Source organism: Lonchura striata, chromosome 19 (assembly GCF_050655825.1).
Source record: "Lonchura striata isolate lonStrDom1 chromosome 19, ASM5065582v1, whole genome shotgun sequence".
NCBI classification, from domain to species: Eukaryota; Metazoa; Chordata; class Aves; order Passeriformes; family Estrildidae; genus Lonchura; species Lonchura striata.
The window spans coordinates 1,648,585-1,931,055 of record NC_140721.1 but is presented as its reverse complement, the minus strand read 5'-3'; the positions used below and the strand labels follow the sequence as shown (position 1 = coordinate 1,931,055).

The 282,471-nt window shown below is 51.3% G+C and overlaps 4 protein-coding genes and 2 long non-coding RNA genes across 17 annotated transcripts in view; 3 read left to right on the top strand and 3 right to left on the bottom strand.

The window, feature by feature from the left end:
• Positions 1-8,054, bottom strand: part of LOC146765761 (uncharacterized) — a 21,125-nt gene extending 13,071 nt beyond the window's left edge. For 2 of the 4 annotated variants that reach the window (XR_014949533.1, XR_014949535.1), the window contains exon 1: positions 1-8,054. This exon is cut by the window's left edge and continues 7,896 nt beyond it. This is a non-coding gene — a long non-coding RNA (uncharacterized LOC146765761). The other 2 variants (XR_014949534.1, XR_014949536.1) reach the window with 1 other exon arrangement.
• Positions 8,055-85,731: 77,677 nt separating this feature from the next.
• Positions 85,732-92,090, top strand: LHX1 (LIM homeobox 1). The gene is made up of 5 exons (XM_021524974.3): positions 85,732-86,875; positions 88,017-88,243; positions 88,560-88,837; positions 89,676-89,841; positions 90,200-92,090. Exons 1-5 carry the CDS (start codon positions 86,706-86,708, stop codon positions 90,577-90,579), a joined length of 1,221 nt encoding a protein of 406 aa, XP_021380649.1. The 5' UTR covers positions 85,732-86,705; the 3' UTR covers positions 90,580-92,090.
• An 8,594-nt stretch (positions 92,091-100,684) lies between these two features.
• On the top strand, positions 100,685-145,819 carry AATF (apoptosis antagonizing transcription factor). The gene is made up of 12 exons (XM_021524847.4): positions 100,685-100,788; positions 102,041-102,229; positions 102,408-102,836; positions 103,419-103,556; positions 113,820-113,934; positions 114,216-114,420; positions 115,095-115,253; positions 115,991-116,074; positions 123,142-123,209; positions 124,350-124,430; positions 127,140-127,211; positions 144,971-145,819. Exons 1-12 carry the CDS (start codon positions 100,704-100,706, stop codon positions 145,032-145,034), a joined length of 1,689 nt encoding a protein of 562 aa, XP_021380522.2. The 5' UTR covers positions 100,685-100,703; the 3' UTR covers positions 145,035-145,819.
• Positions 145,820-147,640: 1,821 nt separating this feature from the next.
• ACACA (acetyl-CoA carboxylase alpha) lies at positions 147,641-250,426 on the bottom strand. 8 transcript variants are annotated; one of them, XM_077787580.2, is made up of 56 exons: positions 250,325-250,426; positions 245,471-245,517; positions 244,546-244,792; positions 234,427-234,559; positions 233,735-233,873; positions 233,439-233,548; positions 232,989-233,070; positions 232,537-232,635; positions 231,761-231,867; positions 230,672-230,782; positions 230,360-230,569; positions 229,675-229,845; positions 228,887-229,048; positions 228,467-228,630; positions 227,534-227,684; positions 226,959-227,062; positions 226,374-226,455; positions 224,985-225,130; positions 224,201-224,351; positions 222,845-222,979; positions 222,326-222,472; positions 221,953-222,141; positions 221,335-221,435; positions 221,138-221,226; positions 220,013-220,137; positions 216,832-216,945; positions 215,302-215,415; positions 214,608-214,697; positions 214,101-214,219; positions 207,432-207,455; positions 205,345-205,488; positions 204,772-204,868; positions 203,461-203,568; positions 201,064-201,120; positions 200,721-200,765; positions 198,005-198,046; positions 197,457-197,672; positions 196,842-196,997; positions 194,987-195,190; positions 191,652-191,807; positions 191,002-191,148; positions 183,564-183,833; positions 183,041-183,138; positions 182,453-182,573; positions 181,878-181,988; positions 171,012-171,155; positions 170,786-170,906; positions 169,081-169,177; positions 167,613-167,709; positions 166,852-166,987; positions 161,331-161,508; positions 160,317-160,429; positions 154,642-154,796; positions 153,159-153,329; positions 149,918-150,054; positions 147,641-149,726 (listed from the first exon to the last, which is right to left on the bottom strand). In XM_077787580.2, exons 3-56 carry the CDS (start codon positions 244,764-244,766, stop codon positions 149,600-149,602), a joined length of 7,038 nt encoding a protein of 2,345 aa, XP_077643706.1. In that variant the 5' UTR covers positions 244,767-244,792; positions 245,471-245,517; positions 250,325-250,426; the 3' UTR covers positions 147,641-149,599. The 8 variants fall into 8 exon arrangements, with proteins under 8 accessions (XP_077643706.1, XP_085413332.1, XP_077643705.2 ...); XM_085557206.1 differs by lacking the exon at positions 250,325-250,426 and adding an exon at positions 249,170-249,272; XM_077787579.2 differs by lacking the exon at positions 250,325-250,426 and adding an exon at positions 248,736-249,008.
• Positions 250,427-251,983: 1,557 nt separating this feature from the next.
• Positions 251,984-254,962, bottom strand: LOC146765760 (uncharacterized). The gene is made up of 2 exons (XR_014949530.1): positions 254,069-254,962; positions 251,984-253,135 (listed from the first exon to the last, which is right to left on the bottom strand). It is a non-coding gene; the product is annotated as an uncharacterized LOC146765760 (long non-coding RNA).
• Positions 254,963-255,113: 151 nt separating this feature from the next.
• On the top strand, positions 255,114-277,172 carry TADA2A (transcriptional adaptor 2A). 2 transcript variants are annotated; one of them, XM_085557205.1, is made up of 16 exons: positions 255,114-255,174; positions 256,260-256,432; positions 257,104-257,210; positions 257,968-258,027; positions 258,581-258,672; positions 259,299-259,456; positions 260,723-260,811; positions 261,710-261,782; positions 266,836-266,899; positions 268,257-268,300; positions 269,082-269,192; positions 270,429-270,500; positions 271,083-271,215; positions 272,011-272,054; positions 274,306-274,379; positions 275,695-277,172. In XM_085557205.1, exons 2-16 carry the CDS (start codon positions 256,408-256,410, stop codon positions 275,878-275,880), a joined length of 1,332 nt encoding a protein of 443 aa, XP_085413331.1. In that variant the 5' UTR covers positions 255,114-255,174; positions 256,260-256,407; the 3' UTR covers positions 275,881-277,172. The 2 variants fall into 2 exon arrangements, with proteins under 2 accessions (XP_085413331.1, XP_021388682.1); XM_021533007.4 differs by having other exon boundaries at positions 256,189-256,432.
• Positions 277,173-282,471: the final 5,299 nt, after the last annotated feature.

Here is a 282,471-nt window from a genome sequence, read left to right as displayed (position 1 = left end):
GATGCTCAGGCACAGATGTTTTGTCCGAGGTGCTGCTGTGGGCCCGGCTCACCCCTGTCCTCTCTGCCCCCCAGCTGGGAGAGCAGCTCAGCTTGAGCAGCCAACAACTGCAAAGCTCTGGCAGCCTTGGCTGTGATCTGTGTTTGGAAAATAAAAGGAAAACGAACTCTATAATATTTTATAGCTTCTGCCATGGCAGTGTCACACCCCACTGTAGCAACCGCAGCGCTCGGCTTGACGTGAAGGGCAAGCCAAGGGCAGGCAAAAAAAAAAAAAATCCTTGTTTTCTAATATTATTAAACTTCAAGTATTCCAAGTTGCTACAAATAATAAAGAGTAAATTTAAAAGGGACTGTGAAAAATGGGGCAATGAACATCTGTGCTATGTTGATTTATCTGGCAAAAATAAGCAGAGGAGTGAAAGCAGGAGCAGGAGCAATTTCTCAGGCTGGTGCAGGGACGTGTTTGCTGCATGGCAAAGAGCAGAACGGGGCTGGGGTGAGAGGCCAGACCCCAGCCTCTGCTGCTGGAGCCTCGGATGTTCATCTTGGTGATGGGGAGGGAAATATTGACAGCAGGATGGTGCTCTCTGCCTTGAATGACAGGCCATATGTTTGTAAAATAGTCTGAAGTACCGAATAGAAAAGGCCTGGGCGAGTGGAGAGAGACGTATTTTCTCTTTACATGTAAAACTTCCAACTCTTGGCAGGAGCCCAGCAACAATTAATCAGCAGGAGCCTTTTAGAAAGGCTCTTCCTAGGAAATAAGGGTACAGAAAAATCCTTTAAATTAAACATAATTTAAAACAAAGTAGCGTGTCAATAGGAGGGGGGAAAAAAAGAATGGACTTGCAATAAATACAGATTACTTGGTATAAATCCGTCAGGCCTGATCCCGTCTGTGCTGCCGTGGCTTTCTTGGCATTGTATTTTTGGCAGGGATGAGCAGGATGGGGGATCCAGGGGTGCCCCAAAGGGTTACAGGCAGTGAGGGATGGGAGAAGAGTGGGGTGGGAGCCCCAGGAGCTCCCCAAACCCAGGAGCCCCCGGAAAGGAGCGGGGCTCTCACCATGCAGCAGTGAGCAGGAGAAATGCTGCTGGGGGGAGAGGAGGAGGAGGAGATCGGATTTCTAAGCACCCTTGAAACCAAAGCTGCACTGTTTATAAACTTCCATAAATATTAATTGATATTTAATAAGGTAGGCAAACACAAGGGAAAGTATTGTTTTGGCCAACTCCTACACAGCGATCCCAGCCAAGCGTGAAAGAGTTTGTGTAACTTTCCTCAGGGGTTAAGAGCAGGTCACGGAAGGTCCTTTTTCCTGGCCGCTATCCCAGCTTTTTAAGCTCTGAGGGAAGCCAGGAGGCTCCTGGGAACTGAACCCAAATCCCCAAATCCCCAAATACCTGCTGGCTGCAGGGTGAAGCTCCTGCGCTGCAGCGGGCATCGCCGCCCCGCAGCCGGCCCTGGCGCGGCGTTCCGGGGGGATTAGGCTGGACAGGGGGTGACTGTTTTGTCAGATGGGCAGGCTGATGAGCTAATCACGGCTGTTAATTGATACGCTTTCCCACATAACTTGACAGATCAAACAGGTGGTGAATGGCCTCGCACTAATTCACGTCGGGCTGGCGTCCCGGAGCTGCGACTCGCGCAGATAAAATGACAGGGAAATAGGTCAATGTGCAGAAAGGACAGGCTTGGTGCTCAGCAGAGCTCCTCGATTCCCACCAGCCCTCCTCTGGAATACAAGTCCCTTGCACGCCTTCTTTATGTAAAGCTCACTGCCAAAGGGTGGAGCAAAATACAAGGGAATGCGTTTCCTCCGCTGATTTTTGGTGACATACTGAGGTTTTGCTGCCAGCTCCAGAGAAAAGAATCATGAAAGTATTTAAGTTTTATTTCTCATTCTCCTATCGTGCATGGGCTGATTCATGGATTTGCGCCGAGACTTAGTGGAAAAATCAATGTCAAATAGAATGGAGGCTGATATTATAAAATTAAGATCTAAGATTTTCTGGCTGTAGAGCTACACTTGGAGTCAATCTGTTACAGGGACTTGCAGCAAGTTCATGGGGAAGTGGGGGCAGAAATGTGTCTCTTCTTGCCAGCTCCTTTTCCAGAAATGTGGCAATTCTTCCGACCTCACCCACATGTGGGCCGGCACCCGACTCCTCCTTGCTGCTGGTGAGGTTGAGCTTGCAAAACCACCACCCGTGGGATAGTTCATTACTCCTGTACATAGGGAATAGCCAGTTTTGTAGAGAAATATCTCCTCTGACCCTACAGCTGGAATGCCAGGGCTCTATTCCATGACAAATCTCATTTTGGAGTCAATGGATGCAACATCTATTCTGGTTGTTCATGATTTCTGCTCATTCCTGTGATTTTTCTTCCTGGAGAGGGAGGGAAGAAGCAGGTATATTTGCTGGCCAGATGGCAAAATGGCCTTTCAGAGTCATTCCTCAAGCACTGAAAGCAGCCAGGACTGTTCTCCCTGCAAACTGCAGGATTGGTGGAGTGAAGGGAAAAGCAGATCTGTTGGAAGAACATCACAGCTCATGGGCACCAACAGAAAGTTGGAGGATTTCCAGAGTTTGAGGTGGAGTGGTTTTTGCTGGTCCTTTTTCTTTTCCATTCCCATTTTTTTGCTGGGGGGGAGAAGGAGTGATCTTGTCATTTAACCAGATGCATTTCCCGACTGGGAGCACTTCTCCAAGCTGTACCTTGTTTGGAAAGCACATCCAAAACCCAGCTCTGACTGCAGAGCAAAGCACCACTGCCAGCACTCACATTACAGACCAAGGCAGTTCTACAGCAGCCTGCATGGAGTTCACCACTTTTAATTACAACACCCCACGGTGGAACTTCCACAAAACATTTTATCCATGTGTAAAATGGAATGAAACGAGCAGACCCCCAAAGAAAGCCCTGCGCTCGTCCCAGCGGCGCCCGCAGCAGAGCGGGGTGCTCCTGCTCTTCCACGTGGGCCGTGTCCCCAGATTGACAGGGGTTACCTTTGATGGGAGGCAGATGGAAAAGGGAAATGTAGGGATTAATCCCTGTGTCCCAGATGATGCAGCAGCCTGAGCAGGTGGCGGGGAGGCCGAGCCCTTTCCATCTCTCATTGTGTGGCGGCGCCGGCCCAGCCTGCGGCAGGGCTATTATGTGATAGAATGGTGAGATGGGAACAGCCAGGGAACTTCTTCCTTTGTGCTCCAAAGGCCACGATGGCATCTTTATTTGATAAAGGAATTGGATTATGTCTAATCCCCGCTCTTGGAGGCGTTTTATTACTTAGAAAACACTTCCTTCAAAGCGCCTCGGCTGTCGCGAGCGGGGTGTAAAATACCGCTAGCGGGAGGGGCAATGCCAAGTTTTACAGGGATGAGCAGAAATCCTCAAATCCTTTCTTGGGGGGGGCTGCATTCAGATTAAAGGCATTTTTTTTATTAAATTCTAAAATCGAAGCCAGGCTCTGCCTTTTAATGAGCATCTGATGAAGAGCCCAGAGCTGGAGCCACCCAGCCTGTTCACCATGTGCTTAAATCAGTTTATGCTCCCATCCAGGATATTGTGCGGGAATTTGGATTCTTTCGTCATGAATAATACATCCATGAAATGTGAGCCCTGTAAATTTAGGGAAACGAGCTGTCAAGTGACCCAAGGAGTAAAATTGAGGAGGTGAGTGCCATGAGCACAACACAGAGCACATTGTCTCGGGAACTTCCTTTGGCACCGGTGATGGGACACACTTGGCAGATCAAAATAAAAGCTCAAAGTGGGGAAGAGGAATTATGTGGCCGGAGAGCATTCAGTGGTTTGAATCATTTCTAATGCCATGACAGGCCTGTAAACCAGGAGATGAACTCTCCTGGACCCTGGGGTTCTCCTGTGGGCATTTTGGAGGAACATGGGTCATGCAGCTGCCAGTTCCACCAGAACAGGCTCAGCAAACTTCCTCAGAGCTGCAGGTCAGGTCCCTTTTTAGTCCCTGAACTTTTCTCCGTGTCCTCACAGCAGAAGTGCTTCCAAGGGTTGTCTGATTTTGGTAGTCAAAGTTCCTAGGCCAAAATATCTGCTGAGTTCTTTTACTGGTGCAGATCAGCTGTGCTGGGAGGAGAATTCTCCCTCCCCTCAGGGAGCTCCAGCCTTTCAAACCAAGATAATCCCTCCCTGGAGCCCCCAGCACCAAACCCTGTGACCTCAGCAGATATTTGTCACCACCTCAGGGCTGGGCAAGGTTCATTGAGCTTCAGGCAGGGCTGGCACTGGGTGGGAGCTGGGAGAAACTCTCTAGTTTTGTCTAGGGCTGGCACTGAGTTTGGAAGCTGCAAGTTGCAAGTTCTTCCAGACTCCAGGAGAAACTAAATGCTGCTTTTTCCAGAGGAGGCACAAAACTAGGACCATGGTAGAGGTTTGAGGGGCTCATTTCATCAATTCTTTCTTAGATCAGTGTTTTCTTAGGGACTGTTCTATGCCAGCTTCTCTTTACTCCTGGTGGGTTTAGGGAGGAAGGGGTGGGAGGTGTCCTTGCCCATGGCAGGAACTGGGAATGAGATTATCTTTGTGGTCTTTCCAACACAAACCATTCCATGATCCTGTGAGGAAGGAAGGAGCTTCCCTCATGCCAAGGTGACACAGTGATGTGCTGGGGCCCAAGCCCACCTTCCCAACCCTTGGACCCAAAAGCTTTTCCTTGCTCTCCCAAGCTCTCCCTGCCCACATGGGAGATGTGGAGCCTTCTCCTCACTGACCAGTGACTGAAAGCAGAGCTGCCTTTTATTCTGGAGTATTTCACTGCAGAAGTGCTTTTGAAATAAGGAAAAACAGGGGGAAATTGCAGTGGGCTTAGCAGACAAAATTGAGCAGTTGACTGTGGCAAGGCATACAGTACTTAAATGCAAGAGCTGATCTAATCGTTGTTCTCGAGGAAGCTTTTTGCTGCATTTTAGCACACAAAGCTTTTCGTTTTCTCTTTTGTGGCTTGAGCTGCTATTTAAGAAAGCAAAAATCAATAAACCTTTCCAGCTTTCAATCTTTTGCCCCAAAAGGTGTTTTTTTGGGTAGTGTTTTGTCATTCATAAGCTGTGGCGACAAATCCTTGACATCATTCGTGGATAATATCGATCAGCTCTTCCGTTGCACCAAAGGACAAATAGAAATCATTTATCTGTCTGGACTCCAAAACAGCAAAAGACAAAGGGCTCTGCCAGCCACCCATGACAATCAGCAGCTGAAGGTATTAGCAGGGGGTCAAGTTCAGAGGTCAGCGGTCAAACAGGTTGTCATCAGTTTCTCACAGGCAGCAGAGTGGAAAAAGCCAGCTGGGCTTTATTTGCCAAACCCTGGAGCCAGGTGCTGGTGGGTGCTGGTGGCCCAGGGGTGCTGCCCAGGGGATGTTGTAAGTTTGGGTTGATTTCCTGTAAATGTGGGGTCTTAACTCCACCTCCCCTCCGGGACTGAGGGCCAGGCCCAGGAAACCACAAGAAGCTGCTGTTGCTGACAGTGCTCTGAGCATTCCCAGGATCCCTTTGTTTTGATGTCGTTGCTCAGTTTTGTCCAATTTTGTGCACATCTTCTGGGATCAGCCTCTTCTTGGGCACAGGCTCATAAACGTGCTGTTTCAAACGTGTCTTCCATGAAGGTCTTGGCAAAAACCAGGAGATTACTGAGCAAGCTGCTGCATCCCAACAGTATTTCCTTGGATGTAGGGATAGAATTGAGGGGATGCATCAGTTCTACCCATGTGCCACCAAATTAGAATTAACAAACATTTCAGTCAAGATTAAATAGGATGCTGTGTGGACTCAATCCCAGAGGGGAAGCCTCCCTGGTTGTATGTCCCTAAATCTGCCAGTGCTGTGCCTCACACGTCCAGAATCTCCTCCTGTTGTACTGAGAAGTCTGCAGGGTCTGTGTCAGCAGGAAAAGCACCTAAACTTGCTGCCTCTTTGGGTTTATCTGCAATGCAAATAGACACCTAAAATCCTCCTTTCTCCAGCCTCATGAAAAACATGGGCTGCTCTGAGCTTTATGGGAAGCCTCTGATCCATCATTCAGGCAGGGCAGCACGACTGCTGCAGAAATCCCTGGGGAAGCCAGAGGGGAAGGGTCCAAGCAGAGCTGCTCGTCTGATCCTTGGCTTTCCAGAAACCCGGCCACTCGGGGCATCCATCAACAGTGGGGCACTTCCAGCATTACTGCAGAGAGGGGAAGAGGCGTGGCAGTAAATTAGGGTGGATAAAATATCAGCATCATCCCCATTTTCCCACTTTCTGGACGCTTTCATGGGCTCTCTCCCCTTCTGCCATGTCCTTCAGCACAGTTACTCCCAGTGTTTTGATTTTCAGGGGGCTGGCAAGCAGAGATCTGTGTCGTGTTTCACCAGGAGTGCCTCGGTGGAGTTTCTCTCTGAGGTTGTGCTCACACAGTATTGACACCTGGAGAGGAACTCGCTGCACACACGCTCCCAGGAACATTTTATTCAAACTGGGACGGGTTTCCTCCTGCTCACCAGCAGCTGGCTGAGGCAACAGAGACTTTCTTGCAAGAAGCAGCGCTGGAGGCAGCTCTGAGCAGGCTCTGTCTGCATTTCACACAGAGAGCAGGGGAAGTGCTTGTGCAAACACAAATTCCCACTGGATAAATAAGCCAGGCACTCAGTGCCAGCAGCCACAGAGTCCATGTGGTAAATGTGGTGCTTTGCTTAAATTTCTCCTGGCAGACGGAAATTCTGCCTTTTATTTTATTCGATTCTCCCAAGGACACTGTCAAGGTCACCAGGAATCCTGATGCTCCAAAGAGTGTATCAGGGATACAAACCCATTTCACCAGGCTATTGTTGTATGTATCCTCCTGTGCATCCAACTTCATTTCCACTTCAATTTTATCAACCTTCCGCTGGAGACTCAAGGAGATAGGAAACAAGTACTGACACGAATTAGCCCGGAGATTGACTGATATAGCTCAGCCCAGGGAACCCTGGGTAAAACCTTCTCTGGGCTCTTTCTCTCTGCCTTTTTTCCCTTTTTTCTTTTCCTTTCCTGCCCCCCCACCACTCTTTTTTTTCCCCCACTACAACTGTCTCTGTCAGTCTCCTGTCAGAGATGTCACCTGCCTGCCTGGGATGACAGACAGGGCAGGAAAGATTTTGACGGGGTAATTTGCCAAAAATATCCAACGTGGCATATTAAAGATGGCAGCTGGTGGCAAAGGCTCTGGGGAGGAGATTCCCTGTGGGCAAACCCAGCTTTCTCTTCTCAGAACTTCTGTGAACCCCAAAGGTGCTCTCCCCTTGCTTTGGGGAATGCATGGAAGAACTGGAGTGGAATTCCTGGAGCACTGGTCCATGCATTGACCTCTTGGGGTGGGAGGACACCCAAGCTCCCCTTCTTCAGCTCTGCAGCCCAGCCCAGGGTGGGGGGATCTGAAAGCTCCAGGACGAGGGGAGCTGGCAGAGGCAAGGGTTGTTCCACAGGGTCCAATCCAAGCTCCGAGCAGGGAGCACCCAGCTCAGGCGTGGTGTGGAGAGAGGACCTGGCTCCTGCCAGGGGGACAGGGCTCCACTGCCTGACCTCTCTGCAAACTTCAGCCCCTCTTCTTCCTCTCAGTAGGAAATTTATGCCCTTTGGGTTCAAAAAAGGCTCCTAGAGGGAAAGAGAAAAGGGAGAGAGAGAAAGAGAATGAAAATGATTTTAATTTTTTTTTTTTGGCGTAGAAATGAAGCTGATATTGAAAGTGAGTAAATTTTAATGAAACGGTGCAAAAATGACATCATTTACTCAGAAATCATTAATTTGTCAGCATTAATATTTCAGCTACAACATTGCCTGTCATTCTGTGCCAGCAATGACTGATAAATCTATAAAAGTGTGCTGCTAATTTACTGAATATTTATGTGCAGTGTCATTTGCAGAGTAGGATTTGAATTTATTTCACTCAGTATTCAGCTGCAGAACATTTCTAACAAACCGAAAATGAACAGCAGCAGGCTGGGCGAAGTAAAGCTGGCAAAACTTGCCAAATAAGCTTTGAAAGGGAGAGGAGGGCTGGCGGGAGCCGCGGGCTGCCCTGGCACGAGGCTCTCCCGTGAGGCCAGGACAGCGCGGGTGGCTGGGGACAGGGCACGCAGTGCCAGCCCCGGGGCTCTGCCGACACCTATTCGTCACAGCTCTGCCATTTTTCATCTCAGACCTCCTCAGAGGTGTCAGCTTGTCCCTTCCACCTCCCACGTGCCGGGAGGAGCGAGCATTCCCTGAGCCATGGGAGTTCCTGTGCCAGGCTGGAGCACCAAGCTTGCAGAGCTGGGCTGGGAGGTTTGAGGAAGGGGGGAAGGAGAGGGGGGATTTTGGCAGCGTTGTGCAGCTGAGGTGGAATGGGGCTGGTGTGGTCTGGTGCTGCCCCGTGTGACATGGGGTCACCTGGGTTGGGTCCCCAGCAAGGAGCAGGGAGCATCCATGGCACTGGTGGAGTGTCCATGGGAATGGTTGGAGTGTCCGTGGCACTGGTGGAGTGTCCATGGCACCGGTGGAGTGTCCATGGGAATGGTTGGAGTGTCCATGGCACTGGTGGAGTGTCCATGGCACTGGTGGAGTGTCCATGGGAATGGTTGGAGTGTCCATGGCACTGGTGGAGTGTCCATGGGAATGGTTGGAGTGTCCATGGCACTGGTGGAGTGTCCATGGCAGTGGTGGAGTGTCCATGGCAGTGGTGGAGTGTCCATGGCACTGGTGGAGTGTCCATGGGAATGGTTGGAGTGTCCATGGCACTGGTGGAGTGTCCATGGCACCGGTGGAGTGTCCATGGGAGTGGTTGGAGTGTCCATGGCAGTGGTGGAGTGTCCATGGGAGTGGTGGAGTGTCCATGGCAGTGGTGGAGTGTCCATGGCACCGGTGGAGTGTCCATGGCACCGGTGGAGTGTCCATGGCACCGGTGGAGTGTCCATGGCAGTGGTGGAGTGTCCATGGCACTGGTGGAGTGTCCATGGCACCGGTGGAGTGTCCATGGCACCGGTGGAGTGTCCATGGCACTGGTGGAGTGTCCATGGCACTGGTGGAGTGTCCATGGCACCGGTGGAGTGTCCATGGCAGTGGTGGAGTGTCTATGGGAGTGGTGGAGTGTCCATGGCACCAGTGGAGTGTCCATGGCACCAGTGGAGTGTCCATGGGAGTGGTGGGAGTGTCCACGGCACTGGTGGAGTGTCCATGGGAGTGGTGGAGTGTCCATGGCACCAGTGGAGTGTCCATGGGAGTGGTGGGAGTGTCCACGGCACTGGTGGAGTGTCCATGGCACTGGTGGAGTGTCCATGGCACTGGTGGAGTGTCCATGGCGTGGTTAGAGTGTCCATGGCACTGGTGGAGTGTCCATGGCACCGGTGGAGTGTCTATGGCACTGGTGGAGTGTCCATGGCACCAGTGGAGTGTCCATGGTTGCAGTGTCCACAGTTGGTTCTTGTGATGAGGATTATTTTATCCCACCAGAACCTTCCCAGTGTCCATGCTCTGATCCCTGCAAGCCTCCCTGGAATGCTCTGCTCCAGTGGCTCCAGAGAATTCTGGTGCTTTCCATGGTCAGGACGCAGCACAGCCATCAGCTCTGTTTTGGGAGAGGGAGTTCTTTGGATGCACAGCTCAGTCACCAAAATGCGATTTTGAGATGATAGAACCCCTTTGGAAGTTCAGGCTGAGTTTGGATAGTGCTTTCAGGCAGAAAATTAAGGAAAAATATGAAAAATACTGCTGGCCTAAGCCCTGCCATTAGTGTTGCACAGTGCTGGGGAGGAGCTCCCCAGGCCAGTGACCAGAGCCCTGGGTGCATTCCCTGGTGCCATTCCCAGCGCGGATTCCCGGGATTCAGGGTGCTGGGGCTGCTCCTGGTCCTTGCAGCAGCTCCCAGCGGGTTCATCCCCCCGGGGGCACCCTGGGCTCAGGCTGGAGCTGAGGCTGATGGAGCCCCCAGCGCTGTGCAGCCACAGGAGCTGCTGGAATTAACGGGGTCTTAATCCCAGTGCAGCCCGAGAGCCTGATTAGAGTCACATCTTTCACTTTCATCCCAATAATATCGTATTATATTCATATTTATTTCTGGCTAATGGGCTGTGAAATGAGCTGGGGGAAGCTCCTGGTGGGGCTGGGGGTCCCTGCCAAGAGCCAGCAGGGCCTGTGCCCCTTCCATCCTCCCCCTTGCCCGGGTGCTGGGAGCGCTGTGGTGGGTGGGGACGGAGGTGCCAGCGGTGCCAGGGTCCTGTTTGCCCTGTGGCACTGCCCCTGCCTTCAGGGCACAGGGGGAGACAGTGCAGAGCCTCCAGGTCTGACAGGTTTGGGCACGGCTCTCACCAAGATGGAGACTTACTTTAAAGGAGGAGAAAAAACCTTGCTTACACTTCACCACTCGCATCTATTAGTTGGGAAAATAAGGATGGCATGAGAGCAAGGAATAAATCCCTTCTAAAAATATATCGGGTGAATGCATTCATTTTCCTGTGCACGTGGAAGAGGGTAGGAGAATGAATTTTAAGCTCGATTCATTCTCCAAAACGAATCTTAAGCCTTTTAATTGTTGAGTGTTGGCATAAAAACATATTATTTATGAAGCTGTGCCTTGGTTCTACATGGCCTCTGTGCCTTTTTCCTTCTTTTAGAGCAAACCTCATTTATTTCTTCCTAAAAGGTGCTCTAGAATCTAATATGAGCCTTATGAATATTTAATTTTCCAAGCAGGGTTTACACAATCCCCGAGTGCCTGGCAGCCCGTCCCTGGTTTGGGGCTGGAGCAGATCCTTCCCTTTCTGCTCTGCTCGGCCCATGCCTGTCAAGTCCCCAGCAGGAAAGAGGGAATGGCTTCCAATTGGAAGAGAGCAGCTTTAGATGGAATGTTAGGAACAAATTCTTCTGCCCCATCGCTGGGAGTGTCCCAGGTCGGACGGGGCTTGGAGCAGCCTGGGACAGTGGGAGGTGCTGGGGTTGGAGCTGGATGGGCTTTGAGGTCCCTTCCCACCTGGAATTCCGAGGTTTCCTGCCCATGCCAGGCTCCCCATTCCCTGTTCCTGGACAATCCGTGTGTGTCACAGCCGGGCAGGAGGTGCTGGGGACGCTCTGTGCTCCGAGAACTCGAGTGGCTTTTTAGAGGGAGGATGGCAGTGCCATGAAACCATTGCTCAGGAGAGGGGAGCTCCTGGTCTGCAGCCTAATCATTAGGAAAAAATTATTTCCTACAGTGTTCAAGATCTAATTGGTCCAATCAAAAGGCAAATTAATGACGGCTCGTTTGGAGAAATCTGCATGTGTTCCAGCAGAGGCTGCAGGGAGGAGCCACTCCAGAGCTGGAGTGGGATCTCTGTCCTCTGCAGCACAGGGGGTATTCCCTCAGCAGGGATGTGGGAGAAGGAAAAGAATTTTATTAGATCATTTTGTTTTTGTTTTTTTTTTATGCTTACAACATGTAGCTTTTCCCTGTCACTGCTTGGAATTTCCCTCTGCAACCAGAGGAACGGGCTTGTGCTCTTAGACCAGACAGCCCAACTCCCATATCCACACCAGACCAAACCCCTGGGAAAATGTTTTATTTTCCAGTTTGTAAGTGCTATGTTTTCTTAACGGGGTGAGAAGCATTTTCCTATCTTGCAGCCTGACTTTTTGCACACCACTGAGAATCTGTCCCTTTTCTGTTCCGTAAAAATCAGAGTTCAAGTGGCAGGATGCTCTGGGATCTGAGGATGGACTCCTCTGGACCTGTGCCGTGGTTTCTATAGGGTTTATCTCCTGCCCATACCCTGCAGGGTAAAGCAGCCTCAGACAGGGCTCTCTGTCAGCTCACGACCCTCAAAGCTTCATTTTATTAAAAATACATTGAATGCTTCATACCAACAGGTTCCCACAAAACACCTACCTGTATCCGTGCCCCAATAATCCGAATTTTCTGTAACAGTGCTGCCAGCAAATGGTGTGACCCCCGAACACAGAGCAAAAGCACCTTCCAGGCTGCATTTTGGGCATGTCCCTGTCCCTGCCTCCATCACCCCTGGCTCACAGAGAGGTGCTGGGCAGTGCTGGGCTGGTTCTGTGCTCCTGAACATTTCCCACTCTGCTGTCCCCACGCTGTGGCCAGCTGGGCACCAAAGCCTGGCTGCTGGTGGGGCAGGGAGGATCAAAACTCCCCAATTCAGGCACTTCCACCCCCAGCAGCCAGCTGAGCATCTCCCCCAGCCAGGGCTCTCCTTCCCGGGGCCTCCTTGTGCCCCCTCCCTCCCGTCCAGCCCAGCCCCAGCTCAGATGTTTTTCCTTGCCAGCCATTCCCTGCGAGAAGCTGGGGCAGCCCAGACTGTCTCACCTTTCCCCCCGCTCTGCTAAATGCTCCGTGCACTCCCTGCAGCCTCCCGAGCGTCCTTCATTTGTCAGAGATCGCAGCCTTTTACGGCGGGTCATTATTCCCCAGCAATTCCTACAGAAATATTTCCAGTCCACGCCAAGCGATCTATTTCGCTTCCCCACCCACCACATTAGCCTCTGAATACTCTCATTATACCATTACTAATTAGAAATTCTCTCAAATTGGCGGCTGCATTAAAAAAAAAAGACAGTGTGCTGAGCATATGGCATAATATCCTATTAATGAACACTCTAAATTCAAACTCAGGTCAGCTGTTCATTTCTTGCTCATGACACCCAGGCAAGGGGGAGAAAAGCAAAGCTCCTTTTTTTTTTTTCCCCTCCCCTTCTCAAGTGCATAATAATACTACAGAATGCTGGGAGGGAGGGATGCTGTGGTGCCTTAGGTGCTTTATTTGATTTGCCTAATTTTTTTTTTTTTTTGGTACAGTTGTAAAAAAATTTAAAATTTTACTTTTTTATGTATATATATATATATTTGTGCATTCATAAGGCAGAGTGGAAGGCACTTGCTGGCCTGTGCTCCCCTGTGTGGTGCCTCTTTCAAACCAGCAGAACAGGGCACGTGCCCTGAGATCCCCTGAGCATCACAGGCACTCTGAGTGTCCTGTCAGGCCGTGTTCAGTCCTGCCAGCACCCCTGGCCCCGGAGCAGGGATGCTGAGGCCAGGAGCTGCAGCACACACACTTTTTTTCCCCATTTTTAGTTAGATGGGCTAATGGCAACAGCCACCTGCGCCGTGTGAGCCGTGCTGGGCTGAACTCACCTTGTCCCAAATTGGAGTTGCTGCAGAGTTTGGGCTCAGCACGCTCCAGCATCGCTGCTGGGCTGGGCTGCCCGGGCAGAGCTCCTCTCTGGGAGATCCAGGGGGGTCAGCAGCATGGCCAGGACCCCCCTGCTGATGCTCCAGCATCACTGCTGGGCTGGGATCCCTGGGCAGAGCTCCTCTCTGGGGGCTCTGGGGGCTCTGGGGGATCAGCAGCATGGCCAGGACCCCCCTGCTGATGCTCCAGCATTGCTGCTGGGCTGGGATCCCCGGGCAGAGCTCCTCTCGGGGGCTCTGGGGGCTCTGGAGGCTCTGGGGGTCAGCAGCATGGACAGGACCCCCCTGCTGCAGCCCCAAGGTCAGGGCAGCCCGTGATGCTCGCTGTGACTTCTTCCACTTGCAGTTTTTAGGCTGGGTAGAAAGGTGTCAGTGAGTGGGAGGGCTGGGTGTGAGCATCCATGTGTTTCTGGGGACAGGCAAAGGTTACCCAGCTTCCCAAGGATTATTTTATTGTGGGTTTTTAGTGCCATGAAATTCACGGCACAGTAAAACAGCAGATTCCTGCACCTTCCTCTTCTCCGGGCAGTTGAGCTGTCAGGGCTTTAGGCCCCATCAGTCTTGTTGTCACAGAGGTTTATAAAACCACTAAATGATATTATGTCAGCTGATTCTTTAATGGGATAATCATTAGCCAAGACCTGAGTAAGGTGTTTTTTTGCCATCACTAATTTCACCCCAAGGTGAAGGAGCAGCAGCGCCCTGGGGTGAGCTGTGGATCGCTCCCTGCTCCAGCCCCGCTGCTGGCACAGCCCTTGTGGGAACCCAGAGCATCCCTCTGGCTGCCCTGGCAGGGGTCAGGAACCCATGGACAGAGCCCCCAGAGACACTGCCTGTGATCTCTGGCCATGGAAAAGAGTTTTCAATCTTACAGGATGAATTACCAGCTCTGAGTGTTTGATATCAGTAATAATTAAGTGTGGCACGGGTACAAAAGTAAAATTTTAGGATTCTAGATGAGGGGTCCAAAGGGGACAAGCTGGAGGAAATTGGGTGTGCCTTGTCCTTTTTCTCCTCTTCATGCCCTCCATGTCTCACTGTGGTGTTGGCATTTTTCTGCTGGTTCAGGCTGGGGACACACTGTCCAACGTAGGTGACAGATATTGGCACGTTATTGTAAATGCAGCCCAGGGAGTTTCTGGTATTTAATGTTTGTCACATCCCACTGAGGGCAGAGCCCCACACGCTGCCCTGCAGGACAGAGCTGGGCAGGGCAGCAGAACATGTGAGAGATAAACAGAATAAACAACCTGGAAACCAGCACAGACCAATTATGGCTTCTGCTTTGGTTGTGGGGCTCAAAGACAGAGACTTTTAAAATCTCAGAATCATCAATACCCCAGATTCTGACACCCCTCAGCCCCCTGTGGGCTCTGCAGGGTGGCACCCCACAGGTGTCACAGGCTCCTGGGAGCCCCCAAAGCCAGGATGGGATCTCATCCCCTTGGCTGCCTTCCCTTGCTCCACGACCGAGGATTCACGAGGGTGACAGCCAAGCTCTGACCTTCCAGGAAAAACTGGAAAAGTTCAGGCTTCTCGACAAAATGAAACTTTTCCGTTGAACACAAATATTTTGCCTCATCAAGAATCCAATTTTCTGTCAAAATAGTTTTCATTAAATATTTCCAAGCAGCCTCGGGTTAGTATTGATTCAAACTGTTGCGAGGGAGAGAAGAATGAGGCTTTGTCTCTACAAAGATCATGTTTGCCCACCAATTAAAATTACAGTAGAAGTGAGGAGCTGCTGCTGCCTCCAAAGGGGGGTTGGTTAATGAAACACTCAGTAATTATCCTCGTTAGACATCCCAGGGAGTGGTGAGGAGCCCAGGAGCAGCAGGCAGAGGGGCTGAGGGCTTTGGGAAGGGCTGCCAAGGAAGGGAGGTCTTCTCCTGGGGGGGCATCTGGCCTTCACCCTCAGTTGTCCAGGTGGTCAGGACTTGCTGCAGCTCGTGCTGGGCACAGAGACAAATTGTGGCTGATGGCAGTGCAGGGAATCAGGTGGTCCTTGGAATCATGGAGCTGGGACATCACTACACGGGTGGTTGTGCTGCTCCTTGAGGCTTTCTCCAGAAAACTCAATGTGAACGTCGAAGTGAGGTGCAGGACTGGCCACGAAGGGGCTTTTCTGGGGCTGTGATGGGAGCTGGGAGCAGGGTGGGTGTTGGGGTCACTCAGCCTGGGGGAGGCACAGGGACTGGCAAGGCCCTGGAAGAGCCCCTGGAGCAGATCTGTCCCTTCCAGCCAAGTTTTGTGCTCTGAGGGTTAAAGCCGAGTGCATTGAAGCAGCCCAGGAAGAACTGAGGTTTTATTTCATTGGCACCGGGGTCATTCCTGATTTAATTATGTAAAAATTAATGTGAACGTCTTCCCTGGTAGGGCTAGGCCAGCCATGGAAATTGAATTGGGTGAGATGCTGGTTAAGCTAATCACTCACAAGTCATTATGATGGCTGAGCAGAGGGAGGCTGTAATCTGCTGGGGCTTCCCAGAGCCCTGATTGAAGACCAAGTTTAAGACCCACAGGTTTAATCAGAGGGGACCAGAGATGCTGCTCTGAGGTGATTTTCTGGTAGCTCGGAACCATTTCTTTGTGCTGGGAGAATCCATGCTCTCAGTCTTCCTGTGCTCTTCCCAAGCCATTCCCAGCCTGGCAGCGTGGGCAGAGAGCTGTGCCCCCCATCAGGTTAGCCCAGAGCCCATGGAAAAGCTGTGATATTAATTCAGGGATTCAGGAGGAGCCCAGCCCTGGTGCTGCAGCCTTTCCTGGCTGGCTGCAGGGGAAGGGCTCCTGCTGGAGGAGCTCCTGCTCTGTGTCCTCTGGCCCAAAGGAGCCACCCTAAGGCAATAGCAGCAGCTGGATTTCGAATTTGGACCTTGCTCGTGTGCTCTGTGTGCCATCCACAGCTGCAGGTCTGTGCTCATGCACCTGGAGGGGGTTTTTGGGGCAGCAGGGCTCAGGTGAGCTCCAGCTCTGCCATTTGCTGCTCTGCCAGGGCTTTGGGGGCTCTGCCAGGGCCTCCTGAGAGCTCCTCCTGCTCCCAGAGCCATTAACCATCTTTAATCTGAGTGTGGTTTTTATAACAGCTTATATACATTTTAAAGGGACAAAAAGCTCCCAATCAATATTTAGAAGAGCAGGAACAGCTTGCAGAGCACTTTACCCATCTGTTCCCAAAAATGACCACCTTTGTAGGTGCCTGGAGGGTGCTGGGCCCGAGCTGCTTCCCAGGCTCAGTCAGGAGCCAGCTGATGTCCATAGCAAATCAAGATGCTCGTTGTAATGTTCACAAAAATGTAATTTGATTTGCCTTTGTCAACAAAATCTGCGGAAACATCCCCTGCCTGAATAAATATCCCTGCAGGGTAGCACATGCTTTGTAAATAATTTTCATTGTAATCCCCTCTTCCTAGCAGGGTGGAGAGTTGAGAACATTCATCAAGTCTCACATTAAGAAAATAATTTTCTTGTACCTAATTTGTGCAATAAATAAAGTCCACAATTCCTTGTTTCTGCAGCAAGGAAGTGGAAAGAGCTGAGGCTGGGGTTTTTTGACACTGGCTGGTTTTTTTGATGGCTGTTCCTACCTCAGGCTTGTTGCCAACAGCTCCCCAAGAGTTTGGGATCTGGGGCTCAGCATCCTCTGGGCACTCCAGCACGGAACGACCCAGAGGAGTTTATCTGCCAGGAGTGGGGTAAGGGGCTCAAGATCAGCAGTCTCCCATCCTTGACCTGACCCAGAACATCACCTTGGCTTAAGCTTCCCCCAGCTCCAGGGGTCTTTGGCCAGGCCTAGCCAGCTCTCAGCTGGCACAAAATTCAGGTTATTTTTCAAGGAACTGGGAGACATTTGCCTGTTTGCAGCCGGTGCTCAGGACTGACTGCAGAACGAGGGGCAGGGTGTTGCTGGCATTTTATTTTCAATCCTGAACTCTCTCTGGAGATGGAGCTTTAGCTGTCTGCTCTTTCCTCGTGCAGAAGGAGCCGTGGCAGAAGCACAGCCTTGTCCCCAGGCGTTGAGCCGGAGCCAAGCCAAGGCAGCAGTGCCCTCTCTGATGGCCTCAGCTGCCTCTGGCCAGGTCTGGGAGCCTGCTCCAGGTGCTCTGCAGCTCCAGGGTCACCTTCAGGGCTGCTGCCCCTGGGGCACTGCTGCCAGGCAGCTCCGAGGGGCGCAGGACAGAGCTGCAGAGCAGCACGTCAGAGCTCTGGCCTTTCAGGAGCTGCACCTTGCATGATCAGACTCCTAAACTCCTCCCTGCTGACCCCATGTCCCCTTGGAGGACCATGTCCCCAGAGCTCAGGTCTGCCAGGACGGGAGAACACCAAGATGGGAACACAGCTTTGTTTTTCTCCTCGTAGAAATGTAAATCTGTTATTTATATATATTTTATGGATGGCATGTTCCTATCCCCGGGCATTTTGCATTGGAATTCAACTCATTGCAAGCCTATTACATGTTCACTAACTATAAACCATCTGATTTATATTCATTAACCAGTCATAGACAGCAGTAGTGGCACAACTTTAGCACTGGACATGCCTCAGTCGACGGGTGAAGTAAATTTCAGTTAATTAAGGTGCCGTAATTGTTGTCCAGTACAAGTGTCTTCAGGGCATTCACTTTGTAAATAATTTTTCACCCCAACCTTTCTGCATACTTGGTTGCTGCTCTGCAACTTTGTTGGAGCCATAAATTATTAGGAAATCAGCTCTGCAGCCTTTCTGGCAGCAGAAAGTCACTTTTCTGTGCCTTGCCAAGGACAGCCCTGGCATTAATGATTAGCAAAGTGCAACAGGGCTGTGGAGAAAGCAGAAAGATTGTAAACCCCAAAAACATAGGGGGGTCTCATCTCCAGGAGGGGTGTTAGCTCAGGGGGGCTCTGGTGCACGATCCCTCCCTGACCACAGTCAGCCTCTCTCTCCTTCCCTTGGAAGCTCCCCTGGAGGAGCCCACAAGACTGAGCTAAACCCAGCCTGCCTCAGAGGAGGCCTGGGGTAAGCCCTGGGACAACTTAAATCTGCTTAAAAGAGAGATTAGAAGTTGAAACCCACTTGCTTATTTGCTTTATTTTCTCAAAAGTTCAGGTCTGGGGAGAACCAAGCTCATGGAAAGGGACATTTCCTTCCATCCTGTTACAGGCAGCAGGTGGAAAGCCAGATGGGAAGGAGCTTCTCGTGCCTGGTGTGGAAATAATTGTGGGGCAGCTTTGAAAGTGTCCACTGGGGAGGGGGAGGACAGTGATCAGCACTGCCCAGCACATTTTCCTTTTCTTTTTGGAAACAAGGCAAAAATTATCATTTCTATAACACTTGCTGTAGGTTTGGGCTTCTGGGTTTGGTTTCTGTTAAAGGTGTTTCCCTGAGTTCTCAGGGACTGGTGATCCTGGCTGGACTGGGATTTCTGGATGTGCATTATCAGCCATCCCCGTGGTTTTATTTCAAACAAGGGCTGTGATTTTCCCCAGGAGTGGAGCAGTGGCCAAGGTTCCCTGTGTGCTTTCAGCCAGGGATTCAGTCCCAGGCAGCTGGAGCCTTTGTGCACCAGCAAAACCTCCCTGAGACACCTCTGAGCACATGAGGGGGGCACTGGAGCTTCTCCATTTGTGTGCTCGACCTTCCCCTTGATCTGACAGCTCCTTCCCAGCCCTGCCTGGCAGCAGACATATGCCAGCCTCTCTGATAGTTCATGTTCACTTATTAATACAAAGATTCAACTTCCCACTCGCCGGAGCAAACCTTGCATGATGCCTCTGACAGTAATTCACTTGTAGCCCCAATCAGCTGCTGCATCTCCAGGCCATGGCTATCCCGCTAGCCTTTTCCAATTTTTCACTACACCAGTCATGAATAAATCTCCAAAACACATCAGATTGCTGAAAATGGAAATCCCAGAGACAGGCACCAGCTCAGTAGTCAAAGAGCATCACCTTTCTGCAGCAAACATGCACGCTCCGTGCTCCCCTGTGTGCTCATCCCAGCCTGGTGCAGAACCCCAAATCCCTGTGTGCTCATCCCAGCCTGGTGCAGAACCCCAAATCCCTGTGTGCTCATCCCAGCCTGGTGCAGAACCCAAATCCCTGTGTGCTCATCCCAGCCCAGCCTGGCACAGAGCCCCAAATCCCTGTGTGCTCATCCCAGCCTGGCACAGAACCCCAAATCCCTGTGTGCTCATCCCAGCCTGGCACAGAACCCCAAATCCCTGTGTGCTCATCCCAGCCTGGCACAGAACCCCAAATCCCTGTGTGCTCATCCCAGCCTGGCACAGAGCCCCAAATCCCTGTGTGCTCATCCCAGCCCAGCCTGGTGCAGAACCCCAATCCCTGTGTGCTCATCCCAGCCTGGTGCAGAACCCCAAATCCCTGTGTGCTCATCCCAGCCTGGCACAGAGCCCCAAATCCCTGTGTGCTCATCCCAGCCCAGCCTGGCGCAGAACCCCAAATCCCTGTGTGCTCATCCCAGCCCAGCCTGGCACAGAACCCAAATCCCTGTGTGCTCATCCCAGCCCAGCCTGGTGCAGAACCCCAAATCCCTGTGTGCTCATCCCAGCCTGGTGCAGAACCCCAAATCCCTGTGTGCTCATCCCAGCCCAGCCTGGTGCAGAACCCCAAATCCCTGTGTGCTCATCCCAGCCCAGCCCAGTGCAGAACCCAAATCCCTGTGTGCTCATCCCAGCCTGGCACAGAACCCCAAATCCCTGTGTGCTCATCCCAGCCCAGCCTGGTGCAGAACCCCAAATCCCTGTGTGCTCAGCCCAGCCTGGCACAGAGCCCCAAATCCCTGTGTGCTCATCCCAGCCTGGCACAGAGCCCCAAATCCCTGTGTGCTCATCCCAGCCTGGTGCAGAACCCCAAATCCCTGTGTGCTCATCCCAGCCTGGCACAGAACCCCAAATCCCTGTGTGCTCATCCCAGCCCAGCCTGGCACAGAGCCCCAAACCCCTGGGAGCCATCAGAGAGCACCCTGAGCATCCCTGCTGCTGCCAGGACAGGATTTCCATGCCCTGGCTGCCCTGCCAGCCGAGGCAGCAGCACCCAGGGGCTGCAGGAGCAGGGCTGGGTGTTTGCAGCAGGAATTCAGCAGAACTGCTTGGGATTCCCAGGCTTCTCCTTGTCCTGACCCAGCTCCTCCGTGGCTGGGTGGGTGCTGGCAGCACGTGGTGCCCTGAGTTGGCACAAGCAGGGTGGCCCCAGGGGCTGTCCTTGGGTGCCACTGTGCCCTGGCAGCACACACTCCCACGGGGTGCCAGGGTGCCAGGAGGATGCTCCCCCTGGGCTGGAATCCTCAGCTCCATCCATCTCCGTTTCTGCTGGGCCTCTCTGTAGCGTTGGCACTTTTCTCTGCCCGTTTTGGGATGGGGTGCCAGGTAGCACAGGCAGGGCCCTGGTGCAGGGGGCACCTCCCAGAGGGATTCCCAGTGAATCCCAAACACCCCAAATGTTCACTTACCTGCCCCATGCCCCCTCGCTGCCCTGCTTAACCTCTGACCCCTCCCCTGGCTCCACTCTGGGGGTCTCAATGGTGCCTTTTGAAACTTGACCCAAAGGGTGAAGTCTGGGTTGTGTCCAGATTGAGGGGGCCTTGCTCACCCTTAATCTACCCATTACAAACACAGGCATGGTGTTGCCTCTCCCAGCATTGTTCTGGGAGAACTCCACAGAGAAGCAACTGCAAACCAGGATTATTTAAATCACTTTAGGTCAGAAAATCAGCTAGAACTTCAAAGAAAAAAAAAAAAAAACAACAAAAAACCAAATCACCACTCATAAAATAAATCAATTTCTTTAAAATTAGCCTCCTTAAGTTTGACATCAATTCTATTTCTGTAAGGTTTGTCTGTTTTGTAATTTTGTTTTTTATCTGTGTTGTTATATTAAGGCCCCTGCTAATAAAATGTCAAATTAAAAAAAAAAGTAGTATCCCAAGCATTGCAGAAAACCAATAAAATAAAACCTTACAAGAGAAGCAAAAGAAAATTTCCATCATTCTCTCCTTAACCGAAATCAAAATTAAAGTGTTATTAGAAATTTCATTAGGATGGAGCAGATTGGTAATGAAATTACATTCCAGCTTTCCACCAACCCAATGTATTAAGTAGGTTTGATCAATGATGTTCACACCATTAATTTTGTCTGATTGCTGAGGATTACTTTATCGACAGTCACATTTCACACTTGTGGGGTTTTTTTGTTTCCCCAGTAAATTCTCCACGATGTCACATCTCACGATGGCCAAGGAGCTTTGGAGCTCTCCCAGCGGCTTCCAGGGGACCGTGACGGGGACAGAGGTAGGGATGTCACCACTCCTGATGGTGCCGGGCTCAGGGACAGCCAGCCTGGCCTGGGGATGTCACCACTCCTGATGGTGCCAGGCTCAGGGACAGCCAGCCTGGCCTGGGGATGTCACCACTCCTGATGGTGCCAGGCTCAGGGACAGCCAGCCTGGCCTGGGGATGTCACCACTCCTGATGGTGCCAGGCTCAGGGACAGCCAGCCTGGCCCGGGGATGTCACCACTCCTGATGGTGCCAGGCTCAGGGACAGCCAGCCTGGCCCGGGGGTGCCCGGAGCCCTGGCGAGGCTCCGGCGGGCAGCAGAGCAGCGAGACCTCGCTGCTGCTCCTTCCTCCTCCCCGCTGCCCCCGGGGCTCTGCCGGGTGCTGGGGGGTCTCGGTGCCCGTCTCGGGGTGGGTTCCGTGCCCCCCTGAGCTGTGCTGGTGGACTGGCACCGCTGGTTTTGCTGGGTGCAGAGCGGGGCTGGGGTCTGGCAGCGCCGGAGGTGGTGCCAGGCTGGCACAGCCCGGCCGCGTGGGCAGATGTGTTGGTCTGCGCTGGGGTTGGCACAGCTGGCAGCACATCTGGAGGCAGACTGAGGCAGGAAGGAGAAGGGGCTGCAGCAGCTCCACGGACCAGGGGCTGGTTTCAGGGACTCTGCTGCTGGTTCCCACTGGGGCTGCTCTGGCCTGGCAGCACCGAGGATTCCTGCAGGTTTCGCCTCCTTGTCTGTGGCTGCTCCCTTTGTGTGGGCAGGGAATGTTCCTGGAGCTCTCTGTGTGACCGTTTGGTGCTTCACAACATCATCAGGTGACTTTTACGTGCCAGAATGAAGCTGTGATACTGTGGGGGCAGAGTGAGGTTCACTTTTAGGTTGCAGGAAGGACTTGGTTCCGTGGTTTGGGTCTCTGTGTCTTAGAAACGACCCTGGAATTCAGCTGCTCCAGGGAGACTTTACCCGCAGGACTCCGTGGAAAGCTTCAGTGGTTCAAGACCTGGGAAGGGAAAGCCCTTTCCCTTTTCCTGGGGATAACCTTTGCTGTGTTTTGGGCACTTTCTGCTGAGTCCCCAGCTGTACGTTTTCAGTGCCAGGGAAGGGGAGATGCCCCACGGTGGGGTCGGCTGCCTGCCCAGGAAGGGGGTGAGGCACAGGGCACACCGAGCTGTTCCCTCCTCTACACACAGCAAAAATACCAGGATCTAATTTTTAGACATGAGACATCTCATCTGTCAGCAGCTGAGTGAATTAGAATAAGAGTGAGTTGTGGTTTTTTTTCTTAAAACAGCCCAAAGTTTTTATCAAGATGCCATTTATCAGCAGCGCTACCAGCTGCTAGCAGTAGGCATCCTGCCAATCATTTTATGGAAATAGGGAAGGACTTTAATGTTTGGATGCCCATCTGAATCGACTCTTGTTCATGTCAGCAGATCTGATGTGAAAGCAAAGGTGCCCCTATGCAGTCTAGTTACCATCAAAGCTGTGAGTGTCAGCATTTTAAAGGCAAGGAGCACAATGCTGATGGTGGGCAATGTCACTGGTTTAACCTGTTTCAAAGACATCAGCTCCTGCAGTCTCTGCCTGCTCCTTGTCTCTCAAGGATTAGTTATGCCCGAAGTGCACCTGCTCCGTTAATCTCTGCAAATAATTATGGAGATACCTGCTTATCACCAGCCTCCCCTCCTACCAAATTCAGCCATTCATCCCTGCTGGTTACCTGCAGGAGAAGCCAGCAGCTACCACACTTGGTCTCTGAGCTCTGGGATCTCACATGATCCTTTAAAGGCGTGTTTGGATGAAGCTGCTGGAAGTGACCATCCTGTGCGGGGTCAGCAGGCAGCTCTCCCCAGCCTGGGGATGCCCACTGCGGCTCCTGCAGCCCAAACTCCACGGGCGAGCTCCAAACTCGCCCTCAAGCTGAGAGAAACTCCTCTGGGCACGAGGCAGCCTTCAGCCAGGTCAGGGGACACTGCCCAGAGCCGAGTCCAAACCACTGGGAGCTGCTTGAAGAGGCAGGATGGCGCTGGCTGGACTCATGTGCACTCCTTGGCCACCATCTCCTGTCCCTCTGCCTCCTTCCCTGCTTGTCCCCTCCCTTTCCCTGCTCTCTGAGCTGTGTGGGGTTTAGAGCAGGGATTTCTGCTGGTGCCTAGCACCACTCTGCCTCTCCAGCAGCGTTTCCTCCCGTGGTGTGCTCCACAACCATCTGAGGGACACAGGACACCCCTCTGCTCCCTCCCTGCCCTCTGTGTGCACGGCATTTCCACCCATTTGGAGGTCAGGGCTTTTTTGGAGGTGGCCCCAAGGGTTCCTGGTGTGGGTGGGCACACACAGGCAGCGTGGCCCCTCACATGAGCACTGCTGCTGCTGCTGTTGACACTCGGAGTGATTAACATGGGTAGGACAGTGAGAGGGAAATAAATAACATCCTAATCTCTGGCACCATCATTCCTTTGATGAGAACAAAAAATATGAAGACTGAAAGATCAAAATAACTGTATTAGAGCATGAAAAGGGAAATGCTCTTTTAACCACCGCTGTTCAGATATATCTCCTCAGATCTGACATGCTGTAATATATTTGTAACACAGATATATATTAGGGGGTAAAGCTGGTGATTAATTTGCTTTACCTTTTCAGAGCATATACATAAAAACCTACATTAGCAGAATTAGCATTTTACCTGTCTTTGAAGATCTTTGCTTTGAAATGTATAAAGTCTTGTCGATTTGGTGTCTCTCAGAAGAACAAGAGTTGTTTTTTTCATGAAGCTTCCCCTTGGCCCACCTCCTCCCAGCTTTGCCAGCTCGGTGCAGGCAGGGATGCCCGGGGTTTGTGTCTAATTACTGCATCAGCACCCTCCAGGGCATTGCCTTAGCTGCTGCCCATATTCACCCCTCTTGACTCATAATTGCTGTTGAAGCTTCTGAGACTAGAGATCAAAGTATTCATGTCATTCATGTTTCTGTCAAAGGTCTTATCGTCAAAGCACCAACTATATTTCGAGAGATGTCTGCTTTTCTCAAGAGCAACACGCAAACTTGGCTTTGCTTGTTTTGGTTTTTTTTCCCCTCCTCGTTGCAGTGTTGCTGTGAGGAATTGCAGGTGAGAGGAGAGGAAGCAGCAAGGGCCTGTCCAGGCTGCATCCCTGGAAATTTAGTTGTTAATTGTTAAGGAGCATCATTCCAACTAAAACTGCTGTTCCAAATTTCTTCCTCTGCCTGACCTTCCCCCTGCCCCTGCACATGGTGGAGCTGGAGCTGTCTCTGCAGTTTGTTGCTGGGGTTTTGGTGGCACCTCAGGAGAGCAGGGTGGCTGGGGAGATTTTACCTCCAGCTAAAACAGCAGAGGTAAAAACTTGCTGTTTGTGGTTTTGAATGCAACCAGAGTTTGGATTCAGACAACTTAGCAGAAAGTTCAGCTTGATCTGTGCTGTTTTCCTTCGGGAAAGGGGCCGTGGCTCCAGGCTCACGGGGGTGCCCAGGGCAGGGAGGACCTGAGTGGGTGCAGGATCTGCCCCGGTGCCCACCAGCCCAGCCACGCGTGGGGAGCAGCAGAGCCTCGGCACTCCCTGCCCACCGCAGCAACTTCTGACGAGTTCCTCGGAATTGGGAGCAGGAAAAGAACTTTATAAAATTCTCCACAACCAGTCGAGCGGAACCTATTTTCTCTCACAATGCAATTAACGGCACCAACATTTACAAAATATGATTACAAGCACTTTGGTTAAGTAGAGGAAAGTATATTAGATAGCAGCGAGGGGTTGATCTTAATGTGCATTTTTTCGAGAGACTTGCATTTTCTTTGTGCAAATAAAGAGGCCCTAAATTCTCCATAGGCACTAAAATCAATGCAGTGGAACCATGATAACAAACACAGGCTCCACTTTTTGCTACATCCCCCAATTAATTAAGCCTTTCACGGGCATGTAATTAGGAACATTAGCAAGTCATAAAATTGCCGTGAGTCTCTAAATTATGTGCTGGCCCTCAGCAATTTGTTTTTAATTCCTTTTGAAGACAATGGCACTGCGGGGTCCCATAGATCTTCATAGCAGCCTACTGTTTACTTCTTTATGGCTCTATGAAGATCTAACTGTTTTCTAGTGCTCCCAGATGCACCCGCACTATTTTCTTGCGCTTTTTCATTACCTGAGTTGGATTTAAAGGGGAACGGGCCCGGGGCAGCCGAGGCCCGGGAGCGGGGAAGGAGCGGGCGGAGCGGGGATGCTCGCCCGGCGCCCGGGATGCTGGGCGGCCGCCGGCCAGCACCGCAATCTACCCACTTTGATGTAGACCGGTGCGAAAAGGCAGGAAAAAGAAACAAATAACCGGGAATCATTTCGGGGGGAGGTTTATTTCCCTGTTACTGTGATTTACTCCTCCTTGATGAGAGCGTCTCTTTGGCAGCGGAGGCGTGGGGAAACGTTTGTGAGCTCGCGGGGTCAAGAGCGGCAGAAAGAAGTAAATAGTGGAAGCAAATTGGTTTTCCTCCCAAAATATCTCGGCTCGTTCACAGCTGAGGGGTCAGCAGGATAATACCTGGGGCGGTGCAGAGGTGGATGCAGGCTGGGTTTTAACCCATCCCGGGTTTATTGCGCAGTGTGGGGCTGCAGCAGCGGGGGCAGAGATGCCCGGCACGGAGCCGCTTGTTCTCCGGGCATTGTTCTCCGGGCATCGCTCTCCGGGCATCGCTCTCCGGGCATCGCTCTCCGTGCTGCCCGGCCTGTCCCGGTGCTGCATCCCGGAATTCCGGAGCTCTCCGGGCCCTGCTGCTTTCCCAGCGTGGCTCACCGCGCCCGCTGCTTCCCCCGGGCGCTGGGGATCTGAGCCGTTTAGTGCCGTTGAATTACTAAACAGGTTTAGTGGTAGTAATAATAAGCAGAGATTGTAGTAAATGAGGTGAATTCTGGCTCCTCTCCATCCGGCTGCCCTGACACCAGGGCTTGTGGCCATGGCGGGGCTCCTGGCTGCCTCCTGCGCTCTCCTTTGTCCCTTCGGGCATCCTGGCGCTGCCCTTCCCTCGGGGTGGCAACAAAACCTCTGTGCTAATGTCCTTCTTAATGCAAAGTGGAGAACGTGTTATTGCTGGACCGGGGGATGTGTCAAAAAGCAGCAAGCCAGAAGGGAAACCATCCCCAGAATCCTTCATCTTCACCACTGCTTTCGCTGCCTGATTAAGCTTTGTTCTGGGGCTGGAAGAGATACCAAGCCGAGCATGTTGTGACGCTGTGCCTCGCGGTGTGAAGCAGCAGCTGGACGGAGCGCTCTGTCAGCTGTCAGCGAGAGAGGGAAAAGTGGGAATGTTTGCAGCATGGAGCTCCAGGACAGTCAGGAATAAGGTGATGCTTACAGGGTGCCCGAAGTGCAGGAAGAGGGGAGCTCGACAGCTCCCCTTCGAAAATCAAACTGCACTTCAGTGAAATCCCGACTGGGGGAATTGCAGCCTCCCGCTGGGGCAGGGAGGAACAAGTTCTTCCCTCGGCTGCTCCCAGCACCTCGTGGCGAGCCTGGAGCGGGGGAGCAGCGTGCTCCGGAGCTGGGCTCCTTTCTGGCTGTGCGGAATTCCAGCTGCCGACACCAAACCTTTCCCGTGTCCCTGTGAATTGTAGAGGAAAGGCCGTGCGTGTGAAGGGCCAGCGGAAAAAAAAAAAAAAAACAAACAACAAAACCAGCCTAGGGCGCAGTCCCAGGGTTGAGACGCTGCTTTGGGCTGAGCCCCGCTCCTGCCTTGGTGCCCTGCGGTTTGCAGGGCACACAGCGCTGGTTCCCGGCGGGGATGGGTGCAGGAGGAGGAGGAGAAGGAGGAGGAGGAGGAGGATGAGGAGGAGGAGGAGGAAGAGGAGGGGGCTGCGCTCCTCCGCACGCCTCTCCGCGTTTTCCCCGCCGCTCCCCCGGGAGCTGCCCGGGCGGGCAGGAGCGCAGGGCACGGGCAGGTGGCATCAGGAGCTGGGACACACATCCAGCCCCGGCACCAGCCCGCCTGCCCCCGGGGCGCATCCCAGCCCGTCCCCAGCCCGAGCGGTTTGCTTTAAAACCAAGAATATTAGTCTCGCTGCTGGCAGCCCCCTTGGATGGTTTTAGGGCGGTGTCCCGAGTGTGGCGGGGCTGTCGGTCACCCCCTGCTCCGGGAAGGCTCGCAGGGATGGGCAGCCCAGCGTTCATTGGCATGCACAGCCGAGCACAAACAAAGGCACCGGAGGATTGTGCCGTGCCGCCGCAAGTCCCGGCGCTGGAGCGGAGTTTGCCTTATTCCAGGGACGCAATCCCCCAGGATAGAGAGAATGGTTATTAAAAAGCCCAGAGAGCAGTGTCTAACCTTGAGTAAGTGTTTTCTTGTTGTCATCCCAAGATCTAAAGAAAATCCTGGAGAGAATACATGGTGAAGACATATATTATAGTTGGAGCTTTTTATCTCACACATGTGACTTTGCCTATCATGAACTGTACGTTTTTATTCTCACTAGTGGGACAAAACTATATCCCACTGCAGCATATATCAAGAGGAAGAACATTGTACCTTCTTTGCATTAATATAAATAGCTGTTTAGGACCGATTCCTTGGCCAGATACTACCATCTCACCTGTCCTTTATCTGAGATATTTGGCATGTAGCTCAAGTTTGGTTTATTTAGAGTCAGGATACAGCAGCTTTTACATATTAAAGGTGCATTTTAAAAGAGCATTTTCTATTCTAATTTGGGGGGAATGGAGCTCTTTAGGGCATTCAGGGAACGATGTCCATCTGATTTACATTTCCCTTGTTGGAGCAGAGCTGCGTACGCATATTAGGATGTAAATAATAGTGATGGATACATGTATCTTTAAAAGATCCATTTTCTCTTTTGACTAAGGCATCCAGGAGAGGAAGGAGAATGTAGATCACTTTTACAGGTGGAAAATCAATCTTCTAAGACAATGTGCACGACACAGGAGCCAGCCCCTCCTTTCCGGGGTGCCAGGGCAAGAGGTGCAAAGTTCCCCAAAAAGTCGTGTCTGGCATCCAAGGGGAGGCATTTGCTGGCCATTTCCTTGGCTCTGCTCTCCCAGATGCCCACCCACCAGAGCTGGGCTTGCTGAGGTCAGATTTGGGCTTCTGAAGGCTCCCAATCCCCGTTGTCTGAACTGCAGAGCCAGTGAAATTACCAATTGTAATTGGGGTCTTGCTAAAGAACATTATTTTTGGTGTTTTGCTTCTCTGTGGGGGCTTGGCAAGTGCAGGTTTGTGTGTTCCCCATTTTATTTTATTGTGGCTTGAGGAATTTCCTGGGCTTCTCCCAGATCTGCCTGCCAGCATCACTGGAATGCCAGGATTCATCACATCCCTGAGGCAGCAGCACGAGCAAACACAGAAATGAAAAGTCAGAGAAAAGGTTACCCCAAGAGAGGCTGAAATGGAGCAGGAGTTGAGCTCTGCCCTGGCTCCCCGCTTCCCTGTGAGCTCAGCAGCAAATTGCTGGAGGAAAATGAGAATTAGGAGGATTTCTCCTCTGTGCTGGCACTGGGAGCCCTGTAGCAAACCCCTGCTGGATGTCTGCCTTGCTGGGAGTGTTTGTGTTGTGCTGAAGGCTTTGCTAACATTTACTGACCCAAAACCAGGAGCACGAGTTCACCTTTCAGGTTTGCTGCTCATAAAGCTCCTGGGAAACGTGGGTGCCCTGGGAACGTGGTCTGGCTGGGGTCTGAGTGCAGGAACACGGGGTGGCAGGTAATCATTGACTGCAGCAGGGAATGTGCCCCTCGGGCTGGTGGCACTTCTGCTCCCGTGTTGGATTAACCCAGAAACTCCTGCAATAAAACCTTCCCTGGCCAAGGTGATTTGTGGGGAAATCCAAAGCCTCCAGTGAACTTTCTCATTTGTCTTTGGCTCTGCCTATTTCCCCTCCAACTTCAGAGGTACCAAAAGGGAAAAAAAAAATAAAAATGGAAGTCCCTTGATCATCACAAGGGGAAATTAAACCTCTGGGCTTAACCCTCATTTCCCTCAGCCTTCCAGATTGTCCAGTAATGGGAGCAAAGCTCATTTCCTCCGGGATCCCCTTGGAGCTGGTCACTCCAAGCTGCTGGAGAGGGAGGGAGCTGGATGTGTGAGTGATTGCTGCAGGAAGGAGATGGGCTGAGATACCAGCCTCGTGTCACAGGGGCATGAAATTAAGCAATCAGGAGTTGGGGGAAATTGGGGTTGTTTACAGACCCAAATAAACAAACTCTCAGCTCTGGAGGACGAGGCAGGAGCAGGGCTCAGAGGTTCTTTCATCTTCTTCACACCTGAGAGCACAGCCAGCCTCTGTGTGGGGATCAGGACTCTCAGAGACCTCCCTTGGTGGATAAAGTGCATGAAGATTTTGCTGATGCTGTTGCTTTGAAAGAATTTGTTTTCAAAACATCTTCAGTCAGTGTTTCCTGCCTGTCTCTGCCTCGGCTGCAACCTCACCATTTGTGGCTGGCTGTCCCCTGTCCCTGAGCAGGACCCCAGAGTGGACAGTGACCCCCAGTGCTCTGCTCTGGGTGAGCAGGAGGTTTCTGGTCATGGGCTGGACTCCATCATCTCAGAGCTCTTCTCCAGCCTCAGTGATCCTGTGGCTGGGAGGTGAGAGGGACTGAGCAGCAGGAGAGGACAGGCGTGGTGCCAGCTGTGTCCCAGAGGAGCAGCAGGAGGCAGGAGCAGGGTCCATCACCCTGCTGGTGGGAGGGAGGAGAAGGCCACTGAGAGCAGCACAGATCTGCTTCCCTTTGCACCGTGGAGCAAAGCCCAGAGATGGAGCTGGAAGGGGCAGGAGAGAGCTGGGCTCAAATCTGGCCCCTGCTAATTGGGTGTGCACTAATAAGTGCCAGCTGCAGATCTGTGGTGCCAGGAAGGGAACTCTGCTGCCTCAGGAACCCTGCAGGGGGATTTTGAGTCACACAGCCTGTGAGGTGCTGTCTGTTGGGCTTGGATGTGTGAGTGAATGCCAGGGCCAAGATGCTCTTTCAGCTCAGTTGCAATGTCATTATTTGGATTATGTATTTACCTTGATAGTGCCCCAGTGAACACTCAAAACCCAAACGGGCAGCTATTAGATGTGACTTCTGAAGTCCAACCCGGGCAGATCCTTCCTCTGGAACCAAAAGAGGTGTGGGAAGGAGGAAGTGGGATTTCAGAGCCACCTCCCAAGGCATTTCCCTCCTTTCCAGTCCCCGGCCTTTGGCTTGGGGGAATATTGGGAGGATTAAGGAATCTCAGACTGCAGGGAAGAAGGGAAAACGTGTCTCCCCAGTGAGCAGAGCCACTGCAGGGCCTGGTGGGCTGAGCTGGGCTGGGGCAGGGTGGGCCCACGGGGCAGCAGGTGACACTGCCACGAGGGGACACTGCCCAGGGGCTGAGCGACAGCAGCAGCGAGGCAGACGGACGTCAGGCGTGAAGGCAGTGCCTTGCTCTGCTCAGATCACAGGCACACAGGCTCTGAATCACCAGCCTTGCAACCAGCAGGCATAAATTTATACTATACAGATGAGAACTGTGCCTGGGAGACAGAACATCTATCTCCTTTGCACTTATCTGCCACCGTGACACAAACAATCAGAGATGATTCTCTGGCACAACAAACAGCAAACTGTCTTCTTTGTCTTTGCCTCAAAGGAAAACACTATAACACATCTTTTTGGCCCGTGCTTTTATCACTTACTTTTGTTCAATAATCTCCCTGCCCAATATAGCGGATTTGGCCGTGTGTGCGTGTGTGTAATGGGAAATCTGCCCTGTCTGAGCCGCGGCGTGGGGAGGAAATAAATGCACTGTCACTGGGGCTGACACAGCCTGCACAGCCCGTGCCTTAACCCCAGATCTCTGTGCTGATGCTGGGTTTTCTGTGGTGCCACGGAGCCTGGGCTTCCTGGGGATGTGGAGGAAGGAGCCTTAAATGGCTCAGAGGAGCTGCGAGTCAGGAGCTGGGCTGGGCTGTGGATGTGGAAATAGCAATTCCAGTGTACAGCACTGTCACCATGGCACAGCAAAGGGAAAATCCCCCACAGGTGTGTCCTACAACCCTTTGGGGTGGGCTGTTGATTCTGGAACTCAGGACAGACAGTGACACAGCTCACAGGGAGCTCTGCTCGCTCAAATGCAGCCGTGGGGCTCTTTGGGCTGGTGGCTCTGCTGGGACCTGACGGGACTCTTGCTTTAGGTGTTGTTTGCTTTAGTTGGAGGAGGATAAGCAGAAATGGAGTAAAATATTTGGGGTCTCTCAGTTCTGCTCAGAAACGTTTCCTGAGGCCCCAGCAATGGGTGGTTTGACCAGCAAGGCACCGTCCTGTGCAGGAGGAAGGGCCAGGCCTCTGGTGAGGGCTGAGCACCAAACCCTGGCCCCACACCAGAGGTCACAGCTGGAACCGGAGCAGCGCTGGGCACTGCTGGGCACAGATCCACGCCCCAGCACCCCAGGGACCTGAGTGGCCTCAGCAGTGCAGCCCTGCAGGCCCAGCCCTGGCATCCGCACACAAAAACTGCCTTTCCACTTTACCTGTGCTGCTTTCCTGAGGCAGGTAAATGGTGACATTAGGAATGATTCCAGCTGGGCACTTCCCTGCCCGGGAGCCGTGGGCTGCGCCGTGATTTTTTCAGGCATTAGCAACAGATTTGCTGTTCTGTATTTCAAAAGGAAAAATGGAATCCGATCACAGCTCGGATGCAGACAGTCCCTCACACAATATTTCCTGCACCTCCTCTCCAGATAAGCCACCTTTTCAGATGATGTATGGTAGCACTTACCTGCTATAGTGTTCCAGCCAGCGAGGGCTGGGGAGATCCACTCCGGGTTCAGTCACGAGCAAACTGATCCATTTCTAACATAAAGTTGGATGAATGGGGCAGGGAAAATGGGAGCCAAGCTCCTAATGGGAAGGTTTCACCCCCTAAAGTGTTGTGATGGAGCATTTTGGAGAGGAAAATCAGGGCAAGAGCAGCCGGAGTTGGGCGGTGGGAGTTGGGGGCGGTTTGCTCTTTTTTTTTTATTTTCCCCAAAGGCAAGAAGGGGGGGAAAGGGTTCTGGTGTTTGTTGCATCCCTTTTTAGATTGAATTGCAATTTGTTATTAGCATTTTCTATCCTCCCTTCCGCTGATGCTGCGTGCAGATTAGGAGTGCCTTATCTGCACGGCCGCTCCGGGGGGACGCGGTCGTTTCACGGGTGCTGATACCACGGAAATCTCATCCAGCACGGAAACATCCAACACAGAAACCTCATCCAGCACAGAAACCTCATCCAGCACAGAAACCTCATCCGCTGGGGCTTCCCATTGTCTGCTTGTTTACTGGGAGGCGCTGGGCTGAGCGCTGCTCGTCCTCTCCAGCTCTGTAATCTGCATTCTGCCGGGCTGTTAGAGGGATTCTCCGCCTCTCCACGCCGCCCCAATACCCGCATCCATCACGGGCTCCTCTTCCAGCAGAGCACCGATGCAAATCGCTGCCCCGCAACCCTTATTGATCCAGGTGTTTGCTGATTTGCCACCAGTTTGAACCCTCGGGAAGTCTGTGGGGCGCAGACAAGGTGTTTTCACTGCTCACCCCACAAACTGCTGGCCCAGCTCGGCCCCCCCACCCCGGGGCCACCCCAGGAGCAGCAACGGGAACCCCAAATCCCAGCGAAAGCCCACAAATGAAGGATCATTTCCTGACTTCCCCCAATCAATACCTACTTGATGGTGACTTAAAAACACCAGACAGCTTTCCTAGACCGAAGCCCTTGGATAAATGAAGTTGTCATTGACTTCTGGTGTATCTGGTCGGTGTGAGATCCTAATTAGGACAGGATCACGGTAACGGGGGGAGATAATAGACCCATTGGATCAGGTCTGCCTGCAATGGCAGCACAGCATCCCCCTGACACCAACAGGACCCCGTGCTCAGGAGTGAATTGCTCAACTCATGGGTGGATTTGGCTTGTGATTGAAAAAATGCACAAAACTACTGGAAGTATTTCCTGGGAATTTATCTTGCACTTTCCTTTCTGGTGTTCTTTCCCTGCTCTGGTGAAGAAAAGACTTTCTGCTGATAAATCCAAGTTGTTGAGGAAAATTGTGTTTTTCCACTGCAGAATGGTGCTGATGATGATGAGTTTATCATAGAATCACAGAATCTATGAGTTTATCACAGAATCACAGAATCTATGAGTTTATAATAGAATCACAGAATCTGAGTTTATAATAGAATCACAGAATCTATGAGTTTATAATAGAATCACAGAATCTATGAGTTTATAATAGAATCACAGAATCTATGAGTTTATCATAGAATCACAGAATCTATGAGTTTATAATAGAATCACAGAATCTGAGTTTATAATAGAATCACAGAATCTATGAGTTTATCATAGAATCACAGAATCTATGAGTGAGTTTACCATACAATCACAGAAATCTATGAGTTTATAATAGAATCACAGAATCTGAGTTTATAATAGAATCACAGAATCTATGAGTTTACCATAGAATCACAGAATCTGAGTTTATCATAGATCACAGCACTGGTGCCATCAAACCTTGCTGCCTGGAGCTCAGACCTCACAGGAATAACTCCTTGCAGCAGCTTCAGTTCAGGTTTGGGGAGATCGGAGCCGCTCCGAGCTCAGTCCTCCCCTCTCCGTTGTCCCCTCGAGCTGTGCTTTGTCCAGGCAGCTGCAGGGATCTGCTGGAGCTGAGGATGCCCAGCAGCCCGGGAGCTGTGTGTGCTGCCCAGGGATGTTATTTCCCCCCCAAATCTGCCGGCCCCCTTGGTCCCCCTCTCCTTTGCATCCTCCCCGCAGGGCAGAGCTGGGGCAGCAGCGCTGCGAGAGCCGTGGCAGCGCCGAGCTGGTGATTTGCTCGGCGGGTGCACAGGGCTCTGGACACATGGAAAAGACTCTTTGATGAACGTCGGCTTCCTCCTGGCGCTGTTTGACGGAACAAGGCTGAGACACTCCATTTCAGTGAGCCTGTGTCGAGCAATGTGTATTAGAGAGTCCTCAATTTCACACGTGCTTACTCCTGAGTGAGTTTCGCATAAAAGGATTAAGGAGAGAGGAAGTGCAGAGGAAATGGGATGTTAGACACCTTGTTAAACGGGCTGTCAGGGTTTCTGGAGCGTTCATTCTAACTCTATTCCACTCTACATAGAGGGCAGGCCATTACCCGGGGATCACAGGGGCCTCTTCGGCGCTGCGAGTCACGAATTACTTTTTAAAAAGAAGAAAGCGAAAGCAGAGCTGAAAATAGTAACGTGTGATTGTTGTCCTTGTTGCTGTGCTATTCTGGCGGATGGAGCTGCCCGGGGGGAATGTGGGATGCGATTTGCAGGAGCTGCAGGCAGCAAACCCGCAGCTGCCCTTGCCCAATTCACTTCAGTGCCGGGAAGATGGGCCGGGAGAAAAGTGGGAGAGGAAAGCCTGGGGCAGGCCAGGAGGGGGAGATGCCCCGAGGAGAGCAGGGGCAGCGGGCACCTCCTGTCCCGGGCAGAGACGGCCGCCCCCGGCTCGGGATGCTCAGAATTCCCGAGGCGCTGCTGGCCCGGAGCAGCTCTGGCGCTGGGGCTGCCGTGCTGGGACGGGCTCTGGCAGCTCAGGGCTGTGTCCCTCTGTTTCCACACCTCAGCCCTGTGGTTTGCACGAGGTTTCCATGAGGAACGGGAGTGCGGTTCCCAGAGCAGGAGGCTCTTCTGGGGGCAGAGCCCTCCTGCCACCGTGGGATGTCCCAGGGGAAGGGGCGCTGTGCTCAGGGTTTATCGGTGATGCAGCCTCACGTCGGCTTGTTTCCTGGAAGTCAGATCTGCTTTAAGAGCTGTGATGAAACAGAGCTTCAGAATCCATTCTATGAGCATCCAAATTAAAAGCTAAATAGGATGTAGCTTTCAGTTTGGCTGTATCTTCATATGTCAGCACCCATTATCCTCATATGTCAGCGCTCAGCAGCCTTCCCTGCACAGCTCTGCTCTCTGCTGGGAGCAGGGATGGGCTCCTGCAGCTCCCATCCCACCGGGACAGGGCTGGGCCATGGCAGGAGGTGCACAACTGCCTCCTCTCTTTGTTCCATGCTTTGGAACATGCCTTCTTGCACAGAAACCCCCCGGGGGCTGCAGGCAGGAATTATTTGCCACCATGGCCCACGGGGCAGCAGCCTTTGTGGAAGGAGTAGCCAGGTCCTGATTCTCCATCCTTCTTCTCCCCAAACCATCCTCCTTCTCCCCCAAACCATCTTCCTTCTCCCCCAAACCATCCTCCTTCTCCCCCAAACCATCCTCCTTGTCCCCAAACCATCCTCCTTTCCCCCAAACCATCCTCCTCCTCAAACCATCCTCCTTCCCCCAAACCATCCTCATTCCCCCTCCTCAGAGCTCTGCAGCTCCAGGGCTGACATGGGAGGAGGAAAGAGAACACTCATGGGGGATTTGGGGCACAAGGAGCAGCTCTGGCTCCAGCTCAGCTGCCAGCACCTTTGGGAAGAGGCAGGAATGTTGCTCCTTCCAGGATCGACAGGAATGAGATGTGCTGATAAAAGGTGATGCTATGTACAGCGTGTCCGAGGAGCAGGAAGGGTAAAAACCCCTCCAGTGCCCCCCAAACTGCCCTTCCAGTGGGGAGAGGGGACAGCTCAGGCGTGGAACATCCTTGGGATCCTCCAGCATCCCAGGGCTGCTCCCCCCTGCAGCTGCCCCTGTGCTGTGTCCCCAGCAAAGAAACCTGTCAGCCTCCGGCCTGGGTGGGAAGACAGAAAGTCCAGATCAAATTATCATTCCTGACTTAAAACTGGCAGTGGGGAAGAAGCGAGCTTGGCCATAAATAATCCCACACCTGGCCTTTTAATTCAGTTATCTCCTGGTCAGGAAAGTCAGATCTGCCGTGTGCTGTGGTGGTGCCAAGTTAATTACTTGAAAATGAGTGCCTGGGGTTGGACCAAGAATTTCTCATCAGCATTCAGCTCCCGTGGAGGGCCGAGGGAGAGCGGCGCATGCTCCCGGCAGGGTGGAAGGGGAGGGAGGGGGCACGGCCGGGTTTGCTTTCCTTCCCCGGAGCCTGGAGCCCCCCAGGCCCCTGCAGGGACTGCAAAGGCCCTGAGCTGCCAGATGCTGCCTTTAGGGTGCTGCCTTCGGGGTGCTGCCTTCGGGGTGCTGGGTTTGGGGATGCTGGGTTTGGGGGTGCTGGGTTTGGGGATGATGGGTTTGGGGATGCTGGGTTTGGGGATGCTGAGTTTCGGGGTGCTGCGTTTGGAGGTGTTTGGTTTGGGGATGATGGGTTTGGGGGTGCTGGGTTTGGGGGTGCTGTGTTTGAGGGTTCTGTGTTTGAGGGTGCTGTGTTTGGGGGTGTTTGGTTTAGAGGTGCTGGGTTTAGGGATGCTGGGTTTGGGAATGATGAGTGTGTGGGTGCTGCGTTTGGGGGTGCTGGGTTTAGGGTTGTTGCATTTGAGGGTGCTGGGTTTAGGGATGATGGGTGTGTGGGTGCTGTGTTTGGGGGTGTTTGGTTTGGGGATGCTGCGTTTGGGGGTGCTGGGTTTTGGGGTGTTTGGTTTGGGGGTGCTGGGTTTAGGGTTGTTGCATTTGGGGGTGCTGGGTTTGTTGTCCAGGCTGAGTGTGGCACTGGTGTTACTGGAGCAAGGCCCATTTGTAGGGTGGAGCTGGAGGGTTTGGGGTCAGCAGAACCAGAGGGGGGCGAGGTGGGTGACAGCACCCTGAAAAGCAACAGAGGGCAGGGCAGCAGGCCCAAAGCACAGCACTGAGATGCTGCTTCTTCCTCTGGGCTGGAAATCCCACTCCTGGAGCCTTTCAAGGGCGGTTCTGCTGTGGGTTTGGCATCTGTGGCTGCTGCTCAGCGCCCGCCTGTCCTTGCCCAGCCGATGCCACCCGTGCCAGCAGGGCCAGCAGGGCGGGCTGGGGATGCCGAGCCTCTCCTCCCCCTCGCAGCCCCGGCGCTCGCCGCCGGAATACAAATGTGCATATTACCGGGCAGGCGAGAAGGTGCAGCTCCAACGCTGAATAGCTGGCCCCTTTAAGCCGTTTGGCCAGACCTTATCGTTAAAAAGGAGGGAAAAAAAACCTCGTCTCTATAGGATTCTTTGAGTCATTGCTTCTTATGTGTAAACAGAGGGCGGCAGCTTACACAGCAAACTCAGCCCGGAATAGCTTGAGGTGATTAACAGTTGTTTGATTCCTCCAAGATTTCCACATGCTTATGCCAATCCAACTGGGAAAGGCAGAATAAATATTTTGAAATATGCCCCTTCTTTTGTAAATTAGGCATGATGAGTGCCGCTTAAGTGTCGAGCTGGGAGCTGCAGCGTGGTTTTGTTCGGCAAACAGCGGCAGGAGGGAGCCGAGCCGGGCACGGGGCTGCCGGTGCCAGGGCTGCCCGCTCTGCCAGGGCTGTTCCCTGCTGCCCACAGCCCATTCACCGAGGGAAGCAGCAGCTGGAGTGGCCTGGCAGCCTCCTGCTTCCCAGCTGGGCTGTGTCACCTGAACCCCCAAGCCCCAGTCCCGCAGTGATTCGGGTGCCAGCCCTGGGAGGGGGTGCCAGGCTGTAAATGCAGCAGTTCTCCCACCAGAGGAAGGTGCTCAGCTGAACTGGGACAGCTCAAGGCCCTGGGAGATACCTGGGGTGAAGGAGATGGGTGGGTGCTGGAAAGGGCTGCCAGGGATTTGGCTTGGAAGGGTTGTTTGGGGTCACAGCAGAAAGGGGACATGGGGGAATTAGGATGGGTTCCCCCCATGGTGTGCAGCACCTCTGTCCCCTTCCCCAAGAGCCTCTCAGCTGGTGCCTACCCAGGGCAAAAATGTACATTTTATATTCGTGGTAAAAGAAAAGTTTTTCTTTGAAATGAGTTCTGGCATCCGTAGTTGCTTTTCCCTTTGTTTGTCCCCAGGTGCTGGGGTAGTAAACCACAAAGAAATATGGAATCACTTGAACCATAGAGGGTCTGCTGGGCAGTTGCTTTGCTCATTTCCATTACAGACAAGGAGAAGAATATCTCAGATTTAGTCCCAGTTTTACAACAACACTTCCCAACCCACCCGGGGGCCACAAAAGTGCTTTACGTGCATTAATGAAACCACCAGTGCCACCTCTGATGGGACAGTCGGTTTTTATCTCCCTTTTGCATGTGGCCAGACTGGGAATCACCTCCCTCAATGCACAGTTGGGATTTTAGCCAGTGACCAGTGGGTGTTGGGGTCTCAAATTCCCACCCTGATGTACCTGAAAGAAACCTATTGTTGTCCTTCACTTTGTTTTTAAAAGTTTTGTTTTACCTCAATCTTCCTTCTCCCAACCAACCCACTCCCAGCTTCCTAAAATTGCACTTTCTTTGTGAAATCTACTCTCAAAAAAATCTCAGAACTTCTGGACCATACAGCAGCAGAAATATTAAGGCTGAAGGGAAGCACTTTATTTGCCAGATAAATAGGCTTGGTGACACTTTGGATATGTAGAAGGTGGTGAATAATTTCTTCTGCTTGGGCTATATATCCTTAGAGGACTCGATGAATTTTTCATTCTAGAAGATGTGTTCAGGTCATTAATTGCAGTTTGCCACAGGTCTGTTCCACTTTTGTCTGGGTAAAGCCTATCTCCTTCAACATACAACTCATTTACCCTTTGTAAGCTGTGTAACATTTGCATTGTAAATTGGTTAGCTTAACTTAATACACGAGTAACCCCAGGAAACCTCTGCAAAGGCTCTTACGTGTGCTGGGAGCCAAGAGAGGGCCTTTCCCTGAGCTGGGGCTGGGGGCTCGGGGTCCCCCTCCCCACAGACCCTGAGCCCCGCAGCCTCCCAGGCCCCCAGCTCCCCCTGGAGCCGTGCTGGCCCCGTGCCTGGGCTCTGTCCCCCAAAATCCTCTTGCCTGGTGCCTCCAGGAGGTGCCCGGGGCTCCCTGGCTGTGCCCAGCCCCTGCAGCTCTGCCCCAGGGCACAGGTGCCAAGAAATGATGGCTGGCAGGAGGCAGGGTGCTCCATCCTCTGTCCCAGCCCCCCAGGAAGGGCTCACGGAACCACAGAATGGTTTGGGTTAAAAAATTCATCTCAGGGACACCTCCCACTAGCCCAGGTTGCCCTAAGCCCCATCCAGCCTGGTCCGGGACACCTCCAGGGATGGGGCAGGCACAGCTTCCCTGTGCCAGTGCCTCACCATCCTCACAGATAAAAATTTATTCCTGATATCCAACCTAAACCTTTTTGTCCTTTTTGAGTCATTCTCCTTTGTCTTAAGTCACTCGGTGCCCTTGTCCAAAATCCCTCTCCAGGTCTGCTGGATCCCCTTTGGGCACTCCCAAGCATCAATCTCCCAGCACAGGCAGGGCTGCAGGCAGGATCCCTTGCACTGCCCCATCCTGCTGCCTGCACTTCCAGGAGCCTCTGCTTGCATAAAACAAACCCAAATAATTTAAGCTGCTGCAGTGCCGAGTGTCACTAATTCCTCAGAGTGAGTAACATCTCCGGGCTTCCCACAAGCAGTGCAGAGAGGAGCAAGACACAATAAGTATAAATTGAGTGAGCTCCAGAGACTGGAATAAGCTGTGAAATATTGCTCAGGGCCCGAGAAGCTCCTTCAACCCATTTTCTGAGGCACCCGAGGGACAGGGGCCGAGCCTGGCAGACGACAGCACGCAGGAGTCGGGAGCAGCTGAGTCAAACCTGCTGTCCCAGTACCTGTGGCCTCGTTGGAGGCAAGAAAATTTCTGAAAGTTTCTCTCTGCGAGGTTTGCTGGCCCACTTTTTAAACTGAAGCAGTCTGCAGGGGCTCAGCTGTCGCTATAGGACACGAAAAGCACAACAGGAGCCACTGCAAGGTAAAAAAGAAAAAGGTTTATTTTCTGCCTCCAACCTTTATACTTTTCCAAAGGTGACAGTGGATTGGAGAGTGAATGGGCCACCTCTCCAAAGACATTGGACAAACCCCCAGTACATCAACTTCCTCCACCCCTGTGAAGGAATGCAAAACAATATGTTGTTTATAGAAAATGTGTGGGAAAGTTTTCTAACAGAACGTAAACTCAGAAGGCTTTAGAAAATCTTAAGAATGAGGGCGACACTCAGCCAGGCAGCAAAGCTGTGGGGATCTTGTGTCCCACAAGAGGGGACACAGCAGAGCGGGGTTTGTCCCTCACAGCCTGGGGGTCCCTCCTGGCTGCACTGCTCAGAGCGAGCTCAGCCTCCTTGCCTGGTCCCTGTCCCAGGAGAGGAAGGAGAACCAGCCACAAAATGAGGCTTTGTCCCCCGGATCCCCAAAGGGATCCCTCTGGACGCTGTCCCCATGGTGGCTCGGTACTGCCCGGCTGGCACTGGGCATGTCCTGCCTATTTACTCCTCACAGAGTGCCCCATTCGTGTGTATTTTACAGACAAAAAGTCCTGTGAGAATTAGCACAGCCTCCCCCTCCCCTGGCAATCAGCACCTCTGCCTTCCGGGGAGCTTCCCCAACCTTGGCACTATTTTAATCTCCTCAGTAAGAGAAGATAAAAGAATGGAGCAGCTGATAGGCCTGGGAATAATGGTTGGCATTCCCTGCCTCAGATAATAGCTTGGGCTGAGGAGGAGATGGCTCTGGGGGAGGAGGTGCTGGCTTCCCAGGGAGGTGGTGGAATCACCATCTCTGGGTGTGTTTAAAAAAGGCTGGACATGGCACGTGGGGCTGTGGTCTGGTTGAGGTGTGAGGGCATGGGTTGGACTTGATGATCTCAGAGGTCTGGTCCAACCTCACTATTCTGGGACTGTGTGATTGTGTGATTGTGTGATTGTGTGATTGTGTGATTCTGTGATTCTGTGATTCTGTGATTCTGTGATTCTGTGATTCTGTGATTCCGTGATTGTGTGAAACAGAACTGCAGGCACCTTCCAACCTGCACCTTCCCTGATGTAGCTGAGGCTGTGTCCCCTTGTTCTGGCAGTGCTGCAGGGGGCAGAGCCCGACCCCACCTGTCTGCACCTCCCTTCAGGAGCTGTGCAGAGCCATGAGGGCACCTCTGAGCCTCCTCTTCTCTCCTTCCCTTTCCCTCTCCAGCACAGCCCAAGCAGCGCCAGCACAGACCCCAGTGCACAGCTCGGGCTCTAAGTCAGTGCAAATGAGTCTCACAGCTCCCACCCCTAAAATCTCTGAAAAATGCAGCAAAGAGCAAACTTAATGAGCATCAGGGAGAATCCGTGGGGAGCTGTAATATTCTCAGTGTGTACAAATCACAGTTTAGGACATCTCAGCCGGAGTGTCCTTTTTCACCTGGATCACTGCCCGGTGCAGGAGGCTTGGCCACCGTGTGCTAGGCTGGGGCTGGAGATGGGCTCGGTTCCTGCCATAAAAACAGGAGGGAAAGGGAGGATTTATAGCACCAAAAGTCTCCTAAATAGCTGGTTTAAGTTCCTTTTCTTAGCATGAATCCTATAGGAATGCAAAGGCTGGGGGTGGCTGGGCAGCTGCCTTTGTTGTTTTAAATCTTTTATTGCCCTGCAAACCCGGGGTGAAACAGGAATCATATCTCTGAATATGAGATATTCCGAATTCAAACCTTGTAAAGACATACTGTGATTTCTAAAAATTGACGTGGAGATTGACCTGCTTTGGCATCTAAGTTAGTACCACCTCTTGCAGAGATGTGCAAATCACACCCTGGCAAAAATCTGGGGATTTGTTTTTTGGGGAGTCCTTTTCTCCTCAGTAATAGATAACTACTAAAATGCTCTGATCAGTAATTTCCCTCAGGCACTATGGAAATACAGATCAGGATTTCTGTGACACCCACAGTTCTCTGCAAACCAAGGGTCAAATTTCAAAGAGCTCATGCCTGGAGCGGGCAGCAAGTCCCAGTCCTCCTGGCTGAGCTGATGCCATCAAATCTGTATTTGCCATGAGGAATAAGTTCTCCAAGAAGTCCCTGGCCTGTGGCTCAGAGCTGTGTGTCTGCCCCCACCCTGCTGCCCATCCCTTGGATCTGTTCCGGGATCGGGATGGGGAGGAGTGCCTGGAAGGTGGCGAGCAGGGGAGAGCATGTTAAGTGCTACCTTTAGCTGAATAAATCAGGGAAGTTGCCAGCAGCCTGCCACAGTAAACATGCATGTTAAATCAAATCAGATCTGCTGCAATAGGAAAGATTTAATGGTAGGGGTTTGTTTGCTCCCCACCATAAACACGGAGATGTGAGCACTTCATGGTGAGAACATCTGTGGACTGGGCAGGAGGTGTCAGGAGCTGGATCTAACATGCAAGGCTTCTCTTCTGTGGCCAATTAAACAAATTGCAGCAAAACAGCATTTTATTAGTATTTGCCCATAGCAGTTGCCTGCTGCAATAAATTTCCTTCAGGCACTCTGGAGAAGGGAGGGAAGGACTGGCAGGGGATGGTGGGAGAAGTCACCGCAGCCTCCGGGGCCGTGCCGCGCCAAAGTGCCTGTCTCCAAAAACAACTGCTCTGCTTTATCATAAACATGCTGAGTTATGAGCTGCTCTGCAGAGAGCCCTGCACAAATAATAATAATGAGGAGGAGGTGGGAGGCAGGGCTGCCTTCCCAAAGCTGTGGGACCTACAGGTCTGGGAACAAAACTTATCCCGGTGTCTCTCTGCTCCCCCTCGGTTTAATTACAGATTAAATTCTTTTAGAATTCATCCTTGCCCATTTGGCCTATGCCATCCTCTTATTCCTATGTCCTTCTGCTTCTAAGAGAAGTTTTGTCTCTTTTGCAATGTCTTTCCTTTTATTATTATTGCTTTTAAGGGAGAGCTTGTCTTTACTGTTTTCCCACGCAAGGAGTGGCTGCAAAGTCGGCCAAATCCATCCCCAGCATCGCTTTGCTGGCAGTCCTTGGGATTTCTCAGGTCTGAATATGCCAACAGATTTCTTGGCTGAGGGCCTGGCAGAGTTCCAGGCAGGAGCTGATGTTTCTCAGTGTGGTATAGCCGAGGCACCTTCTGTGTCTTACAGCTTTTGGATGATGGAGAGCTCGAATGAGCGATAGATTTGATTTTTTGTTTTCCCCTTTCCTTTTTCTCTCTTTCCCTTTTCTATTCTCTTTCTTGGGCCAAAGCACCACCATCCAGTTGATGGATGCCCCATCCCCACTGATAACCAGCCCTCTCATCTCTCTCACACTAAGGGAGGAAGCACTTCAGAGCAAACCATCCTCTCCAGAGAGGTCCTGGGACAATGGCAAGCACCAATAAATACCCCAAATCGCCGAGGTTACAGCAAACAGATGGTGTTCTGCTGCACAGACACTCTCTGCCAGGGAAGTGCTGCAAGAAATGACCTATTTGTTGCTTGGTTATCTCCATATTTTACGTTGGAAGCACCATCCATATCTAAGCAGTGTCAGCGCTATCCCGGGAATTCCTCATTTCCCAGCACAGTTATCGACAGCCCGCGTTCCCTGCAGCCTCCTCCTGTTGCTGTTTGCTCTTCCCCTCCCAGCTCTGCAGTGTGATCAGCTAAAGAGATAAATAATTCCACCTGCACTGCTGATTGATAGCAAATTAATGTTCAACAATCACCTCCTTCCAAATACGCCGCTTAAAACCGCCTCAAAATGTGGAGTTTTTCTCCTTTTCCTTTCTCGAGAACAACAAAATCAAGGCAGCAGGTTATTAGTGGACATTAATTATCTATTTTTAATGAATTAGCTGACCAGGCTGGCTGCTGATGGATTACACCTGTGAAATTATATTGCTGTTGAAACACGGGATATGTTTAGATGGCACCAGCCTCTTGACTTAAGGATGGATTTGATTTATACTTCATTAACATAATTCCTAACACACCGCTTCTTTGGGAAAGAAAATTAGTGTCTAACCGGGAGCTAACAAGTTTAATGGCTTGCTTGAAGGAAAACATAACCATTGACTGTGAATAAGCAACCAGAGGCATTAATATGTTGTTGTTGTTGTTGTTGCTCTTGGGTTTATGAATCTATATTTGTAGGGGAACATTCCTGCAGTGCTGCTGTGGATAGATGGGAGAGGGTGGAATTTCCATGTGTGTGTGTCTAACTTTGTATCAGGCAGGTGAAAATGACCTTCCCAGTGCTTCCCAGTGAGGTGGTGATGGCTGGGATGGGAGGCCACATCCAGCATTCCCACAGAGGCTGGGCACTGCACGTGGAGAGGGAGGCCTTGGGCACACGCTTCTCATTTATTTCCATTTTGCGAATGCTGGGTTTGCTGCTGACTGCTGACAAGTTTTCTATCGCAGAAGGCTCAGCTAAATAGCTGGTGAGCTTCTTTTCTTCTCTCCTCTCAAAAAATGAACCTTTTTTTGTTCTTTAAATTATACCATGTTAGCAGACAAAGAACACAAGAAATCAAAGCAGTCTAAGACGTCCAGGTTGGCTGCAGGAGTGAAATGAGCTCAGCCAGTGGGAACACACCCTCAGAGGAATGAGAACTTGAGATAGTGAGATGGAGAGGGACAGAGGGAGGAGGAGGATGGCTGCACTGAAACCAGAAAGCACAAACCCTCCAGAACTTTGTGCTTCAAACTGTTCGTGGGGTTGAGTTTGTTGGTGATATTTTAGTGGGTTTTAGCTGTGTTGTACCTGCCTGACCCTGGAGGACCCTTCCACTCCCTGCCAGGGCCTGGCAGGTTCTCCTCCTTTGGCATCCTGACGCCTTGGGCTGTGATTGATGATGCTCTTCCCTGCGCCGTACGAATCCCTGTTAGCTTTGGTACTTATTAATTACAGCACAGCACCGTCAGCACATTTAGAAGTGGGGACCCTGCTTTTCTAATTCCCTTCTTATTTCACCTTCCTTTTCTCCCTGGCTCCCTCTCACCTGTGCCTCCTCCTGCTCGGGGCTGCCTGATGGATGAGGTTTCAGTGCGGTGGATTCCACGCTGGCTGAGCCGAAGGTCAGCGCTGGGAATGGCTCCAGGAAAAGCAGCTGTTCAGCAATTCCCACCTCAAACGCAGTGCCCAGCTCCCTCCACAGCCTCTCATCCCCAGCCAGCTCCCTCACTCATGCCCAAACCCAGGGCTTCTCCACCACTGCACCCTGCAGCCCGCCTTGATTTCACAAAACCTTTTATCGTTCAGCCTTGGTTCATCCTCCAAGATAAAAATCCCGTGTTCAGTGCTGAGCCCTGGGCTATCCTCAGGGAGAGGTCAGATTCCATCTGCAGTTGCTCTGCTGTTGTCAACACTCCCGTTCCTTCTCACTGTTAGTTGGGCTGGAGGCAGGACGGACTCTGTTTGTATTTCTTCCTAATCCACCTTTATCTGAAAAAAACTGATCCCTGTGATGGGAAAAAGTGAGGGCCTGAGGGCAGAACCAAAATATTGATGGTTTTAGTTGGTATTTGTGCTGAGGCAGGCATGGGCCGTGTGCTGGGCATGGCACAGCCTGTGAAGGACACGATTTGGCCAGTGATGGGCACAGTTTGGCCACTGAGACGTCGTGGAGGCTGGGTGCAAGCTCTGGGTGTGCCAATCCCAGCTCAGACTCAGCCACTGGTTGGAATTCAGGGGGGCTGCACCCAAGGGACAGGGACCAGGCTGTGCCACCACCCCTGGGACTGCTAAGGGCTGTGGGAGGGTGGCAGTGCCAGCAGTGGCACACGGGGCACTTTTGTTTGCCTGTGGCTTCACCTCTGTGGCAAGCCAGACGTGCTAAGAGATGAGCACACACATCCTGCCTGGAGTCACTCACCTGCTAATCCCCCTGGCAGGAAGGGGCAGGCAGGATAACAATGCAAACACAGCCCCCTTAGCGTGCCTTTAGAAGTTCTCCCTGATAACAGGATTGCTGCTTTATTCCCAGCCACTGCTTAGCTCCTTTACATGACCGAGGTAAACAGCACAGTAATTTATACTGTCCTCCCCGATCAGCTTCGCCCTCTTTTACATCTTGCCTTGCAAATAATAAGGCAGCCCACAAAGCCATTTGTTTCCTAATGACAGGGGTTTCCATAGTGAGCAGATTAAGGAGGAGGAGATTAGAAGATTATACACCAGGCAGGACTCACAGGTTTATGGGGCTTTGGAGATCCAGCGATTAATGCATTTCATAAATGAAACTTTCTTTCGTGACAGGTAGAACGGAGGGAACCGGGTGTTTTAATTGGCAAAATTTATTTAGCAATTTTCGTTGAGGATGCTTCAGGCACCCAGACAAGGCTGGTACGTTGTACAATTATCAGGTCCCGCTGCTCTGATGTTGATAAGGGCTGCTAGATTTTCTCCATCAAATTTGCTGTGTTTGAGCCCTGGATGAGCTCTGTGAGCTGTGTCTGTCCAGGCTGTGCCCTTGCTCGCAAGGGTGCCACGCTGCTGGGATTGTTCTCTGTCTTCAGTGATGGAAAGAGGAAAAACTCCTTTTCCATCAGGGGAAGGAGCAGGGCTACTTTTCCATGGGGGCTGTAGGTGCCAGACGTGTGTTGTTGTTTCTCATGGCACTGTGATCACAGCCCAGCGTCCTTGTGCTGTGCCAGGGGATGTTCATGATCTGAAATACAACAGGGGAGAAAATGGAGATAATGTCTGGGACAGGTATGGGGCCAAATATCATCAGTGGAAGGACCAGGGGGTTCGGGAAACCCCAAATCCACATCAATTCCTCACCCCAAATGCACAAAATCCCTATGGAAAGCAGCCATGGCTGCTGAGGGTGAGCACAGCAGTGTGTGGGTGTCCTGGAGCTGAGGGGTGCAGGTAACCAAGGAGGGCTTGCAGGGTGTTTTAATTCCTCACAGAGAATCCCAAGTTTGCATCAGGAAGCTGAAAATGAAAAACCTGAAAAAGTGTGGGAGGGACCCAAAATATATTTTATAGCCTTTGGCCAAAAGAAACTGAAAAGGAAAAAAAATTGGGAAAGAAACTGTGACAGCGTTCTTCTCTTTAATTTTCTGATGAAAAATCAAAACAGCAGGAAAAGAAAAAGCACTTGCTTTAATTTTGTTGAAAACCCAATTTTCCACTAGAAGTAGGTTTCAATGGAAAATTTCCACCTCTCCCCTCTCCCTGGTGAATTGTTTCAGCACTGGCTGCCCTCTGCCCATCACAGCCCGTGGAGGTGGCTCCAAGGGCCACTCAGGGCTGGAGGAGGATGCCAAGAGCCGTGCCCAGTGAGGCACAGGATGGAGCCCGGGGGCACTCTGGGCTCTGGCAGCCTGAGCCACGTCCAGGGCTCCCCTTGGGGTCTGTGCTGGGCACCAGCACCTGGCAGGGCCCAGGGCAGTGTCCTGAGGAAAACCTGAGGCTCAGGAAATCAGGGCTCTCTTGGCATCAGCCCGGCTCCTCCTGGTGGAGCAGCACCCAAGCCACCCCTCCTCCAGCACCAGGGGTGCCACACGCAGGGCAGAGCTCAGGGCAGCTCTGACAGGGTCTGACTGTTCTGTACCTGGTCACAGAGAGGCCACAGATTCCTCAGCTTCTTCTGGAAACCCCTTCCCCTCTCCCTGGAGCTGGTTCCTGCAGCGGGTGCCTGTCTGTGCCAGGAAACCTTCCTTCTCCATGGCCATCCTTCTGCTGCCTTTCCCATTGCTGAAGTTGTTTTCAATGGAGTGTTTAAAATGAACAAAAGGCCTTCAACAGAACCACTCTGGTTGTTTTAAGCAGGGTGGGTTGCCAACCAGAGCAGGGCTGCCATCCAGCCTGGGCTCCAGACTGGGGGCTGCAGTTCTTCCTTCCAGGACAACTCAATCAGCTTTGGCTCCTGGAGCATCCCCCAGCCCTGCCCAAGGGACAGGGGGGACAGGACCCCCGAGCACAGGGCTGGGGGAGCCCTGTCAGCCCCATTACAGCAATGCTTAGGGGTTCATTTAATTACAATTTGCTCTGCTGCCAGTTCACACGAAGCTGCAGCATCTGTGGAGGGACAGAGGGTTGGGGGAGCTGGCCAGGAGCTGTCCTGCCTCTGGGCTGGGCTCTCCACCTGCTCTGCACAGAGAAGCACAACGGGGGTGAACAGAGCCTTAGTTCTGATACAGTCATATCTGTGGCTATTGGCTTTAGTTTTAAAAACCTTCAAGTGGAACAGGAGCTGAATGGGGGCAGCCGTTTGCCCCAGGTCCCAGGAACTAACTGGCACATCAGGTGAAGTTCAGCAGTGCCAATTTGTGAAATCAAATTTAAAAAATATGCTAGAAAAATATTTTCAGGGCTTTCTGCATTTTTTTAAGCTCTTGAGACTCAGTTTTTTAAGACTTTCTTCCATGACCCCTGGTTTTATACATCTATTGAATTTTCTTATTTTCCCTTGAACCCAGGAGCAGGAGCTTTAGGAAACTTGTAAGACTCTCAGAAGGGGACAATGGTTTGGGAGTCCATAGGCAGTCTTGCTGTATCCCTGGATTTCGAGGCAGAAGGCTCTGAATCTGTCAGTCTTGTGAATCTGTCGGTCAGCCTCTCTGATTTTTCTTTCTGTTTTCCTGCTTGCAGCCAAATTATTAAAGGCTGAGAGCAGGAGCTGCGCTCCAGACAAGTGCAGGCACATGCTCACAACCCGAGGAGTAGCAGCGAACACTCCTGCGGTAATAAGCTCCACGCTGTGCTCAAAAAGGGCACTTAATTTTTCATTCTTAAATGCTGTGATGTTCTTGTCTTCTGGCTTCACCAAAACTCCTCCATGGAGATGGATGGGCCATGCAGAACACAGTTATCAGAAAGATTAAGCCAGGACTTGTCATTTTTTATATCAGTGAGCAGTCAGGTTGACGAGTGATGTCCTCTTAGCTCCTGGGATGTGTCCGGCACCTTTAGTGCCAGTAGTAAAAAGGACTATAAAAAATACCATAGAAGAAAGGGTAATGATGAAATTTAACTGCTCCCTAGCACACACCTGGGGTCTAGTAATCTGGAAATGGGGGGTTCAGGTGCTTCATCTTTTACTGCCTTGTCCTTGTCTGTAAGTTTAAGGTCCTTCCACTGAACCATAACATATTGTGGTCACTGCGAAGAGCCAGTCCTTGGCCCCCGGGCAGCCCGGGCAGGCAGGGAGGGACAGCTCAGTGCAGGCAGGGCGTGCTGAGCACTTCTGCCTCCAGCCAGCTGGAGGAGGAGGTGCTCAGCGTGGAGGGCTTCACCCCAAGGTGGGACATTTGTGCTGAGGACATCCTCACGGCAGCCTCCTCCTCCTCCCTCTCGCTCGCTTCCTGTATGGGCAAAGCAGCCAGACCTGGCGGTGCTGCCAGCCCTGCCAGGGGACCCAGGGTGGCACAGAGAGCTGGGCAGCTGGGTTCATCCCACTGCCTGGGGCAGCATCCCTCCGAGGCCGTGGAGGCAGCTCCATGTGCTCCACACACCCAGCCAGCATTGCTCCATCTCCTCTCAGGGCTGCGGCCCGTCCCGCTGTTATTAATCTAAGAAACAACTGATACTAAATGATCATGCTACATTAAATTTATAGACCCTTGCATATAGCTGCTATTGATCTTTTCTCAAGCATCATAAATATGTGATGGAGTGTGTATGGCAATGCTTTCCCCCCTCTCCATTAGAGGTGGTTAAACTTTTCATCTCTGGGGCGGAAATGGGCGATGGGTCTCTGCGGGCAGGGGCAGCCCGGCCAGATCATTTGTGTTTTAATTACTGGGAGGTGCAGAAAGCTGCAGCAGAGCAGGAGGGAAGGGCTATTGCCTTCCTGCTTTCCCTAACTTGCCTCTTTTCCTCTCCTTGCCCGGGATCTGTCACTTTTCCTTATCCATCTCCTCTCTCCAAAGGGATGCAGTGATGTGATCGTTTTTAAGCCCTCATTGCCAATCCTACCCCGCTGCTTACAGCCCCAGCAGCACATCAGAGCAGGGCATCATTTCCAGGAACCCAGGGCTTGTCCTGGGCTCAGGAGAGCAGCTGGCCAGCCCCTGCCAGGCTTTCTGCGGTGTCCAGCTCACGCCACCCTGCCCAGGCTGGGTGACACTCCAAGGGACACCACACCTTGGCACGGGCTGTGCAGGGACCTGGGACAGGGACACCCGGGGAAGCACCCAGACCCTCGCTGATACAACCAGGGAAGGGAGATGTGCAAATCATCCTTCGGCATAGCCTGGAACAACTTATATCCTAGAGCCATCTAGGGGCGAAATCCCGGCTCCGTGGAGCCGAGGGGAGCGCTGCCGCCGGGCAGAGGGGTCAGCGCCGGGGAAGCGGCGAGGGTGGCACCCCCAGATGGCACACGGTGTGCCCAAAGCCCTGCTGAACCAGCGGTGCAGGGAACATCTGGCTCCGGGTGCTTCTGCTGCGGCGCTCCGAGCAGCGGCTCTGAACAAAGGCCCTGGACAAGCCGCTGCCAATCTTTTGGCTTCCTTGCTCCCGCTGATAATTTGTGATGGTTTTCAAGTGCACATCAAGGAGTTGGTGCTCGAAAGAGCCTTGGCAGCATGGAGGGTACAAAGCCCAGGATCTGTGTAGAAAAGGATGCGTAAGGAACTTCTGGCAGTTCAGCAGCAAAAGCAATCCTTGGCTGAGCCCCGTGCGCAAGGCCAGGAACACCTCGGGCTGTGGTGGGAGGGCAGGGGGCAGCAGGGGCTGTCCCTGCCCCGTGCCCGCTGTCCCTGGCAGTAACCGAGATGCCCAGCTGCTCTCTGCCCTGCCCCTCTGGTTCTTTTCCCCGCAAATTCCCCGGGAGCCCGAGCTCAGCTCCAGAGACATCCCACAGCCCTATTGCACTGCTCGTGCCTCAGTTTCCCGTCTGAAAAACGGGGCAGAGATGCTGAGAACACAGGGGAGGGACCTGGGGACCCCGGGCCAGGAGGTGCCACCGGTGTGCCCAGTGTCCTCCTGACAATTAGTTCCACTTGTGATGGCAGAGAGGGGATAACTGGTGAGCAGCACAATACCCTCAGTCTAAATTATTCCTCCTCCTCTTCCACAAATGTCATAGCAGAGATTAGCCATCATGTGTCCTTAAGTATCCCATTTATCCCAAATGACTCTGAGCATGTTAACTGCATTTAGATTAAAATGAGCCTTTATACCCAGAGCATCTTCCCAGGCTGGCCCAGCCCCTGCCTTCCCCTCATCCCTCATTCCAGGGCTGAGGGTCTGGAGATACCTGGGAGCACAGCACTGTCACAGCAGCTCCATTTGCCCACATAAACATTGTTCCAGACAACTTTAATCCCGACAAAATTCTCTTCGTTTTGATTTGCCAGTGGTGGATTCCTTTTCAATTAACCTCCAAAAGCACCAATTAAAGAGAATAGTGCCACAATCATGTAGGAATAGGCTATGCCAAACCCTCCAGAAGAGCTTTAGCACCAAAAATTAATGATGAGGGTCAAAAGCAGATTGCAAGGCAGAGTCAGCTTTGAATGGGAAACCCCTGAATTAATGTAAACAAGAACCCAGAAAGTCTGTGGAAAATTTGAGGTAGATTTAATTAAGCTCCTAATTATGCAGCCAAGTTTGTCTCTGCTAAAGAGTTTCAGGCATGTTGGAGTCTCAGTTTGAAAGTCTGGACACTGAACCCCAGCGTCTTCCTTGGCTTTGTGACTCCCTCCAGGGGCATTGCTGGTTCCTACTGGTCCCCGTCCAGCCCCACAGCCCAAACACCAGGCAGAGGGCAGGATAAATCCCTGTCCAGCCCAGGGGGAGCATCCAGCTGCCACACTGAGCCTGGGGACCACCAGCAGGGCACGGGGTGGCTCCCAAAGGCCAGCAGGGAAGTCTCATCCCTGTTCCCTGTCCCTTCCCTGCCACCCAGCGAGGCACAGCGGGGTGAGAGCTCAGCCCTGGCCACGTCAGTGCCCTGCTGCTGTGGCTGGGTCCCAGCAGTGCAGCAGCAAGGCAGGGAGGAGCAGGTCAGAGAGCAGAGCAGGGCAGAACTTGGAGGAGCTCGCTCTGCTTCTCTCCTCTCGTTAACGTCCCCCGGGGCCCGCGGTCTCTTTAGTGCTAACACAGTAACGAAGGCCACAGCCTATTAATTGCAGTGACAATGATAAAGGAAGAGTCAGAAGCAGCTATTTGTCTTTCATGTAACCTCGTGCATCATCACAAGATAAATGAAAACTCATTTTCTGCTTTGATTCAGTCTAATTTTTCAGGGCCCCCGAGGCAGGTTACAGGAGCTGTGTCGCTTCATCCCCATAAAAGTGCTGGCCCCGGGGTTCAGGGGTCAGGGAAAGTGCAGTGCCAGGAGCTCCTGGCTCTCCCAGCTCCCAGGGGTGACGGGAAGGCAGCGAGGGCTCTGCTGCTCATCACCATCCAATGCCCGTTGGAAGGTGTTGTCCAGGCCCTGATGGAAGAGCCACAAAGGGACTCCCTGTCCCCAGCGCCCCTGGTCCCCTTCCCAGGGACACTCCTGCCTTGTGGACCCGTGCCCACGCACGCAGGGCAGGGGGAGGCTGGGCAAGGATGTCAGGAGAGCCCTGATCCCTCTCCCCAGAACTCCTGTTCCCAAGGACGTGGGGGCTGGGATAGGGAGCAGGATGATGCTTTGAGGTCACTGATACTTCGAGAGTCAAACACGCTCAGGGTGCTCCATCTGTGCCGTGGCCTCCTTAGCAAGGACTTGTTGTGCCAGAAACTTCACTATTGGTGTGAAGGGAGCAAAATGCCCCAAGATGACATCAGCAGCCGTCCCCATCTCTCACCCAGAGGCCTTGCCCAGCTCCCCTGGCATTTCATGTCCCCTGTTCTCCCAGGACCTCTCCTGTGGCAGCTCAGAGCCTTGAAGCTTCATCTTGCTGGCCTCAGGGGTTTGCTGCAGGCTCGGGGCACCCTGCTCATCCTGAGTTCTGCTGGGCCAGGCCCTCGCTGGCTACAAGGGCTGCTCCAGGCTGGGAAGGGTCTGAGTGTTGGGCTGGAAGGTTTACCAGAAAAACAGAGCCAAATACCTCGTTGAGGCGGAGAAATTAAAAAAAAAAAAACAGGGAAAAAGGCAAGTTTGGTAAGGATTAACCCATTCTAATCCAGAGGAATCAAACCCCCATCCTGGTCATGCCTCTTCTGAAAATTTTAGTGTTAACAGTGTACAGTACATTAACTTGATTAAACGGAATATAATCTGGCCTGCATGCTGCACTGATGTCTTCTCCAGCAATGCCCAGAACAGCTTTCCCCTTTTGCAGTAGGTGACACACGCTTCCCTCCTGGCAGCCAGCGAGCTGAAAATATCCTCAGCCCCGGCGTGCTGGCCCAGGGCTGGCAGGGCACGGCCAGGGGCTCCCATATGTGCAGCTTGCCAGGCTGAGGCGGTGCCAGGCGGGGCTGGTGGCCCCGTGCCCGGCTCCCCGGCCACCCTCCAGTGACAAATCCCTGTCACAAAGGGAGACAGCCCGGGAAGGGCATCGGGGCTGCAGCCACCCAGCACCCCCGGGCCAGCGTGGCCAGGCTGCCGCTGCTCCTCTCTGCCATGCACAGAGCCCTGGATTTTAACCCATAACAGCATTTACTGCCTAAATGCTGGAGAAGAAAACACCACCAGGGCATTTCCCCAGTGCTGATTTAGCCGGATAAGAAAACACCACCAGGGCATTTCCCCAGTGCTGATTTACTGGTGCCTGCTCCAGCTGAGGCCAGGGGGAGCCTAATCTGAGGGAGATTTGAATGCTATTGGCATTCATGGATTTTTTTTACTTTTTTTTTTTTTTAAGGCAAAACAAAACTTTGATATTTTAAACTCAGCTGGGAGTATTTCATAGCCTGGGATTTGGGGACAGCAGCTGAGCAGTGGGGTTGGATCTTGTCCCTGTGGTGTGGGCACATCCCTGGCTTGGACTGGGGCACTTCCAGCAGTTCCCTCTGCCCCAAGGCCCTCTCAGGATTTGAAAAACGGAGTTATTTAACAGTTGTGTCCTGCATGAGAGGTGCTGTAAGGATCCCTTGCTCAGCTGAGATGCTGAAATGAAGACTGGCAGGTGACCATCAGGCCAGATCCCCCTGGAGCTGCTCCCCCCTGCAGGAAGCCCAGCTTTGCCCAGCTGCAATCCGTCCCTGCCCAAAGCAGGGGTTTGCCCTGGGGCTGGGGTGCCACCCAGGCAGCTCCTGGCAGAGCAGCCCTGCCTTCCTCTGGAGCCTCCTGCAGCCCCTCCAGGGCAGATCTCCAGGAGGCTGCAGGTGAGGTGAGGAGGAGGAGCAGAGTCAGGGTCAGTCCCAGCTGCCTTGGCTTCCTCCATCCCATCAGAGGAGCAGCGAGGGCCTCGTTCCTTTTGCTTTTTCTAGCAAAGCTCACAAACAGTTTTAAGAAGAAAGCCTAATTCCCCACACTGGCATTTCCTGAGGGGATTGGGTTTCATTTGGAGGACTTTTGGCTTTGCTTTTCACCCTTTTGAAGTTAGTTGTTATCAGGGTTCTGCGGTTCCTTAATTATTCTTCTCAGAAGCCAGGAGAAAGAGGCATTTTTCATCTGAAAATAAGGCAAGAGCCCTTATTATTTGGCTTTTCTCCTTCGTAACTTTTATTTAAAGACACAGAGAGAGAAGTGGGACAGCAAAAAGGGTCTTAGGGAGCAAAATGAGACATTAAGACCAAATAAACACCAATTCTTCAGCAGCGGGATGGGAAATGTGTATTTCTCTTCCATTTTCTCCTGTTCAGGAGGGAGGGGGGAAGGCTTTGCTAACACATTCAAATGAATTTGATATTCAATCAATGAAGATTAACTTGCCCAAGGTAAGATGGTTTTTACATTCATAAGGAAGTCAAATACGATTATGCATATGAGGAAATTATACAGAGATGAGTAGAGTATAATGTATGATAATTATTTGAAAGGATATACTTACACACTGATTAGCATATCTTGAAGACCAGACAGAGATGGAAGAATAGAAGGTAAAGAGATTCCTCAAGATGAACAAACTGTATAAAACTCACTCCCCAAAAATCATAGAAGTTGGTTAGAAATAGCATTTTCTTACGGATGGCAACCTTAAAAAAAAATCCCTCACAAGTTCACCTCTTGATGAGAAATATATTTTTTTAATTATTCAAATCAAGCTTGTGGAACTTGGCTGAGAATATCCCTGTGCAGAGGAAGGATGGACACAAAGAGATGAAAGGGGGAGGCCAGCAGGATATCCACGTGCCTTTCCCAGTGTTGTGAGCCCTTCTCCCCAGAATGAAGCAGCAGGAATGCTTTCCCCCAGGGAAGGCAGGTCCTTGAGCCCAGCACCATTGGCTCAACTCGTTGGCATGGTTTGGTTTTTCCTTCCTGGCTGCTGCAGTGGGAAAACAGCATTCCCATCTTTCCAGAGCCAAAATATTTCTCTGTTTTCAAAAAAAAAAAAGAAAAAAAAATCTGTCTGGATTTGTCAGCAGGTCCGTCGGTGCGTGGGTGTGTGCAGGGAGCAGCTGAGGTGGGCTGGGGTTAAACGCAGGGGAAATGTTGGAGCGGGGGCACCGAGGATGCCAGGGCAGGAAGGATCCTCCAGGCAAAGGGCCAGGGGACCTTTGAGCCCTTCCACCTCCCTAGGGCAGGAAAACACACCCAGGAATGCGAATATTCCATGTCTGGGGGGTGCTGGATGGTGGTGGGGGAAGGACAGGCTGTTTGGGGTGGGCAGTGCTCGCCTCTGGAAGGGGAGGATCCACACCTCGTGGGCCAGTGGGAGATGCTCTGCCAGGGTTTGGGGTCAGGGCCCTGGTGGATGTTTGTTTGCAGAACCCAGCCGGCGTGTGAGGAACCGTGGGTGCTGTGGGAGGTGGGCTGAGGACTGCCAGGGGCAGATTGCTCCCGTGCCATGGTTGTTCAGCCCCCCTGAGCAGAATCCATGGACTTGGAGGGACTTCTCCCAGCAGGACAGGCAGGACAGACAGTCCTCCCTGGCATGGGGGACACGTCACCCACACCATCACAGGGGTGTCCCTGCTCCGAGTCCCATTCCCGGAGAGCTGTGGGTGCCTCAGTGGCTGCTTCACGAGGGGTTTGTGCCACAGCAGGTCCTGAGCACCCGTGGCCAGGGCTGTGTCCCTCCCTCGGGGCTGTGGGCTGCCGTGGCTGCCCGTTTGTGCCGTGGGGTGACGGCTGGGGCCTGAAGGACAATCCCTGGCTGCCGCTCTCCAGCACCAAACGCGTTTGGGGAGCTGGGAGAAGGCGCTTTGCTGCACTTCTGTCAGTCTGCAGGGATGGAGCTGGGTGCCTCAGGTGCACTGGGGGGTGTCCCAGGGCTGCAGGGGCCCTGGCACCCCCAGGAGAAAGGCAGCACATGGGCACAGTCAGCTGGCGCCCGTCCCAGCCCGGCATCTGCCCCGGCGGCGGCGGAGCCACCACAAAGGCCGGCAGGGATTGCAGCCAAGGCAGGGGGCGGGGAGGGAGGGAAAGGTGATTTTATAGAACTTGAATACATTTGTCTGGCAGACATTTCCTGGATCCTGCTTCGGCTTTTAAGAGCGGCACTGTAAATTCATCAACACCACATGATTTTGTCAATTCTGACAGCTAACTTCAATGTTACGACAAATCTGGCCCCAGAGGATATTAAGCAAAGACGCATGAGCCTATAATTTTCTGCTTCCACGTGTGAGATGCTATAATGATCAAAAGAAAATGACTTTCTAACTACCACATCTCTTTGTGCTGTTTTCTCCATGCCTGCTGCACTAATTGAATCACCCCAGAGCCACTGTATCAATTCGAACTTCTGTATTAGGATTTAATCAGGCATGGGGACAGACCAGCTTGGAGAGGTGAGAGGCCTTTGTGAGGTGCCCATCTGCCTCTGACATTAAAGCCGCTTCCATTCAATGCTGAGCAACTTCAGGGGAGTCAGGGATGGCCGGGGAAGCGATGGGAGATTAGCTGGGCCGTGCCTGGGATGCTCGCCTCAGAGCTGGCAGGAGCTGGCCTGGGCACACGGCTTCATCTTGGCGCCCAGTGGCCAAGCTGCCTGGCAAGAAGTGGGAAATCGGTTTGCTGCGTGTGCTGAGGTGCCTTCCCAGGCGGGCAGGGGGCTGAGCAGGCTGTCATTAAATCAGAGCGCCGGGAAGGGCAGAGAAAGGGGTGGAGAGTGCGGGGCTGCGAGACAATGTCCCCGGAGCCGCCGACAGACGGTGTCTCCAAAGGTTTGTTCCCCCAACTGCCGCGGCAGCTGCGGGGATGCTGCGTGCTGTGCCGTGCTGTGCCGTGCTGTGCCGTGCCATGCTGTGCTATGCCAGGGCCTCTGCCCGCCTCCTCAGCCAACAGCGGGGCTGTGGTGGCCGTGGCACAGCACGGTGCCGCGGGCATTCCTGATGGGAAGCTGCAGCACTGGGATGCTCTGGTGAACCCCAACCCCTGCAGCTCCCATCTTGGTGGGCAGGCAGGGCCTGGCAGAGCACGTTAATACCCATTTTTCACCTAAATAAAGAGAGAGGAGTACGTTCCCTGCAGATTTGCCCTGTGTGGGGCTGTTGTGGCCAGAGCAGGAAGGGGTTTGCTCTTCAGGGCACCATGGGTGGGATGGTGGGAGCCATCCAGGGGCTGGGTACCTGCTGGAATGAGGCAGCCTCCCTAAATCACACACAGGATCAGGGCACGCATCCCTTTGTCAGAGCCAGCTGTGCAATGGGAATTGTACAATGGGAACTGTGCAATGGGAACTGTGCAATGGGAATTGTGCAATAGGAACTCTGCAATGGGAACTGTGCAATGGGAACTGGGCAATGGGAACTGGGCAATGGGAACTGGGCAATAGGAATTGTGGGGTGGGAACTGGGCCTGTGCTGTTCCCTATCAGTGTTCTGGCTCTGGCCCTTCTCCCGTGTTGGTGTGACACAGGGCAGGTGTGGATGGGGACTGGGATGGGACGGGGTTGTCTGGCACTGGGCAGGTGGCACAGGACACCTCGCAGGTCACAGCCCTTCACAGGGACATGGTGCTCCTCCCAACCATGGGATCTCAGGTGGAGATAAGCAGGAGTGACAGAGCTTGGGGTGCTGGGGTCTGCAGGGGGACATGGCCAGAGCTGTCCACCTCCTCCCACCCTGCCCTGATCAGCTTCCAAACCCCGTTAGAAGGCCTCTCATAAAACAGGGGCTTAACTACCTGATTAAATCTCCCCAGCCAAAGCGGGGCAGGCACTAATTTGAGGCTGGTTCCCAAACTGGGGATTGTGTTGTTACTTTATTTAAAACGCACCGATGAATAGAGGCAGGCAGGGAGGAGGGTGATTATATCTGCCTGCTCGGGATTGAGGAGAAAAGAGCGGAGAGTCCCAGACCCCAGAAACATCAAAGCCAGAACAAAAACCCTCTTTCTTTGAGAGCTGAAAACCTTCTGCTCCTGAAAGGGGCTTTAAGTGGTGGCTCTTGGTAGTTCTTTTAGGCCAACAGCTTTTCTGCTTGTAAAAGGGCAGCTTTGAGGGCAGCGACAAGCCCTTGGCGGAAGGGTGGGCTGGAGGGCGAGGAGGGATGTCCACGACTCCGGGACCGAGGAGAGCGGAGCGGGCAGCCGGGTTTTGTTGGAATGAAGCAGCATGAAATTGAGCCCAACCGCGCGTCCCTGGGAGGACACGAGCAGCTCGCCGCCGGGGCCGTCGGGGAACGTCGGAGGAGGGCAGCGGGATAAAGAGCGAGCTGCACGCTCGGCTGGCTCGGGGTGCAGATGGAGCAGAGCCCTGGCGGCCCCGCTCCTCCTCCGGGCCCTGCGCAGCCCGGCTGGAGCAGAGAGGCCATAAAGGGAGCTGAGAGAGCCATCACTCGCCGCTGCCCTCAGTGACAGGCCCTTGAGTGAGGCGCCATATGCCGGCTCATGCCTCCCAACGCCGAGTTTTGTCAGCGGGCTCTGGCTGCGCAAATTGGCACAATTCAGCTCCCCGGCTCCTCAGCTGGTCTCCACACCCCACTTGACACGGCAGCGACCTCTCCTTTGTGGGCCCCGGCGAGAGGGGAGGGGGGACCCCGGCGTGGGCGCGGATGAATCGGAGGCTGCTCCCCCTCGCATTCAGGCAGCCCTCGGAGCAGGGGAGGGGGGAACAGGGAGCAAAGGTGCCCAATTAAATGTACATTTAGAGCCTGTGCCGAGTAAACAGTTGATTGCATATGGGGGAGGCGAAGCACGGGCACCAGCTCCGTCCTCTGTGCCGGGCATGCCAAAAAATGCCAACTTTGCCATGGAAAACATCATCACTGCTGTAATTCTCTTCTTTCATCATCCCCGTCTGAGGGTTGGTGGGGAAGGGGTTCTTTGCTCTCGTGTCTGGGCTTTTTGTGAAAGTACTCGGCAAGAAATAGATCCTTTCTTTTAAAAACCAGTGCTTGTGATAGAAAAACTTTCAGCAGAAAAAGAATTGACTTCTCTTTCTGGTCCAACCTTATCCAACACAACGCTGAGCCAAATTCCCTCCTGTTGCGTGATCCCCCTGCTGTCAGCTTGCACCTACGAGTGTGTGGCTGCTGCAGCATGAACTGGTGTTTAAAGCCTGCCCTGACTGAGAATGCAAGAGGTTCATTGGTTGGTTTGGTTGGTTGGTTGGTTGGTTGGTTGGTTTGATTGGCTGGTTGGCTGGTTGGTTGGTTTGGTTGGTTGGTTTGGTTGGCTGGTTGGTTGATAGGTTTGGTTAATTGGTTGGTTGGCTGGTTGGTTTGGTTAATTGGTTGGTTGGTTGGTTGGTTGGTTGGTTGGCTTGGTTGGTGGCTGAAGAGCGGAGCATTTTCACCCATTGACACCACTCCCTTCCCTGCTTCCCTCCCTGCTCGGGAAGGAGCTCTGGGCACGGGGATCTGGTGACATCCAGGTGATGCTGCAGTGCTGGCAGGGAAGGATTTTCCATTCCAGCTGCTCCTGCCATCTGGGGAAATCAAACCAGGGGGATTGGATCAGCTGGTCGCATTAAAGAACGTGCAACTTGTTTCAGCTGACTTCTCTACTAAATTCAGCACAAGGTAGATCAGCCACTGTTTTTCCTTTGGAAAGGAAACAGTTTTGAATCTGTTATACAGTGGGAATGCCCCACAGGGGCTGGTAAGTCTTGTCATTTAATTATCCTTTAGGCTCCTGTGTGTTGGTTAAAAACTCTCCTCATTTGGTTCTTTGCACAGTGTCCGTACCCATCCAGCGTGGCAGGGTGATGGCTCCGAGGAAATGCGAGTGTGGAGGGGAGGAAGGGGCTTGGCAGGGCTGGCTGGGTGCAAGGGGCTGCTCCTGCCTTGGCTTCTCTATCTGGGCAATGGGAGGGCAGGAGGCTTCCCCCTCCTGCAGCTGGAAGGGGCTGTGGGTGCCAGGTTGGGCCAGCATCACCCGACCTCCAGAGAGAGCATTTTGGATACTGGCTCTGGATTTCTAGCCTCCTCTTGGAATTGTATGCAATGCCCTGTGCAGAGCAGGCACCCCAGGCAGGACAGGCGTTCACCTTTGCACAGCAACACCCAAAAATGTGCCCAGCGATGGCAGCACTGGCAGAGGGGTGAGCCGGGGTGCCAGGATGTACCAGTGGCCAGACTGGGGGCACTGGGTGGGACGGGCGGAGCTGGAGCAGGGAAGAACCAGCACAGCTGGGACTCCCACACGCTCCTGCCTGCACAGGGCTGGCTGCCAGCAGCTCCCTGGCAGCAGCTCCAAGGGGGAGCAGGCAGGGACAGAGAGAGGAGGCTGCAGTGCTGGTTGCAGTGCTGGTGCTGGGAGAGCAAGATGCTCGGGCTGGGGAACCCCCTGTGCCTGCTCCAGGTGGGATGAGCAGGTTTCACCCTGCAGCCCAGCCAGCCCTGGAGCTGTGTCCCAGAGCCATGTCCCAGGGCTGTGTCCCAGAGCTGTGTCCCAGGGCTGTGTCCCATTGCTGTGTCCCATTGCTGTGTCCCAGAGCTGTGTCCCAGAGCTGTGTCCCATTGCTGTGTCCCATTGCTGTGTCCCAGAGCTGTGTCCCAGGGCTGTGTCCCATTGCTGTGTCCCATTGCTGTGTCCCAGAGCCGTGTCCCTCCTGGCACAGGGAAGGAACAGGATCAAGGCTGCATCTCCAGCTCAGACCCACCGGGGAGGGAAAGGCCTTGGCCCCGCTGCCTTTGCAGCGCTCGGTGCTTGGCTCAGACAAAGGCTGTTGCTCCATCCGTGGCATCTGTTAACAGACTAGTGCTGTCATTAGCTGCAAGCAGGCATCTGCTGCTCCAGCCAGCACGGAACAGATGCCAGTTTGGAGCCGTGGGGGCAGGGCAACCCCGGAGCTCCAATATTTCACTTTTCCACCGGCGGCCCTTCCCAGTCGGCAGCGCTCGCACCTCGACAGCCGCAGTGCCCAAACAGCTCTGCCCCTCCTGAGCCCCCTCCCCACATCCCTGCCCCGAGTGCTCCTGCTGGAGCCCATTCCCCCCACCATGGATCCTTCAGATGCAAATCCCTGAGAGCTTCGGGCATGTGGTGCTCAGTGCTGGCACAATCTGAAAACCACGGGGCTGGCATCACTCTGTGCCAGGCTGGGAGAAGGAGCAGATCTGGAGAGTGAGAGCTGCTCCAGGGACCAGTGTTCATCCCCTCAGCCTCTCAGCTTTTAGGTGATGCTTAAATCTGAATGATAATAATAATGGTAATAACAATAATATTGATAGTGGTGATGGAAAAGGAATGGTACTGGAGCTTTTTCACATTCAGGGGTTCCAAGTGTGTTCTGGGACGGATGAGGAGAAAAGGGGAAAAGTGCTTGTCCTGTGGGGTTTTCCCCCTAATGCCATACAAATGGGAAGATGAGGACCCTGTGCTGATGGGTAATGAGACAATATCAATGTGATGTGTTGTTAGCACCGTACCAAATAGGCTTTTAATTTTCTGGGGAGGTGTGGTGCCTCTCTGCAGTGCCAGCATCAATCATCGTCAGCAGGGCCAGGTCCCGACTCTCCCGGGGCCTTTCATTGTAAAGGATTCCCTGTCCCTCTGGCTGGGGGCTGTTCTACCTCCCTGGCCATGCCTCTCGCTGACTAATTGCTGATTTGTTCTTCTTATGATGATAGAACTCGTGTCACCACAAAACAGAACATTAGGATAAAGTCTTTAGAGTGGCTGTGCAGCTGGAAAACTCATTTACAGTCCCTTCTGGTAAAAAAAAAAAAAAAAAAATTAAAATAGCAGTGTAGGTAGCAAGGACATTGCTGGTGCCATTCAGGATTGGGAATGAATGTGGGTTTGCTCAGAAGCTGCTCAATACCCACTTAGAGTGGCCACTTCCTCCCAAATCTCTGCTCCTTTCCTCCCAAATCTCTCGGACTTTTCCTTTGGTTTGCGCTGGCTCCTCAGAGCATTTCTTTTGGCTCTGCTCACACAAATGGCAAAATCCTTTCCTGCCTTGCAGTTCCTGATCCTTGAGTTCCTCAGCCCTGGCCCAGCTCTCCTTCCCCACTACAGGTCAGGTACAAACACAGAGGATGCTTTGGCCAGGGCTGCTACAAACCTGGGGAAAAATCAGAGTGGAGATAAGGGGAATTCCAAAAATATTTAGCCAAAATACGCAGAGATATTTTTTTCTCAATACCAGGACACTTGTTCTGCTCCAAAACTCAGGGACACGGGGACATTGAAGTGACTTGATGACATGGTATTCCAAAGGGAATGGCCCTGTCCTGGTGCCTCTGGAGCCCACATCCCAAAGCACCTCAGTGCATTCGAGCCAGTCCCATGGAAAAGGAAGGGATTTGGGCTCTGAGGGGGTTTGGGAAGTGCAGGAGTGCCCACGGGGGAGTGATGGGCACGTTTAAAGCACCACACCTGGAAGCTCCCAGGATACACTGATGTCACCTCAGCTGCTGCTGCCCCGAAACAGGGAAGGTTTGGGGGTGATTTCTGAGCATGAGGCTGCTCAGGAGGGTTAAATCCCTTTTTCCTGCAGAGGAGCACCCACCTTCCCCATGCCCAGCACCCTCCCTGCTCATGGCTGGCACTGGGGACGGGGCAGAATAAGGGAAAAAAGGTTTGTCTGAGGAGTGAATGGAGGGGAAAGTATTGGTCAAAAAAGAAGGTGGCCAGGCGGTGGCTGCGGCCCCTTCCCCAGATGCAATCCCAGCGCTGTAATTTCTGGGGGAATTGGTTCATCTTGGGTGCAGATATATTTGTGTCAAGGTGCAGCTGCACAGATAGCCTGACTCTATGCATAGTAAGAGGCTTTCAGAGAGAGAGGTTATGCCCAGAGCAAGGCCTTATCAGAGCAAGCTGCCTGCCATTTATCTGCTTCCCTATCAAATATGAAAACAGGCCTCAATCTGCTGCTTCTATTTTCCTTGTGAAGGCTATGGGTGGAATAATAATTTAGGCCAGTTTTTTTGTTTCCAGCACCAACCTTCTGCCAAACTCCTCTGTTCCCAACTTCCCCAGGCTGGCACTGGCACATTGATGGGAAACCAGCCAAGCCCCAAGCTTCGGGGAGCAGGGTCTGTGCTCACTTGGGGGTTTCTGTGCTGTTCTGACGGGGCTGGAGCAGTTCTGCTGCTCAGTGTAACCCCACGGGAATCATCCATTATTGGGGTTGCAGTAGCCCCTGGAGGGGTGGCACGGGGTGGGTGCAGCCCTCACCCCACGCGGCTGCACCCTGACCCTGCACAGCTTCACCAGGAGCTCCCTCAGGCCCTGGAGGGTCTGTCCTGCTCCTTCCCAGGTGATCCCCAAGCCAGGAGCGGGGCAGCTGGGGGCGGCAGGGGCAGGGGAAGGTCTGAGGGCACAGCCCAGCCCTGGCCCTGCTCCTCCATCCCTCCCTCCTGCCCGTCCTGCAGGGCCTCCCCGCTGCCGTAATAAGGCCTGAAAAGCCTCTGCTTACATTTTTAATTCCATATCTGTGTCTAACTGCTGATGCTAAACTCCGATCCCGCAGCTTCTGAGGGCAATGCGATCCACATGTTAATATTTTAAGCCAGCCACTAATATTTTTATGTGGGAAATTGAGATTTTCTACGGTTGCTGGATGAGCAGGCCATTTCTCCACGCTGGAGTAGGAAAACTGTAGCTGGGGAAAACATATTTCATATTTGTATTTCTCGTGGCTGGGAGGGATGGCCATGGCCTGGCCTGTCACTCGTCCAGCTGCCCCAGTGTCACCGGGATGGCATCAAAATGGGGCTTTATTTATTGATTCTCTAAGACAGTGGCCATTTCTCCTCAGAGCCATCTTTGTATGCTTTGTATTTTTAAATACCCAAGAGCAGAAACCTATTTATAAAACTCAGGTTCCTTTTGACAGGTACAGACAGGATGCTTTGGCCAGGGCTGCTATAAACCTGGGGAAAAATCAAAGTGGAAATAAGGGGAACTCCAGAGTTATTTAGCCAAAATACACAGAGATATTTTTTCTCAATCACAATATTTCAGCTTTTAAAGAAACAAAAGCTGTGGCTGCTCAGCACACTGGAACTTAGAGTGATGGAGGAGCCAGGAGATGGAGCTGGCTCTCTTGGGGCTCCTTGGGCATAAGGTGCCATGACAAAACATTTTAGGATAAGAACTTAGGAAATTCTCCCAGGCCTCGTTGTGCTGGCAAGCACTGGAAGAGTTGTTGGGCTTTGGGCACGTTAGAGATGGAGGTGGACAGAAGTCAAGGCAGTGTTTTTGGGCAGTTCAAGGCAGTGTTTTTGGGCAGTTCAGTGTCAGGGTGAGAGATGGAGGTGGACAGAAGTCAAGGCAGTGTTTTTGGGCAGTTCAAGGCAGTGTTTTTGAGCAGTTCAGTGTGGGGGTGAGAGATGGAGGTGGACAGAAGTCAAGGCAGTGTTTTTGGGCAGTTCAGTGTGGGGTTTGTGTGTGGGGCCTCGAGGAGCTCTGGAGATGCTGGCCCCGGTATGGATTACTGTGAGAGAACCTGCCAGGCCCACATCATTGTTCCAGACAAGTCCATGATGCAAATTGGCAGCCAAAGCACTGAGCAGTCAATACAGATTAGAATTAAGCCTCTCCTCTTGTCCACGAGCAGGGCCCTGCATTGATCGGGTCCCAGCGCCAGGAACCTGCGCCGTGCCCAAAGGCTGGGGAGGAGCAGAGCCTGCCCAGCTGGGATGGGGCCATGGCTTCTCTCCCTGCTGCTGCCCAGCCCCAGCACCCAGAGCCTCTCCCAGCCAGGAAGGCACAGTTTGTGCCACTCTGGAGAAAAAGGAACCTCAAAAACTCTGGGCAGGGCAGCACAGAGGGCCCAGCGCTGTGCTGCAGCTCAGGTTGAAGATCAAACTCACATCTAAACCTGGCCTGCCCTGGCGCCTCTCCCAGCAGAGCCAGAGCTGGCAGAAACACCCACCAGGATTTTCCTTTCCTCTCTCAGCGTTTTCCAACGTGTCCCCACTCACACCCTGCTCTGCCTTTTCCCCCCGTGGGATTTTTGCCTTCACAGAAGGGGGGCCAGGGTTTGTTCCTGCAGAACCCCAGGCAGACGTGCTTGGAGGGTGTCCATGCATTGCTGCCAGCACAGGAAGGGTTTGGGAAGGGGAATTCACCTTCCTGAAGGACCAGCCCCTATGTGAGCAATGCCCTTTCCAGGGGGTTCCATTCCCAGCCAGCCCATCGTGCAACTTAGGCTCACCAAAATCTGCTGGAATGCTCAAGAGCGTTCTATGAATAATATAATGAGCACACTGATAAAAATCAAGGTTTGTGCCTCGTAATTTGTCTCAGAGAAGGAAAGGTGCTTTTTGTGGGGTCCCTCACTTCCTGCGGGTGCTTTGCCTGGCTCAGATTTCAGCTGCAGTTCAGCATTTACCTCTTCCCACACTCCCACCTGGGGACACCCTCAGTGCCCACCCTGCATTAGGTGCCACTGAAAATAAAATCAGTCGGTGTTTGTGGGAGCACAGCTGGGATGTGACTCCAGCCCTGTTTGTTTAGCAGGGAGGTAAAGGGATTTGGTTTCATGCTTTCTGTGGGGGATGTGGGGTGTCCTGGCAGGCCGTGATAGCAGATTTCCTCGTGCTGCAGAATTACCCCAGAAATGCAAATATCTCTATCAGTCAGAATCCAGAGCAGCAAACTCACAGCCCCGAGTGACCCCCAGCCCTCCTGCTCACAATCTCGACCTCTGGGGCATTTTCTTCTCCAAATAATTTATTAGATAGAGGCTGCACGAAATAATCTGTCTTTGTTTTTCCCCGTTTGCGTTCTCATGCAAATGAATTCCCACGAACTTTTAGTTTCTTTATTTCCCAATTATCATGCAAAACTCATCTCTCTGAACTGTAGCTCCTCTTCTCCATTTTTTTTTCCTTCTCCCCGAGGAAATTCCCTCTGTTATGGCCAAGGGCAGAGCTGTTCCTGCACAAGGCCACAAGCCATTCTCCCTGCAGTGGGGTCTGTGGGGTGGGGAGCTGTCAGCCCCTGCTCACTGAGAAAACAGCATTAAAAGACTTCCACAAATCTCTACAAGAGCAGGAGGCCCACAGGAGCCAGGTCAAGTCCAGCCTAAAAACCAGACTAAGCTCCAGAGCTGAGCTCGGTGAAACATCAGGGCTTAAACCAGTAGGGACGGGGTACCTGGGGCTCTGGCAGAGCTGGGTTTAATTTACAGACTGAGGTCCTAGACACCTTGCAACTAACCTGAAACTTGATTTTCTCAGCTCAAAATTGCAGCCAGAGAGCTTCATCTCCTTCATGGGGGTCTGTGTGTGCTATAAGTTGTGGGCATCACTGAAAGTTTGAGAGTGAAAATGGAAAATACCAAATTCCTGTTTCTTTCCTGGTTCATTAAAACAATCCATATTATGTTTTTTTGCTGTTTTTTCCCCATGAGGTATTCCTGTTGCTTGGCACGGGAAACTCCTTGTTTCCATAGAAAGGTTTGGGTTGGAAGGAACCCCAAAGATCCTCTCATCCCAGCCCCCCTGCTAGCCTCTGAGCAGGATTATTCCATGCTGGAGCAGCAGCCAGGCTGCCCTCCCTGCCCTTCCACTGGTCAAGTTTTCCCCATTCACTGTCTCTGGGAATAAACCACCTGGACAGGGCAGGAAAAGGTGGGGAAAGCCCCCAAGCAGCAAAACTGTGCATGTAGAGCTAAAGCCTGGCAGAGCCCCTGGCAGCAGGGTGGCCTTTGTTCCTCTCCCTCGCCCCCAGAGCTCCCCTCTCCCCGCCAGCCTTTGAATTTTTATGCCGGTGCCTTTCTTTGCATTGACCAGAGTTTATCACATATCTCTGGTTGGGATCCTGCCTAGCTTAGCATAAGACAAAAATGGGGAGGGGAGGGGGGAAATCGGCTGAATAATAGGACGGATTTGTAGCAGCTGAGGATTTGCATTCAAATGTTCGCCAGCCTCCTCTGAGCTCGAGTTTTATCATGTCTTTACAGCCAACAGCTTGTTTATGAATAAAAAATGTGGCATGAAACCAGAGGAGTGAGTTGTCTTTGTTTTGTCAAGTGTGCTGAGACAAAATGCTCGCTCCTCACAAGTCTTCACTTCACACAAGCCTGGTGGGACGGGGGCAGCTGGCCACGGGCTGCTACCTGCGCGTTGCCATGGCCGGGGGCAGCCGGGCACCCTCCATATGCATGAGCCCCGTGTGGGACCCGCCGAGGCACAGCAGCCCCTGCTTTGACAGGCAGCCACTTTATTAACTCATTAAGCTCATCTTGTTCCTTTAAATGCGGTATAATTACAAATAAAGCTGTCACACTTTGTTTGCAGTTATATAATTTAGCTAAGTGCCGCTGCGACCTGGGCTGCCGGGAGCGGAGGGAGGGGAGAGCGCGGCTGCCGCAGGGGAGAGCCAGGAAAGTTTGGGGCTGTCCTTAGTGTGGCTTTGGCAGGTCTGGCTCGGGGTCTGGGTGCCAAGGAAGGGTGAGGTGGCACCGTCGGGTCTGGTGTGTGGGCACAGGGAGCACCCATCCCTTCATCCATCCATGCACCCATCCATGCACCCATCTGTCCATCCATCCATCCCTCCAACATCCATCGATGGGATGGGATGGGATGGGATGGGATGGGATGGGATGGGATGGGATGGGATGGGATGGGATGGGATGGGATGGGATGGGATGGGATGGGATGGGATGCTCCTGCTGGCTGATTTGCTCCTGGAAGAAGAGCCCCTTTGGAGCTGGAGCGGGATCTCCATTCCCACGGTGTCCACTTGGGATGGAGCACAGCCGGGAGTGTAGCACAGGCTGACAGGGAGAGTGGCACAGCCCTGGCATGTCCCACACCCCCTCATGGCACAGCTGCCCTTCCCTGGGTGAGGCTGGGACAAAACCTGCCCTCATCCCAGTGGGGCCAGCAAGGTCTGGCTCTGGCTGGGACGTGTTTTGGGGGACAGGGCTGGCGCTTGCCACCCGGCACACGCTGCAGGAAGGAGCAGCTCCTTTCAGAGCCCTCCCAGGGAAACAAAGGGCTGCGAGTCATTTTCCTGCTTCCTGCAGAAACTCCTCTAAGGCCGTGTCCTAGATTTAGCTCGGGTTCTGATAAGGCTGGGAGAGATAAGTCCCAGATTGTACTGCTGTGCCCAACAGACTGGTTACATCGTGCTTGATGACACTTCAGCCCCGTTGTCGTGACCCCATATAATCCGGCATCCTGGACCATCTGACACACATTTACACTTAACATTTTGTTAGAGACTCCATAAATGAGATCTCTTTGACCTTCAATCCTTGGCTAATTGCTAGTTTCATGTACAAGACCAGCCTAATTTTACGTGATAATTACCTGGAAGTGGCAATACATATGGCATTGCATGTTCGAAATGTCAGAACTGGAAAAATATCAAGTGGCTGGAGTCTTAGGCAAATGGAGGGAGTGGAAGGGTCAGAACAATGTACTTTAGTGCTCAGCTGATGGAGGAGCACCACAGATCACTGCAATCCCCAGGAACAGGAGCCATCCGGAATAAATCCCGTGCATAATGTTTGGTGGAGGGGTTGTATGGGCAGAGGGATGCTGAGGCTGTCGTGAAACAAAAGATGTTGAATTTGCAAGCATTTAGGCAATTTCTTCAAGTTGTTTCTTTTCACCAAGGAATCCCCAGTCGGGATAATTGTCAAATATTCCTGAATTTCTCACACCCTGTTGGTACAAAGCTGATCACCTCCCACCTGGTAAGGTGGGAAGCCACAGTGAGCCAGAGCTGAGGTCACATTTGAGGGGTGTTTAAGGGAAGTTTTTGATATTTTGGACAGTCCCAAAGGAAAAAAGGGCTTTTTGCTGCAGGCAAGGGGTGCCCTGGGGGTTACCTGGCTGAGCAGTGCCTGCTGAGGAAGGGAGGGGGTGGTGGGGAGCAGCAGGTGGTGGCAGCACCCCAAAAACATCCAGCCCTTGGAAGGACACACCTGGAGCAGCAGCAGTGCCAGGTCCTCCCTGGCTGCTGCTCTGCCTTGCTGCAAATGTGATTATTCCTCTTGTTTGCTTACCGGGGTGTAACCACCAAACAATGTCGTGTCCCTTATTTGGGTTTAATTAATTGCTTGATAAGATTATCATGAATGAAAATAAATTAAAATCACTTCAGTAATTATTTCACTGTAAACATTATTGATAGCACTTCCTAAATACTGTAAACTCCGACTGAAAGCCCCGGTCAGGAGCCCTGGGCCGTGGGATCACTGTGATTAGAGGGGGAGCTGGGACTGGATTATTGAGCACATCCTCGTGGAGGGTCAGGCTGCGTGTCCATAGATATAAATATATATGTGTGTGTGTTTTATTGACATTTTCAGCCTATCATCTTTCTGATTCCTCTTTAAATGTCTCAGTGATGCTTCTCTTTTATTAAAACCATGAAAAATACATTCTCAGGTTCTCAGATGTGTTCCCCCCCCCACAGTTGCCACTGTCTGAAATTTCACAGCCCATTTTTAGACACTCAATCTTGGTTTTTCCCCAAGGGGGTCTGTGCTGGTCCTGCTCCATGTCCAGCCTGGGGACAGGGATTTTAACATTCCCGAATTCCAGAAAAGGTGGAGGGATGCAGCTCCATCAGCACTTCCCCTCTGTGTCTGTCTCTGAAAATTTACAGCTCCTGGAGTCGTGGAAGAAGCACAGCCACAAATCCTTCTGTTCCTGCCGTGGCAGCACCAGCTGGGATGGCCTTTGGGGACAAAGGGATGGCTCTGGGCCCTGAGCCTGCTCCCAGAGCTCTGCAGCTCCTGGAGGGGTGTTGGCCTCTTTTGGAGCATCCCAAAAGAATGGGATTTGGGCTGCAGCATCTTCCCCCATCCTTTTCCCACCCTCTATCTCTCTTGGGCAGTCTGTGATATAAATAGTGAAAATCCTGGAAAGGGGCTTCAAACCCTGTGTTTTAGTTGTAAATTTAAATTGTGTTTTAAATGAGGAGGTGGGTTTGCAATTAGGGGCAGAGCTAATTGTGTGTTCCCACCCTGAGCAGGGAATGGACAGCACAAGGACACGGCCCCACACAATCCCTTCCACCAGCACCTCGTGTTCCCCTCTGCCAAGAAATCCTGTCTGAGACAAACAACAGAATCCAGGGAATTCACAGCACATCTTCTCCCTGTGGTGTCTCAACCACAGCCTCTGTTTGCCCCAGTTTGGAAGCTAATCCTTTTAAAAGTTGTAAATTGGGAAACAGAGCCAGTGTCAACCCAGACTTGGGATTAAGCACTGCCCTTCTCCATCCTTCCACACCAACTGATCAGTGCTTGTTTATCAGACGATAAAATGGTAAAGAGCAGCTGAAACAGGCCAGTGACAATTCCAGTGCAGAAGCTTGAGGAGAGCAGGAGGTGTTTGAGCTTCAGCCTCCTGTGACCACCCCGGGCTGTGTGGGCATCCCCAGTGGCTCCTGCTGGCTGTCAGAGCAGCCAAATCCCACATTTCCCTCCTTGCCCGGGATGGGAGGGCTGGGGGTGACCCCTGGGTGGCAAAGGCCCTTTTGGGAAATGCCATCAGCAGGGGCTGCCCTGGTTTTGTTTGCCTGTAAATGGGCAGGGAGTGGCTGGTGAGGGAAGGGCCGGGCTGTCCTCCCCCTCCAGCCTCCCTGGAGCTCTGGCAGTGTCACTGCTGTGACCTGCAGGGCAGCCTGGGCACCTGCTGGCACTGGGGCTGGCTCTGGGCACTGCTCTGGGCTGGCTCTGGTGCTCCTCCCTTGGAGCTGGCTCCGGGCTGCCAGCTCATTTTGGGTTCACAGAACCACAGAACCTCTGAAGACCTCCAAGATCACCAAAGTCCAACTCACGTGCCCACCAAACCACACCGCCAAGTGTGAATTTTGAGCAGTTCCAGGCTGCCTTTCCTGTCCTGGGCTGGGCTGGCACTGGGTGGGAGCCCAGCAGAGCTGCCAGGGGAGCTGCCAGGTGCTGCCTCCTGGCTTATCCTCAAACCCCGCGTCATATTTTGTGCTGATTTAGTACAACATGGATAGTTGTACTTTCCAAGTAGCTGGCAACCCTTAATCAATGTTAATTGGCTCTAATTAGCATATGTTAATTAATGATATTTACTACAAATTAAAGGTATGAGTGCTCCCAGAGGGTTTCCTGTTCATCCAATTAGTGCCAATTAGTTGCAATTAACACGTGTAAATGAGATGCCATTGAACCCAAAACAAACAGCAGAGTCTGCTGTACTCCTGGCAGTGGAACTTGGGGAGGGGAGGGAGAGGGGCTGCAGAGGGCTCTTCAGTCCCTGCGAGGTCTCTAACATCTATTTAAGCTCTCTCGTTAGGGCTGTTTTGGCTCGCTGGGGGCAGCAGGTTGCAGGAAAGCTGCTCTGGGTAAAAGCCCTGGGCAGAGAGAAGAGCCGTGGGGTTGTGTCCTGCGGGGCAGGACGGGGACACAGCGCTGCTTTGGGAGCAGTCCCTGCTGTGCTTGTGCCCTGCACTGGGCAGGGGGTGTGCACCCCAAAACTGGGCGTGCAGGGACTCCACGGGTGCTCCAGTGCAGCTGTGGCACAGGAGAAGCCACAGCTGTCCCCAGGATCCCAACCAGCTCCCCAAAGGCCCCTTGCTGCTGATTCCCAGACAATCTTCAGCTCCAGCACCTAAAGGGGCACTTCCAGGGCTGCTCGCTGGGCTCTGTGGCCTGGGGGGAAACACATCCACCAAAGTTTCCTGCCCTGGGCCTCCGTTGCACAGGCAGCCTGGCAGGAGGCAGAACAAATTGTCATAATTGTGTTTAATTAAAAAGCGCAAATGGATTATCTTCAGGTAAGGATGATTTATTTAACTAATCAGTCTGATCACGGGCAATGTGCAGTCTGGAGCTGGAAATCACTGGGGGAAATGGGGAATTCCTTTGTCCCAGGGCGTGGCAGGCTTTTAGCACAAAATCCATCCTGGAGAGAGGGGCCGAGCTGGGACCTGCCTCCCCAGGGGTGTCCTGAATATCCTCTCACTCGGGGCTCTGGCACTGCAGCTAGTCCTTTCCTTTCATTTCATGTTTTCAGATGAAAACAGCCGCCTGGGCCCCTTTTTGCACACTTTGTGCCACATCCCACGGGCTTGGCAGGAGTTCTGTGAGCACGCAGAGCCCAGGGGCTGGGCAGGGCAGCCCTGGCTGGGACAGAGCTGGCAGTGCCACTCTGTTGGAACTCAGAATGTCCCTCAGACATTTTTGGAGGTTCCAAGCCTTGGTCAGGAGCATTTTAGACCCTGGCAGGCAGCTGGAAACAGCTGAGATTTTGAGTTTGAGCCGTGCTTTGGAGGTGGAACAAGCAGTCACAAAGGGTTAGATAGGATAGTAAAAGTAGTTACAAAACAGAGGGGAAATTTTTTTTAGTATTGTACAGGGGGGTTTTAGCACCTGTCCAGGGGGGTTTTTACTTTGTACATGGGGGTCAGAAGTTCTATGATGGAGGAAAGTGGGCTGATCCTGTTCTTCCTCCTTCTTCTTCCTCACCTCCATGTTCTTGGTGATGTTGGCACTGACAGATTGGTTTAGAGTAGAAAAGCACTTGGTAATACAGGTAGTAGGTATTGGGGGAAAACTATAAATATGTAATACGTAATATATCATATAAAAGAGAGCAGCAGCCCTGGGCAGGGAGAGAAGAAGGAGAGCAAGCAGAAGAAGGAGAAGAAGGAGAATTAGCAGCAGGAGAAGAAGCAGCAGCAGGAGAAGAAGCAGAACAAGAAGGAGAAGGAGAAGCAGCAGGAGAAGAAGAAGAAGCAGAAGGAGAAGAAGAAGAAGCAGGAGAAGAAGAAGAAGCAGAAGAGAAGGAGTCAGAGAGGATGTCAGGGTGTGTGTGTGCCTCTGCCTGTGCTGCTGATCAAACAGCCATAGACAGAGAAGAAAATCTTTTAGATAACTCGCAATAAACAACCATGAGACTGAAGAACAGAGCCTGCTGAGTTTTCTTTGGGAGCACGGCTTGGAGGAGAGACTTTTCCACCCCAGGGAACCCCAGACCAGGCTGGGGTTCCCACACCACTCCAGCCGTCCCTGTGGCACTGAGCCCAGGGCCAGGCACCCCAAACACCAGAGCAGCATCATTCATTGACCTCTGCTGGAAATCCAAGGACAAGGCAGTGGGGTGAGACTGCCACGGCAGGAGCCTCCAGGACAGCCCTGGCAGAGGAGAGCTTTGGGCTCTGGTGTCTAACCCAGACCCCTGAGCTGCCCCGTGGGCTTCTCTCTGGCTTTGGGCAGCTGGAGATGCTCCGTGGGAGGACGCAGAGCTGGAGCTGGGCTTTGTCAGGGGTTGAAACCCAAGGGAAGGTGCCAAGCAGCCCCACAGAAATGTCTTTGCAGCCCCACCTAAGCACAGAACAAGTCCCTTGTTGTGGTTCTGTGTTTGGGGAATTATTTGAAACCATCGCAACGTGAGCTGGGCAATAAGGCACCTGTGGTGTTTTCTGTTATTCCTGAGAAAATTCTCCTTGTGTTTAATAGGTGATGTTTAATAAAAATGAAAATGAGCTTATCCTGAGCAGGCATGCACGCCAAAAGCTGGCATTTAAATTAGAAATTATGATTTAATAACTTGTCAAGAAACTCACCAATGTAACAGCGTGATAATTATTGAAAAGAGGCTTCATAAATACTGGAATGCCATGATCCAGGGTGAGAAGTGAGCTGGGAAAAGCTGGGTGAGCTCTGCTGGGACTGGGATTGGGCTGCAGCCCCCTGGCCCTCACCAGGACAAGGCTCTTGGTGAAGTCCTGACCACAAAAATGATGAAAAATTAAAATTGTGAATAGCCTTGGGAGCTCAGGGTTTCTCCCTTGCACCCCTGGAGCCTCCTCTGCAGCCTGGACTGATTTGCCGGGGAAATTCTCTTTGGTGAGGCCTTATTGTCTGAATCGTGGCCCATCTCCTAATTTAAGCGAAATGTTCACTTAAGGACTTCTTAATATATATTTTAAATTACAGCGCTGGCTTCCTGTTGGTCGATTGTGGCTCTCAGTTGGAAGGCCATTATTTCTGCCACGATTTACAAAGCAGCTCGGGAGAAATGTGTGTCATAAATTCTGAAGTGTTGCAGTAGATAATTGTGATTTGGATGTGGCAGAGCCCCTGGCACAAGGCTGGGTTGGCAGGAAGGAGTGAAAAAGCCAAGCACAAGCAGCTGGCAGGCTCAGGTTTGGGGTTCTGGCTCAGCCCCACATCCCAGTGGTTCCCAATTCCTTGCTCATCCCTCTCCTTTTCTCCTCACAATTCCCATCCTGGAGCAAACTCTTGGGGATGAGTAAAGAGAGGGAAGGAAAACTAACAAGCTATGGAAGTGATGGGGAGAGATTGCTCTCCTGTTTCCTCTAGACCAATGAAATGTCAAGGAAAACTTTTCACTCAGATTTTTCCAGTATTTTTCAGTGGCAAATACATTTCCATGGAGAAATTTCAGGTCATTCTGTGGCTAAATAGTCAGTCTGCTTATTATTCTGTCTGCTGCTCCAGGACTTCTGGGTTTTATTATATTTTTTTTTTTAAGTGAAAACAACTTGAGAAAGAGAAAAAAATCTCTGACACTAAAACCAAATAGCTGCATTTGGGAGAAACTGGAACAGCTTGTGGGGCGGGCTGGGGGGGAGGAAGGAAAACCCAAAAAACACCTTCTTGGCTGGTGATTTGGAGTTGTGAAATGCCTGATGCGAGGTTCCATCGGCAAGCAGCGCTGCTGCGGGCCGGGTGCGGCACTCGTGTCCCCTGGCCCCGGGATGTCGCGGGTTTGCCGAAATGGGGCCGCGGTGTCCCGGAGCACCCCCGGGGCTGCGGGCACGGGGCCGGTGCCGGGAGCGGCCCCAGCCCCCGAGCGGAGACGGGCGGGGAACGACCGCGCCTTCGAGGGGCGGCGGGGCATCCATCGCCCGGGGGAGCCGGGACCCCAGAGAGCTCCCGGGGCAGAACCGGGACCCCAGAGAGCCCCCGGGGCAGAGGGGGGACCCCAGAGAGCTCCCGGGGCAGAGGGGGGACCCCAGAGAGCTCCCGGGGCAGGACCGGGACCCCAGAGAGCTCCCGGGGCAGGACCGGGACCCCAGAGAGCTCCCGGGGCAGCACCGGGACCCCAGAGAGCTCCCGGGGCAGGACCGGGACCCCAGAGAGCTCCCGGGGCAGAACCGGGACCCCAGAGAGCTCCCGGGGCAGGACCCCAGAGAGCTCCCGGGGCAGAACCGGGACCCCAGAGAGCTCCCGGGGCAGGACCGGGACCCCAGAGAGCCCCCGGGGCAGAGCCGGGACCCCAGAGAGCTCCCGGGGCAGGACCGGGACCCCAGAGAGCTCCCGGGGCAGCACCGGGACCCCAGAGAGCTCCCGGGGCAGCACCGGGACCCCAGAGAGCTCCCGGGGCAGGACCCCAGAGAGCTCCCGGGGCAGCACCGGGACCCCAGAGAGCCCCCGGGGCAGCACCGGGACCCCAGAGAGCCCCCGGGGCAGCACCGGGACCCCAGAGAGCTCCCGGGGCAGCACCGGGACCCCAGAGAGCTCCCGGGGCAGAGGGGGGACCCCAGAGAGCTCCCGGGGCAGAGGGGGGACCCCAGAGAGCTCCCGGGGCAGCACCGGGACCCCAGAGAGCTCCCGGGGCAGGACCGGGACCCCAGAGAGCCCCCGGGGCAGCACCGGGACCCCAGAGAGCTCCCGGGGCAGAGCCGGGACCCCAGAGAGCTCCCGGGGCAGGACCGGGACCCCAGAGAGCTCCCGGGGCAGGACCCCAGAGAGCTCCCGGGGCAGGACCAGGACCCCAGAGAGCTCCCGGGGCAGCACCGGGACCCCAAAGAGCTCCCGGGGCAGCACCGGGACCCCAGAGAGCTCCCGGGGCAGCACCGGGACCCCAGAGAGCTCCCGGGGCAGAGGGGGGACCCCAGAGAGCTCCCGGGGCAGGACCGGGACCCCAGAGAGCTCCCGGGGCAGGACCGGGACCCCAGAGAGCTCCCGGGGCAGAGCCGGGACCCCAAAGAGCTCCCAAAACCCCAAAACGGGGCTGCCCTCCTACTGTCAATGTAGGTGAACCCAATGGGAAGAAATGCTGATGTCTGAGCAATTCAGAAGGCTGAATGATTTCTTTATTATAACTATGCTAAAATAGATCAATATACTATATAAAAAGAGGATACTAAAACTACATAGTACTTTCTCTGACTCTATCTCTAATACAATTGGTGGCCCTCTATGAGAGTCCAGCCCCAGGTGGGTTGGGTTGGGATGGATTGGATTGGATTGGATTGGATTTATGGATTGAATTGAGTTGGATTGGGTTGGGTTGGATTGGGTTGGGTTGGGTTGGGTTGACCATCAGGCTCAAACAATCCTCACCAGAACCCAACCAAGCATCATCCCAGGGTAACAATTCTCCAAACACATTCCACGTGAGAAAACAAGGAGCAGAAATAGAAATTGTTTTCTCTTTCTTTCCTCTGTGCACCTCTATGAAAAATCCTGAGAGGGAGAGAAATGTGCTGCCACAGCCTCCCTGCTGTCCTGGCTGGGGGATTCCCAACTTTTCCCTGGGCAGGGAGGGGACAGAGGATGGAGAAGGACGGGATGAGAGGCGCCTTCACCGTGGGCACAGGTTTAAGGAGGACTTCCCAGCCCCCGGGCGTGAAAGGCTTGGTCCTGGGCCACAAAAATTGGATTTTTCACCTTTTTTCCACTGATTTCAAACCAGGGATGTGGCCACTGATCCCTGCGGGTTTAGGGCCAGAGGGCTCCATGCCTTGCACATCTTTCCCATAACAAAGGAGAAAGCAAAGAAAAGGAAAGGGAGAAAAAAATGTGGAAAAAAAATGAGGGCCGGTGAAATGAAGTTGTGCTCATTCAGCTCTCTCCGATGCCCAGATCTCTGTCATTAATATTAAGCAATGCCTGACAATACCGCTCTGCATTTTCCAAAAGAATAACTATCAGCCTGGTAAACAAACCTGGGGACGCACAAAATTCCGCAGGATGTCTCATCTATAGAGGCTTTATGATAAATGTAACAAGGCAACAGCCAGGGAAAAAAAGATTATTAAAAAAAAAAAAATTAAAATGTAGAGAATTGACATTTGGAATTGAGCTGGGATGTGCCGGGAACGCCGGAGCCTCATGGGCAAGGGGGGGCACCTGAGCCCTTTCCTAAACCCCAACCATCCAGGCTCATTTATATGCAGTTATTCACGTGTGCAGTAAATTCCAATTATGTTTACAGATGTCTGCTTAACATTTATGGAAAAGGAACCTCAGCATGGCTGAAATATCCTTATAAGGGTTTGGACCAATCTTTTTTTTTTTTTTTTTTTTTTACCATCACCAATTTAATTATATTTTGCAGATTTATGAAAAAAAAACCCTAAATTCCAGCTGAGCTCTCTGATAGAAGGTTTAGCATCTAAGGCATGTATTTGGTTGTATGACCATTTCAGAGTTGTTTTAACTGTAATTTTTTTGTTTTCATATTAACTCAGGAGTTTCATTGATTTTTTTTAAATGCACAATAAAAGCAGCACCGTATCAGGGCAGTGAAAGATGAGCAGATTTTCATGTGGCTTCCTGCTGTGGGTAATTTTTTTCTTTATCTTGGAATTTCTTCCCTGCCCAGGGACCCCTTCACCTGGCAGACCCCACACTGAGCACTCCCCTGCAAAGGTGCATTTCCCAGTTCTAGTGGTAATGTGGATTTCCTGATTCTCACAGGAATAAGAAAAATGTGAATTTTCAAGTGACAAGTGGTTTCCCCTTTCCTGCCCTGGCTCTGGGCTCTGGCAGCAGCTGCCTGGCCCAGCCTCGCCCCTTTCCCTGCATGAGCTGGACCTCACAGGGGGATCCCCAAGGAAAAAGGGTTTTGCTGTTCATTCTAGAATCATAAAACTGCTCTTTCCAAACATTTCTCCTCCTCTTTTTCCCTAAAATCTGAACACTCGTGGATTATTTCAGCTTGTGAGCAGCAGCCCGGTTCCACAGACGTGGGGACAATGTGAGTCCAGATGGGCACCAAGCACTGGCACAGCCCTGGGCTGCCCAGGACAGGGGTTTCCACAAAAACCCGAAGGCACTGGGGCTTTATTGGTGCCCACCTCCACCCGCTGCTCCCCTGGCCAGTCTCCTGCAGGAAGGGCTTGTTTTGGGTGGGCACCTCGCTGTTTGTGTGAGGGAAGAGCAGGGGTTGTGTGCAGAGCCTGGACTGCTCCTGTGCCACTCAGCCTGGGCACGGGCAGCAGGAGCAGCTCCCTCTGTGAGCTCCGGAGCAGCTCCTGTGCCCGCAGAGCAGAGGTGGCAGCAGGGAACAACCTTTGGGGTGAGTTTGGGTGCCCTGGAGTGTGTGCAGTGACCCGTGGCTCAGAGACTGCACAAACCCAGGCTGGGATGAGGACAAGCACCCACCCCTGAGGCCAGGGGAGCCTTTGGGGTGCCCCAGAAGGATGCCAGGCCACGTCCAAGGGCTCAGGAACTGTTTGGGCAGGGGCAGGGTGCTGGCTGAGCTCTTTGGGTGCTCTTTGGGCAGGGTGCTGTCTGGGCTCTTTGGGTGCTCTTTGGGCAGGGGCAGGGTGCTGGCTGAGCTCTTTGGGTGCTCTTTGGGCAGGGGCAGGGTGCTGTCTGAGCTCTTTGGGTGCTCTTTGGGCAGGGTGCTGGCTGAGCTCTTTGGGTGCTCTTTGGGCAGGGTGCTGTCTGGGCTCTTTGGGTGCTGCTCGGGCAGGGCTCTGTGTCCCTGGCCTCGGCACAGCAGGAGTTAATGAGGGGTTGCAGAGAGGGGAGCAGGGAGATGATGCTGTGGGGAGAGAAACTTCTTTGATCTGAGGCAGTATGTGGAATAAATGCAGCAGATTCTAAAAAGCAGTTTTGTTTATTAGCACAGCCTTAAGGAAATAAATTGTACATGGTTAGGAGCAGGCTCCTCAGCAGCCCCCGCCGCTGTTATCAATGCTTTTATCTAACAACCACGCCAGTTCCTCTCAGCCATTCCTCCTGCAGTCTTAGAGGCTTTACAAATACTGACTAATTACAGCCCTGTGGATTTTATTCCAACCACTGAAAAAGCCCCACTGGAAGGGAATTCTGCAGACTCACACTTTCTGAGCCTGAAGTTGCTGTTCTCATACCCAGGTGACATCACCAGCACACACATCCCAGCTCCTGCAGCCACTTGTTCTCAGTGGAAATGGTGACATTTCACAGGCAGGAGGAAGGCACCCGGTCAGTCTGTTCACCAGGGTTTGGGGAAACAAGGTTCACTTGTTTGCAAGGGAAAATCTCCGGTGCCTTCATGGTGATGCTGGTCTGGGATGGATGTTCTGGAGAGAGGAGAGGCGAGGAGCAGCCTGGGGCCGGAGCTCCTGAGCCCCAGAACTCAGCGACACGCTGTGAAGAGCCACAGAAATGCCAAGGATGGATTTTTATAGAATGATATTTGTTTCTTAAAGTGCTTCTGAGTGTGGAGGGCTGGCCCTTGGTAGTGCCAGCGAGTGACTCTGTCCTGTGTGGGGACTTGCCCTGGGGCACAGCTCGGGACAGCAGGATCCCCATGGGGATGGAGCTCAGCCCCTGGAAAAATGAACTGGAACTAGGGAAATTCCACATTCTAGACCAGAAAGGTTTGTTTTTTTCATGCTGAGCACAGCACACTGATGCACCTCGGGGATGTGGGACTGTGGCTGTGCCTGCCACGTCCCCGCCGTGGGCTGGGATGAGCAGTGTGCACGTCAGCCACGCTCGGAGCATCACTCAGGGCTGAGGGGAAGCAAAGAGCAGCTCTGGATGTGCCTGAGCCGGGGGCTCTGCTGGCTCGAGCTGCACCAGCCCAGCTGCCCGGACTGGGCTGTGGGAGGAGGGAGGCCAGGCTGGCCAGAGCCCCCACGGGACTCAGATCCTTGAAAACAGAAAATGGTATAACCAGGACATGGTCTAGGACAGTGACAAATGCCAGAATGTAGAGGCAGAAGATCAGTCAGGCCAGAGCTGGCAGAGGCAGGCACAGGCTGGAGCTCTGCATTCGCTGTCCCTGGGCAGAGGCTGCTGCTGGCCCGGGGGATGCTGAGCCAGCTGTGCCCTGCAGCTGCGTTTTCCTGCCCGGGTCCTGTTTGCTGGGATTTCAGCTATCCCTCCCAAACGTTCTGCACGGCAGTGATGTCAGCACCAAACCCTGACATTGTGCTGATGACAGAAACCCTTCTGTGCTGAGAATCCTCTTCTGCGGTTCTTGAGAGGGACGTGCAAAGCAGCAGCCCCTCTCGCTTGCGGGCAGCGCCAGGGCTGGGCAGTGCCAGTGTGTGTGCCCCTTTCTCCGCACGAGGAGCTGCTCCCGGTGGGAAGGAGGCGCTGCCCGCCCTCGGAAAGGGCAGAAAGGAGGATTTTGGCCAGGGTCACGCAGCAGGGCAGGGCAGAGGGAAAGCTCTGGGCTCCCCCTTCCCTCCGAGCCTGCCGAGGAGCCGGATCCGCCTGGCAGAGAGGGGAGATTGACTCTCACTCCCAGGGAAGCTCAGCCACTGTGAAATTAGTAAATTACACAGGCCCACAGAACTTAGAAAAACAACATCATCCTGGGGGTACTGAAATAATTAATTTCCTAATCAAGTACACCTTTCTTTCTTTAATTTGCAAACAGCACTCCGGTGTGATTCCCCATTTCGGGCACCCCAAGGAAGGAATCTTGCGGGCAGCAGAGCCCGAGGCAGGGGTGAGTCCCCCCGAGGGCTGCGGGACCCCAGCGAGGGCCGGGCGATGGTTTTGGGGGAGGCTTCGCTGTGCCCCGGATCCACCCACGGGCCGGAGCCGCGGGGCTCCCGCCGGGGTTTTGTGCCGGGCTGTCTCCGGCTCCCGCTGCACCCTTGTTTGCTTTAAATCACTTGCAATGCGGAGGCTGTCAGACAAGACAATTAACATGGGGAAGGGGGAAAGTATTACCATCCATTATTTGCCATAACATGAATTTAAGCCGGGAAGTCAAATGATAAAATATGTGGTGAAAAGTGTTGGTGGTGGGAGTGCCTAAATGAGTAATAGCCCTGGGCTTCTGAGCCTTGAACTTAACGTGCTAAGTAAATCCCCGAGGTCAAAAAGTATGAAAATTGTTGCAGCTTGGGGAGATATATTTTAACTTCGGAGAAGGTCCGTGTAGATGCGCTGCCGGGGTCGGGGAGCAGCCGCTGAGCAGCCGCAGCTCCGGGAGCCGGACCGATGGTCGGGGGATGGGTGCTTGTTTTGGGGGGAAATAAAAACAACCTGGAATGAAATATTGGAATGAAATCGGGCGAGGAGGGCGCGGGGGCGAGCCGGGAGCGCTTTGTGCCGCCCGCAGCGCCTCGGGCCGGGCCAGCGGCGATGGGAAGGGGCGGCCGCGACCCCCGGGACCCCGGCGGCACCGGGCCGGGGAGCGGGGCCGGGATCCCGCTCCGCTCCGCCGCGCTCCAACTGTTCCCCTTTAAAGCTCCTCCTGCCGCCCGCGCTGACCACGCGGCGGATTTATGGAGAGAGATGTTTTAGCAGAATCCCCCCGAGTCCCCCATCGGCCCTAAATCCCCAGCCCGCGCTCCCCGGGAGCCCTCCTGACACAGAGCATGCCAAAACAGCTTCGTTTTGCCTATGCATTAGCAATCTATTTTACCTTTTTGACATCTCTCACACATAAAACCGTAAGAGAGAAATAAAATATCTGTCTCTGGGCGAAAATAAAGCTTTGCCTCCCTCCTGATCTATAGGATATAAAATAAAGCCATGGCTTTGATAGTGGCTTTTCCTTAGACCGGAGTTGCTTTTGCACACACGGAGACAATGAAGATGGATGAGCCGGGAGCGGTGCGTCCTCCGGGGGTTCGCTTCACCCTCTTTTTTTATAGCCCCCCCTCGCCCCCTCTACTTCCACACTTTTCTTTCTTTTCTCTTTTATTCGCCTTTTATCTGCCCTTTGCCGAGGGAAGGATCCGGCTCAGCTGTCCCGCAGCCCCGCCGGGCTGTCCCCGGCCCCGCTCCCGGCCGGGCTCGGGCCCTTCCCGGCCGCTCTCCCGTCAGTCAAAGGCGGAGCCGCGCACCTCGGATTTGTAATTATTTATTAACCGTATTTCCCATAAACAATGCATGAGCCCGGAGCGTAAGCGACAACATTTAGCGACGTGGGCAGAAACCCGGGAGGGCTAATCACGGGGGTGGGGGGCAGGAAAATAAATAAGGAAAAGGAAAATAAATAGAAAAGAAAGGAAAGAAAAGGGAAAGACGAGCGGAGTCGGGGGGCGACAGTGTGGTGTTTACCCTCAGCATCGACCCGAGTGTGGCAGGATAAACTTGGACCTTCTAATACATAATTTAAAGATCTTTTTCTTCTTTTTTTTTTTTCTTCCAAGCTCTTTTAAAACAAACCTGGGGATGGATCCTGCGGTTTATCGCGCGGGGATGTTCTAAAGGCTTAATTACATCTTAACTTCAATATTTGGCCAGAGCATTAGCCGCATATATATTTAATCAGGCGGAGGCGCTCTTTCTGCGGGGGAAGGTGCTGCGGACGGGGCAGAGGTGGGACCCCCACCTTTTCTGCGGGGTGTCCCCCGGGCCGCGCTGCCCCGGCGTGCGGAGGGGTCGGAACCGGAGCCGCCGGTCACCGGCCCCGCCGCCGCTCCGAGCCCGGCAGCGTCCTGGAGAAAGGTTTAAAAGGAGGGGGGGGAAAGAAAATCAAATTTCAAATGAATGGGGAAAGAGGGAAAACTCAGTGCTGTCGGGGATGGGTGTGGTGGGAGTGCGTGCGAGGGAAGGTTTTGCCCGGGGGGATGCGGGGATGCTCCACAAGGAGCCGCGGTGGTCCCGGCGAGGGGCTCAGCACCGGCACCCCGTAAAGGAGACAGAAATCCCATTACTGAGCGCAGCGGTGGCGAGAGGGGATGAGAAACAGGGTGATGTTTAACTAAAAAGATGGGAACGACACCCATAAAATGCAAATTTAAACTCGCCTGAAAACGACTTGTTTTTTTTTTTCCTTCGGTATTAGATTTAAAATAAATTTGAGTTTGGGTTTGTTTGGCTTTTTTTTTTTTCCCTCTTTCATTTTCCCTCTCTCTTTATTTGGGTATCTTTCACTAGTCACTATTTTACTTACACGCTGTGTTTCTTTAAATTTTAAATTTTTTTTTCCTCTTTTAATTTCCATCCTTTATTTAAAAAAAAAAAAACCTTTTTAAAAATCTGCTGATTTCTCCCTTTCCTTTTCTACTCTCCTAACGTCCCTCCTTTGCAGCGCTGGGGCCGGCCGGGGTTGCTCTGGAACCTCTTGGCCGGCTCCCCGCGGGGTTCGGGTCCCGCCTGGGGCTGGGGCCTCGACCCAGGAGCGGACCTGGGCGAATTGCAAAATAGAGTGAAAACCAAAAAATCCCCCGTGCCCGGCAGCCGGCCCTCTGCGGGGGCGGCGCACGGCGCTGCTCCTCGGGGGCTCCCGGGGGTGCCCCGCGGGGCAGCCAGGGGATGCTGGGGTTGATTTTCGGATCCTGCTGGAGACAGGCGCGGCCGATTTGGCCTCTCAAGCCAAATGTGAGCGGGGATCCCCGCTGGGGGGTGAGGCAGAGGGGGCACCCCGCTGTCCCCGCTGTGCCCCTCGCTCTGTGCCGCCTCCCGTCCCGAGCGGGGCTCGGGGGGTTCGGGCGGACAGAGCCCCCCGGGGAGCGCAGCGGTGCGGGGGGACCCCGGAGCCCGCGGGGGGCAGAACCAGATGCTTTCGCTAACGCCTGGGAAAGGAGAAAAAAAAAAAAAGTAATCGCTGTGAAAACTGGTGCTCGATGGACACGAGATGCTCAGCGCCTTCCCTCATTCACCCCCACCACGCGCGGCGGCGGGGCCGCGGAGCGCTGCCCTGACGGCGGCCGCAGCTGTCGCCTTCCCGGGCGGCGGAGCGGGGCCGCCCGCCCGCGCCGGCTCCGCATGAGAAGCGCCCATGTGCGGGGCACCGGGCGGGGCGGCCCCGGCCCCACTGATCCCCGCCACGGCCCCCGAGCGAACCGACAGCTGCGCGGGGCAGCGCCCGGTGCGCGCCCGACGGGGCCGGGGCTGCCGGGGCTTTGGAGCGCCCGCGGGGGCTGCGAGGCCGCACCTCGGCCCTGGAACCGCCTCGCCTGCCCGGCCGGGCTCCGCATCCCCCCCGGTCCCGGCTGCCCCCCGCGCGGAGCGGGTTAGCTGCCTTCCTTTTTCTTACTGTCTTTCAATTTATGCCTTCCCGGTTTTTAATTTTAATTTTTTTTTTCCCCCTCTCAAGGACGAGGAAAACAGACGTGAAAGAGAGCGAGCGCAGTGGGTACGGGCGGGGGATGCTGCGGGCCTCCGCGGCTCTCGGTCGTGCGTGGAAGGCCGGGCACGCTCGGACCCTTCCATCCGCCCTTCCCCTCCCGATCCCCCGCCCGTGCTCAGCCCGCTGGGACGGGGAGAGGGGCGGGCTCGGGGCCGGGGCCAGGCGGCGACACCTCCCCGGAGCGGTGGCTCCGACGGGCAGCAAAGCGCAAGGAAAGAGAAAACTCGTCCCTCCGCACCGCCCCGGCCCCTGGAAGGTAAAAGCGAATTAATTTTTATTGACCAAAACAAAAAGAAAAAAATAAGGTTCACGGCGGTGGCCGGTACTCCTCGGCCCCGGACGTGCGCTGCGAGCGCCGGTAACGGAATCACGGCGAAGTTCCCGGCGCCTCCGCTGTGCCCTCGGCGGTGGGGTGGCCCCGGGCCCGCCGCCCCCTCCCCACCGGGGCGGCCCCGCCGGAGCGTCCCGGGCCGCGGTCCCGGCCCCGCCGCGCCGCTCCTCCCGGGAAAAGCGGCCCGCCTCGGCCTTCTCCTCGACTCCGCGCCCCTTGGGGGACCGGCACCCAAGCGGGATCCCGTTTGTCGCCGGTCCCTCGCGAGGCGCTCCTCCGGCCACCGGGTCTCTCGAACGGATCCGTGACCCCGCGGGGGTGCCGGAGCCCACCGAGCGGCACCGCGCCCGCGTCCGTGCTCCCTCACACCTACCGGGCCGGCCGTCGGCGGGGCGATCGCTCGGTGCGCCGCTCGCTCGCTCGCTCGCTCGGTCGCTCGCGGGCCGGCGGGCGGAGGCGGCGGCGGCGCCCCGGCGGCTCTATAAAGGGGCGCGGACGCCCCGTCCGGCGGCGGCGCGGCGGGCGCGGGGGGCGGCGGCGGCGGCGCGGATTGGCCGCGGCGGGCGGTGACGTGAGCTCTCGGTGCATAAGGCTGCGGCGGCGGCGGCGCCGGGACCATGCAGAGCCCCTGCGCGGCCGGACGGACGGCGGGGCCGCCCCTCTGCCCCGCGCCCTCCGCCCGGCCCGGGCCTGCGCTCCGCCACCGCCGGGCCATGCCACGCCGGGGACACGGGCGGCCGCCGCGCCTAGCGATGCGCGGGGGTAGGTAGGACGGACGGACGGACGGACGGACGGACGGACGGACGGACGGACAGAGCCGGGCGCGACGGTGCCGCCGAGAACGTCGAGGGAGAGTGAACGGGAAGAGAGAGAGAGAGAGAACGACCAGGAGCGGCGGAGCGTGTCCCCGTCCCCGCGTGTCCCCATCCCCGCGTCAGGACGCGCAGGGCGATGTCGCCGCGGCAGCAGCCACAGCCCGTCTGACCGCCACCGCCTCTCCATGCCCCGGCTCGTTATTTATTATTCTTATTATTATTGTTGTTGTTATTATTATATTTTTTCCTCCTTTGATTTCTCATTGGGAAAAGCACTTTGACTCCTGACTGCTCTACCTCAGACCTTAGAAAAAACTCATCACGCTCGCTTTTTTGGCGGTTTTATTTTTAATTTTTTTAATTTTTATTTTTCTGAGCGCCGATCTTTTTAGCCGTTATTGTTTTATTGTTGCTATTATTATTACTATTATTATTATTATATTATCCGTGTGGTTGGTAGCGGCCGGGATCCTGCGGCTGTGTCGAAGAGCTGGGCAGTGGGGGATTCTCCTGTGTACCCCTCCTAGGACACTCGAAAGAAGATTTTTCTTCTTCCTCCCTTTCTTTTTATCCTTCTTCACTTCTCCAAGGCTTTTAAAAGATACATAAACAAAAACAAGAAAAAAGAAAGAAAAAAAAAAAACACAAAACACAAACCAAACCTTCGCCGGTGTTGTCGTCTTTCTAAAAAAAAAAAAAAATTGTTTTTATTTTTTTTTTTCCTTGATACCTGGGAAACCGCTGCCCCCCTCAGAACTAACCAAAGACAATGGTTCACTGTGCAGGCTGCAAAAGGCCGATCTTGGACCGGTTTTTGTTGAATGTACTGGACAGGGCTTGGCATGTGAAGTGTGTTCAGTGCTGTGAATGTAAATGCAATTTGACAGAGAAATGCTTTTCGCGAGAAGGCAAGCTTTACTGCAAAAACGACTTCTTTCGGTGAGTACCGGCCTCCGCCTGCCCCCGCCGCTCCTCTCCGGTCGTTTCTCACCTCCATTTTTTCCCTTTATTTTCGTTGTTTTCCCCGTCGCCAGCGGGACCCACAGGGGCCTCTCCCCGCCCCGAGACACGCGAAGGTCTCAAATCGCGGCTGCTTCTCCCGGTGCTCCCGGGGCAGGGGTCGGGCCCGGGCCCGCTGCTGCCGCCGCTCTCCGCGTCCGCCGGCCGAGCTCGAGTTGCCCAAAGTTCCCTCCAAACTCTGGAGCGGCGGGCCCGGCCCGGGCCAGCACGGCCACTGTCCCGGGCCCGGTGCAGCGGAGCGGGGTGACCCCGCCGGGGCTCTCCGCGGCCGTGAGCCCGGCCTTGTTCCCGGTGCCGCCCGGCGGGGCAGGCACGGTGCGGCGCTCCGCGGGCCCAGCGCATCCCGTGCACCGGAGCCAGGCCGGCCCGAGGGCGGCGGCCCTTGGCCGCTGGAAGGATGGATGGATGGATGGATGGATGGAGAGGGAAAGGGTGACCGACGCTCGCTCGCCGCCGCTCTCCCCCCGGCCCGCTGCGGCGCCGGCATCAATCCCGGGCTCGGAGCGGCCGCCGGTCCCGCCGCCGCACACCGGCGATAAGGGCAAGGATTGACTCGGGGCCGGGGAGGCCGCGGAGCCCCCGCCGTACACCGGCACAGCGCCCGGGCCGGCCCCGAGCCCCGCCGCCGCTTCTCCCCGGGAACGGGCCCGGCGCGGCTCCGGTGCCGGCTCCCGGAGCCCCGCGGGGCTGAGCGGGGCACCGGAGGCCTCCGGCCCCGCTGTCCCCCGGCTGCCCGCGCCGGCCTTGCCCGCACCGGCGGCTGCTCCAGCCGGAGCGCGGCCGGGGCCGGTACCGGCACACAAAACGCGCAGGATTTCTGCGAGCCGCTTGTCAGAGCGCCTAACGCGGGTGTCGGGGCGCGGGGACACCGGGCAGCGCAGCCCCGGCGTTCGGCGGTCCCGAGCCGTGCCCGGGCCGGCCTTGATTTTCATTTTTCAAAGCTATAGTACCGGGAGGAGAGAGCGCTCTGCGGGGATGCTGGGTTTGATGTAAGCCCGTTCCCCGCGGCCGGGCCGCGCTCGGCGGGCGCTGCTGACCGCTGCCCGGCCTCTCCCCGCAGGTGTTTCGGGACCAAGTGCGCGGGCTGTGCCCAGGGCATCTCCCCCAGCGACCTGGTCCGCCGGGCGCGGAGCAAAGTGTTCCACTTGAACTGTTTTACGTGTATGATGTGTAACAAGCAACTCTCCACCGGCGAGGAGCTCTACATCATAGACGAGAACAAGTTTGTCTGCAAAGAAGATTACCTAAATAACAGCAATACTGCCAAAGAAAACAGCCTGCATTCAGGTGAGGCAGCGCGGCCGGGGCGATGAGGGCAGGGATGCGCTCAGCACCGGCTGCTCCTTGGGATGAGACGCTCCTCTCCTTCCTCCTTCTCTTCTTTCTTCTGTCTTCTCCTTTCTCTCCTCTCCCTTGTCTTCCTCTCTCTTCTCCCTTCACTCTCTTATCTCTTTATTTTCCTCTCCTTCTTGTCTCCCTTTTTCCCCTTCTTTTTCCCTTTTTCGTCTCCCTTCTTTCTCCTCTCCCCCGGTCCTATCGCGGGCCGTCCCTCGCGGTCGGTGTTTTCCCCCGGCTGAGCATGACCTGGGTTTGTTCCCCCCAGCCACCACCGGCAGTGACCCCAGCCTGTCCCCGGACTCTCAAGACCCCTCCCAGGACGACGCCAAGGACTCGGAAAGCGCCAACGTGTCCGACAAGGAGACGGGGAGCAACGAAAACGACGACCAGAACCTGGGGGCCAAGCGGCGGGGACCCCGCACCACCATCAAAGCCAAACAGCTAGAGACTCTGAAAGCCGCCTTCGCGGCCACCCCAAAACCCACCCGGCACATCAGGGAGCAGCTGGCGCAGGAGACCGGCCTCAACATGCGGGTCATCCAGGTACCGCCGCCTCCGGGCACCGGGCACGGCTCCGGGGGATGCGGGGGCGAGGAGGGGCGGGAGCCCGGCACCCTCCGCGCTGCGGGGCCCGGGGAAGCCCCGCCAGCCTTTGAAATCGTTATTAGCGAGGCGTCCCGGTGCTTCCCGGGGCTTCCCGGGGCTTCCCGGTGCTTCCCGGGGCTTCCCGGGGCTTCCCCAGCCCCGGCCGGTCCGCGGGGACAGAGCCGCGGGTTTCTTCGTCCTAGAAAAGTCCTAAAGAAGCTGCAAACACTATCGAAATTAATAACCAGAAATGTGAGGGGTTAATGGGTAAATAAGAATGACAACGCGCTGGAATTATTAAAAGGTTTATAAACCCGCAGCGCTGGGGTAATGGGGGGTTAAAGGACCATTAAAGACGAGGTTAGATTGGAGAGGCTCAGTGTGAGGGTAATTAGCAGTAATCTTGTCAGGGTAATAAGAATTAACTCGATCATTCTTGACCTGCACTCGGTGGGGAGCGGGGCCGCCGTCACGCGTGGGTTCGGCCGCGCCTGGAGCGCGGCTCGGTGCGCACCGGGCACGAGAGCCCGGGAAAGGGGGAACAGGAAAGGGGGAAAGGAAAGGGGAACAGGAAAGGAGAAAAGGAAGGGGGAAAGGAAAGGGGGAAAGGAAGGGGGAACAGGAAAGGAGAAAAGGAAAGGGGAACAGGAAAGGGGAACAGGAAAGGGGAACAGGAAAGGGGAACAGGAAAGGGGAACAGGAAAGGGGAAAAGCGCGGCCCGGGATGGGGATGGGGATGGAAGGGAAGGGGGGACCCGCGGCTCCCGTGACCGGCGCTCTCCCGCCGCCCCGGCAGGTGTGGTTCCAGAACCGGCGCTCCAAGGAGCGGCGGATGAAGCAGCTGAGCGCGCTGGGCGCCCGGCGACACGCGTTCTTCCGCAGCCCGCGCAGGATGCGGCCGCTCGTGGACCGGCTGGAGCCCGGCGAGCTCATCCCCAACGGGCCCTTCTCCTTCTACGGAGGTGGGTACCGCTCCCCCGCTGCCTCTCTCCGTGCCGGGCTCCGGGCGGCTCTGGCCGTGCCTCCCGGCTCCCCGCCGCCCATCGCGGGGCTCCCGCACCCGGGGGCGGCCGTCGCCGCGCCGCCGGCGGGATCCCGGCGTTCTCCCGTTGTTCCCCCGGTGTTTCGGGAGCGCCGCTTCGTGTCGGCGTCCCCGGCGCTCCGCGGGAAGGGGGTCCCGGGGCTGCCGGAGCCCGGCCAGCCCGGTCACGCGTCTCCCCTGGGGTCCGTGGGTGGCACCCCGAGCCCCCCCAGCCGCGCCGTGCCCACTCGGGTACCTGCCCGCCTGTTACCTTCCCTCTGTCTCTCTTTGTCCGCCAGATTACCAGAGCGAGTATTACGGCCCTGGAAGCAATTACGATTTCTTCCCGCAAGGACCGCCCTCGTCTCAAGCGCAGACCCCCGTGGATCTCCCGTTCGTGCCCTCCTCGGGGCCGTCAGGGACCCCGCTGGGGGCCATGGACCACCCCCTGCCCGGACATCACCCCTCGAGTGAGGCTCAGCGCTTCACCGACATCATGTCGCACCCCCCGGGAGACTCGCCCAGCCCCGAACCCAACCTGCCCGGGTCCTTGCACTCCATGTCCGCGGAAGTTTTTGGGCCCAGCCCCCCATTTTCGTCGATATCCGTCAACGGTGGTGCTAACTACGGCAATCACTTGTCCCACCCTCCAGAGATGAACGAAGCGGCTGTGTGGTAGCTTTAAACAAACTGGGTCTAAGTAAGTGATGATCATCTAGTCTGCTTATTGTTATGGTGTACAGAAATGAGTTCATATAACATCTCTCCCGCCCTAAGACAATTTTACCTTGGGAACGAACTGAATCCGATCGCTCCAAGGCAAGCTTTGCTCTAGACCAGGACAATCTCCATGTTATGGTTGTATCAAACAAGCAAGGGGACTTTTTTGTACCATTGACAAAGGAACTGGGGAAGCTGTACAGTAAAAGTGCTGCCATTCCGTAGGATGGCGTAAGTTTGATTACCCTGTCGGATGTCATCCTAAGAGCCACAATCCTTAGAAACTTCTCGTTTAAAAAAAAAAAAAATTAAAAATAATTGAATGAAGGAGAGGTCAAAGAAAAGGGGAAAAAAAGCTTCAAGAACTCTCTATAGCGTTCCTGGTTAAGGATGGTTCTGGCATTATGAATCTGTTTGTTCATTTTTGTCTCTCAGAAAGTTCGACAACAAGAAACTCTTTTTAGCTTCAACCATTTCAGCCTGCTGATGATCAGGTGGGACAACTTTTCCTTTTTCCTTTCTTTTTTTTTTTTTCTTTTCTGTTTTGTTTCGGTTGTTTTGCTTTGTTGGATTTTTTTTTGTTTGTTTGTTTATTGTTGTTTTTTTTCCAAAAATAGCAAATACTAAATGTTAAGCCCTCAGCACCAACTCTTCTACCTTCACAAAGCTACACGTACAAAACCTCCTCATCATAGCAAAGGTCACCACCCAGACCTCTAACGAAAATGACTTGAAAAAACAAACAAACAAACAAAAAGTATTCTACCTTCACAGAGAGAGAAAAGCTAAACAAAAAGACTCTATTGAACTAAAAACAGTCAACTGTTTACGTCTAATGTTAAATTCAGGAGCTCAATGTTTTACTAACAAATCCTGTTTTAGAAAAACCTCTTGTTCAAAAGCAAAAGATTTTGAGCAGCCAACCAAAATAGTTCATTTTCTTTTCTGTAGATGTTCTAACAGATTGCAGGGCTTGTGGTTCACTGTGCTAGTTTGTAAAAGGTGTTGTTTACAGAAGGCAAAGAAAAAAAACCCCACAAAACCCAGACAGTTGCCAAATAAAGTAAATATATAGCACAAATACTGTAAGGTGCTTTGCACCAGCAACCCGAGAAGGTGTTTAAAAAGTGTTACAAGGTTAAAAAGAAAAAAAAAAAAAAAAGACAAACATCTTTGCTAATTTTTAGTCCTGTTGAACATTCATGGAATTGTTAATATGACTTATATAGACCCACACAGGTTTTATTTTTGTGTCTTTAAAATAAAAGTCCAAAATATTTAAATTTTATGGTCAAATATGCAGTCAACAGCTGCTACTTTTTTCTTTATATATTAAATTTCTCATATGTCTTTTATTGTTCTAATGAACCTAAGCTTGTGTGACCTCCAGTGCATATTAGACCATTCACTGTATGAAAGAAAACATGTTGGATAAAATTTGTGCGTTTTTAATAAAATTAGAAAATCTGATGTTTAGATAACTTGTGTTTCATTTGATGTTTGAAGCGATTTTTGGAAATTGGTTCTCTCGAGTGAAATAGCCCTGAGAAGGAACGATCCTCTCAGCAGCTAATCCTGGGCAGCTCTTGCCTCTGGTGCCGGTGCAGACAGCGGCCAGAGGCAGCTCCAGCCTTTCCTTCCATCTCCAGATTCAGTTGTGGAAGTCCAAATGCCCTGTTCCACAGCATTTTAAATTTTAAAATTCAGAAGTAATCAAATTATTCAATATCTTCAGTTATTCGTGCTCTGTGCTAAGAGAGAATGTTCGAAATGCTGATTTTATGCATAAACAAAAAGGTGTTGTAAATGTAAAATGCTCGCAAAGATGAGGTTTGCAGTTGATACAGTTTTAGTTAATTCTCCGAAGGTAATTTTACTTTTTTTTTTTTTTCCTAATCGGATGGCTTGGACACAGCATAACTTCAATGTCCTGAAAGTAATTTTAATCCTTTTTTCTTAGAGCTGAGGCAGAGCCAATGCGTGGCGGCGTTCGGTCACTCTGAAGTTCTCTGAAGGGCAGTGGGGGAGAATATTTTGCTTTGCCCTCGTACAGCCTCAATCTCTTGGAGAAAAATGAAACAAAAAAATGCTGGATTCTTGCAAAATGCCAGATTTTACCTTTTCATTCCCAGCCCTTCTTTCATTACCTCCCTTCCACTTGATGGACACACAGAATTTTGTGCTAACCCCCAGACTTGCCCGTCCCCAGTGACTCCATTCCTTCTCTCCTTGGACTGGGGATGGGGAAAAGAGCCAGCTCCAAATGCTTTTGAGTTGTACGGTTTGTAATTTTCAAATGGTGATTTTTGATTTTGTTCACTACCTAATTTCTATGCCCAGCAGAGGGGCCACCTAGATGAAGCAATAGTTCACTTTAAACACAAAATGTCTTATATAATAACAATATAAAGGTAAAAAACTATCTGCAAGGGATCTGTTAGTGTTTCTAAAAAAAATAATTCACGCTTTATTAAATACAGGGGAGACTTCTTAAACTCCTGGACTCCGTGTCTAACTCATTTGTTTGTCTTTTGTGCTATTGCCACGTTTTGTTGCATTTATATAAGTGGAGGAATGGGTGATTTATTTATTTATTCCAAACTTATACTTATCTGGGAAAGATAAATATTGCTGTTTGTGCTGCTGGGCTGGGCTGCTGCTTTATTGTTGAACCAATGATTTTAAATGAGGACTTCACCAAATAGGTTTGTTTTGTAGGAAATGTTGAGCTTGCTTGCTTTCTCTCTCTCTCTCAGTCCTTGTACAGTTTATTCTGTGTTCATTTAGGCAGCAACACGGCTCAGTTTAGGGCCAGTGTTAGGCTTGGTTTAGGTCAGTTTAGGTTGTAAAAAGGAGAATTTGTCTTTTTGTGACGCTGCCGTCGCTTCCTTGGGGCTTTGCTGGGTCTGGGGGAGCCCGGGCGCCGTTCCCATGGCCGAGGCCGAGCCCCAGCCCGTGGAGATGGGAATTCTGCTCTCCTCAGAGCAGCTCGGCGCGCCTGAAGCCCTCATCCAGCAACAACTGCAAGGGCAAAACTCCTTTGGAAAGCATTGTCACGTTGGGTTCCTGTAAGTCCTTGTTTACAAGAGCATTTCCACTGACCCCAGCGGCGTTCCCTGGTGGAGAGATGGAGGGAGGGATGGATGGATGGAGTGATGGGAGGATGGATGGATGGATGGGTGGATGGATGGATGGATGGGAGGATGGATGGAGGGATGGGAGGATGGAAGGATGGATGGATGGGTGGGTTGGTGGATGGAGGGATGGGAGGATGGATGGAGGGATGGGAGGGTGGATGGAGGGATGGATGGATGGGTGGGAGGATGGATGGATGGGAGGATGGATGGAGGGATGCAGGGCTGTGGGAGAAGGGCCTGCAGCGATCCTGGGATCCTGCACTGCCTCTGCCATGCACTGCCGGGCTCTGTGTCAGTTCAAGACCTCCCCACCAGCCCTTTGGGAAGTAACTGCTCTCTTTTGGTCTCTCCTGCTGCCGTGGGGTGAGCTCGGGGCCGTGTCCCAGCTCGGTGGCGCTGCCCCTGCCCGGCCTGGCCGCTCCCCAGCCCTGGCACGGCCGGGGATGCCCGGGATGCTCTGCCATGGCAGGGCCAGGCTGAAGATCCGTGCCCAGCCCCTCAGATGCTCCAGGCCCCAGGAGAAGTGAGTATGTCCGAGCAGGGCTGCTCTGTGTCAGGGGAGGTTTGCAGCTTGATCGAAGTCTGTAAATGCCCTGAGTTTCCAGAGCCCAAATGTCCCACACTGGCCCCACCGAGGCTCCTCTCTGCCCACCCCTTCCCTCCCCAGGCCCTGCTGGGATCTGTTTGCTTGGGGATGGAAAGGGATTTGGGAAGATGTGTAACCCAGGAGTAAGGATGTACTTAAATGATGATTTGTAGTCAAATGGTTTGTAATATTTTAATGTCTGTACCCAGGTGCTGAGCGATGGGTACAGGATACAAATTGATAACTAAATATCATTTTAAAATATCAGTGGTGATTAACATATTTTTTCCATCTTGGGAAGTGGCAGACATTGCAGTGTTCTCTCAGGAATGGTTCCATTTTCTATAGTCTGGATTTTTATCTTGAATAACTGTGTCGTCTTTAAGCTTTGCATGTTCTTACAATACGAAATTGTAAGCATTTGCAATCCCCCTTTCTGTTCCTATCCCTAACAGATAAATTCACATCTACTAAGTTTAAACAATTGATACAAATCCTTCTATGCTGGTGAGCTGGGAACAAGGAATTGTGATGCTGGAGCAGGTTCTGGGAGGTCTTTTCTTTGTCTCTGCAATGGTACTGGAGTGCTCAGCATTCCTCATGCCAACAGAACACCCATGAAGCTATAAATGAAATTAGTGGGTCTATTAAAATATATTTTGATTATAAACCTGGGATTTGTTGATAGCACTCGTGGTGGTTTAGCTACAGAGCACAGGCTTGTGCTTGGAAAATAGAGTTTGATGTGAGAGTCGTTCACTCATTAAATGCAGAATTGAAACACAGGGGCTGGAGAGGAAATGTGGCTTTGTGGTGAGGTGGCCTCCAAATTCCTAATTCCATGTCCCTGGGGTTGCTGAAGCCGTGGCTGGGGGTGTTCTTGGGGTGTTTTTAGGGTGCTGCAGGGCTGTTCCCGTTGGCACACGGGCTCACCGTTGGTGGTTTTTTGGCATCTCGTGGTTTTGTTGGGACACGGGTGGGACCGAGCTCTCTTACAGCTGCTGCTCCGGGATGTCACCAAACCCAGGGCCAGCTCTGCCTCGCTGCCATGTGGGCACTGCCACAGTCTGGAAAAATCTAAGAATTAGGGGCAATTTTGCTGCTTGGTTTTCCTCCAAGCTGCCCTCCTGAGGAAGCTGGCCCTGCTCAGGATGCCAGGGGCTGAGCGAGGAGATCCCTGGCCCAGCTGGGCAGGGCAGGGCTGCGCCTGTCCCGGCTGCCTGGGCAGGGTGAGAACGGGGCACAGCGCAGCCCCGGGCTGGAAAACCTGCCCTGGCTGCCCCAGAGCCCGAGGCAGGGCAATTCCCGGGGCTCTGGGGGATTTCTGGGAGTGAAGCCCGCGGGAGAGCTGCCTCACACACTTCCCTGGTGCCTGGCCGTGTGCAGGGCTGTGCGCAGGAGAGCACACGTGTGGTTTGCTTGAAAATCAGACATTTTGCTCCTTCTAAAGCCACTTTTCGTCTAGTTTTTAAATTGCCTTTGGGTGGCCTTTAAAATTCTTATCTGCTGTAAGGATCTTGGGGCTGTGCATCTCTTCAGACACACTCTGTTCCTTCTATTTTTCAATGTAGGGACCATTAAGGGTTGATAAAATCTTTAAAGCAATTGTGCTTTTTGAATGAGGGATGGGTTAGGAATAGCAGAAGTACTCAAGTAAATAAAAGCACAGGGAAAAAAAAACAATAAATATTTATGAGGAGAGGTTTTTTATGTACATAATCTAAATTTTATGTAATTTGTTTTAGTGGAAGGGTTTGCTTGTGTTCTTTTCTGCTTCTCCCCAGTTCTTTTCACTTCTTTTTTCTCTCATTTTCACGGCTAAATTGTGTTGCTGGTTTAAAAAGAAAATTTTGACTGAACTAGCATGACTGAAATGATAGAGGTCAGTTTGGAAAAGGACATTTGCTCGCCCAAGCATTGGCAAGATCAGCCCCAGCTTCTGGCTATTTTTGGCCAGCACGAGGCCCTCATATATGGGTCAAATGTCGCTGTTGATGAAGTAAGTCAATTAAATTCAGCAGCGGTGACTCCGGGGCGGGTGATTCCCGTGGATGTGCTGGGAATGCCGTGGGGATGGGCTCCTGCACCCCCGTGGGCCCTCGCTGGCAGTGCCCCAGAGGCTCCACGTTTCCACCCCGGCCCATTCCTGTGCTCCGGTGAAGGAATGGCTCTGAAAGATGGATTCATATTAACAACCTGTAATTATACAGACACGTATAATTACATGTGCAGCCCTTCCCTGCCAAAGCTTCCATCTCATCTGACGATTTCCCAAAAGCTGACGAGCTCCACGGACACGGCAGCGAGAGATGCTGAGTGGGAGAAACTGGAAGCCGTTTTTACAGCCCAGCCTGTTCCACGTTCCCTTGTTTATCTGCTCTGTGTTTGGGCTGCTATTCCCATTCTAGCAAACAGGCATGTGAATAAAAAAGTAAAATTAAGGGGGAAAATGCCAAAGAAATTATGTCAGTGAGGTTGATGTAGTTTCTAAACAGGCCAAGGGTTTCTCTGAACCGACCGTGAGGCATGAAAAGCCTTTCATGAGCATCTCAAATGAAAATGTATCGATACAGTTTTGGTACAAATATTTCCCTGCTCTGTTCTGAGTCCTAGGCACGGCAGCATGGTTGGAGGGCATGTGAACCAGAAATTAAAACCCAGCCCTGGAGTCTGATTTAATTACCCTGCTAAGTGAAAGGCAGAGGAGAGAGAATAAACAGCGGCAAAGGCGACTCTGTGGGTGAAATATTTTAACAGTCCCCGACTTCCACAGGCTGCAGTTGCTGTTTGATGTGGCTTTGTGTTGACTGCATCTCCTCCTGAAGAACTGTGAATTGCCAGGTGCTGTGGCTGGGGCGAGCCGTGGTGAGGGGTCCCCCACACCTGAGCAGGAGTTTTGTTCTGCACGGCTGGGAGTGATGGATGTGGCACGGACGAGGAGCGGGCGAGCTCTGCCAGGAGCCCTGGGTTTGCAGCTGGGACGTGGACGGGAATGCATTGCTGCCTTTGGGATTTATATGGAGCAATTGTCCCATTAGTCTCAGTGGGTGAAACCCTGATCTCGGTGGCCTGAGCATCAAAACCGCTGCGACTTCAAGGAGCTCATTTTTTACTCCAAAGGACTAATGCGACTCACTTGTGTTTTTTATTAATTCTACTGGGTCTGTTTTATTTAACCATCACTAAAAGCCTCTCTCCCTTCATTAACAGGGCAATTCATTATTTGTGAGGGTAGAGAACGTCCCTTTTTCACTCTAAGAGTGCAGAGGTTGGAAAATGCAATTATGCAGGGGAGTCTTGGCACTAGTTCTTTGGTTGTGTGAGTGGTTAGTTACTCAGAAGTAACTGCACAGGTAAGCACTTGTTCCTGCTACTTAATTTTCCACGGATTTATTTCTCCAGGATCCTCCCTTTGTTTATGGTGGCATCTGGGAACAAAATACCAACAAACTCAAAGGGGAAAAAAAAGGAAAACTTAGAAGCAAAGCTAGGGAAGATACACTGTGCATGTGTCCTGATTTATAAGTTTCCTGGTTTTTTTTTCAAACCATGTATTTGCAAATAAATAAATAAACAAATAAAAATCAGTGTTTAATTTCTCATTGCTGGAGCAGGGGTAATCCCCCACCACCCATTAGGCAGAGCATCAGAGCCATCCATCCTGCCGTGCTAAAATAAATACAAACTACAAAACCGACTTGGGAGTTTATGCTGTTGAGTATTTTGAAGCTTGGGCAGGGGGAGGGAGGTTTGCTGTGAAAATGTGCGTTTTCAGCAGACGTTGGGTTTTCCATAAATCGAGCTTTAGTTTATCATCAAGGTAGCCAGTGTCAGGCGGGGAGGGTCCCGGCGGGGCTGGGAAGGGGAGGGCGATGCTCGGGTTTTTCCAGCCGGCTCCCTCTCGGTGCCTGCCGGGTTTCTCCCTGCTGGAGGCGATGGGAATTCCTGATATTCCTCTGCCCTCTGTAGGAGAAGCGCCCGCATGAGCCGAGCGGCGGGATGGAGCCGGCTGCATCCCGGCTCCCAGCACCAGTCACCTCCTGCTCGGTTCTGCGGCATCAAGGGCACCTCGGGCGCAGGAGGACAAGAAGGGGATGAGCATCAGCGTGCTCAGGTTCAGGGCGGGCTGCTGGAACCTCCGAAATCCCAGTGCTGGGTGAGGAAAGCCCAAATCTGGAGCTCATTGCGGGCTCTGAGGATCTGCAGCTCGGATCGGAGAGGCTGAGCGGGGCCCAGGCTCCTTTGGAACAAAATTCGTGCCAGCCTCGACTGGTGTTCCCCAGTTCCAGGCAATCCCTTGGGCTTGGGGCCACCTTAGGAACAAAGAAAGGGAACGGGAGAGGCTGGAGAGGGCAAAGCCAGAGAACCTGTCCCTGCTAAGGCTCTCTGCAGGTCACGTCTGTGCTGCCTGCCTGCTGCTCCTGGGCCAGAGCGTGACCCCAGGAGCCCAAATTCCCGAATTCCCGTGGCTGCTGTAACTCGGGTGTAACTCAGGTGTAACTTGGGTGTAACTCAGGCGTAACTCCGGTGTAAGGATCTATCCGTGTGCAAGGCCTGACCTGAGAACCCAGCTCTGGACCTCGCCGCTGTGAGAGGAACTCCAGCAGAGGCCACAGAATATTGAACGCAGGAAGGGAAGAGAATGAACTCGGTTCTGCGCAGCTGGGGAGGCAGAGGAAGCTGAGGGTGATTTAAAGCGGCAGTTGTCACGTTGTGCATTACCCATGGCACTCGGCTGCCGTGCTGCCGGTACCGGCACCGAGAGCCGGCCCCACAGCCCTGCTGCCCACAAGGGCTGCGAGCGCCGGTAACGGCGGCTCGGCGGCTCCCGCTGGGTCACGCTGTGGCCCTGGCATCGATCCCAGCTGGATTTCGGCTGGATTCTGGGTTCATTCCCGGTTGGGTTCCTGTTGGATCCTGGGCTCATTCCTGGATGGATCCCAGGTTATTTCCTGGTTGTATCCTGGGTTCGTTCCCAGTTGGATCTCGGGCTCATTCCGGGATAGATCCCAGGCTCATTCCTGGATGGATCCTGGGTTCATTCCCAGTTGGATCTCGGGCTCATTCCCGGATGGATCCCAGGTTAATTCTCGGATGGATTCCGGTTGGATCCCAGGCTCATTCCCGTTTGGATTCCTGTTGGATCCCGGGCTCATTCCCGGCTGGGTCCCGGGTTCATTCCCGGTTGGACCCCAGGTTCATTCCCGGTTGGATCCCTGTTGCATGCCGGGTTCATTCCCGGTTGCGGCTTGCTCCCGGTCGGATCCCGGGTGTGCTCCCAGTTGGATCCCGGGTTCATTCCCGGTTGGATCCCGGGCTCGTTCCTGGTTGGGGCTCATTCCCAGTCGGATCCCGGGTTCATTCCCGGTTGGATCCCGGGCTCGTTCCTGGTTGGGGCTCGTTCCCCGTCGGATCCCGGGTTCATTCCCGGTTGGATCCCGGGCTCGTTCCTGGTTGGGGCTCATTCCCAGTCGGATCCCGGGTTCATTCCCGGTTGGATCCCGGGCTCGTTCCTGGTTGGGGCTCGTTCCCAGTCGGATCCCGGGTTCATTCCTGGTTGGATCCTGGGCTCGTTCCCGGTCGGATCCCGGGCTCGTTCCCGGTTGGGGTTCATTCTTGGCTGGATCCCGGGTTTGTTCCCGATTGGATCCCGGGTTTATTCCCGATTGGGGCTCATTCCCAGTCGAATCCTGGGCTCGTTCCAGGTGGATCCCGGGTTCATTCCCGGTTGGGGCTCGTTCCTGCTCGGACCCCGGGCTCGTTCCGGGCGGATCCCGGGTTCATTCCCGGTTGGGGCTCGTTCCGGGCGGATCCCGGGTTCATTCCCGGTTGGATCCCGGGCTCGTTCCCGGTTGGGGCTCGTTCCCGCTCGGACCCCGGGCTCATTCCCGCTCAGATCCCGGGTTTGTTCCAGATTGGATCCCGGGTTCATTCCCGGTTGGGGCTCATTCCCAGTCGAATCCTGGGCTCGTTCCCGCTCGGATCCCGGGTTTGTTCCCGGTCGGATCCCGGGTTCATTCCCGGTTGGGGCTCGTTCCCGGTCGGACCCCGGGCTCGTTCCAGGCGGATCCCGGGTTCATTCCCGCTCGGACCCCGGGCTCGTTCCGGGCGGATCCCGGGTTCATTCCCGGTCGGATCCCGGGCTCGTTCCCGGTTGGGGCTTGTTCCCGGTCGGACCCCGGGCTCATTCCCGGTCGGACCCCGGGCTCGTTCCGGGCGGACCCCGGGCTCATTCCGGGCGGATCCCGGGCTCGTTCCGGGCGGATCCCGGCGGGACCGGGCGCCCTTCCCGCCCCTCCCGCCCCTCCCGCCCCTCCCGCCCGTCCCCTCACGCCGGCCCCGCCCCGGCCCGGCCCCAAGATGGCGGCGCCCTTGGCGCTGCAGCTGCAGGAGCTGCTGGACCCCCGGCCCGGCCCGCGGGACCCCGAGGACGATGCGGAGGAAGGTGCGGCAGCACCGGGGAAGGGAGGCTCGGCACCGCGGCCGGCGGCGGCGGGAGGGGCCGGCGGGGCGGCCCGGGCGCTGCCGGAGCGGCCGCACGTGGCGGCGGGGCGGGTCGGGCCCCGCCGGGCCCGGGGTGACCGCAGGGACCGCGGCGGGGTCGGGCCCGGGTTACCGACGCGATCGAGTCCTGCGAGCCGCCGGCGGGGTCGGGGATGTGCCCGCGGTCGGTTCTCGGGGCTGGGGCCAGCCGCGGGGTCGGGCCTGTGTTGGGCCTAGCCCGGTTCGGTCCTGCAGGCTGCTGGGAGCGGCGGTGCCCTGTAAGAAGCGCCTCGGTGCCCGCTGAGGAACTCGCCGTGCTCAGGAGCGCTGGTTTCCCGTTTTAGTAACCATGATTTTGCTCCAGGCTGCGCAGAATCCCAGACCGGTGGGGTTTGGGGCCGCAGAGCCCACCCAGTGCCACCCCTGCCATGGCAGGGACGCCTTCCACTGTCCCGGGCTGCTCCAAACCCGCCCGGCCCGGCCCGGGACGCTGCCAGGGCCAGCCGCTGCAGCTCTGGGAGAGCTTCGTCGTGTGCTGGTGCCAGACTGAGGATTCCAGGAGGTGCTGGAAGGATCTGCCCCTCCTGCCCGTCCTCTGCTGCCTGGAGTGGCCGTGCTTGTAGCAGATTTTGTTATTTTGGTTATGAGCAGGAGATGTTTTTGCCCCCCTCTGCCTCTAACAAACACTCCAAACAGGCATTAAGATTTCCAAATGCATATTAAGGGTACTCAGCGATTTGAGTCGCTCATTGTAATTTGGCACAGGCTGGGGAGTGCTGGGATGTGTTCTCTGGGCTGGACTGTTCTGCTCTGTGTCCCAGAGGAGATGGGGATGAAGGAGGGCAAAAACCACAGTGCAATGTATGTGTTTATGTGGCTTGTATGTACAGCAAGAGGCCAGAGTGCATCTGAATTGGAGCTTTCCTCTTTTAATCTGCAAGCACAAAGTGAGTGAAGGCGTTGCAGCTTTGCAGAGCCCTCCACGTGAAGGACTCAGAGACCCTGCTGCATCCTTGGTTCATGTTCTGCTTCGTGCATGAGCCTTTCCCCCTTGCAGGAAATTATTTGTGTGCCTTTCCTGCACTTTTCAAAGTTCCTGTTCCCCTGTGCAGTGCCCTGTTGTTAGAGAGCACGAGGAGCTTCCCAGGGCTCCTTCCAGACTGGAATTCAGCTCACTTTCAGACACCCCTTCCCTTTTTTTTACCTCTCCACAGCTACAGTTGCTAAAGTGATTGACAGATTTGAGGATGAAACCACGGATGACATTTTGCCTGTTGGCAATATCAGGAAAAGAGCCTCAGCCTTTCTCCTGGAAGCTGATAAGAGGTACAGTGGAAAAGCCACATCTCGGAAAGCTTTGCAGGAAGAGCTCTGGGGAGATGCTCTGTCTGAAGAAGGATCTGGTAAGAAATCTCTTTTTTTCCCCCCTTTTTGCTGGCAGACCATGATGTCAGCACTGAGCCTGGCAGAGCTCAGGGCAAGGAGCAGCTACAGTTAAACTGGACATCAAACAGCCCAAACCTGAGCTGCTGCTGGGGAATTTCCCTGCTAAGCAAATAACTTTTTTCTCTCGTTTATTAGCTGAAGAAGCACTAGATGACTGGTACAGTGGCAGTGAAGGCTCAGAAGAGGAGGACGACGGTGTTGGCACAAAGGGCAGGGAGAAGCCCAGCAGTGCTGGCAGTGAGCAGGAGGATGACTTGGAGGATGATGAAGAGGCCAAGGCACCAGAGTTCAGCTCCCAGAATATCACAGACTTTGAGAAGTTTACAGAGGGGATGGATGATGCAGGGAGCAGTGAAGGGGAGGATGAAGAGGAGGGTGAAGATGATGCTGACATGGAAGAAGGAAGGGAGGAGGAGGAGGAGGAGGAGGAAGAATTTGGGAGTGAAAACCACGATGATGGAAAAGAAACCAAAGACAACGAAGATGATGGGGGAGTGCAGACCTTCTCCAGAGGACAGGAGTCTGAAGAAGTGGAGAAGGGCAAAGCTGTGAGGAACCAGCTAGGTTTGTGCATGTTTGCTGTGTGTTTGCTGGCAGGGTAAAACCAGCCTGAGCCCCTCAGCATGCTGAGGTGCTGCCAGCACCCTGCTTGTGCATGCTGCAGCAGCCCCGTGTGCGTGCAGATGTTGTGCCAGATGTTCTGGTGTCACTGCTGCTGTAACAGCTCCTGATGTGAAGTGTATTTATCCATGAGCTTAACTGAACCAGTGCTGAATATCCTCATGGGGCCATTGGGTTTGGGAGCTTCCTGCACTGCTCCTGCTGGGATCACGTTGCTTCTTTCCAAAGTGTGACTCCCACAGTGCCATTTCTTCCTGTGTGAGCTGTTACAGGATCAAACCTCTGTGTGCAGGCTTTCCTTTGAACCAGTGGAGCAGAGGGCTGGTTTGGGCTGTGGGTCACAGAGTTGCAGCTGGGATTTGCTTTGTCCAGAGGGAACTCGTGGCACCCATTTTGTGCTGGCCAAGGCTGCCCTGAGAGGAGGAATGCAGCCCAGAGGAGAGGGCCTGAGCTGTCAGGTGCTTCACCAGGAGCAAGTGCTTTGTCTTGCTAACTGATTCTTTTGTTTCCTTTTTTGTTGTGAAGCCCTGTGGGACCAGCTGATGGAAGGGAGGATCAAGATGCAGAAGGTGCTCATGACTGCCAACAGGCTGCCCCAGCCAGACACCTACCCCAGGTTCAGGAAGGAGGGGGGACAGGACTTTGACAACGCTGTGGAGAGCTGTAAGAGCCTTTTCATCTTTCTCCTTTGCTCAGACCCTTACGAACAATTGCTTATTGCTGTCCAGGGCAGAGCTGGGGTGTTCTGTCCAGAGACACCTTGTACCAGCTTTGTGCAGTGAATGCAAAGGTTTGCCCAAAGCAGGAGCAGGGCAGTCCAAAGGAGGGGCTGTGCAGTCCAGAGGAGGGGCTGTGCAGTCCAGAGGAGGTGCTGTGCAGTCCAAAGGAGGGGCTGTGCAGCTCAAAGGAGGGGCTGTGCAGCTGAATTCCAGCGTGGTGCTGCTTCATCTGTTCATTCCTGAGATCACTGCTGATCACGCTGATCTGATGAGAGCTGTAGTAGGTTCTCCAATATGAAATCATAATATGCAGGCTGCAGTGGGTGAGTGCAAAGTGCTGGGCTTCAGTGTGGTGTGGGTCTGTTTAGTTTTTATATTTGGACACCTTTTTTCTGGCCCTGAGGTGAATGCCCAGGGAGAGAGGTGTCTGGGCCATCAGACATCACTTGAACCTTGGCCCTGCAGCAAATTTTGATCCTGTGTCTTAGGGCAGGGCAACCAGCTTACCTGCAGTTACAGGTGAGCTGCTTTAAAGTTGGCTCTGCTGCTTGAAAGGAAGTGATTAAGAACAAAAAGGCAAACTCCCACCAATGCTGTGCTGACCTTTCAGTGGAACACACGTTATTAATGTCCTTAATGAGATGCATTACAAGCTGCCCCAGCTCCATGTTTCATTACAGGTCTAAGATGCAATATCATTAAAGACCTTTAACAGAAACAATAGTTGACATTTTGGTATTTCCCATAAGCAAAATACACCCAAGAGCATGGAGTGCAACGTCCCCAGTGCTTCAGAGGCTGATCCCTCAGTTGTGCAGAGCTCTGAGGGAAACTCCACTGCTCAGAAGTGCTGAATGATCCCCTCCTGCCCCTCTCCTCACCAGCTGGGCAGGGAGTTCACTCTGATGATCCTCAGAGCTTGGTTTGTGTTCATGGCTCATCTGTGGAGACAGAGAAGAGCTGGAGTGACATGGGCAGTGTTAACAGAGGAAATTTCAGGCCGACAGGTGGGAAATGCTGAATTTTGGAACATTCTACCACTGCTGCTACACTTGCATGTGATGAGCTTCAGCCTCGGCCAGGATTGGGGATCATCATGGCATGGGCACTGCCTTGGCTTGGATGATGCTCTCCTTTCAGGGCAGCCTCAGCACTTCTGTCCAAACCCACAAAATACATCTGCACATTTTCGTCATCCTCATGGAACAGGAGGGAAGGATTTGGTGTTCCAGCAGCACAAAAGAGTAGGTGCCAAAATGCCAGACTCGGGGTGAACCCTGCAGGCTGCTGAAGTCAGGAGGCTCTCAGAGCTCCTGGACAAGAGTGTTTCCAGTAATTTTCTCCAAATCTTTCCATTTATCATGATATTTCTGCTCTGTGCTCAGAGAAAGATGGAATTTTTTGAATTGGAAAAAGGTCCTTTATGTATTTTTCTCTTGGGTATCTCCTACTCAGGACAGCCCTGTTGTGGTGCTGGAATTCCCTAAGGGCTGGAGTGTAATTGTGTTAAAGAGTAGACAGCAATTCTCCATCCATTTGCAGTTTTAAAGCCAAACCTGGGTGAAAATAAATGGCAAGGTCATGCTCATTTTCCAGATTTTGCGACCGGAGGTTACAAAACTTAAAATGTTTAATTTATTATTTTTGTAATCTTTTATGATTTTTTTTTAATGTTACAACATGCTTTGGACAACCTTAGATTCCTGAGATCTCAGGTTCTGGTAGATGATTTACTGCAAAATTGCTTATAAATTGAAGTAGAAAATGTTTTGCAGACCTGGCAGCTTTCAGGCTTCACACCCATTTGTCACCCAGCATTTCCCTTTGTGTATAGAACAAGAATTAATTAGGCTGCACTGCAGGAAAAGTTTATGGCCATAATTTATATAGGATGAATTTCTGTTTAAAGAGACAGCATTGCTTTGTTTGTGCTGTCTTACTTTTTATTTCCCTCTTTTTCTAAATCTTTAATTATATTCCAGATTTTTTTTTCTGCCGCCCTTTTTACATACAGATGTGAGACCAAACTGTGGTCACGGAGCTCATGTTCATTCCTGTTTTGCACACCCGAGTCTGGCTGGTTTTTAGTGCTGAGATCAGAGTGGCTGAGCTCTGAAAGCAGCAGAAATGTCCAGTGTTTAATGTCCTGCACACACAAACCCTCCCAGCTCACAATCCAAGGTGCTGTTCCTCCAGGACAGATTTGTATTCCCCTGCACTGCATCTTCCAGTCTGGTCCAGGCCTTGAGATGTTGCCTCTGTTTGGGGTCTTGCACGTTCAATTAATGTTTTTCATAATCAATGCGAGTCAGAATTTGCAATCTGCTCCTGATTTGCACATTAAAGAGACCCATTAATTAAAAATTCCAATCCCTGGCATGTTCCCGCAGGATCCTTGCATTATTTACATAGAAAAGGAGTGCAAGGTGCAAGTTTCTGTGCTGTGGCTGTGCACAGATTGCAGGCCTGCCACTCTCATTTCACTGTGCTGGGAGGCTGGGAGGGGATCTCCTGAAATTGTCTGCAAAAATCCCCTCAAGGCCAAGGAAGAGCCAAACTAGAGATGGGATAAACATTGGTGGAGCCACATCCAGTGTCAGGAATTAAACAGTTCCAGTGTTTGGGGCTTGTTGTGTTAAATCTTGATAGACTGACCAAAAAAAACCCCACAAATAATTGAGGGACAAGGAGGTAACAAGGGCTTTAAGGAATTAAATCTATTAATCCTCAAAGGTCCTGAGCTTCTCAGTACAGGTCTGTAGCTTTTACCTTCTAATTCGGGTTAAAATACTAAACTGGGAGCACTTGAGTGACTAGTACTGCATGCTTTTCAAAAAGAGCTGGGAACTGCAGCTTTTTTGAATAGCAGATTGTGTTATTTTCACTTTATAGTTGATGAGATGAGTTAAGAATGTACAGAAACCCAGGTGAGGAATGTTTTTTGCCAGAAGCTGATGGAAATTGCAGGACTTTAAGGACAAGTGGCTGTGCTTTCCTTTTGCAAGAGTTCAGGAGGTCCCTGAAATCTAAACTGCATTTCTGTGGGGTTTTGGGGTATTTTTGGCTTTGTCTCCATCTGCCAGTGGATTGAAAGAAAATACCAGAATCTCACATTTCTATTCCTCAGCATAAGCTGCAGATAATTTCAAGAAATGGAGGAAGTAGTGGGCTTGGTAAAAGTAGATTGCAGGGTGTGTGGGGCTGGATTTGCTCAGTGGAGGGACCAACAGCAAATATTAACTTATTTACACTTTGGAGAGCTGTGGTGAAGTTCCATCAAGGTTTGTGATCAGTAATAAAATAAACCTGAATAAAGCGAATCAGATTAAAAAAAAAAAAAATAAAAAAGCACCATAGGGCTTTGTTGCCTTCTGGGAAATGAAGTTGTTGGAATTTTGTTCCTAAAACTTTGAGTGACCCAGAAATGTTTCTGGGGTGGAAACAGGTGGGAATTTGTGGTGAGTGTCCTGGGAGAGAACTGTGCTCCCATCTGGAATAATTCCTGAGCTGGGCCCTGACATGGGTACCTGTCCCATGAGAGATTCTGTGGTTTGGGACTAAACAGCACATTTGGACTTTTCTCTCCGAGTGCTTCACCCTGAGTATTTTCATTTTCCTCTGGGTTGGTTCTGCAATATTTTGACATTTGAGAGAGAGGGAAAGATTCTGTTTAGTCTCAGTTAGTGTATGAGTATGTTCTCAGTGTCTTTTTAATGAGGATTTTTGTTGCGCTCTCTTAATCTCAGTCTTTAAAATAATATTTTTACATCCGCCACAACATGTTGGTAAGTCATGTTGAAGACACTGATTAAGCAGGGACTAATTGTGGATAAAATCCAGTCTGCTGTAGGTGCCAGAGAACCTGTTCCACTTCCTGGGAGAGAGGATGGCAAGGCCTTCCCCTCTCCCCTCACCTGGACACAGCTGGGTGGGAGCAGCTCTGTGATGAAATGGGATTTACTGACACAGGCTTGAATTTTTAAGGGGAGCTTGCAGCACTCAGCAGCCCAGAACTCCCTGGTAATTCTGTTCTCACCTCTGTTTCTGGTTGGTTTTTAGATCTGCAGCATATCCACACCTCCATCTGGAGATGTTAATGCATTAATACAGAGCAGGGAGTGTCACAGGGAGGGGGGGAACTGAGGCACAGGCAGATTACACAGTTTCCAGAGGCACGGAGCAGTTACAGGATTAATTGGTGCTAGGCAAGATCGTGGACTTAAATATATTCTTGCTTTGAAGATTTTACTGGGAGCCTGCACAAATGTGTGACAGCAGAACTGGGTTTCAAGCCTGAGTGTAAATTATTGTGATCAGATCTAGCCCACTTAAAACTGGTAGTTCATTTTAATTGAATTGTGTTCGTCTGGACACTTTATGAATACAAAAAGCACCGGCCCTGTCAGTTCCTGCAGGCTTGGATGTGATTGAAATGGGTGTGGATGCAGGCATCCCCAAATTTCACCTCTCCTCTCTGATCTCGTGGGGAATCTGTTCAACTCTTTTTGAGACTGTTGACATCATTGAAGACTCTTTTCTCTCAGCTGAAAGAAATGAAGGAATCAGATCCTTTTTTTCTACATTTGGTGGAATATGGCACGGAGAGCTTTTGGTGAGGATGAGGATGAAGAGCTCAGTGAGGATGAAGAGCTCCTGGGCCATTCTGGGGGTGCTGTCTGTGCCAGTGAGTGGGAGGGAAGAGCCACGGAGGGGAGGCTGCAGACAGGACCAGGGCTCAGGTCTGGAGCTCTGCAGTTGCTGTGTGAGGGTTCAGCTGGGTCATGGAGCCCATGATGTTTTGGGCACGTGCAGAATTCGGGCTGTGAGCAGTACCAGGAAAGTGTTTTGTGGTTTGCCATTACTGCCTGTGCTTTGTTCAGGAATTCTGTGTGGGAGGTAGTGGAGAAATGCAGGACATTTATTTAACATCCAGGTTTGGGCTGTTTTCAGAGAAAAATCTCTTGCCCTCCCTCACAGAGTGCCAAGGCCTTTGGCTTGTGGTATTTTTGAGCAAAATTGTTTTCTCCTTCTCATGAATGGGTGTGGTAAAATGATTTTACAGGTGATCTCTACAGCCACGTGTGTTGTTCATTGGTGATGTCTGAGGTTTATTTGAAATCTGCCTTAAATTTTAGTGCTGGAAATGCTGGGACAGTCCCTGGTTGGTGACCTGGTCCAGCTGAACCCCAGCCCGTGGGATTACACCACACTCAGACAACTTTGCCTACACCTGAGTTTCTCAAGATTAATAGCTAATTAAACTGAATTTAGCTAAATATTTGTGCATGTTAGTCTGTGTACTGCACAAACAAGATGCAGGGAAACAAAGGCTTTAAAAGTGTCCAGACAAGTGTGTGCAAATGTCAGCCAACTCGGATTAATTTGGTACCTTGAGATGGAAACTGGGCTTGTCATGATAAATATAATTAATGGCCTGGTATTATGTGGGGAGGTCAGTCTGGATGGGCTGATGTTCCCTTCTGGCCTTAATATCCAGATATAACAATGAAATCTCACATTTCCTCTTCCTTTCCTCCTCCTTGCCCATGTACTTGGGGACTCGAGGCTGGCAGAGGCAGGAATGTGTGCTGTCAGCTTCTTTGCATTTCCAGTAATGGAAAGCATCAGTTTTTATAAATCTCATTTTTGCCAGCCCCATCCCCTCCCTGGTTTGGGCTGATATCAAAAGATGATGGTTGAGGTGAATCAGCAGAGCATGAACTTCATGGAAGTGTTTCTCTTTCTCTCCTCCTCAGCTTTCCCCCTCCCCCAGTCCCCTCTAATAAACCCCTGAATACCCAGCCTTTATTCTGTTGTTGAATCCAGTTATTTTCTTTACTTTTAGCAAACTCATCTGTGTCTGATCCTGTTGTCCTCCCTGTCAGATGCAGTAATATTGGAGTGAAAGGGCTAAACTGAGACTGTTCTGGAACTCTCTGGGAGTCAGCTGAAGCAGTGCTATGGAAGGGAGGTGCAGCCCTGGTCCTTTGTGCCCAGGGAATACAATTTTGCTCTCTCCAAAGGCTCTTGCATCATTTGCATTCCAGTGGAACTAGCAAACTGGGCTTGGGTGTGGAGCAGACCTTTGCTGTCAGCAGCAAAGTCAGCCCTTTTCCTCCTATCATTTGGCAAAATTTTCCAAACTCCTTGTTATGGGAATTTCCTAAATTTGGACAGCTTTCCCTGTGCTTTGCACTGAAGTCTGTGAGAAATGGGAGTGTAACCACACCACCTGTGAAAAATCACCTTTAGCCTAACACTGAGTCTGGGCTGGCTCTTGGAGCTCCTGTCTGAGGCCTGTCCAACAGAATTATTTCTTTATTTCTGTGCCATGTGGCTTTGGGATCCCGGGATGCTCAGGCTGGAGCTGCTGGCATCCTGCCTGCCCCACGTTGTTCCTGCTGAGGTTCCTTCCACACTGGGAATTCCATCCAGGCTCCTGTCCACAGCCCCATGTCTGAGATGTGACACCTGGAGGAATTCCCCCTCCTTTTCCTGGCTGGGAACGTCGTCCTGCTGTTGGGAATAGAGAGCAAGCTCCAAAAGTAATACTGACAGGCTTCAGAATTATGATACACTGGAGCTGTGGCATAATTCTTTGTTGAAGAAGTTAGAGGCCTAAAATGTTAAGGCTTATTGTTATTCCGAGTTGATAATCTCTGCCTTGCTTTAATAATTTTTCCTCATGCCTGGATAGCCTGCGAGTTGCACAATAATCACTCACACAGCTTTGTAATCAATGCCCAAAGTAATAGGATTCCGCTGGCCAACGGCAATTAATAAATTTGTGTCTTTTTTAAAACACTAGCAAGTCGGGCCTGAAATACGACTGACTGGCTTTCCTCATTTGCATATTTATTGCAGTGGAAAAATTCTTGCCGAATGATTGATGTTGAGTCTGCCTCTTGAATTCCAAACAGCACATTATTATGAAATGAAAAATGCCGGCCATACAGTTGATTAAAGTTGAAGACAGTGGAATCGGTGTTTTTTAAGATTGTGGGAGAATTAAAGGCATATTTTAATAGATGTTGACAAGAAGTGAACTAACAAAAGCAAAGCAAAGGATTTGCTTGAAAAGATTTAATCAAACGTGTTTGGTGGGGGATTAATTGCTGGGGATGACGAGTGCAAGTGGCTGGCTGCTGGCTGTGAATGGGGAGCATTGTTCCGAGGCCAGCTCGTCGAGGGCCATTTTGACCTGGAGTTTAACTCCTGTCCCACAGCCCTGGAAAGGAGGGAGGATTCCCCCTCTCCATCCCAGTGCTAACCGGGTGGAGATCCTGCTCGTGTGCAGCCATTCAGAGCAGAGGGTGGGCTCCTCTCCTCTTGTGATTTGCCTGGTGGGGCCATGGGGGGTCCCTGGGGGTGTCCATGGGGGTAGGAGAGCGCTCCCAGCTCAGCTTTTGCTCTGCATCCCCTCATCCCAGCATTGCTGCAGCTGTCCTGTGTGAGTGCTTCCCCTGTGCAGGGGCAGGGAGAATGGAAAGCACTGCATGCCTCTGGTATTCCTGTGATGCCAGAGCCCCAGGTTGAATTGAGGGGGAAAACTCCTCAATTTCCAGAGCTGGCAGGGGTTCTGGAGTGGAGCTGTGTGCTGGGTAGGTGGTGGTTCCTGCTGGTCCATCCTGGGAAGAGTTTTCCCATGGATTCAGTGTCCGTGCATGCTTGGGAGGTTGAAATGAGCCCCCATTTTCAGAGGTCAGAAGGGAGAGCAGGGCTTTTCCTGTGTGGGAAGCCGTGGGAATGCTGCCTTGGAGCGTGGATGAGCACAGCAGCCCCCTGGCAGCCCATCCCCACGGGGCAGCTCTGGGATCAGTCCCTGCAGCCACAGCCCCACTCCAGTGTGTCCACACCCCCTGGCACTGACAGAATTGCTTTTGGGTGGTTTGAGAGCAGCAGGACCCATCTCTGGTGGGTGTTCTGGCACTGGGATCCATGGCAGTGCTATCCCTGAATGGAGCTAAGTACTCCAGGGCTGCTTCCATCCTGGATGAAAGTAGGACAGAAGAGGAGTATTGAGGCATACTGATTTCCTGGTGCTGGCTCCCAGCATCCTGGGTGGGTCTGGAACAACTTTTTCCCTCCTGGACACGAAATGAAGGGGCTCCTGTGGACTCTTGAAAGTGACTCTTCCAAGGTAGTGTCTCACCTCAGGCACTCTGAATCCCACCTGAGCTGGAGGTTATATTGCAGCCAGGTTTGTTGTGTGCTGGTTTCAGACAAGGAGCAGCATTACAAAAATCCTGCTGGGGGTAGGAGGGTCAGTCAGTGTCCAGCCTCCTTTCAAAGTGACCCAGTTTGCATCCATGGAGCAGTTTGGGTTTGTGTTGCCTTCATTCACAAATGGGGCCAGACTCTGCCCCAAAGCAGGTGGTGTAAAGGGGCTTCAGAGGGAAGAGGAGATGAAGAGGAGGCTGGGGGAAAGCAGCCCCTTCTGGAATGAAATGTGAGCTGGGTAGGGCAGGGCTGGATGGGAGGAGAGCAGAGGAGGGTGACACTTGGCTTCTGAAGTTGAGTTTGCAGCACACTTAAGCAGCCAACGGTAGAAGTGAGAATGCCATCCAATAATGCTATTAAATACATGAGAACTGAGAACAGGGAAATTACCCAGCTGTAAGAGGCTCGTGATGAAGCCACTGCCTGGAATAATTAGCCCTCCCACCTGGTTAGACACACGGTCATTGTCTTCCCTGCCCTCTCCAGCCCCTTCACTCCAAATAAAATTGCTCCCCATCCCCACTTCTGCTGGGCTCTGTATCTCATAGCCTGGAGCAGCTTGAGCCTGTCTTTATTTCCTTGCCTGCTCACCACGGCCCTGCTATACCCCAGAAGGGCTGGAGTGCTACTCCAGTTGTAATTGCCAGGATCAAAGCTGCCTGGGGTGCATTAGCACTGCTGCTGGAGGAGAGGCAGCAGGGAGAAAATAAACAGTTTGGGAAGCTCTGGGGACATTTGCCTGTGTTGCAGGCAGTGGGAAGGATTTTGCTGGTGTAAGCTGTGCACTCAGGCTAGGGTGGGGGCACTTGGTTCCTGCAAGTGATGCTTTAGCTGCAGACACCTACAACAAATGCATTTTTAAGGGCTTTTGTCTGTTTGTCTGGTGGAATTGTTTTGATGCTCACACACGTCTGATTTACAAGTGCAGCAAACCTAATCCGTTAATAGGTTTATATAGAGGAGTTGTCAGAGTGTATCTATAATGAACCATGGGCTCAGGGAGGGCAAGTCCAACAGCTGATCTGCAACAGAAATCTTAAAGCATCTTCTCCTTGACACTGCTGTTACTGAGGTCAGGCCATAATTTATCTGAAGGTGGTGACAACTGAGCAATATCACAGTTGGAACACACAGGAGATTGAGACCTCTGAGTGTCTGGACTGATTTCTGCCTCTGTCTGCCTGAGGAAGATTTGCTGTTCACTCTACCCATGATCTCTGTGTCCCCCACTGAAAAGCAGAAATAAGGAAAAAAAAAAATGGAGCAGGGAAAAGTTCTCCCTGTTCTTTTTGTGCCACGTACAAAGGGAGGCTGGGGAGCTAACAGAGCAGCCCCACTGGCTCCGTGGCAGAGGAGGCACCAGGGGAAGCTCGGGGGAAGGTCCCAGCTCCTGCTCTCCATGCAAACCCACGTGCTCTGCCAGCCAGAGTAAGTCAGTTTAGGTTTGGGGTGGGGCTGTGCCAAGTGTTTCACCTGGGAGAGCTGGCCCTGTGATGGATGTGCAGAGGGACAGTTTGTGTGGGCCTGGGCAGACACTTGTTCTCTCTCTGAGAATTCTGCAGGGAGGCTTGTTGGTTGCCACAGAAGAACTATTTTCGAAGAGCAGGTGCTGTGGCAGTGTGCAGTTAACCTGTCCCACAGTCAGCTGGAGCTGTGTGTCCTTGGAGAACCCGCAGCCATTGCAACAGGCACTGCATGGATACAGGAAAACTGCCAGCTGCAAAAGCCTTTGCACAGCATCACATCTCCCTTCAGGATCTGTGTGTGAACACCCTGGGGTGCAGCTGCTCATGCCAGTAAAAATCACATTCACACCGTGTATTGATCAATTTACACCCCTCCACCCCATCTTTTCTTCCCTTTCTCTCTTCCTGAGAATCTCTGGCTCTGCTCTTCTGATCAGAGTCCCCTCATTAAACTGGCCAGGCCATGGTTTAAAGTTCCCCCCATAGATCAGATCTCATCACTTGTGTCTCTTGCTCTGCAGGTTGTAAAACTCTGGAGGCCTTGCTGAAAGTGCTGGTGGAGCTTCAGGATGAGCTGCTTTATCAGTACCCAGGCACGAGGCATCTGGTGGATGGAAAGCAAGCAAAAACTGAGAGGTAAATGCAAAAAGAGATGAGAACTTCCTGAACCCTTTGGTGTCCAGCAAACAGGACAATGCCCAGCCTTCCTGACCACCCTCACCCTGCTGCTGTGTCTGGGTGGCAGACACTTTGTTATTTGAATTCCTTCTGGGAAGTCTGATTTGGAATATTCCTGTAGTGGAGCAGGGACTAAATCATGGGGCTTTAACAAAAATATCAGTGTGGAGGGGCCAGCAAGGACTCCCACTTTGCCTTAGGGAGGGACAGGGTGTTTATCCTGAGTGCTTTTGTTCCAGTGAGGATGAAATCCTGAGCAGCAGCGATGAGGAGCCAGTGGAGAAGGCTCAGGAGAAGAGGAGGAGCCTCCCCAAACGGAAGCTGAAGTTTGAGGAGTACCCTGAGTTCATAGCCAAGCGCTACAAGGACTTCAGGACCTACAGGAACAGCACCCTGCAGAAGTGGCACGACAAGACCAAGCTGGCAACTGGCAAGATGGGGAAGGCAAGGCCTGGTTTGTGTGTGCTGACATGGCTCTCGTGGAGCAGGGATCTGGGGAACAAGTCCATACTGAAAAAGGGGAAATTTGGGTGGGGTAGAGGGAATAAATTCTTCTCTATGAGTGCCCTGACACAGGGTGCTCAGAGCAGCTGTGCCTGCCCCATCCCTGGCAGTGTCCAAGCTTGGACGGGGCTGGGAGAAACCTGGGACAGTGTTTTGCCAACCAGACATCCCATCACAGCCAATCTCCAGCAGCAAATAATCTCTGGGAAAATGTCACTCTGCTGCTGCAGGAGCTGTTTGTGGTTCCACCCAGAAGCAGGGCCCTCTGAGGCTCTCCCCCTCCATGAAGTGTAGGCTTTAATACAATGGGTAATCATTTCACCCAGAGATCCGGGCTCTCCTCACATCTCTGAGTCGGTATTAATCAAGGAGAAGTTAATCTGAACCAGAACAGCAAAGGCATTTTATTAAGCCAGGCATCAACTTGCCTCAGGTTGGGGAGAGAGAGCGAGGGAGAAACAAATAAAAAATCCTCGCAGAAATCCCTGCGACGAGCCGCAGACCCCCTCCTGCTGCTGGAGCTGTTTCTGCAGTGCCATGGGAAGATAGAGAGGGGCCTGGTGGTGCCTGAGGAGAGGCTGTGTGTGTGATCTGACACTGGTGGTGCCCTGCAGGGCTTCGGAGCCTTGGAGCGCTCGGTGCTGGCGCAGATCGATCACGTCCTGCTGGACAGGGAGCGGCTGCTGCGGCGCACCCAGACCCGCCGCTCCCTCTACACCGTGCTGGGCAAGCAGGAGCAGCAGCCTGCCCCGGCCCCGCAGCCCGACAGCTCGGTAAGGAGGGGTTTTATTTCTCTGACTCATCCTGGGAAACTCTGCTGAGCCCTCAGCCCAGCCTTCGGCAGGTGTTGCGCTTGTTTGGGAGATGGGTGGAGGAGGAGGTGGCTGATTCTTGATTCCTGCGGTGTAATGGCTCAGGAAAAACATTTAAATCCCAAGTTTTGTGATGCTTGCATTATCTCCTATCCAAGTGCCTGACAGGAGAAAAGGAGGTTTTCCTTGAGCCCCTCCTGTGCTGCTCACTAAATCTGATTTTTGAGGTAGCGGCAGCAAAACTTGGCTTTCGCTCTGGAGTTTAGAGTCTTTAACCCAGAAAGTCCCTTTAAAAATCATACTGCATATAACCTCCAGAATATGTTAGTAGTAAGCCCTTTATTAATTTAGTATTTAAGAATGAATAAATACTCAATTCTGAGAGATCAGGTAGAATTACTGGACTTGCAAGATGTATTTTTGCCATTACATAAAAAATATCTGTAGCATTTAGCCAGAAAGACTTTTCACAGTCCTATTTATTTCCCAGTAAAGGCATCATAAATCTATTTTGGCATTGGCAGCATTTCTGCCTTGCCTTTAAATGTATTCCTGGTCCTTAAAAGCTGGTTATGTTGGGAGCTTTTCCCCATTCCTCCACATCATCAAGTGTGTTTACAAGCTGCTGCTGGATGTCTCTGGAGTTAGGGGCAGAAATGTGCACATATGAGCTCTCAGTATTTTCTTGATGCTTGCAGGAAGTCCTGCCCCCCTCAGACTCCAACAGGCACCTGAAGGACATCGATGAGGAGATATTTGATGATGATGACTTCTACCACCAGGTAGGGGATGGTAAATGTGTGTTGCAATTACAGCTCCAGTTGGGTTTTGATACTTACAGAGAAAATGCACTTGGTTCTGTGCTCCGTATTTCTCTTTACCTGTAAAACTCAGTTTCCTGTTTTAACACCCCAAATCTCTGCAGGTCCCTCAGGGCACTCTGCTCTCAGATTTTGCTCTAGGGCTGTGTGAGTTTGAAGTTGCCCTGTGGATGTGAACTTGCTGCTGGTGCTGGAGCGTGTCAGGGCTGCAGGAGCTGTGCCTGTTGCTCTGCCTGGGGAGCAGCACAGGAGAAAAGGCTCTGAATCCTCTCTGTTCTCTGTGGACAGAGTCCCCGTAGGAAAAACAATGCCAGGAGATCCTCAGGAGCACTGAAAGGTGCTCTTGTCTCAGCCTAAATCATCTCATTTACCTGCTGGATGGGAGAGCTCCTGGGCTGCTCCAGCACTTCTCTTGGAATTGGGCCAGCTTGGATCCAGGCCAGTTAATTCCTTTTATTTGCAAAATTCTTAGAAGCAAGGAATCTGCACTGAGTGCAGGGAAACACTGTGTTTGTAGTTCATTTAATGAAGACAGTGCCAGCTTTATGAAAACTGGAGTTGTCACATCCTCAGGAATATGTCACAGTAAGCTCTTCCCAGTGTGTGGAAACCTCTGCCTGCTTTGATGATCCACACAGAGCCTGAACTTCAGAACTAAACAAATATCATTATATCACTGGAAATACAGTTTTTAAAATCGGAATAGTTACTAGAGTGGCCAGTAAAGTGCTAGGGGAGTAGGAGAGAGCTGGTGCCATGTGAGGGTGCCAGGCTCCCAGTGATGATGGGAGAGGGCCTGTGTCCTGTTGGCAACAGGGATTGAAGATAAATCTTAATAAAGATAAATCTGTTTAAATACTGCTGAGGTGGAGTTTAGGGTCCAGAAGCTGAGCTTTGGGGCAAATTGGACCCTAAGAACACAGAAGAAGTAAAGTTGGTGTTACAAAATCATGGAGTGGAGAAACAGCTGAGGTTGACAGCCCAAGGAAGTGCGCAGAGAAGGTGTTTCTTGGCCATGAAATGTTAAACTCTTTAAAAGAAAACAGCAATGGATGAGTGTCCCCATCTTTCCCTCTAATAACTGTAACTGTGCTAAATTGTGATTTCAGAAATATGAGCAGGCCCAGCTTAGCTTCTCCCCTCACTGGTTAATTGGGGTGCTGGGGTTAATCTAAATTAAAACTTAAACTAATAGAGGTCATTGAGGGAAGAGAATCACCTGAGTAAAACAAATGGGTCTGCCAGGCACAGCTGTATCTTGGCCATTTCCCAAGAGGGAAGTGGCAGCAAATTGGAGCAGTTTGAGGCCCGGGCAGAGGTGAAGGATGGGTGACAGGGTGACGGGGGCTCGGCGCGACCCCTCCGGAGGCCAGCGCTGCAGACTGCCTTCCCTGCTGCTCCAGCTGCAGGAGCAGCACCAGCCACAACATCTGGCAGCACAGCCGGGCATGGGTGCCACTGTGGGCACCCCATGGCCTGGAAATGCAGAGCTGAGGCTGGTGCAGGCTTTAATCACTTGCCAGTCCTTGGCAGCAGCTCCAACAGCCTCTGCCGGCCTCGTACATCACACACGGACATCTGCTGAGCAGCCAGGCAGCTGCACATCCATTTTCCTCTCTTGCTGGGCTTTTTTTGATCCCTCTCCCTCCTCCTCTCCCTCCTTTCCACCCTTCCCCTCTCCTCCATCCCCAGGGTGCTGCCTGGCAGAGGGGATCCATACAGCTCCCAGTGTTTGTGGAGTCACCCCAGTTTGTGTCCCGTGCTCGGTGGGGTTTGGCAGAGACTGGAGCCACTTCAGGGATGAGGCTGAGGAAAATGGCTCTGTGTTTTCTGTCACCTCCCAATTAAATTGGATTCATAAAGTGCTTTCCTTTATTTGTCAGGGCGCTGAGCTGGAGCTGAACATTGCATTGAGAGCAGGGAGGGCGCAGCACAATGGAGCTGACAAGGCCCTGAATAGCTCTGCTTTCCCTGGGTCATAGCTGAGCAGTGCTTTGTGTGTGTGGGATTGCACGTGGGCACGGAAATAAAACCTGGGAAGGGAGCTGCTCCTCCAGGAGCCAGCAGCAGCGAGCTGAGGGTGCTCCCCACCTCTGACCCCCATGCATAATGCTGATTGTAGCCTGCATTTCAGCACCTGCCTCTTCCTTCCTCTTTAATTCTACATCCAGCCTTTCCTGGGGATCGTATGCACTCCTCTAAATAACATTTTAGAGTTGTGAATTTATTCTGATTGCTGCTTAGAAGGTAAACATTCAGGTAAAGAACAGCACTGGAAAGCAGCTTCCTCTATGTGTCACTGTGAAATTAGGCAAGTAAAAATGAACCAGATTTGATGAATGTGCACAAGTTAATGATAACAGAATAGGTAGTTACACTGTTTTATTATACATTATAATAAAAAGCTCTTTAATTAATCTGTTTTTCTTCTGGAAAAACAATTTTCTTGTCCAGGTCTTAATATTAAGTAGAATTCAGCAGGTAGGTCTGGTGGAATTTTGTGATGATTCAGGATTTAACTCTCTTCTGCCTGTTCATCCCAATTTGCCTTTTCTCCTATTCTTCACTTGTTTTATAAGCAGTTACAATTTTTATTGTGATGACCCATATTGGATGGTGATGGAAAGCTGAGCTGAGTAATGCAGTGAAATATTTTTATTTGGGTGGGAATAGTTAAAGCGTTTCAGAAGGCTCCTCATTACTGGCAGCAGTGAGAGGCTGGAGCCCGTTTCCTTTTCCTTTAAATTCTCCTTCATACGTGGCTTTTAGGGAAGAAAAAGGATTTTTATTTTTAGAAGTCATATTTACGTAGAATTCATTACAGCTGATATTGCAGCATTAAGACTTAAAATTCCAGCCTGCTACCAGGGAGCTGCTGCTCTGACATGCTACAGTGGAGATTTTATTGTTAGGTTGAAATACTCCTCTGGTAAAGGAGAGAGTGGAAATTGGTTTATTTCCAACAGGAATTAGGTTAGTGTTCATATGCTAAGTGTTCCACTGGTAGCAGCTCTTCCCAGAACAAATGTTCATCACTTCTGGCAGCAGGTATGCCTAAGGAGAATTGGGAATATCCATAATCCCTTTTTTCCTCTGCTCTCCTGCTCTCTCCTCCGCTGGTTTGGGCATTTTGTGACACTCCAGAATCACCCAAAACCTTCCAGGAGGGTTCTCATCCCCCCACAGCTGGGATTTACCCCCAGGTCAGTGTCCTTAAAGCCCCCTGTGTGCCCCTTTGGAAAACCTGGCTGATGGGGAGATTTCCCCTCATGTCTCCAGCAGTCTCCTGGCCCACAGTGTGGTGTCCTCTCCCAGGAATTTGGTCATGCCCCAAACAAGGAATTTCCAATCCAGAGAACTATTAAAAGTCAATAATGGTGAAGAATAGAGAAGCCTGGCTTTGTGACAAGCTGGTTTACCTTAATTAAACCGCTGAGTGATTAATATGGACAGCTGATCTTGTGGCTTTAATTAGATGCATTTAGAGTTTTGTGTGAATAAGAGATGTCTCGAACCATCCCACAGGTTAATGGCAATACAATACTCTTATCACAGGCATGTATCTTTCAAATGGCTGGGTAGATGGTTAATAACACATTTTAAAGCTTGATTTGGAGCTTCTCTTAATGGGTTCTTCGAAAATAGGCAAATCTGTGCATCTTAGACAAACCTGAATTTGAATAAAATGGGCTTTAAAAAGAAACTGCCCAGTGATTTCCACTGGCATTTTACTAAATATAAAAATTAAGTTTTTAAAAAGCATTTCAAAGGGGATTTAAAATAATATTTGAGCTGCAAACTTAAATTTTCTCTGGTGTTGGTAGAAATCCAAGTGTTGTTACATGGCTACATGAGTGGGAGCTTGACAGGGGATCTATAGATGTGCTTCTTTTTAAATTTGATTTGCTCTGTAAGGTCTAAGAAGAGCGAGCCTTTTGTCACGAGGCTGATTTCAGCTCTCCTTAGCTCTTTGTCTCAACTGGAAATTCATAGGGGTCTGCAAATCAGAAAGGTCAGCGAGTGTAGGATTAGAAACACTGATAGATAGTGCATGAAAATGAGACCTAACCTCTAAAATGAAAATTGACCTCTCAAATGAGAAATGAGTCTGTGTTACCCTGGAGCAGCACCCTGGTGGCATTTCCCTGTCTCTGCTTGTGCCCAGTGGCCTTGGTGTGCACCCCGGGGTGGCACAGAGGAGAATTCTGTGGGGAATTCTGTGGGAGCCCCTCTGTGCTTCAGGGGTCTTGGCTCTGGTGGCAGTGTCACTGTTGAGGCAGGGACGGGAATTATGAGACTCCATCTTTAGCAGATAAAAATTATCTTTGTTCAAAAGCACCTCTCTCTTTTATAGAGAACATCGTGAACATTAATTCCATTGGTCTTAAAGTAAAAACATTGCACTTGATTGGTGCACTGGGCTTAGGTCAGTGTGGTAAAACATATCTATAAACAATATAATAGATTGTTTACATTCTTCTAGGACTTTTTCCCTGACTTAGCCTGGCAGAAATCTTTCTCTTTTTCTCTCTGCCTGAACAGAGAACATCCACAGTGTCAGGACAGCTTTTGGGTTCTGCAGGAGCTCTCCTGGCAAACAGCAGCACTCCCTGCCAAGGGGCACTGGGCTGGCAGGGACAGCTTCCCTCTGCCCCGTGGTTTGTCCTGTCCCAGCCGTGGGCAGGAGCACAGCCCCGGGGGCTGAGCTGTGGGATGGGCTGTGCTTCCCTCAGTGCCCTGGGACACTGGGCTGGGGGTCTGCAAGCCAAGGGAAGAGGTGAAGCAGGGAAAGCAAAGCAGGATCTGTTTCAAATCAAAGCCTTTTGATGCTGGAATTGCCTAACTCTGTCTTCACACATCAGGGCTTAACGCTGATGGTGATTTACTCACACTTCCTAGTTAATAATTAGGCATTGGGAGACACCATATATCACTCCTAATGGAATATATGGGGTCTGATGAGAGTTTTCTGTTTTGACTAATAAATTTTAAGCAGAATCGCCAGGCTTAATGAAATATTACTGTTTGGGAAGTGGTTTAAGTCTTGTGCTGGGAAAACAGTGTTGCTTTATTCAGTAAATGAATTTATCATTCACTCTGTATCCCAAGCCCTGGCTGGCTCTGGAGCACGGGCTGGATGCAAGACTCTGAACCAGAAAGCAGAAAACTAATCAAATCCTTAAAGACCAAAGGCAGCCAGGCAGGCCTGGGCTGACTTTTTCAGTGGTAGCCTCTGGCTACATCCACTTTTATTTTAGTAACCATTGTTAGCATGATTTATAACCTCAGCTCGGAGACTTTTGCTATTTAGATGTAACAAGATGCTTCACAGCTTTTACTTCCATTTCCTAATTTCCCCCTTGCTCCTGCTTTTTTTTTTTTTTTTTTTTTTTTTTTTTTTTTTTTTCCTCTCTCACTTCTCCCTCATCTTTGCCGTGCTCTTCTGTCCCAGGCAGTGCCCCCAGTCCCCCAGCTGACACTGCACTGGAAGAACATTTGGGGCACTGCAAGGCCTTGTCAGCCCCAAGGTCCACAGAACTGGTTAAGGGCTAAGAACCAGCCCCAAAAATACATCTTGGAATCGTGGAATGGTTTAGGTTGGAAGGCACCTTAAGGCTCATCTTGTTCCACCCCATCACAGCCAGGGACACCTTCCACTGTCCCAGGCTGCTCCCAGCCCTGTCCTTGGACACTTCAGGGATCCAGGGGCAGCCACAACTGCTCTGGGCACCCTGTGCCAGGGCATCCCCACCCTGCCAGCCAGGAATTCCTGCCCAAGATCCCATCCAGCCCTGCCCCTCGTTGTCTCAGCAGTGTGGGCACAGATCCTGGGGCACTCCTGGGTGTTGCAGTCTGGATTTGTGGGCCAGCAGGAGGAGCCAAGCCCTGCAGGAAATCAGGAAATGTCCTGCTGCTGGTTCCCGGGAGCACAGGGTGGCCGTGTGTGACATCTGCTCTGTGCCTCGTGCCAGGGACAAGATCAGGGGAGGCAGCACACACCCCTGCCTGCTGGAGCAGGAGGAAACCACCCTCACCTCTCTGCACCACTTGTGGCTGCTGCTCCAAGCCTCCCTCCCACCTTGCTTTTGACAGAATATTGACTGGGAAGCAAGATCCCATTTCTGCTTAGCCTGAAGGGCAGCTGTTTGCAGAGTGGCAGTGCTACACAGGTTTTACTGTGTCGTATGTCTGTGTAACACTGGATTTGGATCTTGTATTTAGCTGCCAGAAGTGACTGTGATGAAGTGGCAGAGATAAACTGATAGATTGTGTGCCAGAAAGATGTTGGGAATCAATCAGATAAACAGGGCAGAGAAGTAGCTTGCTGTTTTCTAGTGATAATAAACCAGTGGCCTGGCTCCTGGAATTTTTAAATGTAATTGCTGCAGTAATAATTTCCAAAAATAAACAAGTAAAAAAAAAAAAAAAGTAGTGGCAGGCTTTTAATTATGTTTGAATCACTCTTTTTTTCTGGTAATGTGGTGTATGCCTCGAAGGACAGGAAAGTGCAGGGTGGAGGAAAAGCATCCTGCATCCTTTCTTGCCTGGACTTGCCTGGATTCTGGTTCTGTTTCAGGTGTTTCTGAGCTGCTGAATTGTAGGTGTCCATGAAGCAGTTTGTTCCCCTCAGTTTTGGAGGGTTTATTTCTGCTCCTTGGCCAATACCCACGGCACAGCAGGCAGGGTTTGCAGTGAGTGGTGATAAACACACAGCACACTCAAGGATCCAAAAAGGCTGTTGATAACATCCTTTGGCTGCAGGAAGCAAAGAGGACAAACCCCAGCCCTCAGGACACAAAAAGAAATAGAAAAGGCTGCCTGAGCATTCCTGCTGTAGCTGTAAAAAGGATTTTGCTGTGCCATTCTCCGAGCGAGCGTTGCTGCCCAGCTTCTGCTTGGGAGTTGTTTCAGTTCCCCTGCCCTGTGGGGCTGAGCTTTCCCTGCACTCCTGTCCCTGTTAGAGCTGTGGCAGCTGGCTGCACAACAACTGTGCTTATTTCAGGTGGGCTTTTTGTCTTTCCCTGCAGCTCCTGCGAGAGCTGATCGAGCGCAAAACCGCCTCCCTGGACCCCAACGACCAGGTGGCCATGGGCAGGTGAGTGGGTGCCTGGCACGTCCCTTCCCAGCCCTGCACTGTGCCCTGTGCCCTTCACACAGCTCCTTGCAGAGGGCAGAATGCTGAGCTCATCTGCAAAAAGGCATGATGGCATCAGGAGGGAAGCTCATCCTCTCCAGCAGACTCCTGGATCACCCAATCTGGCTTTTTTGGTGTGTGATCCTCTGGAGATGTTTCCCCATGGGAAAGGTTTGAGCCAGGTATTTCTGTCTCTCAGTGCTTCCTGCAGCACTAAGTGGCACAAAAACTGGCTGCCCACTGCTGAAATTTGGCTTTGACTCTTTATTAACTCTGCTTTTGATGTAATTTTAGAAGAGTAAACCTTCTGACATCAGTTAAAGCAATTCCTGTGTATCCCTCCTGTAAGAAAGGATTCTGTACAATTAAAACAATATCAGGGAATGCTCCCTGCGTGCAAAAGTTAAATATAATTCCATGCAGGGAAGCTCTTATTTCTCTGTTTAATTCTAGAGTTAGAAAGTAAAGAATCTTCCAAATGCCACTTCCTGAGCAGTGTACATTGAAATAGCCAAGGCTCTAATTCAGGAAAGTGTAAAAGCCAAGGAAAGCTGAGAAAGCTGGAGTTTGGCTCTTCCTGAAACAATTTTGGGGGAGTCGTTTATAGGGAGGGGAAGAAAATGCATCAGGAAATGTTGTGATGGTGAAACAACTTTTCTCCATGTAAAATACCACCCAGATTTTAGTGCAATGTGTCAGATTTATTTTGTGTACGTCTGGAATATTATGGAAAGCTATTCACTATGATTTAACACGATACAGACAAAATTACATTTAAGTGGTGATTGCATTGTACATTTATCTGACTTTACAATAAAATAGATTACAGTAATTAAGATTATATTAAGATTGCAGTAATTGGATTTTGTTAGATTTTTTCCCTGATGTCGAGTTTTCATTGTATAAATCAGGTGAGATGACGCTCGTTTCAGTTAAAAAAAATATTTATAACCAGGAGAAGTTTTTCCCTGCTGGAAACTTCTTTGACTTGAGGAAGTTTTGGTTGAGAAGTGGAGCTTTTAATACAGCTGGGGATCAGAGAGTGTTTCTGGGAGTGTTCAGTGGCTCTGAAGTTGTGTTCCTGTTGTTCTGCATCCCCAGGCAGTGGCTGGCCATCCAGAAGTTACGGAGCAAAATAAAGAAGAAAGTGGACAGAAAAGCCAGCAAAGGAAGGAGAATCCGGTGAGTGACACCTCCAAGTACACACTAATCCTGATTTTGGGGGGAAAAAAAGAAATCTGACAGCCCTAGGTGTGTTTTACCCCAGTTGGCTTTGGGGAATCTTGGCTGATTTGTGACTTTGAGGGCATTTCTTGCTCTGGGCAGTCACTGGGGAATGCTGATGTTCCTGGAGCCTGGAATAAAAGCTTGGTGGATGCAGCCTGGGAGCATTGCCCCAGTCAGGGTCTGGGGAAACACCAGAGAAAGGTGCTCCCATGTCCCTGAGCCATGTGGGGCTGGGACTTCCAGAGAGAGCCAACAAACCCCTCTTGTGCAATTTGTATTTCCTGACTGAGGCGTGGCAGCACCTCCAAGGGAAGATGTGCAGAAATGCCTCAGGTAAATCTCTATTTCTTGCCGAGTGCCAGCTGGAATTTGGTGTCAAATCTCTCTTTGCTGCTAACTGACATCACAGCTCCCTTCATGTCTGAATCATTTCCCTCCTGCATCACTCATTTGGGTTGAGCTCAGTGGGAGAATCTCCCACGTGGGAAGGGCAGCAGCCTGGAGAGCAGGAGGTGTTTCCCCTCTGCAGAGCAGCTCTCCGAGTCTCCCTGAGATCAGCATGATTTGTGGTGGAGGAGGGAGGATGCTGAGAAGCTGCTCTGCTTCCTGAAAAATCCAGCACATTAACCATCCTTTGTGAGTAAACCATAAATCCTGAGTTTAGATGGCATCTGATAGAAAGTCAGTGGAGTCAGTCTGGGTCTGGCCTGGCATAGCATTTTTTAAGATAGATGTCATAAGATAATTTATTGAAAGAGGGAAGAGCTACTTTGTTGGCCTGAAAAGCCTATAATTATTGACTATCAATATTCTTTTCTGTCAGCATCACACATAATTGGATATATTCAGGATTCAGTCAAAACTCCTGACAACATCACACAACTGAGGCAGCCTCGTAAAGCTCCAGGAATAATGGGGAATCTCTCCTTGGGTGCAGTCTGTGCCTCCAGCAGTCCTGGGGGGAGCAGCTCTCCCCCCAGCCAGCTGCCTCTTACATCTTAGCTGCCTCTTTTTGCTCCTCTAACTAAAAGTTGTGCTGATCCTGCAAGGAAAATAACAATAAAAGGGAGAAAGTTTCACTGTCTGTACTGGGGATTGAGGTGCAGTTAAGCTCCTGCATTTTTCAGAATAGGGCAGTAGAGCCCAAATGGGTTTTTAAATAGTTGGTGCTTCCTGTGAGAGACTTGGAGATCCCTGACCCTCTCTCCTTCTCTAAAATTGGGACAGCAGTGCTTACATTTGCTTTCATGACTTTTTGATCCTGGAGAGACAAGTATTTAATACCAAGTTTCATCTGTCTCCTTAATTCTTCCTTTTTAGCAAAGCTTCAATATTAGAGCCTGTTTGGGTGCATGTGCTGGTTTATTGAGGGGCTGAAGATCTTCAGGTGCTTCCAGAGGCAGTCAGTCTTCCACTGACACGAGGGAAATTTGAGTGTTAAGAGGGGAAATAAGTTCATCCAAAACTCAGACTTTGTTAACCTGGTGGAGGTAGCCATGGAGGAGGGATGTCTGCACAGTCAGTGTTTTCTGAGCTGTGCTGCTGCAGTGTGGGGTGTCTTTTTGGACTGGGCTTTTCCCAAAGCAGGCAGCTGTAGGCAAACAGGCTGGAGCTGCGTGGCCACGAGCCCGTGCCAGGCTGTGCCCCTGCCCTGCCTGTGCCCACGGGGCTGCTGCAGAGCCCAGGCTGTGTGTGAGCTGTGGTTTGTGGCTGCTCCTGGCTCCAGCCTTGCAGCATCCCAGCAGGGCAGCTCCTCCCAGTGCCAGGGACAAAGGCTGCAGATGCCCCTGTGAGATGGGCTGGGAGCTCAGCAGCCCCCAGGGAGGGCTCCTGCACAGCAAACAAAAGGGGTGCAGAGGTGACAGAGTGGAAAGGGGATCCTGGGCCAGTGCTGGTGGCTCCTTCTGCTGCTGTTTGTCAAGCTCTGTGCATAGCAGCAGCCTGGAGGGAACCCCTCAGGCTGGGGTAGGACGAATGCCTGGGTTTGGAATCCCCTGCCCTCGGACACTGGGTTTGAAACCTGCTCATTCAGAGCTTCTCACTACCCTGTTAAATTTTATGTCAGGTCCTTGACTATAAATCATGAAATCCCTTCAGGCTCCTGCCCAGGGTGGCAAATGGGATGGGGATCCTCTCTCTGGAGGTGCAGGACAGCTGGCAGCAATGCTTTGGTGATGAGAACGTGCCCCATCCCATCTCTGCACACCCTTTTCCTGTCTCCTTCTGCCCTGGTTTTCTCATGCTCCATGTGCAGGTCACTCAGGGTGAGATTCCCAGCTCTGGAAATGGCTCCAGGGTGGATTTTGGTGTCCCTCAGGGCTCTGCAGAGCCCAGAGCAGGGCAGGAGGGGGACAGAGGGATGCTGGAGCAGGTCTGATGGGAGGGCTGGCAGGGAGGGGCAGTTTGTCTGTCCGGGGCTCTCAGTTTGTGGATGCTGCTGTGCTGTCCCTGGCTGGCATGAGAGAGGATTTGCTGCCCCTCATTCACTGTTCAGCTGCTCGTTGCTGTTCTCAGAGGGGAGGGGAATTTCCAGCTCCAGCTGGTGCCTGCTTAGGGATCAGCCCCCAGGGGAGCCCTGCTTTTCCTCTGGGAGCTGCTGCTGCCCAGGCCAGCAGCATTTCCTCCTGGGAGCAGCTCCTGAGTGCTGCCTGCTGCTCTCCCCAGGTTCCATGTCCACAGCAAGCTGGTGAGCTTCATGGCACCCATTGACCTCTGCACAATGAATGATGATGCCAGGTGAGTAAGAGATTCATTATGGTTCTCAAATGGCTCCATGACAGCGTGGTATTGACCTGTTCTTCAGCCTGTCACCCTCTCCATTCCTTCTTATCAGCTCCCCATTTGTCACTGGCATCACAGCCTGGGTGTCTTGGTCACATCTGTCCTGGCAGCCTGGCTGAGCTTTCACTCTGTAATTACTGTGATAGCAAACCAGAAATTGTCATAAATCTCTAGCACCTCGGGTTTGATTCCTGCTTTAGAGCTCCTGATTTGAAATTAGGAGTTTTAATTTCAAAAGTCCTAAATTTTGGATTTTCCCCGTTTTATGGAATTAGTTTGGAAATACACAGCTAAGCCACCTGGTGTCTTCAGGTAGAATCAGAGCTTAAAAAGAGCTTCTCTTCTAACAGAAATAGCAACTTCTATCTTCTGGTTAATGTGCATTTTCTTAGCTCAGTTAATAACTGGAATAGTTCTCTCAAGATTCACTCAAGACTTTTATGTTGCTTGTGTTTATCTCTATTTAAAGAGTAAAGAATTTTATTGGAAGACTGTAATGTTTTAATGTGGTAATTAGTAAAGAAAACACCAGTGAAATTTTGTGTATAGTTTCCAGACAGCTCTCCCACATATCCACCCGTATTTCTTCAGCAAAACACTTTAAACCCAAATCTCCAAAAGCTGAGCTGTTTGTGGGAAGGAAGTGGAATAATTTTTCCAGTGAATGGATGGAGAAAGCTTGAGAAACATCTTTCCCCTGGGTTGTGGAACATGTTTGTGCTCTGTGAGGGAGAGATGTCATTTGTCTGTTTGTGAAATGGAAACCAAATACCTGCTGCCTTTTGGGGGATTGCAGGGACTTATGGATGAGAAGTTTTGTGTCCATAGCACCTGTGCTGTTTCATCACTGCATCTTTCTCAGAGTTGCTTTACTCTGGGTTTTTTTCACTCCTTGTCTTGGTTCGACAAGACAGGAGTCTGTGAAAGAGGGCAAAGCCTCCTGTGCAATGGAGAACGGCAAACCCCCCTCCCTCTGAATTACGAGGATCTTTAAATTAAAAGGCTCTCAGGCAAAGATATGGGAGTGGGAGTAACAATTCTTTACTAGGAGAAAACTAGACAACAATTTAAAAAGGCAAATGCAATCGGTACAAACAAAACCAGTGAAAGAAAAAAAAGTCCAGAACCTGCGGGGTGCCAGTATCAGTTCTACTGGGACAATTTGCTTCCCTTGCAGTGGCTGGTGAATTGTAGCTGCAGTGGTGATCTCTAGAAGGGTATAGTTTCCCTCTGAAGATCTGGTGGCAGTGGGGCCGGTCTTCCTCTGCGCCGGGGTTGCCTCTGAGCTCCGCTGCCGTCGCCTCTGCGCGCCGGCTGCTTCGCTGCGGGTGCCGCCGAAGAGAGAGCGAGAGAGCTGCTTCCCCGGGAATCCCGCGAAGAGAGAGAGAGAGAGCTGCTTCTCTCGGAGTCCCGCGAAGAAGAGGGAGAGAGCTGCTTCTCTCGGAGTCCCGCGAAGAAGAGGGAGAGAGCTGCTTCTCTCGGAGTCCCGCGAAGAAGAGGGAGAGAGCTGCTTCTCCCCTCTGGGTGGGACCCCCTTCATTGAATCAGTCGAAGGTGTATACACAAACCATTGTCTCTGAGAGAGATAACAAAAAACCTGTCCAACCGGTTCGCCTTCGACAGATGGCAAATGGAATACAAGCTTATCTTACAACCCAGGACATTATCCACCCCTTATTCTATTTCCATCTGCACACCATGAAATCTTACACCCAGTTCTCTCTTAAGACCAAGTTTCCCTGTGGTACACAGCGGGTCTCCCCATCTTCCTGCATTACCCACCAAGTGTAACCAGGTCCTTGAGCAAAGACAATCCCACGAATGGGTTGGTCTTTGCCTGAGGTGGGATTAATCCAAACAGTTTTCCCTAAAATACCTTTCATATGTACTACAGGGACCTTATCTCCATCTACTGCGTGTAAGGGTTCTGACTGAGCAGGGCCAGCTCGATTGACAGACCCCCGGGTGTTGACCATCCAGGTTGCTTTTGCCAGGTTAATTTCCCAGTTTCTAAATGTTCCCCCACCAAGTGCCTTCAGGGTTGTCTTAAGGAGTCCGTTGCACCGTTCAACTTTGCCGGCAGCTGGAGCATGATAGGGAATATGATATATCCATTCGATACCATGTTCTCTGGCCCAGGTGTTGATAAGGCTGTTCTTGAAATGGGTGCCGTTGTCAGACTCAATTCTCTCAGGGGTGCCGTGTCTCCACAGGACTTGCTTTTCCAAGCCTAAGATGGTGTTCCGGGCAGTGGCATGAGGTACAGGGAAAGTCTCCAGCCATCCAGTGGTGGCTTCCACCATGGTCAGCACGTAGCGCTTGCCTTGGCGTGTCTGGGGCAGTGTGATATAGTCAATCTGCCAGGCCTCCCCATACTTGTACTTGGACCACCGCCCACCATACCATAGGGGCTTCACTCTCTTGGCCTGTTTGATGGCAGCACACGTCTCACAGTCATGGATAACCTGGGAAACACTGTCCATGGTTAGATCCACCCCTCGGTCTCGTGCCCACTTGTAGGTGGCATCTCTGCCCTGATGACCTGAGGCATCATGAGCCCATCGAGCCAGGAACAACTCCCCCTTATGGTGCCAATCTAAGTCTATCTTTGACACCTCTATTTTTGCTGCCTGATCTACCTGCTCGTTGTTTCGGTGCTCCTCATTAGCCCGACTTTTGGGGACATGGGCATCTACATGACGGACTTTCACCGTCAGCTTTTCCACCCGAGAGGCAATGTCTTTCCATATATCAGCAGCCCAGATTGGCTTTCCTCTACGTTGCCAGTTGGCCTTCCTCCACCTTCCCAGCCAGCCCCACAGAGCATTGGCTACCATCCATGAATCAGTATAAAGGTAGAGCTTTGGCCACTTCTCCCTTTCAGCAATGTCCAGAGCCAGCTGAACGGCCTTGAGTTCGGCGAGTTGGCTCGATCCACCTTCTCCTTCGGTAGCTTGTGCAACTTGGCGTGTGGGGCTCCATACGGCTGCTTTCCACTTCCGGTTCATCCCTACAATGCGACAGGAACCATCAGTGAAAAGAGCGTAGCAGGTCTCTTCTGCTGGTAGTTGGTTGTATGGTGGAGCCTCTTCAGCCCTTGTCACTTGTACCTGCTCCTCATCATCAGTGAGACCAAAGTTTTCACCTTCTGGCCAGTTCGTAATTATCTCCAAAATCCCAGGGCGATTCAGGTTTCCAATACGGGCGCGTTGAGTGATGAGGGCAATCCATTTGCTCCATGTTGCGTCAGTGGCATGGTGGGTAGTAGGAACCTTTCCTTTAAACATCCACCCCAGCACCGGTAGTCGGGGTGCCAGGAGGAGTTGTGTTTCTGTGCCAATTACCTCCGAGGCGGCTTGAACTCCTTCAAAGGCAGCCAAGATTTCCTTCTCTGTGGGAGTGTAGTTGGCTTCAGACCCTCTGTAACTTCGGCTCCAGAATCCCAGTGGTCGGCCTCGAGTCTCCCCAGGCACTTTCTGCCAAAGGCTCCAGGACAACCCATGGTTCCCGGCTGCAGAGTAGAGCACATTCTTGACCTCTGGTCCCGTTCTGACTGGGCCAAGGGCTACAGCATGAGCGATCTCCTGCTTGATCTGGGTGAAGGCTTGTTGCTGCTCAGGGCCCCAGTGGAAATCATTCTTCTTTCGGGTAACCAGATAAAGAGGGCTCACAATCTGGCTATACTCAGGAATGTGCATTCTCCAGAAACCTATGGCACCCAGGAAAGCTTGTGTTTCCTTTTTGCTGGTTGGTGGGGACATAGCTGTGATCTTGTTGATGACCTCAGTGGGAATCTGGCGCCGTCCATCTTGCCATTTCACTCCCAGGAACTGGATCTCTCGGGCAGGTCCCTTGACTTTGCTCTTCTTGATGGCAAAGCCAGCTTCTAGTAGTATCTGGATGATCCTCTCACCTTTCTCAAACACTTCTGCCGCTGTGCTCCCCCACACAATGATGTCATCAATGTATTGCAGGTGTTCTGGAGCCTCACCCTTTTCCAGTGCAGCCTGGATCAGTCCATGGCAGATGGTGGGGCTGTGTTTCCACCCCTGGGGCAGTCGGTTCCAGGTGTACTGCACGCCCCTCCAGGTGAAAGCAAACTGAGGCCTGCATTCTGCTGCCAGAGGAATGGAGAAAAACGCATTAGCAATATCAATGGTGGCATACCACTTTGCTGCCTTGGTCTCCAGCTCGTACTGGAGTTCCAGCATGTCCGGCACAGCAGCGCTCAGCGGTGGAGTCACTTCATTTAAGCCACGATAGTCCACAGTCAATCTCCATTCTTTGTCAGATTTGCGCACAGGCCAGATGGGGCTGTTGAAGGGTGAGTGGGTTTTGCTGACCACCCCTTGGCTCTCCAGCTCCCGAATCATTTTGTGGATGGGGATCACGGCATCTCGATCCGTCCGATACTGCCGGCGGTGCACTGTCGAGGTCGCAATTGGCACGCGTTGTTCTTCCACCCTTAGGAGTCCTACTGCAGAGGGGTTTTCTGACAGTCCAGGCAAGGTGTTCAATTGCTTAATGTCTTCTGCCTCTACAGCGGCTATTCCAAAAGCCCACCTGAGTCCCTTTGGGTCTTTGTAATATCCGTTCCGGAGGAAGTCTATGCCTAGGATACACGGAGCATCTGGGCCAGTCACTATAGGGTGTTTCTTCCACTCCTTCCCAGTCAGGCTCACCTCAGCTTCCACCAGAGTCAATTGTTGTGATCCCCCTGTCACACCAGCAATGGAAACAGGCTCTGCCCCCACATGTCCCGATGGTATCAGAGTACACTGTGCACCAGTATCAACTAAAGCATCATATTTTTGTGGCTCTGATGTGCCAGGCCATCGGATCCACACTGTCCAGAAGATCCGGTTTTCCCGTGCCTCTCCCTGGCTAGAGACAGGGCCCCTCTAACACTGGTTATCATTCCTTCCCTGGGCATACATACTAGAGGTCCCTTCAAGGGGGTCTGACAGATCGTACCCACAAGCTTGGTCACGGGAGGTTGAGGCTACCTTCACTTTGGTGGAACTCCCCCGGTTAGAGTTTCCCTCCTTGAGTTGACGGACCCGTGCTGCCAGGACAGAAGTGGGTTTCCCATCCCACCTCCCCATGTCTTCCCCATGGTCACGCAGGAAGAACCACAGATTAGCCCTTGGGGTGTACCCTCTCTCTCTAGCTGGGGATTGTTGGGTGCTGATTCTGGGGCCTGTGACTCTCACGGGTGCTGTATTAACCTTCCTTATTTCCTCCCTCATCTCCTCTTTAAACTCCTTAATCACAGCTGAGATATGAGCCTGCATTGGGCCATTAATCATACTCTCATAATTTCTAAGTTTGTTGGCAACAGAACCTATTGTCTCCCGGTGGGTGTCAGCATTGATCGTTGCAATGAAGGTGGCGTATTGAGATGGCCCAAGATTTGCCAGACTCCACAGCATTTGTCCCGTACACCTGACCTTGTCAGGATCATTATTGTGTCGTCCATCCCTCCCAAAGAGTACCTCCAATACTGCCACTTCTCTCAGCTGTTGGATCCCTTCCTCGAGGGTCTTCCAGCGCATTCTATGATGGTGCTCTTGCATTCTCTCTCTGTGGATAAACCTCTCCCTGACACTCATTAAGAGCCGCTCCCAGAGAGAAAGGGACCCTGGTTCCCTTACAAAAACCTGATTTATACCTGAGTCCTGGGTCAAGGGTCCCAAGTTCCTTGCCTCACCACCGTCCAGCTGCACGCCTGTACCCATAAGATCCCAAACCCGGAGTAGCCAGGTAGCATAAGCCTCACGCCCTCGTCGCACAATGTCTTTATGCAGATTGCGAAGACTTTCGTACGTCAGGGACTCGGTGATGATAGCAATCTCTGGGTCCCCTGTGGGTTGTGAGGTTCCTCCATTCCTGTCCCTATCTGCAGGGTGCTCTGCTTTCATCTTAGACTTCCTTGTTTCTACCGGGGCCACTGCTGCTGACCGTGACTGCCTTTGTGGTTCAGCTGGAACCTGGACAGTTGTAACATCTGTGGGTTCCACAGCTGTACTATTAGACTGTCCCTCCTCAAGGCAAAGGGCCGGTTTCTCACCAGCTGGGGAAATGCACTCCTTCAGCATCTCTCGTATCTCCTTAACCAGAACCCTCACCCAATCTGGGCGGTTCATTTCTGAGGTGGGCTGTGGGGCAGGGTCAGGCTCTGGAGCAGCAGCATCTCGAGTCTGTGGTGTAGGTGTGAGGGTAGTTATCCAGGTTAATCTTCCCTTATCTCTGAATGCTAAATATAACAGGACTATCAGCAACACCACCCATTGTATGGTATCATTAGCACTTAGAAAGGATCTTAACCCTTTGAGAACTGGTGGAGCAGACCCAAAAAGATGGTTAAAAGGTTGAGAGAAAGTTTGCCCAGGTGCTATTTCCTCGCAGTAGGTACCGTTATTAAAGTAACCCCAAAAACATACAGTTAACGTGTGATAGCTATGAATCCATGTACCTGCCTTCCAGAGGAAATTAAAGATCCATGAATTCCTCACCCAATTAACCCAGAAGCCAAACTTGATAACAGACACCGTAGCCTTAGTTATAGGACCCATTTTTAGATAAGGGTCTGCAAATGGGAAAAGTATAGCTACGATCACATGCCACCCAAACCAAGGTAAACTAGACCACATGGTGATGCTGAAGATGTTTTTACACACAACAAAACCAAATTACTTAAGAACTGTTAATCCTTTTTCCCTCTCAATGCCCTCGGGCCCCACGTTGGGCGCCAAATTCTGTCTTGGTTCGACAAGACAGGAGTCTGTGAAAGAGGGCAAAGCCTCCTGTGCAATGGAGAACGGCAAACCCCCCTCCCTCTGAATTACGAGGATCTTTAAATTAAAAGGCTCTCAGGCAAAGATATGGGAGTGGGAGTAACAATTCTTTACTAGGAGAAAACTAGACAACAATTTAAAAAGGCAAATGCAATCGGTACAAACAAAACCAGTGAAAGAAAAAAAAGTCCAGAACCTGCGGGGTGCCAGTATCAGTTCTACTGGGACAATTTGCTTCCCTTGCAGTGGCTGGTGAATTGTAGCTGCAGTGGTGATCTCTAGAAGGGTATAGTTTCCCTCTGAAGATCTGGTGGCAGTGGGGCCGGTCTTCCTCTGCGCCGGGGTTGCCTCTGAGCTCCGCTGCCGTCGCCTCTGCGCGCCGGCTGCTTCGCTGCGGGTGCCGCCGAAGAGAGAGCGAGAGAGAGCTGCTTCCCCGGGAATCCCGCGAAGAGAGAGAGAGAGAGCTGCTTCTCTCGGAGTCCCGCGAAGAAGAGGGAGAGAGCTGCTTCTCTCGGAGTCCCGCGAAGAAGAGGGAGAGAGCTGCTTCTCCCCTCTGGGTGGGACCCCCTTCATTGAATCAGTCGAAGGTGTATACACAAACCATTGTCTCTGAGAGAGATAACAAAAAACCTGTCCAACCGGTTCGCCTTCGACAGATGGCAAATGGAATACAAGCTTATCTTACAACCCAGGACACTCCTGTTTTTTTTTTTTTTTTTCCAAGTGAGAGCAAAGCCCAGCTGCTCTGATTTTTCAGTATTGTTTGGATCCTCTCAGCACAAAAATAAATGTGGGAGGCTCCAAGCTGTTCCTCCAGCCCTGCAGTCCTAATGTTTAGCTTGAATTTCCCTCTGCTGTGATTTAGGACCATAATTTCTTGTCGTGTTCCAGATGGGAGCAGATTCCTGCTTCCTCTTTGCAGCAGCCCTTGCACATTTGAGTGGGAATTCTTGTGAGAAGCTGGGTGTTACTTTTTGTCTCCCCACACAGTTTGCACCGTTTGTGTTTGCATCCATACACTGAACACATCCAAAATATTGCAGTGGGAGACTGAAAATGAGGCCTTTTGAGGGTGTTGTGGTTCAGCAATCCCCAAATGAAGAGATCTGCTGCTCTCAGTCATTTGTTTGAAAATCAGAGCTCACTTCTCTCTTCAAAATGCCCCTGCCCCTGGCATGAGCCACAAGATCTCTGTCCAGCACAAGCTGCACCACACCAAGCAAGCAGAATTCAACATCTGCAGGTGAATTAAACAGAGCAGCCAGGCCTGTGTGCTGGAGAGGGAAGCAGCAGTGGTAACAGCTTCCCTTTGTGGCAGGAGCAGGTAATCTTATTGCTGGCAAGTGCAGGAGCACTGGATTACTGGATGGAAAATGCACATGTACACTTCACAGGGCTGCGACTGTGCTCTGAGCCAGTTTTGTTTTATTCTGATCAGGCACTTAAAATGCATGACCCCAAAATTAATGCACCTGTGATCAACAGGGCACTGTGCTGTGGTGGGAGAGGTGTCCCAGTGCAGAGCTGTGGGTGAAATGGGTGTAGAAACAGCTGGCAGAGCTTTCCCTCTGAGTTCTACCAGTGGCCACAGGGGCAGGAAGACACCAGGAAAATGCCAGTAAATAGGTAAATGGGTGTCTGCAGATGTGGGTGGGCTTGGGGCTGGTGCAGAGTGCAGGGGGTGAGTGGTGCTGTGGCTCTGTCCTTCCTTGGCTGTGCACACAGAAATCCCTGTCAGGGGAAGCAGCCTGGGCACTGCCAGGAGAAGGATCACTCCAGATTTTACAGCCTGGATTCGAGAAGAGAAGCACACAAGTCAAATAAGTGCCTTTGTCAACATCCCTGCCACTTTCTGCTCACTCCTGCTGCTGGCTGGGCTAACAGCATTGCTGGAGGCAATTAATCTTCCCCTTGCCCCTTTTCCAGGCACCCCAAGCATGGGCAGGGCTCTTTAACCTCCTGCTCACATATTTTATGTTGTAATGTGTGGGGCACTGGTGGCCTCCAGCCCTCCTCCTTTTTAACCCTTCTCTGGTAGTATTTTAAAGAACACACTGGGAAGTGATTTTTATGGTTACCTTGGGGTCTGTGTTTATAGACTTTAACACATTTATTGTCCTCTTGGGCCAAGAGTTTTCTAATCGGCGCAAGGTCACTGCTGGGTAAATGCTCTGCCCTGGGATAAGGAACCCAAAGGCAGAGCTGGGCTGTGCTCTGGGGGTTGTCCAGAGGAGACAGGAGCTGTCTGGGGCAGGACAAGGCTGTTTGTGGTTTCTCCTGGGTGTGAGGGTGGCATGATGTGATTTCCCCTTCTTGGACTTCCCCTGAAATAGGTTTTTCCCTCCATCAGGACATGGCATCCTTCAGGAGCACCTTGTGCAGCAGAGCTGGGAGCAGGGCAGCCTTTGCTGTGGAAATGGGGCAGAGGGGGCTGATAGCCCCTAATCTCACAGGCCTTTGGGTCCTGAGAGCCTCAGGGAATTCCTAAAGATGTCCCACAGGACTGGGCTGGAGCTGAGGTTGAACCCAGGCCTCCTGTGCAGGCATTGATCCTCTTTTAGGAGGTCAGACACGTGTGCACCTGCAGAGAGCTCCTGTGCCTGGTGCAGGTGTTTATTTCTGGGCAGGCTGAGGCTCAGGATTGTCCAGAACACCTGCAGGGCAGTGAGGGGTTCCCAGTGCTGGGCTGGATCCAGTTCCCAGCCCAGGTGAGCTCTTCCCAGTCCCTGGAAGAGCTGGGTGTGCATTTGGGGTTTTTCCTCTCACAAACCCTCAGCTCTGTCCCTGTGAGGGGAGCAGAGACTGAGCACTCCAGAGCAAGGGCTGGTGTCAAAGAGTGCAAAGTGATGAACATCCTCATTTCACCTCTGGAGGACACTAACTTCCAGGAAGAGACATCCTCCAAGGACACAGATGTTTGGTCCAAACACCTTTATCTCCCCAGACAACTCAGGTTATTCTGACAGGTGAAACAAGATTGTGCAAATATGCAACAGTGATCTAATCAGCTGGAACAACAGCAGTATTTTAACTGGCACTACCTTTTAACAGCATCATTAAGGGCTCTCATTACTCTTTTATTAGAGGCTCACTCTATTTCTTATCAGATTACAGAATGAACATAACTCATGGCACTGATTTGATCTCTTGTTAAAGAGGATTACAGCTCTGCATTAGCTGGGATTGACACGGTTTATAATTTGCTGTTGACACACAGTCTGGCAGTGTCACACGTGTGACCCCTCCCCACACCCCCCAGGGGGAGGGCACCCATACATCATCATTAAACACAGCACCCAGGGCTCTGCAGGAGCCCAGAGGAGCCTTTTCTGCAGCAGAGTGGGGCAGGACACACTGGAATTCCAGCTGGGCATTTCCAGGTGGGGAACAGATCCCATTTTATGTAGGCTGGGTTATGCCTCAGCACATGGATCCTGGTTAGGCAGGAGGAATTTGCATCCTTTAGGAGGCAGATCGGAGGGAGAAGGTGGCTCTGCTGGGGCTGTGTCAAAGCTGGCAGTGTCACCACGAGGTGAGGTGGGAAGCACTTCCTTCAATCCCACGTGCAGGAGAGGAGCCCCTGCCTCCAGCATCCTGCGTGGCACAGGAGCCTCCAGCCAGTGCTGCTCCTGCAGGAGCACAGTGGGGCCTGCTGGGAGGCTCGGTGAACAGCCAGATTATCCAGTGAGCCTTGGATTAGAGCTTTTCCCTTGGATGCTGCCAGGCCCTGTGCATTTTCCCAATCAGCATTCTCCCTTTGGTGCAGTTGCTTTGTCACAGAGAGTCTTGCTGCAAGCAGAGGGGGGTACGTAGCAGGAAATCATGGTATTAAAAGATTAATTTACTTATATGACACAGGAGTTTAATAAAAAAAAAATGAAAAAAAAAAAAAAAGGTTGGTGAGATACCAGCCTTTAACTTGGCTCACTTTGTACTTGGGGTATTAAAACACCATGAGAGCAGATTAATGGAGGAATTTGGGCTCTGCGATTGTCAATCCAGCCTGTTCACCAGCACAGAATTCCTGGGAGGAAGCAAAGCCCTTCCTGCTGGAAGAAGTGAGCCAGCAGCTCAGGGCTGCATGGCACAAACCCCACTGACCCTGCTGGTGTGAGGAAAGTGCCTCCAGGTTTGTTCAGGCACAGCCTGGGAGAGAGGATGTCCTGCTTTGGGAAGCAAGGAGAGGAGCAGGGCATGGAGGGCACCGTGGAACCAAAGGAAAAACCTTATCCTGTGAAACCAAACATGCTTGGGTGGATCCTGAGGCACCACAGCTTTGGAATCCCAGAATCCCAGACTGGTTTGGGTGGGAGAGAACTCACAGCCCACCCAGTGCCACCCCTGCCAGGGCAGGGACACCTTCCACTGTCCCAGGCTGCTCCCAGCCCCAGCTCCAACCTGCCCTTGACATTTCTTCTCTTTGTGCCCGATTTTGTTTTATTTGAACTCCCTCCAGCCTGTGGCCCCTGGAGGTGCAGTGTAGCACCCATGTCCCTCACCCAGGGCTTGGGAAGGTGCTGCAGCTCTGTGGGCTCAGCTGCCAGTCTGAAGTGTGACCCAGCTGGTGGCACTGGGCTGGACTCTGATGTTTGACATCCCTGGCAAACAGACAGGAGCCTCTGGTATGGAAATTTCCCTCTTCAAGGGGGGAAAAAAAATAACCTGTTAAGGGCTGCGAGATGATTTGTCGTTTTTCCTTTGTGAGACAATTTGTCTTCTCCTGCATCAAATCTGTTATAAAACAGGCAAGCTGTGAAAGAGGGAAATCGTCCTCGGAATATGAGGAGCACAAAGAATGGTTCCCTTTGCACAGGGCACTTCCCAGAGCCTGCCCTGCTCAAATACCCATCCCAAGGCAGCCTGGGAAGGCAGCATTTGATGGATTTCCTGGGGAAATGGGAGCTGCTGGAACACAGGCCAGGCCAGCAGCCTGCAGGTCCCTGTGTGCTGCTGCTTCTCTGCATCTTCCGTGCTTTGTGCTGCAAAAGCTCCTTTGGAAACGGGACTGGGACCAAAATCAGGATGGGAGAGGCTCCAGCTGTGCCCCATGTGCCCCAGGGCTGGGCAGGAGGTGGGTTGGAATTCGGGGACAGCCAGGGCTGGGTGTGCCTGGGGACCCTGAGCTCCATCTCTGCTGTCCCCCTCTGCTCACCCCATCCCCACATCCAGCCCCTCCAGATGTGCACGGTGCCTTTGCTGAGGGCCAGCACCAGCAATGTTTATAAATATTATTTAAATAAAATTACATTATTATATAATTTAAATTATTTAAAGAAATAAATCTTATCTGAAATGTTTATAAAGCCTGGGCCTGCTTTCAGGGGACGGGCCGGGGTCACATGTCACCTCTTGTAATTTAAATCGTGGGGTAAAAGCATCTGCAGGGCACAAAGGACCTGATCTTGACCTGCCAGGGAGCTGCAGGAGCCTCTGGGAGCTCCTGCAGGAGCTGGGAGGACCTTTGGGGATTTATGGCCAGGGATTTATGAGCAGGATTTTGGGGAGAGGCTGAGAGCCACCCCACAGCGCCGTGAGCCCCATGGCAGTGACCCCACAGGGAATGCTGGAGCAGGGAATGTCACTGGGAGCTCAGGGGGTGCACAGCAGATCCCTCTTTGCTCCAGGGTTTGGCTGGTTCAGCTTTTGGGTAGAAAATGGGAATAAATGGTTTCAGCCTTGTGGGAATCCAGAGCTTCCCTCTGGCTGCCCTGGCAGGTCAGGAACCCATGGACAGGGATCACAGACAGTGTCTCTGTACAGAGCCCCAGAGACACTGGCTGTGATCTCTGCCCATGGAAAAGAGTTTTCAATCTTACAGGATGGATTACAAGCTCTGAGTGTTTGATATCAGTAATAATTAAGTGTGGCACGGGTGCAAAAGTAAAATTTTAGGATTCTAGATGAGGGGTCCAAAGGGGACAAGCTGGAGGAAATTGGGTGTGCCTTGTCCTTTTTCTCCTTCTTCATGCCCTCCATGTCTCACTGTGGTGTTGGCATTTTTCTGTTGGTTCAGGCTGGGGACACACTGTCCAACGTAGGTGACAGATATTGGCACGTTATTGTCAATGCAGCCCAGGGAGTTTCTGGTATTTAATGTTTGTCACATCCCACTGAGGGCAGAGCCCCACACGCTGCCCTGCAGGACAGAGCTGGGCAGGGCAGCAGAACATGTGAGAGATAAACAGAATAAACAACTTTAAAAACAAACACAAACAAATTGTAACTTCTTCTTTAGCAACAAGGCGAAAAGCCAGAGACTTTTTACAATCTCTGGATCATCAATTCCTCAGATTCTGACAGAGCCTGGTTTGCCTTCCTGGTGGGAGCAGCAGTACCTGGGATTTGGAGTGGGGTGAAACCCACTGGGCACTGAGCACACCAAGCTCACCTGGAATTCCTTTCATTTCATTTTTTTTTAAGAGAAATACTCATTTTTATGGAGACATTTAAGGCTTCAGATTTGTTTTGTCCTCCTGGTACCTGCTCTGCTTGCTGGGCACTTTAATCTGAATTTCACAGCACTGCACAAAGCATTTCACAGAAGGGACACCTGGATCATCAATCAGGTTTGGAGTGAATGATCCATCATGGATCATTCCCAGATTTGATCCATCATGGATCCATCATGGATCATTCCCAGATTTGATCCATCATGGATCCATCATGGATCATTCCCAGATTTGATTGATCATGGATCCATCATGGATCACTCCCCAATTTGATCCATCATGGATCTGTCATGGATCATTCCCAGATTTGATCCCTCATGGATCACTCCCAAATTGGATCCATCATGGATCACTCCCAAATTTGATCCATCATGGATTCGTCATGGATCATTCCCAGATTTGATTGATCATGGATCCATCATGGATCACTCCCAAATTGGATCCATCATGGATCTGTCATGGATCATTCCCAGATTTGGTCACCAGCAGCCTGCTCTGAGCCAGCCTGGAGCAGACAGAAAGTTTTCCAAGGAAACCTTCAGCTCCCACCAGCAGTTGTGTTTTCCATGGGTGTTTCTGTTCCATCTCCTTTTCCAGTTTCTGAGAATTAAAAATTCACAGTTCCCAGTGCAGGATGGCAGTGGGAATGGGGGATATACTCAATTCAGTACTGCTTGTGGCATATTCTAAATTAACTTTTTTTTTTTTGGGGTAGAAGAAGAGAAGAAGTAAAAGGTACTTGGGAAAAGGCAGAGAAATTGGTTGGAGGATGTTTTTACTGAAGGGCATATATAAAATAGATAATACATACATAAAATATATATAAATATTAAAAATATATAAAATAGATAATAAATTAATTTTATAAAATTTTAATTTATTTTATTATTATTTATTATTATTTATTTATTTTAATAATTAGGTTTTATGCAAATTAATTTTATAAAAATATTATAAATTTAATATAAAATCTATTTTAAAATAAACTTTAAAAATATATTCAATATATACTATAGATAATATATTTTATATTTTAAATTTATTTAATTTATTTATTAAAATAAATTTATTTATTTATCAAAAATAAATTTATTTATTTATCGAAATATAAACAAATAATTAAATTTATTTATATTTAAAATATATTTTATCTAAAATATATTTTATATTTTAAAATAGAAAATAGCCCACTATTGCTATTTTAATTTAAAAAAATAAAACAAACCTAGAAACTAGATTTTCCCCCTTAATTTTGTTCTTCTATGGGTTTACAGAATTATATTTTAAAAAGGCAATGGGATGACTGTAATTCCACAGAGCAGCCCAGCCCTGGCTGCTCCCCTCCCGTGTGGGAGGGAGAGCAGATTCCTGCTGAGGGTTCTGATTCAGATTCTGCTGCTCCGTGGGTTTGGAGGGGGCAGCACCACCCTCAGCACCTGGGCTGGCTCTAGCTGCCTTTATTTAATTTATTAAAATTATATTCTTAAATATAATTTAAAAATATAATTTAAAAAATAATTTCTTTTAAAAAAATTAATTTTTTAAAAAATACTGTGTCCAGCAATATCATATTAAAAAATGATATTTAAAAATAGAATTTTAATGATATTTAAAAATATAATTTAAATTATATTTTTAAATATAATTATGTTGTTTATATTTGTTTATGAATTATCATTCTATTAATATCAGCAGTGTCCAGGTGGGGAGGTGCCATCCCCTGCCTCAGGAAGAAATGCATAAATAATGAAGCCAAGGTACTCACACACACATGTTTTATGGCAAATGGCTGTGTGGGTCCTGAGCATTTTTTCCAGAAACAGGTTTTATGATAATACAGTAAAAATATTAAATTAGAAAATGCCTCACTAAGGGTGATAAAACCTTACTACAGTGGAAATAGGTAATTATCCCCTCTACAGCCTAAATGACAGTTTAAAAGAAATGAAAATGTTAGTGCTCATTACTTGCTTTTGTGGGTTGCAATAAAGGGTGAGTTGGTGAGTTAAATTTTAATTCAGGGAAGACCCTTGTATTGACCTGCTCTGGGTAGGAATATATATATATATATAAAAATTTATCTCTTTATTTATTTATAATTATATATACAATTATATATATAGTTTTATATTATATATATAATTATATATATTCATATATATATAAATTATATATATATTATTTATTGATTCATATTCATATATAAAATTACATATATGGTTTTATATTATATATAAATTATATATATTAATAGATATAATTTTATATATAATTTATCTATTTATTTATTTATAATTATATATACAATTATATATAGTTTTATATTATATATAATTATTTATATTAATATATATAATTTATATATATAATTCATGTATTTATTTATTTATAATTATACGTACAATTATATATAGTTTTATATTATATATATAATTATATATATGAATATATAATTTATGTATATAATTTATATATTTATTTATAATGATAGATATAATTATATATATAGTTTTTTATTTTATATATATATATATATATATATAATTATATCTATTAATATATATAATTTTATATCTATATCTATATTTAAATCCCTGCCCAGGTTATCCCTCAGCACAGGCTGCTCTGCTCCTCCTGTGCTGAAGTCACCTTTCCCCAGCTCCGGGTGGCACTGGCTGTCTCAAGCCACTGGCTCAACCCTGATCTTCACATCCGTGGGTGCAGGAGAGAAATTTGAGATTTTTGTAACCAAAATCCCAGTTCATTATGCATAGCCTTAAGGGGGCTGCAAGTATTAAAAGCTGCACTTACCCTGGTGAATTGAACACAGACAAGGTTAAACCTGGAGGATTGATGAGTTTTGCTCTCTGCATGGTTAAATCCTGCTGAGGGCAGAGGCAGCAGGAGAACGGGAGCCTGGCTGAGGAGAGGGGGAAACAGGATTGGGTTATTTGATATTTTATTTTCAGGGTGAAGTGCTTGCCCCGTTTTGGGGTGCTGGGGTTGCCTGGTTGTTCTCCTCCTCTTGTCGGGGTGTCTGTCCTGCTGTCATTATCCACAAGGATCCTCTGGGGTTTTGCTTCATCCCGTTCCTTTTGCCAGTGCCATTCCTGGGGGGATGGGGGAACCCCCAAAACCTGGAGTTTCCATGTCCTGTCCATGCCAGCAAACATAAATTCTTCCTTGAAATCTCCCGAGGCCCTGCTTGCTTGAAAAATGTTTATTTAAAATCCGTGGGGTTGGAGGAATTTCTGCATCCATCCCTGAACTCCTGCACACACAGGAGAGCATCAAACCCACAAAAAATCAGAGACAAAAACCCCAGGAATTCTCCTCCTGGGTCCTGCCCCAGTGGGCAAGGCCAAGGCAGGCAGAGCAGCACTTTGGGGTTTAGCTGCTCATGAGGCAGACACAGAAGCTTTGCTCTCTCCGAGTAATTCCCGTGGGGTTCCCCAAAACGTGCACTTTGGGTTTGAGCTCCCCAACCTTCCTGGGGATGGAAACAATGAGTGCAAAAGGGAGAAGGGCTTAGAGAGCCTGGAGAGGGGAGCAAGGGTTTCCCCAGATTCCCTCAGGGTGCTTTTTGGGGAAGGTTTGAGGCCGTTCCCTGCGGGCAGGACACAACTTTGTCCATCCATCCTGCACTGCTGGCACTGAGGCTCCATTCCTGCACTTGTGGGGAAGTTTTCACTGCTGAACATGGAATTCCTCCTTTGGAAGCTGGCAGGGAACCCTCCTGTGGAGCTGTCTGCAAGCAGGGACAGGCCCAAACCCCAATACTGCTGTGCCTGGAAGGGAAAATCCCACCTGTGTACCCAGCACTCCCCTCCACGTGTGCAGCCAAGAGGCTTTAGGAGCTGCAGTCAAAGAAAATCCAGCTCTTCCCTCCATAGCCAGAAATTCCTGCTCCATAAGAATCCCTCCTTTCTCCCAGCTCACGTTCTCTGCTTCTAAAATTAAAGATAAATAACACCAGCCCACTTTTCTTTTTTAATTTTTTTTTTTAAGGGAAATTTGCTCCTGTTATCAGAATCGCTGCACATGGGATATTAATTGGAATCTTGTTGCTGGGTCATTTTCATTGTTTTTCAAGTACTGTCCAAGAAAATGTATGAAAACTAAATTACAGCCCCACGTTGGCTGTGTGATTGAATCCTCCTCACAGCCCTGTACATCCTATTAAAATATTCAATCTTGTTTTGTTACTTGAAGAGCCTGTCTGTAAAGGGCAAACTTATAGAAACCCTCATTCTCTGGAGATCAAATATCCAGCTACACTGGAATATTTCCATATTTCTGTCCTGCCTGGGATTGGGCTCACACAAGTTCCCCCCTCTGCCTGTATTTATTAATAAAGATTTTTAATTACACCAGGCCTTTCCTCTTGAAGGAGTGGAGGCTTTGTGGCAGCTTTTTGCTTCCATTTTGACCTTGGGAAGTAACTTTTCCCTCCCCATTTTTTCCCCAGGACGGAGCTGTACCGGTCGCTGTTTGGAAAAGTCCGGAACGGAGAAGAGGCAGAGCAGAATTAGGAGCTGGGATTGAGCTCCAGGTGTTCTCCAGCTGCTCCCTCAGGCTGCCCAGGAGCAGAGCCAGCTCTCTCAGCCTCTGGTTTGTCCCAAAAATCCCCCTGAAGGAGCACCAAACCTGCTGCATCAGAGGAGAGTGAGCCTGGCTGAACACCCCCTGCCCAGCCTGAAATGCTTCCTCCCAGAGACAATCCATTTTTAGCTATTCCCTTTAAATTCCTGACCTTGATTTTGCAGCCTGGGCACAGTCTGGGGGGAGGGACACAATCCAACCCCCCTGCAGCTGGGTCCCCCCACAGCTGTGCTAAAACCTTGGAGATTTGAGGACTGGGGGGGTTTAGTGCCCTGATGTGGTGCTTGGCTGCATATTGACTTCATTTTTTAGCAGTCAAGAGGATTTAAATGTCATTTCCATAATTAACATGGCCTTAAAACAGAGGAAAGGTGCTCCTGTGCAGGCGCCAGAGCTCCCAGTTCACCTCGTGGCTGTTGCACACACACAGGGACATTTGGTGGCCCTGGCACGGGGATGAGCCTGGGGCTCCTCCAGCCCAGCACGGGTCCTGCACATCAGTTCCTGTGACTCTGGGCCACTCAGGCTGTGACACCCCGGCCAGCACAGGGCACTCCTGAGGGCTGGCTGGGGTTTGCAGCAAATCCCCACGAAGGGATCCACCAGAAATGGGGCTGCTCTGGTGTCACTGATCCCTCTCATGGCCATGCCTTGTCCCACAGAGCTCCCCTGTCCCTGGCTGGGCTTTGGGCACTCCAATTAAAAAGGTTTGTGAGCTGCTTGTCCCGGTGTGATCCGTGCAGGAATCCCCATCCCTCCCTGCCCCAGCAGGTTTCCTTCAGAAAGCAGAGCAAGTGCCAGGTGAGGCTTGGCTGGAAGAGCTTTCAGGGGTGAGTAAATCTCTGTTCCTCGCAGAGGAGCAGAGCTGCAGCTCCCAGGGAAGTGCATCATTTTCCTTGTCCTCTGGTCCAAGCCAGAAAAGCACCTGGATTTAGGGATCCACTGATGACCTTTTGGGATTCTGATGACCCCACATCCAGCAGAGCCCATTGCAGGCACAGCCCCAGCCAGGAGCTGTGGGGGGACAGGAAAGGCTGATTTTTGTCACCTGTGCCAGGGCTGCAGCCCTGCTTTGGCCTGCAGGGAGCTGAGGTTCTGCCATCCACAGCATCAAACCCCTGGGTTCAGCCCCACAGCTGTGCCACCCCTCACCTGTGATACCTGTGTCCTGTGCCACCCCTCCCGTGTGCCACCTGTGTGTCCCCAGCTGCCCCAGGTGATGGGCACAGCTCCCTGGGCACACAGAAAGAACCAGGGTGATTTCCACCAAGTTTTCCTAATGCTGCCGATTAACAGCAAATGACATCTTACCTCTCCCCCCCCAATAGAATATTAATTCTTTATTAATTCATGATACAGCTGCTAATTAGTACCTCCACAAATGGGCATCACACCTTAGCAAAACACTCGGAGGTGTTCTGGGGACGGGGGTGTGCAGAGGGAGGGACAGAGGGTTGTGTTAATCCTCTCCCCACAACCCCACGACAGCCAAGAATTTCAACTTTCAGACAAACAACTTCATTTACAAGTGTGTCTCTAATTAGCTGCAGAATTAGTAAAGCAGAGTTTTCCCCCCATAGATCGGCCAAACCCCCGGGGGAGGCTCTGGAATGGAGAGAATCGCATTTCCAATTATTTTGTTGAATTGCTAATTTAGTTATTGTGCCTGGCGTAATTGTGATGGGTATTGGGTGTGCAATTCAATTTGTTTTAAATATTTGTGGGAAGGCTGATCAGTAATGGAGCTGACCTATTTCATGGCCCAAATTGAGAGCAGAGACTAAAACAAAAAACAGCTACAAAGCCCCAGTTTGTCTCAGTTTTTATTTTGATGTCTCTCATCCCTCTTAAGACTGTTGATGCAACAAAAGGTTTACATTAAAAGATGATGGCACTTTGATCTTGGGCTTTGGAGAGCTTACAGCTTTGGTACGGCTTTTCTTGGCATTTTAATATGGAGATATTTTAGGCTAAAGAGTTTTAAACGTGATGCTGGAGTTCAGTAGGGTCTGTCCCCTCACCACCCCCCAAATTTTAACTATCATGATTCTGGTTTGAGAAACGTGGAAAAAGCAACTGCTGGAGTTGTGGTGGGCAAATTTAAATCTCACCTTCCATGGGGAGAACTCCAGAGGGTATTTGTGGATCAGCTCCCAGGGACATCCTTTAGCCAAAGTCCTGGTGGGCCTTTCCCTGCAGGCTCCTACTGAGCAGGGCACAGAATGAGGCTGGAAAAGGTCTCCAGGATCTTCCAGTCCAACCATCCCTGCCCACGGAACAGCCCTGGGAAGGGGGTCCCCAAGTTCTCCCACCTCAGCAGCAGCCTCTGTGCTTTGGGGGTTTTTTCCCTGTTTGTCACATTCCCTGTGATGCTGGAGGTGACAATGGAGGGTGGGAATGGGGAGTGGCCACCAGCAGGCTTGGTGACAGCGAGCTGGGACCTGGAGGGGTTCCACAGAACCCTCTGTGCCCCGGCCTCAAGCACAGCTCAGCTCCCCCGGGCAGGGGTGACAGATTCCACTTGCAGCAACAGAGCTGGAATTCATTCTTTTTATTAAAAGAAATTGAGGTAAGTGAAATACTTCAGCACCAGCGAGAACCGTTCGTACCCAGGGGCTGTCCCCCTCCCGGTGACCCCCCACACCTGGGGACATCCAGGTGCTGCTGCCACAGGGCCCCAGCAGGCCCAGACCCCCAGGGCCACTGCAGACCCCGGTGTCACCCAGCAGGTTTTTTTGAGCTGCTTTACCCCCAAATTGAGTGGGGTGTGAGCCGGTGCTGGGAACACTGAAATGGGGGGAGGCTGTGGCAGAGTGGGCACGGGGACACCTCCAGATGTCCTGCAGAAGGGACCCTGGTGACACCACCACGGGGGGATCCTGGTGACAGCAGAGCAGCCCCACAAGTCCCGGTCCTGCCCGGCTGACACATTCTCTGTCTGTGTGTCCTGCTGCAGCCCACCCTGGCGTAAGCAAAAGCATCTTTGGGGCTTGTTCAGGGGGCTCTAGTGGAAAAAAAAAAATCTCTTAAATCAAATTAGGGTTCTTAACTATTAAGAAAAAGCAAGACCTGCAGGTGGCTGAGCTCTGCTGGCCACAGGCAGGGGAGCAGCGACCCCGGGCTGGCACCTCCAGTCACTGGCAGCACTGGCAGAAGGGCTGCATTGCACTTCAGGAGGAAACAGGGAAGGGTGAGAGGCACTGGCAGCATCATGGATTAATTCTCTCATAAAACAGCCCTTCTGATGTGCCATACTTCTGACCTACAGCCCTTCCTGCTGGACTAAAGGAGGGGCTGTAAAATCTGAAATTCTTCCAAGACCATCACTGGTGAGCCCGGAGTGCCCAGGCCCAGCTCTGCAGCAGGAGCTGTGTGAGGGGTGGGCTGTGCTTCCCTCCAGCACTGCAGCTTCTCCGAGCTTCTCTGACATTAAAAAACAAGTAGAAAGAAGGTGGGGATCTGGGGGGACCTGGGCAGCTGCCACCCAATTCTTCCTGACCATTGCAATGAGATCCAAACCTGACATTTTTTCCCATTCCCAGGCAAGAGTGGCCCCTCCCCAGCCACACAGGCAGCTCTGGGGCAGGGCAGGGTGATGGAGAAAAGCTCTCCTCGGATCCTCACACCGAGATTTCCTTCTGCAGCCCCGCTGGGGGATTTGGCTCTGTCCTTTCTCCTTCCTCACCTCACCCTGGACCTGCCTCTGGGATGAACACTCAGCGAGGATCCACAGCGGGGCTGCCCCTGCCTTAAGCCCTGAAAACACCAGGGCAGGGAGGGCAGAAATGCTGAGCAGCTGCACTTTGGTCTCTTGTGCCTCCTCCCAGAAGGGCCTTTCACACAGTTCACAGCCTGCTCTAAAGGAATCGGGCACAAAGGCAAAGCGACAGGGCTGCAAATCCCCCAAAACCCTGCGCCCCAAAAACCTTCCCAGCCCTGGGCAGCCCGGGAGCCTCCTGGGGGCACAGGGACAGCCCCGCCACAGCAGCTGAAGGCTGGTTTTGCTCTACCTAGGAGACGAGACAGACGTGGGACACACAGATCAGATCACCACTGACAGAGGGTGACACACAAATCGCCACTGACGGAGCCAGGGGCTGCGGGGGGACAGGGGGACATTGGCACTTGTCAGCACAGGGGAGGAGAGGAGAGGAGGGCAGGGTGTCCCTGCAAGGACAGGGGTGTCCCTGGGGGGACAGGGGCGTCCCTGCCACGCCAAGGCCTCGCGGTACCGGAGCACCCAGCCCCGCTCTGTTCAATAAATAAGGTACAGGAGGACAGCGGGGACTCAGTTCCGCAGGCGCTTTGTGTTTTTATACATTTTCCTCGTGTCCCTGGCCAAAGGACACGCTTCCTCTGGCCAGCCTGATTTGAAAAGATAAAAATGTCACTGCAGCAGCGCTCCCTGAGCCTCCCCCGGCGGCGCGGCCGAGCAGAGCAAGGGCAGGTCCCGGCTCCGGGCTCCTCCCGGGCAGGGGCAGAGGAGCCCCGGCTCTTACGTGGACGAAGGCGAGTCCATTGTGGAGAGGATCCGCACGACCTCGGCTCGCTGCGTGGGGGAGATGTGCTGGGTCATGTGCACGATGGAATCCATGGCAACCTCGGGGTTGGCCTGGACCAGGCTGCAGAGAGGACGGAGAGCAGCGAGTGAGGCAGCTCCGGAGCTTCCCCCAGGGGGCTGGGGCTGTGCTGGACACTTCCCCAGGACACTGCTGGGCTGGGGTCACACAGGGACTGGAATCCTGTGTGCCCCACGGAGAGGGAGCAGCTCTGGAGCCATCCCTGATCCCCCCGCGTGCCCTCCCTGGCTCACCTCCGGATCTGCTTGAGCACGTAATCCCTGGAGATGTACTTGATGTTCTCCTCCACCACCGAGCGAACGCCCTCCTCCTCCGTCAGCTGCTTCTCCAGCCACTCCACCAGGTCCTTGTTGCTGTCCCACAGGTAGGCCTGCCAAAATGCCACAGCTCAGCCTGCACCCCAGCCCTGCCCACGCCCCACATTTACCCCACGGCTCCTGGACTGGCAGCTGTGGTGGCACATCTGGCTGGGCATCCCCACCAACACACCTAACAATCAGCACAAGGCCAAGCACTACCCATTGCTTTTGCATCCTGCCGTAAATGAGATGGAAGGGGACCAAGGAGGTGCTTGGTCAGTGCTGCAGGGAACGAGCTGCATCAATCCCAGGAGCTGTCCCAGATAAATCCCATTGCCCTGGTTATCAGCTCCCCAAATTCTGGTGGAACAGCCCCGTGGGCAGGGCCGAGCAGGTCGGAGTGTCTGGAACCCTCAGCCCCCTTTTTGCCTTTCACACGATCATTTCACCTGATATTTGCTAGACAGTCGGCTGTGTAATAACTCAGGAGTGTGTGAACCCCTAACAGCCTTCTCTCCTCTCCTCTCATTTTCTTTACAAATCATTTAAGAATCGTTTTGTTAATGGTTTCCGGAAAAGCAAGTACTGCCATTAGCACTCATTCATATTTATGTCATTTTATTTGGGTAATTAAACACAAAGCTCCTCATTTAAAGGTGCACTATCCTTCTCTGTTATCACTAACCAAGCCAAAGGCAGAATGACAATGAGCTGGGGGCGGTGACACCGTGGTGGCACCTCCTGGGCAGGGAGTCACGGAGTCACCAGGGCTGGAAAAACCTCTGGGATCATCGAGTTCAACCATGCCCCAGCGTGCCAAGGCCACCACTGACCCTGTCCCCCAGGGCCTCCAGGGATGGGCACTCAGCCCTGCCCTGGGCGGCTGTGCCAGGGCTGGGCAGCCCTTCCCAAGGAGGAATTGCCCTTCCCATGGAGGAATTTCCTTTCCCGTGGAGGAATTGCCCTTCCCATGGAGGAATTTCCTTTCCCAAGGAGGAATTGCCCTTCCCATGGAGGAATTGCCCTTCCCATGGAGGAATTGCCCTTCCCATGGAGGAATTGCCCTTCCCATGGAGAAATTGCCCTTCCTATGGAGAAATTTCCTTTCCCAAGAAGGAATTGCCCTTCCCATGGAGGAATTGCCCTTCCCATGGAGGAATTGCCCTTCCCATGCAGGAATTGCCCTTCCTATGGAGAAATTTCCTTTCCCAAGGAGGAATTGCCCTTCTCATGGAGGAATTTCCTTTCCCGTGGAGGAATTGCCCTTCCCATGGATAAATTTCCTTTCCCAAGGAGGAATTGCCCTTCCCATGGAGAAATTGCCCTTCTCATGCAGGAATTGCCCTTCCTATGGAGAAATTTCCCTTCCCATGCAGGAATTGCCCTTCCTATGGAGAAATTTCCTTTCCCAAGGAGGAATTGCCCTTCTCATGGAGAAATTTCCTTTCCCAAGGAGAAATTTCCTTTCCCAAGGAGGAATTGCCCTTCTCATGGAGAAATTTCCTTTCCCATGGAGGAATTGCCCTTCCCATGGAGAAATTTCCTTTCCCAAGGAGGACTTTTCCCAATATCCAGCCCGGACCTCCCTCTCCTGCTGTTCCCTGGCTGTCCCCTCGTGGCAGGGACACCTCCCCGTGTCCCAGCTGCTCCCAGCCCGGCCTGGGGCTCTGCCAGGGATCCAGGGGCAGCCCCAGCTCCTCCGGGAACCTCTCCCAGGGAGGAATTTTGCTTTCAGAGCCCATCCCAGCCCCTGACACACTTGAGAAACCCCAGGATTATTTTATTTCCTTCCACACAATGTCTCTGATTGTCTCAGGCCGGTGATGTCACTTCAAGATTTTGCTTATTTCATTGTTTTTCTCCTTATTACGACTTGGGAGTGGGAGTTTTGCTCCCTGCCTGTGGCCTGGCAGGCAGCAGCACCCCCTGCATACAAAGGAAGGTTCCAGGAAGGGGGGAAGCCCAGCCCCAGACCTGTGTAAAGCTCCATTTACCCAAGAATCCCAAAGCTTTTCGTTTAGGAGAATATTTAATACTCTTATTAATCATTTTTAATCCGTTTGCTTTTAATTAAGAAACAGCATGATGCTTCCCTATCAACATATGCCAGGGAGCAGATTAATTGTGGCTTAAGATAACTCTCCTTGATTGGTGTAATGTATTAGCTAACGAGCTGCCTGCTTTTGGAGAGCTCAGGCTCTACCTTGGAACGGCTGCTGCCCTCCAGAGAACATTCCCCCCTTCCCTGGAACCCCTGGGTGCTGGGGACTTCAAAAACAGAATAAAAAAAAAATAGAATTAAAAAATAAAACACTGAAATAAAACAGAATTAAAAAAAAAATAAAGTAAAATAAAGTAAAATAAATAAAGTAAAATAAGGTATCATAAAGTAAAATAAAATAAAGTAAAATAAAATAAGATAAAATAAAATAAAGTAAAATAAAGTAAAATAAAGTAACAAATAAAGTAAGATAAATAAAGTAACAAAGTAAAATAAAGTAGCATAAAGTATAATAAAATTAAAGAAATAAACAAAATAAAGAAAATTAAATAATACAGTAACAAAGTAAAATGAAATAGATACATAAAATTAAGCAATATAAATAAAATTAATGAAATAAATCAGAATAGAATAAAATAGAATACAGAATAAAATAGAATAAAATATAGAATAAAAATGGAATAAAATATGGACTAAATATTGAATAAAATATAGAATAAAATATGGAATGAAATATGGAATAAACCAGAATAAAATAGAATAAAATATAGAATGGAGTAGAATAAAATAGAACAGAAAAATAAAATAAAATAAAAAATAACTAAATAAATAAATAAATAAATAAAAATAATAAAATAAATAAAAAAATAAAATTAAATAAAATGAAATAAAATAAAATGAAATAAAATGAAATAAAATGAAATAAAATGAAATAAAATAAAATAAATAAAATAAATAAAATAAAATAAAATAAAATAAAATAAAATAAAATAAAATAAAATATAAATAAAATACTGAGATTGGAGGCTTGTGAGAGACCAAGCCGAGAGCAGCTCCAGAGCCTGCCCTTGCTCAGAGCCTGCAGCTGAGCACAATTCCCGAGGAATGCCCCCGGTGCCTCTGGCCATGCCCCGGCCAGGGGTGGCCCAGGTGGGTGCCAGGGCCCCGACTGACCTTGACCGTGCCCTCCACCTCGACGAACCAGCGGCGCAGCATGGCCTGGATCTGCCCGTCCGTCAGCTCGGGGTTGGCCTCGTGGATCTTGCCCTTCACCACCTCCTCCAGCAGCAGCCGCCGCAGCCGCCAGTAGAAGAAGGTGCGCGAGGTTTTCCAGTCCAGCACGTCCTGGGGCAGGACAAGGAGTGAGGCAGGGCAGGGGCGGCCACCCCGGCCCCCCGATCAACCCCAGGTGGCACCCGCCCTGCTGCCCGTCACGGCGGGGCACCAGGAGCCCTGCAGGAGCCTGGCAGCCCTGCAGGAGCATGGCAGCCCTGCAGGAGCATGGCAGCTCTGCCTGCAGCCCTGCAGGAGCATGGCAGCCCTGCAGGAGCCTGGCAGCCCTGCAGGAGCCTGGCAGCTCTGCCTGCAGCCCTGCAGGAGCCTGGCAGCCCTGCCTGCAGCCCTGCAGGAGCATGGCAGCTCTGCCTGCAGCTCTGCCTGCAGCTCTGCAGGAGCCTGGCAGCCCTGCAGGAGCATGGCAGCCCTGCAGGAGCCTGGCAGCTCTGCCTGCAGCTCTGCAGGAGCATGGCAGCCCTGCAGGAGCATGGCAGCCCTGCCTGCAGCCCTGCAGGAGCATGGCAGCTCTGCCTGCAGCTCTGCAGGAGCCTGGCAGCCCTGCAGGAGCATGGCAGCTCTGCCTGCAGCCCTGCAGGAGCATGGCAGCCCTGCAGGAGCCTGGCAGCCCTGCCTGCAGCTCTGCCTGCAGCTCTGCAGGAGCCTGGCAGCCCTGCAGGAGCCTGGCAGCCCTGCCTGCAGCCCTGCAGGAGCATGGCAGCTCTGCAGGAGCCTGGCAGCCCTGCAGGAGCATGGCAGCCCTGCCTGCAGCCCTGCAGGAGCATGGCAGCCCTGCAGGAGCCTGGCAGCCCTGCAGGAGCCTGGCAGCCCTGCCTGCAGCCCTGCAGGAGCATGGCAGCTCTGCAGGAGCCTGGCAGCCCTGCAGGAGCATGGCAGCCCTGCCTGCAGCCCTGCAGGAGCATGGCAGCCCTGCAGGAGCCTGGCAGCCCTGCAGGAGCCTGGCAGCCCTGCAGGAGCACGGCAGCTCTGCCTGCAGCCCTGCAGGAGCCTGGCAGCCCTGCAGGAGCATGGCAGCTCTGCAGGAGCATGGCAGCCCTGCTTGCAGCTCTGCAGGAGCCTGGCAGCCCTGCAGGAGCATGGCAGCTCTGCCTGCAGCCCTGCAGGAGCATGGCAGCTCTGCCTGCAGCTCTGCAGGAGCCTGGCAGCCCTGCAGGAGCATGGCAGCTCTGCCTGCAGCTCTGCAGGAGCCTGGCAGCCCTGCAGGAGCATGGCAGCTCTGCCTGCAGCTCTGCAGGAGCCTGGCAGCCCTGCAGGAGCATGGCAGCTCTGCCTGCAGCCCTGCAGGAGCATGGCAGCCCTGCCTGCAGCTCTTCCTGCAGCTCTTCCTGCAGCCCTGCCTGCAGCCCCAGCCCCGGACACTCACGGTGATGGCCCCTTTCTCCTGCATCCTGCCGGGCGTGTCGTGCAGGTCAGCGAACTGCATGGCCACCTGCTGGTACATGGGGGCCAGGAACTCCTCCCGCTCCTTCAGCTTGGCCTCCAGCTCCTTCCTGTCCGCCGGGCTCAGCTCGGGGGTGCCTGCAAGCACACCGAGGTCAGGGGGAAAATCAGGGGTGCCTGGAACCACACACAGCTCAGACCCCAGGGAAAATCAGGAGTGCAGCTCCAGAGCTTGGAGAAGCCAAAGGACAAACCCCAGAGCATCAGCTCCCAGCAGTGCCCAGCAAATCTCTGGTCCAGCCCAGACTTTGTGCCCCAGAGACTCAGAAAAGGGCTCCGAGGGTGTTTTCAAACTCTGTTCCATTTAAATGCCAACGATCTGAGCCGTCTATTAAGTGACATTTACAGGACTTACTTCTAAAAGAGAATAATGTCCCAGCACTGCTGTTCATTCGGCAGGAAACACAGACTGTGGCACAGCAGCTTCACCACTCCTGTAGGCTGCTGCCTGCCAGAGCCCACCCCAGGGGCTCTGCAATCACTGCAGGAAGCCAAAGCAGCCCCAGGCCAACAAACCCACCTTAAACCACTGCAGAAGCTTTACAGAAACCCCAAGGGGGACCAGGGACAGAACCCAAGGCTGGAATTCACTGTCACTGGGCCCAAAGGGGCCCACAGAGGGTGATCGGACAAATTCATGCAAGGAGATTCCAGCACAGGCTCCTGAGCATGAAGATCAGATATTAATCTGTGCTCAGGAAGCCCCTAAACCACAGCTGGGAGCTGAGGCAGCATCCTGGGGGCTCCACGGCAGGATGCTGCTGCTCCTTGCACGCCTCATTCCCACAGACAGGGCAATCCAAGGCTGCTGGTCCAAAGGGGAGAGCTCCCCAGCCCCTGAGCTCGGTGCTCACACACCCCATACATGCATTTTTCCAAGGCACATGTATTTTTCCAAAGATCCTTCCCAGGGAAGGAATGTTTTTTTTTTTTTCTGTGCCTACCAATATAAATGTTACCCTAACCCTTCAGATGCGAGTAAGAAGGTTTTAATTAAGAGAAGCTCCCCTTATAACCTTCAGAATAAAAAATTATCTGTATTTATCCACGTTGAACTCCCAGGCTCCCTGCTTTTAATGGCAACACAAGCACTTGAGGCAGCCCCGCTGGTGAATTCCGGCCCCTGCCACCGAGTCCACCCAGCCAGGCCCAGTAATGATTTAGGTGAGATTAACAAATATGTCAATGTCTATTTTCTGCTTAATTTAAAAGCAGCGTCTATAAAGATTTTTGACTTCTGAACCCTGTTCTCCTGGAAGAAAGAAGGTAACAATGAGGAGGGGGGATAAAGAGTGATTATCCCATCATCGATCGTTTGTCAGGAGCATTTCTTATTCACTGGACTATTGTAAAAAGCTAAGCTCTCGATCAATCCCGTAAGCCCCCTGTACAATTAAATATCTTGGAATGGTTTTCTTTCTTTCCTAGTCAGATCTCGAGGCCTCAGGGTTTTTCAGAAAGCCTGGGCTTTATTTATTTATTTCTCAAGGAAATAAAATAAAATAAAATAAAATTTAAAAAAAAAAAGAAAAAGAGAAGTCTTCTTCCACAAATCTTATCCTGGCAAGGAGAGGGGAGTTAAAATATGGGATTCCTTTGCTCTAGAGGTACTTGACAGTTAATGAAACTGTTAAAGTTTAAATCATAGGAACATTATAGACCTCTAGGTATGGATTGGCTGCTAATCAATAGGGAAACAAAAGGAGCAGCACTCCGAGACAGCCCTGATCCATGAGCACAGAGCCTGGCACGCAGCTGGGGCAGCACCAGGAACTGTGTGCCCCCTGCCCTGCCAGGGGGCACAGGGCAGGCTCCCGAGTGCCAGCAAATGCCACCCGCTTCTCTTGGACTGCAGCTTCCCCTGCAGCCTCCACACCACCACGCAGGATGGGAAGGGGCTGGGAAACCTCTTCCTTCTGTTCCCAGCACCCCCAGAGCCCACCCACGGCAGGGAACACCCCAGCACCACAGGCTTTCTTCTCTTTTTAAAGCAGCAACACAACTGCCTTAGCCAAGTTGAAAAGATGTCCTGGGAGAGGAGCAGCTCCAGGGTCCCACACCTGCAACAACAGCCTCCCACCTGAACCTCACCTCCTCTCCTTCTGCCTCCAGCAAAGCAGCTGCCAGACATGAATTCATTCTCTCTTGGAGGGTGTAAGCCCTGGCACAGGGTGCCCAGAGCAGCTGGGGCTGCCCCTGGATCCCTGGCAGTGCCCAAGGCCAGGCTGGACAGGGCTGGGAGCACTCTGGGATAATGGAAGCTGTCCCTGATGAGCTTTAGGGTTCCTCCTAATCCCAACCATCCTGGGATTCCACAAAACTCAGCAAAGGCAGCAAAAATGCCAAAGGTGTCCGGGCTGCCCAGGCAACTCCCCCAGCCCGGCTGGAGGGAGCTGCTCCAGAGGGGAGAGGGAAGGTCACAGGGAGCCACTCATGTCCCTGGAGACACAGGCATTTTTGGATTGTCTCTTGTTTCTTTAAATGAGACAGGCTGTAATTGCTTCACTAAATATTCAGCAGGATTTATGTCAGAAAGGTGCAGCATGAACAGCCAGTGAAGGTCACACCAGCTCGTGGCACAGGCTGCAAATATCCTTGTGCAGAATCCCTGGGACTCCCCCCCTGGCCCTTCCCTCTCTCTGCTCCTGAGGTCTCATTTCTCAGCAGGTGAAGTGTGGCAGCGACATAATTCCAAAAAATTCCTGCCCCCAGCCCTCCTGGGAGGATATCCCAGTGCCACGGAGGAGCTGAGAGGAAGCAGGACTTGCTCTGGGAGCTTTGTGATGGTGAATTAACACCAATTTAAATGCAGCAGCACCTGCACAGGGAAGCAGCTACTGCAACCAGCATCACCCACAAAACAAAGTGACAACCCGTGTTCATCCAACACCCCACGAGAGAGGGAATCAGAAGAGCAGTGTCTCTCCCAGGTTTTCCTGAAAAACTGGCAGTGGGGGTCAGTTCTGATCCTGCACCCCAAAATGTTATTTTCAGAGAGGAACTGCTGTGCTGAAGTGGAGCTGAGTGATGCATAATTGAGTGTTCACTCATTATTTGGAATTTTAAAGACAATTTTGGATGCTCTTTAGCCAAGTTAGGTGTGAACCAAGGCCCAGCAGCACAGATTGACTGCCCTAGGAAATTTAACAAGTGAAATAAGTACAATTAGAGGTGCATTCAGCACACAGCATCAGCAAGGAGGACATTCCCACTATCACCATGTGCATCAGGTGATGACTGGATGCTGCCTTTTTCCTACAAAAACCATGGAAATGCAATAGCCAGTCCTGCTGTAACTGCAGCCATTCTGCCATTCCTTTCACCCATATTCCACCTCGTTTTTGCACCTCTGACACAAGGCACGGAATCTGTACGATGAGGCTGATTTTCACTCCACTCCTGCATGTTCTAGTCCAATTGTAATAAATAAATAAAATTGAGTCTCTGCATTTTAAACTCTGGCCCAAGGCTCGCAGCCTGCCCCGTTCCCACACTTCTGGGTGATCCCTGCACCCCAATTCCATGTGGGAATGTGCTCTGGGGCAGGAGAAGGGCCACCCCTCTCTCCCCCTGCACTCAGCTCTTGAGTGACACTTTAATAAACCACGGGGGCTAATCAACATTTCAGCAATCGTGCTGCAGAATTGATAATGAACAGATTTATGTCAAATGATTCGATATGTGCCAGCCTCCCCTGCTCTCCCACTCCCCGGCCAGCCCCGGCGTGGGCTGCTGGGGAGAGAGGGAGAGCATCTCGTGGTGCAGCCCGGGGAGGGATGACAGCCACTCAGGGGTTAAAGAGAGGCACTGAACCCCCAGCTAATGAGTAAGAATTCAGCAGGCAGTGTAAGATAAATGGAGCTTTCTCTGCTTCTGCTGGAGTCAGCATGAACTGCGGCCCTGCGGCTTGTTTGTGGCAAATGGAGTGCGCGAAATATCAAAGGGCAGTGATCCAGAAGAAGACCGACTTTGACAAATTTTAAATTGGCCAGAAAGAAAACCGGCAAAAAAAAAAAAAAAAAGAAAAAAAGAAAAAAATATAAAAAAAAAAAAATTATGCAATTCAGTGTGTCCTGCAATCTTGGCTTTCCTGCTCTGGTGTGGAATTAGTGGCAAAACAGCAGCAATGATGGTGCTGGGAGCAATTACGATCCATCTCGGGGAGATGCTTATCAGTGACTGAAGCTTTTAGAGCTCTCCCTATGTACAGTTGTAAGTGACTTGCTCTTGTGTTGCAGTCATTTTAATTAAAGTGTATGGAGTTTGCTGGGAGTAATTACCCTGTAGAGGAAGAGGAGGGGAAAAAGCCCTGACTAGGCTCCTCACACGGGTCTGTGAGGCTGTTGGCAGAGAACTCCATCCCATCTTTCCCCTTGTGGGTTTTTTTTAATTTTCCCACAGGATTCAGGGGCACCCTGCAGGTGTCCTGTACCCACAGAGGGCCGGGTCCCCATGATTTGGGGTGGCCACTGTCCCTTTGCTCCTACAGGGACACTGTCAAGTCTGACAGAGGCCCAAAGTGAGGACTGCTGAAAATAACTTCCTTGCTGCAGCTGCAGACTTTCAAACTGGGATTTAAGTCATGGAATAATAGGATGGTTTGAGTTGAAAAGGATTTTAAAGATCATTTCATTCCACTCCCTGCCATGGGCAGGGACACCCGTCACTATCCCAGGGCACCCCCTCACCCTTCACCCGTTATTCTCTTCCCGAGGTGTATCAGGAGGGTTGTTTTGTGTATAAATTGTTGCCCTGCCATAAATTAAAAAAACCCAAACAAATAATAAAATGTAACTGCAGCAATAGCCAGGATTTATCAGTCATTTGCAGAACACTTTTCCTCCTGAAGGTTCCCAAAAGGCTTTATAAATTCAAGCCATACCCACATGGCACGCTTCTCCCTCCACTGAAATGTAGTCAATTTTGGAGGTAAAAGGAGGCTCTGTAAGATTATACTCTCATAGTAAGAGCCAGTAAAGGACTATTTAAAAAGCCTATTCCCCCGAGAGAGAACATATCTGATATTAAGTGCATTTTGCTGAACACTCTGCATTTTGGGATGTTGAGTGCTGGGATCACTCAGAGTGGAAACAACAACCCTGGTTGTGCCAGCAGTGAGCTCTGCCCTGTTTACAGAGACATGGACAACACTCCTGATTCCCTTGGAACTGAAGAGCACACGGGTATCATTACTGCAAACTACCCCAGACACCCAGTGACAGCCCAGCAGCCCAAAATGTCTTTGATCAAACCCTTCGTTACATGAAATGATGCCCGCTGAAGGCTTGGCCCACAAACCTTCAGTGAGCTGAGCAATTGCTGAGCTGGAAATTAGACCCAGGCATCTGCAGCGAGGGTCTGTTGTGAGATCCAGTCAATAAAATATAACAAAAAAGAGAAATCAGCTCAAAAACCCACAATATAACACACCCTGGGTACGCTGAGCACGCGAGTGTCATCTCACGTGTACGCACGTGCCGTGGTCTCACCTGGTTTTCTTCCCAAGTCAGACAAGAGTAAATAAAAATGGAAATGGCTGTGACCAAACGCCCCCTGAGGGGTGCCCAGGCCGCAGTGCCCCACGGGTGTCCCACGTACCCAGGCGCTCGGCCAGCTGGATGTACACCGGGTCCACCCTGCGCATGGTCTTCACCAGGTCCTTCCTGCGGAAGCGGATCTCCACCGTCCCCTCGGGCTCCAGGATCCCTCCTCTGCAAGCAAGCAGAAAGGCACCTCTTGCACCTGACTGTGTCAGCAGCCACAAAATGGAGTGGCCCAGCACCTGCTGGAAGGCGTGTGAAAGGAGAACAGGGAGCAGAGGGAGGGGTTGTAGCTCTGGTTTGTCCAGGCTGAAAACGCAGATGAGGTCCCACATGTCCAACCCCACGGGAACAAACTGTCCCAGGCCATGGGGAGCATATGAGCCAACAGTGTGCCTTGGTGGGCTCCTGGCCTGGGTCAGGAATGGTGTGGCCAGCAGGAGCAGGGAGCTCATTCTGCTCCTGCACTCAGCACTGGCGAGGGCACACCTCGAGGGCTGTGTCCAGCTCTGGCCCCTCAGTTTGGGAAGGACCTTGAGATGCTTGAGCACATCCAGAGGGGGCAACGAGGCTGGTGAGGGGCTGGGAGCACAAACCCTGTGAGGAACGTCTGAAGGAGCTGGGTTTGTTCAGCCTAGGTTGTTCAGCCCTTTGAGGAACATTAGAAGGAGCTGGGGCTGTTCAGCCTGGAGAAGAGGAGGCGCAGAGGTGCCCTCATTGCTCTCCACAACTCCTGAAGGGAAGTTGCAGACAGGTGGGGTCGGTCTCTTCCACCAGGCAGCACTGACAGAACCAGAGCGCACAGCCTCAGCTACGGCAGGGAAGGTAAAGGTTGGATATTGGGTAAAAAAATTTCACCCAAAGAATAATAAAGTACTGGAGCTGTCTTCCCAGGAAGGTGGTGGAATCACCATCTCTGGGTGTGTTTAAAAAAGGCTGGACATGGCACGTGGGGCTGTGGTCTAGTTGAGGTGTGAGGGCATGGGTTGGACTTGGTGATCTCAGAGGTTTCTTCCAACCTCACTATTCTGTGACTGTGTGACCCCAGGCGTGGCTGAGGCAGAGGTCCCACCTGCTGTCCCTGTCGGCGTACATCTCCATGTGCCGGGGGTTGATGGTGGGGTCGATGACCACCCAGGAGCCGCCGCGCAGCTCGCCCTGCGGCGGGATGTAGATCAGCACCGGCTGCCGGTACTCGCGCAGGCCGTCCACGATGTAGGCCCCAAACTTCAGCACCTGGTCGTACATGTCTGGGGATGGACAGAGAGAGGGTCAGCATGGCTGGGGATGGACACAGAGAGGGTTAGAGATGGCTGGGGATGGACACAGAGGGTCAGCATGGCTGGGGATGGACACAGACAGGGTCAGCATGGCTGGGGATGGACACAGAGATGGTCAGAGATGGCTGGGGATGGACACAGACAGGGTCAGCATGGCTGGGGATGGACACAGACAGGGTCAGCATGGCTGGGGATGGACACAGACAGGGTCAGCATGGCTGGGGATGGACACAGAGAGGGTCAGCATGGCTGGGGATGGACACAGAGATGGTCAGAGATGGCTGGGGATGGACACAGAGAGGGTCAGCATGGCTGGGGATGGACACAGAGATGGTCAGCATGGCTGGGGATGGACACAGGGTCAGCATGGCTGGGGATGGACACAGAGAGGGTCAGCATGGCTGGGGATGGACACAGAGATGGTCAGCATGGCTGGGGATGGACACAGAGAGGGTCAGCATGGCTGGGGATGGACACAGACAGGGTCAGCATGGCTGGGGATGGACACAGAGAGGGTCAGCATGGCTGGGGATGGACACAGACAGGGTCAGCATGGCTGGGGATGGACAGAGACAGGGTCAGCATGGCTGGGGATGGACAGAGACAGGGTCAGCATGGCTGGGGATGGACACACAGTCTGGAGTCACAGCTCCCCAGTGCCCCAGCCTTGGACACATCCAGGGGTGGGGCAGCCACAGCTGCTCTGGGAACCTGTGCCAGGGTCTCAGCACCCTCACAGGGAAGAATTTCCTCCTGACAGCCCATCTACATCTCCCTGCTCCAGGTTAAGGGCATTCCCCCTGTGCCATCACTCCATGCCCTTGGGTAAGTCCCTCTCCAGCCTGCAGGATGCTCCCACACCTGTCCAGATGTGGGACCTCCCCTCTGGAAATCCACTCCGGACACTTCCCAGGGCTGCAGTGCTCAGTGCACACCAGGTGCCCTGGGGATGACCCACCCCTGCCTCCCCAGCCCACAAACATTCCCACAGCCTGGGGAATCCGCCTGGCTACGTCTGCACTGCCCAGTTCCACACTTACTACCCTGGACCTCTCCCACAATTCATGTGATGTGAATAAAATGCACCTAAGGGCAGCAGAGCTTTTCCAGATCTTCATAAAAATGTGTGTGGAGAGGGATGGGGAACAGCACTCGGCTCTTCCTCCATTAAAATTTGTTTAAGGCATTTTGCTCAAAATTAATAAGAACAACTCCACTGTGTAAAGACAGTACATTGAAAATATCAGCCCCAAAGGTGATTTAAATAAAAGAGGAAAATGGAAGGCAGAAGAATTTCTATGAGATGATATAGTTTCTAATGGATACAGTTTGTAATGGGAACAGGCACTCTTGAATATATATATATTTTGTTACATAGAATTATATCTAGAAGTATTAAATCAAAATACAAGAAATGAAAAATAGTTATTAGGCTCATCTAGCCCACCTCTTTGTTCACACAGGACCGTTTCTTCCACAGTGCTTTTGAAAGCTCCCATTCAGAAACCCCCAACAATAAATCTGCTTCTCCAGGGGCATTTGCACAGCCAAAGAGATGAGAATTCCCTCAGAACTCAGCCGGGCTGGCCCTCCCTCCCCATTAATTTCATGTCGCTGCCCCTCGCAGCACCCTGCCCCATGGCTGCTCTCCTTCAGGCTCACCCCAAACTGCAGCAGGGTTTGCAGTGGGTTTGTCCTCACACACTGCAGGCGTCCATCCCTCATCTCTCTTCCAACCCCCTCCATCATTTGGGGTTTTTTTTGCTTGGACCCTCCCCGTTTGCCTCATTTTTTTCTGGCCATTAAATACCAGTGCAGAGAAAATTGAGGAGCTGCATTTATGTACCTGCAACAGGAACAGTCTGGGAGCACTGAGACACTTTTATTCATCTAAAATCCTTCTATCCCTCGAGAAAAAACTCATTTCTGGGCAAGAAAGAGATCCCAGCCAAGGCCCCTTTGTCATTCAACCTTCATTTTAGTGCTAAGCATTAACATCAACACAATTAAGCAATTAACTCTTTGGGAAACATTCTTTTCTATTTCATATATATATACAAACAAATATATATATAAATAAATATTAGTACCACAGGCACTGATAGGATCTCTCCATTTCATTTCCAAGGTCATTGCCCAAACACCCAAGAAAAGAAATTTCATGTTATTTAAGAGGTATCAAATGCTGACAAAAGGAAGAACAATTTATTCCCTCTAATTGGGAATAAACATAAATCCCATCAGAGACAGTGAGGATTGAGAACCAAACAAAACTCCAACCTTTCCCTTTGTCCTGAGCAAAGAAAAAGACTCAAAAGAGGTGACAAATTTATTACTAATTATACAATTATTTTATTATGTAGTGCCAGTAATAAACCACTTGAAGTACTTTCAGCTAATTCTAGTGTTAAGAAAATAATTGCTCGATTCAAATTATTTTAACCGAATTAATTCTTTACTAGACATTTTTTACTAGTGCTACATAATAAAATAATTGTGTAATTAGCAATACATTTTTCACTCCTGCCACGGGTATATATTTTACTCAGGTGAAGTGCAGAGAAGAGCAGCACTAATTGTTTGAGCAGGGCAGAGGAGGGAGGAGCACAGAAATTGGGGGAACTCGCTGCTCTCTCCCAGCTCCAAACCTCCCTCGGGCTGCCCGGGTGAGACCAGGGCAGGATTTTGTGTCCCAGGTGCCAGGGAAGGGTTTCTGTGCCCGTGGATTTTTTGGGATCAGCCCTGCACCTCTGCACACAGCTGGGAATGTCCTGCAGTGTCCCAGCAGCCTTGGCATCCTGATAAATAACTGATGAAACCCCAAAATTGGGCATTCAGTAGAACCAAGCGCTGCCTTCCTTTGCACACCCAGTGCGGATGTTCTCAGCTCAGTCAGAGGAAAAAAGAGAAAGATTTCTGCCAGGCTAAGCCTGGGGAAAGTCTGGGAGGAAGGTAAATGTAAACAATGTAAACAATCTATTATTTTGTTTTCTGTTCATATTGTTTACAGATTATATTGTTTATAATCTATTGTTTATGGATATGTTCCACCACACTGACCTAAGCCCAGTGCACCAATCGGGTGAAATGGTTTTACTGTAAGACCAATGGAATTAAATGTTCACCAAGATGGACATTATAAAAGAGAGAAGTGCTTTTCAATACAGAGAGAGGTGCTTTTTGAATAAAAAGCATTATAAAAGAGTGCCTTTTATTTAAAAAAATAAATATATATTTTATATGTATTTATTTATATTTTATATATATATATAAAAGAGAGAGGTTCTTTTCAATATAGAGAGAGGTGCTTTTTGAATAAAAAGCATTATAAAGAGTGCTTTTTATTTAAAAAATAAATATATATTTTATAAATATTTATTTATATAATATATATATATATAAATATATAAAAAAGAGAGAAGTGCTTTTGAATAAATGCTCATTTTGCCTTCTGAAGTGGTGAGAGTCATCTCACCCATCCCTGCCTCAACAGCATCACCCCCAGCCCTTCAGCAGGGCTGCTGGAGCTGCTGCTGCTCCAGGGGCTGGAGGCGGCCTCGGTGTCCCAGCCCTGGCTGCAAACCCTGCTGGGGAGCATCTCCTCCCCGACTGCCAAAGGGTCCCCACGGTGCTGCAGCCCAGAATTCCTGTACTGAGCCAAAGCTCAGCCCCAGCGAGGGGTCCCTGTCCATGGCAGGGATGGAACGAGGGGACCCCAAACCAGCCTGGGGCTCGTGGGCGACGCAGAGCTGGCACCAGCAGAGCAGAGCCGGCTCTGCAGCAGGGTGGGCAGTGCCCACCGAGCTCTGACCCCTCCTCAGTGCCACCCACAGGGCCACGCAGCCTGCTGGAGGTGTCCCCACCTCCCGGGGGTAAATCCTGGTGCCCAGAGCCCTCCCTGCCCCACCAGCCCGGTGGGACACAGATGGGACATGGACAGCACGGCCAAGACACCCATCCACCCCAGGGCCAGCCTGCAGCTGAGCCCTGCCGAAGGGCTGGGTATTTATTTTATTTGCAGGATAAATAGGTGGGCAGTAAAGCAGGAGCCCCAGCAGGGTTCCACGGGGGGGATTGGGGTTTGCTGGTGCCCAGCCCCCCTGCGAGCCCAGCACCCTGGTGCTCATTTCCAGGGAATTTCACGCCTGACGTCTCCCCGCCGTGGGTCACCGCCGGCTCGCCCAAACCAACCCCTGCCAAATGGCTCCTCCGTCGCAATTCTCCAGCCAGGTTTTTGTAATTTAATTTTGCATTATGCTCAGGAGCCTTCTGGCCACGGGGATAGCTCATTGGGGAAGCCACCACCACCACGAGCTGCCTTTATTTTGGGCGTTATTTATTTATTTTGCAGCAGGAGTTAGACCTCCCAGGCTGACTAGGAAAGAGGGGGTTTAATTTTTTTTTTTTTTTTCCCTTTTCCTCCCCCTTCACTAATGTCAATTTTCAGCATAGCAAGAGCTGTCTCTAATCTTTTCCTACTCATTACACACAATTTTGGAGTCATTTTACCCACAGTGCAGTCGGCTCCTGGCAGTGTGTTTGTGTGCACTGAGGGGTGGCATAATTGTTTATTTTCCCTCCCTGCATAATCCGCAGCCAGCACTGAAACCAAAACTGCAAACAACTCCCCAAGGGACACCGAGAGTGTCAGGAGACACCAGCAGCAAGCAGGAGGCTGGAAAATGCAAGAAGCAAGGTGCAAACTACAATGGCTCTGTCCTTCCCTCCTCCTCCTCCTGCCAGCTGGCTGGAATAACTTGGGATGTGCAATATAAATATTAACATCCTCCTGCTGCCTGTTCCACCCAACTCCAAAGCTAAAACTCAGTTTCTGAGGAACCCAGCAAAGCCAGATCTGACATTTTAAGGGAAATCAATGTTTAAGGACTAAATAGGGTAAATAAATAAGCTAAAATGACATCAGCAACTTCCCAGTGTGCTGTGTGGCTGGGAAAGCACTCGTACAGAAACAGCACACGGAGCAGAATCCACCCTCAAAGGCAACGGGTGTTTTCCAGAGGGAAGAATTTTGCCCTCTTTTGCCACCTCCCACCTTTGCATCTGCAAACTCTTCCTTGTGCCCAGCTGAGGAGCAGCAGAGCCCAGCAGGCTCTGGCTCCCCGAGAGCTTCAGTGCTCCTGTGACCTCCCTCACACAGGTAAGAGACCCTGACCTCATCCTGCACTTCAGACTTCACAGGATCAATCTCACATCCTTGGCGCTTCACAACATCTCCAGCAGCACGCTGCGGTGCCCTGTGCAGCCAAGACAGAGCCCAAAGCAGCCCCAGGACAGCTCCAAAGTGCTGCTTACCTTTCATTCCCCCAGAGAAGCCTCTCCAGTTGGCAAAGACCATCAGGGGCAGCCCTTCCCTGTTGAAGTCCTTGATTGCCTCGGCTGTTTTGAAGGCAGAGTCAGGGAACCACACCTGCCCGGCCTGCTGGATTATCTGGTGGGAAGAAAAATCCACCGTCAGGCCTTGACGCACGTTGTTGTGAGAGTTGAAACACAGAAAAATCATCAGGAGCAGTGGTGTGGGATAAACAACGAGGAACATGGCAGGTGAGATGTGTGGGATCTGCATGGCCATGGTCACCAACTTCAACAGCAGCATTGCCATGAATTCAGCTCAGAAAAGAGAGTATGGACAGCCTGACACTGTGATGCTGTAAGGAGGGGAAGGAGAAGAGAAAGAAAAGGACATGGGAGAGGAGAAAGCCCCGGAGAGATGAAGCAGGGCCAGGGCTGTGAAATCAGGAGGGGGAACAGCAAAATGTCAGAGCAGGAAGGTCGTGGAGCACTCCAGCCACAGCAAGAGAGCAGGGAAGGGATTTTTGCTTGTCACATCTCCTGGCCCTGATCCCTGCTCCTCCTCTGATCCCTGAGGGAAGCAGGAGCACAGGGAATCTGGGAATTCCTACAGGCCTGCTGTAGGAATGCTCACACACAGTCCAGGCACTGCCAGCTCTGCAGAACGGCTGCACATCGGTACCACGCCTGGGAAAGGAGGGAATGCCACCTGGACAGGGACATTGGCAGGGGACACCGAGGACAGGAGCACACAGCCCACCCACCTTGGCCTCCGAGTCCAGGTTTGCAGGATCAGCAGGAATGCTGAGCTCCACCGTCCTTGTTTCCACAGCAACCACTCCTACAGGTATTCCTCCCAGCCTGCACACAGGTGAGACAGTGAGATCCCTACTCCTGCTTTACACATCCAACAGCCAGGAGACACAAACAACAGGAGCAGCATTGTGGCCTTTTTTTTAAAGAGTTGAGGCTGGAGAGTGCCAGAGAGGTCACAGCTCTCAAAGGCAAATCTATTCCAAAGATGAGCACATTCCTCTCTAAAGATTAGACAGAATAAACCAAACCCAGATTTTGAATGATAAATCTGTGTATCCACCACCTTTTGCCTGCCATCACCCAGATTTCGGTACTGGTGGTCTTGACCATGAAAAATCAGAGAATCCCAGAACAGGCTGGGAGGGATTTTAAAGAATTCCTGCATTTTGCCCAGATCTGCTGCTGCAGGGTGGCTGCCAGGGGGGCAGGTGCAGGAGTGCAGGTGCCAGGGAGGGTGCCCAGCTCTGCCTGCCAGGGCACCCAGGCCCTGCTGCACACAAAAGGCATCGAAGGCACGCTGCCAGGACAGCCCCACAGAGCCCCTCTCCCTCCCCAGCCACCCCAGGCTGATGACAAGGAGCAGGCAGGGAAGAGACAGGGCCCATGTGCACTGAGGGGCTGCAATATTCCCATTGCCTGTGATGGAGAGTCTGCTGGAACCCCATAATTGCAGAAGCCGTCTTAAATCGGTAACTTATAACTTCTATATTAGGGCCCATGTGACCTAATAAAGAACATCTTTATCCAAGTATTACAGTTATTTATTGAACTTGAAAACAGCTCAAAACAACTTCTGTTTTCCATAATACTTCATATAAATTTTATCAGGCTAGCACATGAAGATGCTACATCTTGTTTTATAGTGTGTCCCTGGACAAGTTGCCATAGAATAATAAAAGACAATTTACAGCCAACAGCACACATATTCCAAACATACATACAAGAGATGAGTTTTGGCAGCACTTACAGTAACAATCCCAGAAGAATACATTCATATTTGTTTTTTTTCAAAGTGCCACTGCTTTTGAAAGGAGTCTGTTTCATTTGTGTTATATATCCCTGCTGTGTGAGAGTCCAAAGCCACTCGGAATTTGTCAGAAGAAAGGAACTGCAAGTGAAGCTGAGCATGGACAGAGAGCTTCTGGCTTTGCCAAATCATTGATTTCCACCCCTGGCACACTGCTTAGACTGGAAGCCTTTAAATTATAGAATTACAGAGCCATGGAATGGGTTGGAAGGGACCTTAAAGGTCAGCTCATCCCTTTCTTTCCAACTCCTTCTGTTAAATAGATATATATATCTATACACGCATAGGGAGAGAAGGAAATAATCACAGGAATGTCGTGTTCTAGAGAAATGCAAAGCATAAGCCCAACTTGATCTCTACAATTGTCTAGAACACACCTCAGAACTTACCTGGCTCTCCCCACCACGACTGTCTGTGCCCAGGGCTGCATGATCTCCATGAACGAGCCGTGGTCGAAGAACCCACTCAGCCACTGCCCTTTCTGATCTAAAGGGAAGGGAAAAAAGGGAAAAATCAAAGGAGGAAGGAGAGAGGGAAAAAAGAAAACAGAATATCAAAGCAACAAATCAAACTTGCTTAAAAATGCCAACTGGAGAACATGGCACTGTCTTTTTATTTATTTAATTTTAAATAGATGACAATACAAGGGAACATTAGACAGCTGAGCATTTGTCTGCCTTCAGCCATCATGTCTTATTTCATTTCCTAGTCTGCATAAAGACAGCAATTTATCAGCAAAAGCATCATTTATTGTTAAACGATGGGGTTCGGAGAGCAGAGGGACTTCCCGTGCTTTTAAATAAATAACTCTGCTTTTTTCAAGACTACAAACATTTGTCAAAAGGCAGTAAAGTCATTAAAGATGGTTTTCAACACATCTATTTCTATTTTTAAACTTATCTCATATTCTTCTCTTGATCCTGCCTAATCTTTCTTTGAAAGCAGGAATGCTGCAGAAACCCAGGAACTAAGTATGAAAATTTCAATGGTATTTCAGAGCCAGCCACAGAAATCACAATTCTGTGGGGCAGCTGCCGTGCACTGGGGTTTTGGGAAGCTCTGCATAAAAATAACCCACCAAAAAAAATGCCCCCAAAAGCCCAAATCCCTCCCAGCTTCACCCCTTGGCACAGAGCTCCCGAGGAACTCTTCCCTCTGAACAAGCACCTCTGCTTCTGCAAAACCAAGTCCAAAACCAATTAAAAAGTGGAGATCCAAGCACGCTAACCTCTGCTGACTTAAACAGGATGGAGAGTGTTTTATCAAGCCCAAACTTGTAATTACTGTGTTCTACATTCCTTGCCTCTGTGGCCCCACTGTAAAATGTGACCATCCATTTCAGAATTATCTCTTTATCGCGAGCCCGAAGCTGATCGTTTAGATTCCGGCCTCGTGTCGGGCGTCAGTTTGAAGAATATCACGGCAATATCTCCTCTAATAAATGGCTTTAACTTTTCACCTAGGAGATATCTGCTTTAACTTATCACAGGGAATCATCTGCTTTCCTTAACGCTTCCACTAAATTAAAATCTGAAGTCACTCGATTTGGAAGCCGGCGTTTGCGGCGCCCGGACAGCTGGATGAATTGCTTGAGAGATGATGAAAAAATATTATCCAAAACCAGAAAACTTAGTTTATCACAAATCTCATTTTAGCCCCCCAAACTCATTAATAACAGCAGGAGTAATGGTCACCCAGTTTGCAGCTTGTACCTACACAAGGCTACACAACCCCAGTGGTGCCAACACAACAACTCCCCGGGATCTGCAGGAATATTGTGATTCCTTTAACATGCAGAGCCTCTGTGGATGGACTTTCCCCTAAATCATAAAAACAATCCATAGAAGTAACCATTCTAAGTAAACAGATCATCTATAAAAGCATGGTGTCCCTGAGAACTCAGGATTTACATGCTACTTTTAGATATTGTTTATAAATAATATCATAGATTAATATTTTTCTATGCAAATACTTATCTATCCTATCCATATTGCTCAGAACTAAATATTTTACAGAATCTGAGATATATTTGGGTTGCAGACAGCTGGCAAACAGCCTTGAAACAAGATGAGCTGCTGCATCCCCTGGCCATACTTGGGTTGGGGCGTCCAGCCAGCATCCAGCGAGGGTCGTAGGGAGCCTTGGTGGGAACAAAGTCAATGGTTCTGTCTATGGGGTCCTTGGCTTTCAGCATGGGCACAGGGCTGTGTATGTTCTAAGGGAAAAAGGAAAACAGAGAAGGAAGTGAGAGCCCCGTTCCCCAGACCCTGCACACACAGCAAACAGTGGCACCTCGGAGCTCTGCAGGCCCTGGAATTACCTTTGGCATGTAGGAAAGCCACTGCAGAATGGTGTAGACTCCTTCAAAGTCGTCACACACAGTGTCATGTGTCACCCCGTTGTTGTGCATGATCTGGATCCCTCCCAGCTGGTTGTTGGAGGTGTAAACTTCCCGTCCAAGCACCTGGGGGAAGAAAAACGGGAAAGCCATCAGTGCTGGGATGTGAGCAGGAGGTTCTGGCCAAGGAGGTGCACACAACCCCACCCCTGCAGCACCTCAGCGTCACCTGGAAATGGCGAGGATGGAGCCAACACAGCCTCCCAAGCCCTGTGTGCAGGAAGGAGCTGCTGAACAGTGATCCCAGGTGAACAGAGGGCAGGGATATCGGGATATTGGGAAGGAATTGTTTCCTGGGAGGGTGGGCAGGCCCTGGCACAAGGTGCCCAGAGCAGCCGTGGATCCCTGGAAGTGTCCAAGGCGAGGTTGGACAGGGCTTGGAGCAGCCTGGCATAATGGAAAGTGTCCCTGCTCATGGCAGGGGATGGAGTTGGATCTTTAAGGCTCCTCCCAGCACAAACCATTCTGGATTCTATAATCCTCAAGGGGAATGATACCAGTGGGGAAACTGAGGCAGATTTCCCACTCGCCTTCCCCAAGCAGCAGTGTAACCAAAGTGCTGAGCCCAGCTCAGCTCACTAATCCCAAACTGCTCCAAGCAAACGGTGTGGGCTGACACATGTAAATGCATAACTGGGAAAAATAAAAAGCCAAACAAACAGACAAAGGCCCAGCAGCTCCTTGGAGAGGCTGGCCAGGAGCAGGCTGGGGCTCCTCATTCTCTTGCACAGCTCCAGCTCTAATCTGAGCCCGGGCAGCACAGCTCTTTTCTCATTCTCCTGCTGTCTCTTCCCATTTGCCCTCTCCCTGACTGATACACTGATCTCTCGGTCACTTGCCTTTCTGCTCCACTGACTCCATATTACTAATAACACCTCTGCCACGGCCAGTTTACCTCATGAAGGCAGGAGCACATCATTACAAAATAAACTCATAACTTTGACATTCCGGCAAATACACGCCGTTTGTTATTTTTATGGGTTGAGTCTTTCTAACAGACAGAGGACATTACACACCTGCTTCATTTGGATCTTAAAAACCCCCTCAGACGGCCTGGCCTCCCCCAAACACCCAGCACAGCTCATTCTGGAGACAGAGGAGCTGGCAGATGCCAGTCAAGGTTTATGTACAGCAGGAACCGAGGCACAGATGTCACAAAATTAACCCCCAAATACAGAATCCAGCGTGTGTTGTAGCACAGGGATGTTCCTGGGCCTCCCTCCTGAGCTCAAACACCCTCCTCCTCCTCTAACAAAATCAGTGCCAAGCAAAGCCATGGTACAGAAGACAGCAGCACAGACTCAGGTTCAAGGATAAGAAAAGCCCAGGCCTCCAGATGCCAGGCACAAGCCTAGCTAAATGCTTCCCACAGAGGAAAATAAAACTAAAGAGGATTTAAACTCCCCCTCTCTGAACTAATGCAAACGCATGTACATGCAAAATGGGCCTCTGCTCCTGCTTATCTGGAGACACTGCAGACAGCTCAGGTTTAGCACTGCTGACAGGCAATGAAACAGCCTAATATACCACTGCTCTCGCCCTTAAATCCCTTTTTGGAGATCAAGATAAACACAGCTCCTTCTCCGGAGTGCTGCAGCCTTCCAGCAGAGCCTGGCAGCTGGGAGATCCCAGGGCAGGAGGGAGCAGGGCCAGAGGGTGCCCAGCAGCAGGGAAAAGCTGCTCCGAGCAGGGCTTGATCTGGGATTTGGAAGGGCTGGATGTGCACAGGGAGAGGGAGCAGGTGAGAGGGGACACGTGAGCTCTGAGTCACAGAGCCCTCAGCACAGCCCGAGCTCTGCATCCCAGAGGGGCACTGGGCACCCAGCCTGAGCTCTGCATCCCAGAGGGGCACTGGGCACCCAGCCCGAGCTCTGCATCCCCAGAGGGGCACTGGGCACCCAGCCCGAGCTCTCCATCCCCAGAGGGGCACTGGGCACCCAGCCCGAGCTCTCCATCCCCAGAGGGGCACTGGGCACCCAGCCTGAGCTCTGCATCCCAGAGGGGCACTGGGCACCCAGCCCGAGCTCTGCATCCCAGAGGGGCACTGGGCACCCAGGCCGAGCTCTGCATCCCAGAGGGGCACTGGGCACCCAGCCCGAGCTCTCCATCCCCAGAGGGGCACTGGGCACCCAGCCCGAGCTCTGCATCCCAGAGGGGCACTGGGCACCCAGCCTGAGCTCTGCATCCCCAGAGGGGCACTGGGCACCCAGCCTGAGCTCTCCATCCCCAGAGGGGCACTGGGCACCCAGCCTGAGCTCTGCATCCCCAGAATGGCACTGGGCACCCAGCCTGAGCTCTGCATCCCCAGAGGGGCACTGGGCACCCAGCCTGAGCTCTCCATCCCCAGAGGGGCACTGGGCACCCAGCCTGAGCTCTCCATCCCCAGAGGGGCACTGGGCACCCAGCCTGAGCTCTCCATCCCCAGAGGGGCACTGGGCACCCAGCCTGAGCTCTGCATCCCCAGAGGGGCACTGGGCACCCAGCCCGAGCTGCTCCATCCCAGAGGGGCACTGGGCACCCAGCCTGAGCTCTCCATCCCCAGAATGGCACTGGGCACCCAGCCTGAGCTCTCCATCCCCAGAGAGGCACTGGGCACCCAGCCTGAGTTCTCCATCCCCAGAGGGGCACTGGGCACCCAGCCCGAGCTCTCCATCCCCAGAGGGGCACTGGGGGTTCAAAATAATCACCCAGAATAGTCTGGGTGGAAAGGAACCTTAAACTCTTTCCATGAAAGAATTCTTCCTCGTGTCCAACCTGAACCTCCCCTGGCAGAGCTTGAGGCCATGTCCTCTTGTGCTGCCATTTTTTACCTTGGAGAAGACTTCCAAAACATTCCAAAATACTTGGGCAGAGTTGCCAACACCGAGTTCATTAGATCTTCAAAAAACCCATTAGGAAAGCACATTTCTTGTTATTTCAGAGGATCTTTTGGCAAGCACGAGCAGAGCCAGGATTCTAAGAGCCTCTAAAGGATGGTCCTCAACAGGTTCACAGGCCTATCGTGTGCATGTTAATGATTTTCCAGCACTCCAGCCCGTGCTGAGCAGCTGCTTTCTCCTCTCAGAAGCTGAGCTGCTGGGGAGTTGGGACTCTCCCTGCAAAGCTGGGCTGGCTGAGGGCTGGGTTGGCTCATCTGTTTCACCCAGGATGAAAGATCTGAAAACATGACAGCTTGGAGGGCTTGAATGGGAATCATTATGTAACATAAGTGCTGTTATTATTCCAAGCATATCATGTGTTTATATCAAATATAAGTGCCAGATTTTTATCCAAATAATTTCAATAATTGCAATTCCCATCCCACAATTTATATCGGCTGCCAGAAACACGAAGCAGAAGAGGCATATGCACGTCCTATAAATAGCCTATTTTTCATAAACAGGCAGAAATGATGAGAATGAATGTCTCATCAGAAAAAATGTAGGAACACAATGCAGGAACTTCAAACCTGACTGCTATTATGTGCAGTCAAGTCTCAGCAGAGCTCAGTGCTCATTTCCAGCTCTTCCCCCACATGGAATGTGCATGAGGGGGAACAGCAGCAAGAGGGAAGAGAGGCCAGCTGAGCCCAGAGCTCTGCCCTGTGCCTGGCAGAGGGGGCACAGCCAGCTCCTCTCTGCCCTTCCTGCATTCCTAATCTGCCTCGTGCAGTTCCTGCACTTCTAATTTACGAGCCTTTGGCGGGGGACCCTTCTGACTTGGGAACAGATTGGCTCGGTCTAATGCTTGGAGATTATTAAAGGCAGAGCTATGCTCCACTATCAAGTCTACAGATCTTTTATTTAGAAGATATGGTGCTCTAAATGCACAAAGAGCTCCCTGTCACCTTCACATTAAAGCCCCTAGTGCCTGGTAAATGGAATTATATAGCTGTCATCTCCTTTCCCCAAAGTTTTAAGAGTACAATGGGCTCATTTTTTCCCACTCCATCCCAGCTTCAGAACTAAGAGACCTACTTTGTATTGATTTAGAGTCTCGGAAATAAATAAACCTGCTTCTCCAATGTGATTCACAAGAAATTCATGATACACTATTGCATGATATATTTCAAGCTGCAGCCCCGGCTCTTTTTTCCCTTTGGTGAGTGATGGGGGAGGTGGGAGCTGGGGGGAGGTGGGGAGCTGACAGCCTGATGGTTATTGGGGATGGCTCCTGACTGCAAATCCACAGGCAGGTCCTGCTGCTGGAGTCTTTCCCTGCTTCCATTTGGTGAGATCAGAGGGGGAAGGGGCAGAAAAGCAATTGCACTTCCCCTGGCAGGGAGCAGGGCAAGGGGCAGCCAGGTGCACCTGGAGCTGCAGCTCCTGCCTGCAGAGCCTCTGTACCTCCTCCAGGAACAGAGGGAGCAGGGCTCCACAGCTGCTCACACACAAACATTCTGTCTCCTGTTTGCAGCATCACACATTTTTGGTGGGAAGGTTTTTCCACCTCGCAGTACTGAGCAGGATTTTGGAAAATTTCTGGGTCGCAGCAGAAAAAATCAAGTTTTGCAGTCTTGAGAGCTGAACTACAAACTTGAGACCAGACAGGCTCCAAATGACCTCTAAAATATTTGTTGTGCATATTAAGAATAAAAATTAATTTGGGAGGAAAAGTCAGCTGGGAAATAAAAACTGAGCAACTTTTCATTTGACCCAAAAAATTCCGAAGGAGAAGCTCATCCAAACTGATACTTTTTCCTGAAGAGCTCCAGTTTCAGTGAAGTGGCATTTCCAAATGAAAAATGTCTTGTCAAAACCCTCGTGCCCCTCTCTCCTCTCCCTGCGTGTGTTTTGCTCAAGGTCACTCCCTCAGTCAGTGGTAAATCAAAAGGACTCAATGCACTTTGCAAACTAAAATTACAGCCCCTGTTCTACATGGTGCCAACACCCATAAATCCCACCTGTCCCAGCCAGGGGTTCCCCAGTCTAGATATGAACCCCATAAACAATATTAATGGTTGTCTCCAACTCAAAGATCTTGGTCATTCCCTGTGTCACCTTCTGGACCCCCGAGAACCCTGCTGCTCAGAGACCCCCAGGGCACAGGCTGCAGTGCAGGGACCTCTTCACCAGCACAGGGAAACTCTGCTCACTTTCCACTGTGAATTTAGGTTTAGTCATGAGAAATGCTGCAGTTCTCCAATGCTGCTCCTACAGTTCCCATCATGCATCCAGAATCACAGGGAATTTCTACAGAAAACACCCCAGGCTGGTCACCCCAATGTCCCCCTGGTGATAACCCAGGAGGGATGGTCAGGACCAATAATTCTGGGATATGTTTGAAAAGTTCACCTCCTGTGGAACATTAGGGAGCAGAGTGAATGCTGCAGTGAGAACACAGCCTGCAGGATCCCCAGGAGCTGGGACACAGTCCTGGGGAAGAGACTTGGACAGGCAGAATACGGGTCATGATGGTAAACTCCTGTTTAGCAGAATTAAACACACACAGGGCTCCCACCCACACAGATAAACTGAGCAAGATCTGTATTAAAAATGATAGAAGGAGGGAAAATAAAAAAAGTCAACAGAAATCTATTAGACTTTCTTCCCTAAGCAAACACCAAGGGACTGATAATGGCATGCCTGGAACGTAAATTGTCTCTAATGGGAACAATACACAAATATCACCACTTAAAGAAAGGCAATTAAAACAGAAATGCAGCAATGGAGGGTGGTGGCTGTTTATCTGCACTGAGGCCAGGCATCCATCCTGCTTGCATCCACTGCTCCACACGGAGCAAGGACCCGAGTGCCACCAGCAGTGCCACCAGGCACAGCCCTGCAGCACCCACAGCCTCTGGCTGGCAGGGAAAGAAGGAGTGAGCCTGGCTTTGCTGGCTCTGAGCCACAGCCACCCACATCAGGGACACCTCCAGCAGCACCACGGAGCTCGGGGAGTGGGGATCCCAGCCTCCACCCTGAGCCCACCCTTGTTCTCACCATCCCAGTGCCACGAGCACCCAGGGCAGGGCAGAGGGGCCTCTCCTGCTTCCCAGCACTGGGATAACCTTGGGCAGCTCCAACCTCCACGCCAGGAACCAACACTCGAGGCTGCTGAGTGTTGATTTCTGGTTGACACTTCCCACCCCGCCTTGCTTTGCATTCTCCAACACCCTGCACCCATACAGATCTTCCAACAGTCCTGCTGTGCCACTACACAATGATTCATATCATGCATTAATAATTATAATGCTCCTTTGAATGACAGGGCTGGCACTTGCTGTTCTAACTCACACGATTGCTCTCACATGATTGCTTTGATCTAATCCCAAGACTGGAGTCATCTTGAGCAGACACTGAGCTATCCCTGCCTTGAATCTCAAAAGAAAAAAAAAAAAGCTTTCCACATACAAACCCCAAACAGCATCAGGCTCACAGGGCTTTTATTTATTTTTGCAGATTGTGAAATTGAAGGGTAAATATTACTGTTGGCAATCACTCCCCAGCCTGTGTGAGCCTCCTGTTCCTCCCTGAGCTCCTCCAGGGAGCCTGAGAGCTGCCCAGACCTCTCTCACACAGGCACAGCCCCCTGAGCAGCCCTGACCTATTGTCTCATCCTGTTATGTGAATCCCAGAGCATCCAAAAAGCCCTGCAGCACAGTTCGGGACTGAATCAAAAATAAAGATATTCTCTTCTGGCCTCGTGCAAAGGAATCCAACAAGACCCAACAACACTTTTTTTTTGGACCCATTCTGGTCAAAAATGTCACCCCACAACCAGGCAGGGAAACGAAGCCCAAAGTGCTGAATGTTTCATGCCTCAGTTTCTGACTCCTCATCTTCCCTGCAGACTCCTGGCACGTGGGATTTGTCCAGCTCACCCTTGGTGCTCTGAGCAAACCATGGGGAGCACTGGCAAGTCAAGACCAGAGAGTTTGGGGGAAAATAAAGCTGAAACAGGAGGGAAACACAAAGCAGTGCTGGTCAGAATTCTGTCACTTCCAGAAGGGGCCATCACAAAATGAAGTGTTTGAGAGCCTGGCTGAACATCTGCATAACAACCTGATGGGAATGCTGCTTGGAGCAGCTCCCGAGAGGCTCAGCTGAACCTGGCTTCCCTGAGGAAAAGCCTGGAACACCTATCTGCAGGGAAAATGTGACTGAAAGCCACTATTTGTTTCCATTAACACAACAGTCTCCAAGATGGGATTTCTTTTAAACACAAAAGACAAGGAGGAGCAAACTGATTAAAAATAGGTCAGCAGCAGACTCTGGAACATCCTTGGGAGGGCTGAAATGGAAATGGAACGTAGCCCTGGAAGCTTGAAGCACACAGGCAATGCAGGAATTGGGAATGCCAGGCTCCTTGGTCTTACTTCCATCAAAAAGAAAAGCCATGGAAATGGAGGTGTTGGTGCAGGGCACAGCACATCACATCTGAAATCACCTCTGAAACGACGAGGGAAGGGACGGAGAGAGGAAGAAGAGGAGGAAGGTTTGGGGGCAGAAAAAGGAGGAGGCAGGGGAAGTTTAAAAAAAAAAATAAAAATCTCTGCCTCAGCAAAAGTTTTCATTAAAATTTTAGACAAATGATCTCTGTGTCCTTCTCCCATGCTGCCTGGGGCTCCATGCTATTTCTATGCAAATAACAACCTCGTGGTTTATATCTTATTATTTCCACCGGAGCTGCGGCGACATGACCCGAGACGTGTGTGAGGTAGAGACAGCGACAGAGAGAGAGGGAGAGAAAGAGAGGGAAGGGAGGGAGGGAGATGGAGTGGCTGCTCGCTGAAGTGTGAAAAAATATTGTCAGGAGTGAGCAGCAAGAACAAAAAAAAAAAATAAAAAAAGGGAAAAAAAAAAAGAAAAAAATTGCAGGGATAACGTGTTTATTTCAGCCCCTCTCCCCATGTGAACCAGCATCTTTTAAAATTCATTGGGCATCAGGCGATCATGCACAATCCATCTGCTTTCACTTTATCATTTGCATTTCATGCCTCCTGGCTTTTGATGTGCTGATACTTTGATGCAGTCAGGAGACGCGCATTATCATTATTTCAATTTGCAGGGGGGTCAGCGGGCTCGGCACACGCTCACCGAGAGCAGGGAAATGGCATTTCCACCTCTCCACCCCCTGCTGAAATGCACTGGGGAGACAAAAGGGGCCAGCTGAAACACGGCCCCGTGCCCCCGGGAGCGTGGCACCTTCCCCTGCCTGCTGCCCGGCCCGGTGGGCCCCAGCATGGACACGGAGAGCTCCAGCAGGAGCACAGGGAGCCCTGCACAGCCCTGGTGCCAGGGCACGGGGCTGCAGGGTGCTCTAACCCAGCTGGCACATCCCAGGATGTGCCTCTGTGCTCACACGGAGCCAAGCCCAGAAGCCACCAGGAGCTGCAGCTCCAAGGGACACCGACCTTGAGCTGGAGGTCAGCCCTGGCTTTGGCAGCTGGACCTTTCCCTCTACACCTAAACCCTCAGGCTGCTTTTACATAATGATAATGAACAGCACCAGCGACGGCTCTGGCTGCACATAATGTTTGTCACCATTCCCCTCTGCCCCCTTTGTAAATTAGAAAGAATCCAGCGTTTCGCAGGGAAAAAAAATAAAATTAAACAACTTCCCAGAAAGCCCTGCCTGCTCTCTGAAAGCCCAATTGTCTCCATTGCTGCAGAAACAGTTTTGTGCTGCACGTTCTGCTGGCGGAGAGGAGACATTTTGAAGATGAGTTTGCACACACAGGAAGCATCAGCTTTGTCCTGTATCCTCCAGGAACACACAAATGTAAAAGCCAGCAATGGAAAAATTGCCCCAGAGATCTGGCACCTAACTGGGAAAAGCTAAAGGTGGCAGTTTTCATGTATTTATCTTTGTTCCAGCCATCATCTCTCCTGAAGGCCCTGCCAGCCCTGACTCCCCACCTCCTCCAAGGGAAGGAGCAGCACCAAGACTGACTCACTCACACAGAACAGCCACAACAGTTTTCCCTTTCTGGGGTCTCAGTCCTGGGAATGAGCAGGAACACATCATATCCCTGGGAATGAGCATCATATCCCCCACCCAAACACCTCTGCTCTCCTGCAAGGGGACACTTTGCATTACTGGCCCCCAAAAATTCAGACTGGCCCTCTAAATCCCAGGGACGAGTGTTTAAGAGGTTTCAGGGAGCCCAGGGTGAGCCTGAAGTCACTCCAGACTCCATGGCAGGAGGATGCCAATGGATCAGCATCCACTGCTTGTTTCAGATCCTCCAGAGGATCAGCCAGACTGAACTCAGACCTTCCAGGCTAGCCCTGGACACCAGCTCCCTGCTTCAAACACACTTCTGGGACACCACTGCAGCTGCATCCCTTCAAGGAGCCCTGAGCAGAACTGCAGGGACTGGAAACTGAGGATCCCATGGAGCAGCAGATATCACACACACTCAGGAGTGAGTGGGGACTCCAGGCTCCCACTGTTCAAGGGCAGCTAAACACGGCTGGGTCTTGCTGGGAAAGCTGGAGAGGATGCAACAGGTTCCTCCCTCACCTTTAGGCACTTAGAGGTCCAGAGCTGACACAAACATGCAAACATCCCAACAGAGCAGGGAGGAGGGAAAGGCACACACAGGATTTCTGAGCCCACCGAAATTCTCAGGATGGGATAAATCCCCCCCAGACAGCAGCTCCTCCTGCCTACGCCTGCTGACAGATGTCAGGTGCTTCATTCAGCCCATACCCTTCATTTTTAAGTGCCTAAAATGTAGTGAGATGAATCCAGTGCTGTGAAAACAGGCACTGCCTGCACGGGCAGGGAGTGCAGCTGAAGCTGGAAGAGGGGGAGAGCTGAACAGCCTGGCCCTGCCATCTGGGAAACTCTGCAGGGCCCCGAGCCCCAGCGAGTGACAGCTGGAACCAGGCAACTCACTGCACTCCAGCAAGCACTAAACTGACTCAATTTCTTTTTAAAGGCTGGATCTTCAAATGCCTCTTTTCCTCCCATTGATGCAGGTGTGTGTGATGTGTGTAAGAGATCTAACTGAGGGTGCTGCAGCCTGGAGTTGATAGGATCAATGCTTCATTTTCTGCAGAGCCCCCTTTATTCAGGAGAATAATTCAACAAGAGCCTGTTTTCCTTTATCTCCCATTGTCAGGCAGGCACTCCTGGAAACGCAGCTTGCCATGGAGCACAGCCACCCCAGGTGCTGAGAGTGCCTGAGAACAAAGCTGCTCGATGGGGAAGGGCACTCACAGCACACAGCCCAAACTCCAGGGAAACAAAGCCCTCAGGCACAGGGATGGCAGCAGAGTGGGCTGGGAGCCGTGTCTGCACCAGGCAAGGAGCTGCAGGCTCTGGGATTAATGGGTTTGGGGCAGCAAGGGAGAAAATCTGCCTCTGGAGTGGGGGAAACAAGAGCCACTTTAGCAGTGAAGCTCTAAGTTTTCTTTGTAAGAGCCCCAGTTATTCCTCCTGTCCCCACAGCTGAGATTTCCAGCAGGAAATCTCACTCCCAGGCTGGGAAGTCAGCATCCCAGCTCCTCAGGCTGGGAAGTCAGCATCCCAGCTCCTCAGGCTGGGAAATCAGCATCCCAGCTCCTCGGGCTGGGAAGTCAGCATCCCAGCTCCTCAGGCTCAGTGCTCCCAGAACTAACACAGTGCTGGAAGCTCAGGGGTTCTTGGCCATGCATTTTGGATCAGGAGCTTCCAGACACTGGCACCAGCCCTGTTTCCCCTCACAGCACACAGAGGGAGGGAGAAGACATTGCCTGGGTTTAATCCGTGCCCACAAGCTCAGTGAGAAGCTGCTTCTCCTCCTTCAACCCAGAGCATTGCAGGATTCTGTGACACAGCCCAGCTCCCCCCGAGAGCTCTGTGCAGTGCAGGACTCACTTTGTTGAGGGCCCCACAGCCAGTGAGGATGATGTGGGAGTTCTCCACCTGGATGGTTCTCTGGCCCAGCCGGACGATGTAAGCCCCAATCCCAATTGCCCGACAAGTGACCTGGGAAAAAAAGGAAAAAAGAAAATGGGAAAAAAAAAAAAAAAAAAGGCAACAGCATTGATTTCTGTCTCTCTCCACATAGCCCCAACCTATTGATTCAAACATTGAGAGAAAACTAGTTGTGTTTGTAGCACATGGCCGTAAAATCTGCTCTCACTGGAAAATTCCAGAAGCCATTGCTTTGTAAAGCACAGGATCTGAACAGAGATGTATTTTATTAAAAAAAAGAGAGAAGCAGCAAGTTTCAGACTGAGCAAATACAAGGCCAAATGCTTGAAGTGTTTTAAATTGAGTGTGGAGGGGACCCAGCCCTGCACTGGTGCCAGGAGCATTGCTCAAAGCCTGCAGGAACCCGTTTCCATCAGCCAGAAGGCTGATCCCAGATGGATGTCTGGGATATCATCACAGGATTTTTAGCTGAAACAGACAATACATTTGAAGAATAGAAAGCAGTGGGGGATTACCAAGCTGATGGTGATAACACTATCATAGGCTAAAGATGATTCTCCAGCAATCATGCCAGATGCTCTGAGGTTCTCTACTCCAAGCCCGTCCTCCTTCCCGATAATATCTGTTATCTTGTACCTGAGGGAGACACAGACAGCCTCTGAGTCACAAGGTCCAGTGATTTGCTGAATCAGTTTGCTCCAAAGAAAATGAAAAGTGACTAAATATCATTAAGGTTCCAAGGAGAAACGTGCATAAAGGCCGGGCAGGGGCTGTGCAGGGCCCATCCTGCAGCACCATGGAGCCTTCCCACAGGAGCAGCACTGCAAGGGGGAATGCCCAGGGAGAGGAAGGCCTGGGAAAAGTGTCCTGTCATTCCCACAGGACATGAGGAGCAGGCTGATTAACAGGAACAAGGGCAAGAAAGGAAGGGAATGTAGACAAAGGGAAAGAGGAAAAGAACAAGGATTACAACAAGGCTCTCACCTTTTCTTCACTCCCTTCTGCCATGCCTCCATGCCCTGGATGCCCCAGGAATGCCCCAGCTGAGGACAAGGGCATGCCATGCATGCCCCAAGGATGAACAGAAAGCTTTCCATGCCTACCTGGACTCTCCGTTTTCCTCCACGTGCTCACAGTGAACAGAGTTCAGGGCACTGACTTTCTTGTAGTCTTGAGGAGTCAGGTACAGGTATTTGTATCCCTGCAAGGAAGAACAGCTCATTCATCCCCTGTGACCCCTTCCAGAAACAAACCTTCACAGGGGCAGAATCAAACTCCACAGAGTGCTAAGAATATTCTCTCAGTGCTGGAGATGCAGCTGAGGCCAGTGAAAGCTGGGAATACTTAGCAATATTTAGCACTAACTCCTTCTAGATGCCAACCTGCTGCCTGGGAGATGGCAAAACCCTGTCGTGGAATGGTTTGGGTCAGAAAGGACCAGGTTGCTCCCAGCTTCATCCAGCTTAGCACTGCACATTTCCAGCGTTCCACACCCAATACCGAGGAGAACTTTGGATGTGGCACTCGGAAATGTTTACCCCCACCTCTGCTAGAAGAGGTGGTGCCAGAAGAAGCCTCCTGTGGGCTGCTGCAGAGTTTCCCCCTCTGGTTCCTGCAGCCCTTTACCTTGTAGGGGTTGTCTGGGTCTTCCCAGGCCACATGGAACATGTGGCGGATCTCCTCGGCCAGGCCGATCCTGGCCCCGCTGTTGGCAGCCACGTAAATCCTGGGAATGCCCTGAGCCCGGGCCAGCTCGGAGGCCCTGAGGAACAGCACGTCCTCCTGCGGCCCGAAGGAGCCGATTTTGTAGGTGATGTCGTTGCCAATGACAATGATATCCCGGCCCTCCGGGTACTCCGGCGTCTTCAGGGTCATCTTCCAGGCCACCATGCCAATCTGCAGCCCAAGAGAGCAGAGAACAGCACTAAACAAACGTGGTGCCTTCAAGGGGTGAAAGAAAGGAGGCGCACAGGGATTGTTTCTCTTCTTGGAAGAGGTGGTCTCTTGGATTCTCTTGGGCCTGGCGGATTTTCCCGGGGAGCTGGGATGACAGCAGCTCCGAGGGGCTCTGCCGGTGCTCAGCACAGCTGGAAGCACTTGATGCTTCCCACACTCCTTGGAGCATGTTCTCCACTGCTCTCACCCCACCAGGACACTCACACTGGCTTTCCCTCTCCCCGTTCAGGGGTTTATCACAGCTCCAACACGTGTGCATTCCCTGTGCTCCCAGGGTGAGGGATGTGCTGCTGCACAGGATTCCCAACCACCTGCTCAGCCTCCCCAGGCATCCCCCTCACCCAACCCTCATGTTAACCACCTTTTTATTTCATTGCTATCTCAAATTTCCCCCCTCCTCATCCTTCCTTCCATTTCTTCCTCTTTTCCCTTCCCCAGTTTCGCAGCAGCTCCATCCCAAACCCGCCTGGCTGAGCAGCGCTTTTTGCCGCCCGTTTTTCTCTCCCAAAAACCAGGGGCTGATCTCTCCCTGCCCATCTCCTGGAGGATCAGCAGCATCCCTCCCCTGCCTGCCCCATCCCTCAGGCAGCGCTCGGGGCTGGGAATGCCATTAACAGATGGGAACAGCAGCGTCCCTTGAAAGCCACATGCATCACCCAGTCCCCGCTTGCCCAAGGATCATAAGCTCTGAGTACACATTCCTCAAGCCGATTGCACATCCTCTGCAATCAGCAGGGCTGAGACTCTCATTGTGGAGCCTCGGAATTCTGAGCATGATGAACTAAAGCGGGAGGGGGAGAGGCAGCAGATAGATCTGTGCCATTTAATCCACATCCAAATGGCACAATACACAGCCCAGATCCAATCAGCATCTGCAATAAGATATGCCATAATAGGCTCATTAAAAAAAATAAAGAGGCAGAGGAATTAATCAAAGGGTCATTGGAAGTAAAGCAGGCAGCAATCCAAAAATATTACAGCCAGCTACTGGCAGATCCTTCCTCACACCTCCCCTTCCAAGAGCTGAGATTGCAAGTTAACAGAGTGTTTCAGTTCACCTTCCCCTTGGATTCCTCCACTCCTACCCTGACAAGTTGAAAAGGAATAATCTTTTTGCCTCTGAATATTTGCAGACTTACAGTTCCACCTCAGCATCCAACTGCAGGGTTTGGAACAGAGAGGTGCTGCAGCAGCTTCAAAGAAGGGAGCAAAAATTCCTGGAAGTTGTTTCCTTACAGCCACACTGACCCCATCAGCCAGGGCCGAGGGACCAGTGATGGACCAGGGAGTCCCCAGGGCTGGTCCCACAGTCCATCCCACCCACCAGGATCTAAGAGATTTTCCTCACTTTTAGCAGCTTGATGATTTTTGACAGCATTGGAAACAGGCCAATTCAAGGTATTTCTTATTTAGAAAATTCAAATTGTAACAGAAGTGTTGAAATAGTTTCCTAACCCAAGGTCGTGGGTCTTCTACACCAGTAAAATCCCTTTTGCCAGATCTCACCAGTAGAACAGAAAACAATCTAGCCAGGGCACAAACTCCTGAAAACAGTTTATAGTTGACAAATATGGAGCAAACCTATACAGTTTAGGAAAAGAAAAATTAAAAGTGCACCACATTAACTTGGGTGTCTTTTGCCTCCCCAATTCATCACATGTTTTGTGCCATTTATCCAGTAATAAAAGCCATGGGGATCTGCACAACTAAGGATTTTTTTTTGCTATGATTTGCTAGATTCTGTTGAGATTTATGGGCAGTGGAGAATGGCTTTCTACTCCAGAAAAAAAAAAAAAAAAAAAAAAGGAATAACGAGATTTTTAAGTTAACGGCAGCACTCCAAAAACTGGAGAGTTCCCAGGTTAATTAGCAAGGCTGAGCTAATCACCTAAGAGCACTGGCAGGCAATAGCAGGTGATGGTGAGCAGCCCTGGCTTTGGAACAGGATCTTTTGAAGAGGCAGCACAGTTTGGAAGTGCTGCTCCTGCCACAGCTCCATTCCCAGCACAGCCAGGAGTGAAGAAGAGGCGGAGAAAAAATAAAAGCAGGAACAGTCTTATTTAACTGTTTTTATGTTGGCAAAATGATTTGTGCCCTGGTATTTCCATAAGAAGTGGGACCATTATTCTCCTGTAGGAACACATTTGGTTTGAAAAGTATCAGTGGGCAGCACGTGAAAATCAAAGGGGATGAATTATTCACAAGCCCCGATCAGAAGTGATCATTATTTCTGATGCTCCAAACTGTGATTAGGATTCAGTGCTCAGCTGTCATTTGCTCCCTGAACGGCCCCAGCCCCGCAGAATTGCACGACACACGGAGATGACACCCAAGTTTCAGATGTATAATTTTACACACACCTTCTCCCACTCCATCCTGGCCCTAATGGAAGCATTAGGAGCCAGTAAAACGGGCGCGCTAACGAACGGCGCTTCCCCGACGCTCGTAAACGCCGCTCGCTTGACACCCAGTGTCAACACTAATCATGGCCTAAAATTAACACCAAAATTGACTTCAACATTAATTGCACTATCGATGGGAACAGTAATACACACACTGATGCAGTTCCAAATTGACTGCTGGTGGCAGGCAGAGCTGTTGACAACAGGCACCGAGGGGAATGGGGAAGGAGCCGATCCCAGGCTCCCTCCGGGAAGCACGGCAGGCTCCGAGCAGAGGGGAGCCAGTGGCAGCTGCTGCTGGGGAGAGGGAGCTTTCCTGCCTCTTTCTGGCAGGCTCTGTAATTCCTGGAGAAGCACAGCCAAGAGAATCACAGACTATCTTGAGTTGGAAGGGATCACCCAGCCCAATTCACAGCCACAATCCCACCCTGTGCATCCCAGAGAGAATTGTCCAAACACCCCTGGAGCCCTGGCAGCCTTGACCACTCCCTGGGAAGCTTGCTCAGTGCTCCACCACCCTCTGGGGGAAGAACCTTTTCCTGAAAGCCCACCTAAACCTGCCCCTGGCACAGCTCCAGCTGTTCCTTCAGGTCACTGAAGCACTGAAGCACCAGGGAGAAGCGATCAGCGTTGGTTTATTTTACATCCCCCACTACAGGATGGTGCTGAGCCTGGGGACTGGAGGCCAGGCTTCATTTTATCCACTTACATCCCAGATTTGGAAAGCTGAATGTGGGTATTTACTTGGTGCAGCTGCAGCAATTTTGGCATTTCATCACTTGAATGTGTTGCTTGGAACTTCAGATTTCAAAGAGATCCTCCTCAACATTACTCTCTTCACTTACACTGTGCAGAGCTTTCAAAATTTTATCTGGAGCATGAACCAGCTCCCAGGAAAAGGGCAGAGTGCAAATGGTTTGCCAGAGGCACTCCAGCTCCGTGCCTTGACAAGGGTGGAGTGCCAAAACCCAGGATTCCTCCTTGGCTCTGGAAAAGGTGTTCCTCAGCAATCCGAGCGTGGTGGTGGCAGCCCAGCCAAGCACGCTGGCACGATCTGAGCGACGGGAGGGAACAGCTCCAGCATGAGACCAGGAGCTCAGGGAAAGGTGTCACAGAATCCCAGAACCATCCAGGTTTGGAACAGACCTCCAAGATCATCCAGACCAACCTGTGACCCATCCCCACCTTGTCACCCTTGTCAGAGTGCCACATCCAGTCATTCCTTGGACACTTCCAGGGATGGGGACTCCAGCGCTCCCTGGGCAACCCCTTCCAGTGCCTGACCACCCTTTCCATGGAGAAATTCCTCCTGAAGTTACAGATGGGTAAAGATGCATTACAGAGAGCAACAGACAACCTTCACCAGGAGCTTTCCTGGGGGCAAGAGCATTCCTGTCCACAGTGTCCACGTGTCCCACATACACCTGCTCTAACATCTACATGAGCATAGAGAATAAAACTGTGCCACCTCCTCCATCTCTGTTCCTGGAAGGCTTGGATTTGGGGATTTTAAAACCCTCTGAGAAATCTGCAGCTCTCGCTGCTGTTTTAATTCCCTGTGCCTGCCATAAAATGCAGGAACAGGGGGTGACAAAGCAGAACATGCAGCTCAACGATTAAGCTGTGCTTGTATAAAATGCATTAGCTACACCTTTCTGCCTCTGGCAATCCGGAAAGCCACCAGAGCAGCGTTCCAGGAGCCCTCTGCCATCCTGAATTTCCCCTGGCCAAACCTTCCCAGCTACCCAGGAAAGGTGCAGCAGCCAAAGCTCCAGCGAGCAGCGGCGATTGTGGATTATTTCTGATCCTGAGGAGGAAAAACTGTGACATCTAGTGCCAGTGGGGAAAACGACACATTTTCCATGGGCACCGGGAGAGGGATGAAGGGGGATGTGGGGTGTTGCTGCTGGCCCTCCTTACATCACTTTCTCCTTGTCCTTGAAGATTAGTTGGGTCTTATCAGCAGCCGGTGCTTTCCTGGTGCCAGAGGATCAGGGGAAATTGTAGTCAAAATACATAAAGTGCTATAGAAAAGCGTCCCGATGCCTGGCTCAGGACTGACAAGGAATATATTGAGTTCTGCAAGGGGCTGAGGGAATTACCTTTTCACACTGAGATTTGTGCTAATATGCTAATCTTGGGAACAAAGCCCTGGGCTTTGAAGGGGGTGTCACTGTGCTCCAGGTCTTGTCTCCAGCACGGTGATTTAAACAGTGGTGGATACACTCCTGAACTGCTCTGTGCTCACCCAATTCCCAAATCTTTCAGAGATTTCCCCATTTTAGCACAGCCCACGGCAGGGGTGGAACAGTCTGGGATTCTGTGACAAAGTGGATAAAGAGGTGTCCTCTGGATGGTCAAAGGCTGGGAAAGTGATGGTGCTGTGCCCCAAGGGCAGCAGCACAAGGACAGGACCCTCTGCTCTGGAGCAGCCAGAGCAGTCTAGGAATAAAGAGCAACTTGTATTTTCACAGTCCATTAATTCCTTGGCTTCTTTGTTGAGACCACAGCAAAGAGCTAATTACTGCAATGGCGTGGTGGGTGAGGGGAGTGGTCCTGAGCTACGCCAAGAAAACCTCTGGGACTGGGAAAGGCCTTGAGACCTCAAGATTTTCCTGAAAACACGGAGATTTTTGCCCAAAATGCTACTTGCCAACTCTCTGTGAGGTCAGGGAGAGCCCCAGGCTGGAGCTCCTGCCCTGCTCCGTGTCAGAGCAGGGATTGCAGCTCTGGCTGAACACAAATCTCCTGGATTTTATGCTGGTTTCTCTATTCCTGCCATCAGCTCAGACACTCAGGGCACTCAGCTCAGCTGAATGCTGTAACAGCAAGAGTGTCTTGCCCCTTTTCACAAGGATGAAATGCAGCTGTCAGGAAGGCCAAGCCCCAATCCTCCAGTGCCTGGCTCCCACTGGAAGTGTGGGAATGGCTCTGATCCAAAAGAAGGAGAGAAGGAACCTGAATGTACCCAACAACAACAACATCTACCACAGACAGCAATTCCCAGCAGATGCCTCCTAGGAAACACAATGGCCAATCTCTCCAATGGCTTTGAATTCAGAGAATCAGCCCCTTTTGCTGGCAAGAAAGAAAAATAATAACAAAAATCTCACATTAACCTGAGAAGTTCCTATTTCACCTGGCAGTCAGCCCACTGGGACCAGCTCCGGATCTCTGGGGCACAGACCCCTCTGTGGAGCTGGAGGGACCTCAGAGCCCACCCAGTGCCACCCCTGCCATGGGCAGGGACACCCTCCACTGTCCCAGGCTGCTCCCAGCCCATCAACCTGGCCTTGGGCACTTCCAAGGATGAGGAACCCACAGCCTCTACAACCCCTCCGGGCAAGAAAACATTTTCAGATCGGATTAATTTAAATACCAACACATCACTACAGCCATATAATTTCTTTACAGACCGAGCACAACAAAGTCTACCAAGGGTTAAAAAAAATCTCCTAATTTTTTTTTTTTTTGGTGGTCTTTGGGTACAGAATTCTCTTATAATAAGACTATTTGTATTCATACTGGCAGAGTAAACACTACATGTTCATGCCCAGGCAGCTCTGTGCTTGTAATTTCAGCAAGAACAGAGCGACGTCCCTGAGGGACTTTGCTATTTCCCCAGCCACCATCCACTCAAACGCTGAATGAGAGCAGGGAAAGAGAGAAAGATGATGGCACAAGGCTCCCCAGCAGCTCAGTGTGCACTGGGAACACAGGAATAGCTCGTTCCAGCTTTAATTAGCCCAGTTCAAACACTTCTCCTCAAGTCCGGCAGAAGACAAGGCCGCAGCGACCCCACAGACACCATCAGGGGTAATCTGCAAAAATCTTATTCCAAACCTTCCCCTGACAAGATCCATGCAGGAATGGTGAGGAAAACCTCTGTTTCCTTGCATCCCTACCCTGACGGGTTTAACAGAGCCTTTGCAAACCTTAAGCTGAATTTTTAGGAAAATACAGTTCAATGACACCAAGAAAAAATAAATTACACCATCACTTAGAACTGTTCAAATTTAAATTACTTTAGAACATTTGCTTACTAATTCCCACAAAAATAACCACCACATCTTCTCTTTAGTGGTTCTCTTTACTCTGCAGTCACTCCAAAACTGCAATTTTTGCCTTCCTAATGGGAAGACACTCCAGCAGAACCCCACCATGACAGCAAAGTCTCCTCCTGCTCGAGCTCCAGGAGTGACTCTGCCATCCCCAGCATCAGCTCGTTGTAACTCCTGAGTAAATCCTGCTCTAGAGTGGGAGGTTCCACACACCTTGATGCAAACTGTGTGGGGAGGATGGAAACGGAACCATAAAATAGATTTTTCTGTGGTTTGTGTTTTTCTCAGCAAATGAAAATATTTCTATTTAGTCTTGTAAAACACATTTTGCTCAAATACAAACCCCAGTTACCTGGAACAGCTGAATGAGCATTTTTTAATTATGAAGGAAGCCCAGCACAGGCACAGGTTTGAAACGGAATCATCATTTACTACGGAAGTTAAAATACCCATTGTGAGCAAGGTATTAATTTTTAATGAAACAAAAATCTCATTTTCAAGAGTGAGATTTCATCTGTGAAAGGCTGAACGGATAGATTTTGTGCCTGGCCGGTAAATTTTCATTAGAATTGTCAAAGGCAGCCCAAAGCCCAAGGTGCTGCGGGGCGTGGAGGGAGAAGCAGCAGGAAGGGAAGGGGCACTTGCCTCATTTCCTCCTGGCAGCCTGTTCATGTGCACCAGCTGGCCCTGGTCATCCAGCACCAGCTCCGTGTAGGTCAGGATGTCCGAGGGCAGCGGCGTCGGCGGCAGGAAGGCGTGCTCGTTCATGGAGTTCCACAGCTTGATCAGCGACTGCAGGCACACAGAGAAACCTCGCTAAGAGCGCCGCCCGCCAGCGCTCCACCCGCTGCAGCGCGGCATCCCCAGAGTTTGGGGTTCTCCCCAACTCAGCACGCCCCCAAATATCCCCCCTGCCAGCGTGACTGACAGTATTCCAGGGATAGCACCTGCTCTGGGATTTGAATCGTGGAACAGTTTCCCCCAGGGTGAAATCTGAATGAGGTGCTTCAGGATAGAACCCAGAAAATCAGAAAGTCCATCTAGGAAGGGCAGACGACAAGGTGGGAAAACAAAGAAACATCAGCAAGAGAAGGGAGATGGTTTCTGTGTCAGCTTCCACTGTTTGACTCATTAATGGAACTCCAGCAGCAGTTTATCCTGATGTCATCCAAAGCAGATTCAGCCCATAGCTGATACTCCCTGGGGACCCCTGGCAGCCACTCCACGTCCCTGGTTCCCCTGACAATCAGGATAGCAAAGACACGAGCAACAAGAAGAGCCCAAAGAATACCCACCTGCCTGAACATCTCAGGAATGTCATAGACATAGGACGTCCCTAAAGTCTGTGCCTGGAACCTCTTGGACTGCAGCAGGTCTTTGGTCACGTAGGGAGTGTTGATCAGCATCCCGTGGAGCGGTCCCTGCTTGTCTCCATAGGCCTGGAACATGATCTGCAGGACAAACCACGGGTTCTGTACACAGAGCCGTTCCAGCTCTTACCAAAAACCCCCAGGCTCCTCCAGCCTGCTCCTCCCTGCCCTCTGCAAGGCTGCTCATGCTGGCACAGCCAGGCTCCATCACTCGCTGCTGCCCGCTGGGGACACCTCAGGACCGGCACTGCACGACCCCAGCATCCCAGACCTACTGCCCACCCCAGCAGAGCCCAGAGCACGCAGAGCCACATCCCCAGCACAAACTGGGGCCCGAGAGGAGCTCCCACTCCCCAGCAGCTGCCCTGACCCCATGTCTGTGCCACGGATGCTGCTGGCCAGGAGCAGCCAGGAGAGCCCCGTTATTTATGGAGCGGGATCCGCGGCTGCGCCCGCCAGCCGGGTCAAGACTTGCGTATGTCATCGGGCTTGAAGTTTTGATATTGTAAGTTTAAAAGATTTTCCCACAGCAGCAGCATGAATTATCAACTGCCGTGCTTCATGGCACTATATATTCTGGGCAGGCAGGACTTGGAAGGGAAGCTTTTCAACGGAGAACAGGAGGACTTAAAAACGGGATAAAAACGCCTCAAATGGCCCAAACGCTGCTTAACAGGGACACATCTGGCAGGAGGGACATGATTAGGATGTGTTTAACAGAACTGAGCTAATCGAAGAGAAATTAATGGAAGAATTGCACAAAATTCAGTAAAGCCTATTTTTATTTTTAGATAAAACCAGCAGTTTATGCTCTCTTCAGTCTGCACAAACATTAATTTGGGAGTCAGCTTCTTTAACGGGACAAGCATTTGTTCAGGGTAATGAGTGTTTGTGACAATGCCTGTCTTGGGATCTGTCAGGATCTGCACTTGGAAATTCTCCTTAAATCTCTGGAAAGCTCCACAGCAGCTCTGAAGGGAACTGGAGAAGTCTGTGCTGAGCATCACCACTTATCACTACTGAGAAACAAGAGATCAGGGTCATTCTCACACCATGAAGCCATCTTCCCATTCTTCAGAAGTCAGGAAAGTACCCAGCACATCAGTAATATGAGATTTTTTTTTTTTTTTAATCTCTCTAAATTTAAAAGAACCCTCTGAAAACACAGGGAAAAATCCCCAGATCTGAACTTGCCCTATAAACCTCCATCATGAGGGGGCAAGCTTCCTAAAAATATCAATATTTTTTTTTACTAAAATGTGGTGTAATATTCTGGAGAACAAATCAAATTTAATAATGGAAAAGTTGCTAAAGCCTCACACACCCACACAAGCCCATTCCCTAAGCTTTAAATAACAAAGCTCATCAGTTCAGAGCTCACTGGTGACCTTCACAAGTGACTGACCCAACTCAAGGGTTAAGCTGAGCTGCTGGAGATTATTAAAATGTTCTTTTCTTTCCTCATCTCCCCTCAAAGGCAGGAATGAGGTAAAACACACTGACACTATCTGCTCTGGGATCTCGGAGCTGGATGGACTCCACGACCAGCAGCTCGCTGGAAAAATTAAATGGAAAAAGGGGGAGAAAGGTGACTCAGCACTTTGTGTTCCACATTCACAGTGCCCAAGTGATTTATTCTGCTGCTTCTCCTGCCTGGCAGAGAGATGATTACAGAGGGAGATGTAAACATTTCTCTATTTAAATATTTTCCATGCATCCCATGCTCCATGGATTTTAGCATATGTAGGTATTTCAGTTAACCACACTGTTCCCACACCATGGTAAACAGAAATACCACAACAACCACAGCCATTACAGAAGAGCCCATTACACTTCAGAAAAATGATATAAAAGCAGCTTCCGTAATTTTACATCTTCCTACCCAGGTCATTCCTTATATCTTTAGAATTTAAAGGACATGTTCACAGATTTTCTTCTATCTGCTCAGGAAAATGTATAATTAATAATATTTTATATTACAACATACAAGATGAGCATCAGCAGTGACTCCTCTTCTAGTACTTTTCTGAGCACTCTGAGGAAAACTGTTTGGGAAAACAGTTGCCCAGATGATTGATGGACAAAACAACCAGAAACTTGACTGACTTAATTGATCACATCCGCTGCTGCAACTTTATCTTTACATTCTCCTTTCTTTGGCTAAGTTGATCAGCAATTTTATGTTAAATTATAATGTATTACAGGGCTTGAAGCAGCCTGGTCTAGTGGAAGGTGTCCACGTGAGGATGTGCCACTTCATCACTGCACTGCCTTTGTTCTCCTGCATGTCTGAGCCCCTCAGCACGGGAAGTTTAGAATCCCCAGCATGCAGGATTCCAACATCCACACCCACGGCAGGGGTTGGAATGGGATGAGCTCTAAGGTGCCTCCCAGCCCAAACCATTCTGTGGTTACCTGGAAACACCACAAGCCACAGAGGAGCTCCATCAGGTGCAACACAGAATAGTGAGGTTGGACCAGACCTCTGAGATCACCAAGTCCAACCCATGCCCTCACACCTCACCTAGACCACAGCACCACGTGCCATGTCCAGCCTTTTTTTAAACACACCCGGAGATGGTGACTCCACCACCTCCCTGGGAAGACAGCTCCAGTACTTTATTATTCTTTGGGTGAAATTTTTTTTCCTGCTATCCAATCTGAACCTTCCCTGCCGTAGCTGAGGCTGTGTCCTCTGGTTCTGTCAGTGCTGCCTGATGGAAGAGACCGACCCCACCTGTCTGCAACTTCCCTTCAGGAGCTGTGGAGAGCAATGAGGGCACCTCTGCGCCTCCTCTTCTCCAGGCTGAACAGCCCCAGCTCCTTCTAATGTTCCTCAAAGGGCTGAACAACCTAGGCTGAACAACCCCAGCTCCTTCAGACGTTCCTCACAGGGTTTGTGCTCCCAGCCCCTCTCCAGCCTCATTGCCCCCTCTGGATGTGCTCAGGCATCTCAAGGTCCTTCCCAAACTGAGGGGCCAGAGCTGGACACAGCCCTCGAGGTCTGACCTCACCAGTGCTGAGTGCAGGAGCAGAATGAGCTCCCTGCTCCTGCTGGCCACACCATTCCTGACCCAGGTGAGGAGCCATTGGCTTTTGGCCACCAGGGCACACTGCTGGCTCACGTCCAGCTCCTGTCCATCAACACCCCCAGGTCCCTTTCCCCTGAGCACTTTTCCCCTGTCCAGCCACACCACGGGGGATTTTTCTGCGTCCCCTTCCCGACACCCCCAGCCAGCCCCGCGTCCCTGGGGACGTACCTGTGCCGTCCTGGGGTCTGTCACCTCCTTGTAGAGGCTGATGTCCAGGTAGTAGCCCGACTCGTTGGTGAGGAAGAGGCGGATGGGGATGGCCTTCCCCGTGGGCGTCAGGCGGATGTTGATCTTCAGCTCGGCCTGCAGCACGCGCAGCTTCCAGAGGCGGCTGCCGTAGCGCATCACCATGGAGCGCACCGACTCCTCGATCTGCGGGGAAAGCCTCCCTCAGCAGCCCGCCCGGGTCCCTGCGAGGGGCGCTGCCCATGCCAGGGGTGCAGCAAGATGGGCTTTGAGCTCCCTTCCAACCCAAACCATCCTGGGGTTCTCCCTGGATCCACCACTGCTCTGCATCCCCCGCATGCCGCTGCTCCAAGGTGGGGAGGAAGCACCACACTGCACGAGGCCAGTGCAGCTATGGTGGTGACCTGTCCCTCCTCATCCTGAGCCTTCAGACAGGCAGGAGCTCCACCTGGGCACTGATGCAGTGGGACAGTGCTGGATTCAAAGCCCTGCTTCCTCATGGCACGCAGAACCACAGAATCATTAAGTTGGAAAGGACCTTGATGATCATCAGCCCAACCACCACACCCCACCCCAGCACAGGGACTCCCTGCCTCCCCTCCACAGGCAAACCTCACACCTGGGAACTACAGAACCCAGGGAAGCCAAATCCTTGGCAGTTTTGTAGCCTTGTATGCACAATAATCACATTTCAGTGCCTGCACGGAGCTTTAAATCAACAAAGCAATTACCACTTGGAGCTGGGCCTTCTGCTCTTCTATTAAACTTTATAAAATACCACTGTGGGCAAAGTGCATATTAAAAGAAGGCAATTTATAGGCTGGGTTAAACATTTTTCCCAAAAAAAAAGTCTCTTTTGCACAGCAGCTCAAGGAAAAGTCATGGTTTGTATGTGAGGGCAGCCCAACTTCCAGGCATGAATATTCCAGCTTCTTCTGAACTTCCTGGGAACCAACGGCTCTGGACGCACCAGGAAAGGTTCATTCAAAAGGGATTTAAGCCACCAATTTTTAATCATGATTTAAAAGTCAGCAAGCAAGAGTTAGTTATTTTGATACCCAATTCATCTTTATAACTTTCAGCTGTTCTCCTCAGGAAAGGTCACCTCTCATCTTTGGGTACCCATGAACTGAATGCTGATTTCCAGCTAAAGTCAGCCTGGACTTGAGACTTGCTTTGTGGTGATTCTGCTAACCACAAACATCCTTTATGCCTGAACACCTTCACTTGTGCATCCACAAAGCTTAATGTTCATTTATTTATAACGTTCATCTCTGTGGTTTGGTACCACAGACTGAAAATGAGGCACTTTTGTAGCTGAATTTACAGATTCTTTTTAAGCTCCCAGTTTATCTCATGTTTTATTTGGATGGAATCTGAACTTTTGCAACAAACAGAAGAGCGCTTACATCTGCTTCCTTATTAAAACTGTTTACCTCAAACACACAAATGAAAAAATAGGTTTGGTTTCCAACACAAAACAAATTTCCAATAATTGTCCCTCAGTTTACACAGAGGAGCCGAGCTGCACAACAAAGCAGTTTTAAAGTGCCAGAGGGCAGAGTTGGGTGGGATACTGGAAGAAATTCCTCCCTGTGAGGGTGGGGAGGCCCTGGCAAAGGCTGCCCTTCTCTGGAAGTGCCCAAGGCCAGGCTGGATGGGGCTTGCAGCAACCTGGGACAGTGGGAAGTGTCAGGGCTGGAACAGGATGAGCTTTAAGGTCCCTTCCACCCCAAACCATTCCACCATTCTGTGACTCTATGAACAAAAGGCCTCGTAGCTCTGACAAGCAAAGCCCTGGAAAGACAACCAGCCCCAGCTGGGCAGGAGCTCCCACCTTGGAGGGGTCCATGATGACTGTGGGCACGAAGTTGAGGAAGATGTGGTTGCAGTCCGTGCGCACGTTGGTGTTGTTGAAGGCCACCTCCAGCTCATCCATGGCCTCCAGCAGCAGACGCTCGCCCTCGTTTTGCAGGTACTCAAAGGAGGCTTCCTGCCAGAATCGCCAACAAACCACTGAGTTCTGACTCACAAATCACTGCCCGAGGACACAGGGCTTGGAAAACTGCAGGAGGATGTGATGGAGAGGACAAGAGCCCACGCAGAGCCCTGGAGCAGATCCATCCCCAGCTCAGAGCCAGGGCTCCCCGTGCCTGCATCCCACACCTGGCTGCCTTGTGCCCTCCTTTAGCTCAGAGTCAATCTGACACCACACAGGCCAAGCCACTGCTGCCTCAAGATCTAAGGGTTTATGACTCTCCTCTTGGAGCCCTGAAAAATCTCCCCAGAGCCAGGAATAGCAGGACTTCAAAGGGATGGTTCTGAGAGCAGCACCAGCAAGGAGAGGACACAGCCCCCAGCCCTCCAGAGAGGGAATGGTCAGTTTTGGATCCTGCAGCTCCCTAGGATCACCCTGGCTTTCACTCGGCGCCGTGGACAGGGACAAACTCACCTTGGTCACCAGGTCTGAGTGCCTTATGATGGCCCTGACGAAGAACCTGTAGTCTGTCACCTCAGTGCCCACCTCCACCTTGGCAGCCCCCAGGTAGAGGTGCATCTTGTGGTTGGCACAGGGGATGGCCGTGAGGTCGAAGTTCCTCATGCGGTTCAGCTCCAGCTGGAAGGCCAGGGCCGGCTCCAGGTGCCGGTAAATCCTGTCCTCCTCGAACTGCAGGGGCACGGCAGGGCGGGGAAAGAGGGCAGTGGAAAGGTGAAACACCCAGGTAACAACTCCACAATGCCCCTTGTGAAATTTCATATTTCACCCAAACTCTAAAAACTCAAACCAACCCAACCCAGACTTTTCCATCTCACGCAGCACTGTGAAATTGCTGAATAATGCAAATTGCAGGACAGCAAGTTCTCAAGCTCACCCCCCTGAAAAAACCCTCATTTCCACAGAAACCAGAAGGTTTTGTCCTGATTCTGGGTAGTGAATCGCTACATGAAAGAAGGATAAAGCAAACACTTGGAGAAAAGTATTAACAATATCCAACTCACCTTATCCCGGGCACGGAAGGTGAAGAACTTTGGGAATTCCCTCTGTTTGAAAATAAAAACAACAGTGTTAGAACTCCCAAACAAGCACTGATGTCCCCAGAGCGCTCTCAGGCCACTCCTGGGGCTGCACCACAGCACAGGAGGTGACACAAGCTGTTCCCAGCTGCTTTCTCAACATCCCAAAGGTGGTGGGAAATCAAGCCACCTTCAAGACAGGAGAGGCAGCTTAAACCTGTCCTCACTAATGCAAAAGGTTGGCTTTAGATGATTATTGTCAGCTATTGACAGATAACACAGACGTGTCCAGAGTGCAGTGGGAAACTTTTTCTAGATCTGTTATGATTAAGATTCCTGTGGAACTGTCTGGAGTGACAGGAACACTGTAATGGATGCAGATGTACACAGAACAGTGATCTAATTCTAGAGCTCTCTTCATACCATTACTGCCAGAAATACTCTCTTCCCAAGGAAAACTGGGAGTTGCAATCAAATAACTTTATTCACCTGTACAGAAAATGAGTTTTAAAGGAGCTAAGCCATGGAAGATGTGGCTCATGCTTGCCTTTGGCACGTTACAAAAATCCTCCATGTACCACTGGGTTTCTCTGGTTTTCTATTGCATAGATAAAACCCTGGCAGAGCCTTGTGAGGTTTTTGAAATATTGTACAAATCTGAGATGAAGACAGAAAGCCTGGACAGCATCCTGCCCCTCCAGTTCCAGCCAGGCAGATCCACCCTCTCCTCTGGAATCAGACTTTTACTGGGCAGAGCTTTGGCCAGTGCTTTGCAGCACGTGAGAACACTGCTGCCTGTGCTGAAGGTGACCTGAAGGGACACACACAACTTGCCAGAAGTGTCTCACTAAGCAAAAAACAGGGAATCTGACCTGGAGTCACTGAATTTCTGGCTCACATTCCATTAGCCATGAAAGATGAACAACCCCAGCTGGAGGGAGTGCGACAACCAGTGACACTGTACAAGCCACCACTGAGCAACACAGATTTTTAGGCTAAAAGTACTATTCTAGTCAGTCATCTTCCTTCCCTCCTAGGTAAAACAGCCCCCAGACCTCACCTGATGACTCCCACTTGGCAAAACAACTTGTCCTTGCCTGGAAACTCTTCCAAAATAAGCGGTGGTACATGAAATGCTGCCTAAAAACTCAGGCTCACCCAATATATCAATTATCTGTGAGCCTCATCTAAGAAACAACCTCTACCATGTTTCCTCACTCCTCCCAACCCCTCCTACCTGTCCTCCTCTGCACGCTGCCAGCTTCTCCCACCATCTCCAGGCTCATTCCACCACTAATGGAATTGCTTCCAGGGCACCTCACTGGTGTGCTGGGCAAATATCATAATTAGATGTGCAGACACACAAAAATCCTCAGTGCCCTGGTACCAAAATCCAAAAGAGTGCTCCATTTCCTAGGCAGAAGAATTATACCCCTGCTGTGTTCTAATCAACCAACCATCATCAAGACAATCAAAATAATTTGGCTAAATTAGCCAATCAAGACACCCTGCAAACTGCAGAATGTGAAAAGCTGCACCAGAAATCATCAGAGTTGATTATTATACTAATAATCACGTTAAAAACCTAATGAGATGAGGAAATTGGAAGCTTGCTGGAGCAACTCTCTATTACCTCAACATGCTGGGAACTAATTATATAGACTGTAATTAAAACAAAAACAAACCCAAGCCCAGGCCCTGGCTAAGTTAATAGTTGGTCCAGTAATGAAGGGGCTGGGACAGCAGACAGAAATAAGGACTGACAGAGCAGCTCCACAAACTCTGCAGCCACACTGAGGGTCCAGGGAGAGCTTGGGGATGGTTCCTTCTGTTCTGTGCCTCCTTTCTGACCTCTGACGCAGCATTTACTCAGCAACTCTGACATTTCATTCCCCCAACACCCATTCTGTTCTCCAAAACTTCCTTTCTCAAACCAAAAGCCTAGATCTTCTTGCTAAATGTCCCAAAAGACTCTCCACAAAATCCAGTTTTCTAACCTGCTGACTGATACCTCTGTACCTGTACTGTGAGCAACAATTCCCACGTGGTGACAGGTTCAAACATTATTTCTGCTGATTTGTAAATTAGTTTTCCCTTCATAAACCTTCCTAGACCAGCTGTGTTGAGCACAGGGGGAATTTCTTGCACTTCAAAGGCTCCTGAAAACTTCCAGAATTGAAAAGTAGATACCCAAGAGATAAAAATCTGGTTTATGCCTTACATGGCCACCTAAACCAGGCCTCACTGATGCCCAGGCCCTGGGGAAAGAAGTAATTCTCAGCAGTAAGAGCATCAAACATTTCCCACATCACAAAGCCACTCTGCAAAATTTAACAAGTCCCTCCAGTGACTGCTCTAAGTCATCTTAAAACCAGCAAGAAGTCAAAAGAAATCAGCACACTACAGAAGACAAAGGTTTCACTGATAATTTCACTTTAAACAGAAAGGAAACACAAGGAAATCTTTATCAGTGTGGCTCCCTGAGCTCAGCCAGGTAACCAGGGAGACTCAGAGCCCCAGTGGCCACGGGCCCAGCCTGGGTTTGCAGTTAGCTATTCCAATAAATACTTCAACACTTCACTTTGGCAGACTGTGGGCATTAAATGCCTGCCTGAGATCCAGATGAGAAGCCCAGAGCCCCCTGTGTGTCTCCTGGCCTCACATCAGGAATGCCACCATGTTCCAGGCCCTTTTTACTTACATGGAATCTCTGATCCACCTCATAGTTGACCTGTTTCCTGAAGTCCTTACAAACGAAACACACACACATAGGAAGAAAAAAAAAAAGCAGAAGACAGCTAGCAATTAGGATTAAAATCAAAACTTAATTAATTCAAGAATACAAGAGGTGTCAAGATTGCTTACAATTGTAAATTAATTTTCTTAAGCAAATTCATGAAAACCATCTCAAGTTTTAGAGGACAAAAACAGTGAAGAGAGAACTAAATACAGCATTTAATTTGGGGGAAAAACAAGTCAGATGCCAATGGTATAATGAGCTAGAAACCAAGGAGTTCTGAGCATCAGGAGAGAGATGGAAATACCTTTTGTGCTACAAGGAAAGTCAGCCTCCGAATGCCATGTTCAATCAGGACTGATTTCTGCAAAAACAAGGGTGGAAACAGCTGACTGGACTGGCAGAAAAAGAACAGATAAAAACCCTCTGGAACCCTCTGTGAAGTGAAAAAGCTCTGCAGATCCTTCTGCCTCCGAGCTCCTGCTCCCCTTCAGCCTCCCCGGAGTGAGGATTTCCCACCTGCTGCTGCTTTAGCAGCATAAACACCCAGATCCCTTCCACCTGAGCAGGTAAACAGCTAAATCACAGGAGCACTGAACTCCAGCTGAGCCTGGCTGAGCAGGAGTGCAGAACAGTCACCCCCAAATCCTGCAGGAAATTCCCTTGTTCATCTGCCAGGATTGGGTTTTGGAGGGAGCACGGTGCAGATAGGGTAAGGTCATGGAAGATGATGGAAAATGGGTTTTAGAGGAGCTAACCCATGGAAGATGTGGCTCATGCTTGCCTTTGGCACAGTGAGCCCATGGATAACCCAGTCCAAAGCACACATCCAGGCTCTCAGCCTGGAGAAGACTTTTGGGGGGCTCACTGTGACCTTCTAGTCCCTTAAGGCATTAAAACAGAAGGGAGGGGAACACAAGAATTAGATGGACATGGGTTAGATGGGACGTCAGGCAGGGCCTTGAGGTCCCTTCCAACCCAAACCATCCTGAGATTCCAAGATTCCACATGGCAAAGGTGGTACAAGTCAGATGCCAGTGATTGTTTTCAAACAGATCCAGAATATCCACTCTGGCTGCTTCTTCCTCACTTTCCCCTCTCAGAGGAGTGCTGCCATCAGTATTTGCCACAGCACTCACCATTTGAAGTGCCAAGATCTCGTAATTCTCCTTTTTCCAAACTTTTCTCCTTATTTGCCACGGCACTCACCCTTTGAAGTGCCAAGATCTCGTAATTCTCCTTTCTCAAACTTTTCTCCTTCCTCCTCCCTCTTCCAATTTAAAAGCAAAGAACACAAGGAGGAACAACAGCTCAGCTCAAGCAGGAGCAAAGCAGCTCCTCTCTGCACAGACTGTGATGTTTTACTAAGGTTAAGCCCTTTGAAAATGAGCAGCAGTGACTATATTCATGGCAAGAGGAAGAAAATAACTTTAATAATGCCATGATTTAAAAAGCAAAAATTGTTATTGCTTTTAAAATTCCACAAGTGGCAGACAATAACAGCAGAGCAACAGGATTCTGATTACATGGTAATAATGTGGGTCTCCCAGCAAGGCCACAGCTATTACAGAGCGATTAGCCATCAGCACCTGGAGAAACTCCATTTCCACTGACTGCCTCAATCTCCTCCACAAGTCATTTACAAGTATATGATCCTAATTTCTATTAAAAAAACCACACACAACATGCTGGGACTGGAAGATTATTTGGACAATTTGGATCAACCTATTTGATAGTTTAATGTGGTTTTGGATTTTTTTTATATATATATATTTTATTTCTTTCCTTTTATCCCCTCCCATAAAACGCCTGGAGCATGATCAAGCAGATGAAAAGCAGAACTAGTTTTAATTCTTAGATTTGATTGTTTTCCTTGTTTAAAGAGACAGGAAGCTGCTGAAGCCATGTGGATGCCAGTCCCATTTTGGAGCCCCTGATTTCTGCAGGGTGTATTCCCAGCTCCAACAGAAGGTGGAGGTGCTCTTTCCGTGCCCCCAAAACCAGTGCAGCACCAGGAATCCCAGCTCCTGGTGGGATATTCAGCCCCACAAACCAGTGGAGTTCTTCTCACCACAGAAAAGCAGGTGCAGGCAGAGCCCAGAGCGGACACAAGGAGGCTGTTCCCAAGCCAGGCTGTCCCACAGCTGACCCAGCAGTGACATTTGGGACTCTAAGGTGCATCCCACACTTAGGAAGGAGCAACAGACCATGCCAAATAATTCCTCCTCATGCCAGGAATATTGTATAAGGTGGATGCTCCAGCACACTAACAAGGGCAATAAACTTTAATTGCATTAAGACTATGGTGATACACAAATACAGGACATTTTAATGTCATTTTACATGGTGCTGTTGCTCATCCAACAACTTTATCACCAGGGAAAGGCACGGAACACATTTTCCAGAGCGTGTGGGACAGCTACTGAAGATTGACCTGATGTGTTTAAAACCTTCCAAGTCTTTCATCCCACCAAAAATTAAAGGGAAGAACCCTGAGCTGACAGATTACAAGGAGAAACAATGCTCTGGTGGTTTAAGGAAGGTGCAGCTACATCCAGCCAAACAAGCGGGAAGGCTTCAGCCGGGATAAATTAAGGATGTAAGTGCAGCACACTGGCTTTGACACCAAACAAAACCACCCCAAAGCTAGGGAGCAGACTCTTCCCCAAGCTCTGGGGGAGGCAGAGGGGTGCAGGGGCCTCACCTTGCTCTGGGTGAACTCCCTGAACATGGCAGCCAGGCCGTCGTCGTCCACGTCGCCGTCGGTTTTGATGGCCACGTTGAGGATGTGGATGGGCTCCTCCCGGGCGCTCTGCAAGGACAGGGAAACGTTCCCCACAGTTCAGTAATTAACAGCTCAACACCTCAGAATGGGCTCCCCAAATCCAGCTTTAAAGCACAGATGCTCTGGGGGAAACAAACTCGGAGGAGCACCAGGGAAAACTCTGAGGGAAATCCTTGACCAAACAGCCTCATAAATCTGCAATTTCACAGAAGTCAATGTCCACAAACATCAAACAGGAGCCTCCTTTGAAGAATTCAAGTCTGAGGATGAGACAGGGCACAGGGTCAGGGCCTCTCCCTACCAGCTGCAGCACAAGGACAGTAGAAGACTTTGGCATCAAGGAAAGTAATTAAATTAATCAAAGTGTAGGGGCAAAACAATGCGAGTTTCCATATCTACAACAACATGAAATTATGTGGAAACATCAATTCCATTAAAACTCCAAGGAACTACAAATTCAGCCTCCAGGAGCCTGTGATTAACTGGGAAAAACTGAGTCTGGACAGGAAATTACCTTGGTGAGGTGAGGGGGATGTAGAGAGAGGGATCTGAGGACATTAAGGTTGACAGTAATATTCTGGAAAAGGCTAAAGTGCTTCCACACATCAGGATCAATGGATCAGTAGAAAACAAAGCCCTGTTCTGGACACAGGCTGTATTCCAGCAGAGCTTCCCACCTTGTGGAGCAACTACCTGTGTTTCTAAGGGAAACTGGACTTCTGTCCCTAAGGATTAGGGACCACCTGCTGCCTCTGCACCTGTTCTCCACATCTCTGCAAAAACTGAGTGGCTTTACCTCCCAAAAACAGTTCCAAGAGGTAGAACAGAGGGAAGAATCAGGATCTGAGGTGGCTGGGAAGGGTGCAAGACAGGAAATATGGCAAGTCAGACATAGGACAAAGACAGCTGAAGATGCAGTTCAACATCCTGGTGCAGAGAGAGGGTCTGGAGACTTAATGGTGGGTTTAAACTCTGCTATGGTGCTGTGGATCCAGGAATTCTGCTGATGCTAAAAGCCATAAACTAAATTTACATGGAGAGCAAGAGCTGAGCTGTAGTTTTAGAACAGAGATGGAAAGCGGCCGCCCACGCCGAGTCACCTGCTGTGGAGCAAGCAAGCAAATCACAGCCATAAATACACAAAGCTCCTAACTCCTGCTTCCAGCACTCCAGCCTCAGCCCTGCTGCCAGCCTCAGAGCACCTTCCAGAAGGAAAAAAAGAAAACATACCTTGTCTTCATCATAGAGGGAAGCATGGCCGGCCTCGGGGAACGTCGGGCTCTGCGGGGGAGAGTCGCAGAAGCATCCCATGACTTCATCAAAGATCCTGGAATGCACCAGGGAAGGAGCAGTCACCACCACAGCGCTGCCAGCACACGGAGCACCCACACTGGGCCACCAGTGCTGGCAGGAAAGGGCTCCTTCCCTTGCTGGGCTCCAAGAGGAGGAGGCAATTCCTCAAGTTGGGTCCAGCATTGGTCAGAGACCTCCTGGGTGCAGGCTGAGGGCTCTGCTGGGGGTTTGCTCGTGCCAAAAGCTTGGAAGCACACATGCACAGAGCACTAGCAGACATCAGCACCTTCCCAACCAGCAGGAACCCGGGATGCTGATCCCTCTGTCTGCAAACTGCTCCTCCAACAACCCGAGGCTGCACGGGGCCACCCGCCCGCAGGGATCCACGCAGGGAACAACGCTCGGGACCAGCCCAAAGCTGACTCTAGGCCTGGCAGAGCCTTCCCCCAGCTCTGCCAGGGCCTGGGTAGGTGGGTGGCCGCAGGAGCCAGGCCTGGGCTGGGCACACACCTGACGAAGTCCTCGAAGGTGCGGAAGGAGACCATCCCGCCCATGCGCTGGCACGGCGGCGTGAAGGAGTTGTCCAGCAGCACGTCGCTCACGCTGGCCACGTGAGCCATCCCGTAGTGGTTGAGGTTGGAGGAGAAGGACATCCTACACAGCAAGGCAGCGAGAGCACAGTCAGCAGGGGCAGGGCACGGGGGGACGGCACTGGGAGCAGGTTTGGAAACGTGCTCTGGCACCTGGAGCGTGGCTGGGCAAGCCCTGCTGGACTGCAGAGCCCCTGCCACGCCTCTGGTGCCACCCTGCCTGGATGCTGTGTCAGTGACAGGGACACCCAGAGTTAGCAAAGGATGTTATAACCCCTGGAAACAGGTATTTCTTGAGATGGCAGGAGAATTCTGACTATGCAAAGCCGAACTTATTTTTCCTCCTGTCTTTCTGTTTTGCTTTACAGGTGGAACGTGATTCAAGCAGCAACAGTTCTAAGATTTGACTCTTGAAGGACTCAGTACACTTTTACAAATGCTCTATTAACTTACTGATTCCATGATTTTTCTGATCATACTATAATTTGCACTCCTCAAACGCTGCATGGTACAGTGACTTCTCCAAAATTCTTTACTGAGTCTAACACTCTCATTCCTACCCTTTCTGTTCAAGAAAGAACTGGATGTGCCACTCAGTGCTCTGGGCTGGGTGACAAGGTGAGGATCAGTCACAGATTAGACTCCATGGTCTTGAAGGTCTTTCCCAACCTCACTTATTCAGTGATTTTTATGGTTTTTTAAAGACTCACAATGCCACAGTCAAGACTGGCAGAGGAAGCTTCTCCCCCAGTGAGGAAAAAGCACACAGTGAGTTTGGACCTTTCTCTGGGGACACAGCTGGGGTTTGCCTTCTCTGCAGTAATTATCACCAATTTCTGAGCTGTACTACAGACTCATCTTAATTCAGACTTCCTTCAAGAGCTGCCTGCAAGGTGGTGACACTTCTGAAGAGACCCAAGCAGGGAGCTGGCCCAGGGACCACACACTCCTCACTCGCCCTCCCTGACCTTGGGAACACAATAAATCTGCTGCCAAAACTGGAGGAGATGGGGAAAAAAATCAGGGAATGGATTCCCCACCAGACCTGGTGCCTCAGAGCTGTGAGGTGCAAGGGGGAAAAGCCAGAACCTGGCTGAGCACTCCTGCCAGCTTTGCTGGGATTTCCTCCTTTGCACACACCAAACCCACTGATCCAGCCCTGAGTACAGTGTTAACAAGTCTAAAGTATCATCAGTGTGATTAATAGCTCTCCATGCCTAAAGTCACTCTCTGTTTCTGCAATTTGTCTCTGATTAAGAGCCGTGAGACTTCCAAGCCCATTTTTACTATTTTTCCCTAAACAGGCTTGTAAGCAGTAATAAATAATAGGTATTCACGTTTTGAAAGAGGGGAATTTTTCAGGACATGCCTTGGTGTACATTCTTACAACTAATACAAAAACTATCACAGAACAGGAGCTGCACAAAAAGACAGCAGACATTTTTCATGTATTATTTAAAGCAAGAAATACTTTTCAACTGTGACACAGGAGGAAAAATTAGCGTCCAAACCACAACAAAACATGCTGTCAGCTGTTTGAGATGTAGATTCATCTATGGCGTGAGGGAGGTGAAGAAGCCCTGACAAATTCTAAGCTGTGCACAAGAATCCAAGGTAGCACCAGGCTGGGCTGGGAGGAACTGCCTGGGGCCACTGTGACACCCTGCCAGAGGATCAGTCCTCTGGGATCCAGACCTGGGAATCCAGTGCCAACAAAGCCCCTAGGACAGCACTTTGCTGTGTAACACACTGCAGATGAGCAGAGTCACCCAGCAAATTTGATTTCAGAGATTGCTGCATGCAAATATTTTATTTTTGCTTTAAAGAAAAGCTGAAAACATGTTTTAGACAAAGGGAGAGGAAAAGGGAAAGTAAAAGAAGAGTTATGGTGGAGAGTTTTCCAAGTAAAGAGAAGGGCAGTATGACAAAACATGCTGAAACATTCAGGATTAGGCTCCCTCTTTCTAGTGTGGCTTTTGAAATTGGAGAAGATGAGGAGTACTGTACCTGTTTAGCGTGGGGATGTTCCCTCTGAAATCAAACAAGCACAGTTAGTCACAGACTGGTTAGTGAAAGCCATCATCAAACCGATGCACACAACCAGCAACATCTTCACACCCGACTGTCCCAAATTTGTCAGGGAGAGCTGCCTGCCACCACCCCAGTCCACCAGGGCACAGCCAGGCCATGCAGGGAGCATGCAAATCATGGAATAAACCAGGAAAACACTTGGCACATGCAAGGGACCCCACGCTCCTGTCCACCCTTCAGGGTCCCCACTGCAAGCCCTTCGCACACAGCAAGTGCAGAGCGAGAGCTTGCACTGCCTGACAGAGCAGCAAGCAGCAGAGACGCAAAAAGAAAAAGTAAATAAATAAATTACCACCTCACACAGGAAAATTGCAACAGGTTGAGGAAAACAAGCCAAATCCTCAGTGCCAAAGCTCCAGGCTAAGCAGCAGCCCACGCACAGGCTCCCACAAGGCAGGGACAAAGAGAGCACACACAGCACCATGGAACACGTTGCATTTTCAGCATTCAGTGCTAAAAAGAACAACCTCAAGGCTAAAAAGAACAACTTTAAGGCTGATTTGAGGAAAACTTTACCATTCTTTTATAACACCAGCCCAGCTCTCCCCATATCTGTGTGCAGCCCAGGGCTCAGTGATGCACAGGAGGCAGAGGGGAGCGAGGGGCACATTTTGAGAGCAGCAGCACAGCCCAGCCCACAGCAGCAACAGCCAGGAGAGTGCTCCATGCAGGATGGAAAAATGGCTGGGATCTGACATGCAAAGTAGCACAGATTAAATAAAAAAAAAATCCGTGCACAGAGGAGGCTTGTGCAAAGGGATTAGCAAGAATTAAAAGATGGAAAGGAGAGCTTTGAGGAACATGTGAGTGGGCACTCGCCCCCTTCCCCTCAGGAGATAAAACCACAAACTTTTGTGACATCCTAGCCCATAGGCAAGACCCCAAGTTGCTGAGCACAAAGCCCACTGCTTGATGACCAGTGTATGCCATGGTCACACTGATCAGCCTGCCTGCCCTGCTCCTGTCCCAGGCTGGTTTGGCCACAGCAGAGTCACCTTCCCTACAAGGTGATGTGTTGGGTGCATCACTGAGGCACAAAAAATTCCCATTGTCTCCTTAAACCACGTGGGGGAAAAAAAATACCTAAAAACAGATCTGTCATGGTGTAAGTAACACAAATATTCAATTTTGGGGGGGATGGTGGGGACAGACCCTGTACTGCAGAGCCTGTGGTCAGGACAGAACGGGCCTCCAGCCCTCGGGGGGTTGGGACTATTTTTTGAGCTTGGCAAAGAGTGGGAAAGCTGCATGTGATCTACTTCAGTTGGAAAAAATAGTCTGGAGAGGACTGGCAGTTCCTACCCCCAGCAGGAACCCTCCTGAAGCCGTCCCTGGAAGGCTTTCAGGAAAGAGAGGGATGAAAAAACAGCACAACAAATGTTCAGCCCAGCCTCAAGAAGGGCACCCTGGTGCTGTGCTCTGGGAGCTTCTCCTGCCACTCCACACAGGAGGGAAACAGGACCAGGAGGAGTGCACTGAAAGTGGAAGAGAGCAGGTTCAAACGGGATGTCAGGGAGAAATTCCTCTCTGTGAGGGTGGCAGGCCCTGGCACAGGTACCCACAGAAGTTGTGGCTGCCCCTGGATCCCTGGCAGTGCCCAGCTTGGACGGGGCTTGGAGCAGCCTGGGACACTGGAAGGTGTCCCTGCCCATGGTAGGGGTGGAATAAAAGACCTTTAAGGTCCTTTCCAGCCCAAACCATCCCCAGGTTCTGTGCCAGGGCCACGTCAGAGCTCCCAGCCTGTCCTCCACACCAGCCCAGCCCTTCTCTGAGCCCTGCTCAGCCCCAGGATGGCCTGGAAGTGTTCCTGAGCAGGGCTCTGCTGCAGCCCCGCTGGCCCCATCCCTCCTGCTCCCTCTGGGCACCCTGAATTCGGTTCCCTGTGCCCCCTCCTCCTTTTCTGTCCCTTTCTCTGGGAGGAACAGGAGCCCACGCCGTGGGCAGGCACGCCGAGCTCAGCTGTGGGCGAGTGCCAGCGCAGGGCAAAGCTTTGGAAACGAGGCAGCAAAGCAGAATCAGCACAGGCTGGCTCAATAACCCACTTGTAGTTATTAACAGCAGTACCACAGGAGAAAGAGCAATTCCACTGGCTCTGACCAGTGCCATTCCTCTTATGTTTCTTCATTTCTGCAGAAGAATCTAACCAGAAGGCAGTGAAACATGCCTCAAACCATACATTTTGATTGAGTTTTTCCTCTCCCTCTCTCTTCCCTTATTCTTCTGCTCCCTCTGTGATTCAGCCAAGCTGAATCTGCTACAGAAGTCCAATTTGCATAAAATTATCCTCGTTCCATTCAGTTTGCTGCCCCTTCCACAGCCCCTTCTTTGCTCTGCTGGAAGATTTTGCCCTTTCCGAGGCAGGCAAGCCAAGGGAACGGCAGCACATTACTGCTGCCTGCTGCCTAATTAACATCAAACCTCAGCCCTGAGCTGCAGGGATTTACAGGTGTCCTGGAATCTTCCTCCCCTCCTCCCTCCCTTACAAACCACTCTCACAACGAGGAGGGGACCCCAGGCTGCCCGACTCCCCATGGGTTTCCCCTTTGGGGCTCCAGGTAGGGTCAGAGCCCACAGCAGCACGGCTGGATCACTCCTGGCATCCAGAGGTTGATGCCAGAGGCTGCTCCAGCAAACAGTCCACAGAAAATGCTGTCACTTTGTCAGAAAATCACATTTTATGAGTAGATCATTGTAAAATGATAGCAGGGTAAAAAACCTGTACACGCTGCTGTAAATGCGAGTGAGTGTGGGGTTCTTACAAAAGCTCTGTTTGGGACCAGGGATATTTCAGCCTTCCAAATGGTTTCTACCTGTAAGCTAAGGAAGAGGCTGACAAAAAGGAACCACCAAAACTCCCCATAGATGATAAAACATCAGGAGACAGCAGGGAGAGACCATGTACCACTCCTGGGCCCTGAAATCAGCAACACCAAAGTCCAAGGTGGGACATGAACAAACATCCACAAGCACAGAGGGAGGAGATCCCAGGGAGGCCAAACCAAGCACAAGATAGCTGAGACACCTGTACTGATGGAAACACCCTTGATGGGGCTCTGAACAGCCTGGACTAGTGGGAAGTTCCCTGTCCACTGAACGAGATGGGCTTTGAGGTCCTTCCACCCCAGGCCATTCTGCAGTGTGATGATGATGATGAAATGCAAAACAAACCACTCCTAAGCTTCACTTCCACCCTTGAAGTCGCATGGAAAACAGGCTGCAGCCCCAGGAACGAATCCAACCCAGATTTTTGCCTCTGCATCCCTGTTTGTGGAGTGTGCATTCCCAGCTCCAGAGGCAGACATCTCCTTTGTGGAGCCCCCAGAGCCACACTTGCCTCATTATCAACACTTCACCTGCAGGGCTAAACCTTCCCTTACTCCTCCTTCCAGTGCTACATCCTGACCCAGGACATCCCAATCCCAGTGTGGCAGCTGGGGGTGCTCCAAGGGACTGTGGGCTCAGTGCCCAGAGGGGCTGGGAAGGCAAGGCTGAAGCAGCAGGGACCAAAACCAGGCTGGGCTCTATTTCAGCTTCCTCTGGGGCTCCACAAAGCAGAAGGCAGAGCCCTGGGCTATCCCTGCCACACCCCAAAATCAGGATATATCCAGCACTTCTAAGTCTCCTTGTCAGCATCTGCCACAGGGGACACATGCAGCTCTGAGAAAAACAGGGATCTGTTTGGTGGGAGCACATTTATCTCCAAGCTCTTCTCTCCTGATCCTGCAGCACATCTGCTCCTGGGGAAGGGGGGGATCAAGCTGAGCAGCCTGGCTGGGGGAGCTGGAGGGAAGGAGATGCTCTGGGAGGAGCAGGGCAGCAGCAGGCTCCAAGAGCTGGCTACAGCAGACAATGTCCCAGTTTAATTTAAACCTTACAGCTTCAGACACAAGAAAGGCTGCTGGAAAGCAGGAGAGGAGAGGGGATTAGAAAGAAACACTTTTGTTGAAAAAGCACTATAATTCCCTCTCCTCCACACACAATGTTTCTTTGAACAGAAGATTTGAAGCTAAGATTAGGCAAGGCCCGTTTCATGAGCACCTCAGAAAGGCCTTTCAGGGTCTGTCACCTGGGCTGCCGTGCCACAAAGGCAGCAGAACCCTCTGAGCACTCAGCTCTGCCCCTCTGCCCACGGCAGCAGGGCTGGCACAACGCACACAGCCGAGCCCAGCCCTGAGCAGGGCTCCTTTCCCCCTGCCAGCCTCTCCCCAGGAGCCTGGCAGCTCGTGCCCAGGCCAGGATGGCACCCTGCAGCCCCCTGAGCAGCCTGTGGCCACTGGCATCCCAGAGATGCCCTGGATCCACGCCTCTAGATGGGATTTCTGCACGGAGGGGGCTCCCAAAGCCCATTTGCTGCCAGATGGTGACACTGCACTCCTCATCTGCCCTGCACGGGCACAGGGATGCTGATGGACTCTCAGAGCCCTCTGTGCTTCCCATTAGAAGCTGTTTTCCTCCCCCTGACTTTCCCTTGCTCTTCAGTGGGGATTCTTGCATTAGGATGTTTGCTGTTAATTTAAACAAATAATTCCCCAAGCAGTTTCTGCCCACAGAACCCACCAGGAGCAAGTTGCACTTCTGTGACTTTGTCAGCAGATTGAACAGCTTTTCTGTCCTCTCTGCTTCCCTGTGGGCAGCTGATGGCAATCCTTCCATGGCCAAAGCCACAAAGTCTGAGCCCGAGCTCTGATCAGGCAGCCCAGAGGGAGAGGCTGGGATTGCTTCTGCCACAATTAAGTAAAGGCATAGCAGGGTTAAATACCAATAACGAAGAATTTAAATACAAATTTAAAATCCTAATTAGAATTTAAACCATTAGCAGTTCTCTGTTTTCTCTACATGAATGTTTGCTTCCATAAAACTCGGGTTCTCAAAGGTTCACAGACATCTGACACAAAGGGACCAGGGCATAAAGATATCTGAGGCAGTGGTGAAAAATGTGTGGCATCATGTAACAGCAGCTCCCCAAGGGAATGCTCTCCTGAGGGCTCCATGGCATCTGCTCCTGGGTCACCAGCCCTGCTGAGCCTCCAGGGACATTCTGGGATATTTTGGCCTTGGGCTTTGCCCTTGGTATGCATTTTTACCTTTTCAGCCTAAGAATTTGTGCTACAAAAGACACAGAAAAGCACACGATGAACACAGACCGTGGTCAAGAACAACAAGGAAGATTTAAGCAGGACAACGACAGAGTTTTGAGGTTTCCATGTCCTGGGTTTAACACCCAGGTGTGGCTTCAGAGCTCCTTCAACCCACCAGTCCCTGGGCTCCTCCAGCCACCCCAGAGGGAGAGCAAGAAGCTGCCCCAAGCATCAGGAGCCAAATTCATCACTGGCAGCTGGAGGCAGCTGCCAGCAGCACAGCGAGCAGAGCTGAGCTCAGAACACTGTCCCAGCCAACTCAGCCTAAGGGCAGAGGAGATCCCAGGCCAAAGAGCTGCTCCTGGGGCAGGGCACATCTCTCCTCTCCCAGCTGACCTTGCCTGCTTAAGGCTGTGCACAGAGCAGAGCACTGGCAGGCCAAAAATCCCCGAGCAACAAAAGCAACCGAGGCCAGCAGAGAAGAAACGGAGGAAGAACCAAGGGGAGAAGGGAACATTACAAAGGGGTACTAAAAATAGGATGCAATTATGTACAAATATTCCAGCAATGCAGGGAACAGATGAGCCCAGACACATGTCCCATTTGCAGCAGGAGTGCTTTGGGGGCTGGCTGCTCATTTCCAGCAAAGCAGACCCTGAAAACCATTTCATAAAAGGTACTGATGGATTCCCAGCCAAGCGAGACCGGACCCCACCAGAAATGAGATCAGGGCAGAGATGTTTGGGAACAAAGGAGGCAGCAAGGGCCCGGCACGGACCAACAGTGGCACCCGGTGGCTGCGGGGACTCACTGCCACCTCCGAGCCAGCAGGGAGCAACCCCAGAGAGCTCCAGCACCGGCCTGGGCAAAGCACAGGGCAGGCTGGCCCCACAGACACCCAGGAACAACCCTGCCCCAAGCCAGGGGCTTGGGAGAAGATTGTCTGTAGGGTCCTTCCAACCCAAACCACTCTGATTCAGTGTTGCTGTAAGCTCTGATGATCAGGTTTTGTTTTCTGAAATGATGCCACCCCCCTCCTCTCCAAGAGTTGATGCTTTCGGTCGTAGTCACAAGGAATGCAAAACTGAAAATCAAACTGGGTCAACCTCAGCATTCTGTATGAAACTCTCATCTCGGCCTGCTCCATCAAAAAATCTTGTGCCACAAAAGATGTCACCTTATCCAGGCAAGGCAGGAAGGAGCAGAGCCACACAAGCAGTCAGAAAGGGCTGGCAGGAATGGGACAGAGCCTGTTTGACTGTTCTGTATTAAAATTCCAATTAATTGATTATTCTGTCTGGAATCACATCTTTTGGAAGGCTCGGCATTCAGCCAGAACTGACATTCTAGAGAGAACTTCCAACCCAAACTAAAGCCAAAACCCAGAAAGCACAGGAAAACCATCACACCCAAATGAACCCCTTTTCTGCACCAGCCCTAGTGCCAGCTCTCTTTGCCAGGGCAGGAGGAGCCCGTCCCAGATGTGCAGCTGCAGAGGCAGTCTGACCTGTTGGGGTGGGAGGTGGGCAGCATGAACTGGAACTCCACCACGCAGGTGTTGTCCTTCAGCTGGCGGTGCTGGACGCTGTTCAGCTCGTAGGCAATGTAGGCTCTCCTCACGTACACCTGGGGGCACAGGACCCGTCAGGCAGCCCCAGAGACCTCTCACAGCTACAAAACAAGCATGCCTGCACAACAGCAGCTAGATCAACTCTAATTCAACCAGAATGTATTCCTTGAGGGAGGCCAGAGCCATCATCCTCTGACAGAACTTTCACTTGCTGCCTTCAACCGCCTCAGTCTTCACACAAATGCAGCTTGAATTTGAAATTTCACTCAATTATCAATGCTAATGCTGTTAAATACCAGGTTCTAAGCATGCCCAATGCCACACAACCTACAGCTATCTTAGATCTTGCAGGGTTGCTCAGAACAGTTGCAGACAGTGCTCAAAACAAACCAGATCCACAGAAAAATTAAAAATACAAGTTTTTCTCAATGGGAATAAACTCACCTCCAAAGCTGCCATTCTTACCACCTGGTTACTGTGGTAGAAGAAGTTGGGAAGCACATCAAAGATGGATGTCTCAGACAAAATGAGTTTCTAGGAGAGATCACATTAAGCAGGGGTTTAAAAGTGTGTCTTGCAACCAGGATCAGGCAGAAATGGAAAAGCCCCAAATCAAGCCTGGCTAGTTCTGATTTCTAAGCTTCTCCTGCTGTTCATCAAGAACTACGACTTTTTAATATTAAACCATAGAAAACCTGAAGTTGGAAGGGATCACTGAGCCCAACTCCCTGCTGCTCACAGGACTCAAACTAAAATCATACGAGAGGAGCTCATCTGGGTGCCCCTGGAGCTCTGGCAGCCTCGGGGCTGTGCCCATTCCCTGGGGAGCCTGGGCAGTGCCACCCTCTGGGGAAAGAACCTTTTCCTAATGTCCAATCTGGACTTCCCCTGGCACAGCTCCACTCCATCTCCTCGTGCCTGGTGCCCAGAGGGAGGAACCAGCACCTCTGCTCGGCTGTCCCCTGGGAGGAAGGTGCAGAACTGGCACGAGGCCATCCCCACCTCGGCACAGGGACAAAAACAAAAAACCAGGGCAAAGCTGGACATGAGACCAAGACAGCTTAAAGCCACCAGGACCTTGGGACGTGAAGGTCAGTGAGAAGGAAGCAGGGAGGCAGGGAGGGGGGCTGGGGGGTACCTGCAGGTTCTCAATGCAGAACTGGTGGCCGTACATGTCGATGGCCGACAGGAAGATGGACTCCACCTGGTTGTGACGCAGCTCGTAGGAGGGCAGGTGGGAAGCAATGAGAACCTGGGGAAACACGGGGGATGTCAGAGAAAGGAGCCATGCAGGGCCAGCAGCAGGCAGCTCCAGCAGCCTGCCCCATCCCTGAAGAGGCGCCTGTGTTCTGCGGGTGATGCCGCACACCCTGTCCCCTCCCCGGCCTCATCTGTGTGTCTGTGTTATTGCAATTCCCCAGGGAGAGAGGGAACAGCTTCCATCAGGTTCCATCAGTGCATGTGATTTAGCAGGCCAGGGCTGCCAGTCCTGGGGATTGCTGCCCAGCTGTTAATTGGAAAGCAGAGCTGGCGGGGAGCAGCTGTGGGGAGGCTCACACCAGAGCCACGCTCTGCTCCTGGCAGGGCAGGGAACAGCCACCACTGCCAGGTACTAAATGCCCAACGTGAAGGATGCAGAGGTAGGAAATGGAAGCAGCCTGCAGGGAAAATGAAGTGGAAGAGCAACACAAGGACTGCAGCAGCATCCCCAGTTGCTGTGGGGAGGTTCAATAGCAGAACGGTTCAAGGACACAAGCACAATCCCGGAGGAAACAGAAGGTCACTGAGCAGCTTCAAACACCGTGTTCCTTTTCAATAGCCAAGCTCTGAAATAAAAGGAGAGACCCCCGAAGTGTGAGCTTTCCTGCTTTAGGCTGGAGATGGGGACTGTGCAGTGAGAGGAGTGATCAGACTCGGGGGTCAGCGCTATCAGGAAACCTCTCACCCCTTCCTGGCAACAGAGGGAGGGTTAAATGAACTGCTGAAGAGGAAGCTCACAACAATATCTGGGTGCCTATGTGACATTCTAATCAGTTCTGTAGCAGACTCTTGGAATTTACAGTATCCAGAGTTTTTCCAATTATTTCCAGGTTAGAACAAAACTGACAAAGCGCAGCTCAAGGATGGAAGAAGCCCTGCAAAAGGTCAACATAGTTCTTTGTGGTAATTCCTTAGCAGCTGCAAAGAACAGCTGGTTCTTGTGAAAATGGCTCTCCCTGTTCTCTGCACACGTGGATTCACAACTGTAAGGCAGCTGAGGAATCAGGAGAGCCCGTCCATGTTGTTCCTGCACAATCCAGGCAGCCTGTGCTGGTCAGGCTTGCAGATGACAAAACCACCAAAAACCACCGTGGCCACACATTTCCACTTCCTCCATCACACAAACCATGGGCTACTCACAACGAACTCCTGTGCGAGCCAGACACAACTTTTTGGAGGAGCAGGGACAAAGGAATGCATGTCAAATTTAAATATTACAGTGACTGGGAACATGCTGCAGTCATCGCCCCGTCACCACAGTTAATCACTGCTAATTAGCTTCACTGCCAAAGTGCTGCTCACAGGAACCTACCCTCCCCATTGGCACAGTGATCAAAACAACCATCAGGAGCTATGGGCTTGCCAGGGGGCTGACTGCAGGCAGGAGCAGCCGTGCAGGGAGCCTCACCTGCCGCGCTCGCAGGGCCACCTTGGCGTTGGTCGTCTTGCTGAGCTGGGTCAGCTCCGTCAGGATATTGATCAGCTCGTCTGTCAGGGTGGGGTCACGGCCACACAGCTGGTCCTGGGGACACAGAGAACAAGGAATGCTTGGAACAGAGGGAAAGCATCAGCTGTGCTCCCCGAGAGGAGTTTGGACTGGAACGCAAGCACACGCTCAGGGCTGGACCACACCATCCCCAGCAGTCCATCCTGAATTATCCTGGAATTCTGTGCTGACAAGGACACAAACAGTCAGCACTCAACAATTTTACACACATAAATAAAAGGTGAAAGAAGGGACAGGCACCTCCTCCCATTCTGTTTGTAGCATATGTTATGGCACCCAAACACATGAGGAATGCTGACTTCTCAGAGAGACTCAGAAAACCTTTTCCCGTTACCCAGTTTCAGGTTTGTACCAGAATTTTCTCCTTCTGGTACAGAAGTTCGCAACAATGCAAAATCCAAAGAGCTTAAACTGTAGCCAGACACTTGTGGAACACATAAAGGTCAGTAAACCTTCTCCATGAAGGGTGACCAGAGTTACACTGCCACAGAACCTCCTGACATCCACTTACAAAAACACCTCAAACCTCAGAAGTCCCCACTACCCCACAGCCACAAACCACCCAAGCTTTGTGCAGCTTCAGCCAACACCAGAAAAAAGATCTGTTGTTCCTCTGGCAAGGCTAAGCAAAGCTAACTAAACCTATTATTTCCTGCCACAGCACTGGACTGACTCCATAATATTTCTTCTAATCAGAGAATCCTGGATCTGAGGAAATCCACAAGCTTACCTTGCTGCCTAAATTGGCTGGATAGAACAACAAAACTGAAGAGCACAAACTTCCAGTGTTAATGCTGTTCCAAAACTCTTGTGAATTCATCCATTCAAAAAATGCCAACAGTAAAGACCTTCTTCCAAAAATAATTTCAATTCTCATGAATAATCCCACATTCTTCAACACTTCTTGTGAGCTTCCTCCCTCCCACCCTGAAGTTGGAAAACCTCGAGGAGCCTCTAACGTGATTCTTCCACCCAGCACTTAACAGCTTGTCTTGATAAATTAATCATAGGAGGGAAATGTGAGATGAAACAGGGATTTGCCACGAGAAAGAGCTGGTGCCTAAAAGTTTCAAGAGATCCTAAACACCTACAGACCAGAACAGGCCACTTGAAGATCCAAACACTAGAAAAGGAGAAGGGGAAAACCTCTGTGCAGCAGGTGGGATTGACAAATCTGCCATGGAAAATAAATTAAAAACCAAAGCCAAATCATACAGAAGTCCCATAGAGTGAATAACTCCACTACAGCTCATACTCCACGAGATTCCAGTGGAGTTTTTCCCTCACACTGCTCTTGATCCCCTTCTCTCCATCCCCACTCGGGCACGGTGGCACCTCAAGGAATGATCACACAGATCTCCCAGGGGGAAAACATCTGAGCTCCTAACTCTGATCAGACTGCTGTCCCCTCCTGGGCCACCAAACACAAGTGTGACTGTTCCAAAGGGAGTTCTGTGCATTTATCCACTCCAGGACACTGTGGGGACAGTGAGGAATTCAAGGACTGCTGGATTTGAAACACAAGCTCCTGGGTGTTGTCATGCTGCTGCTCCAGGGAACAGAAATCCAACAGGACACAGGACCCTGCCATGCCACCAGCCACTCCATCCTGCTCAGGCCAGGACATGCATAAGTTAAGCACAGGAAATGAACACACCACAAGAAATCACACCATATTTCAACAGATGCATGAAGGATGAAGCAGTTCCCACCCTGCCTTCAGTGCCTGCTGGCTAAAAAAGGTGAGTGATGGCAGCACAACACCATTACTAAAGCCATCCTCAGAGCCCCTGGTCAATGATGGATTCCTGGGACCCATCAATAACAGCCAGACAGGCAGCGAGGCTGCCCTGACCCCACCCACACAAACAGCCTGCCCCCCAAAAACACCACAGCTGTCACCGTGCTCACAGCCAGCATGCCATGAGTTGCAAGGGAAGAATTTATGGTCTTTTGGCTCATGGAGTGTTGGAAGCTCAGGGACACCCCAGCTGTGCCAGGGGTGACCATGTTGTCCCTCCTGAGCTCCTGCTCCCAATGTTGGAAGGGGAGAGTTGATGGTTATTTGGTTAATGGAGTGCCTGGAAGCTCAGCTGTGCCAGGGGTGACCGTGTTGTCCCTCCTGAGCTCCTGCTCCCACTGCAGAGGAGAAACCCCTGTGCTCCCATGAGGCAGCACCATGGCCTTGGGTAACCAGGAGTGGCTCTTCCACCAGATCTCCCTGCTGCTTCAGGCTCTGGCACGCTGGGATGTTGGCCTTTACTGGAGCAGAACTGACTGGTGGGAAGAATGACCAGCAAGGGACAAGGGAGGCTCTCAGAGGTCTCCTCACAAGAGGCAGCGAGGCACAGCCCGCACGAGGTGACAACCCAGCCTGAAAGCTCCAGTGCTGTCCTAGCAAGGAATGAGCAGGATGACAACAACAACCCAAAGGCAGGACTGGCTCTGCCTGCACTGATTGGCAAAGGCAGCAGCAAAGCCTCAGCCCAGCTCCCTGACAAGGGCTAACGCCTCGCCGGCACCCCCGTGTAATTACACACTTGAGTGACTGGACTCTGAAGAAAATTGAAGGCCTGAGCTGTGAACAGCTGCCATTTTCTCTCTCCATCACGCCAGCGTGATTACTTGAGAAATGAACAGCCCCGGCTCAAAGCTACTCCAGAATCCTCAGAGGAAATATGGCTCCGTGTTCAAATAATGAGATTCTTAAGGCAAGCGTTACTTACAATCACAGCACACACCAAAAAGGGGAAGGGGGAAAAAAAGGGGAAAAAAAGGGGGAAAAAGGAGAGCCAGGAAGAAAGAACGCCAGGATCATTACATCTTACAAATGAGAATTTAAGAAACCCAGCTTCAGTCTAGGAAAATTATGTCACTTTTTTTGCTTTGGAGAGTTATTTTGTGGATGGCTACTTTGGATGTTTTTTGGCAGTAACAGACCACATTAGGGCTGTAAAATAAAAGACAAAAGGGAGAAAAGAAAGAGGAATAAGGAGAGAGAAAAAAAAAAGAGAGAGGGAAAAAAAGAGAGAGGGGAAAAAGAGAGAGGGAAAAAGAGAGAGAGGAAGCAGCAGCCACTTACGATGAGCATTGTAACCAGCAGGTTCTTCTTGGTGACCTGGGCGTGGGAGAAGATGTAGTTCAGCACCGCATTCATGTCACTCTTGTTCTCCTCACGAAGGGTGAAGACACACTTGTCATAGTGACCTGCAGGCAGAAATGCACATTTCTTTTCCAGTCTTCACACCTCTGTGGCAAGGATTGCAAGTTATTACATGTGTCTTTATTTTCCCACGTGTTTTTTGAGGATCTCCATGGCTTGAAGCCGACAAGAAAGATGCAGAGAGACTATTTACAAGGGATGGAGTGACAGGACATGGCTTCACACTGACAGGGAGCAGGGTTAGGTTGGGTATTAGAAAAAAAATTCCTGCCTGTGAGGGTGGGCAGGCCCTGGCACAGGTGCCCAGAGCAGCTGTGGCTTCCCCTGGATCCCTGAAGTGTCCAAGGCCAGGTTGGACAGGGCTTGGAGCAGCCTGGGATTGTGGAAGGTGTCCCTGCCATGGCAGGGGTGGAATGAGATGTGCTTTAAAGCCCCTTCCAACCCAGACCATTCTGTGATTCTCTATGGTCCACACAATCAATTTGGCAAGGAATCATTCCCACCATCAGCTACTACAAAGTTTAATTCTAACATCCCACTCTTAATAAACAGCTCCAATACCAAATGCCTCCTTTGTGAGCAATACTGAGAGAGGAACAGGGAGCTCACACTTTCATTCAAATGACAAGCAAAATGAAATAACAGCAAAAAGCCTTGCACTATCCTCTGCTGCCAGCAAATTGAAGTGGAAATGAATCTGCAGTACCATTAGGCCGGGGCAGGTAATGGAGCAGGACAAAAGAAGAGTGGAATCTGAACTACCTGTAAGAGCCAGAGCCTGGAATTGGCCAGGGCTTCATTGCCATCTTGTGCCTGGATACAGCAGTGCAAGGCATTGGTTTCACCTCTCAGCTTCAGCTGAGCTTTGGGGACAGAATCTCCTCTACAAAACCCAGGATCCGACTGCAGACCCTTCCAAAAATCCTGTGCGCCTCACCTCAGCACAGAGTGAGAGCAAACCTTCTCCAGAGGGCCCACATGGGTTTTCCAGGACCAAACACAACTCTTCAAGAAATCAAATCCTGGATGTGCCCAGGAACTCACCGTGCTGGAACTGAGTCTCCACCTTCAGGTACTGCCGGAGCAGATCCATCACCACGGCCTTCATGTGGCCCCGGATGCCACTGCGGTACCTGCAGAGGCACCAAAGCCAGCCCTGAGCGAGCCTGAGGGCACACACAGCCCCTGCCAGGGCTGCTGGGGGTGGCTCCTGCTCTGCAGGAAGCCCTGGGCAGGCTCACCTCTGCACGAGCTGCACGATGCTCTGGGTGTTCATGAAGAAAACCTCGCGCTCCGACTTGCGGTTCAGGGTGGCCGCGTGGCTGTCCAGGATGTTGGCAATCTGAAAAGGAAAAGAACGTGGACAAAAAGCACAGGGAAAAGCCCTCCATGGGCTGGACAACCTGCAGAGACACAGCAAGGGAATTTCAAGACCTGCCAGTGATACAAAAATCAATTCACTGCATCACACCGTGGAGAAATCAGCTTCCAGCACCTCCTTGCCCCACCAGGCCTCCCTTGGCTGCAGTCATTCTATTCTGAGCTTACACTGGCACTACAAATTGCACTGCAGCACATGTGCCATGCAAAAAGCAAATAAATGCCCACAGGGCCACTGGTAAGATTAAAGTGTTCCCACCAGTGTGCCTGGTTAAAGCCATACTGAGCAGGGAACCCTTCAGCACAGGTAAAGAGACAAGCCTTGAAGTGACACAGGGAAATATCTTCTACCATCAGCACACCATGTTCAAACACAGCTTTCAGGTTCAGTTAATCTCCATGTCATTTAAAGGAGATTTTCTCTCTCTCTGCCCCAACACAAACCCATTTTTATCCCTCCATGAAGGGTGGTTGGTCACCTGCTGGCTGGGAAACTGGCAGAGGACCGAGGTGATGTTGCTGGCATACTGGGCCATCTCCTTCTTGATGGACTTCTCTACATTGGGTGGTATCCGCCCAGAGACACTGGTCATGATGTCCTGAAGCTCCAGCAGGGGCAAAGATGGATCCCTCAGGGTCTTCATTAATCGCTCAACCCAGCCCTTCACCTGGAGAGAGACAAGGAAAGAAAGGAGAAGAGAATAAACAACAGGAAGAGGAAGAGGAAGAAGGAGATGGGTGATGTCCAACATCCCATCCCATGGGTGCTGCCCTGTGGCACAAAAACTGCCCAACCCTCCCTTGAGCTGCAAGAACGTTGTGTTTTGGTGTGGAAGAAGAGCCCCCCAGTACCTTGCTGCTGAAGAAGGGCTCTGGCAGGCAGTACCCATTCATCACGTTGACCAGGTTGTCCAGCACGTAGTGGAAGATGCGATGGAGCTTCTCGCCCCGCAGCGCTGTGCTCTGGATCTGGGGCAGGGTACCCGTGTGCAGCTCAGCCTGCAACAAGGAACAGCCTCACTGAGCCTCCTGTGGGGCACCAGCCTTGGGGAACAGCCAGGCACCCTCAGCTGCAGCCAAGGTTTAACTTGCAAGGATTCCCACAGCAGGAAATGCACTTGGTTGAGAGAGACAGCCCCACAGCAGCACTGAGGTAAGCAGAGGGCAGGAATGGAAGATAAGTTTGGTCTGAATTAGAGAGAGAGTGAGAAATCTCAGTCCCAGTCCTCATCTGAGACAAATAAACAGTGAAGTGACAATTTCAGCACAACGCACAAATGGGAAATTGGTTCACTGGACCATCCTGTACCACTCTCAACATCAGTCCCTCATTAAAACCCCAAAAAATCTGTGCCTTCTGCAGCTCCTCACCTGCTGAACCCTGCTGGGATCATCCAGCTGCAGCTTGGCAATCACACAGCCTGGATCCAGGACTGCCCCTGGGCGCTTGACATAGTGGATGCAGCCTGATTCTCCTGCTGTTATCGTCATCACCATTTTCATCACCTGTAGCAAGGAAAACTGGTTACACACTCAGCTCCATGTGCCCCAAAATGGTTCTAGTTTTGGGAGCCAGCCAGCAGTGTCCCACCACAGACAGACCTGCATGAGCACCTCTGGCATTCAGGTGCTCCCAAAACTTACAAGCACAGATGTTGAGAACAAAACCCAGACACTGAAGTGAATGGGAGAACAAAATAATTGACCACAAAATAGTGCAGCAGGAGCTTCAGGAATGTCCCTGCTCACACTGCCTGAATGAACAGGAGACTCAGGAAGGCCCCACACTCAGCACAATGAAGAAAGCAGACAATTTGCTGCTGCATTGCAAAGGCTCCTCTCAAAGGCTACAGCCACATCTTCACTTCAAGCAGGATCACTTTCTAGAGCTCTCAGACAGCCCTTCCCAGAAATGCTTACTTACATCAAGAGCTGCTGCCTTTGGAGCAGAAGGGCTGGGTTTGGGGGAGCCAGTTTGGTTTTACCCTTGCTCTGCTCTACACCACTGGGAGCCACAGGGGTTGTGTGGGTGGTGCCTTCTTAGCCATGACCTGTTGCAGGGCAACAGCACTTACATAAAATAGCTGGATCTCCGTCTTGATGTTTTTCTCCTACACATTGTCCCCAGCTGGTTTAATTGCCCCTCTGTCATCACACACCTTCCCCTCCCTCAAATCTGTTTTGAGCCACACACTCCTACACAACCCCTTGTGCTTTCCTCATCGTGATCAAAAATTGCTCATCCTCCTCCTCCTCCTTGGTAAGAATTAAGTAACTTCCTAGGGAGAAGGGAGGAGTGACACTTACTAACTTCTGGGATCGACCTGATAAATGATCAGCTAACCAGGGTGAAGTTTGTTAATTCATCCTGGCACGTTACTCTGAGTCTGTGTCAGTAGCACAAGGAGAAGGCCTTCCTCACCACAGCTGGGAATGGATCCCACCTTCCCTTGGAATCTCAAGAAGGTGATAATCACAGGAGTTTTGAGACATTTTGCTTATCACTTGGTGTACAGTCATTAGCACTCAAATTTCTGCTGTTAAATTTCTTCCCCACCCCATCACTCTCATTGATGATTCCCGCTGCAGTTCAGGTTAAAATCTGTCAATGAAATACTGTGAGTGACCCCTCACGCTCAACTCCCAGTCCCAAAGCATCCAACATCCCTCCCCCTGGGCTTTTTAGCTTTTTCCTGGGCAGCCAAACCAGTTCTCTGAGACTTTTACCTCAATTTCTGCAAAGCACTGGCCTGCAAACACGTGTCCCCCATCCTCCACCACATACTGGATCAGCTTCCCAGCGGAGGGCGAGCGCAGGATGGAGGGATCATTCTCCTTCTCAAACACACAGGTCTTGTTCCCAATGGTGATGCGATACCTGGGGAAGAACAGAACAGATCAGGGCAACAGAATTCCTTGGGGAAGGCATGGGAAAGGGAAAAGCCAGTCTCCCTTTCCCTATTCTACTTCGAAACAAAACTACAGGAAAGGACCTCAACCAACCGAGAGGTGGAGATTCCAACCCAGGAAGTTACCCAAATTCTTTGTCCTCCTGAGCAGATCCATTACTTTTCCCAGAAGATAACAGAGCAGAGGGGACAGAGTTCACATTCCACACCTGGGGATGCCCTTTACTGCCCTTACTGCTATGATCCTTGCAGGGAATTTTGAGGGGATGCACTGAAACAGTGCAACTTATCTTTATTTCTAAAGCAGCCGTGGAATTACAAGAAGTTTAAAGATTTTCTGGATCTGTTTTTTTGGTTTTTATAATCCCAAAAATCACTTTTAAGGACCAAGCAGAGGAATATGGACTCCACATGGTGCACAGCCAGATTCTTCTTTTAATAGTAGCCAGGATCTGTTCTGTCTCAAAACTCACCCACAGCACACCTAGAAAACTCCTAGGGGAGAATTCCACTCCCAGCTGATCTTTTGGGAAGCATGAAGTTACAAATACACCTCATTTTGGCTGTGTAAATGCTAAAGCTGGAGCTGTACAGGTTGCTACCTGTCCACTTCTTCTTTCATGTAGGTGGTGTAGCTGCTGCCATCGTAGGAGAGGAGCAGCCCCCCGTCACTCAGGCGATGCACGTCGACTTCCACGCAGGAGCTGTTCATGATCACCACGTAGGAATTGGGAGACTGCCTGGTCACCTGCCAACCCACAAGAATGGGAATTATCCAGTGAATTGAGCACAGCATTGAGTGTCTTGGCTGCCACAACACAGAGTTTTCCAAGTGCTGCAACAGTGGGAATTAATGAAGAGGAACAGAGGTGTTTGATGTCGTGTAAAAAAATTGGGGTTACAAAGGCAGGCAAGCAAAGCTGACCAGAGGAATGGAACACCTCTCCTATGAGGAAAGGCTGAGAGAATTGGGATTTTTCAGCCTGGAGAAGAGAAACTCTGGGGGGATTTAAATATGGCCTTCCAGTGCCTGAAGGGATCCCACAAGAAATACAGAGAGAGACTTTTTACAAGAGTCAACCCAAACCAGTTTGGGATTCTGTGACACAGCAGTCAAGAGATGCCAGAACTGGTGCTGTCCATGAATGTTGATTTAATCTTCTCACACTTCTGCACTGATGGCTGAGGTTTGATTGTGCAATCACAGATCATTTTCTCACCCTCGTCTACTTACGAGGCACAGTTGTGTACTTACACTGCATAATCGAGGAGATAATTTGGGGGGGAAAATGAGAGATTGTCCCACAGGGAAAGCAACAAGTGCTTTCCCTGGAGAAAGGGATCTCTGCCCCAGAGCTGCTATTTGAAGCTGTGTAAATCCTTTACAGAACACTTCAGCTGCTGCTCAATGCCTCTATTCCTCATCAAAGATAAACCCAGGCATGTGCAGAATTCTCACCGCTGCAAAAACCAGCCTATGGTCTTATCATTAAAAACTTCACCACCACAGATTTGCCCAAGGAAGCTAATGAAGATTGCACAGGCAACCTTAAGTCTAATATTTCCTAACTTTCATCATTATGTTTGGTTTTGCAACATGGGGTTTTTGCATGCAGCAAAAAAGCAACACCACAGGGAAAAATTGCTGCAAATTCCGTCATGGTGTGTCAAAACCCCAGCAGAGTAGACCTACATATTCAGAAAAATCAGCTGGAAGTTTTGGTCAACCTGTAGTAGTCTTTGCCTGTAACAAAGCAAATTTCACCCTGCTCAGAGCAAGAGGCTGAAATGTTTACAGGGACGTTGCAGTGGAGCGATGCGAGCGGTGCTATTGCAAAGGAGGCCGTGCTGATTTCTTCACCCACTAAAGCAGAGAAAAATCAACCCTGCTCAGACCCAATTCCCTGTACAGATCTGTGCAAAGATGAGGCCACAGCAGCACTCGTGGCCACGTCCAGCCCAGGGGCAGGAGGGTGGGTCCCACTCTGTACCTTCAGCACGTACTTCCGTCCCTCGTAGATGAGCTCCACGTCCACCGTGTTGAGCAGAGTGTGAGCAGGCAGGACTTGGCCCCTGCAAAGAGAAGGACAAAACAAAACTCATCTTCCACAAGCCACCAAATGACTACCAGAGGTCCAAAGAGCTTCAGAGATGCATGCAAGGCTTTAGGAAACACTAGCAGAGAGATGGGAGTAGGTTTTTATAGAGTCTCTTCTTAGGAGAGAGACAAATCAGTTTGACCAAGTCAAAGTCCCTCCAGCCACACAGGCCAACTTTGCTCTTCTTTCCACTCACTCCTGGGTGATCCAAGACTCCCTAATGCTGCCCTAGCAGCACACAGAGCAAGAACTCCGTGTTTCTGAGCCGTTTCCTGGAGCTCCTGCTAGAAAGCAAAGCAATCCCTGCAGACAGCAGGGGATATTTGGAGGAGATGCAGATACCTGCCAGTTTTCTCAGCAGATAAAGAGCTCCCTGGGGCCAGGGAACAGTCAGCAGATAACAGCCCCTGAGCATTCCTGGACTGAAGGGAGCTTGTACACCAGGAGTAATTACTAGAGAGCAGCTTGCCCTTTTACCTTTCCAGGGAGTGCAGGAAGTTGGAGACGCTGTTTCGGAAGCTCACGTCAGCCACGTGCAGAGCCCCACACACCACCCCCAGCATGGTGTCAGGCCTCTCAGCCTAAAAAAGGGGACAAATAGACACAGTCACACCTCCTCCAGCTCCAGCCCAATCTGAACACCAAGCTAGAAAAATCAGCAGTCTCAGCTCTGGTTTTGGTTCATGGCCAACACTCTTTAAAATCAAGTCGGCGTGGCAGCCATGTGAACCCCACACAGAAGCCATTATTTCTGTAACTCCTTAAAACTACATTTTCTTCTGCCTGGATCAAATCTCGAGGTTCCAACAACATTTCCACTGTCATCTGTCCCAGATTCCAAACCTAACACTGGTCTCAATGCTTTCCTGGATAACTTTAAGACCAACTTTCCCCAACAGGGACGACCTAGGATTTTGATACACGTAAGAAGCAATGCCACTGAAAATGTTTATTCATTAAGTGGACACTGCCCCCTCCTACACCCTTTTGCAGCAGCAGGCACCACCCCTGCCCATCCCCACGTGTGTCCCTGCCAGGGGCAGCAGCTGCACCTGCACTTTCTCAGCGATGAGCCGGTCCAGCCAGCCCGTGTCGATGCGGTTCTGCTGGAAGCTCTCCGTCTCCAGCAGCTTGATCAAGTATTCCACAGTGGTCCTGAAGTCCCCTCGGATGGACAGCTCCTTCAGAGCCACCACCATGTTTCTGAAAGGGGAAAGAAGCCCTGTTGTCTATCCCATCCTAAGGGCAGCATGCAAGCTGGCAGCTCCAGAGAGAAAAGCAGCTGAAGGTCAGAGCAGAAGAGCGGTGGATGGAGCAGGATCCTGAAGGAATGTTTGGGAATGGGAGAATATTGATTTCCCTGCTGCTGGTGTGAGGAGCAGCTCAGTGGGATCAGGAGCCCCCTCTGCTCTCATCACCCAGGGCCCTACCAGGTGCCAGGGGCATACAACAGACAGACAGACAGACAGACAGATGTAGTGTCCACCCCACCCAGAGTGGAACTGGGAAAGGCTCTGGATGAAAAACGTGGATGACAGGTCAGACAGGTCTGCCTCAGGACCAGGTGCTTTAAAATCCCACACCACAGAGGACACTCCATGGTTCACAAACATCCTGAAGCATTGGTCAGTCAGGTTAGCAAAGTTTTTCCTGTTAGAAGCCTTCACCTGGATGCTTTAAAGAGAGACTTTCACCCTGTGGCAGCTGTGTCACAGCCCAGCAGCAGATATACAAGGCAGGGATGAAACAGAAAGGAAGAAAAATAAAGAAAAATTAGCAAAAAGCGTAGAAATGTAGGTGCAATACAGTGGAATTGCAAAACAAGACAAGATGAGAAGCCTGACCACGAAATGGAAAACAAGACAAAGACAGGGAAATTTCTCTCGAGATTCCTAGAAGTAAGGAGCCTTGTTTTCCCGTGGCACTTTGGATCAAAGAGGACAAAGCCAAGCAATTCCCAAGGCCCTCCCACATTCCTGACTTACGAGATGGCTTCTTCACGGTTCTCTCCCCAGGAGAAGCAGTGACCAAACTGGGAATCAGCAAATTCATGGAGCCCCCCTGCAGCAGCCACACTGAAATAGCCCCAGACATTCTTATTGCTGCGGAAATTCAGCTCCTGAACTGTGCCAGAACTGGGCTTAAACCCCTGCAAAGACAGACAGACATTGCTCTACGCCCTAAAGAAAAGGTGAATCATCCAGAATTAGGGTTCTGAAGGCTCTGAGAACACCTCTTTGTGCTTCAGTGTGGTATAAGTAGTACAGGCTGTTTCTAATCAGGGTCTAAGTGAGGTAAGGGAAGAGTATTTTAAATTTGCTGCCAAAATTTGTAGCAGCAGCAGCAGCAGGGCCTGGCCCTGTAAAGCCCAGAGTGAGCCCCAAGCACAGCAGTGGGAGCCTCACCTCATCAGGATTCTCACTGGTGATCCGGGCAGCGATGACGTGGCCACGGGGGCTGGGGACGTGGGCTGAGTTCTCAAAATCAATGGTTGTGTCTCCCCAGGGAGAAACTCCATACATCACCCTGATATCCTTGATCCTGTGCAGGGGGATCCCCATGGCAATCTAAGGAGAGAAAAAAATAATAATAATAAAAAACCCCACCATTAAGTTTGTCTCCTAGAGAGCCAAACATTCACACTTCCCAGGACAACTTACTCAGTGTAATATCCACCTTAAGCCCTCCAGCCAGTATTTTCCACTGGCTGATTAAAAGGCTCCAGGGAAAGCTGACAGTGCCAGGTCAGCTGAGGATGGGCACGCATTAGGCCTGTTAAAAATATACTGAGGTCCCAATGAGACAGAAGGGCCCTAATTAGTTATAGGAAACTGTGGAATTTTGCAATTATAAACTGTGGGGAGAGTAACCTACAGAACCAGCTGCTGGCTGCATCCTTATGGAGCAAAATCCCATTTTCCCTGTTCATTAGTTGGGTTTTTTTTTTACAGATACACTTCAAAAAAGAAGTAAAAAATCATACAGAGCCTTATTGAGGTATGAAGGGATTGTGGCATCCACCCACTGCTGGAAAGTTGGGGGCCAGGAGTTTGGGGGGACACACGGGGGACTGACAAGCCACAGCATATCAACAACTCTACAGGACCTCTGAGGGATCCCCTGGTGGCTTTGGGGAGCTTCAAACAACTGCTGAACTTGCTGAAAGGAGAGGAATTCCACTTTCTGCGCTCACCTGGAGCTGTGCTGCGGGCAGGTTGACGTCTGCCACCATCTCAGTGCAGGGATGCTCCACCTGCAGGCGTGGGTTCAGCTCCAGGAAGTAGAAGCTGCCGTCCTGGCTGTACAGGTACTCCACAGTGCCTGCACTCACGTACCCAACCATTTTGGCCAGCTTCACTGCGCACTGGGACACGGAAAACAGGAATATTGCATTGCCAGCTCCCCGTGCTCTCTCTGCTTACCCACTTGAGACTTTTGCTGGCATCCTGGAACACCCCAAAACTTGTCACAGGCCCAAGACCTGCCCCGAGAAAAGCCTGTGGCACAGGACTTCCCATTTCCAATTTATTTCATCTACAATTCACAGAAGGTAGAGTTTGACGCAAATATTTGCAACGCTTAACATTAGGCAATTCCTGCAGCTCCTGAGAATTGCTTTTGATATGGTAACACACATTTAAAACACACTTCCCACCCCTTTTTTGAGGGGCATTTATCTTTGAAATGAGCTGCTGGTGAGATTTAGGGTGGAAATGAGAACGGTTGCCCACATCAAGCAGGTGGAGACTCAAAATCCTCTATTGCTCCTTTAAAACACCCAACGGCGCAGAACTCCTGGGGATGCACAACAAAAATACCAAGCCCTGGCTGTTTCTGGAGGCTGGCCAGGGCAGGGGAAGCTGCAGAGCCCCTCTCACCTGCTCCATGTGCTCAAACACCGTTGAGGTTGCAATGGAGGCTGGAGCCTCCTCGATGATCTTCTGGTGCCGGCGCTGCACGGAGCAGTCGCGGCCGAAGAGGGAGATGGCGTTGCCGTACTGGTCTGCCAGGATCTGCACCTCCAGGTGCCTGGACTGCTTGGCCAGCCTCATCACGAAGATGGGAGAGCCTGGCACTTCAGTTTGAACCTGCAGCAGGGGCAGAGGGAACAGGCAGAGCGCCTCGTGTGGGCTCTGGCAGCCAGCCCTGGGCGCTCAGAGCAAGGCAGCACGGGGCAGAGGGGCACTCACCTGTCTGAACAGATTGGGGAAGTCATCTGCATTGTTCACCTTCCTGATTCCTTTTCCTCCTCCTCCTTCAGAAGCCTTGATCATGACAGGGTAGCCAACCTCCTCAGCAGCCTGGCAAGATGGGAACAACAGGGTAAGTACAAAAAGACAGCAGAATCCAATGAAAAGATCATTATTTCCCTTTCTATTTATATCCAAGCTGCCATATCAGAATATTTAGCATAGCAACCAAATAACTCATTGGTGAAAGTGCCTGTAGCTGGAAAAATCAGCAGGGATTTTGTGATTACAGAGAACACTGACCTCTCCAAGTGACCACAAAATCTTTTGTCAGTGCTTCAATGCCATTAAATCTACGAATTGACAGAAAAGCTTTTGTATAATACAGAAAATCATTTAAGAAGCTGGGTAACATAAAAAAAATCCCACACGCCACCCCCACTCTTCACAAAGCAAAATTCCAAGTCCTGTATTGTGCCAGGAATATTTCTTATTCTAAATTTAATATTTCTTATTCTAAAACTCCTCCTCAAGAAGAAACTCCAAAGATGAGGTGAAATGTGTGGTTGTGGATTTTCACTAAAAACAAAAACTAGATGACAGCTCTTAAGGCAACACAACCTTGGTCCCATATTTTGCCTCTCCCTGTTGATCCTCACCCAGCTGTGCAGGCCAGTGGGGGACTCAAATTCAGTCAAAGAAAGAAATTGAGAATTTCTAGCCAGGCAGAGGCCTGGGAAAGAGCTGGAAAAGAATGTAAATAATTCTTTATCTCTCTTGTTTTTCACGATTTATAATTAAGTTCTATCACTGTGCGTCAAACACTTTACACCGATGCTGTAAGTCGTTTTCACTTCAGAACCAAGAGATTTAGCCCTCACAAAGCTCTGTATAAAAGAGCAGTATATTTTAAATAAATCAGAGTTTTACTCTCACGACCTTCAGAGTCGAGTCTGCTCATTCCCGTCCTGCCTCAACAGCAGCAGGCCAGGGCCAAAGGATTGTGCAGGATCAGCCCCCAGCCTCCAAGAGCGCGCGCTGGCGGGAGGAGGAAGGTGCAGCCCAGCTCCCCCGAGCCCCCAGACCCACCCGCAGCCCGTCGTCGGCGTCCCGCACGTAGCCCTTCTCGTAGAGCTCCTGAGGGACGCTCAGGATGCGCTTCTGGAGGTCGTTCTCCTGCCAGTCCACCCGCAGGCCTGCAACACAAAGCCCACCCCGTGAGCTCCTCCGGCCGCCACTGCAGGGCACGAGTCACAGCCACGGCTGCCTGAGGAGCCAGGCTGGCAGCCCGGGGGAAAGGGGGTGTGCACAATGTCCACAGGCATTCCTGATTTCTGGGGAGCGAGTATTTCTACCCAGTCCGTTACATCTGTGAGAAGCAGGCTGTTATTGGCACTGCTTTGGAACTTCCACGGCAGCAGAGCATGGGTTCCAGAACGACACAGGGCTGGTTTGGGTTGAAAGTGACTTTAAAGATCATCTTGTTCTAATCCCCTGCCACAAAAAGGGACACCTTCCATCAGACCAGGTGTCTCCAAGCCCTGGGTGAGCCTGTGAGCACCAGCTGCACTCCAGGAAACAATCTCTTCCATGTTTGCTCACTCCTCCTCCCAGTCCTTCCCTCCCTGTCCTCCTCTGCACGCTGCCAGCTTCTCCCACCATCTCCAGGCTCATTCCACCCCTGTGTCACTGCTTCCAGGGCACCTCACTGGTGTGCTGGGCAAACAGCACAAAGGGGAAACCCTGAACAGATGGAGCATCTCCTGGAACACGCTTGTGAGCACGCAGCTTCTTAAAACTTAGACATGCTGAAGGAAAAAAAGATCAGGGTGATCTTGATGAGCACAGGACAATTCCCTTCTTACCACTGCCACTCCAAGGAAGAGTTGGAATGCCAGCAGTCTGAGCCACGATGGAAGAAGCAATTTTATCTCCCAAGGCCCACATGGCTTGGCTGGGAGGACCTGCAGAGAGCGAAGACAATGCATGAGAGAGACTCAAGGGGTATCAGACATTAGGGCAAGGTCCAGAATTCAGGAAAAAATTCCACTCTTCCCATAAAACTGAACCCTCTTTAAAATGAGAACAGGGACAAGCTGGTTTGTCAGGAATCTTTCCTGATTTTTTTTATCTCAACATTAAAGGCTATGTTGGAAAACCTTCTTCCATACAAGAACTGCTGTAAAGAACAGCTCATCCACCTGGCACTGCAGACCATTCCCCATGGCTCTCTCTTGGACTCAGGGTTTTTTATCTCCCTAAACCTCCCCACCTTCAAACCAGGACTAGGCATCAGACAAGCAGTCCATCTCCTCACCCATGAAAGCAATCCCGTTTTTGTGGAGTAGTTCTGGCAGTTTGGGGTTCTCTGATGCATGGCCCCAGCCAGCCCACACAGCCTGCAGGAGAAAAGAAACTATTTGCTCTCTGTTTGAATAAAGCAAGCAAGTGAGCAGAAACAGACACATGCAAACACTCCAAGCCTTTCTTCTCCTGCTGGAAAACAGCCTCAGAACACCCAGGAGCCTCTGAGCTACAGGGTGTGCTGAATTTCAAGGGTGGCTTGCACCTTGCAGTGCAAGCAGGCTGAGGAGGAGCTGGGTGTAGGGGAGTGCAAGGCTGCAGGGAACCTCCCTCTCCTGCAGATATTCACCCTGGGACAGCCACTGCCCTGTCACACTGCCTCCAGGTGCTCTTTTGGTCTGGAATTCCAGTTCCTTTGTCCTGCCTCCTCCCCAGGCACAAGGTTGTCTGGGACACTTCTCACCTGCACTGGGATCCTCTTGGCGATGTCCAGGATGAGCTCCACGTTTGCATAGTTGTTGTTGTTGGGTCCTCCCGGGACGGGCACGTAGTGATCTGCCATTTTAATGTACTCTGCAAACACACAGGTTCCATTCGGGCTGCAAATCTACCAGCAGGACTTGCTCTAAAATCCTCCTTTGCCCCCATCTGAGCCCTCCCAGCTGCCTCAGCTGCCCCTCAGGGCTGCACAGGAGGACATTCCCCTCCCTGCAGCCCGGGGCTGTGCAAAGAGAAGGCTGTGAGCCCTCCCCAGCTCACCTGCATTGGCTTTCAGGTCCTCAGGGGTGACCATGACCACGAACCTGATGGCCCTCTCGTTCCTGAACATCTCGTAGGACCAGCGCCGGATGGACCTCATGCACTTCACTGCTGCAATGCCATTATTTGCTATCAGGACCTGGGTGCATTAGAAGCTGGGATGAAATAGAGTCTAAACAGCACTAAACAATTAACAATCGTGAAAGAAGATTTTTTTTTTTTCCCCCCTCTGCAGGTTCTTTGCCCAGTTTTGGGCTGTGCAGTTTTTTTAGCCAGCATCCAGCTCGTGGCCCATCTGTCAGTTCAGAAAGCAGCTCTTGTTTCACCATAAAATTTTAATGTGTTATGCCTTGGTTGGATTAAAGAGCAGAAGGACTCAAATCAAATCATTAAGCATTTTTAAATACATTTCTTAGTGTTTTTCCAGCTTATTTTTGCTTTTTCTGTCTATAAATCCTCCTGTATCAGCAGAAGTGCTCTGGCTCACTCACATCTTTTTTCTTATTACATTAAGCTGAAATAATCAGATGTTTATCACACAGAAAAAGGAAACACAATGATTCCAAGCAGAAGCACAACTTCCAAGCTCAGAAATATTAGTAATTTGATACCTGCAACATACAGCCTTAGAGAGAGACAAGTCAGAGCTGCAGAGAGGAGCTGCAATATGCTAAAACAGGTGAGGGAGTTACCTTTTCAATAACTTTATTGCCTCCAAAACGAGTCACAAACTCTGCTGGAGAGGCCACGGTGAAATCTCGCTGCACATCCACCTTCTTCCTGTCCCGGCCTTGCTTGACAAGGTGCAAACCAGACATGCTGGGCCTGAGGAGATGGGGGAGACAGAAAAAACCTGTCAGGGCAGCTGGACACCAGCAAAAGAAAGTGTGTGAATACTGGGAAAGTTCTCTCGGACCACATTCCCCAGTCAGACAAGCAGAATCTCTCCTTGCCCCCAGACCCTCATGGCCTGGTGCTCAGTTTTACAGGGATGACTCCTTTGAAATGACTTTTCAGTTATTTTCAAAAGTTTCAGGTCATCTGGAAAAATTCCAGAACATAAATAGGTAAAATGACATCTGCTGTGGGCTGCTGCCCAGCACACAACAACAGTGCTCCACCAGATTGCTTTCAAACCATCTAGAGAAGCTGGAAACAACAGTGATTTCTGGCTTTGGCAAAGCAAGCTGCCAAGATCAGGTTCTGTGAGGAAATCCTCTTGGGAAGCACTGCAAATTTATCTCCAGGTGCAAATGAGAGACTCACACTGGCTATGGAAATCATTCTCCAAGAGTTCTCCACCATCCAGTCTTTAATATCTTCCTCAAAAGCTCTGAGAGCCAGAGGACAAATTAATCACGTTACTCCTACTACGAACACAGAAAGCCAATTTTGTGCCTGCCAAGACCAACCCCGTGCCCTGCCACAGCTCTTCTGTGTGGGAATGGCACAGCCACTTCTCCTCCCTCTGCTTCAGCTTCCACAGCAACAACACTGGGATAAATCACACTTTGGCTTTGATTTGCCAGAGTTTACAAAGCTGAGTCTGTGAGAGGAAATTCCAGGGGAAAGCACGGAGCTGCTCCTCACACCCAGTGCCTGCCATGGTGCAGCACCACTGGAAATTAGGGAATTAATGAGACACTTTTTATTTCACAGGCACTGTCGCTTCCCCTCTCTGCTCAGCCCACAGTTCACTTGTTTTTACTCCAGTTACTGTGCTTTCCCTAAGAGTTTCCCTCCCCAGGAGCACAGGGAAGCCTTCCCCTGCCAGTGGCAGCACCACAGACCCCTTCTGCAGGAAGGAAGATTGGGAAGCTCAGCCCAGAGCTTTGGAAAGCCCCGGGAGCACCAAGGGGAAGGGGTCGGTGCTGGTCACTGGCAGATCCGTGCCCAGGAGCTCCCCTGGATGGAACCTCTGCCCTAACCAGCTGCTGCAGGGCTGCTCCATTGAGCAATTCCATTTGGAATGGCCTGGGATGCAGAGAGAGCTGCTGGGGGAGGGCACAAACCAACACCAGGAGAAGCCAAGGCACAGATTTCTTTTTGCCATCACAGCCACCAAGGCCAGGGAGCCCCAGAGCTGCTCCTGGAGGTTCCCTGCCCCAGGACAGGGCTGGAGCACCATGAGCTGCTGTGCCAGGGGCCTGGCCACAGCCAGGGACACAGGGATTCCCCTGGCATTCCCTCAGAAACACCTTGTGGCCACGGAGATTCCCCCACACGGGACACAGACCCTCCTCAGCGCTTCACCAGGAGCACAGGACACCACAGACCAGTGCTGTCCCTCCCAGTGACACTCTGGGACACGGGAATGGCTGTGCTGGGTCACAACAACTCCATCCAGGAGAGTATCTAATCTCAGAGAAGAGCTGACAGCCAGAGAAAGGCAAGGAACAAGCTCTGTGTGCACAGGTTCATCCCCTCCTACTTTCCCTTCTTCCACTCAGCTGCACTTCCAGACATTGTCACCAAACTCAGAACTGTCCCTAAAAGTTCTCACACTCCTGTGAACTCAGCTGGGAATACAAGGACAGCAGCCAACGGGCAAAAAAGAGAGCAAAGGTGTAGGTAAATGTAGTTAAGGTTGAATTTCTACTAACTCTGTGTATTTAGGGATTCAGAGTCTTCCTGGCAAGGAAGGAGCATAGTCCAAGGAGTCAGAGAGGTTTGTGCACTACAGGTTTAATGAGAAGAGTCTCAACAAAAACAAGAAGTGATAAAAATGCCAAGGTGAGAATTTGTGAACAGGTTTAAATAGGAACTGTCCCACCAAGAAATTACTACACACAAAGATACTGCTACAGGCAAAATATCAATAGAGCCTGAGGTTCATCATCCAGAATGCAACAAACACTTGGACATAAACAACTACAGTCTGACTTGTGAGCACGCCAAGAACATCAAGTTTATTTATCAATAATCACAGGCTGCACAATGCAATCAAAACAAAGAGTTGGGTGGGTTTTTTTTGCAGGGCAAGATGAAGTAGGAGCTGGATAGGAAGGAAGAAAGCACGAAGAACAAATGCTGAGTTAGTGACTGCCACCCCTATTTATCACCTGCTCACAACTGCCATGTTTTGTGACGGAGGAGTATTCAAAATGCTTTTCTACCCTTCAGGGCTCACAGAGGGCAGAAGTTGTGCAGAACCCTGATCCCCCAGCTGAGCTGCACCACAGCATCTTTGTCACAGCATGCACGGAGAGCCCGGGAGGATAAAATGAACAGCAAACCTCCGAGAGCAGCTCCAGCACAGAGCCCAGGCAGGGCGGGCAGGCAGAGCTGCGGTCCTTACCTCTGCAGCATGTGGTACCTCATCTCCTGACTCTGCTCCGCAGAATCCTCCATGCTGCGAGGGCGGGAATGCCTGGATTTCGGGAATGCCTGGATCTCGGGAACGCCTGGATCTCGGGAACGCCTGGATCTCGGGCTCCCCTCTGCAGCTCTCAGCTCTGCCAGCCCTGCAGCTCAAGGAGACGCTGCCGAGAGGCGCCGGCAGCTTCTCCTCCAAGCAGGGCACATCCCCGACTGCTCCAAATCCCATCACCTTTGTCCCTGGCTCCCCGCGGCCGTGCCACCCCGCGGGTGACGCAGCACAGGGGACCAGCCTCCCTGTCGTCACCCGAGCAGCTGATCAAGGGGACAGCAGCAGCCACGGGTTATGTAAGGAGCCACGGGGAGAGCTCCCAGCCTGGGGGAGAGCTGGGAACCGGCAGCACAGCCCCCACGTCCTCCAGCAGCACCCACCGGGGTGCTGCACCCACCGGGATGCTGCACTGCACCCACAGGAGGGGATGCAGCACCCACAGGAGGGGATGCTGCACCCCACAGGAGGGGGATGCTGCACCCACAGGAGGGGGATGCTGCACCCCACAGGAGGGGGATGCTGCACCCCACAGGAGGGGGATGCTGCACCCCACAGGAGGGGGATGCTGCACCCCACAGGAGGGGGATGCAGCACCCACAGGAGGGGATGCTGCACCCCACAGGAGGGGGATGCTGCACCCCACAGGAGGGGGATGCTGCACCCACAGGGGGGGGATGCTGCACCCACAGGGGGGGGATGCTGCACCCACAGGAGGGGATGCTGCACCCACCAGGGGGGATGCTGCACCCCACAGGAGGGGGATGCTGCACCCCACAGGGGGGGATGCTGCACCCCACAGGAGGGGGATGCTGCACCCACAGGAGGGGGGTGCTGCACCCACAGGAAGGGGATGCTGCACCCCACAGGGGGGGGATGCTGCACCCCACAGGAGGGGGATGCTGCACCCCACAGGGGGTCCTGCCCAGGTGAGCACAGCCCCAGCTGCAGGCTCTGTGAGCTCAGGGGTTCAGCCCATTTGTAGGATTTAAGGTGGGATTGTCAGGAGGAATGGGGAGGTGATAGCAACAGCATCTGCAGGGCTGCAGAGGGCAATGTCAGAGGCAGCTTGTGCAGGCACACAGCCACACTGGCAGATCAAACTGGACACCAGCCTAGGAGCTGGGAGACCCTGCACACGTAACTTCAGTCTTCTGTGCCCGTTTCCCACCCAGGAGATGGAGAGGAGATCACTCCACGTGCTGGAAGAATAAATATCCTCACAGCAACAGTGTTCCAGCATGGCAGGCTCCAGTAACATCACTGGAGAAAAGAAGGATGTTTATTCTACCCCAGAATCATGGAACATCCTGAGATGGAAGGGACCCACAAGGATCAGCACAGTCCAACTCCTGGCCCTGCACACACAGAGACTAAACTGCAAATCTGGGGTAGAGGCAGGATAAAGAAGGGCAGTGACTGCAGCAGATGGTAAAACCTGGACTGAACTAGGCACAGCAGATGTAAATTTTTAAAATGTGGGGATATTTGGGTCTGTCCTGGTGGAGGGCCATAGCCAGCACAGCTTTGATTTGGGGCACAGAACCCCAAAATGCAGGCAGCCAGGAGGGGAACACTCAGGAAAGGAACAAATGGCCAGGGGAGAAGTGCCCTGCAGGGCCAGGGGCTGAGGCCAGCACAAGTGCCAGGGTGAGGGGCAGCAGCAGTGCCACGTGCTGCCAGCCCCAGGCACACCCAGGGATGGCAGGGAACAGGGACAGTGACATGCTGTGGGGTGAGGGCAGCACACAAACCTCAGCAGAGCCAAGGGAGCTGAGAGAGAACAGAGTTTAACCAACAGGGACACCCCAACACGGTGTCCTAGCCCAGAACTCAATGCCTCTCACTTGCCTGCCTTTATTCCTCTTGGAAAAGCATCTCAAACTGCCCAATCATCATCAGGTACCCCACAAATTGCCCGTTTAATTCATTCCCAAAACCCCCACCCGCAGCCCCCAGTCCAAACAGGCTCTGCCTATTGTGGCTGCAAGGAAACAAACCCACACACAGCTTAATGTGTCAGAACCATTCCCTGTGCCTTCCAGCAGCTGAATGCACTGCTGGCAGAGCAATGGCCACGATTTGCTGCTGGAGGAGCACACCCAGAGGAGCAGCTTCAGCATTGGTTAAAAATATTCTGCCAGCTGAATTCGCTGCTGAGAAATCCATGGCCACGGCTTGCTGCAGCATCCCCACGAAAGAGAAGCTGCACAAGGATGTGTCAGGGATGCAGGGCTGCCCACCCCACAGAGCTCATTTCCTCATTTCCCCAAAGCCCTCCACCCCTCAGAAGCCACACAAAGGGACAGGCTGTGCCTGCTCCTCTGCTGCTTTTCCAAGGAAAAGCCATTCCTGAGGGCCACGTACCTGAGGCACGTCCCAGGCAGGAGGTGATGCCAGCAGTGCCACATGCCAGGGCTGCAGGAGGCTCCTGGGGCAGGGATGCTGGCCCGGGAGAAAGGCAGCCTGGAGCAGCCTGCAGCACTCACACTCCCCAGAGAAAGGACTGGGCATTGTCTCCCTCTGGATCTGGCCTGGGAAGGGTGTGGAAAGGGCAGCTCTCCCCATCCTTTTGGGCTCTGAGTTTTGTAAATACGATGAGAATACAATTCCAGCCGGGTGAGAAGGCTCAGGCAGCTGAAGCCTCCCTAAAATCTGCTCCAGTTTTAGCTCTGCCCTTGTATCTGATCTCACAGGAAGGCAGAGGGGAGGAACAAGCAGAAATGCTGTCCAGCAAGGGGTACAGAATTCCACAGCTGGAATAAATGGTTCCCCATGCCTCAGGCACCAGGAGGCAGCAATCTGCACCCTGTCAAAGGCAGCTCTGCCCATGTTTTAAAGAGCCAGAACTGGCTTGAACACAGACACTGCCAAAACCAGGGCTTCACCTAGAGGTCAAAACAAATGAAACTTGACTCAGCTCTGACAGTGAAGCGAGCCTCAAGATTTCAGGGAATTAAATAAAGGATGCAGCACAGAATAAAACCAGCCCTCTCTGCTCTGCCTGGCAAATAACTTCCCTTCCACGGTAACACAGAATTCTAACATCAGTCCAGGCAGGTCTTTAGCCTAAAGCTGGAATTTTTACAGAGCCCAAATGGGTACAAGCTGCCAGGATTCCTCCCGAATACCCAAGTGCCAACATTTGCCAGAAGCTCCTTTTCCTATCCACACAGCTGGCTGTTTACCTGCCATGCCAGGTGCATTGGGAAGGGGACAATTCCCAGGACACACAGCCCAAATCACTGAGCTTCCTTGCAAGTCCAAAAGCAACACCCTGACACTCAAAATACCCACTGAATCCAAATATCAATCCAAACAAACAGCCAAGTTTAAATCAAATTAATACCCATACTCCAGTTCCTAAACCTACGAAGTACCAAAAGAACTTTACTTTTTCATCCTCATGAAGGATAAAACTCCACACATTCCTGGAGCAGCAAGCTGCCCTCCAGGTCAAGCCCTGGCACCCAGATAAAATGAATAACAACACCAACAACAGCAGCACAAGAGCTGTGCAGCAGAGTGGAGCGGAATTGGAGCCCCTGGCAGGGAGCCCTCGCCATGCTCTTTGGCAAAGTTCAGGTGTTGGGCAGATCTGATCTGCAGGAACACCAGAATGGACCTTTTCACACCACTCAGGGGTGGCTGGGGGAGTGTCACATTAAATTTACCAGAGTAAGAGATTGGTTATCTGTCAGTTAGCAGGATCAGATAAGTGAGCACGTGGGAGATGCTGCCACGCTGGGTGCCTCAGCCAGGGAATCTCTGCAGAGTCTCCCAAAAAATGACTGAATTTAAAGAGGATATTTCCTCTGTTAACTGAAGCTAAAGGGAGTAAAATAACACCAAAATAAGAGTACAACTTGTGAGAGGCAAGCAGAGCCATACAGTGTGTTTGCTCAGGGAGCAGAGCAGCTTCCAGGGAAGGAGGAGCTGTCATTCCCACGTGTCATTCCCATGTTATCAGCACAGCCAGCAGTCCAAAGCACCTCCTTTTCTTTCAACAGAGAGGAGGAAGTCAACTTTTCACTCCAGGTGGATGAAGTTCATGGCCTTAAGCTGAAGGAGGGCAGGTTTAGATTAGAAATTAGGCAGAAATTCTTCCCTGTGAGGGTGGTGAGGGCTTGGCACAGGCTGCTCAGAGAAGCTGAGCCCCATCCCTGGAAGCATCCACGGCCAGGTTGAGCTAGAGGAAGGTGTTCATCCTCACAAATCACCCCACACAGAACCTGCAGCACCACCTGGCAGCACAGGCAGAGACAGAGGGGATCAGGACCCTGCAGACAGCCTGGATCAGCAAGGACTCCATGCAGCAGAGAAGAAATCCCGTGTGGAGCAGCCCCACAGACCCCACAGCACATTTGTGCCTCCCTGCCCACATCTGGGCCAAAACCCAGCAGCACCAACAGCTCCACAGCATCAATGCTCCACAGTGCAACCTCCCAGCCACAACCTGCTGGGCTGCAAAGGAATTTTTTCGATTCAGAAGAGGCTCAAAAGGATCTTTCATTACACCCAGGGCTCTGTGCAGTCACTCTAGGGCTGGTTTCTAAGCAGGCACCTTGTCCCAGTGCCAGGCTGGGCATGCTCAACCATTGTTGTCCAGGCTAAAATTGAGGCATTTGCCCAAATTTCCTTTAGCAGATGATTAGTTCTGCTTAAGCATCCCCATAATTTACTGAGACACTGAGAAGTCCAAGCAGTGTTAGGAGTAAGGAGCTAAACTCTGTGGGCTTCATATGAGGTAACAGCTGAACTCCATCCAAAAATTTGGCTTTCAGCTGATACAAGTGGATTGTCAGGTGACTCTGTGCACCCATGTCACTGCTTATGAAACCAGAGCCCTGATGTACAAATACCAGAAGACATCCAGGTTTTGATCTATTTTAAACAAGAATTTGATACAAGATACCATCTCGGAAGCTAGAAATTAAATTTAGCAATAATCAACAACAATTTATTAAACAAAACAGACACAAAGTACTTTCCAAGCAGCATTTATGGTGGAGTTTACTTAATCTGACACTAAAATTTCAGAAAGGAGCACAGCAACTCTGTAAACAGCCCACTTCAAGGAAAACTGTATCCCAGCAGAACTGGTTGGAAGTGCTGATGGAAACTTCTGAACTCAAAGATAACACAGGCAGAAAAAGGGAAAAAATGGGTTTATTATTGAAAGGTGCAAAATGCAATACTCTGAACACTCACTCTGCGTGGTTACTGTCCCCACACACCAAATTTTGGGCACTGATGATCCTCACAGCAATTTAAAGTTAATTTTTAACCCTCCAGAGCAGCGGCCAGCTGGCACAGCTGAAGGTCTCCGTGGACCTCCAGGGGCAGGGGAGCCAGAGTGCACAACCTGTCCCAGCAAGAGTGTCTTTAGCAACATCATAAACACTTCACAAGATCAATAAGGTCACACCAACCTGCCTCACAAACCCTCTGGCAGCTGAGTAAACCCTGCATTTTAATCCTAATTGTTCCCTGAGGACTGCTCTGCAGCAAAGCCCCTCACCCCAAACACCAGCCACCTCTGTTTAAAACCCTGTGGGGAAATCACCAGCAAATGGAAAGGTTTTTGGCAACTTCTTCCAAAAGATATGCACCCTTGGAGCTGCACCTTGTGTCAAAGTGCACAGAGCTGCCTGTGAATTCCCCTTCACCACTTTACAAAGTGTGGTACTTTGTGAGCACCAAAAGGAAGCTGGAAGCAAGAGCACCTCTGTTCCATTAACTGACTGTCACAGAGTGACTCCAGGCAAGTTGTTGAACTTGTCTTTGCTGTTGTCTTTGTCTCAGTTTCTCCATCTGTAAACATGATTTGGAAATCTCCTGATGAAAGGGACAACCATCCTGAAAAAGTATTTCAACTCATCTGAGTTTATCTTAGGAAAACAGCCCATAATGCTGTAACTTTTTTATTTGAATTGGCATTTCTCTCCAATTTAACTCAAAAGTCAAGTGTTCCCCACAGGGACTGCCAAAGTAAGCAGGTTACAACAGAGGTGCCCAAGGTTGCACACCCACTGCACTCTGGTGCCAGACACTGTCCTACAAGTTTCTTGCTCTGATATTGTCCATTTACACACTTGTGGTTAGGTGCTCATCCAACTTCTTCTGTTCCTATAGAATATATAGTTACAGTTTCCTGCCTCAAAATCACCTTTTGTGCTGCCAAATCATTGCAACTGGCAGGCTCTGGAAAGGCAACCCTCTGCAAATTTGCTTTAAGGTTTTGCATCAGCTGTGCAAGTGCCAGCTGGCTGAACATGCCCAGCAGCCTGACCACAACAGCTCTGTCAAGCACAGAGCAATGTCCCCCTTCTGCCCCAACCTGGGAGTCTGGGGCTCTGTGTTCCCAGAGGCTTCTCCCTGAAGTGGAAAGGGAAACACCAAAAAAAAAAGGAGATATTACAATTCCTTAACCTGCACAAGCAGAGAAACCAGTAAAACACAAGAACAAGGATTAGCTGGTTGGGTAAATATCTGCCACTGGTCAGGAAACCTTTCTGGAATCAAGCATTCCCTCAAAAACAACAAAGCAAAGGCAGTGAGGGATCATCCAGGAAAAACTGGAGTGGGATCCACACTGTCCTGGGTGCTCCTGGAATGGGAAGGCACAGGCAGAAAGAGCAGACCTCCAGAACATGGCAAACAAATGAAGGACACACAGGACAGTGAAACCAGACTGGCCAGGCACCCAGAAACTGATCTGTACATGTGAAGTGCCCAGAGGACAACAGGGCAAATCCAACAGGCACATCCCACTACTGGAATGCAAATCAGCAACACCTAAAAATAAAGGGGCCTTTGGACGAGGAAACACCATAACCATGACCCCAAAAGCCCAGCCAGGGAATCAGGAGTGGGGCAGCCTTGAGACCAAACCTGAGCTCAGGCAGCAGCAGCCTCGTTAAATCTTGGTTTATCACCACATTGCAGGACTCCAGTCTTTACAACAGCCATCACCAGTTTCCCTATCCAAAGCAGAAAAGTTCCAGTATGGAGCCACTGATCCTACCCACTGCCAATTCTCTGGCTACACTGAAAGCAGCAAATCCCATGCAAGAACAAAATAAGCAAGTATTGTTCTTGCTCTCAACAAACAGGGCCCAGAAAAACCACACACAGGTGAAAACTTGAAATAGCTCAGTGAAAACACTTCCATTTTCTGAAAGCCAGGACAAGGTGCTTAAGGAATTAGGCACAAATATTTCACTAAAAGCAAAGGAAAACTGAAGGGTTTGATACAGATAAACACACAAGAGGTTATTTAGAAACAGAATGCCACAGCGTGTCTTGGCACAACAAAAACACTTGAAGACAAACACGGGTATAAAGCTGAACCTTTGGATTATCATTGGAATTGACAGGGTAAAAAGACTTTTATTAACTGTTTTATTTAAGGAAGAACTTCTATTTAGCTATTTCTCCGTACCTCATATGGCTGGCTGGGCCTTCCTGAGTGCTGGGAAGCCCCAGGTCCGAGAGGGAATCGGAGCAGACGGACGCAGGGGACAAAGACCTCTCCTTCTCCTCCAGCAGACCCAGCTTCACGAAGGCGCTGGTCTCATCCTCCGAGTTGTCCTCGGACACGGAGCCGATGGTGAAGCGCGAGGGAGCGTCCGCGCCTTTGCCGGCTTCGGAAGATTCCTCCATGGCTCCCCCAAAGTGGGCTCTCAACGCTGCAAAAGGAAGGACAAAACCAAACCCGAGGTGAATGCCTGTCCCTGGAGGGCAAAGCAAGGCTCCCTGGTGGGAAATGCAGCGGTGGAAGGTCGGAGCTGAACCCTGAGTGCAGGATCAACAACAGCTCTGCTCTGAGCGCTGAATTCCCTGCTCGCACATTCACGAGCTGCAGAGCCTCCCACCTCACACAGAGCTGCAGGAGTCACTCCAAGCAAAAAAAAATCCACCAAAATAACCCCACACACCAGACCCAAAACCTATAGACAAAGGCAGGGGACTGCGAGTATCAAAATTCACAGGATCAGAGAATCCCTGACTGGTTTGGGTTGGAAGGGACCTTAAATCTCATCCCATCCCCTACTAAAGGCAGGGACACCTTCCACTAGTCCAGGCTGCTCCTGGCCTTGGACACTTCCAGGGATGGGTCTCCCAGTATTCCAGCAGGGAATGAAAGCATTTCTTAAAATGTCAAAAAAATAATTTTCTTAAAAGTCAAAAAAATAATTTCAACTGAGAGCGAGCCATGAGAGATGTGGAAAACAAAGGAACAGCCCACAGCACAAAGGTGGGATGGGGAATAAACATTTGATACCCTCTGCTCTGACTTTGCTGCACTTACATGACAACTACACCCAGCTGGAAACACATCATTAGGACACGAGGAATGCACTAACCTCCTGATATCCGTGCAATCTGAGCACTGAGCCACTTCCAAAATGAACTGGAAAAGAAAAGAATTAGGAAGTAAAGATTGGGGTTATAATGCAGCATGTTCCATGTGTGTTTTCCTGTCTACACCATCAAAACCATCCTGAAAAAGCCACAGGCACACCACGGGCTGGCTCGCTTGCTCCAGGTACAGATTAACCCAGGAGCTCAACCTGCAGTGCCCAAGCCCAGCCGTGGCACCTCCTGCAGGTCCATCCTTCTGGAATCTTCCGAGAGACGTGCCCGTCCCACCTGCCAGGAGCAACGATGCCAGCACTACCTACTGGCACCAAAGCTTTTCTGCCACCTTTTGCCCGACTCCAGCTGAACCCCCAGGAGTGAATAATTGGACAGGCCTGCTAATTACAGCCCCGTTAGGAGCCCAGGGAGGCGGAGCTCAGCCTGGCCCGCGGTGTCGCACCAATGGACACCCTCAGCGAGGGCCCAGAAAGCATTTACAGGCAGAGCAATCCCAAAAACCACCTCCTGCTTCCCTTCAGGGACCGAGGAGTAACAACTCATCCAACTGGCTCATGCACTTTTGCCAGGGATGTACCTGACTGAATTATTTAGATCAAATCCCATGTTGACATCACTCCTCCCACAAACTCCAGTTGCCCTGTGGCCACGGGCACTTCATTTGACAGAGGCATCATTAACCATTTTACAACCGAAAAGCCACAAATGTCTGACATGGACATTAAAAGCATTTTAAAAAAAAAATTTTTTTTGAGGGTAGAGATGAGAAGAAGGTGAAGCATGACCAGAAAGTTTCCCTGTCCACCTGTGATATTCAAGCTAAACCATGCTGGGAGATTCCTTTAGAGGTGCTCAGACAGCACAAATCCAATTTTATTTGTTGCACACAAAGCTGCAGACAGTATTTACATGGATATTTATCCTGGCACCAGATCTCTCCTGAAGTTTTTCATCCAGATAGATTTACTGTTGGCACAATCACCAGTGCCAAAGAGGTTGGGATGCAGCCAAACTAACTTCAACCTCACTTCATTGAAGAAAACCTTTTCTAATTTCAATAACTAATATATTAATAAGCAAGTTTCAAGGATTTTTTTTTTTTTTTGGAAGCTGAGGAACAGGAAGGGAGGTGTTTCACTCAAATATTCCATGAGAAACAATCCACTAGAGGCCAGGCACAGCCACGCTCACTCAACTTCACTCCAACGCCCTGTTTGTCCAATTCAGCTCCCAAAAAACTCGGTTGTTATCCATGAAACCCCACTCAGGTGCATTTCCCAAGGCACTTCCAAGCCCTGGGAGCCAGTCCCACAGGCAGGAGTTCCACTGGGGTTGTGCAACCAGCGTTGTGCTGGAGTGATAAGCTTGGCTTGTTCTCAGCACACCGAGAGTCCTCGTTCATATTTAAATTAATTTCAGCTTTGTCCGGGGCTAAATTACACAGGGACTTTCTCAGAGATCTCCTCACTGAAGGCTCTGGATTTCAGTGCTGTGAGTGAAATGCACACGGCTGTGTACACTGGTGTATTGCACACACAGAAATATAAAGGTAAATGTTATATATATATATATACAACCATAGGTGTGAAATACACACGGCTGTGTACACTGGTGTATTGCACACACAGAAATATAAATGTTATATATATACAACTATAGGAGTGAAATACACACGGCTGTGTACACTGGTGTATTGCACACACACAAATATAAATGTTATATATATACAACTATAGGCGTGAAATACACACGGCTGTGTACACTGGTGTATTGCACACACACAAATATAAAGGTAAATGTTATATATATACAACTATAGGCGTGAAATACACACGGCTGTGTACACTGGTATATTGCACACACAGAAATATAAATGTTATATATATACAACTATAGGCGTGAAATGCACACGGCTGTGTACACTGGTGTATTGCACACACACAAATATAAAGGTAAATGTTATATATATACAACTATAGGAGTGAAATACACACGGCTGTGTACACTGGTATATTGCACACACAGAAATATAAAGGTAAATGTTATATATATATACAACTACAGATGTGAATTCTGTATAAATATAGAGGTCTATTACATACACAAAAATACACTTATATTATCACCACATATAGGTAAGTTTTATAAATATACTCGTATTACTATACACATATAGAAGTATATATACAAACATAAAGGTATGTTACATATATACAAATAAAGGGGTGTGCTATACCTATAAATAAAGGAATATATTTATGCACTTCTGCATATTGTATTGGCTCTCTGAAGTGCAACTGCCAGTTTGATTTTTACACAAGCACCTCGAATTCAGCTGAGCGCCAAGTTTGAGTGCCACGAGCCACTGCACATGTAGTGTTTATTTCAATAATGCTGAACTAGACCCTACAACCCAAAATTATCCAGCTGTGCACAGCCTCTGCTCTGCCTTCTGCAGATGCCAGCAGCCTGTCCAACGGGTAACTTCTGCAGAACTTGAGAAAAACCTGCAGCTGGTGGAAGGATGAAGATTGGGAGCTCAGTCCTGCGGCGATGTAAGGCCAGGGAACAGCACCGAGGATGCAGGAACGCTTCCAGGCACAGCTGGATCTACCCAGACTGAGCCTCGCTGGGCTCCCTCCTCCCAGGGAAACCAGCTCTAGCTCCCAGCAGGTGTCCAGGCATTAAACACCCAAATCCTGTCCAAAACTCTGCAACCCAACCCCAGAAAGTGCCGTGTCTGGGGCAAAACAAACCCCACTTCACTCCTCCCCAGCTCTGCTGCTGCCATTAGTCGCATCTTTGGCTTGACTGTGAAATGCACTTGTGAGAATACCAGACTTTAGAAGTGTTTTAACAGCTTCGCTTTAAAATCGTTTTTAATACCATAAAAATATACCCAGGTGTGAAACTTGGGCAATGACAGGTGGAAATTAAAGGTTCCTCTTTTTCTCTAAACCGCCCCATTCCGAAGACAAATCCACAACTGAAGAGAACATCAGTATTTCAGTGGGTTCTTTCAAAGAATCACAGTAACACTTTACCATATTGATACGGCACATGAAAAGGAAATTAATAAAACTAGTTGTATTCAAATGTCTCCTGATTAGAGCCGTGGCATTGCCGCTCAACGTGAATCACTTTAAAGTGACGAAATGGATTTGTGTGAGAGTTTCGTGGGGAAACACAGAAAACAACGGCGCAAGAAAGGTAAAACAAAACTAAAACAGTAAAAATCAGCAGCGTGCTCACCTGTACCAGGGCTGGGGGGGGAGTTCCAGCTCGGGAGAGAAGGGAGGCTCCTGCACAGAGGGTCCCCAGCTCTGAACACCCTCGGCGGCTCCCTGGCCACGCTGTTTTAACACCCCCACAGCAGCACGGAGCCCAGCTGAGCCTGCCCCAGCTGAGCCTGCCCCAGCTGAGCCTGCCCCAGCTGAGCCTGCCTCCTGGTTAATCATTGGGCATTGCCTCATCCCCGGCCCAAAACAGAGCCAGACACCCCCAGAGCTGCTGCGCCAGAGGCTCCCCAGCACCTCCACGCCCGCTGCTGGGGCGGCCTGGGCTCCGCAGAGCCAAAGCTGATGGAGAGTGCCCGGAGGAGGGCCACGAGGATGGGGAAGGGTCTGGAGGGGTGTCCGGAGCAGCGGAGGGTTTGTGCAGCTGGAGGAGACTGAGGGGACACTCACCATGGGATTTCTGCTCCCTGTGACCCGAAGGAACAGCGGGAGCTGTGCCAGGGCAGGGTTAGGCTGGATGTTAGGAGAAAAACAACTGCCTAGAACTTTGCACCTGTGGATGTAGAATGAAAAATCACAGAACATCCTGAGCTGGAAGGGACCCACAGGGATCATCCAGTCCAGCTCCCAGCCCTGCACAGACCCCCCAAAATCCCACGCTGGGCATCCCTGGAGTGGTGCCCAAACGTTCCTGGAGCTCTGGCAGCCTTAGGGCCGTGCCCTGGGCAGTGCCCAGCATCCTCCAGGGAAAAACTGTTTCCCATTATCCAGCCTAAACCTCTAGAGACCAAAGGAAGAGCCTGTATTTACAGATATCCCAGTTTGTTAAAACACTCGAGACTGTCTGAATCCCACTGTCTGTGAGAGATTTTGGCATCACTTAAACAGTTTGCTGAATATTTCCTCCCTGCTAAACTGGGACAGACTCCACTCACGCTTCAGACACTTTCTAACACAGTACTTCTTCTCATTTTAAACTTCCTCAAGAATATTTAGGAGAATGGAAGGGCAAGAACAACAATTTGGCTTTCCCCTGCTAATCGGCTTTTAAAACTTCACCGGTTTTGAGCATCTCTGGGCTGCTCTCAGCCCCTCGGCAGAACCAGACCCAAACTGTTCCCCAGGATCCCGAAATTCCACAGGGGCAGCAGAAGGATGAGACGGAGCAGGGATGCTCGGGGATGCATCCCCGGGCCGCTCGGTGCCGGCCTCCCCGCCGCCCACGTGCTGCCCGTTCAGGGCACCGGGGAACCGCCGAGGCCACGCGAGCGACGGGACCGGCTCAGCGCCGGGCGGAGCGCGTGGTACCGGCGGGGAACCGGGGGGGAACCGGGCGGCCCGGGAGACCCCCGCCCGTCCCTGGATCGGCATGCCGCCATCTCCCGCCGGCACGGCACGGCTCGGCACAGCTCGGCACGGCACCACGGCCCGGCCACCTCCCGCCGGCGCGGCGCCCGGCCAGGTCCCGCCCGCCCGGCACGGCATGGCCCGGCCATCTCCCGCGGCACGGCCGGCCCCGCCCCGGCCCGCCCCGCCGGCCGCCCGTGCCGCGGGCCCCCCGCGCTGCCCGCGCTGCCCGCGCTGGCGGCGCGGCCCCGCCCTCACCTCACGGTGCCGGTGCAGCGGAGGCGCCGCGGGCCCCCGGCCTGGCGCTCCCCGCGCGGCCCCGCCCCCGGGCCCGCCCCGCGCCCGCGCGGCCCCGCCCCCCGGGCCCGCCCCCCTCCCGGTGGTGTGATCGGGGTTACCTCGGGTCGGGCCCCGCGCGCGCCCCGCCCCGCGCGCGCCCCGCCTCCCCGCCGCTCCCATTGGCTGCCGCCCGGGGCCGCGGCGAGGGGGCGTGACCAATGGGGAGGAGCGGCGGGGGCGGGGCCTGTGGGGCGATGCCCGTGGCCTGAGCGCCGGGCGGGGCCGCGCCCGGGCTCGAACCCGCGACCCCCGGGACCGCCGGGACCGCCGGGACACCCGGGACACCCGGGACCCCCGGGACCCCCGGGACCCCCGGGGCAGCCGGGACACCCGGGACCGCCGGGACACCCGGGATCCCCGGGACCCCCGGGGCAGCCGGGACCCCCGGGACCTGGGACACCCGGGACAGCCGGGGCAGCCGGGACACCCGGGACCGCCGGGACACCCGGGATCCCCGGGACCCCCGGGATCCCCGCGACCCCGGGACCGCCAGGATCCCCGGGACACCCGGGATCCCCGGGACTCCTGAAACACCCGCGACCCCCGGGACAGCCTGGACCCCCGGGACAGCTGAGACCCCCGCGACCCCCGGAACAGCCGGGGCAGCCGGGACCCCCGGGACCTGGGACACCTGGTACCCCGGGACCTCCAGGACAGCCGGGATCCCCGCGACCCCGGGACAGCCAAGACCCCTGGGACAGCCGGGACCCCCGGGCCAGCCAAAACACCTGGGACAGCCGGGACCCCCGGGCCAGCCGGGAATCCCAGGACCCCCAGGACCAGAGCATCGCTGCTGGGAGGGAAGCTCTCGGAGGGGGCTGTGCCTGCTGAGCCTGGAGGCGAGGTGCCCCAAGGGGCCTCCCCGGCGCCCATCGGTGTCTGTGGTGGGGGGCCAAGCTGCACCGGGCTCTTCTCGGTGGCACCAACAGCACAAGAGCAATCAGGCGGGACCCGCCGCACACCTGAACACGAGGCAGGGCTCTGCTGCGCAGGTGGCAGGGCACGGGAGCAGAGAGCAGGCAGGAGAGGAGTGCCCTGCTGCAGATCCAGCAGGCCCGTGCCGTGTGCCCCCCGTGCTGCCCGCGGGGACACCGGCCTGTCCCCGGGCACTGCCAGGGAGCACAGGCTGATAACAGGTGCTGAGGGCACGGCCAAGCAGGGCCGGCACTGCCACTGCCCCTCCTGCTCCTCTCTGACCTTCAGCTGCTCCTTCTGCCGACGGACAATGGGTTAAAGAACTACCCCGCTAGCCTTTTTTCACGTTTTTGTGTTTTATTTGAGCTCCGAGCTGTTACAGGGCTGCTGAAGTACAAATGGAACGGGGAACACGTGCTGGATGTGGTGACCTGTGCAGGCTGATCCTGCAGGGACCCCAAGGATCCACTGTTCCCAAATACAGAGAATTTCCACCAAGGCGGTGGTTAGAAGGTGTGAGACTGCAGGAAACTGCACCTGGTGGCATGGCTGCCCACTGCAGGCAAGAAATACCCAGAAAAGCCAATTTGGGGGCTTGTAGTTAATAAAATTATTGGGGGAACAGACCACATTCTCACATCCACTTGGACCAAATCTGGAAACTTTGGGCAGGAACACTTTTATTTATACTACTGTAGAGATAAATACATAGATATAGATGTGTATTTCACACAAACAACCCTCCTCTGAGTGCTTCAGGAAGGAGCTGAAGAGAAGGTTTTGGGTGTTAATTAATGGTCTCCAGTGCTAAATCCCAGCTGCTGCAGAAGTGAGGGGGAGTGATTGGCTTGCTGAGGGGCTGGTCCCAAACCACTGATAATAACTACACACAGAACTTACCAAACCAGGAGGTTACAACAGCTGCTGAGTTCATCCTGGCTGCTGTTCCCAGAGCTCCAGGCCTGCTAAAACCTGCACCTGCACTCTGCCTGCCCAGCCCAGCGCATCCATCCAGCTGCAAACACTGTCCAAACACTGCTGGGGGAGGGATTGCTTCACACACTGAAATCCTGCAGCACCTCCTCCATTCAAGGGCAAAGAGAGGCATGAACACGTGGAAAAGAGCAAGTTAAAGACATTCACCCCAAAAGTCCAGCACGGATTTGGAAGGAGCATTTTTGGGCTATGGAGATGGCGAAGGGTCTGGAGGGGAAGGCATGTGAGGAGAGGCTGGGGGCACGTGGAATGATCAGCTGGAGGAAAGTGAGGCTGATCCTTGTGGGTCCCTTCCAACTGAGGAGATTCCATGAAATTAAACTACTCTGGGCTGGGTGAGAAGCCAGGTTGGACTCAATGATCTGGGAGGTCTGTTCCAACATAACGATCCTGGGATTCAAGTCTGGGCAGGAATAATCTGCGTTTTAATTGTTTCACAGGGTTCAAACAACTTTCCAGTTGTTGTCTTTTAAATGCTTGAATCATACCCACGTTCTGCTTTGGAGGGGGGCTGGTAAATGCACCCGACATCCTTTTCTTGTCCCTCTCCAAAGCTGGACACGGTTATTTACTCTCATTCCATGACTCCCAAGCATGTGCACTGTGAACTCGTGCCACTGCGTTCTCTCAAAAACAGGAAGCTTAGCCTTAGTAAATAAACTCCAAAACACACAGGGGAAATGTTTTTACCTCTCGTGACGCCAAGTGCTGGTTCCACCTCTCCTGACCATTCTCTGATGACACCCCCAGTGCAAACACAGGACAGATCATCCCGGGTGAGGGGGTCGGTGACACTGCCAGCCTGGCACCACTCGTGTCCTGGCAGCCAAGGAACGGAGAGAAAGGTCAGATCACTTTTTAAAGCAAAACACCAGCCCTCGAGGCTCCATTGGCTCTTGTTTTCAACATAAACATTTTCATTTAAATAACATCAGCGCTTTTGAGAAAGCGTTGTGGGTTCTCTGGAGCCTCGGCCGCTGGGAAATGTCAGCGGTTATTTGGGATTGAACAGAAATGGTTCATCCTTCCATTCCCGGGGGCACACAGCACGTGTGGTGACCGAGCAAGCCCCAAGCTCCGGAGGAAAAGGCGATTCCCATCGCCACCGTGTGTCCGAGGCAGAAAACGCCGACGCCACAAAAAAACTCCACCCAACAGCGCCCAGAAATCCCACCAAGGGCAGGGAGAGGCCTGAAAATGCTCCCACTGATTTCTGCCCCAAAACCACTGTTTCACCTGGGGCTCAGCCAACACTCCTGCACTGGGCTGCAGGCGAGCAGAAATTACCAGCAAATAATCTCAAACAGCAAATGAAAATTGCTTCATTTGCTAAAACCTCTGAGTAGCAGCGTGTGAGCACTTAGTTCATTCCAGAGTATCCCCTTGGATCTTCCTGGAGTGCAGTTTTGGGAGCTGAGCTGAGACCCTTTGGAGCCGTTTCACACGTGCCATGGAGCAGCCATGGGCTGGGGGCACCTTCAGGGCTCTGCTGAGCTGGAAACCACTGGAGCAGGCTCCAGAAAAAAAGATTTTTCCTGTCACTGCTCCCTCCAGGAGCCATCAGGAGGCTGTGGCTTTGGAGACACCGTGTCACTAAAACATTGGCCTGAAAATCCTGTAAGACTCCACGGATTTTCAATGTTCTTCATGAATATTTTTTCACTCCCATGCCAGAGGCGTAACAGGAAGACCCTCAACACTGAAATATCTGAAGTCCACGGAAAGCTGCAGGCTTCAGGACAGCATTCTTACCTTGCAGATGCATCACCTTTCCTGGGAACAGCAGGAACCAGATTCCCACATGCTGATTCCTTCCATTAACCACCCAGAGTCCTAATTCCCAGATGCAGGAAAAACCTGTTAGCAGAAGCAATAAATATTTCATTGACATTCCGCACATTTGCCTCTCCCAAATCCTAATTTTTTTTTTCCCATATTTTTGCACGTGCCTGGGCAAAAGAAAAAGGGAATAACTGCCAGCATTTTTAATCTTGTTGGTAAATAGTTCAGACAAGGAGCATGGATGGACGAGGAGGAATGGCTTCAGGCTGCCAGAGGCCAGGGTTAGATGGAATATCGGGAAGGAGATGTGGGGAGGCCCTGGCACAGGCTGCACATCCCTGGCAGTGTCCAAGGGCAGCGGAAGCTGTCCCTGCCATGGCAGGGGTGGCACTGGGTGATGCTGAAGTTCCTCCCCACGCACACCACTCCGGGATTCCCCGTTACATCCAGCTCTAATCCTGCGCAGGACCAGTTCCTCCCGTAGCTGCTTCACACGGCAGTGCCACGGGAGCCCTTTCGCCGTGGAAATCCGCCCTTCGCCACCCCGAGGGCCGGGCAGCGCCAGGAGCCGGGGAGGCTGCGGGAAGGAGCGGGGCTCCGGTGACCGAGCCGCCCCGGGAAGGAGCGGGGCTCCGGTGACCGAGCCGCCCCGGGAAGGAGCGGGGCTGCGGTGACCGAGCCGCCCCGGGAAGGAGCGGGGCTCCGGTGACCGAGCCGCCCCGGGAAGGAGCGGGGCTGCGGTGACCGAGCCGCCCCGGGAAGGAGCGGGGCTCCGGTGACCGAGCCGCCCCGGGAAGGAGCGGGGCTCCGGTGATGGGCGGTCAGAGGGGTCCGGGGCTGTTCCCCGCGGGATCCCGGGCGGCAGCGGCACCGGCCGTGCGAGCCCGGTCCCTGCCCAGCCCCGGTGCCGGTGCCGGTGCCGGTGCCGGTCCCGGCCCGGTTCGCTCCCGGTCCCCCTCGCCCCGCTCGGGGCCGGCCGGTCCCGCCAGGGGGCGCGCGCCCCGCCCCGGCGCGTGCGCACGGCGGGCCCGGGAGCGCGCGCGCGCGCGCGGGCCCGACCCGGCGCGCCGAGCGAGGTGAGAGGCGAGCCCCGGCTCCCCCCCCCCACCACCCCCGGCTCCCCGCGCCGCCCCCAGCGGGCCGCACCGGGACCGGGACCGGGCCGGGCCGGGCCGGGGGCAGCGCGCAGAGCGGGGCTCGGGCAGCGGGGGGGGCGCCGGGAGCGCGCGGGCCGCGGCGGGGCCGGAGGGGGCGGGGCCGGGCGGGGGCGCCGCCTGGCGGTGACGGGGAGAGGGACAGGCGGGGCGGGAGAGGAATTGGGGACGGGAGCGGGAATGGGAATACTGGGATAGGGATATGGGGATGGGAATGGGGAGATGGGGATGGAAATGGGAATGGGGGTATGGGAATGGGAATATGGCTATGGGGATATGGGGATAGGGATATGGGGATGGGAATGGGGATATGGGGATGGAAATGGGAATGGGGATATGGGGATGGGAATGGGGATATGGGGATGGAAATGGGAATGGGGATATGGGGATGGGAACGGGAATGGGAATATGGGAATGGGGATATGGGGATAGGGATATGGGGATGGGAATGGGGATATGGGGACGGGAACGGGGGTAGGAACGGGGATGGGAACGGGAATGGGGATATGGAGATATGGGGATGGGAATGGGATTGGGATGGAGATGGGATTAGGAATGGGGATGGGAATGGGATTGGGATGGGAATATGGGGATATGGAGATGGGATGGGTATGGGGATATGGGGATGAGAACGGGGATGTGGAGATGGGGATGGAGATGGGGATATGGGGGAGTGGGAATTGGGATATGGTCGAGTGAGGACTGGGAATGCGAATGAGAATAGGAACTGGGATGTGAGGAGTGGAATATGGGGAAGTGGGATATGGGGAATGGGGATTGGGATGTGAGGGACTCAGAACTGGGACAGGCAGTGGGATGTGGGGAGTGCCTCTGGGAGGTGCAGAGCACTTCCCTGCGCAGCAGCTGCTCATAACTCTGCTCGCTTCGGGGTGACATCCCCACCACCCCACACCTCCTGTCGGATTCCCCCCACAGCCAGAGCAGGGACTCTGATCCGTGTGGAGTGGGCTCTGACGGCTGCTGAAGCCCTTCTGCTTGCTGCTCAGGACATCCTGGGAGGATCAGAGCCGCGAGGGCTGTGGGAGAGGCAGAATTCCCTTTGGGATAATTCCCTTTGGTGTGGGACAAGGCTGACGCTCCTGGCGCGTTTCCCAGCCGGGTTTTACCCAGGGAGCAGGCAGCGCCGGGGGAGGGATGGAGCGCCTGGCCTCCTTCAGCAGTAAGTGCCTTCAGAGAATCCAGCTCCCATGTCTGCTCCTGGAAAACCTGCACGGCACAAGGATTCCTTGGAGCAGTGGGATTTCGGTGTCACCGTCCCAGAAAGGGGCCAAAAACTGAGCGAATGTGGCACTCTGGGGACGTGGTGTAGTGCTCACAAAAATTATTCGGTCTGACTTTTGCCTTATTTTTCTCTACTTATAATTGAACTGATTCAAAACCATTTTCTTGGAAAAAGTCAGAATCATGGAATCCCAGACTGGTTTGGGTTGGAAGAAACCTCAGAGCCCACCCAGTGCCACCCCTGCCATGGCAGGGACACCTTCCACTGTCCCAGGGTGCTTCAAGCCCTGTCCAACCTGGCCTTGGATACTTCCAGGGATCCAGGGGCAGCCACAGCTCCTCTGGGCATCCTCACCACCCTCCTAGGGAAGGGTTTCTTCCCAGTTCTCCAATCTAACCCTGCTCTCTTTGAGTTTGAAGCCATTATAACCTGACAGTCATATTAATTTCATTGCACAACTGAGTTCATTTAAAATCCATAGAATCACAGAACATCCTGAGCTGGGCCCACAAGAACCATCAGCAGCCGGGGCTGGGCACAGGGGGATTTAGGGGCTGCCAAAGCAGTGCTGTGCTTGTGTGACAGGAGATTTCCTGTGGTTTTCCCAGGTGACCCTTTTGATAAGCCCCCGTGCCGAGGCTGCTCCTCGTACCTGACGGAGCCCTACGTGAAGTGTGCTGAGTGTGGGCCCCCTCCCTTCCTGCTGTGCCTGCAGGTGAGAAAGCAAAACCACTGAGAGACTCCAAGTCACAAACACAGGTTATTAGGAAAAGGGAAAAGAAACAAAATCCATGCAATAACACAAAAGGAAAACCACTGGCAGAGTCAGAACACAACCTGACACCCTTTTGGACAGCGTGTTGGTGGCAGTCCAAATTGGAGTGGCTGCAGTCCCTGGAGTGGCAGGGGTGGTTCTGTCAGAGCAGGGATCCTGTAGAAGGATGGAGTCTTCCTCTGAAACTCCAGTGGAAAACCCCAGCTGTTCCTTTTGGGAATCTATTAGAAAAACCTGTGTTGGTGTTCCAAAAACACAGATTGTATCCAGGTAGGAATGCTTGGCTCCTCCCTCTGGGTGGAGCATCTCACAATGGGATGTTTTAACTCAGTAGCCCATTATCAGCAGATGTCTCCCCTGAGAGAGGATTGGTTGTGGAAGAAAGAAGGAAAACTGCCCAATGAACAGAAGGCAATGCCATAGAGATGGCAATAGAGCATGTCTTGCCTTTCAATCTGGGATAGGGTCCAGCAGCAGGGCACAGCTCTCACTGCCCCGAGGGAGCCAGCCAGGGCTGTCCCAGTCACCTCTGCTCTCTCCAGCAGGGACCAGCCCACCCGGGTCAGGGAAATGACAAAAGGGGGTTGGAGAGTGCAGGACTGAGCCATGGGCAGGTGGGCAGAGAATGGAAGTGAAGCAAGGGACCAGGGAAAATCTCAGGGCAGAGGTAACGCAGTTCTGATCTTTTGTTCTGCAGTGTTTCACCCGAGGATTTGAGTACAAGAAGCATCAAAGTGATCACACTTATGAGATAATGGTAAATATTCCTTTTGGATAACACCTACTCGGTCCTGGCTCTCACTGCTTGCCAGGAGTGAGGGACCCTTGCTTACTCATACTACACTGAAAGGTTAAGCGATGCAATTCTTTGATTCAGAGGTTTTAAGCTATTAAAAAAACATCCACCTGGAACAGGATGGAGCAGTGGAGTCATTTACAGCTGCATCTTTTTGTTGTGCCTGGGTAGCACAATGCTCCTCACTAGACTTGCAGTGCTTTAACCAGCTACATTGCTTCTGTTCCTCCAGGCTGTTTCTTCTTCCTCCAAATTAATAATTCTTAAAATCTCCAGTAATTTTACTGTGTTTCATTGTGTAATTACAGCTGGGAGACACAACTTGTACCAGTATTTGCTGTGTTTGATGACCCCAGTGCCCTAAGCAATCCAATAATTACTCAATCAGGTTTTGTGAAAGTTTAAAACTGCCAGAATTATCTCCTGTGCCACCCCGTGGTTCAGAACTTCTTTGCCCTTTCTGAGGTGGGTTGGAACAGAGGATCACAGTTTGTTCTGCTTTTTCCCTCTCCAGACATCCGACTTCCCTGTCCTGGATCCCAACTGGACAGCTCAGGAGGAGATGTCTCTCCTGGAAGCTGTGATGGACTGTGGATTTGGGAACTGGTGAGAATTCTCTGGTTCAGCCAATTTCAGGCAATGATGGGCAGCTTTTCCTTTCTTCTCACTGTTGAATTCATCAGTGCACATTGACTGTTCAGTGACTTATTGTGGGTGAGACCCTAATTCAGCAGCTAAAGTGTAAGGCTGGAGCATCAGATCCTCTTTTCATGAGTTAACTGTCTTCTCCTTTATTAAAAATAGTTGTGCTAAGAGTACAGAACCCCAGAATTCACAGAAGCAGAACTGAGAGTTCTTAGGTGCACGTTGCTGCCAGAAGCAGGACCGATATCTGGTTACAGTTTGCCATTACCTGGAGTCAGTAAAACGTGTTAAAAGTTCTCAAATATCATCACTAAACTTCAAGCCTGTTAAATATGTGGTACATTCCATCAACCAGAGTGTTTCTCACATGAAAACAGTGAATTTCATTGTTCATGGGCACCCAGAAATGTTCCCTGGCGCAAATACGTGAGAGTTGGTGCTGAGAATGTGAGTTCAGGCACCATCACAGGCCAGTTCTCTGCACACAACCTATCTCTCGTCCAAAATTATCTTTTCCCACTGGATAAATTTTAAAAACCAACATTTCTGCGGTGTTCACACGAAGCTTTCCCCTCTCCCCGCTCCAGGCAGGACGTGGCCAACCAGATGTGCACCAAATCCAAGGAGGAGTGTGAGAAGCACTACATGAAGCACTTCATCAACAACCCCCTGTTTGCCTCCACCCTGCTGAACCTGAAGCAGGCAGAGGAGGCTCAGCACCACGAGACAGCCATTCCCTTCCACTGTGAGTACTCAGGCACCACAGATCCTCTTTGCTCTCATCCCCAGGGGGATAACCTGCTCTGGGAAGTGGCCTGGGGAACGTCAGGAGCAGGGTTCCTTCACACTGGATTAATTCCTGGGTGTGTCAGACAGAGAAGGCTGCCAGTTCCATGGGGAAGGCAGGAAACAGGGTTTGACACAAACATCAGGGTCTCAAAAGCAGAAGTTCCTGCACAGCCAGAGCACACAGCATCAGCCCAGCAGAAGTTCTGGATGTTTTATCCATTGGATTACAATTCACCAAGCTCCTGCAGGTGTGTCCCTCAGGACGAGCACCAGTGTGGCTCTCACCCTGCACAGCAAGGGAGATGAGCAGGGATTTCTGCCTTCAGGCATTCCCTCTGCTCCTGTGCACATTCCTGTGTACACACTCCATCCCAGGCCTGACTGCTGATTTAATTTGTCATAAAATCACTCCTTTCAGCTATGCTGATTTCACACCTCTCCCTTGAAAACTGCCTGTTAAAAAAGTCTGCAGCAAGTTCACAGATTCTCAGTTTGCCTTGCATTTCACATCTTTAGCATTCCCCCAGTCTGGCAGCTGCTCATTGCAGAGCTCCCCAGCCTGCCTGGGGCTTTACATTTCCCACTGAAGTGCTTGGAGCTAAACTGGAGGAACTGGGCAATTTTGGTGCTGTCCCTGGCTGCCGTCGGTATTTTTATGTGCCCTGGGCCAACACAAACTCTCTGTGCCTCAACCTGCTTTATCTGTGCCCTGGGACACACAAAGCTCAGCTCCTGCACGAGTGCCTTGTGAGCCTCAGACTATTATTGTCTGTAAAGCACCGAGCTCCTCAGCTGGGGAGTGCTGTAAAAACTGGGAGCTCTCTGCCTTTAATTGCAGCCCTGTCAATGGCCCCCAGAAGAAAGCAGATTTAACACTCCTGTTGCTATTAACTAAAAGAACCTGCACGCTGAGCCCCAGGGATCTGCAGAGGTTTAGAGGGGGATGCTGAGCTCCAAAATGTAAAGTTTACATTTTTATTGCCTGTTTATTACCTTGAATTTGTGTTTGGCTCTTGAGAATACCACGAAGATCTCAGATTGCTGCATTTTTCTCTGGATGAACTCTGTCTTTTCTGACTATAACACTGAATAAAAGCCCAATCAGGGTATTTTTCTTCAACTAATTATCCCCACTTTTCCTGCAAAATAAACACTTATTTATAGATCCTGAAAAGAAGATCTCAAGCCCTACTCAACAACTGAAAACCTTTGTTTTTTGCAGCTGCTGATGATCCCCCACGGCCCACCTTTGACTCCCTGCTCTCCAGGGACATGGCTGGGTACATGCCAGCCAGAGCTGACTTTGTTGAGGTAAGAGAGACTCTCCTCACATTATTTTAAATTTGCTGCTGGGTGCAAACTCAGCTCACACACCCCTGCCTGTCCTTGCTCTTCTTGTAAAAGCATCAGAGGAGGGCACAGGGCTGAGGGATGCTCTTAGTCCTGTGTGAAATTTGAGTTTATCCCGTGAGGAGCAGGGAGCTGGACTCTGGTCCTCCCTTCCAAGGTGAGATATTCGTGATGGAAGCTCTGCTAATGAAGGGTTGGGTGCCAGAGGTGGCACTGGTGGCCTGCAGAACTGGGGCAGGCTGCATGATGAGCTGCTGCCACCACGTGTCCAGCTGTCCATCTGTCCATCTGTCCAGCCCTGTCCCTGCTGGGCCAAAGGATCAGCTCCAGCACTGTCACCTGCCTGAGGGGAGCACACACACTGCTCCAGACATCACCTGGCAGACCATGCTCTGGGCATGGAAAAGGCCCCAGTTCCTGCTCCTGTCCATGGAGGAATGAGCTCAGCCATACAGGGGCTTGGGGTTGTACCTCTGAGCAGAATCAGCAGCCAAAAATCCCACCCAAGCCTCTCAGACACATGGGGGGGACTCCTGGGCCAGCCAGGAGTTGGGCTTGGTGATGTTCGTGGGTCCCTCCCGGCTCAGGGCATTCTGATTTGCACCCCAGCCAGGGGTGATGACCTGGTTAATTGGTTATTCCCCCTGTCCTGTCCCAAATCCTGCTCCAGCTGCAGCCACGGGGGTGCCTTCACACACATTTCCCCCAGGTAAATGCCCTGGGATGTTTGCTACTCAGGGATGGAGCCTTGTGCCTGTTTGAGTGAACATCTCTGTCCCCAGTCCTTCTGCATCTTCTGGGACCTGAGGCCAATATTTCAGTGCTCGTTAGTGACAATGTGTTAATCACCTCTGAACAGGAGTTTGACAACTATGCTGAGTGGGATTTGAGAGATATTGATTTTGTAGAAGATGATTCAGACATTTTGCACGGTAAGTGCCATATTTTTGTACCCAGCCTGAAAACTCTTCCAGATGCCTGTGCAGCTTTTCATGGGGTGTCTTTCTCCACACACACTTTTAATGTATGGGGTTTCATGTTTGGGTTTTTAATGCATTAAATCTATCAGGGTAGGTGTTAATGCAGGCAGCAAGGAGGTGTGTGGTTTATGTGGAGCACATTAAAAGTGTTGGACTCGCAGCTGTGTGATTTCTCATATGTTCAGCATGCCCTGAGTTAGAGTAGCATCAGCTGTGTGTGACAACTTCCTTTTTATTGTGAAGATGACTGTATGAGCCCAGTGCCTGCTCTGAGTCTGTGAACATGCTGCCTTAATCTCATGAAGTAACAGGAATTACTGAAGTGACATTTTAATCCACGGAGAGGAAAAGATCCTGCTTTTCCCCACGTTTGTAAGTACACCCAGGGTTTAAAAGTCCTGTGTTTATGCCTCAGAATTCTGCCATCTGTGTCAGGCAGTTCTGAGCTAAAGCCTTTGCATCCCTTGGAGACAGACAAATCCTTGTTGCGTACAGACAGTCTTGGCAAAGTTAAAAAAGCCAGTTTGAAGTCGAGCAGTGCACGCAGGAGCTTTAGGAATGCAAACTCCCCTGGCTCAGGGCAGGTTCTCAGAGTCCTGTGTCAGCCTCTCCCAGCTTTTACTGAGGGGGCCTGGCTTGAGGCCATGGCAGGGATTCCTCCTGCCAGCTGGTCGCTGTGGAGGCAGGGATGGGAATGAAGAGACTCCATCTTCAGAAGGTAAAAATGATCTTTATTCAAAAGCACCTCTCTCTTTTATAGAGAACATCACGAACATTAATTCCATTGTTTTAAAGTAAAAACATTTCACCCGAATGGTGCACTGGACTTAGGTCAGTGTGGTAGAACATATCGATAAACAATATGAACAGAAAACAAAATAATATATTACACCTGCCTCCCTCCCAGGCACACTTCAGCCCCTCTCCTGCCACGTCCCATCCTCCAGGATCCTGCTGGAGCTGGGTCTGCTCGTGCTCCTGCACGTCCTGCAACAGGGAGCTGCACAATCCAATTACAGGAGTTCACAATTTAATTGTGTGTCGTGTGAAAAAAGACTTCCCCCCCGTCTGCCCGATATTTTTCGCCCGATAATTTCATTGGGTGTTCTCTGCTCCATCTTTCAGTTGTCTTCAGCGTTTGGGAAGAGCTGCCAGGCATTTGCTGTGTGCAGACTGCCTGGCAGAGGCGTTTTGGATCTCTTAGCCCAGGAACTCTGGCATCTGCCTTGCCACACTGTCCCAGATCTGCCCAGGGGAGAGTGAAAGGCAAAAACGAATCCCAGGGTCCAGCCAGCTTCTTCCCTTTCACACGAGGCATCTTGGGGAGAGCAGGAATCCTTCCCTAAAGAATTTGGAGCGAGATCTTTCACTTCTGCCATTTAACACAAAAAAGGGAAGGAGCCACATCCTCCCTGTGCAGTTTTGAAGGGCTCAGCTGCCCACTTGGCTTGAGAGAATTTTGCAGCCCAGCTGCCCCCGGGGCAGGGAATTGCCCAGCGTGGGCTCTTGGGAGCAGGGATGCTGTGAGAATTTTGTGTCGTGGGGTGGGCACAGGGGCTGAGCACATTTCACAGCCCACAGAAACCCAAACGGGGCCTCACAGCTCTAAGGCTCAGGTGGGGAAGAAAATCCCTCTGTTTGCTTTCCTGCCACACGTTCAACCTCACTGGGTTCAAGATTAATTTTTGAGAGCGATTTTCATTCTGCATTTTCTGCAAGTCACTCGGGCTGGGCCCTGGAACACCCCAGTACAATTTCTGTGGTCTCTCCTTCCTCCTCTTGGTGCACCAGTCACTGCTCATCCCACAGGAATATTTGTGCTTTCACTGCAGTCTAATTCCCCCTTCTTCCCTTTCTCCCACATTGCTTTTCGTAATATTTTATAAAAATTATTTTTAAGAAGTTCTAGATCTGAGCTGCTTCACCTCCGTTTTCTGATGTATATCTTTTATATGATATTTATATTTGAAGTTTTATCTCATGTATTTTACCTGTCAGATTTCACTGTGTCACTCTAAACAAGTTCTTGGTATTCCCACAAGAAAATGCTATTTATTACAAGGTGGGAAGGCTTTTATGAGGAACAGAGAACCTGTACCTGCTGCCTCCCCAGCTCTCCCCACCTCACAGGAGGTCACAGACATCATTCAGTCACTTCTTGCTATTAGTGAGATGGCCAAAAAATGTATGAAATGTCTCATATTTCAGTTAAATTCTGGAATTGTTCTCTTTTGTTCAGTGCTGGCAGTACAGTAAGGGCATGCAAATATATATTGCAGTTACACAAAAACATAATGGACAGATCAAAAGCACCGACCAGTTACAAGCCTAATTCAGCCCACAGTGCTTGAATATTTCATGAACTACAAGTTTTCATCAGGCTGAATTAGAACGTTGGTAATTTATCTTTTTCCCAGCTTTTTTTCCCCCCCCCCCCTTCTCATGTAAATGATTTTTCACTTCTAACACTGCAAAGTAATTGCTGAAACCACAGATTTAGAAGCGAGTGGAAATAGGCTGCAACTGGCAGGGAAATTTGATTTGAAGCTGCAAGGCAGTCCGTGTCCTTCCTGCCAGAACACGGTGTTTATTGTGCTGTGGAAGCTCTGCCACGCTCCAGAGGCAGAAATCTCCTTGCCAGGGGTCCTGCCCTGCTCCAGGGTGGCTGGGGTTGGGCTGCAGCCCTTGAGCTTGTCCCCAGCCCAGCACACGCTGGTCCCACAGGCTGTTCATGGCATTGCTTTGCATTCTTCCCATTATCTGGGCCTCTCCTGCCAGGGCAGGTTCTCTCCCGTGGAACAAAGCTCTCACTCATTAGTGCTCCACAAACTCCCCTGCGCTCCAAGCGAGGCTGAAGAGGAATGAAAAGCAAAGAAACTGTTTTGGACACGCTCTGGAGAAACCAAAATATTTGGCGTTTGGGTTTTGGGGTTTTTTTTTTTTTGTTTTTTTTTTTGGTTTTTTTTTTTGAATGGAGGAAGGAGCCTTGAGTTGCTGCCTATCAGTGGGGCCTTCAGAGCTGCAGCAAGGACAGGAAAGAGCCTTGCCAGAGCCCAGGGTGGGCACTGAGCACGGTGGCAGCTTGGATTGGCACAAGCAGAGTGCCTCCCCCTGCAGAAGCCGTGGGGAAGAGCACAGGCAGGTCATTCTCATTCCCCCAGCAGCTCCTCTCTCATTTCCATGCCGTGTGTGGCACTGGAGCAGTCAGAGCTATTCATGCATCCCACATTTGGCAGTCGCCTGTCCTGGCTGAATCTGCCTGTTAAAAACAAAAGCCCCTCCAGGAGGGCATGTGGCACCAAATACTGATTTCACTGGGAGCAGAAGCTCCATTTCTTTTCCTTTCATTTGTTCCTTCCTCTCCCCAGCTGATCATCATTTCTTTAGAATATTGTGCACTCAGGTGAAAGCATCAAAACTCCATGGTTAGAGGTACATAATTACTTGTGATATTTATAGAGGTTCTCCAGTGCAGTTTCTGCATGTACTTATTAAGTTCTGCCCACATAAACCCCAGAAAATAACAAGTTGGCTGAGCTTGCAGAGGGTTTGAAAACTACAAAAATATTTTCCGTAAATTGGCTCCAATTCCAGCCCTTCCTAATGGATTTCATTCATGTTTAACTTGCTGCATTCCCAATTTCTCATCCCCACATTTTAGCACGAAGGAGAATTTGCTGTCTCTGCTTGTTCTTAAATTAGGAGACTTGAATCCCTCACTATGAAAATACACCATGACGCTGGAAAATGCAAGAAATTTGGAAAAACAAGTAGGAACATTGCAGCACCCCTCCTATCTCATACAGAATCCTTTAACCTTAGATTAATGTCAGAGCAATTTGGGACAAACTGAAGGGTTTTTTCCCTTGGGATCAAGTTCCTGAGTGAATCCCCACAGCCTTTGGGCTTTGTGCTTGTTTGTATGAAATTTGATTACCCAGAGGATTGCAGGGATGAATTTCCCAGAGCCTGGGGGCTTCCTGGTGTTTACACCTACAGACATATTTAAGATAGACACATAACCACACTTCTTAATTGCATTATTAATTATTAATCCCAGAGTACAATCGATAAACTGCCACTATCAGTTTGCTCTTTCTGTGTAACTACAGAGAGAAATGGATCCCGGCTTCTGTCTCCCTTTTTCCAAAATCTGGTTGTTGTGTCACAGCCTCCAAACCACTGCCAAGCCCTGAGCCTCTTCCTTCTGAGAGCACATGGAAATTATTAACAACTTTTTTTAAAACCCACTGAAAATCAGCCACCTCTACACTCATTTAACAACTTGGAATTTGTGTGTTATCTAACAGAGCAAGGGAAGGGAAGGTGATGGGTGTCTCTTTATCTTGTCTTTCAAGAATTCACCCCCAAAAAAAGTTCATTAAGCTAATGGCTGCAGGAAAAAGGAGCTGCAGGCTGTGTGAGTGGCTCAGCCAGGCTGCAGACAGGTTTGATTTGGGGAAGGATGTGGTTTCTAATGAGCATGGCTTTTCCCTGGGCTTCTTCACATTCTCCCGAACTATTCTTTGTTCTCCTGGCAGATAAGTTTGGAAGTTAACAAGCTGGAATCTTCCAGGTGGCTTTAACAGCTGCAGGAAAGGCTGCTTTGAGTCCACACAGAGCTTTTGGGAGTTCCCTGTTCCCTGCCAGAGGTGGCACCTCAGGTCCTTAAACCTTCTCTCAGGAGAAGGAATATATTGGTTACTGCATGTGTGAAGGAACAAACATTTGCTGGCAGCAAAACAGCCCAGGAAGGAAGAGGAGAGGAGCTGTCAGGCCCTCTCCAGGTTCATGCTGACCTGGGTGTATTTACAGTGATGAATTTGGCAGGAGGAAGCCAAAGAAACCTTCCCCAGGTAGCACGGACTGCACTGAGCTGATGCCCCTGTAAAATTTGCCTCAGGGTTTTCAAACCAGCAAAGCAGTGACCATGTGAGCACAAAAGCTTGAAATTCAGCCTCCTGCAGTGATTGCTCATGAATTCTTTGATCTTTGTGTTTTGCAGCTCTGAAGATTGCAGTTGTAGATATCTATCATTCCAGGTTAAAGGAAAGGCAGAGACGGAAAAAGTGAGTTTTTAAAGCAGTCACTGTGTTTTTCCTTTCCCTGTGCGATGCTGATGGATTACACATCATGAATTTCCTGCTTCAGGAAAAAAAAAAAAAATCCTGCCAGACTGTGATTGATTGCTGGACCCCCACTTTTTCCCCCAGAAATATTTGCATCATTATTTTTAAATCCTAGTGGTCCCTGAGTTAGTTTTCCACACTGAAGATAACTCAGTTGCTGACGTGGGCTTGAATAATTTATTCAGCTCATATGACAGCGTTCTAGAATGACTCAATCTATTAATTAAATTAAGTTTTATTATAACTTTGAAGTACTTTGTTCAATATTTAAAATTATATCTTGCTGGATTACTCCATGCCGGAAGAATTAGTGATTTGAAGTGAGGCTGCTCCAGTCCTTCTCATAAAACTCCACAGTTCTGCTGAGTGACAGGAAGGCTTGACCTGGTTCTTTATAATTCAGAAATAAAAAGTATTTATGTGGTGTAATTTCCATGATGATCTATCTTGTCATACTAAAGGAAAGTGCTACAGGGCTCTCCATAACTCTCGTGGTTACACCAGTGTCAGGTTTTGTGAAGTTTCAACAACACGATGAGACGAAAAATCTGGAAAATGGCACAAAAGTGCTGATGTCACTGTCAGAAAGGTGACTCTGCACGGGACAGGAAGGTTTTGTGCACGGCAGAGGAAATGTCAAGGATTTCACAGAGCAAGTTCTGAGCTGACCTTGGCTCTGGGGGATCTTATTTGCCAAAGTGGAGTCACCACAGAGCAATGAGCACGTGGCTCTGCTCCCGTTGGTGACAGGGATTTATCAGGCACCTGCTTTTCCTCTGCTCCTCCCCCTGATCCCAGCAGGAGCAGTTCAGACCCAGAGTTACCTCCCTCACCTCTCTAAACCCCAGCCTGCCATGGAAAAATGCCTTTTTCCTGTGCCACTGGTGGCATTTACAGCCCAGCTCTGCCCTGTGCTTCAGCAGAGGGAAGTTTGTCTCTCTCTGAAGCTGAAAATGGTGTTCATGAGACATTCATTACCTGTGATTTTGGAAGGACAAGTTATAAGATGCTGTAGATGTGAAGTCTGTGCCTAAAGAAGCAATTTCCAACCTTTAAAGTGATTGCAGCTCCCTTTGTGCTCAGTGCTAATGCACACCACTGTCCAGAATTTACCCTGATTAAAGACACCCTGCATCATGTTTCCATTCCAGCCAGCCCAGGGCTTATGGAAATTTCATTCATGTTTAGTTTCAGATTCCTCTGATGGTCTGAATCAAAGTTTCTTCTGAAGCCTTTGTGTTTGTGAGGCAATGCAGGAGTAATGGCCTTTATTAATATTATTTTCTTTCATTTCCAGAATTATAAGAGATCATGGCCTGATCAACCTCAGAAAATTTCAGAGTGAGTATCAGGTGTAACTGCTTGACTTCAAAGTGGCAAAACTTCCCACATTCACCACTTCCAGGTCACCAGTGTGGTTTGTTCACACTGGAACATATTCAGATGTTCTAAATTCCAGCAGATTTCCTGCCCCAGCTGTTTCCAGCTGCCTGCCTCTAACTAATCCCAGCTCAGTGTTTCAGTTATTGCCTCAAAATTGCCCTTCAGAAGCACTTTGGTCTCTGCTGAGTGGAGAAAAGGGGGAAGGTGAAACCCAGGCCTTTCTTGTGAGAAACGACTGAGCAACATTTAAATATCACCCTTTATGCCTTAAGCACTTTAAGGGCTGTAACTTCTTGTTGCTTTTTCCTCAGCAATCTGTAGTTGTGACACCAAAAGGGCCAAAACGTGGGGGTTTGAGGCAGTGCTGAGGCTGGGGCTCGCAGCAGCCCCCACAGAGGCGTTCTGCCCTGGCAGCAGGAGGGGTGATGTCTCTATAGGACACGAAAAGCACAACACGAGCCACTGCGATGGCAAGGTAAAAAATAAAAAGGTTTATTTTCTGCCTCCAACCTTTATACTTTTCCAAAGGTGACAGTGGATTGGAGAGTGAATGGGTCACCTCTCCAAAAACATTGGACAAACCACCAGTACATCAACATCCTCCACCCCCGTGAAGGAACGCAAAACAATATGTTGTTTATAGAAAATGTGTGGGAAAAGTTTTCTAACAGAACGTAAACTCAGAAGGCTTTAGAAAATCTTAAGAATCAGGGTGACGTGTGGCACTTTGCCCCTGCAGTGCTGGAAAGGCGCTACCCCAAGGAGGTGCAGGAGCTCTACGAGACCATGAGGAGGTTCGCCCGCATCCTGGGGCCCCTGGAGCACGACAAGTTCATCGAGAGCCACGCATGTGAGTCCCACCCGCCTCCCCGGGACAGGGCTGCCTTTCCTCCTCCTCCTCCCCCAGCTAATGCCTCAGGAAAACTAATCCATCTGTGGTTTGATGCCTTGAATGAGCAGCCGGTGGGTTTTTTCCACGAAACTGTGTCCGAGCCCTGTGTTTGAGTTTGTAGCTGACTGAACATTCTGGTCACGTGTTAGAGGTGATATTTTTTTATCTAAAGACCACTGTTTATTTACTGGCACTCTGTATCAGGGGAAGAATAAAATCCCTATATTATGTCTGTGTGGAGTGATTGGGAGCTGGCAGCAAAGTGAATTCTTTGAAAGACACACGTTAAAGTATTTAATGCCACATAATTACATAGCGCAGTGGTCATTATGTCCTTACCTTAGGGGAGAGGCATTGTTCCATCCCTGAATCATCCCATAGCCTGCATTTAGGCAGATTCCAGTCAGAGTCACCACATCCTGCTTCATTCTGTGACTTAAACTGGGACAGTTGTTGCTCATTAGAAAGAACAAAGCAGTTGCGAAGTTGTGCCCGTGTTTTCAGGACACCCAGTGAGAAATACCAAAGGCATGATCCTGCAAAGTCATGAGTCCTGCATGGCAGTGCTACTCCTGGAACCTGCTTTTGTTGTTGTGGCTGCAGGTCCTCAGGTGAACCTGGCAGCCAGGGACAGGTCTCCTGAGCAGCAGCAGGAAACAAATTGACAAGGAAACTTGCTCCCTGTAAAACTGAGCAGTGCTGGAAGGTAGCTGATGAAAACAACAGTCAGGAAATATCTCTGAGCAAAAGAAACATTTCATAATTTCATCTTACTGACTGCAGGAAAAAAAATTGTCTGCAAGGAAAAGTTTTGGAAGGTTGAGCTAGGAAAAGCATAGTTCCAAGAGAATATTTGATGTATAAGGAGCCTGGCTGGAGTAGTTCCTCAGAGCTATTGAAATGCCTTCTGGAAATCCCACATTATTGTTATTTGCCTTGTCTAGGGTATGGCAAAGGGACTATCAAAGCATGAAGAGAAACTGCCTTTACAGAACTCAGAAATTCTAGAAACCAGCTGAAATCTGTGACCAAGGAGCGTGGGGACACAGAGATTGAGAGCTTGTGGAGGGAGGTTAACCCTGGCTGTGGTTTGTGTGTTCAGGGAGATGACAAAGAGCCACATTCCCAGTCCACCCCACTGACCCACTTTTGCTTTTTTGGTTTTCCCTCCTGCCACCCTGTGGGGTCCAACAGTGGAATTTGAGCTGCGCAGGGAAATAAAGAGACTCCAGGAATACAGAGCAGCAGGAATCACCAATTTCTGCAGTAAGTACCTGATGCATTATTCAGCCCATTGCCATCCATCAAGGAAGGGAAGGATGATTTTACAACATTCAGGATGTGTTGAATAAAAAGGCACTTAGTTCAGAGAGGCTCTGGAGCTGAGCAAGGCTTCAGCAATGATGCACAGTCCAGCTGGGCTGGTTTAGAGCTGATCTGAGCCATCAGCATGGGGATCAGTGTCTGACACAGCTCTGCTCTGGGCACCACTTTGCAAAAGCTTCATTAAAAAATATTTCTGTCGTGGCACAGTGGTCTCAGGGCTTTATCTTGGAGGCTTTCACTGCCTGTCCACACCTGTGGGATCTGGAGAAAGGCCTAAGACCTCCCCATAAGAAAATGGCCTGTTTTATCCTGAAATTAGATCATGGAAGCCTTTTTTGTTTGGTTTTGGCCTGAAGCTAACAGGGGAAAGGGTGCAAGGTGTCATCTAATGCCGAGTACTCACCACGAGGGAGAACAGCAGAGCTTGGGCCAGAGGCAGAGACGTTCCCAGTACCTCCTGAAGCAGGGCCAGGCCAGTCTGGATGTTTTGGGTGGTGAGGACAGGCTGTGTGTGTGCCACAGGTGCCAGGACCTACGAGCACCTGAAGAAGAGCCGGGACGAGGAGCGGCTGAAGCGCACGATGCTCTCGGAGGTGCTGCAGTACATCCAGGACAGCAGCGCCTGCCAGCAGTGGCTCAGCCGCCAGGCAGACATGTAAGCAGTGCCACGGGGTGCCCAGGGAGCCTGCCCCATCCTGGCAGTGCCCCATCCAGCTGGCGTGGGCTTCGGAGCAGCCTGCTCCTCTGCGAAGGTGTCCCTGCCTCTGGGACGGGATGAGTTCAAGCTCCCTCCCAACCCAAACCTTCCTGGGGTTCTGTGCTTCAGTTTGCATCAAACACATCTTCCTGCCTGATAGTAACAAATCCATTATTCCCAGTTTATCCAAGTGGGAGCAGCCTGCAGAATTCAGAGGGGCAGAAAAGTGGGTGACAGCAATAGTGCTTGTAAAAGAAGGGACCCTCAGTTTTCTCAAATTTATATTTCAGGAACTGAACCGCTGTTCATAAAGTCACAGAGGGAAGTGAGCTCTTTTTGGATATTAATGAGGGCACAGCTGATGCCTGAAATATTTCAGATGATTTTAGATGTAGCAGCACTATTAATGTGTCATCAGCCTGCACGAGCACCTGGATTTAAGGAGCAAACATAAAGGAAGTGCATCCTGCATGCAGGACATGGTTTGGAACTTCCCCACTCAATCTCCACTGGATTTTTCATTGTGTGCCCCTCCACATTTCTTTGTTGGGTTTTTAAACAGGTTTCAGACATATTTTCCAGTGTGGGAACACTAAATATTTATAAGTCCTGTTGACTCCTAGTCAGGGCATAGGTTATGCAAGTTGAATTGTATAATTATTACAAGTTGTAGAAGAAGCACTTTCAGGGTCAACACATGCAGTTATTGTCAAAAAAACATGAAGGCAATTTGAAAATTTCCTTTCTTTTCAGTGATTCTGGCCTGACTCCCACGGTACCAGTTCCTTCAACTACGGGTAAGTGTTAGGTGATGTCTGCCAAAAACCCAGCAATATCTCTCTGAGAGCCTTTTTCTGACTCTTTTTCTCGAGTGCAAGAGTGTCATCCTCAAGCCTCATGGTCAAGCACTGCTTAGGTCAACATTACATCAATCTGCAAGTCATTCCACTCACATATCCTGCAGGATTTTTGCAGAATTTCTAGATTTTTCTGACTGGACGTCAAAACCCATCCTAAAGCTACATTAGCAAGACAGGAAACAAAAGAATTTTCACAGTCTGTAAGCACAAATTAGGATTTTTTCCACCAAGAGGACCTCATCTTCTTTCAGTGCCCAGTAAGGACAGGTTCAGGGGTCAGGCAAGGGCCTCATGAGCAAGACTTCAATAAATTCCTATCCCATTTGTTGAGGTCATGGGGTTACTAAGACTGGGATAAAGTTTTACTACAAGGTTGTTAAATTTGGCCAGGGAAAATGGCTTTGGCTCTGTCCCTACACCCAGTTTTTATGTGGATGCTGTTAAACCACTTGAATCAAACTTCTCAGGGTGGACACTGGGTCTAAAAGTTCTTCCTCATTTCTGCCTGGTAAATTTGGGTCAGAATCCAAAGCAGTGAGTCAGGGCACTACAGACTCTTCTAAACCTGTTTGGTGATTGCTGAGATCTGGTATTTTGGATAAAAAAACAGCTTTGTATATCTCAGAGTCCATGAAGAGAGGACACTGCCTTCCAGCTGAAGGTCTGGAATGAGGAGTGAACTTCCTTTTTCTGTCAAGGATCCAGTGTCCCATGAAGGGGATTGTGCTGCCTGTGGAGCTGTGATGGCTCACAGTGTTTATAAGCAGCATCACATGTGGAACAAAACCCAAACAAAATACCACAGAGTTGCTAATTAAGCAAACATCCTGCCCAGGGATGCTGAGGAAGAGCTGCCACGTGGCTCTAATTAAAGGCTGCATCACTCTGAATATACAAGAGGACAAATTAATGCTTCACTTCTAGATTCTAAGCTCTTGAGTTTGCAGACTTGATAGGTTTTCCTTAATGTAGTTTGTGTGTGTGTGGTATTTTCTGGGTTTATAGAGGAGTAAAACTGAATTTTGTCATGTCCCTCCCGCCCCATGCCACGGGAAGAGGGAGCAGTGCTGAGAAATAATTTCCTTTACACCTCCCACAGACTCTCACTCCAGCTTCTCCCCAGGCCCCAGCTCCCTCTGCTCAGGCTCCTCACACCCAGCCAGATCCCTGCTGTTCCTGCAGGTGCCCAGGAGACACAGAGACTTCCCAATGCCAGGGCAGGACCTGGCCAGGGCAGGGGGCTTGGGGAAAACCTTCTCTTTTTGCACACTTCCCAAGGTCTCATCACTTCTCCAAATCTGGGGAGTTATCCTGGGATAGAGATCTATCTCTAGCAGTTCTAAATATGCAGCCCGCAGCACAGGGGTGAGAGACTTTTTCCAATGTGGATAAATAACTAAATAACCCAAACTTGGTCCTGAGCTCTGCCAGTTGCAAAAAAAAAAAAAAAAACCAAAACAAAACCCAAACAAACAAATAAACAAAACAAAAAACCTATTAGAAAAAAAGCCAAACCTGCAAGCAGACAGCCCTTGTGAAAGTTTAGACTGTGCCAGGTAATATCCAGTAAAGTAAATAATAACTTATAAATGTTGTTTATATAATTGCATAGAAACAATAGTGAAAGTGAGAAATACCACATGACCTTGTGATAAATACTCCTTCTGAACTGTTCATCCTAACAGACAAAAAAATCAGTCCCCAAACTGCATTTGCCTTGCAATACCTGCATCATACTCAAAGGCATTTGAAGAAAACTCTGCCTCGTAAAGTTGTCAGTAATGCTAGAGAGAAATTAGCTTCTTAATCACACCAATAAAAAGTCTCATCATGGTTTCAGCACAGCTGGCACACCCTCCCTGGAGCTGGGATAGGCAGCCCAGCTGAGCCTCCTGCCTATCCCAGCTCCAGGGAGGGTGTGGAGGATGCTGGTGTGCTGATGCCAGTCTGACACAAAACTTGTCTTGCAGTTCCTCCCAAAAACCAGCAGCTCACGGGTCTCATGCAACATCCACAGAGCTTCAAATTGCAAAAGCAGACCTTTTGTGGCATCAGCAGAGCTTTCTGCTGAGCCCTAAGTGACCCTGTCTGTAAACACTTGGCTCAAACCGGGCTGAATTTTCTCCTTAACAGAGCAGCCATTCCAAAGTGCTCCCGTTCCTTCAGCTTCTCCTTTCCCATTCCACAGGCAGACGGAGTGCCCCTCCTCTGAACCTCACGGGCCTGCCAGGCACTGAGAAGCTCAACGAGAAGGAGAAGGAGGTGAGGGAAGCATGGAAGGATCCTCTCTCAAAACCGTGTCTCCACAGCACAGGGCTGCCCACACCACGTCTGGGGAGCTGTGAATGTCACCTCAGTACAGGCCCTGACTACTCTTCCTTCCTCACAGAAATCATTCAGGTTTTCCAGCTGGCTTCTTCACCTGCTGTGCCTCACATACAGCACAAACTGGCTTATTTAGCACAGAAAGGAGCAGGGCACCAGGGTGTTATTTGGGGCTGTCACAACATCCATCTCCCTGCCTGCTCTGCGAGGCTGGGCTCAGCAGAGGGGTTAATTTAATGAGCACTGCTTGTTTTTCAGCCCAGTGCAGGCCTGTCCCCTAACTCAGTGAACAACTATTGAAATAAGAGATTATTATTTAATAGAGATCCTGAGGTGTCCCTGGGCTGCCCCAGGCAGGTCGCAGTGCCCGTGGAGCACAGCTGCAGCTCAGCCTCCCCTGGCTGCGTGTTCTGGAGCTGGCAGCACAGGGAATCAGCTCATGGCTCCGTGTGGAACTGGCATTTCTGCTCCATTCAGGCATTTCTGCTCCGTTCAGCACGCCAGGAATGGTGGCAGGACACCAGTGTGTGTGTGTCTGTGGAATCTGATTTCCTGGTCAGCTGAGACAGAAAGTCTGAGGGCTGAGGAATTCTGCAATTTCCTATCCGTGAGGAATGAGCACGAAGCATTTCCTTATTAAAGGGAGGAGACAGACAGTTTCTCCAGCGGGAGCAACACCGTGCTCCTGGAAGGCAGCTGGAATTTGGGAGCTGAGCAGGAGCTGTGCAGCCAAACAGCTCCGGGGCTGTGCACAGCCATTCCTCACCAAACTTCCAACCATGGAATGCCTTCCCTGCACAGCTGCCATGCCAGGCTTGTGGAGGGGGAGCTGCTTTTGTAAAGGTATTAGAGCCCGAGCCTGCAGGGGATTAGCAGCCAGATGCCCTCCCTGGCTCCCAGCCAGCCCAGTTGCTGATTCCAAGTCTGGCATGTGTGCTTCCCAGGCTTGGGAAGGAGCAACACCCACCCAGGACACACTCAGAGCTGTGCTCCTGTGAGCCCAGGGCTTGCTTTCATCCTCCTCCTTTATTTTTCCACCAGGAATGTTTCTGAATGCAGCCAGCAGGCTCCTCCCTCCCTACCTGTGGATCCAGACAGCTCCTCATGGCACTCCCGTGTGCCTCCCCTCTGCAAAGAAACACTGGAAGTGTTCTCGGGAAAACATTCCCCGTGCTCCTCCCCCAGCAGGGCTCTGGGAATGGGAGAACATGACAAGTGCTGGTGTTTATTAACTTCACCTTTTGTCTTGCAGCTCTGTCAGATGGTGAGGCTGGTCCCTGGAGCCTATTTGGAATATAAAGCTGCTCTGGTGAACGAGTGCAACAAACAGGGAGGCCTGAGACTGGCGCAGGCTCGAGCCCTCATCAAGATTGATGTGAACAAAACCAGGAAAATCTATGACTTCCTGATCAGAGAAGGGTACATCACAAAGGCCTGAGGACAGGCAGCAGAGCTTGGCTGGAGCAGGCAGATGTGGAGAGGCTTTGAAGTCGCTTTGACAGCGCTGAAAGATTTCACCAGTGTCGAATGAAGGACATTTCCTTTTGTTTAAAACATTTCGGGGCTCTTTTTTTTTTTTTTTTTTTTTTCCTTTTTTAATTTTTTTTTATTTTGTAAAAACAAGTAGGGAGCTTTGTTAAATTGCATGAATGCTGACATTTGTCTGGGTTCCTTTTGACTCTGCTGCTGTCAGGATTGCTCTGCCTCGCAGCGCTGGGAAGGATCACATGCAGTATAAGCTGATCTTAAACGTGAATGGGCATTCATTCCTCACACCTCCTGTGGCTGCAGACAGGGGCACGGTACCTCTGTGCTGATGGTGACAAAGAATAAGGGCACAGTCACACTTTTTGCAGTACAGGGTATAGAAATGCAGTCCCTCCCTCCTCGTGTTCCTTCCTAAATCAGCAGCAGCTTCCAGAGGCAACAGCACGTGCCCGAGGGTGTAAAAATAGAGTTTGCAGTGGTCCAGTCTTTTTAACTTAATTGTGATAAAGGATGGCAAAGGACATGGCGGGGAAGCTCCTCAGCAGTTGTTACTTTTATGTGGTATTAGCACATATCCCAGCAGGAGGGCTCTGCACAAACCAAGGAGCTTCAGCTGCTCCCCCCCATGATTTGGGGGTGTCAGGTTAAATATAATCCCTCAATTTCAGGCTGCTGCTCGTGGGGAAGGCTGGAAGCTACAGCTGCTGCAGCTTCTGGGAACAGGGATAAAAAGGTTCTCGGGACTCTGTTCTCCCACAAAAAAGGAGTGAAGAGCACGAAGCTCCTGTCTGTGGGGTTTTGTTCCCTCAGCCTTGCCAGTGACACACCTGAGGAGGTGCCACAAGGCACTGCTCAACACAGCCCCCATCCCTTCAGCTGATCCAGGAGCTTCAGCACCAAACGCTGGGATTTGGCAATCAGCTGGAAGATGAAGATGGTTCTCTGCAGGTGCAGCTTGTGTGTTTATTGAACAGTAAAATTGTCAGACAGCTTCCTGCTGAGGTGTAATGCTGGAATAATGTCCCACAGGAAAGCCGGGAGCCAAAGCAGGTGAGGTGTTGGATGCTCCCAAGTTTGGGATCTCGTGGAAGAGACTGAGCTACAGCTGCACCAGCACCTATCTAAGGTGTTGAGGTTCAGGTTGTTTGTTCCCCAAGAGTAATTAATTGGTGGACATGAGGTGCCATTGAATGTGAAGTATTTTGGTTTGTAATAAAATCAAAATGACTCGAAACAATCTCACATCCACGTCCCAGGACTCGGAGTGAGGCTGTAAAGGTCACACAGCTGCCTGGATCTATATCCATCAGCTCCTCCCCAGGAGAGAGGAGATGAACACCCAGCAGTGGCTGTAGGGATGCAGCCACCGCATTTCCTAGCAAATATTACTATTTAAAGAAAAGCAGCAGTAATAAGCAACACACTGAAGATTAAAGTCTAGAAATTGAGATTGGGGTTGCCGAGGGAAATGGCACAGTAAGCTATAAAATCTTGAGAATGTTTTTCCCACTTGTCTTTGAACATTAAACAGCCAAACTGCCTTTCTTTTGCCCAGCCCTGCGAGTGACTTGCACCCAAAGGCAGTGAAGGGGCACTGGAAACACCCTGGGATCAGCCAGGTTGGTTTTGGGGGACTGCTGCTGCAGCCAGCCCTCGCTGCACTCCAGACTCACAGCTGGGGCATGCAGATCCTTCATTACACACCCAGGTGGACGTGGAACATTAAATACGGAGCAAGGCTGGAGATGGGCACTTTGGGATGGTGGCACCTGCAGGATTGGTGACACCGGGCCGGGGTGACGCGGGGAGGCTGCAGCTGCTCCAGCCCAGCTTAGTCACAGCACTGAGGTATGCACGGAATGAGTCTTCCCGGGGCTGTGTTACCCGCCTGTCATTAAAGCATCAGTGCTGGGGGTTTTTTTTGGGACTCACAGCTGCCGTCGCCCCAGCAGCAAACGCTCTGGGCCCGCTGGTGACTCAGCCCGGGAGGAGGGGGCTGCCTGGAGCACATCCCGGGGGCTCCCACCGCCCCAGCACCGGCTCCCGCTCCCCACGGAGCAGATAACCCCGATACCAACGGCACACGAGGAGCCCTAGTTCTAGTGCCTGCTCAAATTCCCATCAGGAGGGGCCTGTGAAACCTAAACCACCCTCCCTGGGAGAAAACACCTCGCTGGAGCAGCAGCGTTTGAGCTGTGGTTAGAGAAACCCCAGGTGCCGTCCTGGTGAGAAGGGAAAAGGGGAAAATCCAAAGCACGTGGTGATGCCCCATAGTGATCTCTGGCCTTCCAGCAAACTCGCTGGGTGACCTTCCAGGAAAAGCCAGCATGGATTTATTAGTGGCTGTGGAGAAAGCAGCTTCCCACAGCCCTCCCTGTGACTGGAGCTGATGGACATTGCCAGGACTGAGCCCATCAGCAGCACCAGGCACACGAATTCCTGCAGCCCCAGCCCACTGGGCCTCTTCCCACCCGGCTGCTGCCCAGGGAGCTGAACACGCTCCCACAGGAACCACAGCCAGGCCACACAGCCCAGCAGTGTGCTCTTACACCTGGCAGAGCTGGGTCGGGACCATGTGGAACCCAGCAAGGAGCAGGAAAAACATGGAGAGCACAGAGATGGGGTCAGGCAGCAGCTCAGCGTGCACAGCTGTCCAGTGCCTGCCCCACCGCAGGCTCTCCATGGCCACAAGCAAGGATTGTGAGCACCCTTTGCTCCAGGGAATGCACCCTGGAATCTCCTGAGCTCCCCGTACAATCACCAACATCTCATTTCTTTTGCAAAGCCTGTCTGGAAAGTCAATGTTTTATTGAACCAGGCGCCAGCACTCCCCAGTGGGAGTGAAATGGGAATGGATGGGAGCTCAGAGCACCTCCGGGCCCAGCTCCCAGGGGATGTCTGGGGTCCCTGGCACGGGCCAGCCCCCAGCTCGGCTGCCCAGGAGGCAGGCAGTGCTGTGCCCTGGGGAGGCTGAGCTGCCAGGCCATGGCAGTGGCCCAGCCCTCGCTCCCAGCCTGGCCCAGGGCTCTGGAGAGGGGGTCGGGGCAGGACACGGAGCATCCCGGAGGCACAGCCACAGCTCACAGGCACAGCCCCTGACTCAGCGGGCGAGCACCCGATGAAACTCACCCCACCCTCCCGAGACAAACCAGCACCCTGGCACCTCACCGAGGGAGCTGCCAAACAGCCCACACCATGGGGTCCTGCACTGCACAGCATCCCTCTGCCTAGCGAGGGGCCAGTCAGTGCAGTAAAGGCACCCCAAACACAACACACACACACAAACAGGCTCCTCCTGACCCCCTCGAGCCCACGGTCACCCACAGCCCACCAGAGGGAAAACTGGCTTTGGGGGACAGCCCTTTCCTCCATGAGGCACCGGGGTGGCAGGGGCAGGCAGGGATGCTGGCACGCAGGGCAGGGCACAGGGATGGCCCCGGTGCTGACTCAGCTTGTGGCACACGTGTGGCTCCCTGCAGTCCAACACACCCAGGCTGTGGAAACACTTCCCACTGCACCCACTGGCCCCACGGATCAGAGCACCCCATGGATTTGGAAAGGGTGACACACCCTCACGGCCACATCCTGGGAGCCCCTGAGCCAAAATCCTCCTGCCCAGGGAGCTCGGATTGGCACACGTTCCCCTTCTGCTTCTTGTGCTGCTGGAAAGCCACAAAGCCCTCCCTGCTGTGGCTGCCCGGCTGTGCTTGACATCCCTGGGGAGTTATAGCATCCCTGGGGAGCTGTGACATCCCTGCAGGCCTGTGACATCCCTGGGGAGCTGAGACATCCCTGGGGAGCTGTGACATCCCTGCAGGCCTGTGACATCCCTGCCTCTCAGCGAGGCCTCTGCTGACCCACATTTGGCCACCGAAGCCCCACCACATGGTGACCCAAGCCCTGGCTTTGTTCTCGCCCCTTAAGGAGCTCCTGCTCGGGGATCTCTGCTCCAGCTGTCACCTCGCATCGAGCGCCAGGCGGCCGATGGCCCCGCGCCGGGATTTGTCCCCACAGGAGCATTCGCTGCCTGCCCTGGGTCCCTGCTGCCATCAGAGGCGAGGAGGGGAAGGCAGCACCCCAAACCAGCCCCTCGAGGCTCCCTGAGGCGGGGCTGGGGGTGCTGCTGGCACTCAGCGCCTGTGGCTCCACACTCCGACCACCCTGGATGCAGCTGTCGCTCCCAAAACCAGCAGGTCCCAATCCCTGGGCTTTGTTCCTCACTCTGGGACCTTTGTCTACATCACCCGGTGCAGGTCGAAGGTGGGGAAGAGTAAATTGTGGAGTAGCCATGGAAACTGGAGGAGATGGATGGATGGATGGATGGATGGATGGATGGATGGATGGATGGATGGATGGAGGGATGGATGGATGGAGGGATGGATGGAGGGATGGATGGAGGGATGGATGGAGGGATGGATGGAGGGATGGATGGCAGCTGTGGAAGGCAGCCTGCTCCCCTCTCAGCAGGCCTTCGTGACCCTGAGCACACCCTGGCAGAGCAGGGGAACACCCGGTGATTAAGATAATAGCCCTAATGACCAGCTAATGGCCCGTGGTCAGGCGCACCCTTCGGGAATGTGCCCGGACCCACCACACTGTGCTCACCCCAGCACAGCCAGCGGGCATCTGCCAGGCTGGGCTGGGGAAGGTGGGTTCACAGTCACAGAATATCCTGACCCACAAGAACCAGAGTCCAAGTCCTGACCCTTCCAAAGCCATCACCCCCAGAGGCACCGCGGGGTCATCGGTCACCACTCAGAGCATCCTGGCCCTACACAGACTTCAGAACTTTACCAAGAGATGCATAGTTGCTATGGGAAGGGGAAAAACCCGTCCACAACACGATGTCTGCCTTAGAGGAGAGCTGCTGCTGCCCCACATCCTGTATGGGTGGGAGCTCAGGCTGCCTTCCCAGGGCTGGGGGGCCCACAGAGGCTCTGCAGTCCCCCTGTGCCAGGGCACAGAGCAGGCAGCTGTCCCAGGAAGCACCCAGTGCCTGACACCTCCCTGTGCTCAGGAGCAAACCCTCACAGTCCCGCCTGGCCCTCAAACATCCGTCCTGGACAAAACAGCTCTTGGCAGGAGGGCCTTGGCAGGACAGCAGCCCCCAGCCGGGTCCCCCAGCTCCCGTGAATGAACCTCTGGCCAGGGCTGAGTGTGGGAAGGAGCTGACATTCCCTTTTCGCTTTGTTCCTGCTGTGTCCCTGGGTCAAAGGCCTCCCAGGTTTCCCTTTGCATCCTCTGTCCCACACCAAACACACACAAAGAAGCTCCTGGCAGGGTGCAGGTTAAAAGGACAAGTTGCACTGGCATTAGAAACACCTTTGCAGTTGTGTCAGTAGTTAAAAACTGCCCAGGATGAGCAACTGGAGCTGTGCAGAGCCTTTTTCTCACTCTGGTGGTGAGGGGGAATGAGGGGTTTAGCTGCTTGCGCAGGGAATCCCACAGGCTGCCACTCAAAACCCATCTTTGTCTCTCCCTACGCTGCCCATGGCCAGTAAACACCACCCAGGCTTGCACGACCAAGGCTCCGAGCCCCCGGCCCAGGGATCCCAGCTCCAGGGGGACCCCGGGGGCTCAGCAGTCTCTCAGCTTCTCACAGACCTGATGATCACCCGGGGATCACCCGGGGATTTGTCTCTGCCCCTGAGATGGTGCAGCTCCAAGGAAGGCAGCAGTACTGATGCAACACGGAGGCAAAAAAAACCCCTTGAGCTTGGAGAGCCCAAACCCTCACATTTTCATTTTTTTTGGCCTTTTGAGGTTTTCTTAATTTGTCTATTTTTGTTCCTCGCCCACCTCCGCGCGGAGTGTGACGCGAGCCCTCGCTGGAGAGGCAGGGTTTTAAGGGAGAGCTCTGGCTGCTATAAAGCAGCGAGGTTCTTGGAAAAACAGCCTCTGGAGCAATAAACAGATTTGGAGCTGAGGGCTGTGAGGGACGGCTCCATCTGGGCTGCTGAGTCATGAAACCTGCCCGAGCGAGATACCAGCCGAGGGCTCGGGCTGGGGGAAGCTTCCTAGGAGGGATTTGGGCTATTTTGGTCAGAGCGTGCGACAACAAAACCAGAAAGCGAACAAAAGCGGGCTGGGGTGGCCACGCTTCGCTCCAGCAGCCGCGGGGTTAAAGCAGAGGCTGCCCCCCTTCTCCTCCTCCTCCTCCTCCTCCTCCTCCTCCTCCTCCTCCTCCTCTGCCAGTGCCAGCCTTGTCCCATGCCATGGTGGTGAGGCAGTGGGAGCAGAGCCTACACCTCAATCTCTAGTTTGCAGCCGAAAACAAACTCTCTGACCCCTTTGCTGTGTGGATCCCCGAAACCATGACATCCCTCCTTGGGGATCCCAGTGTGTGGCCTCTCTCCATGGGGGATCCCAGCCTGTGGCATCTCTCCTTGGGGATCCCACCTGTGCCATCCCTCCTTGGGGATCCCACCTGTGCCATCCCTCCTTGGGGATCCCAGCCTGTGGCATCTCTCCTTGGAGATCCCAGCTATCCACAGGGACTTAAGCTCACCCTGCCCTGGGCCAGGGTCCAGCCTGGCCCCCA

Excerpts from the sequence above, each read along its gene's own strand:
- LHX1 (XM_021524974.3), top strand. The coding sequence starts at position 86,706 with ATGGTTCACTGTGCAGGCTGCAAAAGGCCGATCTTGGACCGGTTTTTG. Across the intron at positions 88,244-88,559 it reads AGAAAACAGCCTGCATTCAG|CCACCACCGGCAGTGACCCC; the intron begins GTGAGGCAGCGC and ends TGTTCCCCCCAG. Across the intron at positions 89,842-90,199 it reads GCCCTTCTCCTTCTACGGAG|ATTACCAGAGCGAGTATTAC; the intron begins GTGGGTACCGCT and ends TTTGTCCGCCAG.
- AATF (XM_021524847.4), top strand. The coding sequence starts at position 100,704 with ATGGCGGCGCCCTTGGCGCTGCAGCTGCAGGAGCTGCTGGACCCCCGG. Across the intron at positions 124,431-127,139 it reads AGCAAAGGAAGGAGAATCCG|GTTCCATGTCCACAGCAAGC; the intron begins GTGAGTGACACC and ends TGCTCTCCCCAG. Across the intron at positions 127,212-144,970 it reads ACAATGAATGATGATGCCAG|GACGGAGCTGTACCGGTCGC; the intron begins GTGAGTAAGAGA and ends TTTTTTCCCCAG.
- ACACA (XM_077787579.2), bottom strand. The coding sequence starts at position 248,956 with ATGAGGCAATGCCCAATGATTAACCAGGAGGCAGGCTCAGCTGGGGCA. Across the intron at positions 224,352-224,984 it reads ATGAAAGAAGAAGTGGACAG|GTATCGCATCACCATTGGGA; the intron begins GTAGCAACCTGT and ends GTTCTTCCCCAG. Across the intron at positions 196,998-197,456 it reads ACTCAGACCTGGTGACCAAG|GAAGCCTCCTTTGAGTACCT; the intron begins GTGAGTTTGTCC and ends CGATTCTGGCAG.
- TADA2A (XM_085557205.1), top strand. The coding sequence starts at position 256,408 with ATGGAGCGCCTGGCCTCCTTCAGCA. Across the intron at positions 266,900-268,256 it reads GAAAGGCAGAGACGGAAAAA|AATTATAAGAGATCATGGCC; the intron begins GTGAGTTTTTAA and ends TTTCATTTCCAG. Across the intron at positions 271,216-272,010 it reads CTCAGCCGCCAGGCAGACAT|TGATTCTGGCCTGACTCCCA; the intron begins GTAAGCAGTGCC and ends CTTTCTTTTCAG.